Source organism: Elephas maximus, chromosome 17 (genome assembly GCF_024166365.1).
Source record: "Elephas maximus indicus isolate mEleMax1 chromosome 17, mEleMax1 primary haplotype, whole genome shotgun sequence".
Taxonomy (NCBI): Eukaryota; Metazoa; Chordata; class Mammalia; order Proboscidea; family Elephantidae; genus Elephas; species Elephas maximus.
The window spans coordinates 41348772-41568702 of NC_064835.1; the positions used below are offsets into that span (position 1 = coordinate 41348772).

At 41.2% G+C, this 219931-nt stretch overlaps 2 protein-coding genes across 8 annotated transcripts; one reads left to right on the top strand and one right to left on the bottom strand.

Annotated features, from left to right (window-relative positions):
* Positions 1–12675: 12675 nt before the first annotated feature.
* FBLN7 (fibulin 7) lies at positions 12676–117255 on the top strand. Of its 3 annotated transcripts, none has more exons than XM_049857056.1 (8): positions 12676–12759; positions 74298–74457; positions 79712–79882; positions 108315–108479; positions 110639–110779; positions 111737–111874; positions 114494–114632; positions 116017–117255. In XM_049857056.1, exons 1-8 carry the CDS (start codon positions 12676–12678, stop codon positions 116387–116389), a joined length of 1371 nt encoding a protein of 456 aa, XP_049713013.1. In that variant the 3' UTR covers positions 116390–117255. The 3 variants fall into 3 exon arrangements, with proteins under 3 accessions (XP_049713013.1, XP_049713014.1, XP_049713015.1); XM_049857057.1 differs by having other exon boundaries at positions 108354–108479; XM_049857058.1 differs by lacking the exon at positions 108315–108479.
* An 8827-nt stretch (positions 117256–126082) lies between these two features.
* On the bottom strand, positions 126083–178274 carry ZC3H8 (zinc finger CCCH-type containing 8). Of its 5 annotated transcripts, none has more exons than XR_007513630.1 (10): positions 178092–178274; positions 171653–171737; positions 168277–168511; positions 167238–167371; positions 165281–165403; positions 164776–164889; positions 163440–163547; positions 163121–163266; positions 162557–162613; positions 154101–159147 (listed from the first exon to the last, which is right to left on the bottom strand). XR_007513630.1 is itself a non-coding variant. In XM_049856810.1 (10 exons), the coding sequence occupies exons 2-9, from the start codon at positions 177527–177529 to the stop codon at positions 162578–162580; spliced, it is 873 nt and encodes a 290-aa protein (XP_049712767.1). In that variant the 5' UTR covers positions 177530–177602; positions 178092–178178; the 3' UTR covers positions 158351–159147; positions 162557–162577. The 5 variants fall into 5 exon arrangements, 4 of the variants coding, with proteins under 4 accessions (XP_049712765.1, XP_049712767.1, XP_049712764.1 ...); XM_049856810.1 differs by lacking the exon at positions 163121–163266 and adding an exon at positions 177492–177602 and having other exon boundaries at positions 158351–159147; positions 178092–178178; XM_049856808.1 differs by lacking the exons at positions 154101–159147; positions 163121–163266 and adding an exon at positions 126083–127300.
* Positions 178275–219931: the final 41657 nt, after the last annotated feature.

Below are 219931 nucleotides of genomic sequence, written 5' to 3' on the forward strand. Positions count from 1 at the left end.
TATCCTTTCCATAACCATACTTTTCAATCTGTATGCTGATTAAGTAATGCAAGAAGCTGGACTACCTGAAGAAGAACGGGGCATCAAGATTGGAGGCAGGCTTATTAACAACCTGTGTTATGTAGATGACACAACCTCACTTGCTGAAAGCGAAGAGGACTTGAAGCACGTACTGATGAAGATCAAAGACAAAACAAAGCCTTCAGTATGGATTGCACCTCAACATAAAGAAAACAAAAATCCTTACAACTGGACCAGCAAGCAACATTATGATAAACGAAGAAGAGATTGTGAGGACAGGGCAGGACCCAGCAGTCTTTCGTTCGTTGTTCATGGGGTCGCTGTCTATCTGTCTGTCTGTCTGTCTGTCTATCTATCATCTTTCTATCATCTATCTATCTATAGAGAGAGAGAAAAAAATACATAGAGAGAGAGAAAGATTTATATCAAGGAAATGGCTCACACGGTTGTAGAGGCTGTTAAGTCCCAAGTCCGTAGGTCAGGCATCAGGCTGGAGGCTTTTCTTGACTCACATAGCTACAGGCACTGACTAACCCAAGATCGGCAGGTCAGATGGCAGGCTGCTGGCTCAAGTCCCAAAAACTGCGGTTCAGATTATGAGAAGCTGGATGCAGGATCCAGAGCAGAACAAAAGCCAGAGAGCTTTGCCAGAAAGTCCGTATATATTGGATGCAGGCCATACCCCCAAGGAAACCCCCTTTCAACCTATTGGATGCTCATAGCAGATCTCATTGTGGAGGAGATTACATCACTATGTAACTGCCAAACTACATCGTTTAACTGCCAAATCACAGAGAATCATGGCCCAGCCAAGTTGACACACAACCTTAGCCATCACACCCTCCTTTTTTGAGTTGTTCCTCCCCAATTAACATAAACTCACTGCCCTCTAAGGTTGTTATGTAATATTTCGAGTTGTTGTCGATTTGATCTCATATAGATAATTCTTAAAAGAGCATAATGCTCAAGGCAGACATTTTTTTCTAGTTAAGCTAAACTATTGTTGGTGCTAAGACTTCAGGGGATGTTTTTGGCTTAAGTTTTAAAGATTATCTCAGCAAGAGTTTCAGGGGTTTATCCAGCCCTCATGGCCCAGAAAGTCTGGAGTCCATGAGAATTTCTTTTCTTCATTTTCCCCCTTCCACAGGGCTTTCAATTGCTGATTTTTCAGAAGTAGATTGCTAGGTCTTTCTTCCAAGGTGCCTCTGGGTGACGTGAGCTGTTAACGTTTCAGTTTTCAGCTGAGCATGCTAACTGCTTGCACCACTCAGGGACTTCTGATAAAAAAATGTATTATAAAGTATGTATAATGTAATTCCTAGAGTAACCACTAAAAATTTTATATAAAGGTGTAATTTGCAAAAAGCCAATAGATGAATTAAAATTTAATATGAAAATCATTCAAATAGTTGAAAAGAAGGCAGAAAAGGAATAATAGAGGAACAAAAACCAAAAGAGACAAGGAGGAAAAAAAAAAAAGGGAGACAATATCCAATCATACCAAAAATTACATTAAATATAATGTTATAAACACACCAATTAAAGATTGTGAAAACCAGGTAAAATAGCATGACAGAAGTATATGCTATCTACAAGATAACCCAGTTTAAATATAAAGACATAGGTTAAAAGATGTGAAAAAGGGATACCATGAAAACATGAATTAAAAGAAAGATGAATGATTTATTAATATCAGCCAAAGTAAATATGTGTATTAATTGTTTAATGAAAACTAACTTGCTCTGTAAACCTTCATCTAAAGCACAATAAAAAAAAAAAAAATCAGAGAAAGTAGGCTTCAGAACAAGGAATATTACCAGGGATGAATGGGACAATACATAATGACAAAAGAATCATTCACTGAAAAGATTTAACAATCCTAAATATATATGCTCCTAATAAAACAGCTTCAAAACACACAAAACAATAACTGATAGAACTGAAATCTAACTGGCACTATCAAAAAAACTAGCCCTAATTAACATTTATAGACTACTCACCCCAAAACAGCAGCATATATATTCTTCTCAATGTCACCTGGAACAGTCATCAAGATAGACAATATCCTGAGCAATAAAACAAGTCAAAATAATCGATAAAATGCAAAATGTGTTCTTGGTTATAATTAAAGTAGAAACTGAAAACAGAATATCAGGAAAAATTTCTGAACATATGTGGGAAAATAGTCTACACTTCAAAGGGGAAGTCTCTAGGGAATCTAGGAAACTTTTTGAACTGAATGACAATTGAAATATGGCATATCAACACATTTGCGGGATGCAGCTAAAGGAGTGATTAGAGGAGCATTTCTAGCATTACGTGTTTATATTACAAAAGAAGAAAAGTATAAAGTCTATGATCTAAATTTCCTAACCTAAAAAATTTAAAAACTAGTGCAAATTAAATCCAAAGGAAGTATATTGAAAGAAGTAATAAAGATAAAAGCGGACTGCTCTAAAAACAGGAAAATCAAACAAACAACAAGCTGGTTCTTTGAAAAGATCAATAAAATTGATAAACCTCTAGTCAGACTGAACTAGGAAAAAGGGAGAAGACACGATTACAAATATCATGAAAGAAAAGACCATCACTTCAGAATCTAGAGAAATTCAAATCATAAAATGGAATTTTGTTAACAAGTTTACATCATAAATTTGACAACTTAGATTAAATGGGCCCACTCCTTTTAAGACAAAAATTCAAAGCTTATTTAAAATGAAGTAGAAATTCTGATCAAAAGGAAGCTGGTTGAAACCCTGAAACTATTGCCCTGAGATAGTCTTTAAATCTTAAACCATTATTAAAGCATTATGCTCTTTTAAGAAATATCTATATAGGATCACATTGACAACAGCGTGTCAAAAGATTCGACAGGAACCTTAGGGGGCAGTGAGTTTATGTTAATAGGGCAGAACAACTCAGAACAAGAGGGTGAGAATGGTTGCACAACTCGAAGAATGTAGTCAATGTCACTGAACTGTACATGTAGAAACTATTGAACTGGTGTGTTTTGCTGTGTATATAAATAAATTGAAATAGATATGCTGAATAAGTAACTATTTTTAAACATTGAATTTATAGTTAAAAACTTTATGAAGAAAACTCCAGGTCCAATTAACTTCACTGGCAAATTCTACTAAATATGTAAGGAATAAATAATACTGATTCTGCACAATCCCTTGAAGAAAGTAGAAGAGAAGGGACTACTTCCCAGCTCATTATGTGAGACCAGTATTACCCTGATCCACCACCTATCTGTCAGTTTGTTGTACGTACTGCAGTAGTTTTCATGTTGCTACCATGCTGGAAGTTATGCCACCATTATTTCAAATACCAGCAGGGTCATCCACGGTGGACAGGTTAAAGTGAAGCTTCCAGACTAAGATAGATTAAGAAAAAAGGCCTGGTGATCTACTTCCAAAAATTAGCTAATGAAAACCTATGGATCGCAACAGAATATTGTTCAATATAGTGCCGGAAGATGAGCCCCTAGGTTGGAAGACACTCAGATACACAGTGGCTGCAACAATAGACTAGAGCATACCAACGCAGGACTGGACAACGTTTCATTCTGTTGTACATGGGGTAACCATGAGTTGGAGCTGACTTGATGGCAACTAACAACATTACCTTGATAACCAAAAGCAGACAAAGATATTACAAAAAAGGAAAGCTTTGAATCAATATGCCAAATGAACACAGATGCAAAATCTCCACAATATGTTAGTAAATCAGTCAAGTAATACATAAAAACAATGACCATCACAATCAAGTGAGATTTATTCTAGATATTCTAGACTGAAACCCTAGGGGGCGGATCAACTCAACAGCAATGAGTTTTATTCTAGACTGGCCCAAAATTAGAAAATCAATTAATGAAATTCACCGTATGAAAAAACTAAAGAAGAGAAGCTATATGATCATATGAATACATTTTACAAATTCAACATCCATTTATGATTTAAAAACTAAAAGCTCTCAGCATCCTAGGAATAGAAGGTATCTTTCTTAGCCTGATAAAAGGCATCTATAAGAAAACCTATAGCTAGCATCACACTCAGTGTTGAAAGACTGAGTGCTGCTTTCTTCCTAAGTTCTAAAAGAAAGCCAGGATATCCTCTCACCACTCCCATCAACATCATACTGGAAATTCTAGCTAGAGAAATTAGGCAAGGGAAAAAGAAGAGACACACAAATTGGAAAAGAAAACATAAAAGTCTTTATTTGTCCACAGCATGATTTTCTTTGTTGAAAATTCCAAAGCATTTACAAAAGAGCTCCTGGAAATAATGATTTCAGCAAGGCTACAGGATGCAACACTAACATATAAAAATCATTAATATATCTTTATGCCAGCAATGGAAAACTGGAAATGAAAAATTTAAAAGACAGCATCATTAACAATAGCACTAGGAAACATGAAAGTTTGAGGCATAAACCTAACAAAATATGTGCAGGATCTGTATGCTGAAAACTACAAAACAATGGCAAAAGAAATCAAAGACAATTTAAATAAACTTAAACATATACACCACTTTTATGGATTGGACAACCCAATAATGTTAAGATGTCAATTCTCCCCAGAATGATATATAGATTCAATGTAATCCAAATAAAAATCACAGCAGGGTTTTTTGTAAGCAACAACATTGTGAATCTAAAATTTATGTGAAAAAGCAAAGGAATTAGAATAACCAAAACCACTTTGGAAAAAGCTGGATAAGGTTGGAGGACTCAAACTATAGACTTCAAGACTGACTCTGAAGTTACAGGTGTCAAGAGCATGGTATTGTCAAAATAATAGACACACAGATCAATGGGGGAAAATGCAGAATGTGTAAATATACCCGCTCATTTATTGTCAATTGATATTTAACAACGGTGCAAAGGCAATTCAACGGAGAAAGGTCAATCTTTTCAAAAAATGGTGTTGAAACAATATGGAAACAAAACAAGCACGTGCCTAACCCATATTCACACCTTACACAAAAATTAATTAAAAATGGATCTAAGGCCTAAATATAAAACCTAAAACTATAATCTTCTAGAAAGAAACATAGGAGATAATATTTGTAAACACGGATTAGGCAAAGATCCATATGATTTATAAAAGAAAATGTGATAAATTAGATGATAAAATGTATTCTTTCTCCTGTGAAAGACACATTTACGAGAATCAAAAGACAAGCCACAGAGGTCATTGCTAATCACTTATGCACAATGTATGACATATTCTCAAAACTGAGAAATCAGAAAACAAATAACCCAACTTAAAAATGAAGAAAATATTTGAACAGATACTTTATCAAAGAAGATATGCAGATGAGGAAAGGCACAGCATCATTAGTCACTGGGAAAATGCAAATTAAAACCACAATGGAGTGCCACTACATACCTATTAGGATGGCTACATTAAACAAAAACCCAAAAAACAAAAAAACTAACAATACCAAGCACAGGTAAGGATGGCAGTTTGTTTTGTTTTTAAGTAAAGGTAAATGTACTAATTTTTTGTTTGTTTGTTTCCAGCTATACTTAAGTGTAATTCATACACAGTGAAATGCACAGAGATTAAGTGCACAGTTCAATCAGTTTTGATAAATGCATATACCTTGTCATGAATTGAATTGTGTCCCCCCAAAATATGTGTCAACTGGCTCATGCCATGATCCCCAGTATAGTGTGGTTGTCCTCCATTTTGTGATTTTCCTATGTATTATAAATCATAATCTCTGCCTTTGGTTAAAGAGGATTAGGGTGGGATTGTAACACCCTTGCTCAGGTCACATCCCTGATCCAATGTAAAGTGAGTTTCCACCTTTTATCTTACAAGAGATGAAAGGGAAGCAAGCAGAGAGCTGGGGACCTCATACCACCAGGAAAGCAGTGCCAGGAGCAAAGCACATCCTTTGGACCTTGAGTTCCTGCACAAAGAAGCTCCTACTCCAGGGGAAAATGGATAACAAGGACCTTCCTCCAGAGCTGACAGAGAGAGAAAGCCTCCCGCTGGAGCTGACACCCTGAATTTGGACTTCTAGCCTATTAGACTGTGAGAAAATAAAATACTCTTTGTTAAAGCCACCCACTTGTGGTATTTCTGTTATAGCAGCACTAGATGACTAAGACAACCTGTTTAACCCAAATCCTTATCAAGATATAAAGTATTCCCATCATTCTAGAAATTCCTCTTGTGTCCCTTTACCCTCTGCAGTTCTGATTTCTATTACCTTTGATTAGTGTTACTTTTTCTAGAAGTCATAACATGAAATCATGCAGTATTCATTATTTTGTGTCTGGCTTCTTTCATTCAGCATAATGTTTTAAAAATTGATTCCTGTCTTTCACTCTATTGTATGCCTATATCACAATTTAATATCCATTTTCCTGTTGATGGCCGCCTGAGCTGACTCAAGTTTTTGGCTATTATGATAAAGCTGCTATGAACATTTTTGTATGAAGCATTTGGTGAACAATAAGTTTTCATTTCTTTTGGATAAATACCTAGGTGTGGAGTTACAGGATCAGAGAGTAAATGTACGTATAACTTTTAAAATAAACTGCTGAAGAGTTTCCAAAGTAGTCGTACCATTTTATATTCCCACCATGAATGTATGAGATTTTTAGTTGATACACTCTTTGCCAACATTTGGTATTGTCAGAGTTTTGTTTTTTTTTAATTAAAAAAATTTTTTTTCTTTTAGCCATTCCAGTGGGTGTACAGTGGGCTGTGGTTTTCTCTTATTCTTTTTTAAATTTTTATTGTGCTTTAAGTGAAAGTTTACAAATCAAGTCAGTCTCTCATATAAAAATTTATATACACCTTGCTATATACTCCTGGTTGCTCTCCCCCTAATGAGACAGCACACTTCTTCTCTCCACTCTCTATTTCCCCATCCATTCGGCCAGCTTCTGACCCCCCTCTGCTTTCTCATTTCCCCTCCAGACAGGAACTGCCCACATAGTCTCATGTATCTACTTGATCCAAGAAGCTCACTCCTCACCAGTATCATTTTCTATCCCATAGTCCAGTCCAATCCCTGTCTGAAGAGTTGCCTTTGGGAATGATTCCTGTCTTGGGCCAACAGAAGGTCTGGGGACCATGACCTCTGGGGTCAATTTAGTCTCAGTCAGACCATTAAGTCTGGTCTTTTTATGAGAATTTGAGGTCTGCATCCCACTGCTCTCCTGCTCCCTCAGGAATTCTCTATTGCGTTCCCTGTCAGGGCAGTCATCAGCTGTAGCCAGGCACCATCTAGTTCTTCTGGTCTCAGGCTGATGCAGTGTCTGGTTTATGTGGCTTTTTTTTCTGTCTCTTAGGCTCATAATTACCTTGTGTCTTTGGTGTTCTTTATTCTCCTTTGGTCCAGGTGGGTTGAGACCAATTGATGCATCTTAGGTGTATAATTTTCTCTTATTGAATGTCCTTGTCTGCTCTTGATATCAGAGTAATTCTGGCCTCACAAAATGAGTTGGAAAATGTTTCCTTTCTCTATTCTTTGAAACTGTAGAAAGTTTCAAATTCATTTTAAATGAAGGTTTTCATTTCTTTAACAGACATAAGGCAATTGTGGTTTTCTATATCTTGTCATGCTAGTTTTTATAATCTGTGTCTCTCAAGGAATTTGTCTCTTTCACCTAAGTTGCTGGCATAAATTTGTTCATGATCTCCCTTTGTTGTCCTTTAATATATTTAAAAAAATATATATTAGGATGATGAATATCATTGCTGATGTCAGATGGATCCTGGCTGAAAGCAGGGAACGCCAGAAAGATGTTTACCTGTGTTTTATTGACTATGCTAAGGCATTTGACTGTGTGGATCATAACAAATTATGGATAACATTGCAAAGAATTGGAATTCCAGAACACTTAATTGTGCTGCTGAGGAATCTGTACATAGACCAAGAGGCAGTTGTTGAGACAGAACAAGGGGATACGGTTTACAATCAGGAAAAGTGTGTGTCAGGGTTGTATCCTTTCACCATACTTATTCAATCTGTATGCTGAGCAGATAATCTGAGAAACTGGACTATATGAAGAAGAACACGGCATGAGAACTGGTGGAAGACTCATTAACAACCTGTGCTATGCAGATAACATAACCTTGCTTGTTGAAAGTGAAGAGGGCTTGAAGTACTTACTGATGAAGATCAAAGGCTACAGCCTTCGGTATGGATTGCATCTCAACATAAAGAAAACAAAAATCCTCACGAGTGGACCAATAAGCAACAATCCTGATAAATGGAGAAAAGATTGAAGTTGTCAAGGATTTCATTTTACTTGGATCTGCAATAAACATCCAGGGAAAGCTCACTCAAGAAATCATAGGACTTACCGCGTTGGGCAAATCTGCTGCAAAAGGTTCCTTTAAAGTTTTGAAAAGCAATGATGTCACTTTGAAAACTAAGGTGCGCCTGACTCAAGCCATGATATTTTCAATTGCCTAATATGCGTGTGAAAGCTGGACAATGAATAAGGAAGGCTGAAGAAGAATCGATGCCTTCGGATTATGCTGTTGGTGAAGTATATTGAATACACCACTGACTGCCAGAAGGAGGAACAAGTCCGCCCTGGAAGAAGCACAGCCAGAGTGCTCCTTGAAAGCAAGGATGATAAGACTTCATCTGACATACTTCGGGCAAGTTCTCAGGAGTGACCAGTCCCTGGAGATGAATTGTGATGAAATCATTGAAGAATTTGTAAGAGCAAAGAATAGAAAGAAATGTTTTTAATTATAACATGTTAGAGACGAAAGATCTATCTAAAAATATAGTAATTTGTTGTCGTATTTATTTTCTGATTATTAAGTTTTCTCTTATGACATAGCATTTATTATGAAACAAGCACCGAAACTGAAGTACAAGCCATTTAAAGGAAAATTGTTTAAAGTTAATTTTTCATTGTGGGAGATCAACAAAATTTTACATTGATTATTGAAACAGCTAAGGTCATTGACTCATTTTCTTTGTTGTAGAATATGTAGAATATTCGTTTTGTAGAAAATGCGGTAATAGTAAAAACCTTAATATCCTGCATCCACTAAAAATTTTATAATACAGTTCATTTCATTCTGCTAAAATGGCATATGCCACTTTTGCATTCAGTTGCTAATATTATAGTCGAATTTAAAAAGAAGTTACATCACCATGATCTTGGGGGACTTCAAGCTCAATAGGCATAACACAGTTCATAAAGAAAATGTTCTACATCCTACGTTGGTGAGTAGTATCTGGGGTCTGAAAAGCTTGTGAGCAACCATCTTAGATACTCACTGGTCCCACTCCGTCAGGAGCAAGGGAGAATGAAGAAAACCAAAGACACAAGGGAAAGATTAGTCCAAAGGACTAATGGACCACAACTACCACAGCCTCCACCAGACTGAGTCCAGCACAACTAGACAGTGCCTGGCTACCACCACTGACTGCTCTGATAGGGACCACGATAATATATAATATGTAATAATAATAGAGGGTCCCAGACAGAGGTGGAAAAAAATGTACGACAAAATTCTAACTCACAAAAAAAGACCAGACTTATTGGTCTGACAGAGACTGGAAAAACTCTGAGAGTATGGCCCCTGGATACCCTTTTAACTCAGTACTGAAGTCATTCCTGATGTTCACCCTTCAGCCAAAGATTAAAAAATACCCATTGCCGTCGAGTTGATTCCAGCTTGTAGCGACTCTACAGGACAGAGTAGAGCTGCCCCATAGAGTTTCCAAGAAGCAACTGCTGGATTTGAACTGCCGACCTTTGGATTAGCAGCTATAGCTCTTAACCATTGTGCCATCAGAGCTCCAGCCAAAGACTATTGTTGTCGTTGTTAGGTGCTGACTCATAGTGACCCTATACACAACAGGACGAAATGCTGCCTGGTCCTGCGCCATCCTCACAGTTGTTGCTGCCATGTGTCAATCCATCTCATTGAGGGTGTTCCTCTTTTTCGCTGACCCTCTACTTTACCAAGCATGATGTCCTTCTCCAGGGACTGATCCCTCCTGGTAACATGTCCAAAGCATATGAGACATAGTCTTGCCATCCTTGCTTCTCAGGAGCATCCTGGTTGTACTTCTTCCAAAAGAGTAGACAGGTCCATAAAACAAAATGAGACTAAATGGACACACTAGCACAGGAGCAATGATGAGAAGGTAGGAGGGGACAGGAAAGCCAGTAATGGGGAACCCAAGATCAAGAAAGGGAGAGTGTTGACATGTTGTGACGTTAGCAACCAATGTCACAAAACAATATGTGTACTAATGGTTTAATAAGGAAGTAATTTGCTCTCTAAACCTTCATCTAAAGCACAATAAAAAGAATTTCAAAAAAAAGAAGTTACATATACGTATACATGTATGTATCTAACTTACATATCCCATTCAGGTGCGTGAGTAAGCAGAGGGGGCACCACAGATTATCAGTGTTAGGGCCCTCACATGCCTTCATCTGGCCCTGGTTAAGGTAGTCTGTGATGGAACAGCACTGCCCAGGAGGGAGGAACCGAGACCTTGGACAAGTCCCTCAGCCACACTTTGCTTCAGTTTCCTCATCAGTGAAATCAGAAGTCTCTTCCAGCTGTATGACTCCATAGAGCAGGTAGGAAAAGAGAAAAGAATACTTGCTACATCTGCCGAATGTCTGTTCCCCAGAGCACAGCCAGAATGCTGCTGAGAGTGCTTGGCCTTCTATAGGGGGTGGCCATCTAAACACAAAACTCGTTGCTGTAATGGCAACCCTGACTCAGGGGTGTGTCAGAGTAGAACTGTGCTCCACAGGCTATTCAACGGCTGATTTTTTTGGAAGTAGACCTCCAGGCCTTTCTTCCAAGGCACCTCTGGGACTTGAATTTCCAACCTTTCAGTTAGCAGCTGAGCATATCAACCGTTTGGACCCACCCAGGGACTCCGATGTAAACACAGATGGGATAAAACAAAGAGTCCCGCTAACCAGACTTAAGCCGTCTATTAATGTGGGGAAAGGGGAAACTGGGAGAGAAGAGGAGTCTGAGCTTTAGACATGGACAGCAAATACATGAGATTGAAGCAGAAAACCATGATTTCCACAGGCTTCTCTAGATTGGCCATTCCGGTCCCATCCCGTCCACCTGGACAGGAAGATACCATGTCCTGACCAGGCATCTTCAAGGTGTTCAAACAAGAATGCGAAATAAGATTAGGTTGGCCCCGCTCTACTTCCTCAGGCAGGAAGGTGGAGCAAGAAGCACAGCAGGATTTCCTGGATAATGAAAGCTCAAGCGGCCAGCCTGCACCATGCCCCTAGTTTTTCAGGGGAATCCAACTTTCCTCTCATGCTTCCAATGGAAAACAGCACCTGCTCTGAGACCTCAGCCCTCTGAGATCTGTTTCTTGAGCTCTGACTGCGTTCTGCTAAGTGAACTGCAGGGAGGGAAAAACAGATTTGGGGCCTGGCCAGGCTTGGTGTGCACCATGGCATCTGCAGTGTTGCATCCTGAAAACATTCTTCCAAGTAAGAACCTAAATGATGCTTTTCCAGGAGCTCGGGTCTGAGGCCATCTGGTTCCGTCCACAGCCCCTGGATGCAGGGAACTTCAAACTGCTAATGTCTCCCGTTCCCAGCCTATTTCCTAACCTATGTTCAGCAAAGATCCAATGTCTCAATAACTTGTTCTCCGTTTTAAACTGAGTTTCTTGTCCCTGAGAAGTGAAGGACTGTAGATGATCAGATTAACAATGCAATCACCTTGAGTGTTCTGTTCTTGGTCCCCGAATGAAAACAAAACAAAAACCAGTTGCTGTCGAGTGACTCCAACTCATGGCGATCCCACGTGTGTCAGAATAGAGCTGTGCTCCGCAGGGTTTTCAACGATCTTTCTTCTGAGGTACCTCTGGGTGGACTCGAACCTCCAACGCACCCGTTAGCAGCTTAAAGCAGAGACGGTTTGCACCACCCAAGCACTACTTAAAAAGGCACTACACTACTAGGATGGAGAACTTAGTCTAATTCATCTCCATGCTTATGAACCCTAGCTTCTGGCTAAACTGGTCCTTTCTGAATTCTGTGGAGGCAGCTGTAGGTAGGCTTTGAAGTGCTACACACCTGGGTTTGGATCGAGGCTCTGTCACTTGCCACTGGGTGACGTGAGCCGCACTCTCCCCGGCTGGGAAACGGGGCAGTCAGTGCCGGCCCGACCCAGGGTGGACTTTCAGCCTCCAGCACTTGTGGGGTCAGGGACGCTCGGCCTGGGTCCGCCTTTCCTGCGAGGCCGCGCTGGGTCCGAAGGATGCCCGCTCTGGGCTCGGGCGCCGGCCCAGCCTCCTCGGGGAGCCGGGCGGGCGCGCTCCCAGGCGCATTCCTGCCCGGGCAGCCCCTCCTCCTTCAGCCTTGGCCAAGGGGCTGGCGCCTCCCCTCCTCGCCGAGACTGTCTCGTGCGGGCGCCTGCGGACGTTGGTGGCTGCGGGTGCTCCGGCGTAGGGTGCGCCGCGCACCTTGATCCGAGACTGCGCCTCTACGGGCGAGCGAGCGCCGCGGGCCGGGCAGCGCGGATCCCAGCCGACCCGGTGCGCTCCGGCCTCCCTCCCTGACAGAGCCGCGAGGGGCGGCTGCCGCATCGGCGGGGACAAACTCGGCAGGAAAGGCAGACAAAGTTATTTCCCCTTCACACGCAGAAAGGTTCCGATGGACAAGATGGTGCCCAGCTCTGCCTGCGCGCTCTTCCTTCTGCTGCTGCTCCTCGCCAACCCCGAGTCTCGGGCTTCCCAGGTCAGTGTCCCGCCTCTCTCCTCTCCCGCTCGCGGGACCGGGGCTGGCCACATTCCACTCGGATGCTTGGGTGGGGGGCTTGGAGCATTCATGGGCTGGGCTTTAGGTGTTGGAAGGGAGGCGCAAACTCCCCCACCTATCACCTCAGATGCTTCTCGGGCCAGGCGTCTGGGAGGACTCGGCTTGTGTCCCACGGGACGCCCAGACCCGCCGAGCAGTTTGTGCCAGCGCGTTGGTTCTCCGGCGGCGGAGAGGCTCGGCGTTAGAATCGCAGGTTGGAGGAAGATTTCTTCAGGATTTATGAGATGTGGGTCTTTCCTGGGTCTTCATGAGAGCTCAGTCACCCAATTAAATCAGATGTCTCTGCCCTCCAACTTCCAGTATTTAAATTTCTAACTGAAACATCCTTCTCACCACCATCAACTCTTTGAACACGTGCATGACTTTCTTAGCAGTTAGCAGCACTTCCAAGGCAGGGCTGGCGTGGAGGTTTCGGAAGCAATCTTATCCTGAGCCTGCGACGTCTTGGATATGGGGCTACATTTTCTCTCCCACACAGAGGCAGCTTGCTGTTTTATCTTTTTGCATTTTTATTTGTTCAACAAGTCCCACTGGATTAATTTTTTTAAATTTTATTGTGCTTTATGTGAAAGTTCACAGCGCAAACTAGTTTCTCATGTAAAATTTACGCATAAATTGTTTTGTGGCATTGGTTGAAATCCCAGCAAGGTCTCAGTACTCTCGATCTTCCCACCCCCTCAGGTTCCTGAATCCATTCTTCCAGTTTTACTACCCCTTTCTGCCTTCTTGTCTTTGCTTTTGGGCAGGTGTTGCCGGTTTGGTCCATACACTCTATTGAACTAAGAAGCACGTTTTTCACGTGTGTTATTGTTTGTTTTATAGGCCTATCTAATCTTTGGCTGGAAACCCTGGTGGCTTAGTGGTTAAGACGTACTACTGCTGCTAACCAAAAGGTCGACAGTTAAGTCCACCAGGCGCTCCTTGGAAACTCTATGGGGCAGTTCTACTCTGTCTTATAGGATCACTGTGAGTTGGAATCGACTCGATGGCAATGGGTGCTTGTGTGTAATCTTTGGCTGAAAGATGGACTTTGGGAGTGGCTTCAGTTCTGAGTTAGCAGGATGTCCTGGAGCCATGCTTTCAGGGGTTCCTCCCTTCTTTGCCAGACCAGTAAGTCTGGTCTTTTTTTTTTTTGTAGATTTGAATTTTGTTCTGCATTTTTAACTTGTTCTGCCTGGGACCCTCTATTGTGATCCCTGTCAGAGTGGTCAGTGGTGGTAACCTGGCACCGTCTGGTTCTTCTGGGCTCAGGCTGCTGGAGGCTGTGGTTCATGTAGTCCATTAGTCCTTTGGACTAATATTTTCCTTGTGCCTACTGGATTAATTTACTTGGCCAGGTTCACATTTATATTACCTATTAACCAAAAAACCAGACCAGTTATCATCTAGTTAAATGAGACTCATGTGTTTCAGAGTGTAATTGTGCCCCATAGAATTTTCAATGGCTGTGACCTTTCAGAAGTAGATCTTCTTGTGAGGGCCCTCTGGGTGTATTCTAACTGCCAACCCTTCCGTTAGTAGCCAAGTGCTTAACTGTTTGCATCATCCCCAAAAAACCCTTTGCCCATTGAGTGGATTCCGATTCATAGCAACCCTATAGGATAGAGTAGAACTGCCCCATAGAGTTTTCAAGGGTGTAATCTTTATAGAAGTTGACAGCCACATCTTTCTCTGAAGGAGCAGCTGGTGGATTCAAACCACCAACCTTTCCTTTAGCAGCCGAGCTGCTTTCACCGCTGCGCCACCAGGCTCCTTTTGTGCACCACTCAGGGATGCCATATCACCTATTAGGAGGTGATTTTTTAAATTAAGGAATGCAGATTAAAATTCATCTTCTGAAGGTAGAACTGGAATTGTCAGATTTACAGCCAGCAACAACCAGACTAGCTCTGGCAGCCAGAGAGACCCTTCCCTCTGTGATGGGCCTGGTCGGTGGGCAGCGGTGCAGACAGTGGCTACCTCAAGCCGACCAACAAAAACAGTAACAGTAGTCAGGAGGGAGGCCTGCACTACTTACTGAATGCCTAATGTCTATTGGGCTCTTTGCTTAGTGTCCTCCAGATGTTAATTCTCAGAGCAGCCCTGTGAGGTGGGGACTGTAGTCACCCCTAATTTGTAGACGAGAGGACTGAGGCCCAGGGAGGTTGTGACTTATTCAAGGTCACATACTCAGAAAGGAGTGGAATAAATTCAGTTTCTGTAGTTGGGCTCCAAGCCTTTCCCATTCCTACAGATGCTCGTTCATACTTCCTGCCCTAGGACCAAATTCCTGGGCCAGGCAGGCATGCCCATGTCTACCTAGAAGCTCCTGGAGTGTGGGAAGGAATTCTAGGCAGAGGAACTCATGTCAGACCAGATGTGGGTGAAGATAGTGCAGGTGGTGGTGAGTGGGTCCTGCAGGAAGCTACTCAGACCAGGCTGGGTCTAGTGGTTCATACCTACCTGGCAGCTCCACAGAAGAAAGGCCTGGTGATCTGCTTCCATAAGATTACAACCAAAAAAATCCTGTGCAGCAATTCTACCCTGTAACACGTGAGGCCTCCGTGAGTCAGAACTGACTTGGCAACGGGGAAAAAATTCTTTAGATCACAAAACCAAAGTAGACCTCAGGGGCAAAGGAAGAAAGGGCCGGAGGCACAGATGGGTGCATCCCCAAAATGGCTCCCAGCCTGGGCCAGCCCAGGAGGCAGGGTGAAGAGAATATATGATGAGACACTTGGGTGCCAGGCCCTGTCATTATCTGATCTTAGCTATGTGTACCCTCTGGGAATGGGTTAATACCTGTCTCCTGAAGTGACCGAGAAAACAGGTGAGATGATGGCAGTTTTCAGATGTTTGCAGCTCATTCAGGCTCTGTTCCTGGAAGACCTGGGTCCTATCCCCGCTCTGCCACATCCAGGCTTTACCAAACTCCTTGTCCTCTAAACCTTAGTTTCTTCATCTGCAAAAGCACCTGTCTCACTGAGCTGTGTGAAAAGGGAAGAGAGCGAAAGGGATTATCCGTAGAAGTTCATTTTAAAAAATTTAGTGAAACTATCTGTCATGGATTGAATTATGTCCCACCAAAAATGTGTGTATCAATTGGGCTGGGCCATGATTCCTGGTATTGTGTGATTTTCCTATATGTCGTAAATCCTGCCTTTATGATGTTAATGAGGGAGGGTGGGCAGCAGTTGTGTTAGTGAGGCAGGACTCAATCTACAAGATTGGATTGTGTCTTGAGACAATCTCTTGAGACATAAATGAGAGAAGAGAGCAGAGAGATGGGGGGACCTCATACCACCAAGAAAGCAGTGCTGGGAGCAGAGTGTATCCTTTGGACACAGGGTCCCTGCACCTGAGAAGCTCCTTGACCAGGGGAAGATTGAGGAAAAGGACCTTCCTCCAGAGGCAACAGAGAGAGAAAGCCTTCGCCTGGAGCCGACACCCTGAATTTGGACTTGTAAGCTACTAGACTGTGAGAAAATTAACTTCTCTTTGTTAAAGCCATCCACTTGTGGTATTTCTGTTATGGCAGCACTAGACGACTAAGACAGAATTTGGTACTGAGAGAGTGGGGTGCTGCTCTAACGGATACCTAAAATGTGGAAGCGGTTTTGAAACTGAATGGACAGAAGACTCAGAAGAAAGTGAGGAGAATTGTTAACACCAAAGAAGGCACAGATGGTGAGAAACAGCAGGAGAAAACCAGCAGCAGCAGAACCAGGAGACCAGCGCGAGATGGTGCTGGAGCCAACCCACGGAGCAAGAGAGCCGAGTGCCTGTGCGCAGGAGGCTTCCCGGCAGAGTGTGGCGCTTCCGGCCACTTACTGGTGAGCTAGGCTTGCCGACCCATGGAGCCAGAGAGCTGAGTGCCTGTGTGCAGGAGGCTTCCTGACAGGGTGGGTGCTTCTGGGCACTTATCAATGAAGCTACTGAGCTTTGGAACACTTGCCCCAGCAGGGCAGATGCGGGTGAGAGGCCTGAGGAGCCGAGAGGCCCAGAAACCATGAAGCAGAAGCTGAAGAGACAAGGAACACAAGAAGCTGAACTGCTCTAGTCTCAAAAGGTATGGTCATGACCTCAGGGGTTTCAAAGGCTAGAGCCACGGCCTCTGGTGTTTCTAAGGGTGGAGTTACCACTCAGGTAGACTAGGAGAATGGTGTGCCTAAAGCTGAGGGAGCACAGTTGCCATCCCAGTGGGCCCGGAAGGTGGAGTTCAAGCCCAGGGCTGAGGGGCATCCGCTCAGAATCTGGAGAGTGTGGCTAATACCTAGAGTGTGGAGGGCATGGCCATTGTGTAAATTGTCTCAGAGAACAGAGAATTATTTTCAGAGCTTTGAGGGCTAATGTAATGTGTTCTGCTGACTTCCTTGGTGCCTGTTATCCCTTCTTTTCCTCCACTTTCTCCCGTTTGTAATGGAACTGTCTAGCTTGTGCCTGTTCTGCCATTTGTACCCTTGGAAGCAGATAACTTGTATCCTAGATTTCACAGTTAAAGAGGAATTTTTGGATTTTGAACTTGGAGTTAAGACTTTTGCTATGATATGATGGAACGAATATGTTTTATGTGTTGCAAAGATGTGATTTTTTGGGGGCCAAAGAGTGGAATGTCATGGACTGAATTATGTCCCCCCAAAAATGTGTGTATCAATTGGGCTGGACCATGATTTCCAGTATTGTGTGATTTTCCTGTATGTTATAAATCCTGCCTCTATAATGTTAATGAGGGAGGATGGCAGCAGTTGTATTAGTGAGGCAAGACTCAACCTACAGGATTGGATTGTGTCTCAAGGCACTCTCTTGAGATATAAAAAGAGAAGCAAGCAGAGACACAGGGGGACCTCATGCCACCAAGAAAACAATGCTGGGAACAGAGCACGTCATTTGGACACAGTGTCCCTGTGCCTGAGAAGCTCCTCGACCAGGGGAAGACTGAGGACAAGGACCTTCCTCCAGAGCCAACAGAGAGAGAAAGCCTTCACCTGGAGCCAGCACCCTGGATTTGGACTTGTAAGCTACTAAAAAAAAAAAAAAAATATGAGAAAATAAATTTCTCTTTGTTAAAGCCATCTACTTGTGGGATTTCTGTTATGGCAGCACTAGATGACTAAAACACTATCCTTCACCATAAATCCCTTGGTTGAGGTGTCCCTCCTCACCTGCACTGGTCTGGGCAAGCCTGCAGGATAAACTATAAGGAAGGCCTCAGGACCTCCTAGCTGCTTCTCATTTTTCAGGTCTCTGCTCAAATAAGCTCCCCTTTGCAGAGGTCTTTCCAACACAATTCTAAACAGGTCCCCTCCATGCCCTTGTATTTTTATTATGATCCCCTAAAGGGCTCTGGCAAAGGACATCACTGTTTCTAATGATATATTTTGATGGATTTTGCATTTATTGTCTGTCTTCCCCTGTATAGGGTTCCAGGGGCAGGGACCAAATGTGGATTTAATAAAAAAAAATCATGGTCTTTATTAAGATAATGTGCATTAAAAGATAATAAAATAATTTATTTCCCTGTGTTGTTTTAATTGTAAAGGACAAAGAAAATTATTTACATTTATATGATTTCTTTTTTACTTATCGTGATTTAGATGAAAGTTTACCGAGCAAATTAGTTTCTCATTAAACATTTAATATGCAAATTGTTTTGTGCCGTTGGTTGCCAGCCTAACAGTGTGTCAACTCTCTGCGCTTCCCAACCTTAGGTTCCCCATTACCAGCTTTCCTGTCCCCTCCTGCCTTCTCATCCTTGCCTTTGGGCTGGTGTGTCCATTTAGTTTCATGGGCCTGTCTGATCTTTGGCTGGAGCTCTGGTGGCACAATGGTTAAGAGCTATAGCTACTAACCAAAAGGTCGGCAGCTAGAATCCACCAGGTGCTTCTTGGAAACTCTGTGCGGCAGTTCTACTCAATCCTACAGGGCCGCTACAAGTCGGAATCAACTCAACAGCAACAGTTTTGTTTTTTTTTAATAATTTTTATTGTGCTTTAAGTGAAAGTTTACAAATCAAGTCAGTCTTTCACACAAAAACCCATATACACCTTGCTACACACTCTGAATTACTCTCCTTTTTTTTTTAATGAGACAGCCTGCTCTCTCCCTCCACTCTTTCTTTTTGTGTCCATTTTGCCAGCTTCTAACCCCCTCCACCCTCTCATCTCCCCTCCAGGCAAGAGATGCCAACATAGTCTCAAGTGTCCACCTGATCCAAGAAGCTCACTCCTCACCAGCATCCCTCTCCAACCCATTGTCCAGTCCAATCCATGTCTGAAGAATTGGCTTCAGGAATGGTTCCTGTCCTGGGCTAACAGAAGGTCTGGAGGCCATGACCACCGGGGTCTTTCCAGTCTCAGTCAGACCATTAAGTGTGGCCTTATGAGAATTTGGGATCTGCATCCCACTGCTCTCCTGCTCCCTCAGGGATTCTCTGCTGTGTTCCCTGTCAGGGCAGTCATTGGTTGTAGCCGGGCACCATCTAGTTCTTCTGGTCTCAGGATGATGTAATCACTGGTTCGTGTGGCCCTTTCTGTCTCTTGAGCTCATAATTGCCATGTGTCCTTGGTGTTCTTCATTCTGCTTTGATCCAGGTGGGTTGAGACCAATTGATGCATCTTAGATGGCTGCTTGCTAGTGTTTAAGACCCCAGACGCCAGTCTTCAAAGTGGGATGCAGAATGTTTTCTTAATAGATTTTGTTATGCCAATTGACTTAGATGTCCCCTGAAACTATGGTCCCCAGACCCCTGCCCCTGCTACACTGGCCTTCGAAGCATTCAGCTTATTCGGGAGACTTCTTTGCTTTTGGTTTAGTCCAACTGTGCTGACCTCCCCTGTACTGTGTGCTGTCTTTCCCTTCACCTAAAGTAGTTCTTATCTACTATCTAATTAGTGAATGCCCCTCTCCCACCCGCCCTCCCTCCCCCTCTCTCGTAACCACAAAAGAATGTTTTCTTCTCAGTTTAAACTATTTCTCAAGTTCTTATAATAGTGGTCTTATACAATATTTGTCCTTTCGCAACTAATTTCACTCAGCATAATGCCTTCCAGATTCCTCCGTGTTATGAAATATTTCACAGATTCCTCACTGTTCTTTATTGATGCATAGTATTCCATTGTGTGAATATACCATAATTTATTTATCCATTCATCTGTTGATGGGCACCTTGGTTGCTTCCATCTTTTTGCTATTGTAAACAGTGCTGCAATAAACATGGGTGTGCATATATCTGTTCGTGTAAAGGCTCTTATTTTTCTAGGATATATTCCAAGGAGTGGGATTGCTGGATCGTATGGTAGTTCTATTTCTAGCTTTTTGAGGAAGCACCAAATCTATTTCCAAAGTGATTGTACCATTTGACATTCCCATCAGCAGTGTAGAAGTGTTCCAGTCTCTGCACAGCCTCTCCAACATTTATTATTTTGTGTTTTTTGGATTAATGCCAGCCTTGTTGGAGTAAGATGAAATCGCATTGTAGTTTTCATCTGCATTTCTCTAATGGCTAATGATCGTGAACATTTCCTCATATATCTGTTAGCTACTTGAATGTCTTCTTTAGTGAATTGTCTATTCATATCTTTTGCCCATTTTTTAATTGGGTTATTTGTCTTTTTGCAGTTGAGTTTTTGCAGTATCACGTAGATTTTAGAGGTCAGACGCTGATCTGAAATGTTATAGCTAAAAACTTTTTCCCAGTCTGTAGGTTGTCTTTTTATTCTTTTGGTGAAGTCTTTGGATGAGCATAGGTGTTTGATTTTTAGGAGCTCCCAGTTGTCTATTTTTTCTTCTATATTCTTTATAATGTTTTGTATACTGTTTATGCCATGTATTAGGGCTTCTAACATTGTCCCTATTTTTTCTTCCATGATCTTTATCAACGGGGTTTTTTTAATCTTTGGCTGAAGGTGAACTTCAGGAGTGACTTCAGTACTGAGTTAAAAGGGTGTCTGGGGGCCATACTCTCAGGGTTTTTCCAGCCTCTGTCAGACCAGTAAGTCTGGTCTTTTTTTGTGAGTTAGAATTTTGTTGTACATTTTTTTCTGGCTCTGTCTGGGACCCTCTATTGTGATCCCTGTCAGAGCAGTAGGTGGTGGTAGCCAGGCACCACCTAGATGTGCTGGACTTAGTCTGGTAGAGGTTGTGGTAGTTGTGGTCTTTCCCTTGTCTTTGGTTTTCTTCGTTCTCCCTTGCTACAGATTGGGTGAGACCAGTGGAGTATCTTAGGTGACTACTCAGAAGCTTTTAACACCCAGATGCTACTCACGAGAATAGCATGTAGAACATTTTCTTTATAAACTATGTTACGCCAATTGAGTTAGATGTCCCCTGAGACCATGGTCCCCAGCCCTTAGCCCGGTAATCTGGTCCCTCAGAGAGTTTGGATGTGTCTATGGAGCTTCCATGACCTTGTCTTGGACAAGTTGTGCTGACTTCTCCTGTATTGTGTACTATCTTACTCTTCAAATTTACCATTTATCTATTGTCTCGTTAGTGTTTTTCCCTCCTTTCCCCTCCCCTCCCTCATAATCATCAAAGATTGTTTCTTTCTGTGTGTAAACCCTTTCATGAGTTTTTATAGTAGTGGTTTCATTCAGTATTTGTCCTTTTGTGATTGACTTATTTCACTCAGCATAATGCCCTCCGCACATGGATTTTTTTTAACTCGGTGTTTTTTGTTTTTTTTACCTAGTGCATAGTAACAGCTTGGAGTCTCTGGGTGGTGCAAACAGTGAATGCACTTGCCTGCTAACTGAAAGGTTGGAGGTTGGAGTCCACTGAGAGGTGCCTTGGAAGAAAGGCTTGGCAATCTGCTTCTGAAAAAATCAGCCATTGAAAACCCTGTGGAACACAGTTCAACTCTGACTCACATAGGGCCTCCATAAGTCAGAATCTACTTGAACACAACTGGTAACTGGGAGTGGGAGTTCAGAGGACTCAGTGGAGCGTAGAACATGTTTGTGCTGGTGCTGGTCTGAGCAGGTTTGGGCTGAGGCTGTGGTCTCAACCGGGCTGCACATCAGGTCATTCAGGGAGCTTCAAAAAATCTTGATGTTGGTCTCACTCCAGAGATTCTGATTCAGTTTGTCTGGGGTGGGGCTCAGGCATCACTATTTTTAAAAATAATTTATTTTATTTTTCTTGTTGAGAATATATACAGCAGAACATATACCAATTCAACAGTTTTACATGTACAATTTAGTGACATTCATTACATTCTTTGAGTTGTGCAACCATTTTCATCCTCCTGTTCCTCCCCCATTAACATAGACTCACTGCCCACTAAAGTTCCTGCCTAATCTTTCGAGTTGCTTTTGTCTATTTGATCCCACATATATAGATCTTAAAAGGGCATAATGCTCAAAGCATTTTTCACTAGTTAGGTTAAACTATTGTTTGGTTTTAAGGAGACTTCAGGGGGTATTTTGGTTTAAGATTTACAGATTATTTCAGGACAATAGTTTCAGGGGTTCATCCAACCTCCATGGCTCCAGAAAGTCTGGATTCCATGAGAAGTTTAAATTCTGCTCTGCATTTTCCCCTTTTGATCAGGATTCTTCTATGGACCCTCTTATCCAAAATGTTCAGTAATGGTAGCCAGGCACCATCCAGTGAACATCAGTATTTTTTAAAATCACCTCTAGTGATTCTAATAGAGCAGGTGCCTAAGATCCAAGGAACCCCAGCTTTCAGAGTTAAAAGCGATGGACCCAGAGGAGGGCCAAGGGCAGGGAAATTCACAGAGGACACAGGACTGGACACATGAGATCTGAGATGACTTGGTGTACCTGGAGTTTACCTGATCTGAAAATAATGTAAGCCCTGGGGCCCTTGAACCAGCAGTAAAACCTATTGGCTGGTGAAGACTCAGCCAGTGTTTGGGGGGAATGAATTGTACCCACAGGACCGTCTACCACAGAGGAGATGGGTGGGGTCAGGCAAGAGGCACCGGACAAAGGCCCAGTGACAAGGCATCCCCAAGGCCATCCAGGTACAGGCAGTGGGAGCACTTCCTGGAGCAGCCCACAGCCCTAAGTAGGGTTCCACTGTTTGACCCTAGCAGTGCTCACTTTGTTGTATTAGGTGACAGCCCAGGGGAAACATGATGGGTGTGTACCTGTGTGTGCACGTGTGGTTTTCTGTGCATGTGTCTGCATATGGCTGTGTGTGTGTGTTGTCTGTGCATGTATGTGCATATGTCTCTGTGTGTGTGCATGTGTGTGTGCTTGAGTACATGTGTCTGGGTATATGAGTGTATGTGCATGACGATGTGAGTTATTGTGTGTGCACATGTGTCTGTCTATGTGCCTGTGTGTGACTGTGTGTGCACGTGTCTGTGTGTGCACGCATCTCTGTGTGTAATTTTGTGTGCGTGTGTTTGTGTGAATGTGTGATGGTGTGTGTGGTGGTGTGCATATGTGTGTGCATATCTATGATATACGTGTGTGTGTGTGTGTGACAGGGTCACGGGTGAGCTGCTTTCTGCGAGGTTCTGGAGCAGCAGTTCTGTGGCGATGGACAGCCTTGTTTATCTCTCCTGCTGTTCTCCATAGCTTTCCCTTTGTCTACCTCTTGTCAGCACGTCTGTCCTGAGGCACTTCCCAGATTCTTGTGACCGGCTGATGGAAAGTAGGTAGTCTTGAGGAAAGAAGGGAGGCCAAGCAGTGTGGAGAGCTCATGAGTGGGTGCCCTTTCTCTCAACATTACTCTCCTCTGTGCTCTTCTGACTGGAAGGGAAACAGCCCTGATGAAGAGACAAGACAGCGAGAATATTTAACAAACCCCACTCTGCCCTGGTGGTGCAATGGTTAAGAGCTCAGCTGTTAACCAAAAGGTCAACAGTTCAAATTCATGACCTGGTCCTTGGAAGCCTTATGGGGCAGTTCTACTCTGTTCTATAGGGTCACTATAAGTCAGAATCAACTCAAAGGCAGTGGGTACTCTACCCTACCCCTGACGATGCCTCTAGGTGGGCAGGAGGCGCAGGATCTCAGCCTCCTCACCCTGTGGGGTAGAGTTCTATGGTGTCTCAGAAGGTCTCCACTCCTCAAAGCCTCTTTCTGTTACCAGATGTCACAGAGTGATACCATTAGAAGGTCACTCTTTTCGTTTTCCTCCTCCCACTTGGTACATTGCTTTTTTACAGTTAAACTGAAAAAAATTTTGTTAGTGTACATTTCCATGATTTTCATCATAAAGTTGTATTCTTTGTGGTAACCACCACTACAGTCAGAATACAGAACAGTTCTATCTCCCCAAAACCACATCTCGGTATCTTTTGTAGTCACATCCTCTCCCACTCCAGGCCCTGGCCACCATGGATCTGTTTTTTGTCACTAGTTTTGCCTTTTCCACAATGTCATGTAAATGGAATCAAAGAGTACACAGCCTTTTGAGTCTGGCTTCTTTAACTTAGCATAGCGCATTTGGGATTCATGCACGTTGTTCTGGGTACCAGTACCGTTAAGTTGATTCCTACTCTTGGCGACTTCACGTGTCAAAGTTCCTTGTTATTGCTGAGTAGTGTTCTGTTGTACAGGGGTACCACAGTTGTTTATCAGTTCACCCACTGAACAACACCTGTTGTGTCATTTCCGATTTTTGGATTATGATTAGATCTGCTATAAACATTCACTTCAGCTTTTGTGTGAACATACATTTTCATTTCTCTGAGGAAATGCCTAGGAGTGGAAATGCTGGACCATATGGTAAATGCATGTCTACCTTTGTAAGAAACTGCCAAACCTTTTTCAAAAGAAATTGTACCATCTTACACTCTCACCAGCAATATATGAAAGACAGTTACTCTGCAACTTTGCTGGCACAGTTTTTCTTTGTTTTGCGAGTGTGTCTTTTTCTGTCATTCTAATAGGCAGTGGTATCTCACTGTGGTTTTGTGTTTCCCTGATGACCAATAATATCGAGCACCTCATTTTGCCATACGAATAACCTAGTGGGTGAAGTATTTGTTAAGTCTTTTGTCCATTTTTTAAAGTGAATTGTTCGTTTCCTTATAGTTGAGTGCTCTTTATATATTCTCAACACAAGTCTTTTTTCAGGTGTTGGTCCGTAACTTGTGTTAACAGTGCCTTTCACAGAACAAAAGTCTTAAATTTTAATCAAGTCCAATTTATAATTTTTTTTTATGGATCGTTCTTTTGGTGTCATGTTTAAGAACACTTTGCCTAACCCCAGGTCACGAAAATTTTCTTCTTTCAAATTTTTATAATTTTGTATTTTACATTGAGATCTATGATCCATTTTGAGTTAATTTTTGTATTCAGATATGAGGTTTTTATTGAGGACTGTTTGTTGCATATGGATATCCACTTGTTCTAACATCATTTGTTGAAAAGACTATTGAATTGCCTAAAAACCTTCTTAAAAATCAGTTCATCATATATTTATTTCTCCCAGTGACATGGTGTCTTTATTACTATAACTTTATAGTAAATCTTAAAGTCAAGTTGAGTGAGCCCTCCACTTACTTTATTCTTTAGTAATAAAAAAAAAAAAGAACTTTATTCTTTTTCTAAATTGTTTCGGGTATCCTAGTTTCTTTGCCTTTCTATATAAAGTTTTGAACCAGCTTTTGTATATTTACCAAAGAATCTTACTAGGATTTTTATTGAGATTGCATTAAGCCTATAGATCCATTAGGGGGGAGCTGGCATCTTCAGGATATTAAGTCTTCCAGTCTGTGAACTCAATGTACCTTTCTACTTGTTTAGATTTTGTTTCATTAGCTTGTTTTAGTTTTCAGCATACAGATTCTGTACATGTTTTGAGAGATTTATAACTATGTGTTTCATTTTTGGAAGCTATTTTAAATGGTATTACTTCAAAATTTTTAATTACCAATTGTTTATTCCTAGACGATAGAAATCTAATCGACTTTCCTGTGTTGACCTTGAATCCTGAGACCTTGTTAAACTCACTTATTAGTTTTAGGGTATTTTTTTGTGGATTCTTTCAAGATTTATTACATAAACAATCATGTCATCTGTGAATAGGGGCAATTTTACTTCTTCCTTTCTAATCTATGTGTCTTTTTTTCTCTCTTCATTTTGCCTTCTTATACTGACTAAAACTTCCAGTACTATGTTGAATGTGAGATTGGACACCTTTGCATTGTTCTAGAATTTAGGAAGAAAACATTCAGTTTTTCAACATTAAATATGGTGCTGGCTGTATGTTTTTTGTAGATACCACTTATCAGGCTAAAGTTTCCCTCTAATCTTAATTTGCTACAGTAGCATAACAACCATTGTGAGGATGGAGCAGGACCGGGCAGTGTTTTGTTCTGTTGTATGTAAGGTGGCTATGAGTTGGAACCAACTCTACGGCACCTAACAAAAACAGCAATTTATCATGAATGGATGTTGAATTTTGTCAGATGCTTTTTCTGCCTAAATTGATGTGATCTTGTGGGTTTTTTTTTCTTCTTTAGTTAGTAAGGTGGATTACCAGCCTTGAACTCCTGGGATAAACCCTGCTTGGTTTGCTAGCATTTTGTGAGAATTTTTGCATCTGTGTTAATGAGGCATATTGGCCTATTGCACCTGCCACTGCCGTCGAGTCGATTCTGACTCATAGTGACCCTATAGGACAGAGTAGAAGTGCCCCATAGAGTTTCCAAGGAGCATCTGCTGGATTCCAGCTGCTAACCTCTTGGTTAACATCTGTAGCACTTAACCACTATGCCACCATGGTTTCCTGGTCTATTGCAGGGGTCAGAAAACTCACACAAGCAATTGTGATACAAAAGCAGCCATAAATGACAGGTAAATGAATTAGTGTAGTTGGACTTGGTTCACGACCATGGTTTTCTGACCCCTGCAATAGACCAGGGCTGAGTAGTTGTGACAGAGACCATATTGGTCCACAAAGACAAACATGTTTACAACGGCCCTTTATTTACGTATATAAAGTTTGCTGCTCCCCGGTCCCTTGTTTTTTCTGTAATGTCTTTGGTTTCGGGATCAAGACAATAGTAGCTTTATAAAATAAATTGGGAAGTGTTTCTTCTATTTTCTGGGAGAGATTTTACAGAATTGTTGTTATTTCTTCTTGAAGTGTTTGGTAAAATTCACTGACGGAGCCATTTGGGCCTGGAAATTTCTTTTTTGGAAGATTTTAAATTATGAATTCAGTTCCTTTGATAGATACAGGACTATTAAGGTTAGATTTTTTTTTTTTTCCTTGAGTGAGTTTTGGTAGTTTGTGTGCTTAAAGAAATTGGTCCATAACCACTCTCCCTTGAAGCACCTGCTTTTAATGCTTTTAAATACCATGGAGGTTATCTCACAATTCTAGAAACTGATCTCCTGTGATGACAGGTAAATACTTTGTTCCATTGCTCAGTGCAGAGCCAAATAGTCAACTGTGATTAACTTCCTTTCTTGTGTAACTTCTCAGTTTCTTGAAGTTTTTCCCTCTTGTCTTCTCTGTCACCTACATAAGCTCAATTGTTTCCAAAAATTCATATAGCTAATCTGTCAGGGCTGTTTTCCCTGAAGACTGTACTCCCTAGTTCTCTGCTCTTCTGCTCTGGTCTTGCTCTCTGTAGGCTTGTGCCCGGAGGCTCCCCAAGGACTTGGGCTTTCTGCTGTCCTGAGTGGGAGTCTATGTTTTCTAGACTGGAGTCTGTGTCTTCGTCTTTCTTGATTTAGTCCCTCAATTTTTTTTTTAACACATCCTCAGGAAAATTATTTTTAATTCATTACTGTTTTGTTTTCTCACTGTTAGATATTACCATTTTTCTAGACTGAGGCTTTAAAGCAGGCAAGAGTAGCACCATTATCCCCATATGGTTAGACAAGGACTCTGATGTGCCCAAGAAAGTATCAGCTGAATCCTAATGTTGGGAGCATGGCCAGAGGAAGAAGTGAGAGGAGGAAAAATGGCCCTGCCTGTTTTTTCTACTGACTGACTGAGTGCTGCTTGGCCAACTCACCACTCCACTGACTTCCCAGAGAAAGCCTCTTTCTGGGTGAGACTGGGGGGAGGGTTGGAGAACGACTCCTTGATATGGGAACTAATGAGATAAACCAAACCAAAAATCAAACCCACTGCTGACAAGTTGATTCCAACTCACAGCAACCATATAGGTAGGACAGGGTAGAACTGCCCCATAGGGCAGACTGGCACATCTTTCTCCTGCTGAGAGCCTGGTGAGTTTGAACCTCTGACCTTCCTGTTAGCAGCTACATGTTTAACCAACGTGCTACGGGGCCCCTTAATGAGATAAAGAAGGGTAGAAAAAAGAAAATTTAGCATAGTGTGGCCTGGGTCAGCTCATCAATGCCAGTTTAGCTGCCAATTGACTGCCTGAGCTAGTAAGGAGCCTGATGGCTAAGGAGCTTGTTTTTTTTATAAACCAAACCCATTGCCATCGAGTCAATTCTGACTCATAAAAAAAAAAAAAAAAAAAATTTTTTTTCATAGAGACCCTATATATATGTATATATATGTATAGAGAGAGAGTTATTTCAAGGAAATGGCTCACATAGTTATGAGGCTGTGTTCTCCTGGTCCCATCTCTGCAGCAGGGGGCTGGGGTCTGAGAGTAAGACCAGAAACTGGGTGCACTGCCCAGGGAGCCCTACCTGGTGTAAAAATGGTGTGGTGGCAGTGTCAGACCTCCTGGTCTAATTTCACAAGGCGGGAGGGCAATCATTATTAGCATGAACAGCCTAAGGCTGATTGCTTTGAGGTGAAGGTCAGACATACCTCAACCCTCCAATCTTTTTACCAATTCTGATACCAGCCATCTGTTCACAGCACTCTCTATTTCTCTGCTGGGCTGGATAATTCTTTTTAACGACAACACAGAACTCACAGACCGTACTTACAGTTATGGGTTTATTAGGGAAGTAACAGATTACAATTCAGGATCAGGAATGACTCAGGATACAGTTCTGAGATCAGAACAGCCTCTTGCCAGCTATGCCTGCGAGGCAGGCCTCTCTCTGGCCCTCGGCCTCTCAGCCCTTCGGCCTGGCAATCTGCCCTCCTCGGGAAAGTTACTAAGCTCTTTAGCTCCACTCGTAAGTGACCAAGGGCACCCTATTCCAGTAAGCTTCCCCCGAAGGCGCTTAGCTCTCTCGCTCTGTGGGTTGGCAAGCCTAGTTCTACTGACAAGTGCCTGGAGGCACTGGACTTTGCCAGGAAGGTTCCTGCCTGAAGGCACTCAGCTCTCTCACTCTGTGGATCGGCACACCCACTGTAACCACCTTACTCCATGGGATGGGAAGCCCACTGCGCCATCTCGTGCCAGTCTCCTGGTTCTGCTGCTGCCATTTCTCTGCAGTCGTTCTTCTGCTGCCTCTTCTTGTGGTCTTGCACGGTCTCTGGTGTTACAGCACGCTCTCTCTCTCTGTCTCCTGGGTCTAAAATGTTCTCAGTGCAGGGATCCTGGGTCCAAAGGACATGATCCACTCCTGTCTGTTCTTCTTAGTGGCAGTAAGATCCATGCCTCTCTCTGGGACTGACTTTTTTAAAGCCTAGTGGTATGGCAGAATTGACCAATCCCCTTGTTAGTGTTCCATACATCTTATTTGCATGGTCCCCCCCGCCACAGGGGTTTCATGCATCTCATCTGCATTCTCAGCAGGCTGTTCAATCCCCTTGGTGGGCCACAAATACCGTATTTGCATAGTCCCACCCAATCATTTTGTGGGAGGCAAAAAGACTGACTATAAGGGCCACAGTAAGTAATTCAGTGCAGCACACCTGCCTACAGGGAGCTGAGAGAGTCAGATGATTCACAGGATGATTTGAAGAAAGGAAAGGCTCACAGAGCTCCAAGTCAGGGGTGTCTGTAATAGTAGATACAAAAAACCTGCTTGTAGAGAAGCATCTACATTACATTTTTGCTGCAATGAGAACATCTGCCAGAATTACTTCTTGGAGCTCCTGCATTTTAGGTCTTGTCTCTGATTGTTTAATAAAAGATTTTACCTTTCCAGAAGGAATCTAACTGGTAAGATGTTGTACTCATTCAACGGTATGTTCTAAGAACTCATGATGTTGCTGGGCCAAGTGCTGTCCTGGGCCGGAGGAAGCAGTGGTGCCATGCGTGAGGCAGTGTGGCAAGTGGTTAAGACTCACAGTGGTGACCTGAATCCTGGCTCTGACTCTTCTCGCCGAGTGATCTGGGGCAATGTACTGCCCCTTGTGAATCAGTTTCCTTGACTGAACAATGGGGATAATATGTATACCCATCTCTTGGTGTGGTAGCGAGGAGAAAATGAATGACATTGAAAGAATAGGCCATCATAAGTGCTCAGTATGTGTCAGGGGAGAGAAAGATGAAGAAGGCAGAACCTGCTGTCAAGTTGCTGACCAAGCAGTAAGCGAAAGACAAACCAAGAAAAGTATCAGGGCATAAAACTGAAATGGCGTGTTGTGTTGGAGGGTGGCCAAGAGGTCTTCTAAGTGAAAGTGGAAAGACAAGGAGTACGACTTTTGAGGATCAAGGGCAGATTCTTCTGGGCAGAGGAAACAGCCAGTGCAAAGGCCCTAAGGTGGGAATGAGCTTGCTGAAATTGTGGAGGAACAGAGAGAAGGCTCAAGTGCTGAGAACTTGGTGGATAGGAAGGGAGCCCTGATCACAGGCCAAATCACACATGGCTTTGTAGGCAAAATAATGGTCTCTTAAAGATGTCCATGTCCTGATCCCAGGAACCTGGGAATTCGTTAACATTACATGGCAAAGGGAGATTAAGGTTGCAGATGAAGTTAAGGTTGCTAATCAGGTGACTTTAAGAAAGTGAGATTATCCTGGATTATCTGGGTGGGCCCAATGTAATCACAAGGGTCATTAAAAGCTGAAGAGGGAGGCAGAGTAATGCAATATGAGAAAGATTCCACTGGCCATTGCTGGCTTGGAAGATGGAGGAAAGGGCCATGAGCCAAGGAGTGTTGGTGGCCTGTAGAAGCTGGGAAAGGCGAGGAAATGGATTCTCCCTTAGAGCTTCCAGAAGGAACACAGCCCTACTGACAGGTGGATTTTAGTCCATTGAGCTCTGCATCAGACTTCTGACCTACAGAACTGTAAGATAAACTGTAAAATTTGTGTTCTCTTAAGCGGCCAAATTTACGTTGATTTGTTACTGCAGTAATAGAAAACTAATACACTCTGCAGACTCCATGGTGAGGCATTTACTTTATTCTCATGGGTGGGGAGCCATTTAGTGGGATTTAAAAAGAGCAGCGATGCATTCTGCCTTCTCTATTTGGGAATCAGACATTGTAGGAGGGCAAGTGAGTAGGCAGGGAGAGTGGGTGGGATGCGAGTGCCATGGTCCAAAAAGGGTGATTTCATTTGCACCACTGCCTTCCCATCCAGAAACACTTGATATTTTTCATTAGAGCATGCAGGAAAATCTGAGGGCACACCACACATTTTGTTTAGCTTTCAGAACCATCTAGGTGAGTTACTCTGAGAATAAGGCTCAGAATCCTCAGGCAGTGACTGAGCCCTCAGCATCATTTTATCCCTCTCTCTTTTTTGCCCATGCTGCCTGCCAGACTTAGGGTCTCTCCCCACCCCCACCTTTCTCTTCCACTTCCTTAGAGTCAACCACAGAAGACACGGCTTTCTGGTAAAATCCAGATGTCGATTTTCACAAGTCACGTAACTCTTGAGCCACGTATGAATGTACATACATGTGTGTGCCACACACTAAGACAAGCTAGCATGCATGTTCCTGCAAGGGTCTGTGTGTGTGTGTATGCATGGAGGGTGGGCTGCAGGGGCCACTACAGCCTAGGGGCCTTCTCCAAGCCTTTCATCCTGCTTCTCTGGGCTGAAGAAAGAAGGCAGAACAATGATTTTAGACTGGATGGATTAGAAGCAATGTGATGTGTCAGATAGCCCCATCATCTACCAGCCAGGTGTCCTTGAGCCTCAGTTTCTCTGTAAAATGTAGATAATAATGTCTGCCTAATAGGGCTGTTGTTGTTAGGTACTGTTGGGTTGATTTCAACTCGTAGCAACCCCATGTAACAGAGCAGAAGTGCCCCATAGGGTTTTCTAGGCTGTAATCTTTATGGGAGAGGTCCTCAGGCCTTCCTTCCATGGAGTGGCTGGTTAGTTTGAACCACTGACCTTTCAGTTAGCAGCCCAGTACTTAACCATTGTGCCACCAGGGCTTCTTCTGGTAGGGCTAATGAGGACTAAATGAGATAAAGATTGTGCTGTTTTCTATGTCGGCACCTGGCACATAGTAGGGGGCATGGTAAATATTTGTAGAATAATGAATGAATGAAGAGTAGATGCAATCTAGTAAGTTTCTTGGCCTCTTTATTTTCTAACCTTTCTCTCTCCCTCTATATTCATACTGGGTAAAATCCCAAATGGAAATAAGCAAAATGCTCCCCCATTTCTGTGGCAAGGAGGTCATCAAGAAGTGGAGAGATGTGGGGAAAAGCTTTGTGTATTGGGTGAGCCCCAGCAGGGGATTGCAGCTGGATATGCAGCCACTTCTGTCAGAACTGATGGAAACCCTGGTGGCGTAGTGGTTAAGAGCTACAGCTGCTAACCAAAAGATCAGGAGTTTGAATCTACCAGGCGCTCCTTAGAAACTCTATGGGGCAGCTCTACCTTGCCCCGATAGGGTCGCTATGAGTCAGAATCAACTCCACGGCAACTGGTATGTCAGAACTGAGCTCCCCACTGGGCTGAGCATTAAAGGGAATCAGGTATTTGCTGAAGATAATGCCATTGCTGTTAAAGGCAGAACCAAGTCTGCACGTGAATGTGTCAACTGCATAAAAGGTATCTGGGTAGCAAGCAGATGAAAGGGTAATAGGAGTTTGGGAGGTAAGATTAATATGAGATCCTTTGGGGCTCACATTTACTTCTTTCCTTCACTCATTCATTCTTTTTCGTTCATTCATTCAAATGCAATGTATTAACCTTATACTCAGTGACAAGGATTCAAAGTGTTTCAAACTTAGTTTCTGACCTCAGGAATGCAAAGGGGACAGAGAAGAGGTGAGCTGGGAGGACCCAGAAGGTGGGCATGGAGGCTAGTGAAGGCAGAGCAGTAAAATGAGAGGAGGCAGGAGATGGACAGAGTCAAGACTCTGCAGATGCTTGAGGACCCATCTCTAAAGTGGTCCCAGCCACCCTGTCACATCAGGGTCTGCAGAAAGCACAAAACAAACAAACCCAAAACTATTTAGTCATTGAATTGGTTCCAACTCATAGCAGCCCTATAGGACAAAGTAAAACTGCCCCATAGGGTTTCCAATGCTGTAATCTTTACAGAAGCAGACTGCCACATCTTTCTCCCATGGAGCAGGGCTGATGAATTCGAACCACTGACCTTTCAGTTAGCAGCTGAGTGCTTAACCACTGCATCACCAGGGCTTCTGGAGAAAACACAGCGGGGTTTAAATCCTCAATATGTCACTACGGCCAAGTGACTTACTTCCTCAACTTCCTCACCTGTCACATGGATGTAATAGTGATGCCTGTCTCCTGGGGTTGTCTGGAGCATCTAATGAGTTACTCATGTGGAGTGTGGTCACCATGCTAGCTTTCGGCTCCCATTGCTGTTGTCATCATGCCCATGGCCGTTTTAAAAAGGAGATGAGAAGAGGACCTGGGGTGTAAATATAGAATTATGGGCAGCCAGCATGGTAAAAACCCTAAATGCAGGCCTCCAGTGTGGGAGTAGATGACACTCCCTCAGCCCCTGAACACCTAGGGTTCAGAGCCCCAAAACGATACTCTGGCTGGAGGGTCTTGAGCAACTTGCCCACGTGAAATTCTCTCTCTTCTCCCAGAGGTATGCACTTTCTCTCTTCTTAGACGTGGCTACAGGGTAGAGGTCACTGGAATGAAGAGGAGCTGAGGGAGTTATAACCTGCATATGACTTGAACAAAAATAAAAATAACTTCTGGAGAAAACACATGCACGAACTCAATATGACTCAGGCACCGAGGGCTTCAAGCCTTGGCTAAGATGCACACATTTGGCAAGTGTGCTTGGAACGCTAATAGACTTAAAGGCACCAACACATCTGGTTTCCCATTAACAAAATGCTGACATGAAGCATAGCTCTGGCTTAGGAGAGACCAGAACAAGAGACGGCCCCTCCAAGGTCTGTGGGGTCACCTATGGCCACCTGAAGTCCTGGAACTCTACTGTCACTGAAGTGGCTCTCAGAAATTGTCATGGTGATGGGACTGTCAGTTGTAGGGGGAACAGACCACAGACTCAAATTTAATCAAAAGAGATTATTATTAAGCCAAAACAAAGACAATCATTCAAATGAGGGACCTGCCAGCAAGCACTGGACACAAGAGACTAGCAGAAACCACTGAATCATGGTCAGGGAGCAGCTAATATGCTATTATAGAAGGAAGGAAGTAAGAAAGACCCTGATTGGTTATTCATTAATACATCATTGTCAAAGGCAGGATTACAGAAGTGAGGACTTGACATTGGTAAGTTTAAAGAGTTTTTGTTGACTTAGTTACTAGTTAGTGACCAGGAGGGTTTACAGGAGGGGGATTTCCTTAAGAACAACCTGACAACAATAGTTTTTGGCTTAGTGACTGCAAAAGGTTCACAGGATGGTCACAGGGTAATTGCAAGGCATTCATTTCTGAAAATGTAGAGGTTTCATAAAGCTTCTTGGAAACAAACTAACAACATTGTTCTTGCCAGGCAGAACTGCCCTGACCAGTTCAGTTTTCTGGTTCTTCAGGTTTTTTTTTTTTTTTTTTTTTTTCAAAAAGTGTATTTCTAGGTCTGAACCCTATTCTAGCTTCTTTAACTCTGGTCAGATACTACAGGTAATTTTTAGGGCCTCTATATCATTCCCTCCTTTTGATTAAGGATTTAAATTGGCATACTTTTATCACACTTATGGGTGTGACTTCTTCTGGATTGGTTGTTGATATGCTGCTCCCAGGTGGCAGCTCGACCTTCATGGTTTATGCCTGTCTTAGTTCTGGTGTTGAGCCTCTTTCTCCAAGTTGGGACCACTGGTACCTTGACTGCTGGGTGGCTCCTGGAAATTTACCATGCCGTGATGGAGCAGCCACCTTCATTGATCTTAATATGAGATGTCCTTAGCATGGTCCTTACATTCTAGATGGCAGCCCATCCTGCTTCAGGTCTTTAAACTTATGACTTAGCTACTTCAGTTGGATACCATCTGGTTCTTCACCATGCATCTTATCCAGATTATCTGTTGTCCCATGTTATCTGGGAGGGTAACAACTCGGAGACCTAAGTCAAACTGGAGGAATACCTCACTTTTTCACTGAAGCTAATATAGGGTGCAGGATCCATCTACTATGTTACAAAGGTGAACAGAATCAATGTATGTAAGTTGTTTTGGTGGTGTTGAGCTTCCTTGTTTGGATATGCAATTGAAAACACATTTAATGATTCCCATAACAATCACAGTCAGTATTAGGATAATCAATCCAATTTGTAATAACTATGACTCTTTTTTTTTATGACTCTATTCCTTGTGGTAACCGATTCAATAAATCAGAAAAAGAAGATACAGTCAAAGGAGGAATGGAGTGAAGCCAAACTGCTTGTTGATGTATTTTATGAATATCTTCTTCCATTTCTCCACTGGTGTTAATCCTAGAGAACAGGAGGCGTTTGCTGTTGATTAAGCCAATCTGACAAAAGCATTATCTTTTCAGGCCTCAGTGGTTATTACAAGGCATAGTAACAAAGAACTTAAGAAAGCCTTCATAAAGGAGGAAAACTGCCCAGAAAAAAATAAACAAGAGTCATTAGCATACAAATGACTGAGAAACTAAAATAGGGTTCCTTAAACAAGGGCATATATGAGTAAACAAAAATGGTTGTGACAAATAATGATTATTAAAATACTAATAAGAAAAACCAAATAAAGTCAAATAAAAACTTAAGACAAAAGTATCTTTAAAGATAATGATTATCCTCGTTTCCAAAGAGCTTCAGATATAACGCATAATAATCTTGAGACATGGTACCATATAGTAAGGGTAAAGGAACCTTTTTAGGTTAAAACACATAGAAAGGTTTACCTATACAAATCTGTCTTATTAATTAGTAAAATCTAATTGATAGAACAAAGCTCCTTCAAAAACAATGAAGGTTAGGCATAAAGCAATAATTTCAATAACATTCATTTCCCAAGGGAAAGTTATTAGTCCACAGACCTTAAAGGTGCCTAAGAGAAGAGAACAGCAAATACTAGAAAAGAAATATGGAAAGTCTGAAAATTATATCTGTTTATGTGATGCAGTGTTTGGGAATAAAGGGTTTACAAGCCTGGTCTTGCATTTTGGGATGAGGTGTCCCTGCCAGATTTCATCTGTTTTTCATCCTGGCGATTTTTTAATTTTAGTTTAAGTTTTTCAGTTGGTTGAATTGTCCAAGTGGGAGCAGTAGTTTTCCTCATCTGGAAGAGGTTTATCCTTGTAATTTAGTGGTGCAAGGATTAGCAAAGAAAACCATGTATGATCTTTTTCAGTGAGCTCCAGGGAATCTTTTAACTGGTGTCTTTTCTAATATATACATAGTCCCCTGGAACAGTATTAGACAGATTTGGGTATTTGGTTTGTTAAAAGCCCCTTTAACCTGTGAAAACATTTTTTTAAGAGTATTGGATTAAAAATTGACAATATTTAACAATATTAGAGTCAGTATAAGTAATATAAGGGAGGGCCATTTGGTTTTGAAGAAGTACGTTTCTCATTATACTCATTCCAGCATTCATTTCTTGGAGTCCACAGACAGAATTATTTAAAATATTCTGAATATGCTTAGTCAAAACTTTGACATGAGCTGGGCCAAGATGGCGGAATAGACAGATGCTTCTGGTGAGCCCTCTCACAACAAAGACCTGAAGAAACAACTGAAAAGAATATATTTATGATAAGCTAGGCCCTGAACATCAAAGTCAAGGTTAGAAAATGAACTGAGGGGCAGGGGGAGGAAGAGACAGTTCAGAACCAGAGAGAAGTTACCTGACCTGAATCACCGGGAGACCTCAGGCACCATTCCCGGGAGTGGCTGCGCTGGGTTGGCACTAGTGTTCAGCCGCAGTTTCCTCAGGCAGAAGCAGCCAGGCACACAGCCTACTCATACCTCCGGAACCAGAGAAGAACTGCACCCTCGGCAAAAGCTAAGTATTTGCGTATATTTTACTGCAAGCCAGCTTCAGCAGCTGCTGATTTCCCTGGGTCTGAGATGGGCATTGTTGAGCCCCTAGAGCCATTCTCCAGGTTCTAGAGAAGGAATAAATTCATAATTAGGGGAAAAGATAATTTGCCAGCTCCAATAACCGGGGGAGCTCGGGACAGAAGTGACCCCTGTCCAGGCATAAACGGTCTGGGAACTTGAGTACCTTTCCCCTCTGCATGGACCTGTCTGGGCCTATTTCAGGACAATAGACCCTTGTTGGGAGACTGCAACTGTTTTCAGCTGTGCAGTGTCGAGAGGTGGGTGTCTGATGTTTGACACCACTTTGCCTATTAAACAGGGTCCTCACCTACCCACATCAGGGGCCTAAGGACTGGTGGCTCCACTCAGGTCACCCAGCCACCCATGACAGGGATCCAAGGATAACTAGTACCTCCCAGTCCTTAAACCAAAAACATTGGGTGCCTGTGGTCTATCTGCAGAACCCAACCACCTGTACACTCTAGGGAACAGGGACACGCTTTCCTCAGAGACACTTGGGGAACGATTCTCAGTCCTCTGCCTTGTTCAGAGCATGACCCCCTGCTACAACCAGATACAGGTACCTACACTAATCGAGGGATCTTCTAGATGAAAGTGCCTTCCTGGAATTACCAGAGGCAGAATACAAAAGATTAATATACAGAACCCTTCAAGACATCAGAAAGGAAATCAGGCAATACACAGAACGAGCCAAGGAAGATGCAGATAAAGCAGTTGAAGAAATTAAAAAGGATATTCAGGAACATAATGAAAAATTTAATAAACTGGAAAAATCCATAGACAGCAAACAGAAATTCAGATTAACAATAAAACTACAGAATTAGACAACTGAAGAGAAAGTCAGAAGAGCAGAATTGAGCAAGTGGAAGGTAGAATTTGTGAACTTGAAGATAAAGCACTTGGCACCAATATATTTGAGAAAAATCAGATAAAAGAATTAAAAAAAATGAAGAAACCTTAAGAATCACGTGGGACCCTATCAAGAGAAATAACGTACAAATAATTCGAGCACCAGAACAGGGAGGGATAACAGAAAATACACAGAGAATTATTGAAGATTTGTTGGCAGAAAACTTCCCTGATATTGTGAAAGATGAGAAGATATCGATCCAAGATGCTCATCAAACTCCACATAAGGTAGATTTTAAAAGAAAGTCACCAAGACAGATTATAATCAAATCTGCCAAAACGAAAGATAAAGAGAGAATTTTAAGAACTGCTAGGCGTAAAGAAAAAGTCACCTACAAAGGAGAGTCAGTAAGAATAAGCTTGAACTACTCAGCAGAAACCATGCAGACAAGAAGGCAATGGGATGACTTATATAAAAAATTGAAGAAAAAAAATTGCCAGCCAAGAATCATATATCCAGTAAAACTACCTCTCAAACATGAAGGCGAAATTAGGACATTTCCAGATAAACAGAAGTTTAGGGAATTAGTAAAAACCAAACCAAAACTACCAGGAATACTAAAGGGAGTTTTTTGGTTAGAAAATCAATAATATCAGGTATCAACCCAACAGTAGAACACTGGGCAGAGCAATCAGATGTCAACCCGGAGAGGGAAATTACAAAAATAAATCAAGATAAAAAACACTCAAAACAGGGAAGCAACGATGTTATTATGTAAAAGAAGACAACATTAAAACAATAAAGAGGGACTAAGAAATGTAATCATAGATCATATGAACAGAAAGACAAGGTGAAACAAATAAAACTTAGGCTTAAATTTAGAAAAATAGGAGTAAATAATAAGGTAACCACAAAGGAGACAAACTAGTCTACACATCAAAATAAAATACAAGAAAAAAAAAAAATAGAGACTCAGCAGAAACAAAATCAGCAACAACGAATGTGAGGAAAAGACAATATATAAAGATAATCTACTCAGCACAAAAAATTAAGTGGGAAAAAGAAACTCAACAACACAAAAAAGGACATCAAAATGATAGCACTAAATTCATAACTATCCATAATTACGCTGAATGTGAATGGACTAAATGCACCAATAAAGAGACAGAGAGTGGCAGAATGGATTAAAAAACACAATCCGTCTATATGCTGCCTACAAGAGGCACACCTTAGACTTAGAGACACAAACAAACTAAAACTCAAAGGATGGAAAAAAATATATCAAGCAAACAACAATCAAAAAAGAGCAGGAGTGGCAGTATTAATTTCTGACAAAATAGACTTTTCAAGTTAAATCCATCATAAAGGATAAGGAAGGATACTGTATAATGAGTAAAAGGACAATATACCAGGAGGATATAACCATATTAAATATTTATGCACCCAATGCCAAGGCTGCAAGATACATAAAAATAATAATAATAAAAAAAAAACTCTAACAGCATTGAAAAGTGAGATAGACAGCTCTACAATAATAGTAGGAGATTTCAACACACCGCTTTCGGTGAAGGACAGGACATCCAGAAAGAAGCTCAATAAAGGCACGGAAGAGCTAAATCCCACAATCAACCAACACAACCTCATAGACATACAGAACACTCCACCCCACAGTAGCCAAGTATACTTTCTTTTCTAGTGCACATGGAACATTCTCTAGAATAGACCACATATTAGGGCATAGAGCAAGCCTTAGCAAAATCCAAAACACTGAAATATTACAAAGCATCTTCTCTGACCATAAGGCCATGAAAGTAGAAATGATAACAAAAAAAGTAGAGAAAAGAAATCAAACACTTGGAAACTAAACAATACCCTGCTCAAAAAAGACTGTGTTATAGAAGACATTAAGGATGGAATTAAGAAATTCATAGAATCCAATAAGAATGAAAACACTTCCTATCAGAACCTTTGGGACACAGCGAAAGCAATGCTCAGGGGTCAATTTATATCAATAAATGCACACCTACAAAAAGAAGAAATGGCCAAAATCAAAGAATTATCCCTACAACTTGAACAAATAGAAAGAGAGCAACAAAAGAAACCCTAAGGCACCAGAAAAAAACAAATAATAAAAATTAGAGCAGAACTAAATGAAATAGAAAACATAAAAACAACCGAAGGAATGAACAAGACCAAAAGCTGGTTCTCTGAAAAAATCAACAAAATTGATAAACCACTGACCAAACTGACAAAAGAAAAACAGAAGAGGAAGCAAATAACCCAAATAAGAAATGAGATGGGCGATATTACAACAGACCCAGCTGAAACTAAAAGAATCATATCGGATTAGTATGAAAAACTGTACTCTAACAAATTTGAAAACCTAGAAGAAATGGATGAATTCCTAGAAACACACTACCTACCTAAACTAGCACAAACAGAGGTAGAGCAACTAAATAGACCCATAACAAAAGAAAAGATTGAAAAGGTAATCAAAAAACTCCCAACAAAAAAAAGCCCTGGCCCAGACAGCTTCACTGCAGAGTTCTACCAAACTTTCAGAGAAGAGTTAACACGACTACTACTAAAGGTATTTCAGAGCATAGAAAAGAACGGAAAACTCCCAAACTCATTCTGTGAAGCCAGCGTAGCCCTCATACCAAAACCAGGTAAAGACACCACAAGAAAATTACAGACCTATATACCTCGTGAACTTAGATGTGAAAATCCTCAACAAAATTCTAACCAATAGAATTCAACAACATATCAAAAAAATAATTCACCATGACTAAGTGGGATTCATACCAGTTATGCAGGGATGGTTCAACATTAGTAAAACAATCAATGTAATCCATCACATAAATAAAAGATGAGAGTCACATGATTTTATCAATTGATGCAGAAAAGGCATTTGACAAAGTCCAACACCCATTCATGATAAAAATTCTCAGCAAAAGGAATAGAAGGAAAATTCCTCAACATAATAAAGGGCATTTATACAAAGTCAACAGCCAACATCATCCTAAATGGAGACAGCCTGAAAGCATTCCCCTTGAGATAGGGAACCAGACAAGGATGCCCCTTATACCACTCTTATTAAACATTCTGCTGGAGGTCCTAGCCAGAGCAATTAGGCTAGATAAAGAAATAAAGGGCATCCATATTGGCAAGGAAGAAGTAGTATCTCTATTTGCAGATGACATGATCTTATACACAGAAAACCCTAAGGAATCCTCCAGAAAACTACTGAAACTAATAGAAGAGTTCAGCAGAGCATCAGGATACAAGATAAACATACAAAAATCAGTTGGATTCCTCTACACCAACAGAAAGAACATCAAAGAGGAAATCACCAAACCAATACCATTTTCAGTAGCCCCCAAGAAGATAAAATACTTAGGAATAAATTTTACCAGAGATGTAAAAGACTTATACAAAGAAAACTACAAAACACTTCTGCAGGAAACCAAAAGAGACCTACATAAGTGGAAAAAGATAGCTTGCATGGATAGAAAGACTTAACACTGTAAAAATGTTTATTCTACCAAAAGCAATCTATGGATTTAATGCAATTCCAATCCAAATTCCAACAACATTTTTTAATGAGATGGAGAAACAAATCACCAACTTCATATGGAACGGAAAGAGGCCCCAGATAAGTAAAGCAGTAATGAAAAAGAAAAACAAAGTGAGAGGCCTCACTCTACCTGATTTTTTTAACTATTATACTGCCACAGTAATAAAAACAGCCTGGTACTGGTACAACAACAGATACATAGCCCAATGGAACAGAATTGAGAATCCAGACATAAATCCATCCACATATGAGCAGTTGATATTTGACAAAGGCCTCAAATCAAATGGTGCTGGCATAACTGGATATCCATCTGCAAAAAAAATGATACAAGACCCATACCTCACTCCATGCACAAAAATGAACCCAAAATGGATCAAAGAACTAAATATAAAATCTAAAATGATAAAGATCATGAAAGAAAAAATAGGGACAACGTTAGGAGCCCTAATATATGGCATAAACAGTATAAAAAACATTACTAACAATGCAGAAGAAAAACTAGATAACTGGGAGCTCCTAAAAATCAAACACCTATGCTCATCCAAAGACTTCACCAACAGGGTAAAAAGATTACCTACAAACTGGGAAAAGGTTTTTCGGTATGACATTTCTGATCAGCACCTGATCTCTAAAATCTACATATTGCAAAAACTCAACTACAAAAAGACAAATAACCCAATTAAAAAATGGGCAAAGGATATGAACAGACACTTCACTAAAGAAGACATTCAGGTAGCTAACAGATACATGAGGAAATGCTCATGATTATTAGCCATTAGAGAAATGCAAATCAAAACTACAATCAGATCCCATCTCACTCCAGCAAGGCTGGCATTAATCCAAAAAACAGAAAATAATAAATGTTGGAGAGGTTGTGGAGAGACTGGAACAGTTTTACACTGCTGGCGGGAATGTGGAATGGTACAACCAGTTTGGAAATCAATTTGGTGCTTCCTTTAAAAGCTAGAAATAGAACTACCATAGGATCCAGCAAGCCCACTCCTTGGAATATATCCTAGAGAAATAAGAGCCTTTACACGAACAGATATATGCACACCCATGTTCACTGCAGCACTGTTTACAATAGCAAAAAGGTGGAAGCAACCAAGGTGCCCATCAGTGGATGAATGGATAAATAAATTATGGTATATTCACACAATGGAATACTATGCATCAATAAGGAACAGTGATGAATCTGTGAAACATTTCATAACATGGAGGAATCTGGAAGGCATTATGCTGAGTGAAATTAGTCAGTTGCAAAAGGACAAACATTGTATAAGACCACTATTATAAGAACTCGAGAAATAGTTTAAACAGAGAAGAATATATTCTTTGATGGTTACGAGATGGGGAAGGGAGGGACGGAGGGAGGGAGGGAATTGGATATTCACTAATTAGATAGTATATAAGAACTACTTTAGGTGAAGCGAAAGAACACACAATATAGGCGAGGTCAGTACAACTGGACTAAACCAAAAGCAAAGAAGTTTCCTGAATAAACTGAAAGCTTCAAAGGCCAGCGTAGCAGGGGCGGGGGTTTGGGGACCATGGTTTCAGGGGACATCTAAGTCAACTGGCATAATAAAATCTATTAAGAAAACATTCTGCATCCCACTTTGGAGAGTGGTGTCTGGGGTCTTAAAGACTAGCAAGCGGCCATCTAAGATGCCTCAATTGGTCTCAACCTACCTGGACCAAAGGAGAATGAAGGACACCAAGGACACAAGGTAATTACAAGCCCAAGAGACAGAAACGGCCACATAAACCAGAGGCTACAACAGCCTGAGACCAGAAGAACTAGATGGTGCCCGGCTACAATCGATGAGTGTCCTGACAGGGAACACAACAGAGAAGTCCTGAGGGAGCAGGAGAGCAGAGGGATGCAGACCTCAAATTCTCATAAAAAGACCAGACTTAATGGTCTGACTGAGACTAGAAGGACCCCGGCGGTCATGGTCCCCAGACCTTCTGTTAGCCCAGGACAGGAACCATTCCCAAAGCCAACTCTTCAGAAAGGGATTGGACTGGACAATGGCATAGAAAAAGGTGCTGGTGAAGAATGAGCTTCTTGGACCAAGTAGACACTTGAGACTATGTTGGCATCTCCTATCTGGACGGGAGATGAGAGGGCAGAGGTGGTTAGAAGCTGACAGAATGGACACGAAAAGAGAGAGTAGAGGGAAGGAGTGGGCTGTCTCATTAGGGGGAGAGCAATTAGGAGTATACAGCAAGGTGTATATAAATTTTTGTATGAGAGACTGACTTGACTTGTAAACTTTCACTTAAAGCACAATAAAAAAAAAAAAACTTTGACATGAGCCACAACACCTCTTAATTCATAACTGGCATGGTGTCTTAGTTGTCTAGTGCTGCTATAACAGAAATATCACAAGTGAATGACATTAACAAAGATAAATTTGTGTCCTCACAGTAAAGTAGGCTAAAAGTCCAAATTCAGGGCGTCAGCTCCACCAGAAGGCTTTATCTGTCTGTTGGCTCTGGAGGAAGATTCCCTGTCCTCAAACTTGCCCTGGTTGAGAAGCTTCTCAGGCGCAGGGACCTCGGATCCAAAGGATGCTCCCCTCTCCCCCGTGCTGTTTTCTTGGTGGTATGAGGTCCCCATTCTCTTCTTGCTTCCCTTTCCTTTTTATCTCTTGAGAGATAAAAGGTGGTGCAGGCCACACCCCAGGGAAACTCCCTTGACATTGGATCAGGGATGTGACCTGGGTAAGGGTGGTGTTACAATCCCACCCTAATCCTTTTTAACATAAAATTACAATCACAAAATGGAGGACAACCACACAGTGCTGGAAATCATGGCCCAGCCAAACGGATATAAACATTTTTGGGGGGACATAATTCAATCCATGACACATGGTGTTATTAGTTCTTGAAACAGCTTATTATTATATTAAAAGAGGAAAATGAAAAGAAAAATAGTTTCTTATATCTAGAAATCAGAACATTGAACATAAGTAACATTTTCATAAAAACCTTATGGTAATTCATTTAGTTTACTCAGTCTGGCACAGATAATCTTTGTTCCGCACTATTCCGAATCAGCAGTAACTTCAAAGACCTTGTCAGTTTCCACACATGAGTTCTAACAATCTTGATTCAGTTCAATTTTATCTTTTTCTGAAATATTTTGGTTAAGTGATTCCAGTGAATCTGCAAATAAAAATGTATCTGTAAGTGACAGACTTAAAAACGGCTATGGTTTATTTATGATAATCTTAAAAGTAAAAAGACTTGATAGGTATTAATTACAAAAGTTATGCAAAACCAAATAAAGTAAAAAAAACTTTAGACAAAATTAGCTTTGAAAATAACAATAATCCTCATTTCCAAAGAGCTCCAGATACAAAATAATGACCTTGAGACATGGTACCATGTAGTAAGAATACGTCAAGAATACACTAAGCTAAACACTTGAATGGTAATAAAAACTTTATGAGTAAACGGTGTGAATTCATTAGTTGAAACCATTGGCTTTGATGAGGCTAGATTTAAAGGAAACAAAGTTGTAACCAAGTTAGCAACTGAAATAATAAAATTATGACATAGTATCCTGTGCTTGTTGTCCATAAAACAGAAATAAATCTTTTGTGGCTTTCTACTTTCAAAGTTGTCAGGAGTTATTATAGATTACTGAGAAATAATACTTAAGTTACTTAAAGTTGAGATTTTAATGGTAAAAAAACCCTTTTTTTTAAATACATGGCTTTGTTTTTGATTCAGGAAGCATTTTGTTGAAACTTTGCCTTCTAGGCAAATTGCATAAAGAATAAAAGTAACCTTTCAACCTAGTATTTGAGAAAAATTTTTTTACTTTAACAATGAGAAATGTAATTCTTTGTCTTATGTTATTTGACATTAAACTTTAAAAAATTCTTATGAATCTTTTCAAATTTCTTGTCTTTGTTACGTATTTCTTATAGTATAACCCTTTAAGTGGTATAAAATGAACATATTTATTACCAAATATGTATATATATATACACTTTTTTGTGACATATAGTCTATAAACTTTAATTATAATGAATATCCATTCACTTAATCTAATATTAGTAAGTTACCTAATAATGTAAGTTTATATATTACAAAATTAGTTACTGTAAGCAGCTTAACCTTCTTTCTTCTTATTCTGAAATTAATAAAATTATTCCTTTTCCCTATATAAAAAATGTTTCAGATAATACTTAGCTTAAGTTATTCAGAAAGCTTTAGTTTTTAAGATCTTGTTTTCAAGGTTGGCATAAAGATATTTGTCAGAACAAAATTATTTTCATCAATCGTTGGGAATTTTAGGAGTATTTAATTTATATAAACTATTATTTATCATTAAACTGTTTAAAGTAAGTTTTTTGAGGAAATATAATCTAATTTAATAATACCATCTGGAGGCAAAAAATTCTTATATTTTCATCATCTTGTCTTTTGCATGCTTCGTAGAATCCTTTAGAGAAAGCAATTTAGAATAACTTGTCCCTTATAGTGCATTTTTTCAAACATATTAATATATTTTAAAGTTATAACCTCCTTTTCTGCATGCTTTATAGGCCTCAAAATAGCTACTAGAAGCCCAGGCACAGTAAGTCATTTTTCTGAGACTTAAAAGACTGCTTTATGAGAAAAAAAAAAAAAAATTAACGACTGCTAGTTATGGCTTTTTGAGACAAGATACACATATTAAAAAATTTTAAACACAAAATGAGACAAAAATTACGTAAATTTACTGGTCTGTGACACTAGCTTAAAAAAAAAAAGTTTAAACAATTCCATACGGGAAATTTTAAAGCCAGTGGCCCTGACCAAGACGACTACAAGAGAGCAGGCAGAAATTTTTAAGCCAGCGTTCTGGACCAAGACGTCTGCAAGAAAGCAGACAGAAAAAGAAGCCAAAATGTTTGCTAGAGCACAAAGAGAAACAAAATCCTCCTTCAGCTTTACTTGCCTTTTTTCTTGGCAATCAGAACAATGAAAAATTACATAGTTGGTAGGCTCAAAGGATTTCTTACTTTACCAGTATTTTTCTAATAAAAGAACGTAAATTCTGAATTACGGGTAGATAAAAATAATTTGGTAAACAATTTTGTATTTGGTCCCCACCAATGTTTAGTGTGTGGGTGCTGGTAATATCCAACTTCCTTCTAACGTGTAAGCTCTTTAATAACTTCTTGTTGATAATTAAAAGGATCCAAATGTATAAAAATCAAATTAGTCAGCATAATAATGGGAATTGTTTCTTAGTCCAGCCGGTAAGGCTTGTATTTTAAACTAGAGTGTTCAGTGAACAGTTTGGCTAAATGATAAACAGTTTTCCTTTTTTCTCTTGTTTGTAGCTTTAAATTTTTGCCCAGTTCATTTTTCTTGGTAGGGGGGAACCTTAGGGATTGTGCTTAAAAAAAATTTAGCTACTGCTTTTGTTTGATCTAATAATTCCTAGGGTCGCTATGAGTTGGAACTGACTCGAAGGCACCTAACAACAACAACAATAATTCAATGCCTTAAGCATTGTGTTTAATCATAAATGACTTTTCAGAGTTTTTTTCAGTGTGCTTCTTCAGCTATTGTTGGGCTTTTGTAGGTCCTACTAACATATTAATCAATTAAAACAAATCTTGATAAACTAGTTTTACAAGTTTTTACACAGGTGCCATATCTACAGGTGTTATTAACTGTTAACTACTCCCTCCTTTTTTATCATGATCACATGATCACGAATGGGGAAATGACTATAAGAGGCTTATCTTTTTCTTCAAAGTATTTAGTTTTAAAAGGCATTTCAAAATTAGGTTTTCTCCCTTTCTTAACAGGGAAGTCAGGTTTAGAGTCCTAAATAGAACTCATTGTTATGTCTAGGACTTCTCTTTTGAAATGTGAATTTCTCAGTTGGCTGGGTTTGTAATTGCCATGTGGCTGTAAGCCATTAATTTACTTGTCAAGGAGTTTCTTTGGTTGGAAGTAGTTTATGAGTCAAATCTGTTAGTTTTGGCAGAAGGAATGATTTTTCAGTCAAGCCAATGCCTTTATTTTTAAGGCTAAAAGTTCAGAATTAAGGGTTTTTTTAGTTTTTTTTTTAGTTTCAAGTATGGAGACCAGGTGGTGCAGTGGTTAAGCATCTGGCTGCTAAACAAAAGGACAGCAGTTCAAATCCACCAGCCACTCCTTGGAAACCCTATGGGGCAGGTCTACGCTGTCCTATAGGGTCGTTATGAGTCGGAATCAACTCCATGGCGACAGGGTTTAGAGACAGGTAGAGAGAAAAAACCACCAGCAAAGAGGCAGAGGAAACTTACTAGGTGCCTGAAACTTTTTTTTTTTCTAGAGCCTTCTTTTTTCTAATCCACTGTTGTTAGGTGCCGTTGAGTAGGTTCTAACTCAAGGAGACCCTGTGCACAACAGAACCAAACACTGCCTGGTCCTGTGCCATCCTCACAGTCCTGCTATGCTTGAATCCATTGTTGCAGCCACTGTGTCAGTCCATCTCATTAAGGGTCTTCCTCTCTCTTGCTGACTACCAAAAATAATGTCCTTCTCCAGGGATTGGTCTCTCACAATAACATGTCCAAAGTACTTGAGATAAAGTCTCGCCATCCTTGCTTCCAAGGAGCATTCTGGCTGTACGTCTTGGAAGACAGATTGTTCATTCTTCTGGCAGTCCATGGTATATTCAATATTCTTCTCTAACACCATAATTCAAAGGTGTCAATTCTTCAGTCTTCCTTGTTCATTGTCCAGCTTTCCTATGCATATGAGGCAATGGAAAGTAACATAGCTTGAGTCAGGCGCACCTTAGTCCTCAAAATAACATCTTTGTTTTTTTTTAACACTTTAAAAAGGTCTTTTGCAGCAGATTTCCCCAATGCAACTCATCCTTTGATTTCTTGACTGCTGCTTCCATGGATGTTGACAACTTCAGTCTTTTCTCTGTTTATCATGATGTTGCTTATTGGTCCAGTTGTGAGGATTTTTGTTTTCTTTATGTTGAGATGTAATCCATACTGAAGGCTGTAGTCTTTGATCTTCATCAGTAAGTGCTTCAAGTTATTTTTGCTTTCAGTAAGCAATGTTGTGTCATCTTCATATTGCATGTTGTAAATGAGCCTTCCTCCAATCCTGTTGCTGCGTTCTTCATATAATCCAGTTTCTCAGATTATTTGCTCAACATACAGATTAAATAAGTATGGTGAAAGGATACAACCCTGACGCACACCTTTCCTGACTTTAAACCACACAATATCCCCTTGTTCTGTTCGAACAACTGCCTCTTGTTCTATGTGCAGGTTCCTCATGAACACAGTTAAGTGTCCTGGAATTTCCATTCTTTGAAATGTTATCCATAATTTCTTATGATCCACTCAGTCAAATCCTCTGAATAGTCAATAAAACACAGGTAAATATCTTCGTGGTATCCTCCACTTTCAGCCACAATCCATCTGACATCAGCAATGATATCCCTTGTTCCACATCCTCTTCTGAATCCACCTTGAATTTCTGGCGTTTACCTGTCAATGTACTGCTTCAACTGCTTTTGAATGATCTTCAGCAAAATTTTGCTTGTGTGTGATTATTAATGATATTGTTCAACAATTTCTGCATTCAGTTGGATCACCTTTCTTTAGAATGGTCACAAATATGGATCTTTTCCAGTTGGTTGGCCAGGTAGCTGTCTTCGAAATTTCTTGGCATAGATGAGTGACCACCTCCAGTGCTGCATCCATTTCTTGAAATGTCTCAATTGGTATTTCATCAATTCTTGGAGCCTCGTTTTTCTTCTTCAGTGCAGCTTGGACTTCTTCCTTTAGTACTGTTGGTTCTTGATCATATGCTACCTCCTGAAATGGTTGAACATTGATCAGTTCTTTTTGGCATAGTGACTCTGTATTCCTAGCATCTTCTTCTGATGCTTCCTGTGTCATTCAATATTTTCCCCATAGAATCCTTCAATATTTCAACTTGAGGCTGGAATTTTTTTGGCGGTGGCTTCAACTTGAGAAACACGAAGCATGTTCTTCTCTTTTGATTTCCAAACTCCAGATCTTTGCACATTTCATTGTAATACTTTACTTTGTCTACTCAAGCCATCCTTTGAAATCTGTTCAGCTCTTTTACTTCATCCTTTCTTCTGTTCACTTTAGCTGCTCTACGTTCAAATGCAAGTTTCAAAGTCTCTTCTGACATTCATTTTGGTCTTTTCTTTCTTCCCTTTCTTTTTAATAACCTCTTGCTTTCTTCATGTATGATGTCCTTGATGTCATTCCACAACTCATCTGGTCTTCGGCTGTTAATGTTCAATGTGTCAAATCTATTCCTGAGATGGTCTCTGACTTCAGGTAGGATATACTCATAGTCATATTTTGGCTCTTGTGGACTTACTGTAATTTTCTTCAGCTTCAACTTGAACTTGCTTATGAGTAATTGATGGTCTGATCCACAGTCAGCCTGAGGCCTTGTTCTAACTGATGATATTGAGCTTCTCCATTGTCCCTTTCCACAGATATAGTCGATTTGATTCCTGTGTATTCCATCTGGTGAGGTTACCATTTATGTTTTTGAAAAAAGGTATTTGCAACGAAGAAGTCATTGGTCTTGAAAAATTCTATCATGTGACCTCTGGTGTCATTTCTATCACCAAGGCTATGTTTTCCAACTGCTGATCCTTCTTTGTTATTTCTAACTTTCGCATTCCAATCACCATAATTTTCGATGCACTGTGATTGCATGTTTGATCACTCATCTGTCTGTTGGTCATACTGTGGTGGCTTGCATGTTGTAATGCTGGAAGCTATGCCACTGGTATTTCAAATATCAGCAGGGTCAACCATGGTGAACAAGTTTCAGCAGAGCTTCCAGATTAAGGAAGATTAGGAAAAAGGGCCTGGTGATCTATTTCTGAAAAAATTGGCCAATGAAAACTTCATGAGTAGCATTGGAACATTGTCTGATACAGTGCTGGAAGATGAGCCCTTCAGGTTGGAAGGCACTCAAAATATGACTGGGGCAAAGAGCTGCCTCCTCAAAATAGAGTTAACCTTAGTGACGAGAGTGGAGTAAAGCTTTCAGAACCTTCATTTGCTGATGTGGCATGACTCAAAATGAGAAGAAACAGCTGCAAATATCCATTAATAATTGGGACATGGAATGTAAGAAATATGAATCTTGGAAAATTGGAAGTCACCAAAAACGAAATGGAATGCATAAAGATCAATATCCTAGGCATTGGTGAACTTAAACAGGCTGGTATTGGCCATTTTGAGTTGGACAGTCATATGGTCTACTATGCTGGGTATCTTAGGTTGGGTTATCTAGAGAAGCGAAACCAATAGCATATAAATATATATACAGAGAGAGAGATTGATATTAAGGAAATGGCTCAGACAGTTTTAGAGACTGGAACGTTCCAAGTTCTTGGGTAAGGATAGAGACTTCTCTTGATTCACGTAGCCACAGGGGCTGGCAAACCCAAGATCAGCAGGTCAGACAGCAGGGCTATTTCTCACAGGCTGTGAAGATCAATGAGTCCCAAGATTGGCAGTTGTCTTAGTTATCTAGTGCTGCTGTAAGAGAAATACCACAAGTCGATGGTTTTAACAAAGAGAAATTTATTTCTTCACAGTAAAAAAAAAAAAAAAAAAGCAGGCTAAAAGTCCAAATTCAAGGTGTCAGCTCCAGGGGAAGGCTTTCTCTGTCAGCCTTCTCATCAATCTTCCCCCCAGTCTAGGAGCTTCTCTGTGGAGGAACTCTGGGTCTAAAGGGTGCATCCTGCTCCTGGCACTACTTTCTTGGTGGTATGAAGTCCACCTGTGTCTCTGCTGGCTTCTTTTTTTTTATATCTCAAGAGACTGCCTCAAGATACAATCCAATCACTTACACAACTGCCACCCATCCTCCATCATTAACATCACAGAGGCAGGATTTGCAACATATAGGAAAAATCACACAATACTGGGAATCATAGCCCAGCTCAATTGATTCACACATTTTTGAGGGCACATAATTCAATCCATGACAGCAGGCAAGACAGCAGGTAAGCTTCTAGCTCAAGTTCCAAGAACCAGAGGTCAGACAAACAGGAGCCAGCTGCAGGATCCAGAGCGAGAAAAAGCACATGAGCCTTGCAACAAAGTCCATTTATATTTGATGCACGCCCCATTCCTAAGGAAACTCCCTTTCAACTGACTGGCTACTTACAGCAGATCCCATCATGGCGGTGATCACATTATATCAAATCTCATTATGGAAGTGCTCACATCATCCTAAGACTGCCAAACTACATCATACCTGCCAAACCATTGAAAATCATGGCCCAGCCAAGTTGACACACAACCTTAACTACCACAGTCCACCCCTTGTCAACTTGGTACCTGTACACATCTCCTTAAACCACACATAATCTCTAAATAAAGACAATAGTTGTACTTGCACCTAACATGATACAACAAACACACATACAACCGAAAATGCACTAGCTTTGTATCTAACGTTTTATAAGTACAGGACACAAAAATATTTGATGAACACATACAAATCAGAAATACTCACAATTACAGCCCTTGTTTCAGCAACTGGTCACGTGGTTGTGACTGATACTTAGAACTACCTTCTTCCACCACAAATTCTGCATTCCCTTTGCCCTCAGCAAGGACCTCAGCTGGTTGTGGTTCTTTGCCTAGTGGGATGACCAAACCTTCATTCCTGAAGGATCTGTACCATTAGTAGTCATGTCAGAATTGGGTTGCTGTAGTTTTCCATTGACTTTAATCACAGGGAATGGTAGTACTAAGAGATGCCATAAGGGATCTCCTGTATTCCAGGCATACACAATTATGTAATATCAATCCAGTTTCCTTTTGGTAATCAGGATCAATCACACCAGTCTATATGGTAACTCCTTTCTTTGCCTGTTGATCCAGAGGCATAAGGAACCCAAAGTGACCAGCTGGCATTCCTAGCTTTCACTTCAATAGAATCAGTGATGTGTCTCCAGGTGGGAGCATTCCTCCTTTTGGAACTAAGACCTAAAGACTCTCAGAGCATAAGGTTGTAAGGACAGAAAGCAAAAATTTTGTGAGTGGTTCGCTAGGGGTAATAGTGAGTGGTACCACTCCCATTTCCACCCCTTGACTCCTGGACCCATGAATCCTGGCTATGTGAGAAACAGCACCATATATTAGACACTGGTTTAGAGTATATATAGCCTTCTGGAGAACATTGCCCCAACTCTGCAAGGTATTGCCACCTAGTTGGCACCGTAATCGTGTCTTTAGAAGGCCATTCCTTTGTTTATCAACACAGCTGCTTCAGGACGATGGAGAACATGATAAGACCAGTGAATTCCATTAATATGGGCCTACTGCCATACTTCATTTGCTGTGAAGTGAGTCCCTTGATCTGAAATGATGCTGTATGGGATAACATGATGGTGAATAAGGCATTCTGTAAGTTCATGGACAGTAGTTCTGGCAGAAGCATTGCGTGAAGGGAAGGCAAATCCCTATGCAGAATAAGTGTCTATTCCAGTAAGAACAAAATGCTGCCTTTCCCTGGTGGAAGTGGTCCAATATAATCAACCTGTCACCAGGTTGATGGCTGATCATCTTGAGGGATGGCATCATATTGGGAACTCAGTGTTGGTCTCTTCTGCTGGCAGATTGGGCACTCAGCAGTGGCTGTAGCCAAGTTGGCCTTGGTCAGTGGAAGTCCAAAATCAGTGAAAAGGGTGCTCAATCAGCAAAAGATAAGTACATGCATCTAACCTACTGCATGGATCAAAAAACACTCCTTTGGGAAAAACCTCTCTCACACTTCCCTGCCCCCTTCCTGCTCTGCACTGGGTCTGAGCCACCTTCAGAGATTGCCTCATCTGCTGGGCCAGAAATAGCACCTGTCACATGCCCTGAGCCATTCTTCTGGCCTTGGAGAGGGAACAAATTAACAAAAAGGGAAAAAATAATCTGCTGGCTCCCCTAAGCCGAGAACTCAGGGCAGAAATAACTCCTTTGCCTGAGCACAGACATAAGGGGTGTAAAGACTTTGAATACCTATCATCCCTGCATAAACCTGTGTGGGCCCATTTCAGCAGCGTAGGCCCTCATTAGCACAGTACCACAGGGCATATACCCGAAGTCTAACTTCAACTGTTTCAGCTATATGGTGGAGAGGCAGGTATATGACATTTGACACCACTCTGCCTATTAAGCAGAGACCTCACCTACCCACATCAGGGGCCTGAGAACTGGTGGCTCCACCCATGCCACCTAGCCACCCGTAATAGGAGTCCAAGAATAAGTGGTGCCTACCAGTCCTTACAGCCAACAGCTTGGGTGCCCAGAGTCTGGCTGCAAAACCTACCCACCTATGCTGTCTATAGAACAGAGACACACTTCCCTTACAGACATTCGGGGCAGTTGTCAGCCCTCTACCTTATTCAGTGTGTGGCCCCCTACTGCAGCCAAATACCTGTGCCTACACCAATCAACCCTGCTCGTCTAGGACTGGAGGTGAGAGCCTGGACCACACACTTAGTGACCAACTAGCTGGACACCTGAGCTGAATCCATACAAGAAAAATAAACAGACTCCTGGGCTCACATACCTAGTAACAGGTGTAACCACCTGGTCACAAGATGTTAGAGCTTCAAAGGTGCCAATAATCAAGCTAGCTCACTCAAGCAGCCTATTTGGGCGTATCAAAACAAAACAAGAAGCTAGGACACAGTAAGCAAACAAAATAAATAAATATAATAACTTATTGATGGCTCGGAGACAACAGTCAATATCAATTCACATAAAGAGGCAGACCACGATGGCATCAGCAAACTCCCAAAACAAAGAATCAAGAAATCTTATGGATGCGGAGAACTTCCTGGAATTACCAGAGGTAGAATACGAAAGATTAATATACAGAACTCTGTAAGAGATCAGGAAGGAGATCAGGCAAAGGGCAGAACAATCCAAGGAGCATACAGACAAAGCGATAGAGGAACTTAAGATTAGACAAGAGCATAGTGACAAATTTAACAGGCTGTGAGAATCCATAGAGAGATGGCAAGCAGGAATCCAGAAGATTAATAAAATTGCAGAATTAAACAACTCAATAGAAAGTTGTAGGAGCAGATTTGAGGCAATGGAAGTCAGAACTAGTGAGACTGAACATAAAGCACTTGGCACCACCATATCAGATACAAGAATTAAAAGCAATGAAGCAACCCTGAGAATTATGTGGGCCTCTATCAAAATGAACACCTACGGGTGATTGGAATACCAGAATGGGGCAGGGTGAGGGGTAAGAATAACAGAAAATACGGAGAGAATTGTTGAAGATCTGTTGCAGAAAACTTCCCTGATATCATGAAAGGTGAGAAGATATCTATCCAAGATGCTCATCGAGCCCCACACAAGGTAGATCCCAAAAGAAAGTCACCAAGACATATTATAATCAAACTTGCCAAAACCAAAGATAAAGAGAGAATTTTAAGAGTGGCTATGGATAAATGAAAAGTCACCTGCAAAGGAGAGTCAATAAGACTAAGCTTGGACTACTCAGCAGAAGCCATGCAGGCAAGAAGGCAATGGGATGACATATATAAAGCCTTGAAGGAAAAAAATTGCCAGCCAAGAATTATATGTCCAGCAAAACTGTCTCTCAAATAAGAAGGTGAAATTAGGACATTTACAGATAAACAGAAGTTTAGGGAATTAGCAAAAACCAATCCAAAATTACAAGAAATACTAAAGGGAGCTCTCTGGTTAGAAAATCAACCCAAGCCTCAAACACAGGACAGAGCAACCAGATACCAACCCAGATAGAGAACTTAAAAAAATAAATCAAAGCTAAGATGTTCAAAACAGGGAAACAGAGACATCATTATGTAAAACATCATAACATTAACAAAAAAGAGGGACTAAAAAATGTAGTCATAGATCTTTCATATGGAGAGGAAGTCACAGCAATATAAAGAAATAAAAGATTGGTTTAAACTTGGAAAAATAGGGGTAAATATCAAGATAACCACAAAGGAAACTAACAATCCTACACATCTAAATAAAAAACAAGAAAAACATAAAGACTCAGCAAATATAAAATCAACAACAATGAAAAACAGGAAAAGAAAATATATAAGGAAAAACAACTCAGCACAGAAAATTAAGTGGAATAAAGAAACTGTCAAAAACACTCCAAAAAAAGGACATCAAAATGACAGCACTAAACTCTTACCTATCAGTAATTACACTGAGTGTAAATGGACTAAATGCACCAATAAAGAGACAGTGGCAGAATAGATAAAAAAAAACATGATCTGTGTATATTATGCTGCCTACAAGAGACACACCTTAGACTTAAAGACACAAACAAACTAAAACTCAACATAATGGAAAAAAATACATCAAGCAAACAACAATCAAAAAACAGCAGGAGTGGCAATATTAATTTCTGACAAAATAGACTTGAAATCCATCATAAAGGATAAGGAAGGACACTATGTAATGATTAAAGGGACAATATACCACAAGGAGATAACCATATTAAATATTTATGCACCCAATGACAGGGCTGCAAGACATATAAAACAAACTCTATCAGCATTGAAAAGTGAGATAGACAGCTCCACAATAATAGTAGGAGATTTCAACACACCACTTTCGGTGAAGGACAGGACATCCAGAAAGAAGCTAAATAAAGACACGGAAGAGCTAAATGCCACAATCAACCAACTCAACCTCATAGACATACAGAACACTCCACTCAAGAGCAACACTCTTCTAGTGCACATGGAACATTCTCTAGAATAGACCACATATTAGGTCATAAAGCAAGCCTTAGCAAAATCTAAAACATTGAAATATTACAAAGCAGCTTCTCTGACCATAAGGCCATAAAAGTTGAAATCAATAGCAGAAAAAGCAGGGAAAAGAAGTCAAATACTTGGATACTGAACAACACCCTGATCAAAAAAGACTGCGTTATAGAAGACATTAAGGATAGAATTAAGAAATTCATAGAATCCAATGAGAATGAAAACCCTTCCTATCAGAACCTTTGGGACACAGTGAAAGCAGGGCTCAGAGGTCAATTTATATCAATAAATGTACACATACAGAAAGAAGAAAGGGCCAAAATCAAAGAATTATCCCTACAACTTGAACAAATAGAAAGAGAGCAACAAAAGAGACCCTCGGACACCAGAAAAAAAACAAAAAATAAAAATTAGAGCAGAACTAAATGAAATAGAAAACAGAAAAACAATTGAAAGAATTAACAAGACCAAAAGCTGGTTCTTTGAAAAAACCAACAAAATTGATAAACCATTGGCCAAACTGACAAAAGAAAAACAGGAGAGGAAGCAAATAACCCGAATAAGAAATGAGATGGGCGATATTACAACAGACCTAACTGAAATTAAAAGAATCATATCAGAATATTATGAAAAATTGTACTCTAACAAATTTGAAAACCTAGAGGAAATGGATAAATTTCTAGAAACACACTATCTACCTAAATAAACACAAACAGAGGTAGAACAAATAAATAAACCCATACCAAAAGAAGAGATTGAAAAGGTCATTTAAAAACTCCCAAGAAAAAAAAGCCCTGGCCCTGACTGCTTCACTGGAGAATTCTACCAAACTTCAGAGAAAAGTTAACACCACCACTACTAAAGGTACTTCAGAGCATAGAAAAGGATGGAACACTCCCAAACTCATTCTATGAAGCCAGTATAACCCTGATACCAAAATCAGGTAAAGACACCATAAAAAAAGAAAATTACAGACAGCTATCCTGGTGGTGTAGTGGTTAAGAGCTACAGCTGCTAACCAAAAGGTAAGCAGTTTGAATCCCCCAGGCGCTCCGTGGAAACCCTATAGGGCAGTTCTATTCTGCCTCTAGGGTCACTATGAGTCAGAATCGATTCAACGGCAATGGGTTTTAGGTTATGCCTCATAAATGTAGACGCAAAAATCCTCAACAAAATTCTAGCCAATAGAATTCAACAACATTTCAAAAAATTAATTCACCATGACCAAGTGAGATTCATACCAGGTATGCAGGGATGGTTCAACATTAGAAAAACAATCAATGTAATCCATCACTTAAATGAAACAAGAGAAGAACCTCATGATCTGATCAACTGATGAAGAAAAAACATTTGACAAAGTCCAACACCCATTCATGATAAAAACTCTCAGCAAAATGGGAATAGAAGGAAAATACCTCAACATAATAAGGGCATTTATACCAAGCCAACAGCCAACGTTATCTTAAACGGAAAGAGCCTGAAAGCATTCCCCTTGAGAACGAGAACCAAATAAGGATGCCTTTTATCACCACTCTTATTCAACATTGTGCTGGAGGTACTGGCCAGAGCAATTAGGCTAGAAAAAGAAATAAAGGGCATCCAAATTGGTAAGGAAGAAGTAAAAGTATCTCTATTTGCAGATGATATGATCTTATACACAGAAAACCCTGAAGAATCCACAGGAAGACTACTGGAACTAATAGAAGATTTCAGCAATGTATCGGGACACAAGATAAACATACAAAAATCAGCTGGATTTCTCTATACCAAAAAAGAGAGTGTTGAAGAGGAACTCACCAAATCAATACTATTTACAGTAGCCCCAAGAAGATAAAATACTATACAAAGAAAACTACAGGACACTTCTGCAAGAAACCAAAAAGAGACCTACATAAGTGGAAAAACATACCTTGCTCATGGATAGGAAGACTCAACATTGTGAAAATGTCTATTCTACCCAAAGCGATCTATAGGTACAATGCAATCCCAATCCAGATACCAATGACATTGTTTAATGAGATGGAGAAACAAATCACCAACTTCATACGGAAAGGGAAGAGGCCCCAGATAACTAAAGCATTACTGAAGAAGAAGAACACAATTGGAGTTCTCACACTACCCGATTTTAGAACCTATTATACCACCGCGGTAGTCAAAACAGCCCGGTGCTGGTACAACAACAGACACATAGACCAATGGAACAGAATTGAGAATCCCAACAAAGATTCATCCATTTAAGAGCAGCTGATATTTGACAAAGTCCCAAAAATCCATTAAATAGGAAAAAGACAGTCTCTTTAACAAATGGTGCTGGCATAACTGGATAGCCATCTGCAAAAAAATGAAACAAGACCCATACCTCATGCTATGCACAAAAACTAGCTCAAAATGGGTCAAATATCTAAATATAAAATCTAAAATGGTAAGGATCATGGGAGAAAAAATAGGGACAATGTTAAGAGCCCTAATACATGCCATAAACAGTATACAAAACATTACTAACAATGTACAAACATTAGAAGAGAAACTAGATAACTGGGAGCTCCTAAAAATCAAACACTTATGCTCATCCAAAGACTTCACCCAAAGAGTAAAAAGACAACCAATGGACTGGAAAAAAATTTTTGACTGTGACAAATCAGGTCATCGTCTAATCTCTAAAATCTGCAAGGTACTCCAAAACTTCAACAACAAAAAGACAAATAACCCAATTGAAAAATGGGCAAAGGATATGAACAGGCACTTCACCAAAGAACATTCAAGCAGCTAACAGATGCATGAAGAAATGCTCATTCTCATTTGCCATTAGAGAAATGCAAATCAAAACTACAATGAGATACTATCTCACCCCCACAATGCTAGCATTAATCCAAAAAACACAAAATAATAAATGTTGGAGAGGTTGTGGAGAGACTGGAACACTTATACACTGCTGGTGGGAATGTAAAATGGCACAACCACTTTGGAAATCGATTTGATGCTTCCTTAAAAAGCCAGAAATAGCAGTACCATAGGATCCAACAATCCCACTCTTTGGAATATATCCTAGAGAAATAAGAGTCCTCATACTAATTGATATATGCACACCCATGTTCATTGCAGCACTGTTCACAATATCAAAAAGATGGAAGCAACCTAGGTGCTCATCAACAGATGAATGGATAAACAAATTTTGTTATATTCACACAATGGAATATTATGCAACAATAAAGAACAACTATGAATCCGTGAAACATCTCATAACTTGGAGGAATCTGGAAGGCATTATGCTGAGTAAAATTAGTCAGTGACAAAAGGACAGATATTGTATGAGACCACTATTATAAGAACCTAAGAAAAGGTTTAAACACAGAAGAAAACATTCTTTAATGGTTACAAGTGTGGGGAGGGAGGGAGAGGGCTATTCACTAAATAGACAGCAGATAAGATTTTTAAGAATTAGGTGAAGATAAGGACAGCACACAATACAGGGGAAGTTAGCACAACTGGACTGAACCAAAAGCTAAGAAGTTTCCTGAATACAACCAAACACTTTGAGGGACAGAGCAGCAGCGTTGGGGATCTGGGGACCATGGTTTCAGGGAACACCTAGGTCAATTGGCATAACGAAGTTTATTTAAAAAAATGTCCTGCTTCCCACTTGGGTGAGTGGTGTCTGGAGTCTTAAGGGCTAGCAAGTGGCCATCTAAGATGCATCAATTGGCTCCAGCAGAGCAAAGGAAAATGAAGAACACCAAAGACTCAAGGAAAATATTAGCCCAAGAGATAAAAGGGCCCACATAAACCAGAGACTCCATCAGCCTGAGATTGGAAGAACTAGATGGTGCCCAACTACAACCAGTGACTGCCCTGACAGGGAACAAAACAGATAGTCCCTGATAGAGCAGGAGAAAAATGGGGTGCAGACCTCAAATTCTAGTAAAAAGACTAGACTTAATGGTCTGACTGGTATTGGAGGAAGCCCTGGAGGACATGGCCCCCAGACTTTCTGTTAGCCCAAAACTAAAAGCATTCCCAAAGCCAACTCTTCAGACAAAGATTAGACTAGATTATAAGGCATAAAATGATACTGATGAGGAGTGTGCTTCTTAGCTTAAGTAGACACAAGAGTCTACGTGGGCAGCCTCTGTCTGGAGGCCTGATGAGAAGGGAGAGGGAGACAGGAGCTGGTTTAATGGACATGGGAAATACAGAGTGGAGAGGAGGAGTGTGCTGTCACATTATAGGGAGAGCAACTAGTGTCACATAACAATGTGTGTATAAGTTTTTGTATGAGAAACTGTCTTGAATTGTAAACTTTCACTTAAAGCACAATAAAAAAAAATAAAAGGAATATCTCTACATGCCCCATGCTGCTGAACCCCTAGAAATTTCACTGAGATGGAAGTTGCCTGAATTTGGGGGGGGGGGATTAATTTCCCACCCTCTAGCACAGATTCGACGGCAGTGGGTTTGGTTTTTTTTTAGCACACAAATGGAAACCCTGGTGGCACAGTGGTTAAGAGCTATGGCTGCTAACCAAAAGGTTGGCAGTTTGAATCCACCAGCTGCTCCTTGGAAACCTGATGGGGCAGTTCTACTCTGTCCTATAAGTTCCTATGAATAGAAATTGATTCTGTGACAACAGCTTTTTTCTTTTTTTTTTTGAGCACACAAATGTTTTGCCAATAAGTTCAGAGTCATTGGCACTTCTTCCTTTCTAGATCCAGTCAACATAATGTCATCAATGTAATGGACTAGTGTGATGTTTTGTGAAAGAGAAAGGTGATGAAGTTCCCTGTGATCTAAATTATGACATAGGGGCTGGAGAGTCGATGTAGCCTTGAGGTAGGAAAATGAAGGTGTATTGCTGGCCTTGCCAGCTGAATGCAAACTGCTTTTGGTGGTCCTTTGAATCGGGTATGGAGAAAAAGGCATTAGCCAGGTCAATGGGTGCATCCCAGGTACCAGGAGATGTATTAACTTGTTCATGCAATGAAAACACATCTGGAACAGCAGTGAAATTGGAGTCAGCACCTGGTTAAGTTTTCAATAATCCACTGTCATTCTCCAAAATCCATCTGTTTTTTGCACAGGTCAAATAGGTGAATTGAATGGGAATGTGGTGAAAATCACCGCCCCTGCATCCTTCAAGTCCTTGATGGTGGCAGTAATCTCTACAATTCCTCCAGGACTGCAGTATTGCTTTCGATTTACTATTTTCCTACGTAGGGGCAGTTCTAATGGAATCCACTGTCTTTTCCTAGCATAATAGTTCTTACTCCATTTTCCAGGGATCCAATATGGGGGTTCTGCCGGTTTCTGAATATATCTATTCCAATTATGCATTCTGGAACTGGGGAAATCACTACAGGATGGGTTTGGGGACCCACTAGACCTACTGTGAGACAGACATAAGCTAAGACTCCATTAATAACCTGACGTCCATATGCTGCTGCTCTGACTGGTGGGCCACAGGGACATTTTGGGTCTCCTGGAATTAGTGTCAGTTCAAAGCCAGTATCCGGTAATCCCCCCAAAGTCTGATTATTTCCTTTTCCCCAATGAACAGTCACTCTTGCAAAAGGCCAGAGATCCCTTTGGGGAAGGTTGGGAGAAACATTAACAGTATAAGTTTTTGATAGTGTATGGGAGTCCTCCCTCAGTGGAACCCAACCTCCCCTTCATTCAAAGGATTGTGGGTCTTTAAACTCATTCATGTCTGGGAATTGATTGAGGGGCCGTGACTCTCTATTCTGGTGTTTTGAGTTAGACTGCTGTTCACTTGACCTAGAATTCATCAAGTAAATATTTAGTAGATTTCCTGTCTATTTCACTCCTAGGGACACCATGACTAAGTAGCCAATGCCATAAGTCCATATGAGTCAGACTATTCTGATTACTGCTTTGACTCCACTGTCCTTTACGGTAACCATGCCTACTTTGTTGATCAAGTGCCACCACTTGGCCCCTACCACTATGGGGTTGAATCAACCCACTACAGTTAGGTGTCTTAATTCAGTTAGGACAGTTCCCATGTCAAATCTGACTTATATAAAATAGCAATCCCAGCAGTTTTCAAGAATGCTGGGGCTCCCTTCACAAATTTGTTCTTTACCATTGTGGTAAAAGGTGTGAACTCTGGGCACTCCAGGTGTGGGTCTGTGGGTATAACCTGATAAATTTACTCTAGCATATCAATTTCCCTAAGCCTTTGGATACCTTCTTCTACAGTATACCAAAGCAAGTCTCATACTTCAACTTGATTTAGTGTAGGCCACTGTGTAATCCATGCTTCAGCAACCCAAACAAATAAACTATTAGATCCTTTCCTAACCTCTCAAGCTGAACGACTGAATGACGAGTCTGTGCTTAGCGGGCCCGTATCGATAGACTGATCCATCTTTATGTTCCTTGCACCCTTAATAGCCATTCCCACTCATATTTCCTGGATTTCTGTTTGTACACATAAGAAAAATCAAGCAGTTTTTTTGGAGTGCAGTGTACCCCTGCTGGGTCACACTTTGTACTTCACCTTTTGGAGCTCACTGGGACTTAAGTCTAGTTATAGGTCTAGAAGCCAAAATCGGTGGTGGGGATGTATTTTGAGAACATTCAGCATTGTCTTGTAAGGCATCTGCCTCAGACAATGCCCCAGGCAGTGACTCAGAAAAAGGCTCTTCAGATACAGCTGGATTAATCTCATTAGATGGGGGTGGAGGGGCTAATGGTTTTACTGGGGAGGTTGGCTTGGCAGGCAAACATGGACTAATCTCTTCAGATGAGAGTGAGAAGGCTGGTCCTGTTGGCAGGAGTGAGTCAACAGAACTTAGAGGCTTAGTGTCTCCAGCTTCCTGATTATCTGCCCATATGCCCCTATCCCAGGTTTCAGTATCCCATTTTTTCCCAATCAGTGCCCTCACTTTAATTTCAAACACCTCTCGAGGTTGGCAATTGAGTTGACATTGAAATTCAGCCACTCTTACAATAAGACTCTGGGTTTGGTTTTCAGCAATATCACTGCTGTTACTACAGGCTTTCTTTCAAGACACAAGTGGAAACTTTGAAGTTTTTTATGTGGTGCTTCAGCTTTGTCTCTGAAGCCCTTGAGCTCATCTCTTTCTTTCAGCACTTTGTGTAGCGAAAGTAGGACTAAATAACCAGTTTCCTTATACTTCTCATTAGGACAAAATTGTAGAAAGGTATCAAACATACAGTCACCCAGAGCCTCACCTTTCTCTAATACCTGATCTATTGGTGGTGATATTTTGTTTATTTCTATTGCCACCTCATGTCATGGATTAGCAGTGCCCTAAAGAGGCACTGGAGGCAGAGTTATCAGCATCTTTAGGACTAACCATACTTGAGAACCAGTTTAGAAAACTGATCCTTACAATTTTGTTTCTCTAGAACAACTCTCAGTACCAAACGTCTTAGGCTGGGTTCTCTATAGAAACAAAACCAGTAAAGCATACAAATGTATATATAGAGAGAGACTTATATTAAGGAAGTGGCTCACGTGATTGTAGGGGCTGGAATGTCCCAAGTCCATGGATCAGGGTAGAGGCTTTGCCTGATTCATGTAGCTACAGGGGCTGGGAAACCCAAGATCGGCAGGTGAGACAACAGGGCACTTTCTCACAGGCTGCGAAAATTGATGAATCCCAAGATTGGCAGTCAAGACTGCAGGTAAACTGCTAGCTCAAGTCCCAGGAACTGGAAGTCAGATGATCAGGAGCCAGCTGCAGAAACCAGAGTGTGCAAAAACCCACAAGACTTGCCAGAAAGTCCACTTATATTCGATGCAAGCCACACTTCTAAGGATATTCCCTTTAAACTGATTCACTACTTATAGCAGATCCCATCATGGAGATGATCATGTTATATCAGATTTCATCATGGAAGTGATCACATCATCATGCAACTGCCAAACTACATCGTTACTGTTTAAACCACTGAGGATCATGACCCACCCAAGTTGACACACAACCTTAATGATCACACTAGGAATAACAAATTGAAGAGGAATGCCTTCTCATTCATCGTCAAAAAGAATAATTTCAAGATCTATCCTGAAATGCAACAGTGTAAGTGACAGTATAATATCCATACACCTACAAGGAGGACCAGTTAATACTACTATTATTCAAATTTATGCACCAACCACTAAGGCCAAAGATGAAGAAACTGAAGATCTTTGCCAACTTCTGCAGTCTGAAATTGATCAAACATGCATTCAGCACGCACTGATGATTACTAGTGATTGGAATTCATACATATGAGGCGATTGAAAATGCCATGGCTTGGGTCAGGAACACCTTAGTCCTCCAAGTGACATCTTTGCTTTTTAACATTTCAAGAGGTCTTTTGCAGCAGATTTGTCTAGTGCAATATGTCGTTTGATTTCTTTACTGCTGCTTCCATGGGCATTGATTGTGGATCCAAGTAAAATGAAATGAATACTAGAAAGATGTTTACCTGTGTTTTATGGACTATGCAGAGGCATTCGACTGAGTGGATTATAACAAATTATGGATAACATTGCAAAGAATGTGAATTCCAGAACACTTAATTATGCTAATGAGGAACCTGTATGTAGATCAAGAGGCAGTGGTTTAACAGAACAAGGAGATACTGCGTGGTTTAAAGTCAGAAAAGGTGTGTGTCAGGGTTGTATCCTTTCACCATACGTATTCAATCTGTATGCTGAGCAAATAATCCAAGAAGCTGGACTATGTAAAGAAGAATGGGGCATCAGGATTGGAGGAAGGCTCATTAACAACCTGTAATATGCAGATGACACAACCTTGCTTGCTGACAGTGAAGAGGACTTGAAGCACTTACTGATGAAGATCAAAGACCACAGCCTCCAGTATGGATTACACGTCAACATAAAGAAAACAAAAATCCTCATAACTGGACCAATAAGCAACATCCTAATAAACAAAGTTAATCTTACTGACCTGAAAATTTTCCCAGACGGGCCACTGGTCTGATTCCTTACCTCTGGTAAGTGCATGCCATTTCCCAAAAAACTGAACCAAATTCAGCCCATAATTCTTAATTATATAAGCAGCCAGAGTACCAGAGGGAGGACTACTCATGCTGTGAAGCGGCATTCGCTAGCTTACCAGAGTTCAGCACGGGCAACCTTAAATTCAGAAATTTGCAGATACAACCAAGCTTTACTAGATGGTACACAAATTTCACTTTTGAGCAATCTCAGAGACACACCACCTGTACAGAGAATTACTTGCAGTTTCTTCCAAATCACAGAGAAATACTCTTTGAAAATAGATTTACATTTGTACTGACTGAGATGCTCATTTTTAGGCAACACAAAAAAAGTGAAAGCATACCAAGATGTCCACGAAAATCTGGACAAATGCAAACAAGAGGCTTAATAAAAAAATCTCGGAGTACTGCACCATAAGTCATGAAGTTCAAATCCAAAAGTGCCTATCTCCGCAGGGTCTCCAGGGTCTGTGGAAAAAGTAGGGCACAAGGGGCCCTGTCATTGGTGCCTGTTCTTGTCCTTGGCCACTCTGAGGTCCTGCTGAAGGAAGATGGCTTTGGATCCTGCCAACTAAGCCAATTGTAGGGGAAAAAGACCCCATACTCAAATTTAATCAAAAGAGATTATTATTTAGCCAAAACAAAGACAAAGACAATCATTCAAATGAGGGGCTTGCCAGCGAGCACTGGACGCAAGAGACTAGCAGAAACCACTGAATCACAGTCAGGGAGAAGCTAATATTCTATTACAGAAGTTAAGAAAAATCCTGATTGGTTAATTCATTAATATATCATTGTCAAAGGTGGGATTACAGAAGTAGGGACTTGGCGTTGGTAGGCTAAAAGAGTTTTTTCTTGACTTAGTTACCATTCAGTGATAGGTTTAATGAGTTTTTTGTTGACTTATTTACTACTTAATGACTAGGGAGGTTTGCAGGGGAGGGATTTCATTAGGAATAACCTGACAATATTTGTTTTTGGCTTAGTGACCACAACGTGTTCACAGGGTAATTGCAAGGCATTCATTTCTGATAATGTACAGGTTACAGAAAGCTCCTTGGAAACAAACTAACAACATTGTTCTTGGCAGGCAGAACTGCCCTGACCAGTTCCGTTTTCTGGTTCTACAGGTATTTTTACACAAAATGGATTTCTAGGCCTGAACCGTATTCCAGCTTCCTTTATTCTGGTCAGATACCTCAGATAATTTTTAGGTCTTACAATGCCACAACACAGTGCTGAGAAGGAAAACTAACGTAGCCCCTGTATCTTATGGCCCCACGTATGCAAGGTTATACCTGTGCATGTGTGCATAATAGGGGTCTAATCTGAAAGTAAAAAAAAAACCCAATGAAAAGTTAAGAGTGATTCTTTCTGGTCTTGAGACTTGTCCTTTGTTTTGATGTGTTTTCTACATTTTGAATTGCCTTGGAGGGAAACTGCTTTATTTTTATGATCAAGCAAAATGATCAAGGTTTCTCATTTTGAAAGAGTTAACACTTAAGTTCTCAGTCCCCCTCCTCTGGCCATGTTTGTTCCTACAATGCAGACCTCTTGAGCACTTGACTTGGTCTGTAAGGACTCCAGCCTCATCACTGAACTCTGCAGAAGAACTCAGGTATTCCCATGCAGACGGCTGGCTACAGGCAACAGAGTCTGAGCATGGCTCCAAGGGTTCCATCTCTAGCACCTTGGGATCAAGGATCAGCGCTGCTAGTAGTAGCTGCAGCCCAGACTCATCAAACCTGCTGCTGCAAGTCGCTCATTCTCTCCATGCCCGTGGCTCCCTGGCCCTGATGCTGGCATGCTGGCTTGCCAAAAACACCAAGGGTCTTCCTTGCACCACGACATGCTTTGTTAGCACCACCCCAGAGAGGTACAGGGTGGAAATGGGCCACAGCTTTGCAATCTCTTCTCAGCACGTCATGCCCACAGCCATTCCATCCCTCGCTGCCTGGGATGCGGCCTTAGTTTGCTCTGTCTTGGAGGGTCTCCAATAGCGACTGGCGAGATGAGCACATCTCACCCCAGTGAGGGAGAAAGCAGCTGCTGCCTGTTGTCCACAGAGCAGGTGCCTTGTAGGCTTTTCTGGGAAGTGCCACAGAAGCAGAAGACAGTTGTGCCAGGAGCCTGAGTTAGAGACGCTTGGCTGCCCAGCAGCAATGTGGAAAACAGGCACCTTTCCCTTCATATATCCTCCCCTTCTTTCCGTATTTTTTGGCACCCCCATGCTACTACCCTGGGTTCTCAGCAGTGTGCTTACCCTTTCCCAGCAGAGCCCTTGGCACTGATGTCCTCCTCTCCCCACTTCAAAACTTAGTCATTCTGAATCCCGGGAGGCAGCTGCAGGCCAGCCATCACTCTTCCAGCTGTCATGGTCCTGGCTGGCTTGTAGAAAAGGGAGGCAGCTGCTTGCTTGGCTCAGTGTGGTAAGGGATGTTTCTTTCACCCTCCCTTCCTGCTTCCTACCACTCCCCTGCCAGTTCCCATGCCCAAACTCCCCAACCTGAAATTTGCACAGAGGTTAGAAATTCAGTCCTTTTGAATACTTTGGTTGGGTCATAGAGTTATCAATCCCTAGGGCAAATTAATCAATGAGATCATTGACCACACAGTGTTGCGTGAAGAACAGCCAAGACAGGGGATAAGACAGCCCATTGGGCAACAACTTAGGGTGGCTGAGGGCTGGGATGGGAGTCAGCAAGCTTCCCAGCCCAGCTCTATTGCTTACCATGACATGATTTGGGGCAAGTCACTTGACTTTCAGCCTTCATATCATCATCTATGAAATGGAAACAATCATTAATCATACATGCCCAATCTTCTTCACCAGATTGCTGCCAGTCAGTAGCTGAAGGGCTTTGTAAACTGTGAAGTACTTCACAAATGTAAATTATACATAAAGCATGAAAACATCTATAAAAACAGCTCCTTTTTTTTTTTTTTAAGGAAGGGGATGTGGGTGTGAAAACTCAGGCCTGGTGAAATGGCTGGTAGGTGTTGGGCAGGCAGGATTGCAGGAAGTCCCTGCCTGGGTGCCCAGAGACTGAGTCAGGAGGACCACAACCGGGGAGGAGGAAGGAAAACAAACAAAACTTTCTTTCCAACAATTTTGTTCATTGCCAGGCCTAGTCAGGCCCTGGTTAGGGTTGAGGCCAAGAAGTCTCCTTGAATTAACAAGTTCCAGGGGCAAGTGGGGATTCGACTTTGTCAAAAGCATCCATTGAATCACACCAGTGAGTCATCTGTTTGGTGCAGTCTCTAAGGTGCTGGAGGCCTGGCAGCCTCCCTGAGAGAGCAACAGGGGCTCCGTTTCCACTGTGGCCTAGCTCCACTGGCAAGGCCGGAAGCCACCCAGGCTGCTTGGGCCACGTGCCTCCCAGCTGCCCAGCTGCCCCTCTGATTTTTAGAAATACAGCAAAACCTGCGAGAGCCGGATTTTGACAGGACTGCCTTATTTTTCCAGGTCTCGTAAGTTTTCTGACTTTGGCAGGGTGCAGTCTTACCACTTTCCTATTGCTTGTTTTAATGGAAAATATTTGTGTTTTCCTTCTCTGACAACTTCCACTTTACTCAGGTTCCGTCTCTTGCAGGTTTTACTATATTTTTTGTTACAAAATTAATATACATGGTAGAAAAAATTAAGTATAAAAATAAAATTAAAAATGGTCTACAAGCCACTTTTGGAGATAAATATCATTACCTTCTTTCTTCCTTGCAAGTAACATTAGGGTAGATAGGCTCTGCTGTGGTAACACACAACCCACTCATGAAAGAGGAAGCAGAAGCCTTTCCCACTTTCCCAATGCCAAGGTCCTATTCCTTCCCATTGTATTCCACCTCCTTCTTTAAAAAAACCAGTTGCCAGTAGAGTCAACTTTGACTCATGGAGACCTCATGTGTCCGAGTAGAACTGCGCTTTATAAGGTTTTCTGTGGCTGATATTTTAAAAGTAGAGTTGCATCTGGATGGACTCAAACCTCAAGCCTTTCCATTCGCAGCTCAGCACGTTAACCATTTGCACCATCCAGGGTCTCCACCTTCTCCTTTTTCATTTTCTGACTCCAACAGACAGTTGAGATTGGAAACCTTGAGTTTTTCCTCATGAACTATGATGTTGGGTGTTGCTTTAAGTTAGTCTTTGTCATGATAAGCATGATCCTTCTTTAATGGCTTTTTTAAAAAAATCAGAACTAGGTATTGAATTTTATTGAATGGCTCTATAACTCTATTAAATTAAATTAATTTAAATTCCCCTGTTAGATTTTTTAAATGTATGGAATCCATTGGGTATTCACGTTTTGCCAGTTCTGTTTTATCAGCCATCTGCTTTTGAAAATGTCCAAGAGAGAAAGAAAGAAAAAGCTCACCAAGGTCCCTATTTCAAGGCATTAATTTAAATAATTAGAGAAAGTGTTTTGGAGTAACAGACTACTGATTGTCTGGGTCCAAAGGCACTTTGAATCCAAATAATCGTCCAGTACCTTAATCATTTGGGGTAATCAATTCCGCCCTTTTCCTTGAGTATGGGTTTTTTGTTGTTGTTGAGGGGTGAGCTGGGGCTGCTCTATGTGTGATTGGGGCTGTGACTTGGTGAACTGATGCAGCAGGTGTCCCTGTCCAACTACAGCCCAGGGCAGGGCAGGACACTTTGTGAGGTCACTTTTACATTGCACTTCACTCAGACTTTCAGCCAACATGGTGCCATAGACAGAAGCACCACACCATCCCTCCACAGCAAAGACCCGAAAAACTTAGTAAACAGAGACAGATGTCATTCCTGGAACCCACAGTGTCAAATGAAGGGATAAAGAACTCAGCCAAACACCGAAGGGAGTAAGAAACTGACAGAGAACAGAGAGCTAGGAGAGATACATGCGGAGTTCCCCTATCAGCTAACACGGCATGGATTCGCCATTTTGGACTCCTGTCGGAGATCGGCGGACGGGGAGCATGGGAAAGCAGCTTTACAGAACTCCCAGCAGGAGACAGACAACTCAGTAGCCAGCAATCCATGCTTTCCCACCCCCCATCTTCTTCCCGCTGCCCTACCTCCGTGCTTCCTGGCTGGCAGCAGTGGTTTGGCCGGCCGGTAAGTGCAGCGTCCATGCCGCTTGGATTTGTCCCACTTGCATCAGAGATCAGCAGACAGGGAGTACAGGAAAGCAGCTTCACAAAGTTCCCAGCAGGAGACAGAGTACCTGGTAACCAGCGATATACGCTTTCCTAACCCCCACCTTTCTCCACCTACCCCCCCCCCCCCCCCCCCCCCCCCGCCACCAGCTGCAGTCTTTTGGTCAGAAGGCAACTGCTTCAGCCCTGGGCCACTTGGATTTGCCCTGCCCACACTGGCCGGCTCCCTGAGTGCCATTTATCTGTTGCTAGTGTTGCTTTTTTTCCATTTCTTTTGGTTTCTTCCATGCCTCCCACAACCTACCCCTCCTTTCTCTTGAACACCTGGCTCTGTGTGCTTCTTGAAAGGCTGTGAAGCACTGCTCGACTCGGGGACCTCTTCCCCAGCCCGCAACACTATGCTGGTAGGATCCCTGGGGATTTTATTTGTTTTGTTTTGCTTTTCTGTTCTGTTTTGTTTGTTTGTTTTCTTTTTTTGGCTTGGGAGCCCCTTCTAGCCAGGCTGCACTGCATGACTCAGGAACCACTTCTCGAGTCTGTGCAGCCCCTGGGGGCATTTTTTTTTTCTTTCTTTGTATTTATTTATTTCTCTTTTTTCCTTTCTGTCTTTCTCGATTTCTCAGTTCTTGTCTGTCTATACTTACCTTTCTTTTCCTGTCTCCTGAATACCTGGTGCTTGGTAACATCTATACCCCCTCTAGCCAGGCTATACTAGGCAGCCTGGGAGCAACTTCCCTGGTCTTTGCAGCCACACTGGTGGGACTCCGGGGGGCTTTTCTTTCTTTTTCCAAGTTTTTATCTAGTTTTTTTCTTTCTTTTTCCCTTTTTCTTTTCGTTTTTCTCCATTTCCTGGTTTCTCATTTCTCCACTCCAATGGCAAGCTCCCTTAGCACTCTGTTTTTGTATGTTCATTTGTTTTTGGCTCCTGTTTCTCTCTCCATTCTCTCCTCTTTCCCATACCCATATTAGCTCCACACGTCACAACCTCCCCCCTCCTTCCTGCCTACCTGCACTGTGCACTGGACATCACATCCCCGAGCAGCACAGGCATGGCCTACTGGAACCTGCCCAGCACTGATTCCCAGCCCGCCCTCTTGGCCCTAGTATGTGCCACAAATAACCCATCGCAGCCCCTCCACTTCAGTTGGACCTGCCCTGCTGCACCATAGCTGAGCACTAGCCCTGCCCATTGGGCATGGAGGTGAAAAGTATCATGACTACAGATGAGCAAACAACAAAGGATGCACAGCCCACCTGCTCAGACATAACCAAGTAAAACAAAAAAGCAGGATGAAACAAACAGATCTACAATCGATAAATGAAGAAAATAACTATTGAATGTCCTGAAGACAGCAGACAATATCAAAACATGTAAAGAAACAGGACAGGATGGTTCCAGAGGTATCCAAAATAAAACAACAGATGACTTTCCATTAGAAGAAAAGGTACAAGAACTACCTGACAAGGAATTCAAATCTCTAATATTCAGAGCTATCCAAGAGTTGAAGCAAAAAGGAGACAAAAATGAGGAAAAAATAGGCAATTTATGGAAAAGGCAGACAAATTCATGGAAAATTCAAAAAAATGGAAGGATTCAGGAAAATAATACAGGAACAAAACGTCAAAATAAATTCCCAACTAGAAATCATACAAAAACAACAATTAGAAATCCGAAAGATAAACAATAATATTTCAGAAATGGACAGTGTCATAGAAGGACTGAGGAGCAGGTTTGAAATGATGGAAAACAGGATCAGTGAAATTGCCAACAAATACTTGGATACAACTCTGTTTGGAGAAAAATCAGAAAAAGAATGAAGAAAATTGAAGAAACCCTGAGAATTATGTGGGATACAATCAAAAGTAAAAATTTTCAAGTGATGGAAGTTCCAGAACAGGGTGAGAAAACGGAAAACACAGAGGATCATTGAAGAATTGCTGACAGAAAACTTCCTTAATTTCATGAAGATGAAAAGCTGACCATCCCAGAAGCTCAGTGAACCCCGTATAGAATAGACCCCAAAAGAATATCACAAAGGCATATCATAATCACTCTCGCTAAAACCAAGACAAAGAAAAAACCCTGAGAGCAGCTCAAGAAAAACAAAGTCACATACAGAGGATAAACAATAACACTAAGCTCCGATTATTCAGCAGAAACTGTGTAGGCAAGAAGGCAATGGGATGACATATAAAAAAATATATATATATATAACCTTAAATGAAAAAAATTGCCAACCAAGAATAATATATCCTGAAAAACTCTTGTTCAAATATGATGGTGAAATTAGGACATTTCCAGATAAACAGAAATTAAGGGAATATGTAAAAACCAAACTAAATTTACAAGAATTATTAAAGGGAGTCCTTTGGTCTCAGAACAAACAACATCAGACCACAACCTGAATCTAGGATGCAAGACCGTACCAGACAGATACCAACCTAGGAAATGAACTCTCAAGGACTATCCAAAACCAAAAGAATTGCAACAGGGAACCAGAGAGGTTAATCTGGAAATGACAACAACGTCAGAACAATAAAAGAGGGAATAAATGGTGTAGGTATAGAACTTTCTAATGGAGAGGAAGGCAAGACAATACCAAGTAATAATAGACTTGTTCAAACCTAGGAAAATAAGGGTAAATTTCAAGATAACCACAAAGAAAGTTAACAAACCTACTCATCAAAATAAAGAAGAAAAACATAAAGTCTCATTGAAAGCAAAATCAACAAAAACAAAAGAAATGAAAAAGAAATCTACAAACAAAAGAAACTCAGCACGGGAGAGCAAGAGGAACAATGAAAATGTCAGCACCACAAAAAAAAGCACTACAAAATGACAACAATAAACTCACACCTATCAATAATTACACTGAATGTAAATGGCCTAAATGTGCCCATAAAGAGACAGAGAGTGACAGAATGAACAACAACAAGAACAAAAAAATAGGATCCATCAATATGCTGTCTAAAAGAGACACACATTAGAGACAAAGAAGTAAATTTATTAAAAATCAAAGGATGGAAAAAATATATCAAGCAAATAACTACCAAAAAAGAGCAGGAGTGGCAATACTAATCTCAGATAAAATAGACTTTAAAACAAAACCTGCCATAAAAGACAAAGAAGGGCACTATATAATGACTAAAGGGGTGATCCATCAGGAAGACTTAACCATAACAAACATCTAATAAATGTCTAAAAATGACAGGGCTCCAAAATACATAAAACAAACTCTAGTAGCACTGAAAAGAGAAAATGACAGTTCTACAATAATAGTAGGAGACTTCAACACACCACTCTCGGTAAAGGACAGAAAGTCTAGACAGAAACTCAACAAAGATACAGAAGAACTAAAGGCCCAATCAGCCAATTTGACCTCATAGACATATATAGAACACTCCACCCAACAGCTGCAAAGTACAGATTCTTTTCCAACACACATGGAATGTTCTCCAGAATAAACTACCTCTTAAAAAAAAATTTTTTTTTTTTTTTTTAGGCCCCAGAGCAACTCTCAACAAAATCCGAAACACTGAAATAATAATACAAAGTATCCTTTCTGACTACACTGCACTTCAGTCCAGTTGCCACTGAGTCAACTGTGACTCATGGCAACCCTATGTATGTCAGAGTAGAACTGCTCCATAGGGTTTTCAGTGGCTACGATTTTTTTTGGAAGTAGATCACCAGGGTTTTCTTCTGAGGCTCTGCTGGGTGGGTTTGAACTGCCAACTTCCAGTTAGTAGTCGAGTGCCTAATTGTGCCAGCCAGGGGCTCCCTCATTGTGTTGAGTGAGCTGCTGAGGCAGGTTGGGCCCTGTGGGTGAGTCTGCAAGCCTAGAATGTGCCTGTGGGTTGGAACCAACCACAATCAGCGGTGGTGGTGATTCTTTCTCTCCCCAGAACTGCCTCAACAAACAGCAGCTCCTCACAGCCATCCGACAGCTGCAGCAGCTGCTGAAGGGCCAGGAGACCCGCTTCACCGAGGGCATCCGTAACATGAAGAGCCGGCTGGCCGCGCTACAGAATTCTGTGAGCAGAGCGACCCCAGACACCCCTCCAGGTGGGTCCCCAAATCAGCAGCCACCGATGCCCCAAGACACTTAGGTTCTCCCCTTATCCCAACCTGGCCCTGCGAGGCAGCCGGGTATACTTCAGGACTCTTGTGGTGGATTCGCCCACCTCTCTCTGCCTCTCCTTGATCTGTTGCTCATCTTTTAACCCTAGTTGGGGGCAGGGGTGAGGGCGTTGAAAAGAAGTCTGCCTTCTCTCCTCTCCTTCAGTCTGGATGTCATGCCATTTCCTTTCATATCTTTGCGTTCCGGGCTTAACAACTGTCTTGTCCACATAACCTTTATATAATTACTGAAAGGCACCACTTTTAGACCATGAGCTGCTTTTCCCTTCCCCATCCCCACCGAGGTAGAATCCTGTTAGTTCAAGTTTTTCAGACATGAAAATAGTCCTCCATTATAACTCGCTGTTGTCGAGTTGATTCCGAATCATAGTGACCCTACAGGACAGAGTAGAACTGCCCCATAGGGCTTCCAAGGCTGTAATCTATACAGGAGCAGACTGCCACATCTTTCTCCCACAGGGTACCTGGTGAGTTCAAACTGCCAACCTTTCAGTTAGCAGCCAACCGCTTAACCACTGTGTCACCAGGGTTTCTCCTCCATTGTAAGTCCCCATCATTACCAGTGACGGGAGAGGGGACGGGCTGCTGAGGATAAGTTCCATTTGTCTGGTGAGGTTACAGTGAGCACCCAAACTCCCGCCCCGTGGGGCAGAGCTCCAGCGGACACAGGGCCGCTGTTTCCTGGCTGTCCCAGTAAGGGCTTTCCCATTGCCAAGCGCAGGGTTGGGCGGCTCATTTCCCTCTAGTCTCTCCTCGGGGTAACCGTGGGGAAGGGGTGGTCGTCATGTTTGTCATGAGTAATCCATGGGCCTGTTGATGCCACTTATTCACTTAAGACACATTTATCAAGGGGCTTCTTTGTTGTGTGAGATGATGGTGTTGAATTTTCTGCCTTTTTAGAGATTATGGTAGCAAGTCCGCAGTCTCAACAGCACCGAGTCGACTCCTGTTTTCCTTGGCTCCACAGGGGCAGAACTAAACCTACCAGCCAAACCTCCTCTCTACCTTCCAAGGGGCTGTGGGACCCAAGCCCTCAGTGGGGCTCGTCACACTCAAATTCTGTGAGGCAGGCAGGGCATCCTTCCTGCCTGCCACAAATGGGGAAACTAAGGCCAAGAGAAGTGAACTAGCAGTAGGAGGTCCCTGACTTAATGATGTTTTTGCTAAAGGGTCAGTTATACAGAGCCTTCCTGTTTTCACAAGATCGTATCTGCCTACAGTCAAAGAAGAGCCTGCAGGAAGTGATTTATAAAACTGCCCTGCCCATGTTAGGGTCCAAACAAACCAAACTTGTTACCATAGAGTCAATTCCGACTCATAGTGACCCAAAAGGACGGAATAGAACTGCCCCATAGGGTTTCTAGGACTGTAATCTTTACAGGAGTAGTCTGCCACATCTTTCTCCCATGGAGCGGCTGGTTTGAACTGCTGATCTTTCAGTCAGTGGCTGAATGCTTAACCACTGCACCACCAGGGCTCCTCATGTTAGTATAAAAAAGCCAAACCCAGTGCTGTCAAGTCAATTCCGACTCACAGCGATCCTGTAGGACAGAGTAGAACCGCCCCATAGAGTTTCCAAGGAGCACCTGGCAGATTCAAACTGCTGACCCTTTGGTTAGCAGCTGTAGCACTTAACCACTACACCACCAGGGTTTCTATAGCTATTGTTAAATCATGGGTCCTCTCATCCCCAGATTCACGGTCTTTCTTTCCTGAACAGTGCTAGATTTTTTAACAATCGACAAATTCTCTTTTTAAGAAGTTACCACCATATATTTTGTCTGCCCCATGAAGGCATTGGTGGTTTAGTGGTAGAACTCACCATACAGGAGACCTGGGTTCGATTCTTGGCCAATGCATTTCGTGCGCAGCCACCATCCATCTTTCAGTGGAAGCTTGCATGTTGCTGTGACACTGAACAGGTTTCAGAGGCGCTTCCAGACTCAGATGGAAAGAAAGGCCTTTCAATCTACTTCCAAAAATCAGCCAATGCAAACTCTATGGAGCACAATGGTCCAATCCTCAAATGATTGTGTGATGGTGTAGGACCAGGCATGGGGTCGCCATGAATAGGGAGCCAACTTGACAGCAGCTAACAACAACAACGTGTGTCTCCCACGTGTTGGACACTGCACTGGGTACTGCTTGTGACATCTCTGCAGCTGGCAGGGCAGCTGTCACAATCCCCATTGCTGGGGGAGGGAGTGGGGCTGAAACTTGCCCCAGGTCAAATTGCAAATAGTGGAAAATTTATCTTTTTTTTTTTTTTTGTTCTCTTAAAAGGCATTTGCTGGGAGTCAGGAAGGAAAGTTTCCAATACTGAAAAATGGTTGATCTTCCTCTTTCCGGCTTCTATACAAAGAATCTCCCTCCTATTTTCCTGACTTTTTTTTCCTGGGAGCATCACAATGCATTGGCTTCAGGGCTTATCCAGGGAAGCCTCATTCCGTTCACATTCCCGAGTCGCACTGCGTGTTTAACTGCTCATCTCCTTCTTTGCACGTTAACCTCATTCTGGAAGGTGCGGTGCGCTGAGACTCTCATAGACCCACAAGGACTTGCTCTTAGTGAAATGAATCAGCCAAGAGGTACATCCTTCCACTGGAGCAGAGACCTTTGGCTCCCATTCAGGATGTTACTACAGATTGATTTTTAATTAATTTGAATCTATTCATTAATTCCACTAACATTTATTGAGCACCTTCCATATGTCAGATACTGTTCACTGTGTTAGGTACTGTTCTACTTGTGAGTTGCTCCAACAGGTACCCTGTAGTTTTTTTTTTTTTTTTTTTTTAAGTTAAAGATTTCTCATTCCTAAAGAGGCCCTACTACTTTCTCCCAGAGCATTTTAAATTGTTTTCAACACAATTAAGTACTGCATTTTTTAAAAGAACAATGAAGCCGTTTATTTACAGAGACTGAGGCAACAACCAAGGAGTGCCCAAGAGTTGGGGGTTGAGCTCGCACTCGCTTCTTTCCCACAAGGACATTACCACTGGGTACCAAGTTGGAGTTATACTAAAGGAAAGCGATGCAGGAATGGTCAGAAATTCCCTAGTAACCAAGGGCCACTGAGAGTAATTGGAGGGACTGGTTCGTACCCTTCTCCCCAGTCCAGGCTTCCGTAGCTGCTCCATGAAGGTCCCTGGGCTGTGTCTGGGTGGGGAGGCCTGTTGTACTCTTTTTGGGACCTCAGGTGCAGGCACCCCCAGATAGACATGTTCCAAATGTTTTCTTCATGGTGGAAGCTGAGTGATTCTCTATCATTTCAACCTACAATGCTGAAGCAATAGCCTCGTTTTCATCTGTCTAAAACCCTAAAAGTATTTTTACAAATGCAACTTGTTTTAGAAGTGGCTCTGAGTTTCCCCTACACTAAATTCAAATCCCAGCTATCCCAGTTTTGGCTGTTCAGTCATTAAACAAATGTTGACTGAGCATCGACCGTGGCCCAACACTCTGCTGCAGAGGAAGAGCAATGGCAGAGCTCCTCCTTCTCTCTCCAGCCCACATCAACCCATCAGAAACTCCTTTAGTTCTTCCTCAAAATACCTCTACAATTCAAGCCATCTCTTTCCTCTCCCAGTCACCTCCCAGTCTTAGCTGCCTTCCTCATGCCCCAGTTCTGTTTCTTCCTTTTCTTACACCTACACTTTATACTCAAGCCATAGCCAGAGTGATACTGCTAATGTCTAAATTGGGCCACTTTGTGCCTTGGCTCAGAACCTGCTAATGGCTCCCATATCATATAGAAAAAAACCCGTTGCTGTCGAGTCAATTCCGACTCATAGCGACCCTATAGGACAGAATAGAACTGCCTTATAGAGTTTCCAAGGAGTGCCTGGTGGATTTGAACTGCCAACCTTTTGGTTAGCAGCCATAGTGCTTAACCACTGCACAACCAGGGTTTCCATATTACATACAGTACATGTCAAATGGCCTTTTATTTCCTTTCCAGTGGCCTCTGTTCCCTCTTGCTCTCTGTTGCCTCTGACTTCATCTCCAACTACTTTTTACCTCATCCACTCCACTCCACTCCAGTCACAGTGGCCTCCTTGACATCTCTCAGACCTGCCAGGCCCCCTCCACCTCAAGGCCTTTGCACTGACCATTCTCTCTGCCTCAAGAAGATATATCTACCCTCTCCAGAGAGCTGCAGGGTGATGCCTTCACCTTCTTTCTTCAAGTCTTTGCTCCAACAAAGCCCAGCCTGACCACCATATTCAAAATTATGCCCCCTCCTCTGGCACCCCTAGCCTATTCCCTGCTTTCATGTTCTACATAACACTTATCACTGTTATCACACTGTGCCGTTTAGTTAGTGATTTTGTTTACTGATTATCTCCCCTGCTAGAAGGGGTGCTTCCTAGAGGCAGACTTCTGTCTGTTTTGTTCACTGATGTACACTAAGCACCTAATATAGTGCCCTGGTCCATAGTAAGCCCTCAATAAATCATTTGTCATTCATTCATTTGTTTATTGAGCACTCACTATGTCCCAGGCACTGGGCTGGTACTGGGGATGCAAGGACAGATGTAGTCGTTGTCCACCAGAGCTGCCTTCTGACGGAGAAGACTGACTTCAGACATGGAGACAAATCAGTCAGTAAGGTAATTCCAGTAGTTATTGATGCTAAGAAGAAAGTAGAGTGAGCTCGGGGCCATGCCTGGCATGGTGGTCAACGAATAGTCTGGGAGGTGGTAGCATTGGCTGTAGACTTGAAGAGGAGAAGGAGCCCCCCATGAGAAGTTTATTCCAGGCAGAGAGAAGAGCAAAATCCAAAGCCTGAAGGCAGGGCTGAGCCCTAACAAAACCCAGTGCCACTGGAGCTCCATGAGAGCACAGCAAGTGGATGGCAGTGATGGGGTGAGTCAGCCACACCTGGGAGTCCCAGCTCTGACCCCGCACGCTGTGAGGCCCTGCACACAACACTCAGTGACTCCAAGCCTGGTCCTCCTCTCATTATCTTTCACTAAGTGGGGATCCAGTACCCATCCCAAAGTGGTTTGAGGGTTCAGTGAGATATAGGGTTTCAAATGTCCAATACGGTGTCCAGCCTGGGGTAGGCACTCGGCTGAGGCATGCTTACAAATGGGAAGCCTTATGATTGAGGGTGATGTCTAAACAGCTGTGGTCCAGGAGGAGGGGCTCCTAATCCTGTCCTTTCTCCTTACAGTTTCCTGCCCTGCTCTGAATGCCCCTCTAGACGGCAGAAAGTTTGGAAGCAAGTACTTAGTGAATCACGAAGTCCATTTTACCTGCAACCCTGGATTCCAACTGATCGGGCCCAGCAGTGTAGTGTGCCTGCCCAACGGCACCTGGACTGGGGAGCAGCCCCAATGCAGAGGTACTATTCCTTCCTCTCATCCCATAAGGTGGAACCCATCATATCCAAGCAGAGTCTGATGGATAGAAAGGGTCATTCCTCAGAACACTTTCTGCCTGATTCCTCAACCGTTCCTCAGAAGAGTGGCTGATGTGCCTGCTCCCTTACCTGGCTGCTGTCTACATGAGTTTGCTAAGCTTTCATAACAAATGAGTCTTGTCTTCCATGTGGGAAAACCGAGGCCCTGGAGGGGCTGAGCTGGGATTCATGCCCAGACACTCTGTCCCCTGAGTCAATGCCCTTAGACACCTCACTCTGCTCTGGACACTTGTGTCTGGCTCTTACAAACGTTAGGGCAAGAAACTCTGTGGGTCGGGGAGAGAGTTCAGAGTGAGGTACTGCAGGGAAACCCTTCTCATGCTGCTCTGCTCTGAGCTGCTTGTTTCTGAGGCTTTTGGTGACCTCTGGGGTAGAGGAAATTGCTCAGGTGTCCTTTGTGTCTGCAGTGAGCTCCAGGAGAGACCATTGGGGATGAAGTGAGGGGGAAGTATGAGAAAGTTTCTCTTCTTTGTGTGCTAGGTTTGAAGCAGTAACATTTTTTTATATGAACAGAAATTTATTGTCTCCTAATTCTGGAGGTTAGATGTCTGAAATCTGAGCATGGGCATGGCCATGTTAGCTCCAAAGGCTCTAGGGGAAGATCCTTTCTTGTCTCTCCTGGCTTCTGGTAGCCCCAGGCATTCCTTGGCTTGCAGCTAAGCATAGCTCTTCTCTGTCTCCCCTCCTCTTTTATAGGATACCACTCAGATTAGGACCCATCCTATTCCAATGTGGCCTCATGTTAGCTAATTGATAGCATCGCCAAAAACCTATTTCCAAACAAGGTCACATTCACAGGTACCAGGGGTTAAGACTTCAACCTTTCTGTGGGGTGCACAACTCAATCCGTATCAACACTTGAATTATAGATTGGCATATTTCCCTTCTCTTCTTTACCTAAATCTGTCTTGGCATTGTAATTAGATCCCAGACCATCACACCACAGGACTGCTTGGAGCAGCTCACTGGGAACGTGCGCTAGAGCCACATTTCGATGTAAAACCTGGGCAGAGTTAAGTTCAGGGAACAAGGAAACAACCAGTCCACAATGAGATCTTAGGTGGATATTTTTCATTTAAGTATAAATGGGGCATGAAACTCATGCTGTGGTAGAGATTGAATAAGAAAACTAGTGTGCCACAACCAAGGTGCTCAACCAGCTGCTGTATACCACCTCTTACCATGTTAGTAGACTGTGCCTGCATTGGCACTTCTGATCTCAGCAGGAGTTTATTTGATTAATGAGCGCTGTCTCCAATAAGAGCCTCAAAGTGGTGCCAGCCAAACCTACCAAGAGGGAGAAACTGGGCTTCGATCTTCTTTTTGATGACCAGTCATGACAGTATTAGCAGTGTGGGCAGGACATAGGCTGGAGTTTTAACGATCCAGTGGTCCCTCAAGAGGGGCCCTAGAATCTTAGCAGCAGCCTCCAAGTGCATCCATTTCATTTTCTTATCAGCAATCTTGTCATCAGTGTGTGCAGTGATTATGGCGGGGTGGAGGGATAATCTTCTTAATTACAGGAGATTCATTTCAAGGCCCAAAATGTCAGTGTCAGTGAAAAATTTGGAAACACTTTAGTAACTGCCCTTCATCTTATCCCTAGTCAACTGCTGGGAAGGGGTGATGAACCCAACTTGGCATAGAAGGAAATTACACATAATTACCACCATTAAACAACCCAGCAGGCAGAAGGAGGCCCCAGCACACCAGAATGGAAAGCAGCCATTTGGCTTCCTGGATTTTCTTCCTTCTTTCTCTAAAAGGCATGTTTTTAAGATTTGAAGCTTTCTGAATTGGCTGAGCCATGGCCACAAGTCTTGTCCCTTTGACAACATTGGTAACCAAAGATAAAACTTGAGAGAAATACCTTTGACCTTTACCACTTCTTGGGGGAAAAAAAAAGTTGTTTTTTATCAGTTATCCCCAACTTCCTCTTTTTTTTTTTTTAACATTTGTTCATTCGTCCAGTCAATTTTCATTAGGCACCAACTATGCATTGGTCTTCGAGCAAGAGCCTTACTGTCTGACCTGCTGATCTTAAGTTCACCAGCCCCTGTGGCTACGTGAATCAGGAGAAGCCTCCGGCCTGACCCATGGACTTGTGATGTTCCAGCCTCTATAACTGCGTGAACCATTTCCTTGATATAGATCTCTATATATAGGTATTTATATGCTTTACTGGTTTTGCTTCTCTAGAGAACCCAGCCTAAGACAGGGAGTAACATGTGCGGAGACCTCAAGGAAAAGGAGAACTTGGCATGTTTGAAGAACTGAAAAAATAAAATATAGAACCTTGTATCTGGAGCAGTGTGTGAGCCGAGAGTGAACAGGGCAAGGCAGAGAGAGACACACGGGCCAGCTATGAAGCTGTGGAGGCTGTGCAGGCATAGGATTTTGATTCTGAGTACCATAAATTGGGTTAAGAAGAGGAGGGCTGTGGTTGGATTTGTGTTTTGCTGGTGTGTAGAGAATGCTTTGGAAGTGTCAAGAATGAAAGTTGGGAAACCAGTTAGGTGGCTCTTGAAGAAGTCCAGGGGAGAGATGATGGCAGACCCCCCAGATATATTTAAATTCAAGGTATATTTAGAGACAGAACTGTTGGCTGTCACTGCCATATCCTATGTGGGCTGTGAGCAAGTTGGAAAAGCCAAGACAGATTCTCAGACTCGGGTTTGCATGAGGGGATGGATGGTGTCATTTGCAGAGAGAAAGAAAATTGAGCAACAGATGTAGGTTTGTTTTTGCTTTTTTTTCAAATTTTATTTATTTTATTAAGAATATTCACAACAAATCATACACCAATTCAACAGTTTCTACAGGTACAATTTAGTGACATTGATTACATTCTATGAGTTGTGTAACCATCCTCACCCTCCTTTTTTGAGTTGTTTCTGCCTCCTTAACATGAACTCACTGTCCCCTAAGGTATCTATTTACCTTTTCTTTCAAGTTGCTGTTGTCAGTTTGATCCCATATAGATAGTTCTTAAAACAGCATAATACTGAAGGCATTTTCTTTACTAGTTGTGCTAAACTATTCTTCAGTTTTAAGATGACTTCAGTAATTATTTTTAGTTTAAGCTTTAAACATTATCTCAAGGCAGTAGTTTCAGGAGCTCATCCACCATCCATGCTTCCAGAAAGTCTAGAATCCATGAGAGTTTGAAATTCTGTCCTGAATTTTTCCTCTTTTAATTAGGATTCTTCTACGAAATCTTTGATCAAAATATTTAGTAATAGTAGCCGGGCACCATTCAGTTCTTCTGGTCTCATGGCAAAAGAGGCAGTTGTTCATGGAGGCAATTAGCCACACATTCCATTTCCTCCTCTTATTCCTGACTGTCCTTCGTCCTCTGTTGCTCCACGCGTATAGAGATTAATTGTTGTCCCTTGATTGGCTGTTGGCAAGCCTTTAAGACTCCAGGCACTATGCAGTGAACTAGGAAGTAGAACAGAAGCATTAAACACATCATTAGGCCGATTAATTGGTATGTTCTTTGAAACCATGACCCTAAACCTCCAAACTAAGGAACCAAATCCCATGAGGTATTTGGTTGTACATAAGCAGCCTCAGTAGCTTTTTTTTTTTTTAATGTCGTAGCTGTAAATATATCTATCACACAACTTTTGCCAGTTCAACTTTTTGCAGGTGTACAACTTATTGACAGCAATTACCGTAATTGACTGTGCAACCCTACCCTTAATCGATGTGATTTTCTATCATCATTAACCCCTCTTTCCCTCCTCCTTCCCATCCCTGGTAGCCACTAATAATCTTTTATCTCTATACATTTGCCTTTTTTGTCTTTTTATATAAATGAGGTCATACATTATCTGTTCTTTTGTGATTGGCTTTTTTTGCACGGCATAATGCCTTCAAGCTCCATCCATACTGTAGCACGTATCAAGACTTCATTTCTCCTACTGGCTAAGTAGTATTCCATTGTACTGTGTACCACGTTTTGTTTATCCATTCATCTGCTGATGGGCATTTAGGTTGTTTCCACCCTTTGACTATTGTGAATAGCGCTACAATGAATGTTGTCTCTGCTTTCAAGTCTTTTGGGTATGTACTTAGGAGTGGAATTCCTGGGGCATATGGTAGTTACATTTTTAGCTTTTTGAGAAACCACCACACTGTTTTCCACAATGGCTGTGCCATTTCGCCATCCCACTGGCAATGGATAAGGATTCCAGTTTCTCCACATCCTCACCAACATTTGTTATTTTCTGTTTTTTTTTTTTTAATCTTAGCCACCCTAGGGGGAGTGAAATGGTATCTCCTTGTGGTTTTGATTTGCATCCCTCTGATGGCTGATAATGCTGAGCATCTTTTCTTGTATTTGGTCCCCATTTAAATGTCCTCTTTGGGAAATGTCTACTCAAGTCCTTTGCCAGTTTTATGATTGGGTTGTCTTTTTGTTGTTAAATTGTCGAAGTTTTATGTCTATTTTTGTTACTAGATTCTTGTGGGATATATGGTTTCCAAAGATATTCTCCAAGTCAGTAGCTTGTCTTTTCATTCTGTGGTAAAGTCTTTTGATGAACAGAAGTTTTTAATTTTTATGAGGCCCATTTATTTTGTCTTTTGCCGTTTGTGCTTTTGTTATTATATTAGATAATCTGTTATTGAAAGCTATGCCTGACAGCGTAGCCCTGCTTGTTCTTCTAAGAATTTTATGATTTTAGTTTGCACACTTAGGTCCTTAATCCATTTTGAATTTGTTTTTGTGTATGGTGTGAGTCATGGACCCTGTTACCTTTTTCTGTATGTGGATGTCTTAGTCATCTAGTGCTGCTATAACAGAAATACCACAAGTAGATGGCTTTAAAAAAGAAAAATTTATTTCCTCACAGTAAAATAGGCTAAAAGTCCAAATTCAGGGCGTCAGCTCCAGGGGATGGCTTTTTCTCTCTGTCAGCTCTGAAGGAAGATTTCTCAGGTGCAGGGACCATGGGTCCAAAGGACGTGCTCTGCTCCCAGTGCTGCTTTCTTGGTGGTATGAGATCCCCCTGTCTCTCTACTTGCTTCTTTCTTTTATATCTCAAGAGATTGCCTCAAAACACAATCCAATCCTGTAAGTTGAGTCCTGCCACCCATCCGCCCTCATTAACATCATAGAGGCAGGATTTACAACATATAGGAAAGTCACACAATGCTGGGAATCGTGGCCCAGCCCAACTGATACACGCATTTTGGGGGGGACATAATTCAGTCCATGACAGTGAATATCCAGTTTTCCCAGCACCCATATATTGAAGAGGCTCTTATTTCCCCATTGAATAGACTTGGCACCCTCGTCAAAAATCAGTTTACCGTAGATGTGTGGATTTATTTCTGGATTCTCAGTTCTATTCTGTTGGTTTATGTGTCTATTGCTATTCCAGTACCAGACTGTCTTGATTATTGTAGCTGTATAGTATATTTTAAAATCAGGAAGTGTGAGTCCTTCTACTTTGTTCTTTTCTTTCAGCATTGCTTTAGATATTTAGCGCCTCTTGCCTTTCCATATAAAGCTGAGGATTAGGTTTTCTATTTCTGTAAAGAAAGCTGTTGGAATTTTGATCATGTTGTATCTGTAGATTGCTTTGGGTAATACTGACATCTTAACATATTAAGTCTTCCAATACATGAACGTGGAACATCTTTCCTTTATTTCTTTTTTATCTCTTTCAGCAGTGTTTTATAGTTTTCTTTATATAAATCCTTCACGTCCTTGGTTAGATTTATTCCTAGGTATTTTATTCTCTTAGGTGCTATTGTAAATGGAATTGTTTCCCTAATTTCCCTTTCAGATTTCACATTGCTGATGTATAGGAAACCAACTGATTTTTGTTTGTTGACCTGGTACCCTGCAACTTTGCTAAATTCCTCTATTAGTTCTAGATGTTTTCTCGTGGACTCTGAAATTTTCCATATATAGGATCATACCATCCATGATTAAAGATGATTTTACTTCTTCTTTTCCAATCTGAATACCTTTTTTTTTTTCTTGTCTTGTCTTATTGCTCTGGTTAGGATTTCTAATACAATATTGAATAGAAGCAGTGAGAATGGACACCCTTGTCTTATTCCTAATTTCAAAGGGAAAGCTCTCAGTCTTTCTCCAGTAAGTATAATGTTGGCTGTTGACTTTTCATATAGGCCCTGAGTCATATTGAAGAATTTCCCTTTTATTCCAATCTTCTTCGGGTTTTTCATCAAGAAAATACTGGATTGTATCAAATGCTTTTTATGCATCCTTAGAGATGATCTCATGGTTCTTTTCCTTTGTTGTATTGATACGGTATATTACGATGATTGATTTTCTGATGTTGAACCATCCTTGCATTCCTGGAATAAATCCCACTTGGTCTTGGTGTATGACTCTTTTAATATGCTGTTGAAATCTCTTTGCTTATATTTTGTTGAGGATTTTTGCATCATATTCATAAGAGATATTGGCCTGTAGTTTTTTTTTTCTTGTAGTGTCTTTGTCTCAATTGGGTATTAGGGTTATGTTTGCTTCATAGAATGAATTAGGGAATATTTCTGCCTTCTCTAGCCTTTGGAAGAGCTTAAACAATATTGGTGTCAGTTCATCTCTAAATGTTTGGTAGAATTCCCTTGTGAAGCCATCTGGTCCAGGACTTTGTTGTTGTTGGGAGGTCTTGGATCACTAATTCAATCTCTTCACTTGTTGTGGGCCTGTTGAGACTTTCTATTTCTTCTTGAGACAGTCTGAGTAGGTTGTGTGCTTTTAAGGATTTGTTCATTTTGTCTAGGTTATCCAGTTTGTTGCCATACAGTTGTTCATAACATTCCATCAGAATTCTCTTTATTTCTATCGGGTCACTTGTAACGTCCCCTCTTTCATTTTTTGTTTTGGTTATTTACATCTTTTCTTTGTCAGTTTTTTAATTGTGTTTAAGTGAAAGTTTACAGTTCAAGTTAGTTTCTCATACAAAAATTTATACGCATATTGTTATATGACCCTAGTTGCTCTCCCTGTAATGTGACAGCACGCTTCTCCTTTCCTCCCCGGATTTCCCGTATCCATTCAACCCACTCATGTCCCTTTCTGCCTTCTCATCTCGCCTCCAGACAGGAGCTGCCCATTTAGTCTCATGTGTCTACTCGAGCTAAGAAGCACACTCTTCACAAGTATCGTTTTATGTCTAATCTTTGTCTGAAGAGTTGGCTTCAGAAATGGTTTTAGTTTTGGGCTAACAGAAAGCCTGGGGGCCGTGTCTTCCAGGGTCTCTCGAGTTCAGTCAGACCACTAAGTCTGGTCTTTTTACTAGAATTTGAGGTCTGCACCCCACTTTTCTCCTGCTCCATCAGGGACTCTCTGTTTTGTTCCCTGTCAGGGCAGTCATTGGCGGTAGCCGGACACCATCTAGTTCTGGTCTCAGGCTGATGGAGTCTCTGGTTTATGTGGCCCTTTTTGTCTCCTGGGCTCATGTTTTCCTTGTGTCTGTGGTGTTCTTCATTCCCTTTGCTCCAGGTGGGTTGGGACCAATCGATGCATCTTAGATGGCCTCTTTCTAGCCTTTAAGACCCCAGACACCATTCATCAAAGTGGGAGGCAGAACATTTTCTTAACAAACTTTGTTATGCCAACTGACCTAGATTTTCCCTGAAACCATGGCCCCCAACCCGGCTACTGTGTCCCTCGAAGTGTTCGGATGTATTCAGGAAACTTCTTAGCTTTTGGTTCAGTCCAGTTGTGCTAACTTCCCCTGTATTGTGTGCTGTCCTTCCCTTCATCTAAGATAATTCTTGTCTACTATCTAGTTAGTGAATACCCCTCTCCCTCCCTCCCCACCCTTGTAACCATTAACGAATGTTTTCTTCTGTGTTTAAACCTTTTCTTGAGTTCTTATAATAGTGGTCTCATACAATATTTGTCCTTTTGTCACTGATTAATTTTACTCAGCATAATGCCTTCCAGATTCCTCCATGTTATGAGATGTTTCATGGATTCATCATTGTTCTTTATTGTTGCATAATATTCCATTGTGTGAATATAACATAATTCGTTTATCCATTTATCTGTTGATAGGCACCTAGGTTGCTTCCATCTTTTTGATATTGTGAACAGTGCTGCAATGAACATGGGTGTGCATATATCAATTTGTGTGAGGGCTCTTATTTCTCTAGGATATATTCAAAAGAGTAGGATTGCTGGATCCTATGGTACTGCTATTTCTGGCTTTTTAAGGAAGCATCAAATCGATTTCCAAAGTGGTTATACCATTTTACATTCCCACCAGCAGTGTATAAGTGTTCCAGTCTCTCCACAACCTCTCCAACATTTATTATTTTCTGTTTTTTGGATTAATGCTAGCCTCGTTGGGATGAGATGGTATCTCATGGTAGTTTTGATCTGCATTTCTCTAATGGCTAATGATCATGAGCATTTCCTCATGTATCTGTTAGCCACCTGACTGTCTTCTTTGGTGAAGTGCCTGGTCATATCCTTTGCCCATTTTTTAATTGGATTCCTTGCCTTTTTGTTGTTGAGGTTTTGCAGTGTGTTGTAGATTTTAGGGATTAGACACTGACTGGATTTGTCTTAGCCAAAATTTTTTTCCCAGTCTATAGGTTGTCTTTTTACTCTTTTGGTGAAGTCTTTTGATGAGCATGTTTGATTTTTAGGAGCTCCCAGTTATCTCGTTTCTCTTCTGGTGTTTGTGCATTGTTAGTTATGGTTTATATTCTGTTTATGCCATGTATTAGGGCTCCTAGCATTGTCCCTATTTTTCTTCCATGATCGTTATTATTTTAGGTTTTATATTTAGGTCTTTGATCCATTTTGAGTTATTTTTTGTTCATGGTGTGAGGTATGGGTCCTGTTTCATTTTTTTTCAGATGGATATCCAGTTACGCCAGCACCGTTTGTTAAAGAGACTGTCTTTTCCCTCTTTTAATGGAATTTAGGCCTTTGACAAATATCAGTTGCTCATAAAAAAAAACAAATATCAGTTGCTCATAGGTGGATGAATTTACATCTGGATTCTCAATTCTGTGTATCTGTTTTTGTACCAATATCTGTTTTTGTACCAGTACCAGGCTGCTTTGACTACCATGGCAGTATAATAGCTTCTAAAATCAGGCAGTGTGAGGCCTCCCACTTTGTTCTTCTTCTTCAGTAATGCTTTACTTATCTGGGGCCTCTTCCCTTTCCATATGAAGTAGGTGATCTGTTTCTCCAGCTCATTAAAAAATGCTGTTGGAATTTGGATTGGGATTGCCTTTATCTGTAGATTGCTTTGGGTAGAACTGACATTTTCACAATGTTGAGTCTTCCTATCCATCAGCAAGCTATATTTTTCCATTTATGTAGGTCTCTTTTGGTTTCTTGCAGTAATGTCTTGTAGTTTTCTTTGTATAGGTCTTTTACGTCTCTGGTTAGATTTATTCCTAAGTATTTTATCTTCTTGGGGGCTGTTGTAAATGGCATTGGGTGATTTCCTCTTCAAAGTTCTCTTTGTTGGTGTAGAGTAATCCAACGGATTTTTGTATGTTTATCTTGTATCCTGATATTCTGCTGAACTTTCTTTATTAGCTCCAGTAGTTTTCTTGTGAATTCTTTGGGGTTTTCTGTGTATAAGATCATATCATCTGCAAATAGAGATACTTTTACTTCTTCCGTACCAATTTGGATGCCCTTTATTTCTTTTTCTAGCCTAATTGCTCTGGTTAGGACCTCCAGCACAATGTCGAATAAGAGTGGTGATAAAGGGCATCCTTGTCTGGTACCTGTTTTCAAGGGGAATGCTTTCAGTCTACCTCCATTTAGGACATGTTGGTTGTTGGCTTTATGTAAATGCCCTTTATTATGTTAAAGAATTTCCCTTCTATTCATAAGTTTGCTAAGAGTTTTTATCATGAATGGGTGTTGGACTTTGTCAAATGCCTTTTCTTCATCAATTGGCAAGATCATATGATTCTTGTCTTTTGTTTTATTTCTGTGATGGATTACATTGATTGTTTTTCTAATGTTGAACCATCCTGCATAACTGGTATGAATCCCATTTGGTCATGGTGAATTCTTTTTGTGTGTGTTGTTGAATTCTATTGGCTAGAATTTTGTTGAGGATTTTTGCATCTATGTTCATGAGGTATTTTTGTCTTTTCCAGATTTTTTTCTGTTATTGATGTCTGCCTTCACTCCGTTGTGGTCAGAGAAAATATTGTGTTTAACTTCAGTCTTTTTAAATTTATTACGACTTGCTTTGAGACCTAAAATGTGGTCTATCCTGGAGAATGAGCCATGTGCACTGGAGTAGAGCGTATGTTGTACTGTTTTGGGGTGGAGTGTTCTGTATATGCTTGTTAAGTCTAATTTGTTTATAGTGTCATTCAGATCCTCTGTTTCCTTGTTGATCTTTCTAGATGTTCTGCCCAATATTGAAGGTTGTGTTGATATCTCCAACTATTATTTTAGTATTAGGAGCCCTGGTGGTGTAGTGGTTAAAGTGATCAACTGCCAACTGAAAGGTCAGCAGTTCAAAACCACCGGCAGTCCTGCTGGTAAAGATGTGGCAGTCTGCTTCTATAGAGATTTACAGCCTTGGAAACTCTATGGGGTCACTATGAGTCAGAATCAACTCAACAAGAGTGGGTTTGGTCTTTTGGGTTTGTCTCTTTCTCACTTTAATTCTGTGTTTGCTTGGTATATTTAGGTGCCCTGATTTTGGGTTCATATATATTTATGATTGTTTCATCTTCCTGGTTAATTGACCCTTTTATCACTATGTAATGTCCATCTTTATCTTTTCTGACAGATGTCTTAAAGCCTGCTTTATCTGATGTTACAATTGCTGCCTCAGCTCTCTTTTGGTTATCATTTGCATGAAATATTTTTTTCCATCCTTTCACTTTTAACCTATTTGTGTTCTGGAGTTTAAGGTGTGTCTCTTGTAAATATACAGTTGAATCTTTTTTTTTTTTTTTTGATCTATTCTGCTGCTCTGTCTTTTGTTTGGAGGAGTTAGTCCATTTACATTCACTATAATTACTGATAAGAAGTGTCTTATTTCTGCCAATTTTTTTTGTGTGTCTTAAGCCTTTCTTGTCTTTGTCCTTTAGTGCAACTTGCTTTGGTGTATAGTTGATTTATTGTAATGATCCTTTTTGGTCCTCTTCTCCTTTCTTTTTGTGTATGTTTTTTATATTTTTTCCTACTGGTTACCATGAATTTTACATTCAAGAACTTGTATTTATAACATTCTAGTGTAAGTTGGTACCAACTTATCTTCAGTAATATAGGAGAAATTCTATTATCTATACCATTCCTCTCCTCTTTTGTTATCAGTAATTACATGTTCATATTTCATTTGCCCTGCAATATAATTTTATTCTTGCCTTTTATATATTTCTTATTAAAACACATGAAGCACAAAACATTTAGAACTACCAAGCATGAATTCTCTATTACTAGCCCTTATACTTCTCCATGCATTTCCCTTTATTAGGGGTCTTTCTTTTTATGTATAGCTTTGAGTTACTATCTAGTGCCTTTTCCATTCCATCTACAGAACTTCCACTAGCATTTTTTGTAGAGCCAGTCTGGTGGATGTGAACTCCCTCAGCTTCAGTTTATCTGGAATATTTTAATTTCACCCGAACTTTTTTTTACTTTTTGTTGCGCTTTAAGTGAAAGTTTACAAATCAAGTCAGTCTCACATACAAAAGTTTATATACACCTTGCTATATATTCCTAATTGCTCTCCCCCAACAGTCTGCTCTTTCCCTCCACTCTCTCTTTTTGTGTCCATTCTGCCAGCTTCTAACCCCTTCTGCCCTCTAATCTCCCCTCCAGATAGGAGATGCCAACATAGTCTCAAGTGTCTACTTGATCCAAGAAGCTCGTTCTTCACCAGCATCTTTTTCTATGCCATTGTCCAGTCCAATCCCTGTCTGAAGAGTTGCCTTTGGCAATGGTTCCTGTCCTGGGCTAACAGAAGGTCTGTGGGCCATGACCACTGGGGTCCTTCCAGTCTCAAGCAGACCATTAAGTCTGGTCTTTTTATGAGAATTTGAGGTCTGCATCCCACAGCTCTCCTGCTCCCTCAGGAGTTGTCTGTTGTGTTCCTTGTCAGGGCTGTCATCAGTTGTAGCCAGGCACCATCTAGTTTTTCTGGTCTCAGGTTGATGTAGTCTCTGGTTTATGTGGCCCTTTCTGTCTCTGGGGCTCGTAATTACCTTGTGTGCTTGGTGTTCTTCATTCTCCTTTGCTCCAGGTGGGTTGCTTCGATGACCACTTGCTAGCATTTAAGACCCTGGATGCTGGTCTCCAAAATGGGATGCAGAATGTTTTCTTAATAGATTTTATTATGCCAACTGACTTGGATGTCCCCTGAAACCATGGTTCCCAAACCCCCGCCCCTGCTACTCTGGACTTCGAAGCTTTCAGTTTAATCAGGAAACTTCTTTGCTTTTGGTTACCCCAGTTGTACTGACCTCGCCTCTATTGTGTGTTGTCTTTCCCTTCACCCAAAGTAGTTCTTATCTACTATATAATTAGTGAATACCCCTCTCCCTCCCTCCCTCCATCCTACCTCTCGTAACCATCAAAGAATATTTTCTTCTCTGTTTAAACTATTTCTCAAGTTCTTATAATAGTGGCCTTATACAATATTTGTCATTTTGCAGCTGACTAATTTCACTCAGCAAAATGCCTTCCAGATTCCTCCATGTTATGAAATGTTTCACAGATTCATCACTGTTCTTTATCCATGCATAGTATCCTTTGTGTGTATATACCATAATTTATTTATCCATTCATCCGTTGATGGGAACCTTGGTTGCTTCCATCTTTTTGCTATTGTAAACAGTGCTGCAATGAACATGGGTGTGCATATATCTGTTCGTGTAAAGGCTCTTATTTCTCTAGGATATATTCCAAGGAGCGGGATTCCTGGATCGTATGGTAGTCCTATTTCTAGCTTTTTAAGGAAACCCCAAATTGATTTCCAAAGTGGTTGTACCATTTTACATTCCCACCAGCAATGTATAAGTGTTCCATACTCCCCACAACCTCTCCAACATTTATTATTTTGTGTTTTTTAGATTAATGCAAGCCTTGTTGGAGTGAGATGGAATCTGATTTTAGTTTTGATTTGTATTTCTCTAATGACTAATGATCGTGAGCATTTCCTCGGGTATCTATTAGCTACCTGAATGTCTTCTTTAGTGATGTATCTGTTCCTATCTTTTGCCCATTTTTTAATTGGGTTATCTGTCTTTTTGCAGTTGAGTTTTGCAGCATCATGTAAATTTTACAGATCAGGTGCTGATCGGAAATGTCATAGCTAAAAACTTTTTCCCAGTCTGTAGGTAATCTTTTTACTCTTTTGGTAAGTTCTTTGGATGAGCATAGATGTTTGATTTTTAGGAGCTCCCAGTTATCTACTTTTTCTTCTGGATTGTTAGCAATCTTTTGTATACTGTTTATGCCATGTATGAGGGGTCCTAACATTGTCCCTATTTTTTCTTCCATGATCTTTATCGTTTTAGATTTTATGTTTATATCTTTGATTCATTTTGAGTTCATTTTTGTGCATGGTGTGAGGTATGGTCTTGTTTCATTTTTTTGCAGGTGGGTATCAAGTTATGCCAGCACCATTTGTGAAAAAGACTGTCTTTTCCCCATTTGACTGATATGGGGCCTTTGTCCAATATCAACTGCTCATATGTGGATGCATTTATGTCTGGATTCTCAATTCTGTTCCACTGGTTTATGTATCTAGTGCTGTACCAGGCTGTTTTGACTAATGTGGCGGTATAATAGGTTCTAAAATCAGGTAAAGTGAGGCCTCTCACTTTGTTCTTCTTTTTCAATAATGCTTTACTTATCCGGGGCCTCTTTCCCTTCCATATGAAGTTGATGATTCGTTTCTCCATCTCATTAAAAAATGTCATTGGAATTTGGATTGGAAATGCATTAAATGTATAGATTGCTTTTGGTAGAATAGACGTTTTTACAATGTTAAGTGTTCCTATCCATGAGCGGGATATGTTTTTCCACTTATGTAGGTCTCTTTTGGTTTCTTGCAGAAGTGTTTTGTAGTTTTCTTTTTATAAGTCTTTTACATCTCTGGTAAGATTTATTCCTAAGTATTTTCTCTTCTTGGGGGTACTATAAATGCTATTGATTTAATGATTTCCTCTTCGATGTTCTTTTTGTTGGTGTAGATGAATCCAACTGATTTTTGTATGTTTATCTTCTATCCTGATACTCTGCTGAACTCTTCTATTAGTTTCAGTAGTTTTCTTGAGGATTCCTTAAGGTTTTCTGTGTATATAAGATCATGTCATCTGCATGTCGTGACTTCTTTCTTACCAATCTGGATGCCCTTTATTTCTTTATCTAGCCTAATTGCTCTGGCTAGGACCTCCAGCACAATGTTGAATAGGAGTGGTGATAACGGGCATCTTTGTCTGGTTCCTGATCTCAAAGGGAATGCTTTCAGGCTCTCTCCATTTAGGATGATGTTGGCTATTGGCTTTGTATAAATGCCCTTTATTATGTCGAGGAATTAATTTTCCTTCTATTCCTATTTTGCTGAGAGTTTTTATCATGAATGGGTATTGGACTTTGTCAAATGCCTTTTCCGCATCAATTGATAAAATCACGTCATTCTTGTCTTTTGTTTTATTTATATGATGGATTGCATTGATTGTTTTTCTAATGTTGAACCATCCCTGCATACCTGGTATGAATCCCGCTTGGTCATGGTGAATTTTTTTTTTTTTTTTTTTGATATGTTGTTGAATTCTGTTGGCTAGAATTTTGTTGAGGATTTTCGCATCTAAGATCATGAGGGGTATAGGTCTGTAATTTTCTTTTCTTGTGGTGTCTTTACCTGGTTTTGGTATGAGGGCTATGGGGCTTCATAGAATGAGTTTGGTAGTATTCCGTCCGTTTCTATGCTCTGAAATACCTTTAGTAGTAGTGGTGTTAACTCTTCTTTGAAATTTTGTTAGAACTGCAGTGAAGCTGTCTGGGCCAGGGTTTTTTTTTTGTTGGGAGTTTTTTTATTAAGTTTTCAATCTCTTTCGTTATGGGTCGATTTAGTTGTTCTACCTCTGTTTGTGTTAGTTTAGGTAGGTAGTGTGTTTCTAGGAATTCATCCATTTCTTCTAGGTTTTCAAATTTGTTAAAGTACAATTTTTCATGATATTCTGATATGATTCTTTTAATTTCAGTTGGGTCTGTTGTAATATCACCCATCTCATTTCTTATTCAGGTTATTTGCTTCCTCTCCTGTTTTTCTTTTGTCAGTTTGGCCAATGGTTTATCAATTTTGTTGGTTTTTTCAAAGAACCAGCTTTTGGTCTTGTTAATTCTTTCAATTGTTTTTCTGTTTTATTTAGTTCTGCTCTAATTTTTATTTATTTATTTATTTATTTTCTGCTGTCCAAGGGTTTCTTTTGTTGCCCTCTTTCTATTTGTTCAAGTTGTAGGGATAATTCTTTGATTTTGGCCCTTTCTTCTTTCTGTATGTGTGCATTTATTGATATAAATTGACCTCTGAGCCCTGCTTTCACTGTGTCCCAAAGGTTCTGATAGGAAGTGTTTTCATTCTCACTGGATTCTATAAATTTCTTAATTCTATCCTTAATATCTTCTATAACGCAGTCTTTTTTGATCAGGGTGTTGTTCAGTATCCAAGTGTTTGATTTCTTTTCCCTGCTTTTTCTGCTATTGATTTCAACTTTTATGGCCTTATACTCAGAGAAGATGCTTTGTAATATTTCAATGTTTTAAATTTTGCTAAGGCTTGCTTTATGACCTAATATGTGGTCTATTCTAGAGAATATTCCATGTGCACTAGAAAAGTGTTGCTCTTTGGTGGAGTGTTCTGTATGCCTATGAGGTTGATTTGTTTGATTGTAGCATTTAGCTCTTCTGTGCCTTCATTTAGCTTCTTTCTGGATGTTCTGTCCTTCACCAAAAGTGGTGTGTTGATGTCTCCTACTATTATTGTGGCGCTGTCTATCTCACTTTTCAATGCTGATAGAGTTTGTTTTATATATCTTGCAGCCCTGTCATTGGGTGCATAAATATTTAATATGGTTATCTCCTTGTGGTATATTGTCCCTTTAATCATTATATAGTGTCCTTCCTTATCCTTTATGATGGATTTCAAGTCTATTTTGTCAGAAATTAATATTGCCACTCCTGCTCTTTTTTGATTGTTTGCTTGATATATATTTTTCCATCCTTTTAGTTTGTTTGTGTATCTAAGTCTAAGGTGTGTCTCTTGTAGGCAGCATATAGACAGATCGTGTTTTTTAATCCATTGTGCCACTCTCTGTATCTTTATTGGTGCATTTAGTCCAATTACATTCAGCGTAATTACTGATAGGTATGAATTTGGTGCTATCATTTTGATGTCTTTTTTTGTGCGTTGTTGACAGTTTCTTTTCCCACATAATTTTATGTGCTGAGTAGATTATCTTTATACATTTTCCTCTCCTCATATTCGTTATTGTTGATTTTGTTTCTGGTGAGTCTCTATTTTTTTCTTGTATTTTATTTTGATGTGTAGGATAGTTTGTCTCCTTTGTGGTTACCTTGTTATTTACCCCTATTTTTCTAAATTTAAAAGTAATTGTTATTTCTTTGTATCACCTTGTCCTCCTCTCCATATGAAAGATCTATGACAACATTTCTTAGTCCCTCTTTATTGTTTTAATATTGTCTTCTTTTACATAATAACAGTGCTGTTTCCCTGTTTTGAGCACATTTTTATCTTGATTTATTTTTATGATATCCCTGTCTGGGTTGACATCTGATTGTTCTTGGGTTGATATGTGATATTATTGATTTTCTACCCAAAAAGCTCCCTTTAGTAGCTCTTGTAGTTTTGGTTTGCTTTTTATGAATTCCCTAAACTTCTGTTTATTTGAAAATGTCCTAATTTTGCCTTCATATTTGAGAGACAGTTTTGCTGGATATATGATTCTTGGCTGGCATTTTTTTCCTTCATTTTTTATTTAAGTCATCCCATTGCCTTCTTGCCTGCATGGTTTCTGCCAAGTAGTCTGAGCTTGTTCTTATTGACTCGCCTTTGTAGGTGATTTTTCATCTATGCCTAGCTGCTCTTAAAAATTCTCTCTTTATCTTTGATTTTGGCAAGTTTGATTATAGTATGCCTTGGTGACTTTCTTTTAATATATACCTTATGTGGAGTTTGATGAGCATCTTGGATAAATATCTTCTGATCTTTCACGATATCAGGGCAGCTATCTGCCAACAAATCTCCTGCAATTCTCTCTGTATTTTCTGTTATCCCTCCCTGTTCTGGAAATCCAATCACTCGTAGATTATTTCTCTTGATAGAGTCCCACATGATTCTTAAGGTTTCTTCATTTTTTTTTAATTCTTTTATCCAATTTATCCAATTATTCAAATGTCTTGGTGCCAAGTGCTTTATCTTCAAGTTCACAAATTCTGCCTTCAACTTGCTCAATTCTGCTCCTCTGATTTTCCATTGACTTTTCTAATTCTGTGATTTTATTGTTAATCCCCTGAATTTCTGATTGCTGTCTATCTATGGATTTTTCCAGCTTATTAAATTTTTCATTATGTTCTTGAATAACCTTTTTAATTTCTTCAACTGCTTTATCTATGTCTTCCTTGGCTTGTTCTGTGTATTGCCTGATTTCCTTCCTGATGTATTAAAGAGTTCTGTATATTAATCTTTTGTATTCAGCCTCCAGTAATTCCAGGAACGCGCTTTCATCTAGAAGATCCCTTGATTCTTTGTTCTGAGAGTTTGTTGAGGTGATCATGGTCTGTTTCTTTATGTGACTTGATATCGACTGTTGTCTCTGAGCCATCTATAAGTTATTGTATTAGTTTATTTTATATTTGCTTACCGTATTGTAGCTTCTTGCTTTGTTTTGTTTTGATATGCCCAAATGGGTTGCTTGAGTGAGCTAGCTTGATTATTTTTACCTTTGGAGTGCTGACGTCCTGTCCCCAAATGGCTAGAGCTGTTATCAGGTATATCAGTCTAGGAGTCCATTCACTTTTCTTGTATGAATTCAGCTCAGATGTCCAGGTAGCTGATCATCAAGTGTGTGGTACAGGCTCTGTCCTACAGTCTTAGAGGGCCAGGGGTAATTGGTGTAGGTACCTGTATCTGATTGCAGCAGGGGATCATACTCTGAACAAGGCAGGGGGCTGAGAATCGTCCCCCAAGTGTCTTTGAGGAAAGCGTGTCCCTGTTCCCTAGAGCGTACAGGTGGGTGAGTTCTGCAGATAGACCATAGGCACCCAGTGTTTTTGGTTGTAAGGACTGGGAGGTACCAGTTATCCTTGGACCTCTGTCACGGGTGGCTGGGTGACCTGAGTGGAGACACCAGTCCTTATGTCCCTGATGTGGGTAGGTGAGGACCCTGTTTAATAGGCAAAGCGGTGTCAAACATCAAACACCCACCTCTCCACTGCACAGCTGAAACAGTTGTAGTCTGCCAACAAGGGCCTATTCTCCTGATATAAGCCCACATATGTCCATGCGGGGGGAAAGGTACTCAAAATCCACAGACTGTTTATGCCTGGACAGGAGCCACTTCTGGCCAGAGCTCCCCCGGTTAGTGGAGCTGGCAAATTATCTTTTCCCCCAGTTATGAATTTATTCGTTCTCCAGGGCCTGGAGGATGGCTCTAGGGGCTCAACACTGCCCATCTCAGACCCAGGGAAATCAACAGCCGTTGAAGCCAGCTTGCAGTAAAATATATGCAAGTACTTAGCTTTTGCTGAGAGTGAGGTCTTCTCTGGTTCCGGAGGTGTAAGTTGGCTGTGTGGCTGGCCGGTTCTGCCTGAGGAAACTGTGGCTGAATGCTAGTACCAGCCTGCTGCAGCCACTCCCGGGAATGGTGCCTGAGGGCTCCCAGTGATTCAGGTCAGGTAACTTCTCTCTGCTTCTGAACCATCTCTTCCTCCGCCTCCGCCTCTGTTTGTTTTCTAACCTTCCCTTTGATGTTCAGGGCTCCTAGCATGTCATCAGTATACTTGTTTCACTTGTTTTTTTGGGTCTTTGTTGTAAGAGTGCTCGCCAGAAGGGTCTGTCTATTCCGCCATCTTGGACCTCATCCACACCCTAATTTTTGAAGGACAGTTTCGCTGTATAGAGTATTCTTGGTTGACAGTTTTTTTTTTTTTTTCTTTCGGCACTTTAAATATATCATTCCATTGCCTTCTGGCTTTAATGTTTCTGAGGAAAAAGTCAGCATTTAATCTTATTGGGGATTCTTTGTATGTGACTGTTTGCTTCTCTCTTACTGCTTTCAGGGTTCCTCCTTTATCTCTAATATTTGAGAGCCTCACTATGATGTGTCTTGGTGTAGATCTCATTGGGTGTATCCTGTTTGGGGTTCTTTAAGCTTCTTGGATTTGTAGATTCATGTCCTTCATTAGTTTTGGGGAAATTTTCTGACATTATTTCTTCAAATATTCTTTCTGTTCCTTTCTCTGTCTCACCTTCTGGAATTTCCATGATGCATTTATTAGACCTCTTTTTGTTGCCCCATTTCCATTAAACTGTGCTCAGCCTTCTTGAGCCTGCATTCTTGTTGACCTTCAGGGTCTGTAATTTTAACTGTCTTATCCTCTAATTTGTTGATTCTTTCTTCTGCCTGATTAAATCTGTTGGTGATCTTTCTATTATGTTTCTCATTTCAGTTATTGTCCCTTTCAGTTGCAAGTCTCTTTTATTAAGATCCTCATTTTGTTCTTGCGTTATTTTCCTTATTTCTTTTGCCTCTTGGTCTATGTTTTCCTGTAGTTCTAATTATGTTTAATGTTATTTCATTATATTCTTTCATTTTTTTTTTTTTTTCATTTTTTGATCATCCCGAGATGTGGTTTCATTCCCTTTATTCAGTTCATTTGGATAGGTCCTTGTTTCTCTGTTCTTTGTGGGCCTTGTTATTTTTTGTAGTTGTATTGGAATTTTTGAGGGTGTTAATTTTCTCAGTTTTCCCTTGTGTTTGGTGTTTTTGCCCACACTATTTTCTGCAAGAAACCTTGAGGTGGGCAGAGCCTGTGGCCTTTGTTTTCTGCTTCCTTTCCCTCTCAGTGGCAGCTCCTTCTCCCACCTTGGTTTAATTGGGATTTGAAAGTTCCAGATCTTGTTTTTCAACTTTCAATCTATCCCAAACACACAAGAGAACCTGCTGTGGTCAGTCTGTCCACAAGCAGGCATCACCGCTCAGGTGAACTATCGTGTACTAATCAATCTGTCCACCAGGGGATATGGTCCCCTCTCTCTGCTTATTACTTCCTTTTTCTCTTTCTGCTATCAAGTTTTTAGTCAGAAAAGGCACACCCAGGGAGCTGCTTTCAGAACATTGTGTTGCCCTCTGGTTTTGCCAGAGGTTTCCTTCCCTGCTCTGTGTAGGCTGCTTATATCTGAGTTGGCATCAGGGGAAGCTCTTTTCTCTGCCTCAGGAGGAGGAGGGGTTGGCACTCCCCACATGGGCATCTGGAAGATGTCTTGTTAGCTTCAGAGCCCCAGTAGTCCTGACAGAGAGCAGTCTCCACATAGGTGACCCACCTCCTCACTCTACTGTTGGGAACCTTCTGTAGGAATTCGTATCAGTCCAGTAGTCAATAGTTACCAGTTAGAGGAGGAATAGTTACACTCCAAATGGACCCCAAGGAAGGTCTTCCTTGCTGCTATCAGAGCCTGCCCCATAGTGCGTTGGCTGTGCATGTAACCTCTACTCAAGATGCCTGCTTCCTAGCACACAGCAGCTGCTTCAGTCAGCTGTCCTGAGCACTGACTGTAAGGAAGAGCAGACAGACTTGAACTGATCCTCAGGAAGGTGTGCTGTCTTGGTTTCAGAGGCTTGAGATATGGGGTGTGACACTATGGGGTGCTTCTATAGCAGTTTGCAACAGCCTGCCCTGGCAGCCAACAATTATCAGATGGTAGAGGTGGTGTCACACTCTGGTCAGATCCTCATGGAGGTCTGCCTTATTGGTATCAGAGTCTCCCTAGTAGATTGTTGCCTGTGAATGTAGCCTCCACGGAAGACTCCTGCTTCCTAACACATAGCAGCCTCAGTCAGCAGTCCTCAACCCTAGAAGTGGGGGCAGACTAACCTTGACCCCCAGGGAGGTTTGACCTGTTGATTTCAGAGGCCAGACCTAAGGGGTACACAGGAAGGCAGGTAGAGTGCTGACTATGGGAGCAGACTCCACTGCAGGGCCTTCTGTAGCAAGTCACAGCAGGCTTGCAGGTGACAGCGTCTGGGTGGGGGAGGGGATGCCACACTCCAAAGAGACCTCCAAGGAGTTCTGCCTTATTGCTATCAGAGCCCTCCCTGTAGTATGTTGGCTGTGGGTGTAGCCTGCACTAAAGATGCCTGCTTGTTAGCACACAGCAGCCTCAGTCAGCAGTCCTCAGCCCCAACTGGAAGGGGGAGCAAACATACCTGAACTGACTCCTCAGGAGGTCAGTTCTGTTGATTTTAGAGGGCTGAGCAATGGGGTGTGCAGGGAGGGAGGTAGAGTGTTGACTATGAGAGCAGACTCCACTGCAGGAGGCCTTCTGTAGCAATTCACAGTAAGCTTGCAGCTGACAGTGTTTGGGTGGGGGAGGTACCGGCACACTCCAAATGAACCCCCTGGAAGTTCTGCCTTGTTGATTTTAGAGCAGAAGCTTGGGATCTTGTCTCTTTGTCGAGGCAGAGGGCGTGGTGGCTAGGGAAACCGGCGCTTTTTCTGGGGCCACTTACCCAGCTTACATCAGCCAGTGGCCCTTGTGGCTGGCGGAGGGGCAGAGACATTGGAAGAAACGATTTTCTTACCATACGCAGCTCCTTGTCAATTCATTGATTCTTGCCTGTCTGCAGTTTCCCACTGCTTTCCTCGAAGCCAAGCACTGCTTCTTATTGTATTTGTGGGTAAGGGTCAGAACGATGGTTTGTTTATGCCACCATCTTCAGAATCCCTACAGGTTTGTTTTTAAAAAATTGTTTTCTCTGTGTGTGTATGTGTGTGTTATTCCTTAAGGTTATGGCTTCTTGGTGGATTGTCCTTTTAATCATTATATAGTATCCTTCCTTGTCTTTGATGGTTGCTTTTGCCTTTAAGTCTATTTTACTGAGATTAGTATTGCCACTCCTGCCCTTTTTTAGTTGCTATTTGCTTGCTATTTTTTCCATCCTTTGATTTTTAACATATTTATGTCTAAGTTGTGTCTCTTGTAGACAGCATATTGATGGGTAGTGCTTTTTTGTCCATTCTGCCACTTTTTGTCTGTTTACAGGTGTATTTAAGCCATTTACATTCAGTGCGATTATCGGTAGGTATGAGTTTATTGCTGTCATAAATGTTGTGCTTTTTTGTGGTGTTCATATTTTCTTTGTTCCTCTTACTCTCCTGTGCTGATTTCCTTTTGTTTGTGGATTTTCTTTTCTTTCATTATTATAAATTGCGACAGACTGCTACATCTTTTCCCACGAAGCCAATGGTGGTTTTGAACTGCCAATCTTTCGGTTAGCAGTCAAATGCTTTAAGCACTGTGCCACCGGGGCTCCTGATCTCTTGGAGAGCTCTAAATATTAGTCTTTTGGATTCCATATCAGGTAGTTCCACTGCATTTTCTTTTATTGGAAGGTCATCTGGCTCTTTATTTTGATCACTTGCTGGAGCCATCTTGTCCTGTTTTTTAATATGTTTTGATATTTTCTGCCTTCTTGGAGACATTAAGGCATTATTTTCTTTATTTGTGGATTGTGTGTTCATTTGTTCCAGCCTGCTTCTTTCTTTTGATAACATCAGGGTGAGCAGGCCAGGAATGCTTTGCTGCTTGGTCATCTGTGGACACAAAAACTCTCACCACCTTGTCCAAGTGGGCAGGGCAGCAGCAGTCATGGCAAGCCCACTTCACTGGTTTGGTGAGGTGGCTGAGGGCAGACTGGGCAGGCACTGTCTACCTCCTGTTGTTGGTCCAGCAGTATGGGAGCATTTACAGCCCCTCACCAGCTAGGTGTGGGTGTTGGACGGGGAGTGGTATGAGCTCACTTACCACCGTTCAGCAGCTGGTCGAGTGGTGGGAGGGGAGGGGCAGTGCAGAGAAAGAAAAAACAAAGAAAGATAACCAGTGGGTAGCAAAAGGAATAAAGGGAAAGAAAAAAAAATAGTGCAACAGGAGCCGGCGAATGGGGATGAGTGGGACCTAAGGCAGTGGCAGGCCAGTGGCTCTCTACCTGTGGTGGTGCAGCCTGGCCTGGCAGGAATGGTTAGAGGTGGCATAGGGGGCTAGGTGGGAGGGAGAAGGAAAAGCAAGAAAGAGGTTAATAAAAAAAAGAAAAAGAATAAAAACGGTGTGGCGGGAGCTGGTGGGTAGGGAAGGGGCAGACCTGGGCTGGCAGTGGGCCAATCACTCTCAAGCCAAGGCAGCATAGTGTGGCCTGGTGGGAAGGGGTGGAAGTGGTGTATGAGGCTGAAGAGGTGAGGGGTGGGAAACAGTGTTTCTCTGGTTACTGGGTGCTCTGTCTCCTCTTGGGAGCTCTGTGAAGTTGCCTTCCTGTACTCCCTGTCTCAGGTCATTGCTGGCTGTGCTCCAAGGTGGCAATGCTATGCTGTGTTAGTTGGTAGGGGACCTCCACTCTGTATCTCTCCTCGTTCTCTGTTTTCCTTCAGTTTCTTCTTCCGTTTAGTGTTTGATCTAGTTCTTTATCCCTTCATTAGACACTTAGAGTTCCAGGATTGATGTTTATATCTATTTTACTTAGTTTTTCGGGTCTTTGCTGCAGAGAGACGGCCTAGTGCATCTCTGGTGCCATGTTGGCTCCACCTCTTCGATAAACAACTTTTAATGATGGTGAAATGTTTCCTTATAAGGGCTAGTCTGCATTTTAATTAACTAGTTCTCTACTCTTTCTAGGTTTTCATAATTGTAAATGATGCTGAGACAAGCATCTTAAAACATTTTTTTATTATGGAAAATTGCGAACACATGAAAGTAGAGACAATAGTTCAGTAACCCCCTGTACCCATAACCCAAGTTCAGTCATTATCAATACAGGAAATTTCTTAATATCATCAAATATTTAGTCACGGTAAAAGTTTCCCCAACTGCATCGTATTTTTAACAAAATAAATTCCATACATCACAATCGATTGATATGTCTCTTACATATTTTTTAACTAATAGTAGTATTCTCCTAAGGAGCCCTAGTGGTACAGTACTTAAGTGCTTGGCTGCTAACTGAAAGGTTGGCAATTTGAACCCACCCAGTGGTTCTGTGGGAGAAGGACCTGGCGATCTGCTACCCGGAATATTACAGCCAAGAAAACCCTGTGGGAACAGTTCTACTCTGTTAAATGCAGTCACTATGAGTTGAAACCGACTTGATGGTACCTAACAATGACAACAGTCTCTCTCTCTCTCCTTCTGTCTTTCCTTTGCAGTTTATTTGAAGAAAATAGTTGTTTGTCCTTTGCATGTTTCTCACAGCTTTGATTTTGCTAATTGCATCTCCATGGAGTCATTTAACATGATCTTCTGGCCTTTCTATTTCTTATAAGCTGGTAATTACCTGAGAGGTTTGATCAGATTCAGGTTAGTGTTTTGTTTTGTTTTGGTGAGACAGCCTTATTGTCAGGAAATCCCTCCTATTGCTCATTTCTTTTCTTATGAGGTTGTGGCCTTGGCGAGCATCTCCACTGACCTAATGTTGATGTGTCTCCAGTGGAATCCTCAAGAAGAGCCCATGGGAGCAATGCCTCGAGTCCTTGCACCTTCACGAAGTGTGTGTGCAGCCTTTATCACTGGATGTCTGTGTGACTGGACATCAAATACTTGTCTCCCATTTTCTTTCCTGAGTACCTTAAATATGCTACTTTTTTTCGTCTACTTGCCTGGATGGCCAAAGAATTTTTTTTTCCTTTTTCTTTAAAAGCCAATATTTTCACTAGGATTGGTTCAGTAAGGCCTTCCTGGGTCTGTTTTCTCAGGTGTGTGGTATACCTTCTCAACATGAATTTTCTAGTGCTGGTGCAAACCTGGCCCCTAGGAGCTCATAAAACCACAGGCCAAAGCTCCTTTCCAGGACAAAGCCTTAATATGGGTTTGTCCTGCCACTGATGGCAGGAGAATCCAAACTGAGCACAAGAAAAACAGGTACAAATGAAAGAGATGGTCCAGATGAACATGTAAGAGGGGAGCAAAAGAGGTAGAACTGAGAGACCGTGAGGCCCTATTTCTTATCACACTGAAAACGACAGAAGTGGGGGAGTGAGAGCCAAGCAGTTATAAAAGCTACCCTGACACATCTTCCTTCCTAAATGTATAGCAAAGCTCATCTCCCTTAGACATGAGTAACAGAAAAACTGTTGTCAAATGCCATATAAACTCCTCATAAGAAAAAAGAGGATAAAGTTCCTACAGACAATGAGGAAGTGCCAGAAAGACATGCTGATAAAACAGATGACAACTGTAACCTAGTATTTGAAAACAAGCCAAAAGATAAAAATTATGAAGGAACAGTGTCTTAGTCATCTAGTACTGCTGTAACAGGAATACCACAAGTGGATGGCTTTAACAAAGAGAAGTTTACTCTCTCACCCACTACACCCCCAGGGTTTTCTCTTACAGTCAGGGAGGCTAGAAATTTGAATTCAGGGTGCTAGCTTCAGGGGAAGACTTTCTCTCTCTGTTAGCTCTGGGGAAAGGTCCTTGTCATTAATCTTCCCCTGGACTAGGAGCTTCTCAGAGCAGGGACTCTGGGTCCAAAGGACACACTCTGCCCCCGGCACTGCTTTCATGGTGGTATGAGGTCCCTTCGTTTCTCTGCTGGCTTCGCTCTTTTATATCCCAAAAGAGACTGATTTAAGACACAACCTAATCTTGTAGATTGAGTCCTGCCTCACTAACATAACTGCCGCTAATCCCACCTCATTAAGATCATAGAGGCAAGATTTATAACACATAGGAAAATCATATCAGATGACAAAATGGTGGACAATAACACAATACTGGGACTCATGGCCTAGCCGAGCTGACACACATTTTTGGGGGATACAATTCAATCCATAACAAACAGCATAAATAAAAATCAGAAAAATCTAGAAATGAGGTGATTTGAGAAATGAAGATTTCAAATGAGATGACAGTAAATAGGAAAGAATTAGAAATAAGGAAAAAAAATAAGATCTTTCCTGTAAAACACTGGCACGGGTGTGAATGGGATGACCCCAGCACTTCAGTCAGGGCACAGGCGGAGAACCAGGACTGGGCTTGCAAGGGGTGGCGGCGGGCAGGGGGGAGCATATAGAAATATCTTGTAATGTCTGACCGGAAAATCCAGAGCTGGGGTGGTTCTAGAGAGAATGACAAGTGGGAGGGTGTCTTAGTTTCCTAATGGCACTGTAACAAAAATATCACGAGTGGTTAGCTTTAAAGGACAGAAATTTATTTTCTCACAGGTCCGGAGGCTAAAAGTTTGGGGCCTTGACAGTGTCCATTCCTTCCTAATAGGTAGTCCTGGGCGTTCCTTGATTCCTGGGCTTGTGGATGATCCTCACGTGGCATCTGTCTTCCCCCACATGTGTGTCTCTGGGTCTATGCTTCTCAGAAGTGATTAGATTTAGAACCCACCCTACGTGGGTGTGACCTGATTAACATAACAAAGAAACTCCTATTTCTAAACAAGATCACATCCACAAGTATAGGGGTTAGGATTCCAATACATATTGTTTTGGGACACAGTTCAATCCATTACAGAGTGCATCAGTCCACTGAGTCCCTCCTGACTGCTTATTCAGATGAGAATAAAGAAAGTCTCTATGGAGCCTGTATAGAAACGCCCATCCTCGGCAACAAGATCCAGAGAGAGAGACAGAGCACAGGTCCCAGGGCACCTGTGCATTCTGTCGAGCTGATGACTCCCCCACCCACAACCTGCACTGTCCAGGTGCGGACAAGGCCCAGGCCTTCCCCTCGAGGCCAACAGGGGAGAGACGATGCCACTGGGCCTAGTGGGGCCACACTGAAAGATGTTAGTGTCCACTGTCTTTGGCTCTCTGCCCACAACTTCACAGCCTAGTGGTCTGCCCACTTTCAGACTATACTGGTTAGAAACGTGGGGTTGGACTCTGGTAGAAATTGGAATTCCAAGCTCCGTGACATTTGTGTACAGTGTTTTTCTGGACACATTCTTGGAAACTGGTCATCTGAGAACATAATGTATGGGGAGAGTGAAATGAGGCTGAGGTCGCTGAGCAATTGACATGACTCCTTCCCAAGGGCTAAGCAGCATTTGTACATCTGGGTCCTTTTATGATTAATAGGAACCACATAACAGTCAACATAGCATCCCAATCATGAGGAGGCTTAAGGGAAGTGGAAGTCCCTTCCGGTCCACCCTAAAGAAGACTGTCATTCTCCTTAGGGGCAAAGCACCTTTTTCTTCCTCTTGAGAGACAGCAAGAGTGTTCTTATGCCAACAAGAAGATGTCTTCAATTTTCTTTTCAAAGATGCTGTGGACGGACACCCCTTCTCTCTCTGGTAGAAATGGCCTATGCTCTGTGCACTAAAACTGTGCTTAGAGAATTCTCAGCAAAAAGGGATGGCTTGACACTTTTAAAATCTTTTTTTTTCCTAGTTGGAAAATGTATAAATGATCACTGGAATAATGGAAGAATATTTTTAAAAAGTATAAATAAGCAAAGGATAATCATCTGGAACCCTCATCACTCAGAGAAAAACCTATTAGACTTTTAAATTTGTATCTCTCTATAGATTTTCTGCAGGATTGCTGGCTATACCAGCGCGGAGCATTTCCTTTTCCAGTACTAAGGGTCGAGAGAAACTACCACCTGGTTGCACAGGAAACATCAAGAACAGGAAGACTTCTGGGTGGGAACTTGGAGAGTATTTTCATTTTTCCTCTCCCTGGACATTCCAACCGGCCAAACCTCCTTCTTATAACTCCCCTGAATTGTGTTCCTGTTCAAAAAGTGCTCCACCTGGGTCCTGGCTGATGGAGGCGGGGTTGGTGGGAAGTAGGGCCTGACTCAGAGGCAAAGTGGATGGAGGCTCACAGGTAGCTGCTTCTGCCCACCTCCGCAAATTAGAAAATGGTCCCACTAGGTGGAGCATGGCTGGATGGCAAGCCAGCTCCTGCCCACAGAGCTTCAGGTGGGCACAGTGGTGCTGGTAGGAGGCTTGCTGAGTGGGGGGAGGGCTGCATTTCAGCCCCATCGGCCCCTCCCACACATGAGCCTGGGCTGGTGGCAGAGTGAGAAGAAAGCGCAGCCTGGGGAGGTGGAAACGGGAGTCACCCTACAGTGAAAAGAAAGTTAACCCATCAGTATTTTGTTTTGTTTTTTAGAACTAGCACTCCCATACTTGAATTTGAAACTTTTCCTAGATATCAGTGAATGCTCCAGCCAGCCTTGCCAAAATGGCGGGACGTGGGTAGAAGGAGTCAACCAATACAGATGCATTTGTCCACCAGGAAGGACTGGGAGCCGCTGTCAGCATCAGGCCCAGACTGGTATGTAGCCAGTGGGGGGCTAGGTGAGGACACCATGGTGCAGAGAGAGGAGACCCTAGTCCTGGATCACCGAAATGCAGCATGTAGCGAGCTCACTTCCTCACTCTGGTCCCGGAGGTGGTTATCTGGAGCGGAGCTTAGCTCTTTTGTGTCAGCAGAGTTTTGATCCTTCTTACAGAAAAAAACAGGAGTGGAAGGACTGGCTGACTCCTGAGACCTCCTTAGGTTGGAAACTCAGCCAGAGAAGTTTCATTGTTGCCACCTGATCAACTTTTCCTCTGCCAGCAGAACAGCCTCTCCTTTCAAATGTTTCCATCATATCCTGAAAAATCAGTAGTTATTGATGCAGGCCAAAGTATTTTAAGAGCTGGATAACAAGGCATTTGATTGGTGATAAGGTTTTTATCCACATATTGAGTCTCAACATAACTCCAGCCAGGTCTAAGAAGCCACCCAGTGGCTGGTGTTATGCATGGTGAGAGAACCCAATGATAGGAAGTCATGGACAGACAAGGGTTCCCATGCTATGCAGCAACTAAAATTTTTTCTCATAAAAAAAAAGTTAAATCCAAAAGATGCCCTATTCCTTTGCCAAAAAATAACAAAAACAAACCCTGTGCTGTTTGGTTGTCTTTAGTTCCCTGTGGAAACTCTATGGAGGGGAAAGGGTGCTGGTAGTTAGGGAGTGTACAGAGAACAGGAGCTGTATCAACACGTATTGATTTGATTTGATTAGCTTCACTCTCAGATACCTTGCATTGAACAAGCCCAAGGTCAGGTTTAAATATTACCCCTAGAGGTTTGCTGCTTAATAAGTCTTGACTCAGTTCAGCTAAGTCAGCCTCAGAGTTCTTGCTGGAACTCTGGTGCTCTCTCAGAGGGAGGCCGCCGTCCAGGGGTGCCCAGAGATCCCCTTCAAGCTCCTCCCGGGAGGGCCTCCCCCCAGGACCTCTCTCTGGGAAGACAGAGCGCCAAGGCAGGGACTTCCTGGCTGTCCTGCTACTCTTCCTCCTGTTTACAAACAAGAAGCAAAAAGACATAGGCTTCCTTTGAACCCAAATGTGCTGGTCCCGGACACTGAGTTTTCAAAACCCCACCAGAGGCGTGAGGGGAGGGGGAATGTGGGAGGGGGGACACTTGCCCCTCTCCGGGAACAATGTACAGTGGGGCGCGAAATGACCTTCCGAGGCGCCACAAATATGAAATGGGCCTGTGGCAGCTGGGCAAGTGGGGGAAGGCTTTTCTGCTGACAAGTTACCAGTATCGATGTGTAATCATCTTGAAATGGGGGAGGGGGGCGCAACTTAGAGAATGCCCCCGGGCGGGCGCTGTTACTCTCAATAAACGTCTGATCTCCGTTAAAAAAAATACGTCAGGGTTTCTCCTGCTGTCCGGATCGTCAGTCATTAGTTCCTCAGGAACAGGGAGCATTTACAGAAGTATCCCCATGGCAGGAATCTTCTCCAGAAGGGCAGGAGAAGGAGTAAACAGGCGAATCTGAAGCCACCTCATGTCTCCACAGTGTTCACCAACCGCCCAGCATAGGGCCTGGGCTCTGGCTTACCCGAGCCCTGGACCCTCAGCCTGGAGCCCTCCTTCCCATCATGCTCTGCTGTCTTTCCAGCTCCGGGGAAGGGGAGGGCCCCTCCAATTATGTTTCCCACCGATTCTTCTTCAATCTCGCCCAACCGTGTGAGATTTTTAAATACTTTCTTTCAAAAAGTGACTTTTTTCCCTGATTATAAAAGTAACTGCTCTCGATCAAAAACAAAACTTGAACACTTTAGAAAAGTCAAAGGAAAAAAGAACAAAAAAGTAGTGGCTGATAATTCAAAATTCCAGTGCTCACTGTTAGTATTTTGGTGTTTTTAAAGACTGTTTGAATGAAAACGTCAGCTCAGCTCTTCCCTCTGTGCGGTTTTGTGACCTGATCCTTCATTTAACGTTATATTCTAGCGCGCTCCCCCTCTTGGCCCACCTTGTTAGGCCCTGGGCTGCTCTGCTCAGTTTATGGTTAATGACTCGTTTTTCCTTTCCCTACTCCAGAGTAAGCTCTTTGAGAAGGGTGCCCCCATCTTGGCTCTCCTTCCGACCCCTCCCAAGGTTGGGCCCACGGCAGGTGCACCAGGGCCGGCACTGAAGGTGTCTTCTCCCCGCAGCGACCCCCGAGGGCCGCGTGGCCGGCGACCCCGCCTTCAGCCGTGCGCCCCGGTGCGCGCAGGTGGAGCGGGCGCAGCACTGCAGCTGCGAAGCAGGATTCCACCTGAGCGGCGCCGCCACGGACGACAGCATCTGCCACGGTAGGCGCAGGCTTCACCGGCGGGGATGGGAGGCGGGTGCGCGCGGTGAGGCGGGGACTCCCACCCCTCCTCCAACCTGCCTGCACGCGCACCGGGCGGGCGGGCGGCTTCCAGACCGCAGTCTCCGAAGGCCCCGCCCACTTTGTGTTTTAGGTAAATGGTCACCTTTGCTTGCTAAGACGGTAGTTCGCAGGCGTTAGGAGCGATCTTAAGAAAGCGAGATTGTAGAGGAAGTAGCCGGAGAGTCCCTGGCTCGCCCGGAAGTCAGAACGTGGCCCGGCCTCTGCAACCCAGCTTTTCCTGGCAGGAGAATCTTGACCCCCGTTATCCTTTCTCCATCCTGGCTGGAATCACGTCTGCGGGAGACGAGGAGAAGCTTGAATCACTGTCCTGGTAGACAAGGTCCTGGAGCTTAGCTTAGCTTTGCAGACCAAAGTTTCTTCCCAAAACAACTCAAGCCAGTAGCTTCATACCTGAGAATTGGTCAGTTGGTGCTAACAGCCTCATTTTTGCAACAGAAGAAATAAGACCCTCTTACTGCCTAAGATGAGGAGCATTAAGATGGAGCTGCTAAAGGGGTGGACCCCTGTGTCTGCAGCTCCACACTGCTCTCGCCTGCCCAGCCTGATTTGCTGGCCTTTGCAAGGTTTCCCCAGTTAGTCTCCAGCCTTAGACAGCAAAACCCACCTAAGGTCTGTCAGTCCTGTGACTGCAGTTCCCCTCCCCCTTCTCCCTTCAGCCCTCTGGGTCCTTGGCTTGGGAGAAAGGGAAGTACCCCTGCTGTCTCTCAGGTACTCCGCTGGAGAAAAGGCTCAGCAGCCGCATCTGGCTTAGCCACTTAGGCGCAACTAACATCACCTCCAGAAATGGAGGTGTGGCTCTCCTGGCTCACAGGTGGGTCATACCCGCTGCAAGCTTCATGGTTCCTGGAGTTACAGCAGGCACTTCTGTTCCCAGATGTGAATGAGTGCGAGCTCTACAGGCAGGAGGGGCGCCCCCGGCTCTGCATGCACGCCTGCGTGAACACCCCGGGCTCCTACCGCTGTGCCTGCCCCAGCGGATACCGCTCCCTGGCCGACGGGAAGAGCTGTGAGGGTGAGTGAGCCTGCAGGTGGGCCAGGCAGTGGGAGGCTGGAGAGCTCCTCTGCACCCGGGTGGTCACTTGCTGCTGCCCTGACCTGCCAGGACCTGAGAATGGGGGCCATCAGGTAGGTCAAGGTCTCAGATACATTTTAATCTTCTTTTTACAAACCACCAACAAAAAGACATCTAAAAGATCAGACTGCAAGGTTGTCTGCATAAGTAGGAAATGAGTTGCTTAACCGTCCTGGCAAATAGTCTCTTCAGACTTTATGTGGTAACAGTTTTCCACATCAGGTCATGACCTCCCACTTAGCAATGCCTTCAGCTAGGGCTGGACCCCAAGGCAGAGTAGTCGGTCACTCACCCATGTGGTGCAAGCTTCTTCAGCACATTGCACCTTTCCATGGCCCTATGTGGGCACCTGAAAGTCTATCTCTGCCCCTCAGTGGACACTTGTGCCTCTGAAAGGGACAGCACCTTACAGGCATTTGTGCCTTGATGTGGTCTGGCTCCATGGCACTGGCCTTGTTGGGGACCTACTGAGGAAAAGTTGGCACGACAAGGGAGGGGAAACACCCAGGCACTGCCAGGGTGGGAAGACACCTGTACCCCTGGGCTTGAGGGGCAAGGGGAGGGAAGGGTATGATCAGAGCTGGGGAGGAGGGGCTGCCTGAAAGAGCTGTGGCCATGGAGGATGAAGCCACCCTCAAAATCACATCCCAGGCAGGAAATAAACATCCCATCCCTTCAGACTGCCCATTAGCCAAGCCCAACTGGAAGCCAGAGAGAGGGCCCGGGAGCTCAGGAGATATAGTCCAGAGCACTTACCCTCCCAGGGAATAGAGCAGAGCCAAGAGTAGACTGGGGGAGGTTTGCAAACAGAAAACAACTGGTTGGTTGGTAGAAAGGAGAAGCTGAAGTCACAGGACCCTCCTGGCAGTTATCATTGTCACCAACAGACAAGTCCCAGGAACACTGGGCACGCTAATATTGTTGTCAGCTGTGGTCGAGTCAGCCCCTGACTCATGCTGACCCCATGCGCAGTGGAACAAAAGGCTTTTTTCCCTAGTCCATCTTAGCCTGGAAGTTCTGCTGGAACCTGTTCAGCATCATAGCATTATCCACCGATAGAAGGGTGGTGGCTGTGCATGGGGTTCACTGACTGGGAATAGAACCCACGACTCCCCCATGGAAAAGGATAACTCTATCGCTGAACCACCAGTGCTCCCTGCGCACCCTAAGAGTCCCACTTTAAGAAGATTAAAACAACCCTTACACTGAGCATCATTAATTACCCACTCAAGAAAGTAAGTGGCTTCGTTTGCACTTTCATGATGACTATTAGCCTGGGGGTCTCTATGAGTCAGAATCAACTTGAAGGCAGTTGGTTTGGGTTTTGGTTTATTAGCCTGTGAAGGCCTGCCGTTATCCCACTTCTCCTTAGGGCAAATGCAGATAATACACACAGATATCCTAAATATCCACTGTAGAGATGGCATGGGGGCAGTGTCTGACCTCCTGTAACTTCACAAGAGGGAAGGAGAATCAACATCAACAGCCCAAGGCTGATTGCTATGAGGCGATCAGACGTACCATCTCTCTACAACATCTTTACCAACTCTGACACTACTGGGTTTGATAGTTTGTTGTAGCGGCCACACAGAACTCACAGACAATACTCATGATCTATGGAGTTTATTAGGGAAATAACAGGTTACAATTCAGGCTCAGGAACATTCAAGGATACAATTCTTCTATCACAACAGCCTCTTCCCAGCTGTGCTCCCAGGCACACCTCTCCCTGGCTCTGGGCCTCTGCCCAAAGACACTCAGCTTTCTCTCTCCATGGGCTGGGAAGCCCACCCAGCCATCTCCTGCTTCGGGGTCTCTCCTGCCACCGCTTCTCACCATCTTCAGGGTTAAAGCTTGCTCTCTCTCTCATTCTCTCTCTCTCTCTGTCTCCTGCTTCCAGGAGATTCTCAGTGCAGAGATCCCAGGCCCAAAGGATGCGCTGCCTTCTGGCTGATCTTCCTCGGTGGTGGGGGGTCTTCTCTTTCCCGTCTCTGGGGCGGCTTATTTCAAACCCAACAGGATGGCAAAACTGACCAATCCCTTTGGTGGGCCACAATTACCCTATCACATAGTCCCCCCCAGTCACTTGGGTGGGAGTTACAAGACCATGGCTAGAAAGGCCACATAAAAAATGACCCATCACACTGCATCCACATAAAGCTCAGAGTCAGAATATGCATCTCCTACTAAAGGCAAAGTGGAATCTCCTACTGCTCAACCCATACCTAGGCCCCAAAACTTGATGCCTTTGGGGAGACAGCATGAGTTCATCTGCATGAAGTAGGAAGGCTTTCTGGAGCAGGGTTTGAATCCTCAAGGCCATGATAATGATCACGGAGGGACTCAGCCTGGTAGCACCTATTTGGTCCTCTCAAGCACTTCTGTCATGTGTCATATTCTAGGGAAGGGGGACAAGATGCTGGGAGGGAGATTTCCCAGTAGGACGCTGCAGGGACAGGATCAGAACAGTGCCTTTCGGGGCCTTGGTTGTGGCTCTGTCTGTGATAGAGAGAAACTCTGGATCGGATCGTCACTGTCATTGTGTGTCCTGTATTTCAGATGTCAATGAGTGTGTGACTTCACAGCACATGTGCCCCCAGGAAACTATGTGCATCAACACCGGTGGAGGCTTCCAGTGTGTCAGCCCGGAGTGTCCCGAGGGCAGTGGCAATGTGAGCTATGTGAAGACATCTGCATTGTGAGTATAGCCAGGGCCATCCATAGCTGGGTATCCCTGACCCAGGCCTGTCTGTAGGCTGGACCAGCTTCTTCCTGGAAGTTCTTAGGAGAAGGAATAGTTATTTTCCAGGAAAGACGAAAAACAGAGCTGGGAGTCTTACTTTTCTGAGCTTCCAGTCCCCTTTTGTGGTTGCATTTAGGGCATTGCTGCTCTGGTGCAGTAAGAACGCAAGAGTGTGCAAAGAAGCCCCTGCTGACATAGAGGATCTATGTGTGGTACTTTCAGAAAGGGCCACTGAAGAGAAGAGAGGTATTGGTGACGTTACCTAGATAAATCCAGCATCCCAGCCAGGCAGGCATACATGACACCAATGTGAGAGAGGATCATTTTCTCAAGCTCACATACCTAGTAACTAGGAGACTCCAGTCAGACTGCATATCCCATACACTTTGCATTATATCACTCTGCTTTTCCAGTGGTACTAGAAGGTTCAACTTCTAGTAACCTAAGTACTTAAACAGTAATGAAGTTTTGATTTGAGTTTATTTTTTTAAGGTAGGAGATGAGACTCTACAGGGAATAACTACAATGATCTTAAAGTACATGCACTGTCTTCTGAAAAGATCACAAGAGCCCTAGCATTGTCTTTAGAATCCAGAGAATTGACTTCACAAGCTTGGTTATTTGAATTGCTTTTTGGATTCTAGCACTTTAGAAGCAGCGAGGCAGTCCATGGCACCTGAGGAGTGGCAGTTGTTAGTGAGAGTGAAGACTCCAGAACCTCCCTTAGGAGTCACTCAGTGAAGGGACAGAGGGACCTATATATCGCAGCCTTGGGGTACATCCCTGATTAACAGTCAAATGTGATATGTGATCTGAATAAAGCATTTTCACAAGATGCTAATTCCAAATGGTTAAGGAAGACAGAGCTTCCTGCTTTAGGAATAAACACTGGTTATTTGGAAAGTTTACCAGTATGGAGCACCACACTCCAGGCTGTTGCCAGATGACTGCTGGGGTCCCATAGTTGCTTACCAAGGTCGTAGCATGTGTAGGAAGGGTGCCTGGTCTGAATGCCAGCATTACCATTGTCTCCCTGGGCTTTATTTTTCTGTAAAGACTGTAGTAATAGCAAATATACATATGCTATATTTTTCACATAAATCTCCACAAAGTGCCTGGAAATACCAGTGCCACATGGGTGAGAAGAGCATGCAGGAACAGAAACAAGCAACATCCCTTCCGTGGCATGTCTCACCTGCTGCCAGTTCTGAAGCTCTTGTAGTGAAGTGCCCTATGGCTGGGGAAGGTCACTTTCGGGGCCCTGGGAGGGCAGGTGGGGCAGACAAGCCAAGGCAGAGCAACCCCTCCTGAGCTTCCCCATTTTGCCTCTCTGCTCCAGCCAGTGTGAGCGAAACCCCTGCCCCATGGACAGCAGACCCTGCCGCAATATGCCCAAGACCATCTCCTTCCATTACCTCTCTCTACCCTCCAATCTGAAGACTCCCATCACACTCTTCCGCATGGCCACAGCCTCAGCACCTGGCCGGCCTGGGCCCAACAGCCTGCGGTTTGGGATCGTGGGTGGAAACAGCCGAGGCCACTTTGTGATGCAGCGCTCAGACCGGCAGACGGGGGAGCTGATCCTTGTCCAGACCCTGGAGGGACCTCAGACCCTGGAGGTGGACGTTGACATGTCTGAATACCTGGACCGCTCCTTCCAGGCAAACCATGTGTCTAAGGTCACCATCTTTGTATCCCCGTATGACTTCTAAGGGTGCGGTGGGAGCACCGGGGGGCTGAAGATGTGTGCTTATTTCTCTCCCCCAAAGACTCTGCTGTGGGTGCTAGTAGCAACAGACATCTCTCCTCTCACGGCCTTGCCCCTGCCCACTTGCCTTTTAACCCAAGCTTCGAGGGCACATGGCACACTGTCCCATGGAGCACCACAGAAAGGCAGCAACAAACCCCAAACTGCGGCCATCTCATGTTTTCTGTTTTAAGGCCTTTCCCCTAGGTTATACACTAACTTTCTGAAATGTTTTTCTCAGGGGATGGGCAGCTTTTCAAAATGCTGTGGGAATGGCATTGTGGGCATGGACTCATGGTGTGTTTGTGAGATGACTGTCAACCATCCTGTAAAGCATTGTTCTTATCAAGCTTCGTTATGAAATGGTTCTGGTTATGCAGTCCCCTCCCATGACCCAGCATGTTCCTGTCTGCATTCCCCGGTGGCATGCCTGCCAGTCTTCTCAGAGAGTCATGTGAGGGCCTGGAGCCCCACACAGATTTTTCCAGACCAAGGAACCAACATTAAAGTGTAGATTCTGCCTGAATCACTCCTCTTTCGAGAAATCATATCTCAAAACATAGCCTGGTGTTGTAACTGAGGAATAAGTCTGTTTCTCCTCCCTGCCCACCTTATCTCTCCCTGAGCATCAGACAGTCCAGTTCCTTCTAGGAGGGGATAGCTGGCCCTCTTCCTGTCTGGGCTGAACACCTGAAATCAATAGCATTTTGGCTTGGCCAGTTGGGAGATTGGGAGGGACAGCATCTGTCCGTAGAGGGTTTAAGGAAATACTTTAATTGTCATTGATTTCATGATCTTCTACTTCTGATGGAGGAAGCAAGGGGGGATGCCTCCAGGGGACTGAAAGGGGAGAAAGCTGGCCGGGGCCAGGAGTGGGGTGGGGTGGGGGAAACAACTCAAGTTAAAAGCTTTCTGAGCTGTGAGGAAGATTCAGTATCCAGATACATGTTAATCTACTGATGAGATTTCATCCCACGTGTTATATTTAAAAATTCTTTTTATTGCCCTGGTATGAGATGGAGCCAAAGGAAGCGTGTTGCCAGTTTAGTGATCAAACTCTATATTAAAATGGTTTCTAGGACACCTATCCTTGTCCTATTTAGTCAGACAAAGAGTGAGACATGGTCAAGAGTTGTTTCTAAAAAATTTTCTTCTCTTTCCATGGGCTCAGCAGTCATCTCTGTGACAACAGAACAAACAAAACAAAACCCATTGCCAATGAGTTGATTCTGATTCATAGCGACCCTATAGAACAAGGTAGAACTGCTCCATAGGGTTTCCAAGGCTGTAATCTTTATGGAAGCAGACTGCCACATCTTTCTCCTGCTGAGCGGCTGGTGGATTCAAATCTCCGACCTTTCTGTTAGCAGCTGAGCACTTAACCACTGCACCACCAGGGCTCCTTAACAAAAGAAGAAGGGGCTAAAAATCTGTTTTTCTGGGTGGTTATAAGACTTTATTAATACAGTTAACCACTGCCTTGTGTTTCCAAGTGGTGCTGTGATGGGCCAAAAGCCTGCACGCCACCCAATCCCCTGTATAAACACTGATGGGAGAATCCAAGGGCCCGGCCATGTTCCTGAAAGTGACATGTCACAGCTGTGTGTGCTTACTCCTCTTGACAGTGGGAGGTGGTTTGCAGGGACGGGCCTTTTCTCAGCAGGTGAGGAGTGGTTTTGGTGTCTACAGAGTAGGTACCCCGTCTGCGCTGGTGTATTATGGTAACTGTGATGCCAAACAGGCCCAGTCTAAGGCAAAAATCTGCATCGCCGAGATTGCCAGCATCAAACCTGTTTTGCGTTTATGAAATCACACCCTGAACCCCAGTCCCACAGCACCAACATATGAAGGTCTGACTTCTTGGAACCCCCTCTTGTGGACCGTAGCTGGATCCCTCCTCCCTGGGTAGTATTTTGCTCTCTGTACCCTCTCTCCTCACTGTCTCCTGTGGAAACCAACTTCTTTGTCCTTTCCTAGCTCTAATCTCTGCTAGGTCAGAAAAGCTAGTAGTTAATGGCTATTAATTTATGCGTCTTTCCATGTAATGTAGTTAAATTTTATTGGGGGGGGGGGGGCTTTAACAGCTTTCTGTTATGCACAGTTACAAATATACAAAAGAGAGAACAGAGTAATGAACTCATGTCTCCATCACTAGCTTCAACAATTATTAACACATGGGCAACCTTGTTTCTTCTCTCACCTTGCCTTCTGATGATTTTGAAGCATATCCCAGACATATTATTTCACCTGTAATATTTCAGCATGTATCTCTAAAAGCTAAGGACGTAACAGCAATATCATTCACACCTAAAAATTTTGCAATAATTTCTTAATACCATCAAATATCCAGTCATTGTTCAGATCTCCCTTATTGTTTGTTTTAATGAGGTCCATGCATTGTAATTTGTAATCTTAAATCTCTTTTAATCTGTAGCAGTGGTTCTCACATTTTAGCATACATTGGAGTAACATGGAGCACTGGTTAGAAGACAGACTGTCCTGTAGAATTTCTCAGTCTGGGTTTTCCGAATTATCTCTGTGGTATCTTAATCTGTTCCTTGACTGCTCTACTTTCTGTAAATTCAAGATTCCTGCAAATGCAAGTTAGAATTATTTTAGCAAGACTACTTTATGCATAGTGATGGGTACTTCTAATTAGAGGCAAATAATATCTGATTGCCTCTCTTTTGTGATGCCAGCAGCTGTTGCATAGATCTACATAGAAAAACCTTTTCATCAACCGTTTGGTTACCCTGAGGTTTAGTTTGTATCGGAAAGGCAGAGTAAATTTCTTGACTTTCCTCTTTATTGATCAGTTTTCAAAATGAGATTATTCCCTGGCATCTTTCTAAGATGTCCAGTGAGAGTTATGTTCTTTGAGTACCATTGTGAACCCATGGTTTAAACATATTCAATGTGTTTCCATTCATTGCAGTTATTATCCTTATTGTTACTCAAATTGTCCTATCTTTGGCCCTTGGGAGCTGCTTCAAGCTGGCTGATTCCTTTTAACGTGACCCTGGTAGTCTCTGATAGTTTCCTACTTATCTAGTATGACAGATGTTTCAAGCTCATTCTATATATGATGCCATAGTCTCAGCCCTGAAACCAGCCATTAACCCTAAGGATCCTTGCTTCCGTTTGGTGGGAAGTGATAATTGGAGACCTAACCTGGGTGCGAGGAGTAGTCGTTGGTAGTGGTTTGATCATTGTGTCTTGGTATTACTGGGTAGAACTAGAAAATGTGCACTATTAGTACTTTTTTTATGAATTCATACTACTACTTCCAAGTCAGTGCAGGACTACAGTGTTTTTATGCCTCACTGATCTTACATCTGCTCTCTTCTCATTTTGAAAACCTCATTCTCAACATTACAAAATAATCACACATTTTTTTATTCCCAGAATAACAGCGCCAAGAAAATATGATTACTGAAAACAATAAAATTTTCCTTTTGCTATTCTTTTTGTCTGCAAGGTTTATGCCATTAGGGATGTATAGTCAAATTACTATTTTAAAATCAGAATAGTTCCTTGCTCTGTGGTTATGCCCCAAGCTTGAATCAGGATTATGTTTTTTGCTTAAAATTTTAGAGATTAATTTTTTAAATTTCATTTTATAATTTTGTAAAATATATACACGGTTCCAAAGTCAAATTCACAAAACAATGTGTATCCAGAAGAGTCCATCTACCAACCCAGCACCACTACACCCCACTTCCTCCTTCTGCCATTGTAATTAATTTTTGTTTCATTTCGCCTTAAATTTAAAAAAATAGATAAATGATAGCAGACTATTTCACAATTTCTTGACCTTTTTTTTTCTTTTTCTTTTTGCTTAACGATATATTGGACAGCACTCCATAGAACTGTATAGCATATCCTCCATTATAAAATGCTCTTAGGAGGACATAAACAAACAAAAAACCATTGGATGGAGTCGATTCCAACTCATAGCAACCCTATAGGACAGAGTAGAACTGTCCCATAGGGTTTCTAAGGCTGTAAATCTTTACGGAAGCTGACTGCTACATCTTTCTCACGTGGAGCAGCTGGTGGGTTCAAACCACTAACCTTTCAGTTAGCAGCTGAGCACTTAACCACTGTACCACCAGGGCTCCTTTTATGAGGATATATCATTTTTATACATCCAGTCATCTCTTGATTGATAGTTGGGCTATTTCCAGTCCTTTTCTATTAAGAATATTGCAGCAATATTCGTATGTCTTTTTTTATTTTTGCTTTTGTATTTCTGCAATAGACTGCCTTATCAGAAGTAAATGCTTGTGTAGTTTTGCTAGATAATTGCCAGAGTTTTCTCCATAAGGATTATACTACTTTCCACCCCCAACAGCAATGTATCAGAGTTGCTGTTGTTAAATCAAAGAGGGCACCCGTAGAATTTCTGCCAGTTATCCCTGCAATAGTGCCCCTGGTTCTCACGCCTGCCCCACCCACCAGATCCTTCTTTGGAAGGACAGAGAGACCTGAGCGGACGGGCTATCCCAGAGGTAAGCACAGCCCTGTCTTGGACTTCTGAGTAGGAGTGAACAGCCACCAGGACTTGATGAGGGGCAAAGCTACTGGCTCACTGTCTCCTGAGCACTGGAAAGCTAGCTAAGTTTTTGGATGACTTTTTAACATTTTATTTTTGGATGACTTTTTAACATCATTTTATTTTTACAGTATAAAAAATTTTTTTTTTTTTTTTTGTAGCACCTACAAAAAAAAGAAAAACAAGCCTAAAACAAAATACCAACACACAGTTGTAGTAAACCTGGTGGGTTTGTTGGGAATCTGAGCACGTGCTTCAAGAAGAGACATGAGTAAGTCAGAGACCTGAACAGGTCATTTTCCACCAGCCACTGTCTCAGCTTTTACCATGCTCTCACTGAGGGGTTGGAAAGATGGGCTTTTGTGACTTTTAGCTTGTACATAGAAAAATCTACAGGTATTTATATGCTGCATAAATATTACTAAATATCTACTATGCTCCAGGCACTATTCTAGCTGGTGAGAAGACAGTGGACAACAAGATTGACAGAGACCCTGTCGTCATGGTGCTTACATTTTAGCAGGGGAAACAGACAGACATACACGTGTGAACAAAGTACATAATTACAAAATGGGATGAGTGCTATAAAAACAAAAGCAGTGCAAGAAGGTTTTCAGCATGTAGCAAATATATGCATAAATATATATACATATGTATTACCCACATAGCTTGGATGTTGCAAACACTGTAATTGTGTGTGGTGACAGCTGGGTCCCCTTTCCCAGGTATTTGGAATTATGACTCAATCTCTCTTCAGCCTCTCTTGAGTGTTTGATTGAGGCAGTGATGTAAAGCAAGGCCTAGGATGACCATGCTGGGCTCTCGTGCATGAAGGAATGAGATCTACAGAGAGAGAACAGTGATGCTGACATGGAAAGAGGAAACAGGAAACCATGAGGAAATGGAGGGATAGAGCCTAATTTTGTGTTCTGGTAATTATTGCTGCAGAAAATATTATCCTAAAATTTAGCAGCATAAAGCAATTATTTTATTACACTCCTGGATTCTGTGGGTCAGGAATTCAGACAGCAGAAGGGGGGTGGTTTATATTTGTTCCACAATGTCTGCACCTCCCTCGGATGGGGAAGACTGACTGGGGGCCGGAGTCCTCTGATGGGTCGTTCACTCACATGTTTGGCATCTGGGCTGGGATGCCTCAAAGACTGGGACTGACAACCTGACTGTCTATCCTTAAGTCTCCATGTGGCTTAGCTTCTTCACAGCATGGCATCTTCAGAGTAATTGGGCTTTTTACTCTGGATTCCTAGTGTGAGTGTTCCAGGAAACAAGGTGGAAGCTGCATGGCCTTTTATGACCTAGCCTTGGAAGTCACATAGGACCGCCATATTCTACCGGTCAAAGCAGTTACAAGCAGCCATCCAGAATCAAAGGAAATGGACATGGACCAGTGGATACTGAATAAAGTTGAGAGGTTTCAAAGAATTTTAGGGCCATGCTTTAACTCATAAGAAAGGCCTGGCAATCCACTTCCAAAAAAATTAGCCATTGAAAACTCTGCGGAGCACAGTTCTGCTCTGAGACACATGGGTTCGCCATGAGTCAGAGTCAACTTGACGGCATCTGGTTTTGGTTTAACTGGTTAACTGGTGCCACTTCTGGTTTCCGGATTAGTTTGCCAGTGCTTTGTGAAACCTGGCTTCCTGCCCACAGGTTTTATCAGATAGACCTGTGTCCTTTCAGCCCTTCTTAAGCTCTTTTGGGTGTTCTTTTCGAACAAATGATCCCTGCCTGAGACAGGGTCTATACTGTACTCAAGTTGGGAGGTAAGCTCTCACATGTGTCAAAAAGGAGACCCTTTGACAATGGTAGAAGCAGGGTTAAAATCCAGTGTGTATGGTGCTGCAAGTTCACCAAGGTCAGAGGGTGGGGAAAGGAACTACTGGAGGGACCAGCACCTCTTCATGGAGAAGCTGGGCCTTAAAATGGACCTTATTATTAGAGAAAACCCAGCAGGAAACGCAGACCACATCTTGGCATGACCGCTGTCACAAGGTGGATTCCAACATAATCCAGCATTGGCAAAAGCCACAGACTTGCAAACCAGACTTAGTGAAAACTGGGTTTTGGCTGACTGAATTTTCTGAATCTGACCACCATCTAATGAAAAATTTGATCTTTATATCTGGCAAGCTCTTTAGATATACTCTTTAGGGGCAAAATAGGCTCTATTGGACACCAAGCTTGTATAGCTTGTCTTCCTTTCTTTTAGACTTGGCTAAGAAGTCAGACGTGTTTCTATAGATAAAGAGCTCTGCTTCTTAGACTCATTTGCCCTTCCAACCTAGGCCATCAAATTTCATCATAGGAATTTGCTCCTCACCCCTTCCCAAGGTTCTGAGCATTAATGTAATTTACTGTACTCCTTCCTCCATTCTCATTCAGCCCTTACCAAGTGCTAGACCTGGTTGAGGGCTGGGCCTGCAAAGCTGGTGGAGACCACTGTACACATCCTGATTGTTGTTCATGCCAGTGCTGGTGGTTTGGGCAGTCTGTGTCCTTGGGACACACATTATCCCTGCAGAGTTACCTGGGGTAATTCAACACACTCCATGATCAATCAAAATCACTGTTTTTCCCTCAGGGGAGGTGAATGCAGCTGCATCTTAGAATGCCATCCAAATGCCCTAAAGCCTTGAGTGATCTGGCCCCAGCCTACTCTTGGACCTCTACTGGTACCACCCTCCCGATTGCTCAATCATGCTCATCCTGTGCACTCCCAATGCACTGGCCTTCCTTCTGCTCCTTGACTCTGCCAAGTTCATTCCCACCTCAGGGCCTCTGTATGTGCTGCTTCCTCCCCACAGTGCTGTTCCCTCAGCTGTCCTTTTGGGGTGTTCACTCCTCAGCGAAGGCTTCAGACCACCTTTGCCAATGCTACTTATCCCTCTCCAGTCATTCCTGATTAGCTTACCCTGTCTCATATTTTTTAAAAGCACTTTTCACTATCTGAAATTATCTTGTTTACCTGTTTTTTCTGTTTCTCCCCTTAGCCTGGACATTGTTGGTTGCACATCCAGCGTCCATTTCCTTGTCCACCTTCCCAAAAGACGATTTAATTCAGACCACCTTACCTCCCCATTCTAGCCTGTGTGCTTTAGAAGGTGACTGTCATGAATCAAACCATGTCCCCCGCAAAATACGCATTAACTTGGCTAGGCTATTATTCCCAGTATTGAGTGATTATCCTACATTTTGTGATGTGTTTTAAATCCTAGCCTCTATGCCTTTGGTTATGGCCACATTTGGGGGTCAGCTGTCCATTATGTTCATGAGGCAGGATTAGGTCATGTTAAAGAGGATTAGGTTATGTTTTTATGCAAATGAAGGAGGGTTAGGGTGGGACACAACATTCTTACTCAGGTCTTACAAGATAAAAGAGATAAAAGGAGAGAGAATCAAGCAGAGAGGGGGACTTTACTACCACCAAGAAGGAAGAGTGGGGAGTAGAGCGTGTCCTTTGGACCCAGGGTCCCTGTGCTGAGAACCTCATAGACGCAGGGAAAGATTGAGACAAGGACTTTCCCCAGAGCCGAAGGAGAAAGAGAAAGCCTTCCCCTAGAGTTGGTGCCCTGAATTCAGACTTCTAGCCTCCTAAATTGTGAGAGAATAAATTTCTGTTTGTTAAAGTCATCCACTGTTATTTCTGTTATAAAAAACAAACAAAGCCTTTGCCATCCAGTAGATTCCTACTCATAGCAACCCTATAAGACAGAGTAGAACTGCCCTATAGTTTCCAAGGAGCGCCTGGTGGATTCAAACTGCCAACCTTTTGGTTAGCAGCTATAGCACTTAACCACTAAGCCACCAGGGTTTCCTTTGTGTTATAGTAGCACTATATAACTATGGCAGTGACAATTCAATCCCTGTCCCCTGGGCTCCCAGGTAATCACAGTGCATCATCCTTGCCAATGAGTGTCAAAGACCCAAGATTAGAGACAATCGTGCATGATATTCCTTAGTGACTGCTACTTGCCTAGGGATTTTCCTAGGCAGGATGAAGGAAAAGGCTTTTTTATTGCATGGTTGGAAAGATTTCTTTTCCACTGAATGTAAGGAGATATGTTGTCACAATTGCTGCTGGAAGCCATCTTTTGACAATGAGGGAAGCTAGTATAAGCAAAGGGCCTCCTAGCCAACGGCAGAGCCAAGAGAAATGGAGCTGAAGTCCCAGTCGAAATACACCTGGAACTCGTCCTACTTCTCAGCTTCCTGTTGTAACGTAGTTCAAGTTTAAGCAGGTTTGAAATGGACTTCTTGTTGTTTGCAACCAAAAACATCCTAATGGATCTAACCTGTTCCACAAGAGTAGGCATCTTGTCTGATTTGCTTGCTGATGTAGACCCAGCACCTGCCTGCCCTATGGTAGATGCTCAATACTTGTCTGTTGACTGATGAAAGAATGTTAAATCATGAGAACCAACATGAAATTATTTAAAAGGAGTCACCCATCACTGCCATGAACTTGGCTTTAGTTTATAAACTGTGGGGCTCTGAGACAGTGGATTGGGGAAGGGAATATTAGATAGACAAGTGGGAAGGAAACAGCAGAGTGAGGGCTTCCTGAAAAGGGTCATATCAGATGGAAATTCTTAGTGGAAGCCCCTGGATGAGGTGATGGCTCAGGGTGAGTTGAGAGTTGATGCCCATCAATCAAAGACCACCAGGAACCCATCTGTAGTCAAGAAGTCAACTTTATTATTTGCTGCAGCAAGAGGGCATCCAGGCATGGACCAGTAACTTGAAGTGTGACTACAAGGTTGGAGGGTGCCGAGAAACCAAAGAAAGAAGTGAGCAACTCCAGTGTGATGGCAAAGGTGTTTATTAGGGAGACTTACATACAGGTTTTCTGGGTTTACATACAAAGCAATCATGGGTGGCAGCAGGACCACAGGAGATCTCTGCACTCCATGGCGGCAGGGCAGAGGTTTTATAGTGGTGGTGGACAATAGTGGTTCCATGCCAGGGACTTACATAAGAATGCAAACTGTAGTGAACTGTGAGACCGCATAAGGACACTTATGTTCAGCCTCACAAAGCCTGTTTCCCCTTCAGTCCACCCACCCCCCACCCCCCAGTGCCGGCTCTTACAATCTGGCATGCTTTCTCTCTTGTGCTATAGTACAAAAGATCCCATTCCCTCCCTGCCAGGAACAGATACGGAAGTGGGGTTGGCCAGGTGCTGTATGGTGCCCATACATGTGCAAGAGACAGAGAGAGTTACTGTGTGCCCAGAAAGGGGGGAAGGCTTCTCTGATAAGGAGATGGAGCTGGGAGAGAGAAGACGACCCAATTCCCAGCCTTCTTATTAGACAATATTTTCGGCCCAAGGCCTTTACTTAGGCAGCCTGCCTGGGAGGCACAGAGGCAGACCATTCCCCCAATGGTCCACCCCTCACCTCCCATCAGGGTGCCAGAAAAAGAAGCAAAGAAGTACCAAGTCCTGGTATGTCCATCACCCATTTTGGATGTTAAGCTGCATGTCTGTGGTTTGGTGCACAACTCTGGTGGATGTTACATCTATGTATCATTTGAGGCAGCATTTAATGAGGGTTACTAGCAGGACTGTCCTCAGCAGATTGATCAGGCCTGCATGGAGAAAAGATCTCAACCAGCCACCTCAGTTGTGGCTTAATCCAAGAGAACTGAATAGATCAAAGGGCTGCATTTGTCTAATCTTACGTATCTATAGCATGTCCCAATTCATTTATGTAAACACAGCATATTTTTCCCAACACGCACATTATACGAACAGTACACATTTCAGTACAAGCAATACAAAAGTTCCCTTTCCCAGCACAATTGAACAAGGTATTACCATCACCAGACCAGGCTAGTTCAGACTTTGTGTAGTCAGATAATGTACACTGGATCACTCAGTCATATTCTGCAAGTTCTCCATATCCAGAGTAATGTCAAACTCAGCCTTAAAAGTAATCATTCTCAGAGTCAAACCATCTAGTCCTGTGCTGTTTACATTTTTAACACACAGACAGAAATTTCCTTCTAAAGTTAGAGCACACCCCACAGGTAGCTTTCATATTTCAAAAGATGTTTTCCACAAGTAGTGGAGTTGACCGTATTCATTTATCACATAATCTCCTCAGTACACCAGGTTACACGTTCAGTTGGTCCACAAGGGGTCCTCCTTATTGACAGATCAGCTGGAACAATGTGGGGAGATGACTCATCATCTTTGTTCAAATGTCGACAGAGCTAACAGTTGGTCTGATTGGTAGCTCTAGTAAAAGCCTGTATCATTGGGCCCATGGATGACCGGCCTGTCCATCATTGTGAGATAATCTGGGAACAAAAAGAGATAACATTAACAATTCCTCTGCTTCCCTCTCTTATCTCCCATAGGACTTGAGGTGAGGGTTGCTCAGGTATAGCCACCCAGGCTGTCTGTCCTAGTTTTGAGGCAGTGACCTCTGTGGGAACCTAGATCTTTTATCAGGAAAAGTTGTATACAAAAGAAACACATTTTACAGAACAGACGGTTTGATCAAACATAGGGCACAAATGATAAATGCTCTTCCAGGGAACTGCTGCATTAAGACCCCAGGCTGCTTGCCTGAGATGTATAGTTTGGGCTGGGGTTGTCTTGTTCCCTCCCATCAGTCGTTCAAGCCTGTCCATTAAAGTGCTCAATCACCCCTGTGGCTTGGGGGTGATATGAAGTATGAAGAGTTCATTCAAGATCCAGTGGAAGCCTCTGTATATGATAAGAGACCTTGATATGATTTACCTGCTGAGAACAGCTGCAAACATCTATTAATAATTGGAATATGGACTGTACAAAATATTAATCTAGGAAAATTGGAAATTGTCAAAAATCAAATGGAATGCATAAACATCAATATCCTAGGCATTAGTGAGCTGAAATGGATTGGTATTGGCCACTTTGAATCAGACATATTGTCTACTATGCCAGGAATGACAAAGAGGAATGGCATTGCATTCATCATCAAAAAGAACATTTCAAGATCTACCCTGAAGTGCAACGCTGTCAGTGATTAGATAATATCCATAATTATCCATACGCCTATAAGTAAGACCAGTTAATGCGACTATTATTCAAATTTACGCACCAACCACTAACGCCAAAGATGATGAAACTGAATATTTTTACCAACTTCTGCAGTCTGAAATGGATCAAACAGGCAATTGAGATGCATTGATAATTACTGATGATTGTAATGAGATAGTTGGAAACAAAGAAGAAGGATTGGCAGTTGGAAAATATGGCTTGAGTGACAGAAACAACGCTGGAGATCACATGATAGAATTTTGCAAGACCAACCACTTCTTCATTGCAAATACCTTTTTTCGACAATACAAATGGTGACTATACACATGGACCTTGCCAGATGGAACACACAGGAATCAAATCATGTACATCTGTGAAAAAAGACAATGGAAAAGCTGAATATCATCAGTCAGAACAAGGTCAGGGACCGACTGTGGAGCAGACCGTCAACTGCTCCTATGCAAGTTCAAGTTGAAGCTGAAGAAAATTAGAGCAAGTCCACCAGAGTCAAAGTATGACCTTGAGTATATTCCACCTGAATTTAGAGACCATCTCAAGAATAGATTTGACTCATTGAACACTAATGACCAAAGACCAGATGAGCTGTGGAATGATATCAAGGACATCATACAGGAAGAAAGCAAGAGATCATTAAATACACAGGAAAAAAAAGAAAAGACAAAAATGGATATCAGAAGAGACTCTGAAACTTGCTCTTGAACGTAGAGTAGCTAAAGCAAAAGGAAGAAATGATGATGTGTAAGAGCTTAACAGAAGATTTCAAAGGGCAGCTCGAGAAGACAAAGTAAAGTGTTATAATGAAATGTGCAAAGACATGGAGTTAGAAAACCAAAAGGGAAGAAAATGCTTGGCATTTCTCAAGCTGAAGAGAAAATTCAAGCCTCAAGTTGCAATACTGAAAGACTCTACAGGGAAAAACATTAAACAACTTTGGAAGCATAAAAAAAAAAATGGAATGAATACACAGAGTCACTGCACCAAAAAGAATTGGTCAATGTTCAACCATTTCAGGAGGCAGCATATGATCAAGAACCGATGATACTGAAGGAAGAAATCTAAGCTGCACTAAAGGCACTGACAAAAAACAAGGCTCCAGGAATTGATGGAGTATCAATTGACATGTTTTAACAAACGAATGCAGCGCTGGAGGTGCTCACTTGTCTATGCCAAGAAATATGGAAGACAGCTACTTGGCCAACTGACTGGGAGAGATCCACATCTATGCCTAGTTCACAGAAAGGTGATCCAACAGAATGCAGAAATTATCAAACAGTATCATTACTATTACATGCAAGTAAAATTTTGCTGAAGATCGTTCAAAAGCGGTTGCAGCAGCACATAGACAGGGAATTGCCAGAAATTCAAGGCAGATACAGAAGAGGACATGGAATGAGGGATATTACTGCCTATGTCAGATGGATCCTGGCTGATAACAGACAATACCAGAAAGATGTTAACCTGTGTTTTATTGACTATGCAAAGGCATTTGGCTGTGTGGATCATAATAAATTATGGATAACATTGCAAAGAATGAGATTTCCAGAACACTCAATTGTGCACATGAGAAACCTGTACAAAGACCAAGAGGCAGTCTTTTGAAAGGTGTGTGTCAGGGTACTATCTACTCATCATACTTATTCAGTCTGTATGCTGGGCTAATAATCAGAGAAGCTGGACTATATGAAGAAGAATGCAGTATCAGGATTGGAGGAAGACTCATTACCAACCTGTGATATATAGATGACACAGCCTTATTTGCTGAAAGTGAAGAGGACTTGAAGCACTTACTGATGAAGATCAAAGACCACAGCCTTCAGTATGGATTATACCTTAACATAAATAGAAGAGTCGGTGGTCTTATCTTTGGCTGTCTGTGAATGAGCTAGTGTTGGAAGAGTTTACACTTAGACAGTCTGTGATCATGGTTCTAATTGGGTACAGTTTATGGGTTTTGTGAGTCCTAGAGCACTTGATTTTGAAAAGTTGTAGACTTTTCAAAATGGACTGCTCTACAAACCACGAGCAGCAACATGGGAGAACGATGCGGCAGTCGGCTTCCGTAGAGATTTACAGTCTTGGAAACCTTATGTAGTTGTTGTGAGTCAGAATCGACTCAATGGCAGTCGGTTTGGTTTTTTCTGGAGAGCAGTCCATTTTGAAAAGTTGTAGTTTGCATCTCAATTATCAGCTCTTCCCCAGTGGCCTACCTGCCAGCAGGGCAGTTTTTCACTCTAAAATGGGGCAAGTATGGCAAGTGAGAGAGATGGAAGGCACTGGAAAATGACCTTGCCTACCTGACAATCTTCCCCACTCGTCTGTCAGTTTTTTGTACTGTGGAGGCTTGCGTGTTGCTGTGATGCTGGAAGCTATGCCACCGGTATTCAGGTGCCAGCAGGGTCACCATGGAGGACAGGTTTCAGCTGAGCTTCTAGACAAAGACTAGGGAAGAGCTGCCTCCTCAAACTAGAGTCGATCTTAATGAAGTGAGGAGTAAAGCTTTTGGGACCTTCATTTGCTGATGTGGTACAACTCAAAATGGGAAGAAACAGCTGCAAACATCCATTAATAATCAGAACGTGGAGTGTACAAAGCACGAATCCAGGAAAAGTAGAAATTGTAAAAAATGAAATGGAACACATAAACATTGTTATCCTATGCATTAGTGAGCTGAAATGGACTGGTATTGGCCATTTTGAATCAGAAAATCATACAGTCTACTATGCGGGGAGTGACAACTTGAAGAGGAATGGAGTTGCATTCATGGTCAAAAAGAACATTACAAGATCTATTCTGAAGTACAATGCTGCCAGTGATAGGATAATATCTGTACCCATACAAGGAAGACCAGTTAATATGACTATTATTCAAATTTATGCACCAATCAGTAAGGCCAAAGATGAAGAAATTGAAGATTTTTATCAGCTTCTGCAGTCTGAAATTGATTGAACATGCAATCAGGATGCATTGATAATTACTGGTGATTGGAATCCAAAAGTTGGAAATAAAGAAGAAGGATTGGGAGTTGGAAAACATGGCCTTGGTGATAGACATAATGCCGGAGATAGAATGATAGAATTTTGCAAGACCAATCACTTCTTCATTGCAAATACCTTTTTTCACCAACATAAACAGCAACTACACACATGGACCTCGCCAGATGGGACACATAAGAATCAACTCGACTACACCTGTGGAAAGAGGCGATGGAAAAGCTCAATATCATCAGTCAGAAAAAGGCCAGGGGCTGACTGTGGAACAGACCATCAACTACTCGTATGAAAGTTCAAGCTGAAACTTAAGAAAATCAGAGCAAGTCCACCAGAGCCAAACTACAACCTTGAGTATATCCCACCTGAATTTAGAGACCATCTTAAGAATAGATTTGACACGTTGAACACAAATGACTGAAGACCAGATGAGTTGTGGAATGACATCAAGGACATCACACACGAAGAAAGCAAGAGGCCATTGAAAAGACAGGAAAGAAAGCAAAGACCAAGATGATGTCAGAGGAGACTTTGAAACTTGCTTTTGAACATCGAGCAGCTAAAGCAAAAGGAAGAAATGATGAATTAAAAGAAATGAACAAAAAATTTCAAAGGTCAGCTCGAGAAGACAAAGTATTACAATTACATGTGCAAAGAGCTGGAGATAGAAAACCAAAAGGGAAGAACACACTCCGCGTTTCTCAAGCTGAAAGAACTGAAGAAAAAAAATTCAAGCCTCAAGTTGCAATTGTGAACAATTCTATGGGAAAAATATTAAACGATGCAGGAAGCATCAAAAGAAGATAGAAGGAATACACAGAGTCATTATACCAAAAAGAATTAGCTGACGTTCAACCATTTCAAGAGGTGGCATATGATCAGGAACCGATGGTACTGGAGAAAGAAGTCCAAGCTGCGCTGAAGGCATTGACAAAAAACAAGGCTCCAGGAATTGACGGAATATTAATTGAGATGTTTCAACAAACGGATGCAGCGCTGGAAGTGCTCACTCGTCTATGCCAAGAAATATGGAAGACAGCTTTCTGGCCAACTGACTGGAAGAGATCCATATTTTTGCCTATTCCCAAGGAAGGTGATCCAACTGAATATGGCAATTATAGAACAATACCATTAATATCACACGCAAGCAAAATCTTGCTGAAGATCATTCAAGAGCGGCTCCAACAGTATATCTACAGGGAAAAAAAATATCTACAGGGAACTGCCAGAAATTCAGGCCCGATTCAGAAGAGGACGTAGAACTAGGGATATAATTGCTGATGTCAATTGGATCCTGACTGAAAGCAGAGAATACTAGAAGGATGTTTACCTGTGTTTTATTGACTATGCAAAGGCATTTGACTGTGTGGATCATAACAAATTATGGATAACATTGCAAAGAACGGAAATTCCAGAACACTTAATTGTGCTCATAAGGAACCTGTACATAGATCAAGAGGCAGTCATTTGAACAGAAAAAGGGGATACTGCGTGGTTTAAAGTCAAGAAAAGGTGTGCATCAGGGTTGTATCCTTTCACCATACATACTCAATCTGTATGCTGAGCAAATAATCCAAGAAGCTGGACTATATGAAGAAGAACGGGGCATCAGGATTGGAGGAAGACTCATTAACAACCTGCATTATGCAGATGACACAACCTTGCTTGCTGAAAGTGAAGAAGACTTGAAGCACTTACTAATGAAGATCAAAGACCACAGCCTTCAGTATGGATTACACCTCAACATAAAAAAAAATAAATCCTCACAACTGGACCAATAAGCAACATCATGATAAATGGAGAAAAGATTGAAGTTGTCAAGGATATTATTTTACTTGAATCCACAATCAACAGCCATGGAAGCAGCAGTCAAGAAATCAAAAGACGCATTACATTGGGCAAATCTGCTGCAAAGGATCTCTTTAAAGTGTTGAAAAGCAAAGATGTCACTTTGAAGACTAAGGTGCGCCTGACCCAAGCCACAGTATTTTCAATTGCATCATACGCATGTGAAAGTTGGACAATGAATAAGGAAGACCGAAGAAGAATTGACGCCTTTGAATTATGGTATTGGCAAAGAACATCAAATATACCATGGACTGCCAAAGGAAGAAACAAATCTGTCTTGGAAGAAGTACAACCAGAATGCTCCTTAGAAGCAAGGCAAGGGTGACAAGACTGGTTCTTAAATACTTTGGACACGTTGCCAGGAGGGATCGGTCCCTGGCAAAGGATATCATGGTTGGTAAAGTACAGGGTCAACAGAAAAGAGGAAGACCCTCAAGGGGGTGGATTGGCACAGTGGCTGCAACAATGGGCTCAAGCATAACAACAATTGTAAAGATGGCGCGGGACCGGGCAGTGTTTCCTTCTGTTGTGCATGGGGTTACTATGAGTCAGAGCCAACTCAAAGGCACCTAACAACAACACCTGACAATCTGTCTCCAGCCAGCAGTGAGAGAGCATTACACACCGTGATGCCAATGGAGACTGCTAGGACCATTTCTCACATACAGAGAAGGCCCTGAGCTCAGAGGAATTTCTGTGGAATTCCTGCCCATTTGTCTTTTAACTCACTTTTGACTTAGATTATAAATAATTTTTCCTTCTGTTTGGCTAAGAGGAAGAGGAGATGCGGACCCTGAATTCTGGCTCTTAGGGCAGACCCCAATTTTTTAATCAGCATGTGGATGGAACACACAGTCCTTCACTTGCTCTATAACATCATTTGATGTTTAACAGGAGCAGACATTCAGACAGGAGTTTTAGTTAGCCTGATAAACCATAGAGGAAGGAGGCTTCCATGGCTTTACTGAGGGGGTAAGAGCCGAGTCATCTGCTGCTGCAAAAGCATCACCCAGAGGCGCAAGACCCTGAGTGTAGAGGGAAGTGTAGAGGCTGTTTGGGGAGGGAGGGAAGAAGGGGTGGGAAAGCAGGGTCCTTTTGATTCTGCAGAGCCTGAGGAGAGAATGACTTTGAGTTTGTTTGCAGTCCTCCAGGCTAATCCAGAGTGGGGATTAAGAGTCCATATTCCTTCCTTAGCCCTGGAATCAATGCATCTCTTCTCTGAAACATGCTAATTAAGCTCTTTATTTCAGCTTTTACTGCTGAAATAAGTAGAATTATGTCATTACTAGTTATAAAATGAGCTAACTTCTCTTTCAAAAAAAGAAAAAAGGCCACAATGTTTGAAAATCAGCCTTTTGATTGCCCCCGAGTGACTCCACACTCACTGCAAAATGGCCTTCTTGATGCTAAATTTAACAGCAATTACGATAAAGTGACCTGCTTGCTCCAAGACTACTGGCAGAGAAAAGGATGACTGAGCTGTGATATGGACCTTTGAAGAGAAATAACTGTCTGGTGGGCACTTGGTGGCTGTCCCAATATTCCCCAGGATGGGAAGACCCCTCTCTCCAGCAAGGAGACGTGATTGACCCTAAGCTCCTGTTCTGGAGCAGAGGCTGGGGTACACGCCTATTTTGCTTCCAAGGTTGGGACAGAGCAGGGGCTTGGCCTTTAGGACCTCCTAAAACTCCTCCATGATGCTAGGAAGGTTACCCCTGCCTTTCAGATACACCATTCTAAAGCCCCAGTTTTGCAATTTAAGAAGTAATTTTTAAAACTATTTACTTATATTATTTGCATAAAGTAAGTGTAAAGAGTTGGGTTTGTTCCATAGCATGATCTCATCATCAATGATGGAAGGAGTCTCTCATTTTATTTTTTTCCTTCTCAGTCAGGATAGTTATGCTGCAGTAACAAACAACCCCCAAATCTCCATGGCTTAAAACAACAAAGGATTATTTTTTGCTCTTTCTTCTGTGCAGCAGTTCATCGTGCTCACGCAGGCCCCTGAGCAGACAGGACAGCCTTGTTGTGAGTGGGGAAGTTCGCTGTACTAGAGGGGAAGGAACTCCAGATTTTCCAGCATCTGCAACTAAATACTTGGCCCAGAAGAAACATGCACCATTGCTTAGCCAGCACTAGCCCCACAGCTGCAGCCAACAAGTAGGCAGAAAGTGCCAGTATGAGCCTAGAGGTGGGAGAATAGGGAATATTTGGCCAAAAGTGCCAACATCTGCTACAAACTCCAAAGGTTTTATTTTGCGGCTTCTGACCACTACATGATGCACCATAGTACATAATTCTCAAAGTGTGGTTCCCAAAACAGCAGCACCTGAGAACTTACCAGATATGCAAATTCTCATTCCCACCCAGGTCTACTGAATCAGCAACTCTTGGGGTGGAGCCCAGAAATCTGTTTGAACCAGCCCTCCAGGTGATTCTGGTGTACACTAACATTTGAGAGGCACTACTATACCACACATTGACTGTTTTTTTACTCTATTCTCCTAGGGATGAGAATCTGGATTGTCTCAACACCTTGTTCACAGTCAACACCACCATGACCAGCCTACCCATGTCCCCTCATAGACCCATGCTAGTATTTCTCTATATTATATAAATCCGATCTTTATTTGTCTTTGGGGTTGGCATAAGAACGATAGCATCAGCTGCAACATTGTACATAGCACATATTACTAAACGGTAAGAGGTACCAAAAAAAAAAAAAAAGGACAGTTCTAAGTGCAGTTCATCATAAATACATCAAGTCAAGGGCTATCTGTATGGTGATCAACAGTGAGGCGTGTCCTGGGAAGTTTGTGGCTAGTAATAGTTAAGATTCCAAAATTTAGAAATAAGAAAGGAATATGGCTTTCTCAAGAAGACCATTCAAAGCCTTGGAGGACACCTCACATGTGCATGTGAATACCATGTATGAAGGGGGGCATGTATGTGCCTGGTTATGCACAGGGAAACTACCAGCTGAACTCTCCTCCACTGCTCTCCTTTATTTCTGTCTTTCTGCCGGGGGAATTCTTGAATTACCTGAGCAGAAGGATATACCCTCCTCATCTTTGTTGTTTCATGGACTGGCCTCACCATTTCAAGGCTTAAACATTTAAAAAATCTTTTTTATTCATTCTTTTACCTAAATGTCCACCATTTTTCACATGGTTAGGGAAAAAGAAAAAAAAAATGCCCCTTTAACGTTTTGATATTTTACTGATTTAATAATATCAAGTCAATGCCTTTTATATGTGTGGTCCTTGCAGGGAATACAGCCTTGAACAAGACAGTGAATGTCCTTGTGGTGCTTCCAGAATATCAGGGAGGGCAATTAAAAACGAGGGGTGTGAGGGCTATTGAGATCCTGGGAGCATGTAGGGTAGGGGGTGCCCCTGCCTGAGTTTCATTAAGGCTGCCCCTTGATAACAGAAGAAATGTGGATGAGGCCTAAAGGCAAGATGGGGGGCCAAGAAGGAGACTGAGGCCTGCCTGTAAGACTTTTGTCCTGAACCCCCATTCCCAAACCATGTGATTTGACTCAAGGGATCCTGAATAACAAACTCTTGCTAATTTAGGAATGGATCCAGGAGACCTGTTTCATGGTTGTTATGGATTGAATTGTGTCTCTAAATTGTGTTGGATGCCTAACCCCTACACATGTAGATGTAATCCCATTTAGGAATAGAATTTTCTTTGTTATATTAATGAGGCCATATCAGTGTAGGGTGTGTCTTAAGCTATCACTTCTGAGATATGAAAGAGCAGATTAGGCAAGGAAGCAAGAAAAAATGGAGGAAGATAGATGCTACATGAAGATCACCAAGGAGCTGAGGAACAGCAGCTGAAGGAACAAAGATCTTCCCCCAGAGCAGAGGGCACCTTCCCCTAAAGCCGGTGCCCTGAATTCACAGTTCTAGCCTCCTAAACGGTGAGAAAATAAATCAGTTCATTAAAGCCACACACTAGTGGTATTTCTGTCACAACAGCATTAAGAAACTAAGACAGTGGGCCTTCATGCAGCTCTCAGACCACAGCTTTGTTACAACTACAGTATTCTTGCTGAGATTTAACAGAACAAAGGCTATGGCCACTAGTAGTGCCTTCCCAGTAGAGTATCTCCCAGGTCTCCTACTTGTTACAGGGTACCCCCTTTCCTGTCTTGCCTTTACGGCCCCCAGATGGAAGGGCCTGCACATCCCATTAAAAAAGTCAAGGTCATTTTTTCCCTTCTTTTGCTTTCCTGGAACACATTTAGCTGTAAGGCGCATCCCAAATGACACAGCCTTCCAGAACTCCTCTCAGTCCAGAGCAGCAGAGGCCCTGGGGAAACTGGGCAGGTTTCTGTTTCCTGAGGGGCCACTCACATCATCTCGCCTGCTTGGGGAGAACATAGAACCCTTCACAGATGCACAAGGACAGGCATTCAGTCTGAGAGACAATAAGGAATTTACAGGGACCAGGCTTTCCTTCTTCATAGACTGAAATGACTGTTTTATGTGCATTTGGCTAAAATAAGGAGCATTTCTGTTGACTCTGGCTTTACCTAACTGAATTCAGCTACATGAGGAAGTTTAAATTGGCTTGCAGTCTGCATGCATATGGAAGGCTGAAAGGAGCTGTGTGTCAGCAGATATGTGGCTGAATCACAATTTAGGAAGTCCAAGATTAAAGTTTAGTTTATATTATTGTGTAACAAATATATCTGCCAAGCAACACATCAAGGCAAATAAATTTGAAATATTTTTGCATAGGATAGAGCTGGGATACAAAGCATATATTTATTTAAGACTTAAGGGAATGGTAAATAAGGTCGCTTCTGTGGAACCCTCAAAAAGGTAGTTTAAAAATTTGGAGCAAGGATTGAAAGTCTGGAATGCTTATGAACTAGGAACATCCTGCCAACAGTCATGTGTACTTTATCTAGTTGTTTATTGTTCCATTCCTCTGGGTGCAACTGCATTCCCCACAAAGAAGCATGCCTGGCAGGAAAGGGAGGTTTTGAAATGAAAGGACCAGAAGATGGCACAGATGTGGTCTTCATATTAGTCATAAATATATAAAAGTGAAGTTATTAAAAAAAAAGAATATATTGTGTTATCAAATAATATTTAATTTAAAAGTGAACCACGGTCTTTACTTCTGGAATGGCACAGTAAAGACCTCCAAAAATCCACTCCTCCACAAAAGGAATGAGAACATTGGCAAAAACAGTAAAAATCAACTTTTTTAGAACTCTGGAAATTAACTAAAGGTGTGCAACCATTCCAGAGAATTTATTCAAGAAAAAAGATGAATCTTGGTAAGAACAGCAAGTCTTGTGACATTTTAACTTGCCCTAGTCCTTTTCTCCTCTCTCCATGTCTGCAATAGCCTTGAAGATCAACAGTCACACAGCTATGATAGCTGCAAACACCAGGTCACTGGCCAGCACCCCCGTGGTCACTGAAGAAGGCAGAACAGGTTTGGAACTCCCCGAAAGCTCCAATCCAACCCACTGCCATCAAGTTGATTCCAACTTGTAGTGACTCTATAGGACAGAGTATAACTGCCCATAGGGATTCCAAGGAGTGGCTGGTGGATTCCAACTGCCAACCTTTTGGTTAGTAGTAGGGCTTTTAACCACTGTACCACCAGGGCTACCTCAAAAGCTCCATCCACCCCGAACTGTCATTATTTGATCTGTCTGACAGCTCACTGAAAAGCTATATCCTCAGGGTCTATTCATACTCAGAGCTCACTCTGTGGGAACAGCCCTACCCACAGGACATTTTCAAAAAACAATCAGCAGCAACTGTTTAACACTGCAACTGCCGAGGTGGCATTGCCAGTTTGGGCATTGCCAGTTTTAAAAACTTAAAAGGAAAAACTGGGAGGGGGGCCAAGATGGCGGAATGGTCAGATGCTTCCTGTCATCCCTCTTACAACAAAGACCTGAAAAAACCAAGCGAGTCGATTACACATGACAATCTAGAAGCCCTGATCATCAAAGGCAAAGCTGAGGAGTCAAATGAGTGGCAAGGGGAAAGAGAGACAGTTCAGAAGCTGTGAAGAAATGCCAGTCATGAGGTTGCTGGCACCCTGGTGGCTGGGTCGACCAGTGCATGCAGGCGAGCAATAGCTTCAGGATGAATCTCACCATATCAGGAGAGGCCAGGCCGCGGAGAGTCTGCACAAGCTTCCAGAGCCGGTGGAAAGCCACGCTGGATCCGTGAAAGTTCAATGCAAGCATCTAACTTGCTACGTGGGGGCAAAATAACCTCTCCCACTCTGGGACTTTCACAGAGAAGAAATGTCTCTTTCCCCTCACACACCCCCCACCCTGCTCTGCTCCAATGCCAGTCCAGGAGTTTTCAACAACTGCCACACCCCCTAAGCCAGAACTCAGGGCTATCCCCACCCAAACTAGTCTCATGGCTTAAAAAAAAAAAAAAAAAGCCAATCCCCCTAAGCCAGGAACTCAGGGCAGGCACTGCCCCTTTGCCTAGGCACTGGCACAAGGGGTCTATGGACTTGTAGTGCCCTTCACTCCTGCCTAGACCTGTGTAGGCTGATTCAACAACACATGCCCTCATTAGCATAAAAGAACAGGGCATACACCTGAAACCTATTTTCAACTGCAGCAGCATACACCTGAAACCTATTTTCAACTGCAGCAGCCAAGGGGGAGTTGCAGATTCATGACATTGACACCGCCTTGCCCATTAAACAGAGACCTCACGCAGTCACATCAGGGGCCTAAGAATAAATGGTGCCTCCCAGTCCTTAGAGCCAACAGCACTGGGTGCCCAAGGACCAGCTGCAAAACTGACGCCCCCATGTGCTCTAGGGGACAGGGGTAGACCTTTGACCCAGGGACTAAGCGGTAGCCATGAGCCCCCTGCCTTGCTGAGCACATAGCCCCCTACTTCAGCCAGATACCTGTGCCTACTCCTAACACCCCTACACAGCCCTGCCTGTCTAGGACTGTAGGTGAGAGTCTGCACCACACACTTGGTGACTGACAACCTAGACAACTGAGCTGCATCTGCACAAGAAAAGTAAACAGACTCCTGGGCTCTATCCACATGGAGACAAGACATGAAAGCTTCAAAGATGCCAATAACCAAAGTAGCTCACACACCCGGCCTACTTGGGCTTATCAAAACAAAACAAAAAGCTAGGACACAGTAAACAAACATACAATAAACAAATATAATAACTTACTGATGGCTCAGAGACAACACTCAATATCAAATCACATAAAGAAGCAGGTCAGGATGGCTCCAGCAAGTGACCAAAATAAAGAACCAGAAAACCTTCCAGAGGAAGAGAAGACCTTGGAATTACCAGAGTTAGAATTCAAAAGATTAAGATATAGAGTTCTTGAAGAGATCGGGAAGGACATCAGGCAAAACTCAGACCAAGCCAAGGAACACACAGAAAAAACAATACAGGAAGTCGGGAAAACAACACAAGAACAGAATGACAAATTTAACAGGCTTCTAGAAACAATAGAGAAAGAACAACTGGAAATCCAAGATTAAATATAAAATTTCAGAATTAGACAACTCAATGCAAGGTCACAGGAGCAGAATTGAGGCAATGGAAGTCAGAATTAGTGAGAATGAAGATAAATCCCTTGACATCAATTTATTTGAGGAAAAATCAGGAAAAAAAAAGAATTCAAAAAAATAAACTGTAAGAATTATGTGGGACAGTATCAAGAGGAAAAACCTATGAGTGATTGGAGTACCAGAACAGGGGGGATCAGAAAATACAGACAGAATTGTTGAAGGCTTACTGGCAGAAAACTTCCCTGATACCATGAAAGAGAAGAAGATACCTATCCAAGAAGCTCAATGAACACCACACAGGGTAGATTCCAAAAGAAAGTCACCAAGACATATAATAATCAAACTTGCTAAAGACAAAACCTTGAGAGTGGATAGGGAGAAGCAAAAAGTCACCTACAAAGGAGAATCAATAAGACTAACCTCGGACTACTCAGCAGAAACCATGCAGGCAAGAAGACAACGGAATGACATATATAAAGCCTTGCAGGAAAAAAACTGCCAGCCAAGAATTATATATCTGGCAAAACTGTCTCTCAAATATGACAGCAAAATTAGGGCATTTCCAGATAAGCAGAAGTTTATGGAATTTGTAAAAACCAAATGAAAATTACAGCAAATGTTAAAGGGAGTCCTTCAGTTACAGAAGCAACAATATCAGACAACAACTTGAGACTAGAACACAGGACAGAACAACCAGATATCAACCCAGAGAAGTCACAAAAATAAGTCAAAGCTAAAAGACTGAAAATAGGGAAACAAAGACATCAATACGTAAATGACGACAACATTAAAACAAAAAAGAGGAAATAAATAGTACAGTCAAAGGACTTCCATATGGAGATGAAGTTAAGGCAATATCAAGAAATAAACAATTGGTTTAAACTTAGAAAAATAGAGTTAAATATTGATGTAACCACAAAGAAAACTAACAATCCTACATATCAAAATAAAAAACAAGAAAAACATAAAGACTCAGCAAATACAAAATCAACAATGAAAAAGATGAAAAGAAAATATATAAAGAAAAATGACGCAGCACAGAAAATTAAGTGGAACAAAGAAACTGTAAACACCACACATACATGCACACACACACACACAAAATCACAATGACAAGAGTAAACTCATACTTATCAGTAATTACACTGAATGTGAATGGACTAAAATGCATCAATAACTAGAGAGTGACAGAATATGTAAAAAACACAATCTGTCTACAGGCTGCTTACAGGAGACACACATTAGACTCAAAGATACAAACTAAAACTCAAAGGATGGAAAAAAATATATCAAGCAAACAACCAAAAAAGAGCAGAAGTGGCAATATTAATCTCTGACAAAATAGACTTTAAAACAAAATGCACCCCCAAAGATAAGGAAGGACACTGTATAATGATTAAAGAGTTAATACACCAGGAGGACATAACCATAATAAATATACACACACCCAGTGACAGGCCTCAAAAATACATAAAACAAACTCTAACAGCATGGAAAAGAGAAAAAACAGCTCCACAACAATAGTAACAGCCTTCAACACACCACTTTCGGTAAAGGATAGAACATCTAGAAAGAAACTAAATAAAGACATGGATGATCTAAATGCCACAATCAATCAACCTCACCTCAAAGACATATGCAGAACACTCCACCCAACGGTAGCCAAGTACACTTTCTTTTCCAAAGCATATGGAACATTCTCCAAAATAGACCATATTTTAGGCCACAATACATCAAAATCCAAAACATCAAAATATTACAAAGCATCTTTTCTGATCATAAAGCCATAAAAGTAGAAATCAATAATAGAAACAGCAAAGGAAAAAAAAAAAATCAAATACATGGAAACTGAACAACACCTTGCTCAAAATCTACTGGGTTATAGAAGAAATCAAGGACAAAATAAAGACATTCATAGAATCAAATGAGGATGAAAACATATCTTACCAGAACCTTTGGGACACAGCAAAAACAGTGGTTAGAAGTTAACTTACAGCAATAAATGCACACATCCAAAAAGAAGAAAGGGCCAAAATAAAAATATTAACCCTATAACTTAAACAAAGAGAGCAGCAAAAGAAGCCGTCTGGCACCAGAGGAAAAGAAATAATAACAAGTAGAGCAGAAATAAATGAAAAGAGAGTAGAAAAATAATTGAGTCAAGAAGACCAAAAGTTGGTTTTTTGAAAGGATCAACAAAATTGATAAACCAATGGCCAAACTGATAAAAGAAAGACAGGAGATGAAGCAAATAACCCAAATACGAAAAGAGATGGATGATATCTCAATACACCCAACTGAAATAAAAAGGATCATAAAAAAATACTATGAAAAATTGTACTCCAAACAAATTTGAAAACTTCAAGGAAATGAACAAATTTCTAGAAACACACTACCTACCTAAACTAACACAAATCGAGGTAGAAAAAATTAATAAACCCATAACAAAAGAAGAGATTGAGGAGGTAATAAAAAGAAACTCCCAACAAAAAAACACCCTGGCCGTGATGGCTTCACTGGAGAATTCTACCAAGCTTTCAGAAAAGAGTAACACCACTACTACTAAAGGTATTTCAGAGCACAGAAAAGGAAGGAATACTCCAAAACTCATTCTATGAGGCCAGCATAACCCTGATACCAAATCCAGGTAAAGACACCACAAAAAAAGAAAATTACAGACTAATAATATCCCTCATGAACATAGATGCAAAAAATGTCAACAAAATTCTAGCCAATAAATTAAACAGCATATCAAAAAAAAAATTCACCATGACCGAGTGGGATTCAGAGCAGGTATGCTGGGATGGTTCAACATTAGAAAATCAATTAATGTGACCCATCACATAAATAAAATATAAGAATGACTTGATCTTATCAATTGATGCAGAAAAGGCACTTAACAAAGTCTAACACCCATGCCTGATAAAAACTCTCAGCAAAATAGGAAATTTCTCAGTATAATAAAGGGCATTTATACAAAGCCAACGGCCATCATCATTCTAAATGGAGAGAGTCTGAAAGCATTCCTCTTGAGAACAGGAACCAGACAAAGATGCCCTTTATCACCACTCTTATTCAACATTGTGCCAGAGCGCCTAACTAGCCAGAGCAATAAGGCAAGATAAAAACATAAAGAGCATCCAAATTGGTAAGGAAGAAGTAAAAGTATCCCTATTTGCAGATGATATGATCTTATACACAGGAAACCCAAAAGAATCCACAGGAAAACTACTGGAATAGAAGATTTCAGCAAAGCATCAGGATACAAGATAAACATACAAAAATCACTTGGATTCCTCTACATCAACAAAGAGAACTTCAAAAAGGAAATCACCAAATCAATACCATTTACAGTAGCCCCGAAGAAGATAAAATACTTAGGAATAAACCTAACCAGAGACGTATACAAGGAAAACTACAGGACACTACTGCAAGAGACCTATGTAAGTGGGAAAACATACCATTCTCATGGATAGAAAGACTCAACATTGTGCAAATGTCAATCTACAGATGCAATGCAATCCCGATGCAAATTCTAATGGCATTTTTTAATAAGATGGAGAAAAAAATCACCAACTTCATATGGAAAGGGAAGAGGATCCGCATAAGTATTACTGAAGAAAAAGTGAGAGGCCTCATACTACCTGATTTTAGAACCTATTATCCCACCACAGTAGTTAAAACAGCCTGGTACTGATACAAGAACAGATATATAGACCAATGGAACAGAACTGAGAATCCAGACGTAAATCCATCTGCATACAAACAGCTGATATTTGACAAATGCCCAAAGTCCATTAAATGGGGAAAAGACAGTCTCTTTAACAAGTTGTGCTTGCATGACTGGATATCCATCTGCAAAAAAAAGAAACAATACCCATAACTTACACCATGTACGAAAATTAACTCAAAATGGACCAAAGACCTAAATATAAAATCTAAAAAGATAAAGATCATGGAAGAAAAAAATAGGGACAATGCTAGGAGCCCTAATACATGGCATAAATAGTATACAAACCATAACCAACAATGCACAAGCACCAGAAGAGAAACTGAATAACTGGAAGTTCCTAAAAATCAAACACTTATGCTCATTAAAAGATTTCAACAAAAGAATAAAAAGAGAATCTACAGGCTGAGAAAATTTTTTTTGGCTATGACATATCCTATAAGGGTCTAATCTCTAAAATCTACAAGAAAACAGCAACACCTCAACAACAAAGGACAAATAACGCAACTGAAATATGGGCAAAGGATATGAACAGACCACCAAAGAAGACATTCAGGTGGCTAACAGACACCTGAGGAAATGCTTACAATCATTAGCCAATACAGAAACAAAAATCAACACTACAATGAGATACCATTTCATCCCAACAAGGCTGGCACTAATCCAAAAAACAAAATAATAAACATTGAAGAGGTTGTGGAGAGACTAGAACACTTATGCACTGCTGGTGGGAATGTAAAATGGTACAACTACCTTGGAAAACGATTTGGTACTTCCTTAAAAAGCTAGAAATAGAAGTACCATACAATCCAGCAATCCCACTCCTTGCTATATATCCTAGAGAAATATGAGCCATCACACAAATAGACATATGCACACCCATGTTCATTGCAGCACTGTTCACAGTAGCAAAAAGATGGAAACAATCTAGGTGTCCATCAACAGACAAATAGATAAACAAATTATGGTACATACACACAAGGGAATACTGTGCAATGATAACGAACAATGATGAGCCCATGAAACATTTCACAACATGGATGAATCTGGAGGGCATTATGCTGAGTGAAATTAGTCAGTCCAAAAGTACAAATATTGTTTAAGACCACTGTTATAAGAGCTCAAGAAAAAGTTTAAACAAAGAAGAGAGCATTCTTTGATGGTTACGAGGGTGGGGAGGACAAAGGACGGGAGTTCACGAAGTAGATAATACACCAGTATCAATCTTCAGTGAAGGGAAGGAAAACACACAATACAGGGGAAATCAGCACAACTGGACCAAAGCAAAAGCTAGGAAGTTCCTGAACACATCCAAACACTTCGAGGGACAGAGTAGCTGGGGCTGGGGCCTGGGGACCACAGTTTTAGGGGACATCTAGGTCAGCTGGGTCAATCTAGGTCAAATATCCTGCACCCCACTTTGGTGAGTGGCGTCTGGGGTCTTAAAAACTTGCAAGCGGCCACCTAAGATGTATCAGTTGGTTCCAGTCCACTTGGAGCAAAGGAGAATGAAGAAAACCAAAAACACAAGGAAAATATTAGTCCAAGAGACTGAAGGTCCACATAAACCAGAGACTCCAGCAGCCTGAGACCAGAAGAACTAAACGGTGCCCAGCTACCACCAATAACCACCCTGTGAGGGAACACAACAGAAAGTTCTGGACGGAGCAGGATAAAAGTGCAGAGCAGTACCCAAATTCATGAAAAAAGACCAGACTTAATGGTCTGGCAGAGGCTGGAGGAACCCCTGAAACTATGTCCCCTGGATGCTCTGTTAACCCAGAGCTGAAATCATCCCTGAAGCCCACACTTCAGACAAAGATTAGACAGCAGTATAAAACAAAAAATAATACACATGAGGTGTGTGCTTCTTAGTTCAATTAGATACATGAGACCAAATGGGCGGCCCCTGTTCCGAGGCAGGCTGAGAAAGCAGGAAGGGACAGGAACTGGTTGAATGGACACAGGGAACCTGAGGTGGAAAGGGGAAGTGTGCTGTCACCTTGTGGGGATTGCAACTAATGTCTCAAAACAATATATGAATAAATTTTGTATGAGAAATTAAAAAAAAAAAAAAAGGAAAAACTGGGCAGCGAGATGTCCATTTGGGGCTTTGAAAAGCTCCAACACATAACAGGAAATCTGGAAGACTATACACATGCTCAGGGTTGTGTGCATGCCCAGGGCAGTGTGCATGCCTAGGAAAGATCTGAGAAGGCCCTAGGCTCTCACCTCTGGCTATGTTGAGACTCCTGTCAAGCAGGAAGGGAAGTATAAGGTAGAGATGTAAACTGCCTGTCAGGATATTGAAGGTGGGTTCTAACACACATATAGAGTCCCTGAGAAAAATCTGGGAGACTCATATGTTCAAAGAGTTTAAGGAAATATCTGTTCGATCATTACCCATTGCCATCAAGTTGATTCTGACTCATACCAAACCCTATAGGATAGAGTACAACTACCCTATAGGGTTTCCAAGGGTATAATGCTTACAGAAGCAGACTGCCTCACCTTTTTTTCATGGAGTGGCTGGTGGGTTCAAATGCAGACTTTTCGGTTAGCAATCTATCACTTTAACCATTATGCCACCAGGACTCCTTTGTTCAATCATTAGCTGACCACTAAGATAACTAACCATGGTGGCATAGTGGTTAAGAGCTACGGCTGCTAACGTAAAGGTCGGCAGTTTGAACCCACCAGGTGCTCCTTGGATACTCTATGGGGCAGTTCTACTCTGTCCTACAGGGTCACTATGAGTCAGAATTGCCTCGACAGCAACAGGTTTGGTTTAAGATAACTAAGCATAGACTTCAATAGCCGTACATAACAAAGAATGCAGACTTTACCAAATTAGGCCAGAAAAAAAATTGCTAAACAACAACAATAATGACAACAAACAGCAACAGTAACAAATCCTGGGGGATTTGATCTGACTTCCAGGGTTGATATATCATATTGCTCAAAATGTCCAGTTCTCAATGAAAAAAAATTACAGACATGCAAAGAAACAGAAAAGTGTGGTACATATGCAGAAAAAAGAAGTATTTAATGAAGCTGTCCCTAAGAAAGCCCAGCTGTTGGACTTAATAGCCAAAGACTTTAAATTAGGTACTAAAAATATGTTCAAAGAAATAAAGGAAAACATGTCTAAATAATCAACAAAGGAAAATATGAGAATGTTGTCTCACCAAATAGAGACTATTAATAAAGAGAAATAAATTGTTTAAGAGAACCATATAAGAATGGAGTTGAAAAGTATAATAACTGAAATGAAAATGTCACTAGAGAGACTCAATACCAGAAGACAGAATCAGCTAACTCGAATATAAGTCAATTGAGATTATCCTGTTTGAGGAACAACAGAAAAAAAAAAAAAGAAAGAAAAAGAAAAGTGAACAGAGCCTATGAGACCAGTGGGGCCACCATCAAGCATAAGAAAATATGCATAATGGGAGTTCCAGAAGAAGAGGAGATACAGAAAGGGTAGAAAAGGTGTTTGAAGAAGTAATGTTTGAAAACTTCCCAAACTGGACGAAAAGCATTAATATGTACATCCAAGAAGCTCAAAGAACTCTAAGTAGGATAAACTCAAAGTTCATACCTAAACACATCATAGTCAAACTTTTGAAAGGCAAAGAATTTTTTTTAACACTGTATTGTGCTTTAGGTGAATGTTTACATAGCAAATTAATTTCCCAATCAATGATTCTTATACAAATTTTTCATGACCTTGGTTGCAATCCCTACAATGTGTCAGCACCCTCCCTATTTCCTACCTGGGTTGCCCATTTCTATTAGTTCAGCTTCTTTGTCTTGCACTGTCTTCTCATCTCTAGTTTTAGGCAAATGTTGCCTTTTTGGTCTCGTACAGTTGACTGTTCTAAGGAGCACATTCTTCACGGATGTTATTGTTTATTTTATAGTCCCGTCTATTATTTGGCTGAAAGGTAGCCTCCAGGAGTGTCTATAGTTTCAAGTTAGAAGGTTGTCTCAGGGCAATAACCTCAGGGGTTTCTCCAGTCTCTTTCATACCAGTGAGTCTGGTCTTTCTTTTTGAATTTTGTTATACATTTTTTACCTATTCTATGGACCTTCTATTATGATCTCAATCAGAGTGGTCAGTATTGGTAGCTGGGCACCATGTAGTTCTTCTGGTCTCAGGTTAAAGGAGGCTGTGGTTCATGTGGGCCATCCGTCCTTTGGACTAATTGCTTCCTTGAATCTTTGGATATCTTCATTCTCCTTTGTTCCAGGTGGGAAGAGACCAATAGTTCCTTCTTAGATGGCCACAAAGTAAAGGCTTTTTAAAGCAACAAGAGAAAAGTAAGTCATGAAACACAAAGGATGCTCAACAAGAGCAACATCAGGCTTTTCATCAGAAATCATGGATGCCAGAAAGCAGTGGGATGACATATTAAAGAGCTGAATGAAAAAGACCAGCAACCAGGAATGTGTCCAGAAAAACTACCCTTCATTTAAAAAGGAAGAATTTACATAGTCCCAGATACAGAAAAACTGAGAAAATTCATTGTTATCACATCTACTCTATAAGAAATATTAAAAGGAGTCCTTCAGGCTAAAACGAAAGGACACTAGAGAGTTAACTTGAGTCCCACACAAAGAAATAAAGAACACTGGAAAAGAAAACTACATAGGTAATATATAAACGAAACCCATTGCCATCGAGTCAATTCTGACTCATAGTGACCCTGAAGAACACAGAACTGCCCCCAAAAAGTTCCCAAGGAGTGCCTGGTGGATTCAAACTGCCGACCTTTTCACTAGCAGCCATAGCACTTAACCACTACCAGTTTCCAAGTAATATATAGCATTTTTTTTCTGATTTGAAATACAACTGCATAAAACAATAATTATAAAACTGTGTTGATGGGCTTATAATGTATAAAAATTTAATTTGTATAACAATTGTACAGAGGAAAGGATTAAAATTATATTGGAATGAGGTTTTTGTCTACTATTGAAATTAAGTTGCTATTAATCTGAACTAGATCATTTTAAGATGCTAATTGTGATCTCCAAGGCAACCACAACAAAATAACTCAAAAACATGTACTAAAAGGAACATCAAAGGAATTAAAATGACAGATTGGAAAATACCTATTTAATGCAAAAAAAGCCATTAATGGAGGAATAGAGGAAGAAAAAAAGACATAAGACACTCAGAAAATAACAAAATGATGGACATATACTCGACTTTATCAGTAATTACATTAACTGTAAATGGACTAAACACTTCAAACCAAAAGTAGCATGTTACTATTTCAGGATTACAGCCCTTGACCTGTATTATAGCTCTTCTGAGAGGTTCTCAACAGAAGGAACATGTACAAAGTAGTACTCCTCTCCTGGCGCTCTTCTGTCAGGGAGCCCCAAGAACCTGTCAGATTGGCAGTTTATATAGGAACTCCTTGTCAATTTCAGGCATGGCTTTCATAAACCAACCAATTCCTTAGGCAGATTACAATCAGACCAATCCTAGTGGGTGGATTTGCAAGCCTCTTATGCAGACAGTAAGCCAATTAATTCTTCCAAGCTCCTTATGTGGACAGTAAACCAACCAATCCCTGCAAGCCACTTACGCAGACAGTAAACTGACCAATCCCTTGTAAGATGCTTATGAGGAAAGTAAGCCAACCAATCCCATGCAAGATTGCAGCCCAACCAATCATTGTGGGAGAATTACAAACCCAGGACCAGAAAGGCTGTATAAGAGAAAACCCATTGTACCATAATTTCACAAATTTTATTTCAAAGTAAACTTTGGACTGTATGCATGTATTACTTCAGTTAAAAATTACATCCAATCAAATCTAAATATATCAATGACTTAGTAAGATCCACCATTTTTATGTATCACTAAGAAAAAAAAATCTGCCAATTAAGATATATTTTATCTACTGTAAATACATTGCAATTTCAGAGATGTTAAATGTGAAAATAAATGTGTACCTCAGAATTAATGACATATAGTAACTAAAAAAAGTCTGTTTCAGCTCACTTTATTTTCAAATGATGTGAATGAGTATTGAAGATTTTCAAAGGAATCAATAGCATGTCACAGTTTTAGGTGAGTTGGCCATCTTATCCCTTCCTACCCAACATAGGCACATTCTCCCCTTTCCCTTTAGCCCTTCTAAACATACCTATCCCTGTCCAGTTTTCTGCTCCATATTATGAAAATATCCCTGTGAGTTTTTGCTTTCCCTCTTTTCTTAAACCTGCTTCATAAAGTGTGATCTTTGTAGGAGAACACAGTGAAAGCAGTCTTTGGTGAAGAGTACTCGGCTTTGGATATACAAATGTAGGTTTGACTCTTGGCCCACGCTTGTTAGCTTGCCTTTGGCTGCTGGTTAACAGAAAATCCAAATCAAAATGGTTTAAACTGTAAATAAAATGTGTTACTTCACATGACATGAAATCTGAAAACCAGGCATCTCCTAAGGTTGGTTAATTCTGTGGCTTCATTATTATCAAAGACCTGATCCTTCTCAACATTCTATTCTGTCATCCTCAACAGGTTAGCTAGTTCCCCTTGAGGTCATAAGACAGCTGCAGCAGTTCTGTGTTATATTCAGACATGGCAACATCCAACCTCTTCGTCACCTCTCTGAAAAGATAACATTCCTAGATGTGACCTGGGGACATGTCTTCATCTTTCAAGCCTAAACCAATTACTGGCAAGAATGGTACCTTCATTATTTGTTGAGACCAGTGGTTTTCAACATTGGCTGTGCTTTAGAGTCAACTGGGGGCTCTCAATAATCTGATGTGCATACCCCAGGCCAGAAGAGACAAAGAGAATCTCTGGAAGTGGGCCCAAGGCATCAGTATTTGTTTTAAATTTCCCAGGTGATTCCAAGGTGAAGCCAAGGTTGAGAACCACAGGTTTAGACCCCTATTGAAACATTAGGACTGGGACCAGGGCCCACTGTCTGCAAAGCACAGATGACTCCATGGAGGAGGCGGAACTGTTAACCAATACTGAAATCCTGTTAGGAAGGGGAATAAACATATGTGATGGTGAACAACTAAGAATATGTGCTACAGAGGCCCAAGGCATGTAACGCCTCCTTAAAGACTTGGTTTCCTCATCTACATATAGTAACAAACACTGTTATTACTATGATAATCCCTGTAATTAATAGGGATTTGATATAGATGATCTAGCATAGAGCAAGTGCTGACCCGGATATTCTAATCTCATCAAACTTCAAATGTCGTTTGTGCTTCTGATTGGCAGTGCGAGCCCTGCCTGCAAAAGCCAGTGATGGAGAATAATAAAGCACAGCCCCTCTAGTCACAGTTAAGATTCTGAATACTGACCTTTGGCCTCTGAAAAGTGAGTTTTAGAGAAGGCAGATTAATCAATCCCTGAAACTAATTTTTTAATACTCTACCATTATATTTTTTGCCAATACCGTAATTCAAAGGCATCAATTCTTCTTTGGTCTTCCTTATTCATTGTCCAGCTTACATATGCATATGAGGTGATTGAAAACACCACGACTTAAGTCAGGCCCTGAATATACCATGGACTGCCAGAAGAACAAACAAATCTGTCTGGAAGAAGTACAGACAGAATGCTCATTAGAAGCAAGAACGGCGAAATCCCGTCTCACATGCTTTGTACATGTTATCAGGAGGGATCAGTACCTGGAGAAGGACATCATGCTTGGTAAAAGAGTGTTAGGGAAAAAGTAGACCCTCAATGAGATGGACTGACACTGGGGCTGTAACAATGGGCTCCAACATAGCAATGGTTGTGAGGATGGCACAGGACTGGACAGTGTCGCGATGAGTTGGAATCAGCTCAACGGCACCTAACCAGTATTATATTAGGGCATGGTTAAGGAAATAAACTTATTTACCCTTTCCCTTATATATATAAGGAAAAAAAGCACATTCGATTTTATTTAAAAAATGCCAGATTTGCCATCTGATACTGATTTAATAGAATCTTTTTCTGAGAGCAGGTGAAGCCAGAAATTCTCATCTAGTCTGCACTCTATTCATGTAAGTTCTTATCAACTGGCCTGAATGGAACCTTTTAAAATCAATAACATTTAAGTCTGAAGCCCTTGGGTCATAAGTATTGGCTCATTACCTTGTAATGGTTTTTATGGCTCATGAATATTGTTATATTTCCTTTGATTTTCAAATGGTGAAATATCTCAATATTCTCCAAAGCCCTGGCTCAGTGCATAAAGACGTCAGTGTCACGGAAGTCATAACCAGCTTTAGTCCATTTGTTCCTGAATGAGCTATTAGGAAGGATTTAAATTAGTAACTGTTACAATTCAACTTATATTAAATTGTTAGGAGTGGTAGGCCAAATCTGATTGTCTTTAACTTTTATAAAATACAGAAGTGTAATTACAAAAAATTACATGGGTTACTTCCACGAGTGACATATGTTCACTAGAGAAAATCTTAAAAATAAAGACAAACTTTTTTTTTTTTTTTATACAAAATCTATAATCTCAATACTAGGAAATCTATCATTTATCGCTCAGAAATTTTTCCATATATGTATACGCATGTGTGTGTTTGTGTATATTATTTAATGGGCTCATGCTGTTTTATAAAATGCTATAAATTTGGGGGGAAAAAATGGGGGGGGACAGGGAAGTTTTTTTTTTTTAATTGTGGTAAATATATATGTAACTCACTTGAGTACTTTCCTATTACATCACTCGTTATGGCCACAAAGTATTCCCTGTATGGATAGAAATTAATTGTATACCAATCTCACACTATTTCACATTTAGGGCTTATAGCCCAGAACGTTTGTTGTTGCTGTTACAAACAGATGCCAATATAAACATCCTGGAGCCCTGGTGGTGCAGTGATTAAGAGATTGGCTGTTGACCAAAAGGCTGGCAGTTCAAATCCACTAGTCGCTTCTTGGAAATCCTATGAAGCAGTTCTACTCTGTCCTATAGGGTTGCTATGAGTCAGAATTGACTTGAAGGTTTATAACTATTCATGTAGACACAATTTTCCTAAAAGCAAAATTGCTAAGTCAAATGAATGCATATTTTTAGGGCTTTTGATATGTACTCTGAGCCTGCTCTCCAGAAAAGTGTGCCAATTGTATATTATCTTAATACTTTCAATTTTTCCAGTCTCTGGATTGATTTCTAATGTTACTAAAAGTATAAGATCATTGAAACTAGTCAGAGTCTCAATGCTTTAAGGGTGTTTTGCATTCAACTGCTCACTATTAGCATTTCACACATTTTTTTCCACCAAGTCCTACCCATTAGTGAAAGTCTGCTGATAGCCAGGACATATGGTTCTTTTATACCCACCCATCACATGCCCCCAAAAGCCTAAACTTAAGGTAAGTCAATCACCTTGTACACACAGACCTTGGGTCTCAGATACATATGATAAAAACCTCTAGGATTATAGACAATCTACCTGGATTATTTTGTTAAAAGAAGAGCAAGTAAAAAAGATCCTGAAGTGTTTCAACCTGCACGAAAAATAAAGAGCCCCAAGTTCCATGAGGCAGGCAAAGGAATTCAACTTCTGGCTCTACCACTTTTTACTGTGTGTCTAACCTTATAGAGGCATGTTGAAGAATATGACTAATCATATATAATACACTGTTAGGGGCAACTGTAGGAGGTACAAATAATTACGAGAACAAAATGTCAGAGTAAGCTTGATAAAAAGTTCAACATAACTACTAAAGCAAGTTGAGTGCCTGCTAAAGGTTTACTAGAAGTAGGATATGTAACAACTGTGGCTTTATTTCCATGTACACAGAGCTGAAAATCCAGAACAGCACTGAAGCCTCTTGTGGGCTATCTGCATGCAGTTTTTTTTTTGGCGGGGGGGGGGGGGGGGGGGGCAGGTAGGGGGTTTGTTTTTTTGGCTCAATAATAAATTTAATTAATCCTTTTTTATAAATTGGTGTATTCCTTTGGGTCTCAATTTATTCCCTTACATGACCCTGGGCAGTGTTAACATGTCACTTTGTGCATCTGTTTCTGTTCTCCATAAAATACAGATGATAAAAGTACCCTCACAGTGCTGTTGTGAGAATTAAGTAACTCAGAAAACTACTAAACAGAGCCTGGCACAGAGTCGGTGTTCCATAAATGTCAGCTATCATTAAAATTAAAATAGACCTAAAGCAAAACCCTGGTGGTGTAGTGGTTAAGTGTTATGGCTACTAGCCAAAGGGTTGGCAGTTCGAATGTACCTGGCCCTCCTCGGAAACCCTATGTGGCAGTTCTACTCTGTCCTATAGGGTCGCTATGAGTCAAGAATTGACTTGACGGCAGTGGGTTTGGTCTTTGGGTTTTTTTTAAGTAGAAAATAAGGGCAGTTTTCTGAAGACAGGTATGGAAATAGTTAAAAGGTTCTAAAATGAATCAACATCAAAATGTGAACTGAGATTTTTAAAAAAGACAAACATACATAACAGTACTACCGAAAGACTGAGAAAGTGACCCAGAGGTTGGGTAAGTACATTATATTCTGTCTTAGTTACCTAGTGCTGCTGTAACAGAAATACAAGTAGATGTCTTTAACAAAGAGAAATTTATTCTCACAGTCTAGGAGGCTAGAAGTCCAAATTCAGGGCACCAGCTCCAGGGGAAGACTTTCTCTGTCAGCCCTGGGGGAAGGTCATTGGCATCAATCTTTCCCTTGTCTAGGAGCTTCTTTTCACAGGCACCTCGGCTCCAAAGAACATCCTTTGCTCCCAGTGCTGCTTTCTTGGTGGTATAAAGTCCCCATTCTCCTAGTCCATCTGAGTAGTGACTCCACCTTTTGAGACCCCAGAGGTTGTGGCCCTACCCTATGAGACAGAGGCAGCTCTGCTTCTTGTGTTCCTTGGCCCCTTGGGCCTCACCGCATACATCTGCCCTGCTGGAGAGAGTGATCCAAAGCTTTTTAGCTTCACCAATAAGTGCCTGGAGGCAGGCCTACTCTGCCACTAAACTTCAGCTGGAAGGCACTCATCTCTCTTGCTCCTTGGGTCAGCAAGCCTAGCTCCACCAATAAATTCCTGGAGGCACCCCACCCTAGCAGGAAGCCTCCTGCACAAAGGCACTCAGCTTTCTCTGTGGGTCAGCTCCAGCACTGTCTCGCACTGGTCTCCTGGTTCTGCTGCTGCTTCTCGCCATCTGCACCGTCTCCAGTGTAACAGCTCTCATTTCCTTCTGAGCCCTCACCAGAATTATCTTTGATGTCCATAATTCCAATCAAGTCTCTTCAAGGTAATCTAGACTTTTATTAGGCACGTTAAAACTCTTCCAGCCTCCATCAATTCAGTTTCAAAACAGCTTCCACATTTTAGGTATCCGTTAGAGCAGCACCCCACTCCCAGTACCAAGTTCTGTCTTAGTTATCGGTGTTGCTATTTAACAGAAATACACAAGTGGATGGCTTTAACAAACACAATTTTTTTCTCTCGCACTTTAGGAGGCCATAAGTCCAAAGTCACAGTACCAGCTCCAAGGGGAAGGCTTTCTCTGTCAGCTCTGGGAGAAGGTCCTTGTCATCAATCTTCCCCTGTCCTAAGAGCTTCTCAGCACAGGGACTTCAGGTCCAAAGGAAGCACTCATCTCCAGGTTCTGCATTCTTGGTGGTAGGAGGTCCCCGTCTCTTTGCTTGCTTCTCTCTTTTATATCTCAAGAGACTGACTTAAGACACAACCTAATCTTGTAGATTGAGCCATGCCTCATTAACGTAACTGCCTCTAATCCTGCCTTATTAACATCATAGAGGTAGAATTTATAACACATAGGAAAATCACATCAGATGACAAAATGGTGGACAATCACACCATATTAGGAATCATGGCCTAGCCAAGTTGACATATTTTGGGGGCATACAATTCAATCCATGACATTTCTTTGTCTCTGAAAGACTATTAACTCTGGAATGCATACATTCTTACTCTTCAAGCCAGATCACCAAATGACCTAGTATTTTGATCTCTACAACCAACAGCTAAGAAGGAACCCTTGAATGTAACCTCCCAACTGTTATGTTTATCAGAAACTAGCCAGGGTGAAATAAGATGAATGTGTTAGAAGTTAGGAAAACTGTTAGCACAGGGGGGCAAGTCATTGAACGTTTCTGGGCCTGAATTCCTTAAGTTCTGTAACTGGATCAAGTCGAAACACCAAGACTACATACTTGACCTATATTATTTTAGCAAATGACCAAACTGAGTTTTACTGTCATGTGGCTTTTAGTAACCGATCACAAAAAAGAGCTGTATGAAACCTATCACACAGAATTTTAGAAATGAGAACTTTGTCTATTCAGTGATTTCCATAATAAAGATCCATGTAAGAATTGTTTTTATGAATTATTAGGTTATTTTTATAATTATTATTTTATAATCATCAAATAATTACAATTATTTTATAATTATCATAATTATTATGAATTATCTCATTCCTCCTTTCTGACGCTGGTACTTTACCCTTTTCTTCTTGGCTTCAAAAAAGATCATGGATAAATTCAGTACAGCTATGATAGCCATGCTGGCCTTATGACATACAAATCCATGGACAGGTTTTTACCATTACAACTTTCTTACCTGTATTTTCCCTGGTCCTTATTTTTAAACTGATTATGATTGTATTGTGTATGTACTTGGTGGGAGCTGTATCAAGCAAAGGTCAGTCGTGGAAATAAAGCTTGGTATGACTGAGAGGGCCAGACTACGCAGAACCTTAAAAACCAGGCAGACAAATGGATCTTGACTCAGGGTACTACACAGTGGAGCCATGGCTCTAATTGAGGAAAACAGGATGAACTGTAGAAAAGGTACAGAATGGAGGCAGGAGATCAGTTGGAAGGTGCTGCAATAACCCTGGTATGAGAGACACACAGCCTAATGGCTGTTTTGGGTGTACAGGGCACACAGAATGTCTCTCCCTCAACTTGATTTAACAGACCAAGTTAAGAGATTTCGCTGACACAGATATGCTTGCTTCTTCAAAACAATCAATTGTAAATAAGAGCTTTTTTTGAGGGACTTCTAAGTCCCTCAAACCTCTGCTTGGTCTTCTAAGTTTACAGGCGAAATGGGTACTGCCTCTTGAAATGTAAGAATTACTTTTTCTTATAAACTTTATATATTATAAATATTATAAGGAATTGAAATATTAAATTTTCATATAAAATTAAACACAAGTTTTTACAAGGTTCATTCATGAAAACAAAAAAATATACAAGTTAAATGTCCCTATTTATTCCCCTTCTACACATAATGGATCATATTATCCACTTCAGAGGGCTGACATGAGGCTTAAATAAGGAAGCCAAATGGTATAAAATACCAGAGTAACTGGTACACAGCAAGTGTACATTAATGTTAGCTTATTGTACATGTTTGCCAAGGTTAGCTTATATTCAGGCTTGCCATAAAATTTACCTTCTGTAAGTGTAAGCTACGACCGGATCCTGAATTCCTTTAAGTTGTGCATGATCCTTATTCTATGGGTCATATAACCACTCCCTTGAGCAATTTCTTTAAATTATTGAAGGTTTTTGTAATGGACCTTCTCTGTGACTTCCTCTAGTACATTTAACCACAGCCAGGGAGTAGAGCAATCAACCTAGGAGACAGCAACTGGGCTCTGAGAGATATTTACTCTCAGCTCTCAATTGTTTACTGCTAAGGTCCCAATCTATTCTGGTTTCCTCCTTCCTAGGTCTTGTCTGGTTAACCCTTGTTTGGAGTATATGCAATTCCCTTTCTTGCCTAACAGGATTAGGTTACACCCAAAATAGCTGTGACTTCTATATTCAAATAAGACTTTGATAAGAAGTGACTCTATCTTTGGCATACTCTATGTATTACAAGTTGATGATGCTATTAGTTTTTCTAGCAATAAAAAAGTACAATGAGGATGGTCTCAGATTCATGGTATTTTTCTAATAATAATTGGTATCACTAGGTAAAAGTACATATTTAAAAATCTCATTATTATTTGCATTTGGAAAATTACATATTTGCATATTATGTTAAAGACACTGTTACACTACTAAAAATTTTATATTACACAAGGGCATAATCTGACTACAGTTTAAGACCCAATGAGAAAGATAAACAACCTTCTATTTTAACAACAGAAAATCTAAGAACTCCAAGTTTAGAAATAGTATAGAAAGGAACATTATTTCACTTTATTTATAATAGCAAGAAACTGGGAACAACTCAAATATCCAACAACAGGAAATTGGTTAAAAAAAAATCCTAGAACCAGAATTTACTTTAAGTCATAAAACAGAACTGTGAGCAACCATTAAAAATGTTGCAAAAGTATGTAGTGACACGAAAAGATCTAACTGTATTTTTATAGTCCATATATTATATCAAGGAACCCTGGTGGTGCAGTGGTTGAAGCTCTTGGCTGTTAACCAAAAGGCAATTTGAAACCACTCTGCTTTGCAGGAGAAAGACGTGGCAGTCTACTTCTATAAAGATTTACAGCCTTGGAAACCCTGTGGGGCCGTTCTACTCTGTCCTATAGGGTCACTATGAGTTGGAATCAACTGGATGGCAGTAGTTTTTGGTATATCATATCGATGTCTTTCTAGATAACTACCTAACAGTTCTCTCTCCTCAAACATTCTAACCTTCACCTATCCTCATTCATCCTAACCCTGCTTCCTGTTTTACTGAAAAAACCAACTCAATCAGAGACTTCTGTAATTTACTACCACAACATTTACCTACTAGTCAGCACCTGTGCCATATATGCTTTTCTGTTCCAGTGGCTGGAATATCTCAGTAAAGACAAACCCCCTCACTTGTCCACTGCATCTCATCCCTCTGAGTCATTCATTAAAGCTGCACTTCGTCACAATGACAGAAGAGGGCGCTTTAAATGAGCAATCCTGTAAACCAGTTCAAATCGCCAGTGTTGAACAATCTTGAACAGGCATACACGTAAGCACTCTTCATCTGTACAAAGCTACAAAAGAAAACAGAACAAAAATATACCAGCTGGTGAAAATTAACAAGCTAGTGCTGTTCTCCCCCAAACTCGCCCCGCCAAAAAACCCACAAACATGTAGCAGAATAACAAAAATCCAAACGGAATTAAATATCCTTGTTTAGGGATACCAAAAAAATACCTTTTCTCCAAATTCAAATACTAAGACCAGAACTGAACCATAAATTAGATAGATAGATAGATAGATAGATTAGATAGATAGATAGATAGATAGATGATAGATAGACAGATAGACAGACAGACAGATAGACAGATAGATAGACAGACAGATAGATAGACAGATAGATTAGATAGATAGATAGACAGACAGATTAGATAGATAGATAGATTAGATAGATAGATAGATAGATAGATAGATAGATAGATAGATAGATAGATAGATAGATAGATAGATAGATAGATAGATAGATAGATAGATAGATAGATAGATAGATAAAAAGCAAGTATTCCATTTGACTGACTCTAGAAAAGAAACATCAGGGGAAAAAAAAAAAAAAAGAAACCTATATTACAAGATACCCAAGAAAGATTTGATTGAAAACTTTTTAAGGGTACTGTACAAAGGTGGATGAGGATGAGGGGAAGAAAGTGAAATAACGAGCAAGGAAAACAACAGAAAAAAAGGCAAATGTAACATAAAGCAACTATAATATAAAATGACAGAAGTAAAACAAAAAATAGCAATTGTTTTAGTAAGTGTACATGGGCTTAACTCACTTATCAAAATCTAAAGCAAACTTATTCAGAAAAACTAAAGATACAGTGACTGCCAAGGCAACCAGTGCTGGGACAACTGAATATCTGCATGCCAGAAAATGAATTTAAACCCTTCACTCATACCATTCCCAAGAATTGAATCAAAATGAATCACAGACCTAAATGTAAGAGCTAAAACTGTCAAACTTTTAAAAGGAAGCATAAAAACAAATCTTCGTGACCTTGGGTTAGGCAAAGAATTCTTAGATACAACACCAAAGGTTATGATCTATAAATGGAAAAAAAAAAAGATAAATTGTACTGCATCAAAATGAAAAGCTATCATGATGCACTGTTGTTGTTGTGTGCTGCTGAAGTCAATTTCAACTCATTGCAACCCTACAGGACAGAACTACCCCATAGGGTTTCCTACACTGTAATCTTTACTGGAGAAGACTGCCAGGACTTTTCTCCTGTGGAGCAACTGGTGGGTTTTAACCGCCAACCTTTCAGTTTGCAGCTGAGTACTTAACCACTGAACCACCAGGGTTGTTTATGCTGCACTGCTGGTGTTGTTAGGTGCCACTGAGTTGGTTTCAATTCACAGCGACCCTACATAGAGCAAAACACTGCCCAGTCCTGTGCCACCCTCGTAATTGTTGTTATGCTTGAGCCCATTGTTCCAGCCACTGTGTCAACACATCTCCTTGAAGGTCTTCCACTTTTTCACGGACTCTCTACTTTATCAAGCATGTTGTGGACCAGTCCCTCCTAATAACATGTCCACAGTATGTGAGATGAAGTCCTGCCATCCTTGCTTCTAATGAGCATTCTGGCTGTGCTTCCTCCAAGACAGATTTGTTTTTTCTTCTGGCAATCCATGATGTATTCAATATCCTCCACCAATACCACAACTCTAAGGTGTCCGCCTTATTCAAGTCCAGCTTTTGTATGCATATGAGGCAACTGAAAACATCACAGGCACACTTTAGTCCTTAAAGTGACATCTTTGCTTTTTTAACACTTTAAAGAGATCCTTTGCAGCAGATTTGCCCGATGCAATGCATTATTTGATTTTTTGACTGCTGCTTCCACAAGCGTTGATTATGGATGCAAGTAAAACAAAATCCTTGACAACATCAACTTTTTCTTCATCTACCATAATGTTCCTTATTGGTCCAGTTGTGAGGATTTTTGTTTTATGTTGAGGTATAATCCATACTGAAGGCTGTGGTCTTTGACCTTCATCAATAAGGGCTTCAAAACCAATTTCAGTAAGCAAGGTTGTGTCATCTGCATGTTGCAGGTTGGCAATGAACCCTTCTCCAATTCTGATGCTGTGTTCTTCATAAAGTCCAGATTCTTGGATGATCTGCTCAGCATACAAATTGAGTAAGTATGATGAAAGGATACAATCCAGACGCATACCTTTTCTGATTTTAAACCACTCAGTATCCCCTTGTTCTGTTCCAACAACTGCCTCTTGGTCTATGTACAGGTTCTATACGAGCACAATTAAGTGTTTTGGAATTTCCATTCTTTGTAACATTATCCATAATTTGTTATGATCCACACAGTCGAATGCCTTTGCACAGGCAATAAGATACACATAAGCCATAGAGTGGGACAAAATATTTGCAAACCACACATTTGATAAAGGACTTTTATATAACATATTACATGGAACTCTTGCAACTTAATAATAAGACAATAGCCCAATTAAAAAATGGGTGAAAGATCTGAAGAGACAGTTCACCAAAAAAGATATACAAGTGGCCAATAACCACATGAAAAGATGTTCAACGTCACTAATCATCAGGGAAATGCAGACTACAGCTACAATGAGGTCCCACTTCACCTCTACTAGGACAGCTATAATCAAAATGACTGACAATAACAAGTGTTGACAGGGATGTAGAGAAACTGAAACCTCCCTATATTGTGCCCGGAATGTGAAATGATGCAGCCGCTTTTGGCAGTTCTTAAAAAGTTAAATATAAATTTACCATACCCCATATGACCCAGCAATTCCAACCCTTGTAATCTACTCAAGAGAAATAAAAACACGTATCTGCACAAAAACTTACAAAAATGTTTATACCATAAATATTTATAATAGCTAAAAATGGACGATAATCCAAATACCCAACAGTAGAATGCAAAAACAAAGTGTGGCTTAACCATATAACGGAATACAACCTGCAAATTAAAAAATATTACTGATACATGCTACAACATGGACGAAACTCAAACATTATACTACATGAAAGAAGCCTGAAGAAAAGGCCACATAATGAAATTTATATGACATGCTATAGAGACAGAAAATAGGCCAAGTGGCTGCCGAGGGCTGGGGGTGAGATTGGGGAGTGACTGCAGATGGTTAAGAGTGGTGATGGAAATGTTCTAAAACTGAATCGTGGTGATAATTGTACAACTTTTTAAGTTTACTAAAAAGCACTGAAACCACCTAAAAAGAATGATATATAAATTTTATCTAAATAAAGCTGTTTAAAAAAAAAAATTCTATATGGGAGTAAGAGGACCAAGAATAGCCAAAGCAGTACTGAACAATAACATAAAGAAACTAGTTTTATCCACTGAGGTCGCCAAAGCCAACTTCTAGAGATATCTGAGAGAAAAAAATAAGCAAGCTAAATTCTAATTTTACCTTTTTATGTCTGTTTTCTTTTTATTTACATGATGACTTCTTTTCAGTATCTAAAACCTAATATTAAAAAGAAAAAAATAATGTCTAATCCAGGTACATCATAATACTTCTAAAATCTTCTAATGATTTCAGTAATATTCATCCTAATAATCATCTAATATTTACAACTACAACAGGAATTAAAGAACGAATTTTATATATATCATTTTTCCACATACATTTCATACTAATAAATAACCAAATATTTGGTACAACTTCTAATTCCAGAATAATCTTTACGGTTTTAAACCTAAAGATATCTAGAAATAGGCACCTTCGACTTTCTAATATTTGTATATACTCATCTGCCACGAAATAGTTAAGGTTTGGTTTTAAAATAATCTTATATTTCAATTAATTTTGAAAAGACTAGCTCCAGGTAACATACAAGAATATAAAGTAAACAACCATTATCTTCCCATCTTTTCTCACAGATTGAAAGACGATTTGAAGAAAATACTTTGCAATAATTACTTCAGTATCTTTGCTGGAACTTGAGAATGTTTTATCAGCAATGATGCTTACTTTCCTCGTAGGAGGATTTACAGCAGGAGTACTATTTCCATTTGCTTTGCTTTCTTTTGTTCAGCTGAGCTAATAAGGTTGCTAACCAGACTGTGGATTTCAAAAACATTCCAGGTTATACCAGCAATGAGTCAAATTACTTTCAGCTACAAGGAAAAATACACAAATGAAAAATAATTTTCTAAACTGAAGTAAGTTCTTAAATTATCATTCCTGATACATGTCCTAACCTATAAGAAACATTTCTCTTTTCAAATTCTCACACTTAGTTCAAATAGATTCTTAAGGAAAAAAAAAAGATTGTTAAAAGTGTACTTACTTTAGCTAGCAGTTCTTGTGTTTCGGCAGTCAGTGGAGCATGGGAAAACTTGCAATGTTCTCCCTGATAACATTTTGCTCCTGTATGGTAAAATTTGCATGGATATTCATGTAACTCAAATGTTAAGGAAGAGAACAATTTTAATCCAGCTCAAGTAATTTATGCTATTAATTTAATGACTTTAGTTTTCCTACTAGCATTCTCCATTTAAAACATAACACAATAAGTTTTTCATTGGGTTACATGAAAAATCTAATTTTAGGATGGATATATAAATAAAGGTTATCAAGTATCACTTTTTTCCTTCTTATAATAGATTACTGGTATACTTCATTGATGTGAGATAAGGACATGCACTTTAAATACCTTGGGAAATGTGATTATTTTTAAAACATTCTTTTGGGATGGGGAATCAAGGTTAGCCTCTTATTTAAATGTCTTACAAATCTGGATCCTTCAAATACTAGGCTTATTTAAACTAGGATAAATTTATACAACTTCAATATTATTTTCTAGGAAAAAAATCCTCAGATTAGAATTGTTGTTTTTACAACATTTCTATGCCATTTGCACATAGGATCAAAGGTTATTCTTCAAATTACGGAGCACTAACTTCTATAAAATACAGAATATAAAGAAAATAAAACTAAACCCCATCACCGTCGAGTCGATTCTGACTCATAGAGACCCTATAGGACAGGGTAGAAATGCCCCATAGGGTTTCCAAGGAGTGGCTGGTGGATTCTAACTGCTGACCTTTTGGTTAGCAGCTGATCTCTTAACCACTGCACCACCATACCCAAAAAACTAAACCCATTGCCATCGAGTCAATTCCAACTCATGGCAACCCTATAGGACAAGGTAGAACTGTCCCATAGTTTCCAAGGAGCACCTGGTGGATCTGCCTGGTGGATCTGAACTGCCAACCTTTTGGTTAGCAGCTGTAGCACTTAACCACTACATCACCAGGGTACTCCCAAATTATGAAATCCCTACCTCTTTTCATAAAGTAGTTTATAAGAACATGTATTCAATAAGGCAACATCACAGCAAAAATTCTGCCAAAGTCTTTCTGGAACTTCAACAGGTCTCATGAATTTGCTACATTACTCAGGTTGAGCAAAAAGGATCTTCATTTGAGAGATTTTCCAAAAAATCCCTTTTTTCTTTCTCAGAAAAATCTGTATATAACTTAACTTAATCACTCTGATGCTGAGTTAGGCTTAGTTAGTTTTGCCATATTTAAAACACTAGTTTTATTCAAAATTTTGCATATATAAAATGTTCACATAAAAACCTATGAAGAGTAAAGTTACTTTAACTTGAGATAAAGGATATTATGCAAATACAGGCAGTTTTCACCTCTGTTACAATATCCCTGCACATAAAATTTACACATTTCCTTTTTCTTCTCTAGTTCTGCATCATGATCAAATTTACACTGGTCTCCCTGGGCCAAAAGAAGGAACAAGAAAAAGTCATTGTTTTTCATAGTTAAATCAATACATTTTAATTCCCACTAAACTTTAGATAAGCCAATGATTCCAGAAAGAACAAAGGTCTCAGCAGTATGGTCTGATTCTTAATGAGTTATCACATAACCACATCATATGTATCTGCTTAAAATTTTGTTAAGTCCCAAACATTTTTAACACAAAACAGTTAAAAAACTTATCCAATTTATTACTTTCCTAAACATAAAGGAATATTTCACTAAAATTTTCCAATTCAACCTTTCTCAGAAGGAAACAATTTTATAAACCTACAGGTGTGATTTCAGTGTCAAACAGAAACAGGAATTGATTTTAGCACACTTTCGCTATACCTCATATTTTGTATACCTTAATACATTTCCGCTCAAGAAAATATTTACAAATTTGTTTTCCTTTTCGTTCCACTGTATGCTGGTTGATGAATCCCTGGCTCATTTTCACACACTGCTGCTTCTCCTTAGGTTTACCATCCTTCAAAAACAAAAACAAATAACTGAATGTAATTTGTTTAACAAATTAAATATTTTATTCTGTTGTGCAAAATTATATTTTAAACCATTTTTAAAACATTAAAAAGTGATTCCTCTAACTTGTTCTTTGTGTCCAAGATCTGGACTTTTGAACATGAGTTGAAAATAAATGTTTTTTTTCAGTTTAAACTGCATTTTCATCTTTCGACATTAGTGTTTGTGCAATTTGAATATTTTATTGTACTCTACCCTTATTACTGTGCAAAAACGAATGGAAAAAATTAGAAAATGAGAGTGCTACTACTTGTCATAAAAAGTGAAGTTGTTAGAAACACACAGCAGAGCCGGAATCATAAGGTAAACCAAAAGCAGTGAAATCTTTAACTTCAATAGCTACTCACTGGGTGTGAGGTGAGTATGCAGCTGACCAGCTCATTAACAAACATGACTAGAATGCCCTCACAGGTGGCAATTAAGGTATAAAAACAAAAGTATAATTGAGGGTTTATAATACATTTTAACTCTTGAGAAACATGAACTACTTTTAATATGCTAACTAGTAGATAGTTTACAGCTTTTGCATACAGAATTTTTTAATACAGTTTTAGGAATAACAATGTGGGCAAAGATGAGAACTGACTGTGGAGTCATTTATATGCTCTGCTTCTCAGTGTCAAATTTCCACTCAGCACCACCAAAATTAAACTCTACTAAACTAGTAGTGGTGTCTTAAAGATATGTGTCAGTTTAAACCTTTGGTTGTATTTATGTTATTAAATTCTAACATGTATGTTTAGTCTTCAGAATTTGTTCTCAGGGGGAATGACTGTCAGCTTTGGCAGAATAATCATGAAAGGGAATACTGACCGGGGGTCAGGTAACAAAGTTCTAGCCCTGGCTTCACCTTATGTTGCTATGGGCAGTTACCTGAACTTAGTGTTTCAGGTTCCTCATTTGTAATTATGAAGGCAGGGCTAGATTTTATATAAATCGGTTTTAATCTGTAATATTTGGTATTTCTAATATTTTACTAAGCCCTAACGCTCATCCTCTGTGATCGAGCTTAATGAAAAGGCTGCCATCCAGTGTGGACACCCTCAGAAAAGCAAAGTCCAGGGGAGTTACTCCTTGTTCTACCCTGATTATATCTGTAGACCAAGGGACAGGAATGTCTATAAAGCAAAATTAGGAGGGTTGCTGGTGAGGAGGAAACCCTGGTGGTGTACTGGTTAAGTGCTACGGCTGCTAACCAAAGGGTCAGCAGTTTGAATCTGCCAGGCACTCCTTGGAAACTCTGTTCTACTCTGTCCTACAGGGTCACTATGAGTAGAAATTGACTTGATGGCAATGGGTTTTGTTTGGTTTTTGGTTGGCTGGTGAGGAAATTTGCTAAGGCCAATACTCAGAAATATTCATTTTTAATCTCCAGAGGAAGTCATGAACCAATACAGCATCGACTACAGTAGTGAACCCTGCATAACTCTGTGGCCTCTGAAACAACCTCATGGTTATCTTATCTACTCTCTGTTTGCTTTTTCGTAGTTATTAACAGTACACACTCAAAAATCAAACGGTTCATGTGTATGTCTTCAGGGGTACAGGGAGAACACTCAGGCCTAAAATGAGTGCTGGAAGCTAACGAGTGAGGGAAAGTAGCTGCAGTGCTAAGAATAAAGAACACAGAGAGACACATGAGGGCATGAGATCTTCACCGACGGATAGCCCTAATTTCTTGGGATGCCCTCTCACCTCTAAATATCACACAGCACTTCTCGTCATCGAGTTATAAGAATCAGAGAGTATGTAGGCGTCCTTCTACATTTACATTCTCGTACCTCTTCCTGGGAGCCATTTTTTCTCAACGAAGCACTTGATTCTTTGTTTCCAGTGCCAGCCCATTTTCGCTTCATTTTCTTCTGTTTGCCATTCTTGTGGCCTGCTTTAGAATTTTTATTTTTTTGTTTAACCGCTAAAAACAAGAAAGTTAACTTTTTTAATGACTTAAAAATACAATAGCAGTTTGCCCTTAAGAAATACGTTCTATAATACTCCACGAAAAGTTCTCTACAGTCCAATGAATGAAAACTGATAAAATGCTGATCTGTTTTTCTGGAAGCTCTGGGATTAAGAGACCAAACCGAGAATTCTGATAATACAATCTAGATCCCCAGTTCATTTTTTTTGAAAATGTGTAAGGTATTATCAGGCGAAAAAGCAAAATAATCAATGGACTCAATCTTGCAAGCCAGAAACCAGAACTTTCTGAAGCATTCAGACTGTGATGGATCTAATCAGGAACTGCCACGGCACTAAAAAAGTAAAAGCTTCAAGCATTTAAAATGACCTTGTATGTAATTCACTTCAAATTTTTCACTGAAACACATTTTATAGATTAATCTACAGACCCATTAAATAGCAGAAACACTTTGAGAGGGAGGGGGAAAAAAAAACAGGAAAACTAATTTACAGTCATCATTTGCTTTCATATCTAGGGCCAATTCTCATTTTAGCAGTCTCCAAAGAACGTTATTTCTGAGTTATAGTCTGATATACAATCATTCCTGACATCAGTTAGATCAGTTCTACTTTAAATGACAACAGTACAAACAAGCCAGGATTTGGCATTCTCTTCTTGGAAGTCCTCATGGGCTCTGATAACCATCCTGCACCCCTAGCTCCTCCTGCAAAGAGTTAGCATCTATATATCAAGCAACCAGGTCTCAGGCCATGCAAATTCATACCTGGTGTAAACCTGCATGAAAATCATGATGTTATCATGCGATGAAGTGTAGGAAAAACTCCTGTCCATATATGGACAATTATGAGTGCTTCTCTAGATAAATTTTAAATGGTAAAATAGTCTCTGACACTTACTTTGCTGGGTACCTTTTGCCCTCTCTTTCGTCACGGATTCTACAGGGAACAGTGAAGGTTGAGCAGTACTTGCCATTTCTTTAGCTTGTATGTATCGTTTAAGCTCTTCAGCAAAATTATCTTCTGATCCCCAACTGCAGACATCGTCATCGTTATACGCGTCGTAGTCCTTACTTCTTGATTTCCTAAGATGCAAACTCTTCTGTGGTATCACAGAGCTTCCAGAGTGCCTAAACTAAGTAAAAATTAAATTTCCAGTTTTAAAAAACTAGCACAATTTTTTCAACAAAGGTGACCCTGCTGAGATGTTGGAGGGGGGCGGAGAGCAGCAGCCCTTTTTCCTGAGGAGGGGTGCTAGAATAAATGGGTTTGCATAACAACAACAACAAAAATAAAACAAAATTAGTCCCTGTTCTGGACTGGATTGTGTCCCCCAAGAATATATGTTGTAAATGCTAGCCTCTATTTTATACCTGTAGTTATAATCCCATTTTCAAATGGGTTGTCTTTGCTATGTTAATGAGGCAGGATTAGTATAGGGTGTGTCTTAAATCAGTCTCTTTTGAGATATAAAAAGAAATTAAACAAGCAAGAAAAAGAAGGAGAAATGGGGGGAGATTGATGGCAAACCACATGGAGATTTCCAACAAACCAGGGAACAAGTTGAAGAGACAAGGACCTTCCCCCAGAGTTGACAGAGTAATCCTTCCCCTAGAGCCAGCACCCTGAATTTGGACTTCAAGCCTTCTAAACTGTGAAAGAATAGATTTCTGTTTGTTAAAGCCATTAGTATTTCTGTCACAGCAGCACAAGATAATTAAGACAGCCCCCTACTTCATAAAAATAGTACCCATAAAAATCAAATTCCAGGTGAAATATAAACTTGAATGTGAAAGGAAAAACAATAAAGCTTTTAGAAGATAATGTAGGAACATATCTTCATTATCTCAAGATATTTAAGTAAAACATATAAAGCACTGAATATAAAGGAAAACATTAATAAATTTATATTAACGTCATGAATCTCTTTTCATTGAAAAATGCCGCAGTAAAAAAACAAGAGCCACAAACTGAGCTGGTATTTGCAACACATTACCCACCCACAACGATGAGGAAAAAAAAAAAACAAAACTTTTATATCCAGTGTAAACTATACATCAAGAAAAATCAGAAAGGCGGCGGGGGGTGGGCAGGGAATGACAACTTGAACAAGCACAAACCGTAAATCCAAATGGCCAAACCTATCAAAAGATGCTCCATTGTTGTTAGTATTCAGGAAAATACAAATAAAACTACAATAAAATACCACTGTACCCGCACCAGATGGCAAAAAATAAGAAGGGTAATGATACCAAGTGTGGGCCAGTGTGTGGAGCAGAAGAAATACAGTCTCTCATACACTGCCTCTGGGAATAAAAACTGGTATAACCACTTTGGAAAATGGTTTGGTGCTATGGTTAAGGGAAAGATGCTGAGACTGACACCCAGCAGCTCCACTTCTACATGAACACAGAGTACATGTGCCACAAGATACAAGTGGATGAACTTAGTCACCTAGTGCTGTGGATGGCTTTAACAAACAGAAATTTATCTTCTCACAGGTTAGGAGGCTGGAAGTCCTAATTCAGGGTGCTGGCTCTAGGGGAAGGATTTCTCTCTTGGCTCTGGAGGAAGGCCCTTGTCCCGTCTGAATTTCTGCTCCTGGGCGATCTTTTTGTGACTTGGCACCTCTCTTCACTCTCTCTGCTTGTTTAATCTCTTCTAGATCTCAAGAGACTGACTCAGGATAACACCCGACACTAATCCTGCCTTGTTAACATAACAAAGACAATTTATTCCCAAATGGGATTATAACCACAGGTAGAAAAAACCCAAAATCCAAACCCACTACTGCTGATTCTGACTCATAGAGACCCTATAGGACAGAGTAGAACTGCCCTACAGGGTTTCCAAGGCTGTTATCTTTGGGGGAGCAGACTGCCCCATCTTCTCCTGCAGAGCAGCTGGTGGGTTTGAACCGCTGACCTTTCGGTTAGCAGCTGAGTGCTTAACTGCTGCACCACAGACATAAAGGTTAGAATTTACAACACATATTTTTGGGGGACATAATTCAATTCATAACATGCATGTAGCAGCATATGTCATAGTCACCAAAAATGAGAAACAGATCAAATGTCCATTAACTAAAGAATCTGGTATATTCAGGTAATGAAGTGAAATAACATGAAGCAATGAAAATAGACACACAACTATATACCACAATATTTAAGAATCTTAAAAACATAATGTAGAAAAGAGCATATATAAAACTACTCTATTTTTATAAAACTCAAACACAAGCAAGACCAACTATATTCTTCAGGGTAACTACATGTAGTAAAACTGTAAGGAGAGGCCAGGAAGTGATTATTATGCGAGTCAGGACTGTGGTTATCTCTAGGAGGAAACAAGGTGGCATGGCTGAGAAAGAAGGTATGGGAAGCCTGCAGGTTTTGCAATGCTCTTTCTTGACTTGCCAAGTGTTTCCTAGCAGTCTTCTTTGTAATGGGCTGAGATACTACACATTTATGTTCTATGCACTTGTGAGTACAGCCCAGGCGGGAGCAGGCCTGCTTGGGGTAAAACATGGGTGCCCATCTTCTCACAGCAGTGCTCCTGGAAATGACTTAAGATAACTGCAGAATGCTGTATCCGCCTTTTTTGCTGGGTTGGGGCTATATGTGGACTGGGGAGCTTTAAGCTGGGATATAAGACTGGGCCCTGACGAAAACAGTAATAAAAAATGTGTGGGAAATCGAAGCTGCAGTTTCTCAGTGTCAAGATGGCTAACCCATACAGCCCTTGGCTCTCATCCATGGCGGCCATACATGACCCAAAGGGCAAAAGCTGTAGACTTGGGTAGATGCTAGGCCTCCCAAAGAGATGAAGATGTACTTGCTCATTCCTGTCCTGTCGCCTTATATAAAGCTAAGTACAAAAGCACCATATTAAAGCCTGTCTGATGGCCAATCCACACCCATTCTTCTGTAGATGTGCTGAAACTCACAATTTAAAAAAAAAAAAAAGGGAAACGAGGAGCAGACACTGGCTTTAAACTATAAATCACTAAGGTAGTTAAGTTAGCAAAATCAAAACCCTTAAAATGTTTCATCTTTTTTGAAAGTTTAAAACTCAGAAACAGGAAAAACCTAAATAAAAGAAATTCACTAAAAATAAGAAGAATGTTAAATGACAACAAGGTTCTTGAATGACAAATTAAAAAAAAAGAAAAAAACTCCAACCAAGTTTCCCTGACATAAACTGGGTCCCAAATGCTGACTAACATGAAACAAACAGGATTCCTGTCTGGTTTTTCCGTATGTCAAATTAGTCTTACTTTTGGGGGAATTTGCTCACATTCCAGTTTTATTTTCTCTTCGTGTATTTCTTCAACTTCTGTAGCATCGATTTCATCATCAATTCTGTAAAAAAAAAAATCAAAAAGGGCTTTTTCAACCTGAAAAGGCTTCATACCACAGCATTAAGATCCACTGCTCCAGCTTATCTTCAACATGTCCTCAAAGACATTCCAAATTCAAGTTCTGCTCCAAATACTCCAGAAAAATAACGTATGAAATTGTGATAAAGAGTAAATGTCAATATATGCTTACAGCAAACTGAAATGCTGAAAATTTACATTACATAACCTTAATATTCAAGTATTAAAGCTATAGAAATCACTCATTCATCCATCATTCTATTCATTCAACAAATACTGAGTATCCACCATACACCAGTTTCTGTGCCTTAAATCCTAGGATGCAACAATGAAAACTATAGATCCTGTGCCAACCCTCTGAGAGCTATCTGCCTGGGAAAAAGAAAGACAGCCATTTCAGTAAGGTATGACATGTATAAGTGTATTCATTAGGAACACTTAAGACAGGCTTGGGGACCAGAGGTTTTCTGAGCCTAAGAAACTTGTAAGACTTAAGAAACAAAAAGGAGTGTAAGGGAGAAAAGTACTCCATTTAGAATGAAGAAGTGTGCTCTGAGGTTAGAAGGACAATGAAAAAGAAAAGCTGTTTTCAGACTCTCAAAAACCAAGAAGTTTACAATCCATAGACATTTTCTCAAACAATTCCTCGAGGATACTCCAGCAAAACTAAAAATGAGTCCAAGAAGGATAAAGATACGAAGTACAAGAACTGGTGAACAAAGCAACCAATAAAATTTATAAATGAATCCAAATAATGGTCGATGCTATACAGATAGGGGACTGAAGAAAATGTCTCAGCAAGCAGTGACTGCTGAATAAAAGCTCTGAAAGAGTTTTGAACTAAGATGAGGTATATACCAGACAACGCTCAGCTGCTAAACAAAAAGTTGGAGGTTCGAGGCTATGCAGAGCCGCCTTAAAGAAAGGTCTGGCAGTCTACTACTGAAAAACAAGTCATTGAAAACTCCACAGATTACAGTTCTACTCTGACACACACAGGATAGCCCTGAGTCAGAATCAACTCGACAGCAACTGTTGGTTGGTTACATGCCAGATAAAAGCAAGGACTAGGAAATGTGTATATCCTTAAAAGAACGTGTTGCAAATTGCTAGAACCAGGAAAATGTGAATAGTGGCTTTGTGCTTTCCAAGGTTACAGCAGCTCAGGCTTCACAGCTTCATCCAATTAAACAGTTTACCACTGATCCATCCCAATTCAGAGTTTTTGAGTTACATCTATCAGATAGAGCACCGAGTTATGAGCTGTCAACAGAAGCCACCACTACAAGTGCCAATAAACCAAACACTTGTGAAACTTTATTGTTCCAGTAACACTTGTGAAACTTTATTGTTCCAGTCTTCAGGAACGAATCCTCACACGCAGTAAGAAGCAAGCTCTCCTTAGGCGGTATAACAATGACAATATTGACTACAACAGCAGTAACAACAGCACCTAACCACATAAAACTTGCTATGCATCAAGCGCTGCTCCATGCACATTACACATATTTTTATAGATAATAAAAATGAATTACAGAAATCTTATGTAACTTGTTCAATGTCACAGAGATAGTAAAAGGTGGAGCTGAGATTTGAGGCCAGGCAGGCAAGCTCTACAGTGTGTGCTGCAAAGCCACACTGCCCATTCCAAGCAGGTGTCCCCTCTCACCACTCCACTGCCAAGGTTCACAATTCTCAGTACCATATCACCTGACCTATGAGCAGGATGGGATAGAGTTGATCACCCTTTCCTCTATAAACCACATTGCTGGCTTCAGGAACACTGAGCTTTCCTGGTTTCTTCTTCCCTAACTAGCTGCTACTTCCCAGTCTCCCTTTGTTGGTTCCTCATCTTTACAACTCTAAAAGTCAGTCCTCTTCTCTTCCTTGTCTATACTCTCGTTCTAGGCGATATCCTTCTACCTCATGGCTTTAAATATCATCTATAGGTCGTCGACTCCAAAATTCAAGTCTCTAGCCCAGACCCCTGCTCTGAAATCCAAACAGAGTCGACTCCCATTTGACATGCCCACCTGGATATCTACTAGATATAATATGCCCCAAACTAACTCTTGGTTGTTACTCCAAAACCTAACCCTCCTGCTACCTTAAACGGCAACTCCATCCTTCCAATGACACTGTTCAATATTCCTGAAGTCAATCTTGACTCTCCCCTAACATCCTCCATCCAATCTGTGAGGAAATCTAGTTTAGTGTACCTTCAAAATACATCCATATCTGATCCAAGCTACTCTTGTCCCTCTACATTCTACTCTCAACACAACCTGAGTGACCCTAATAAAATCTAAGTCAGATAATGTCATTTTCTGCTGAAAACCCTCCAATGGCCTCTCATCTCATTCAGAGTGGGACCTACAAGGCCCTCCACAATCTGCCTCCTTCTACTCCTCACTGCCTCTCAGATTTCAGGTCCTCCTACTCTTGCTCCACTCCACTTCAGGAGTTATACTGGCCACTCTGCTGCTCCCCACCCAGTCACATCAACCTCACTCCACCTCAGGACCTTTACATGGACATCCTCTCTCTCATCCTCATCCCTCAGTGGGATGTTACTTTACCAGTGAGGCTTTACTTGAGTATCTTTTTTAAAATGTGTACACCCTCCCTACAATCCCACCAGCACTTCTTATCCTCCTACTCTGCCTTCATTTTCTCATCACCTAAAATACTATGTATTTAGGTATTGTCTCCCTCTCCAATGTAAATTTTATGATGTAAATCTCTCTTTTGTCCATTTATGATTATAGCCCCAAAGCGTCGAATGTCTGGTACGTAGCAGACGCTCAATAAATTTTTGTTAAATAAATGAGAAGTATCCCCACCACAAAAGTACTAGAAGAAAACCTAAAACCATAAAATGAAAGATTAATTCATTTGACTACACTAAAAAACAAAACAATTAAAAAAAAAAAACCTTTCTACACTGAAATTAATGCCGTAAGTAAAGGCAAAAGACAAACGAAAAGCTGGGGGAAAATATTCACATAAGGGGTTAATCACCCTAACACATAAATGCTAAAATTTGAAAGACCAATAAAGAGAAAAAGTGGGCAAAGGATATAAACAATGAACTGACAGTTCATAATTCACCTATCATTTTGGCAAAAATCCCAATCTTTTACCACAGGATTTGTTACTGAGATTTTGGGGAAACAGGCAGATCACTGGTGGGCATGTAAATTGGGAAAATTCCTAGGGAGGTCAAACCCAAAAAAAGCCAAACCCGTTGCTGTAGAGTCGATTTCGACTCATAGCGACCCTAGAACTGCCGCATACAGTTTCTAAGGAGCACCTGGTGGATTCGAACTACCGACCTTTTGGTTAGCAGCCGTAGCTCTTAACCACTATGCTACCAGGGTTTCCCTAAGGAGGTCACCTGGCAGTATATTCTTAAATTACAAATATAAATACATTTTGATCCACTTGAGAGAAGTTATCCTACAGAATAAACTCGCCCACGGACAAAATAACAAGCTTACAAGTTTATTTACCGCAGCATTATTTGTAGTAGCACAATAATGGAAACAAGTCAAAATTCATAACCAAGGACTAAGTTTAAGTTAGGTATGGCCATTCAGTGGAATGCTACACTGCTGGGAAAAAAGAATGATGACGTCCACTGTGTACTGATGTGGAAAGTTTCACCTAGAAGTACATTTTTATACTATCGTTTTTGTTTATATTAAAAAAGATTCAGAAACCAAGCACAGGGGTTACCAGTGTGAGTGATAGGTTGGAAGTGGGCAAACAGAACACAACGTTGGGAGAGACTTTTCACTGAATACTTGTTTTAGTTTTGAATCATGTGAATTTACCTACTCAAGCTTAAAAAAAAAAAAAGATCCCAACCATGCCAGGTTTACATATTTACATATTCTAAAAATAAATACAAATGATTGTTGCTAAATCAGTCATCTCCGTCTGATGACAAAAAAATCTGTTCCCATTTTTTGGATTTTATTTTGAGAATGATCATTAAGGCACTGAATGTCCAGTTTGCTCAGAATGTCTACTCATGCGCTTCAGTGAAGTTTGTAAATGGGATCTTTCACGCAATAAAGTTTCAAACTGATATTATTGTTACTTGTTTTCTGCTAGTTTAAAGTCAGGAAAGGTGTGCTTCAGGAGTGTATTCTTTCACCATACTTATCCAATCTGTATGCTGAGCAAATAATCTCAGAAGCTGGACTATATGCAGAACTTGGCATCAAGACTGGAGGAAGACTGATTAACAACCTGGGAATGCAGATCACAGCCTTGCTTGCTGAAAGCTAAGAGGACTTGAAACACAATGAAGATCAAAGACCACAGCCTTCAGTATGGATTATACCTCAGTATAAAACAAAAATCGCAACTGGGCCAATAAGCAACATTATGATAAACAAAGACTGAGGCTGTCAAGGATTTCATCTAACATGGGTCAACAATCAACACCCATGGGAGTAGTATTTAAGAAATCAAACAATGTATTACGTTGGGCAAATCTGCTGCAAAAGATGTCTTTAAAGTCTTAAAAAGCAAAGATGTCACTTTTAGGACTAAGGTGCACTTGACCCAAGCCATGGTATTTTCAGCCGCCTCATATGCACGCTAAAGCTGGAAAATTAATAATAAAAACCAAAGAACTAACCCATTTGAATTATGGTATTGGCAAAAAGTACTGAATATACCATGGACTGCCAGAAGAACAAACAAATCTGTCTTGGAAGAAGTAGAGCCAGACTGCTCCTTAGAAGAGAGGATGACTTCATCTCATGCACTTTGGACACGTTATCAGGAGGGACCAATCCCTGGAGAAGGACATCATGCTTAGTAGAAGGTGAATGAAAAAGACAAAGAACATCAATGAGATGGACTGACACAGTGGCTGCAACACTGGGTTCAACCATAATGACTGAGAGGATGGCACAGGACCCAGCAGTGTTTCTTCTGTTGTACACAGGGTTTGCTACGAGTCACAACGGACTCAACAGCATCTAACAACAAGAAAACACTGTGCTTTCTAAGATGATTCACCTTGCTGAATTCTACTATGTATTTTAGTAGTTTATCAATTGCTTCTTCGTGCTCTTCTAAGTAAATGATCCTCTCATCAGCAAGTAATTAGTGTTTTGTTCTCTATTTATAGGTCTTATTTTATTCTGGTCATTTTGCATTTGAGTAATGATAAAATCATAGGTCCTGGAATCAGACTGGGCAACTTAATCTTAGTTTTACCACTCAGGTTGTGCCATCTTGTTACATTATTTAGCCTGTCTCCATTTTCTCATCTGTAAAATGAGGACAATATCTTTTCTTTGAGGTGGTTGTAAGGATTAGATGACATGTTTTATACAAAGCACATGGTAAAGCCTTGGAAGTATCCTGAATTGATAATTTCAGGCGATTAAAGTATTTGATACTGAGAGGTAACAGTCGGGATGAGGGAAATACAGGTATAAAGGACGCGCGCCAAGGTTTCAGCTTAGGGAAATAGGGGAACACAGAAAACAAGATGGCTTTGCCTCCCTTTAAACTCAGAAAGAAGCGAATGACTATCTAGGCATAAACTACATTACACAGGTCTTCAAGAACGAAATCGACAAATTAGTGCCATTTTGGCTGCTTCCTTTTTCAACATAACCCGAAACCGTTGTGGTCAAGCCGATACCAACTCAAAAGTACAACTGCCCCCACGGGGTTTCCAAGGAGCAGCTAGTGGATTCGAACTCCCCACCTTTTGGTTAACAGCCAAGCTCTTAACCACCGCGCCATCAGGGTTCCAACATTAAATCCAAAAGAGTCTGATGCTCTATTACGGTCTTTACAATCTTGCGCAAATCATGGCCTGAAGAGAGACAGTACACCATTTTATGAATCCATGGTTTGGGCCCTTCTACCAAGGCGTGCCAGGACGTCGGTGGCAAGCTCTGCCCTCTAGGGGCCGGTGGTCCAGCAGACAGACAATGGGGGAGCGGCAGTGTCCCGCCGCCACAGCGGGCTCCCAGGCCGGCCCTCTGAGGACCGCACCGCCAGGACACGTGCGCCGCGGCCGGAGCGCCCGCAGTCTCCCTCGCCCCACCCGGGTGGCCGGCCACCTGAACCCGTTCCTGCTGCCGCCCAGGCTCTCGGAACCTCTGGCCACGGAGGCCTACAAACGGGGCCCCCTCCGGCTTCTTGCCCCAGATGACCTCTCGGTCCGGCCTGGCCGATCCCGAGAGTCCGCCCCACGCGCTCCCGCGGCACCCGGCGGTGCAGCCATGGGCAGCCTCCAGTGAAGAGGCGGGACGACCCGGCTCGGGCTCCTGCAGACAAAGGATGAAGAGATAGGGATCACCTTTCCTCAGAGTCCGTGGCCGGCTTTTTGCCGAGGGCCGGGTTGGGGGGTTTGGAGAAAAGGTTTTCAAAATCCATGACCCCGAGACGGATCTCCTTCTCACGAGCCGAAAGCCTCCAGCCAAGCAGACCAGGTAGCCACCGAGGTGAGGAGACCGGCTCCGAAGCCACGCGAAGGGCCACAAGCCCCGCCCCCGGTACCGCCCCGCCCCCCCCCCCCCCCGCGCACGCGCCCTGGGCCCCGCTCCCGAGACTCCGCGCACGTCCGCTGCTCTGCGCAGGCGCCGCCCTAATTGTGGCCTTCTTCATCTTTTCTCATAGCTACTTTGTAGAATTCCTAAACTTAGGGCCCGTGGTGGCACTGTGGCTAAGAGCTCCGCTGCTAACCAAAAGATCGCCAATTCGATTAGCCACTCCTTGGAAACCCCATGGGGCACTTCTACTCTGTCCTATTGGGTTGCTATAAGTTGACGATGGCAACGGGTTAGGTTAGTGCTTAGAATCTCCATCACTTAGTGAAAATGAGTTCATTGGAAACTAGAATGTTTCTAAGGAATCGTAGCACTAGCCAACATTTATTTGAACACTCACTGTAGTACTACAGATATTAGCTCTTTTAATCCTCACAACAACCCTATATGATATGTACTATTATCTTTTACATTTTTCAGATGGGAAAACAGAGGTATGAACAGGTCATGTAACTTGCTCTACAATCTAATGAGATTAAAATAAACACACAAGTAACTTTAAAGGGAAAAGTCCGTTAAAAAGTACTCAGAGCTAAGAGGATTCAGAAGAGAAAAAAAGAGCATCCGTTTGGGAAGGCTTCTTGAAAGGGATGGATTTGAGTTACGCCTGGAGATAATTCCGGTAGGAAGAGACGAAGTTACTGGTGAAAGGGCATTCCAAGTGGAAAGTATCGTATGAATAAAAATATCAAGGCACAAAAGTACAGCATATATTTGAAAAATGGTGAATTGTTCAGCTTTGCTTACCATAAAGCCAATATAAGGAAATGGTAGAGAGGAAGGCTTAAACTGTAGGTTGGGCTAATGTCAGAGAGCCTGATTGATTCTATTAAGTGAAGGGACTGTTTGATTCCTGGCATGAATCAGGAGCCACCTCACAGACAATAAAGGCAAGTTCTATGAAGCTAGATATCTTCCCCCAGAGAACTTCTGTTTCCCCCTCTCGTTTATATTGTACACAACCACCTTCTTTTGTACGCGGATTATTACTGAAAACTGGGAGGAAAATAGAATTGTATTAAGTAGATAAAAACTAGTGGTACCCCCTTTTTGAAAGAAAATACTATATTATAGAATTCGAATTATTATCGTACATAATTTTTCACATACAATGTCCAGCATACATCAAAAGATAGCAAGGCATAAAAGGAAATTAGATTTAATAAGTAAAAACATCAGACAAGAAAAACTGACCTGCAAAGACACCAGACACTGGCATTTTCAGACAAGGACTATAAAAGGCTACATATGTTTGTGGTAGGTTGATTTCAAAAATAGCCCAAATTCTCCACACATCTCTCTATCCACATCCTCTGCACATGACTTCGCAACTCCTCCCATCAAGGAGGAATTGATTTCTTTTCCTCTTTAAATTGAGTTGGCCTTGTGACTTGCTTTGGCCAATAGAATGCAGTAGGGAGTAGCCTACCAGGCCTTGTATGTGCATGCTCCCTTTCTCTCTCTTGAACTCCTGTCTCTTGCAAGAGAATAAGCCCAGGCCTGCTGAGGATAAAGAAGTGAAGGACAAGACAAATGGAGGGGAACAAAGATATCACAGCCAACAGCTAGTCAACCCCTAAAAAGCAAAACCACATGGCACACACGGCAGACCTCACACATGTGATGGAACTCAGCAGAGAACTGAGGAGCCTCCCAAATGATTCCAGCCCAAATTATTGAGCCAGAGAATTGTAAACTAAGTAAATGGTGGTTGTTTTAAGCCACTAAGTTTTAAAGTAGTTTATTGTACAGCAATATTTAACTGAAACAATATCTAAAAAAAGAAGAAAAGACCTGCTTGGAAGGAAAAATATAAAAAGCGACATAGAGGAATTGAAAAGGAAATAATGAACATAACACAGAAATTAAAAACTAATTGGGTGATATGGTAGTTTTGAAGTATGTTCACAAGTTCTTTAACACTCCCCCTTTAATACAGTGAAGGCTAATTCCTCTCCCCTTAAATGTGGACTGGATTTAGTGACTCACGTCTGACATGAATATGGCAGAAATGATGGTGCATGACTTCGGAAGCAAGATCGTAAAAGACCTTCCAGCTTCTGCCTTCTCTCTTGAATCACTGGCCTGGGAGGAAACCAGTTGCCATGTTGTTACCGGAATAAGGTTTTTGCCTCTCACTGGTTAAGAATGAGCAGGTAGGACACGTAGTTTTCAGCAAGAGCAAAGCTTTACTGAAGAGGATTGCAAGCGGAGATGAGGAGGGCCTACAGTAACGCAAACCCTCATCTCACAGAACAAAAGACAGCCCAAGTATTTAAAAGTCCTTGGGCAGGAGAAGATTCATGTTTATTCATAGCATAGGCGGGGATATGTTAACTAAGGTGCACAGGCAGCAGCTTTCCAAGATGGCTCCTGTCCTGAAAGCCTCTGGGGTTTGTAGCAGGACTTGTTACGGGCTGTTGTGCCTGCGCAGTCTCTCACTCCATGGTTTCGATTCTCGGGCTGTAGCCCCTCACTGCCCCGGTGGAAGGTCACACAGCAGCCACAGGTGGATGTTCTGCGTCTGTCCCTGGGCCTGGTTTTCTCCAGCTGTTTCTGAAAGGAAACTTTAAAGAAGTTTGCATGCTATTTTTAGATACCCTGCCCATTGTTCTGGGGAATGGCTTTGTTTCTGTGCCTGGCCCATTTCTTGTTACTTTGTTTGTAGATTTGGGGGCCCCTCTGTTTCTGTTCCTTGTCTTACTAAGTCTCTAGGTTCCACACTCAACCCCCTATTACCTCCCTGATCGTATAGTCTATTTCTCTTTTACTTGCTTCTCCTCTAACACACCAGCCTCTTCACTATTTCTCGAACAGGCACCCTCTGATCTCAGGGCCTTTGCTTCCTGTCTTAATGTCATGAAGACACTTAGGAAGACTGTGGAGAGGTCCATGTGGAGAGCCAGCCATGTAAGTCACCTTGGAAGTAGATCTTCCAGTCCTAGTCAAGCCTTTAAATGATTGCAATGACAGCAGACATCTTGACTGCAACTTCCTGAGAGACCAGAAGAGAATTGTCCAATTAAGCTGTACCTGAATTCCTGACAACTAAGAATGTAAAAAAACAAGTATTTATTATTTTTAAACCAGAATATTTTGGGATAATTTGTTATGTGACAATAGATAAATGGTATTCCCTATCATCATAAAACAGCTGGCATGACAGGAGGTGGAATGGGCTCTTGAAGACTCAGTTACAGCACCAGCTAGATGCAGTGCCTTGTGGGGCTGGAACAGTGTCCTCCAGGATGCAGTATATGCTATAAATCAGCAATCAATATATCATGTCCATAAAACAACAACAAAAACCTGTTGCCATAGAGTCGATTTCGAATCATAGTGACCCTATAGGACAGAGTAGAACTGCCTCCATAGGGTTTCCAAGGAGCAGCTGGTGGATTCAAACTGCCAACCTTTGGTTAATAGCCATGCTCTTAACCACTGTGCCATCAGGGCCCCATTATGTCTGTAGCCAGGATTTATAAGTCTGGGAAATTAGGAGTAAAAATAGGAGTGGATCTTCTTTTTATTATTCCTAGTAAAATTTGTGCTTCCCATCCCCACAACTTTAGGCTCTGCAGATCTACAGCAGGGTTTCTCAACTTCAATGCTATTGACATATTGGACTGGATAATTCTTTGTTGCGGGGGACTGTCCTATGCATCGTAGAATGTTTAGCAAGGTCCCTGGCCTCTACTCACTCGATGTCAGTAGCCTCTCCCCGCCCTGCCCCGCCCTGCCTTCCCGGTTGTGACAACCAAAAATGTCTCCAGACATTGCCAAATGTACCCTGGGGATCAAAATTGCTCCAGTTGAGAACCACTGAGTTAGAGTTATTAACTTCAAAAGTAGAAATGTTCCCTTGAGTATCTGTTCATGGTAATAGAAAACATGGCAACGGATACTGATGGTTGTACAATGTGGTTAATGCAATTGGTGTCACTGAGCTGTACATGTAAAAAATGTTGAATTTGCGAATGCTGTGTTATGTTTTTTTTTTATGGCAATAACTTTTTATAAAAGTAAAAAAAAAAAAAATTTAAGTAGGAATGCTTTCACCAGGGGACTTGACAATGATTCCATTAAAGTTGAAACTGTAAACTTGAAGTTGAAACTGCCGTTTGGCTACTTTGGGCTCCTCATGCCACAGAATCAACAGATAAAAAAGGATTTATTGTATTGACTCAGGTGATTGATCCTGACTATGAATTGGTCTTGACCACACCTTGGGGTTAATGGAGAATATGTCTAGAATGCAGGAGATATCCTGGGACCTTCAAAGTAATCTTGTGTTCTGTGATTAAAGTTAATAGAAAATAAAAACCCCACAGACAGCACTGCTAATGTTCCAAACCTTTCAGGAATAAAAATTTGGAATACGTACTATGATCTTTAAGTTTTTGTGTCAACTTGGCTGGGCCAAGCTTCTCAGTGATTTGGCAGTTATGATGTAGTTTGGTAGTTGTGTAATGATGTAATCACCTCCATGATGAGATCTGATATAATGTGATCATCTCCAGGATGGGATCTGCTTTGAGTAGCCAATCAGTTGAAAAGGAGTCTCCTTGGGGGTGTGGCCTGCATCAAATATATGGGGACTTTCTGGCAAAGTTGACTGACTTATGCTCGTCTATGGATCCTGCATTCAGGTCATCAGCATCTGACCTCCAGTTCTTGGGGCTTGGGCCAGCAGCCTGCTGTCTTGCCTGCTGACCTTGGATTCAGCAGCCTTTGCAGCTGTGAGCCAGCAGCCTGCCATCTGACTTATGGATCTTAGGTTCATAAGCCCCTACAGCTATGTGAGTCAGGAGAAGTCTCCAGCCTGATGCTTGATGCCTGATTGACAGACTTGGGACTTGCCAGCTTTTACAGCCACATGAGCCATTTCTATGAGATAAATTTCTCTCTCTCTCTCTCTATATATGTGTGTGTGTGTGTGTGTAATATATATATGTGTATATATATACATGGTTCATTGGTTTCACTTCTCCGGGAAACCAGCCTAAGACACCCACTAAGCAAGGAACCAAGGTCAGATGAGGACAAAGGGGACATGGAATTAGTACTAGAATAAGGTAGTTATGTAAATACCAACTACAACCACATGGCCAGTAGCAGAAATTGTTGTAATAGTTATATTTCATCCTTAACTTGATATAAATATATTGATGTGTTTTTATGTATGCATGTGTGTGTGTATATATACACACACATACGTATTTTTTCCTTCTCGTCCTCTCCTATTCCCCTACCATCTAACATAACATGTGTTGATAGCAGTTAACTTTATATTTCATTATTTAAGTTACTAGATATAAAAGGAGTAGCGTGACTCAGCTAGAAGAAGGATGAACATCACCCACAGATGGAAAAGGTAGTTTTTATCCTTTTGGGAGGAAATGGTTAGCATATTTTAGCTGAGCATGAGATAGATGCATCATGTTAAGCAGATGTATGACTTTGCTGTTGTCTTTTTCTGGAAGTTAAGTGTGGTGTAAAGAGGAATGTATGGGTGCCAAATTCATAAAGGCATACTTGGTGGCTTTACAAGTGTCCACTTAGCTAGCCTGAACTATGTTTCCCAGAATTCCCATCCTTGCATGTTTCCAGTTAGAGTGAGCCATAAGAGAGATTTTGCACAAAATTTTGAAGGTGGAAGTGAAGCAGCAGCCATGTTGTTATTACATGCAGAAGATCAGTGAAGAGGCAGCAGATGCCCTTGCAATTCATGTATGTTGTCATTTATCTGCTGGTTCATCTTGTTGGCAAGGAGAAACAATCAGGACTACAACTGCTACACCTTTCCCCAGATCTTCCTTCTGCTTCTCCAAATTCTGGGTCAGGTACACGTGTTTAGCTTCATGAAAAAGGGCACAAGATTCTGCTGCAGAATACCACATAATCATAGTTGGAGGTAGTCAGAGATTAATGCAGGCTCCAGTTCACCCTCAGGGATTCCACTTTTTCCTCACTCTCCCCAGCTTTACATACAACTTCTCTTCCTGAATATTTTCCCTGTAAATCTTAAGCTCCAGCATCAGACAGGAGCTTTACCGAGACTGTTTTAAACAGCTCTCACAATTGTGTAAGGCTAAATCCTTGTAAAGCTACTTACCTATCTATGCATACATCCTAGTGATTCTGCTTCTCAGACTGAACCTTGATTAGCAATGTAATGTAATCACCTTACATAGTACAATCTAATGTAATCAATCAGCTAGTTGAGGTCATAACAGTATAGGGTGGATCCTAAACCTAAGTACTTCCGAGTTGTGAAATGAGCAGATTAGACACAGAGGAACATGCACAAATGGGGGAAGACAGATGCCATATGAAAATCATTTACAAGTTTTAGTTATTGTAAGCACACTATGCTAATATTTACAGCAACATGTAAAAAAATTAGCATAGTGGTGCTTATGAAAACACTTCAGGGGAGAGGGTACAACAGGCAAACAAATGTAGAAGGTGCACGTTATTTGCATAAAAATATGGCAAAAACAAACAACCGGAAATTTTGCTTCTTTTTTTATTGTGTTTCAAGTGAAAGTTTACAAATCAAGTCAGTCCCTCATACAAAAATGTATATACACATTGCTGTGTACTCCTAGCTGCTCTTCCCCTAAAGAGACAGCACAGTCCTTTCCTCCACTGTCTTGTTTCGTGTCCTTTCGGCCAGATTCTGACTCCCTTTTGCTGTTTGATCTCTTCTCCAGAAGAGCTGCCCACATAGTCTCATGTGTCTACTTGGTTCAAGAAGCTCACTCTTCACTAGTATCATTTTCTATCCCATAGTCCAGTCCAGTCACTGTCTGAAGAGTTGGCCTTGGAAATGGTTCCAGCCTTGGGCTAAAAGAAGGCCTGGGGACCATGGCATCGAGGATCCTTCTAGTCTCAGTTAGACCATTAAGTCTGGTCTTTTTACGAGAAATGGAGGTCTGCATCCCACAGCTCTCCTGCTCCATCTGTGTTCCCTGTCAGGGCAGTCACTGGTTGTAGCTGGGCACCATCTAGTTCTTCTGGTCTCAGGCTGATGTAGTCTCTGATTTATTTGGCCGTTTCTCTGTTTTGGGCTCATACTTACCTCATGTCTTTGGTGTTCTTCATTCTCCTTTGCTCCAGGTGGGTTGAGATCCATTGATGCATCTTAGATGGCCGCTTACTAGCATTTAAGACCCCAGATGCCACTCACCAAACTGGGATGCAGAATGTTTTCTTAATAGATTTTATTATGCCAATTGACCTAGATGTCCCCTGAAACCATGGTCCCCAGACCCCCACCCCTGCTACTCTGGCGCTCAAAGAGTTTTGTTTATTCAGGAAACTTCTTTGCTTTCGGTTTAGTCCAGTTGTGCTGACCTCTCCTGTATTGTATGCTGCCTTTACCTTCGCTTAAAATAGTTATTGGGTACTAACTAATTTGTGAATACCCATCTCCCTCCCTTCCCCCCACCCACTCTCATAACCATCAAAGAATATTTTCTTCTGTATATAAACTACTTATTGATGTCTTATAATAGTAGTCTCATACAATATTTGTCCTTTTGCAACTGACTAATTTCACTCAGCATAATGCCTTCCAAATTCCCCCATGTTATGAAATGTTTCACTGATTCATCATTGTTATCAATGCGAAGTATTCCGTTGTATGAATATAACAATTTATTTGTCCATTCATCCATTGATAGGCACCTTGGTTGTTTCCATCTTTTTACTATTGTAAACAGTGCTGCAACGAACACGATTGTACATATACCTGTTCGTGTAAAGGCTCTTATTTCTCTAGGATGTATTCCAAGGAGTGGGATTGCTGGATCATAAGGAAGTTCTATTCCTAGCTTTTTAAGGAAGCACCAAATCAATTTCCAAAGTAGTTTTACCATTTTACAGTCCCACCAGCAGTGTATAAGTGTTCCAGTCTCTCCAGACCTCTCTGAAATTTATTATTTTCTTTTTTTGTATTAATGCCAGTCTTATTGGAGTGAGATGGTATCTCACTGTAGTTTTGATTTGAATCTCTCTAATGGCTAATAATCCTGAGCATTTCCACATATATCTGTTAGCTGCCTAAATGTCTTCTTTGGTGAAGTTCCTGTTTATCTAATTTGCCCGTTTTTTAATTGTTATTTGTCTTTTTCTTGTTGAGTTTTTCAGTATCATTTAGATTTTAGAGAGCAGATGCTGATCAGAAATGTCATAGCTAAAAACTTTTCCTAGTCTGTAGGTAATCATTTTACTCTTTTGGTGAAGTCTTTGGATGAGCACAGCTGTTTGATTTTTAGGCGCTCCCAGTTATCTAGTTTCTCTTCTGGTGTTTGTGCATTGTCCTAATGTTTTGTATACTGTTTATGCCATGTATTAACGTTCCTAGCATTATCTCTATTTTTTCTTCCATGATCTTTATCTTTTTAGATTTTATATTTAGGTCTTTAAGACATTTTTAGTTAGTTTTTGTGCGTGGTACTAGGTATGGGTCTTGTTTCATTTTTCTGTGGATGGATATCCGGTTATGCCAGCACCATTTGTTGAAGAGACGGTCTTTGCCCCCATTTAACTCACTTTGGGCCGTTCTCAAATATCAGCTGCACATATGTGGATGGACTTATGTCTGGATTCTTAATTCTGTTCCATTGGTCTATGTATCTTGCCATTGTACCAGTACCAGGCTGTTTTGAATACTGTGGCGGTGTAATCTGTTCTAAAATCAGGTAGTGTGAGGCCTCCCACTCTGTTCTTTTTGTATAGGAATAAATGCACACATACAAAAAGAATGTAATGGTTTACTTATCCAGGGCTTCTTTTCCTTTCATATGAAGTTGGTGATTTGTTTCTCCATCTCATTAAAAAATGTCATTGGAATTTGGACCGGAATTGCATTGTATCGATAGATGACTTTCAGTAGAATAGACATTTTTACAATGTTGAGTCTTCCTATCCATAAGCAAGGTATGTTTTTCCACTTATACAGGTCTCTTTTGGTTTCTTGCAGTAGTGTCTTGTAATTTTCTTGGTATAGGCCTTTTACGTCTCTGGTAAGATTTATTCCTAAATATTTTATCTTCTTGGGGGCTACTGTAAATGGTTTTGATTTGGTGATTTCCTCTTTGATGTTCTTTTTGTTGGTGTAGAGGAATCCAGCTGATTTTTGTATGTTTATCTTTTATCCTGATATTCTGCTGAATTCTTCTATTAGTTTCAGTAGTTTTCTTGAGGATTCCTTAGGGTTTTCTGTGTATAAGATCATGTCATCTACAAATAGAGATATCTTTACTTCTTCCTTACCAATCTGGATACCCTTTATTTCTTTATCTAACCTAATTGCTCTGGCTAGGACCTCCAGTACAACGTTGAATACGGTGGTGTTAAAGGGCATTCTTGTCTGATTCCTTTTCTCAACGGGAATGCTTTAAGACACTCTCCATTTAGGATGATGTTGGCTGTTGGCTTTGTATAAATGCCCTTTATTATGTTAGGAATTTTCCCTCTATTCCTTTTTTATTGAGAGTTTTTATCATGAATGGATGTTGGATTTTGTCAAATGCCTTTTCTGCATCAATTGATAAGATCTTCTGGTTCTTGTCTTTTGTTTTATTTATATGATGGATTACGTTGATTGTTTTTCTAATGTTGAACCATCCCTGCATACCTGATATGAATCCCACTTGGTCATGATGAATTATTTTTTTAATATCTTGTTGAATCCTACTGGCTAGGATTTTGTTGAGGTTTTTTGCATTTAAGTTCTTGGGTTTTTTTTTTACCTAGTTTTGGTATCAGGGATATGGTGGCTTCATAGAATGATTTGGGGAGTATTCCGTCCTTTTCTATGCTCTGAAATACCTTTAGGAGTAGTGGCGTTAACTCTTCTCTGAAAGTTTGGTAGAAGTCTCCAGTGAAGCCATCCGGGCAGGGCTTTTTTTTTCCTGGGAGTTTTTTAATGACTTTTTCAATCTCTCCTTTTGTTATGGGTATATTTAGTTGTTCTGCCTCTGTGTTAGTTTAGGTAGGTAGTGTTCTTCTAGAAATTCATCAGTTTCTTCTAGGTTTTTTAATTTCTTAGAGTAAAATTTTTCATAGTAATCAGATATGGTTCTTTTACTTTCAGTTGGGTCTGATACCGCCCATCTCATTTCTCATTTGGGTCATTTGCTTCCTCTTGTGTTTTTGTTTTGTTATTTTGGCCATTGGTTTATCAATTTTGCTGGTTTTTTCAAAGAACCAGCTTTTGGTCTTGTTAACTCTTTCAATTGTTCTTCTGTTCTCTATTTCATTTAATTCTGCTCTAATTTTCATTATTTGCTTTCTTCTGGTGTCTAAGGGTTTCTTTTGTTGCTCTCTTTCTATTTGTTCAGGTTGTAGGGATAATTTTTTGCTTTTGTCCCTCTCTTCTTTTTGTATGTGTGCATTTATTCCTATAAATTGACCTCTTAGCACTGCTTTCACTGTGTCCCAAAAGTTCCGATAGGAAGTGTTTTCATTCTCATTAGATTCTATGAATATCTTTATTCCATCCTTGATTTCTTCTATAACCCAGTCATTTTTAAGCAGGGCATTGTTCATTTTCCAAGTGTTTGATTTCTTTTCCCTGCCTTCTCTGCTGTTGATTTCTACTTTTATGGCTTTATGGTCAGAGAAGATGCTTTGTAATATTTTGATGTTTTGGATTCCATTAAGGATTGCTTTATGGCCTAATATGTGGTCTATGCTAGAGAATGTTCCATGTGTGTTGGAAAAGAAAGTACACTTGGCTGCTATTGGGTGGAGTGTTCTGTATATGTGTATGAGGTCAAGTTGGTTGATTGTAGCATTTAGATCTTCCGTGTCTTTTTTGAGCTTCTTTCTAGATGTTCTGTCCTTCACTGAAAGTGATGTGTTGACGTCTCCTACTATTGTTGTGGAGCTGTCTATCTCACTTTTCAATGCTGTTAGAGTTTGTCTTATGTATCTTGAAGCCCTGCCATTGGGTGCATAAATATTTAATATGGTTATATCCTCCAGGTATATTGTCCCTTTAATCGTTAGTGACCTTCCTTATCCTTTGTGGTAGATTTAACATTAAAGTCTATTTTGTCAGAAATTAATATTGCCACTTCTGGTCTTTTTTGAGTGTTGCTTACTTGATATAATATTTTTTCCATCCTTTGAGTTTTAGTTTGTTTGTGTCTCTATGTCTAAGATGTGTCTCTTGTAGGCAGCATATAGACGGATCGTTTTTTATATCCATCCTGTTACTGTCTGCCTCTTTATTGGTGCATTTAGTCCATTTACATTCAGCATAATTATGGATAGGTGTATTGACTTTAATTTTTTTTTATGAGTTTAGTGCTGTCAATTTGGTGTCTTTTTTTGTGTGTTGTTGACAGTTTCTTTTTTCCACTTAATTTTTTGTGCCGAGTAGTTTATATATTGTCTTTTCCACACATTTATTGTTGTTGATTTTGTTTTTGTTGAGTCTTTATGTTTTTCTTTATTTTATTTTGATGTGTAGGATCATTAGTCTCTTTGTGGTTACCTCAATATTTAACCCTATTTTTCTAAGTTTAAAACTAATTTTTATTTCTTTAAATTGCCTTGAGTTCCTCTTCATATGAAGATCTATTACTACATTTTTTAGTCATTTTTCCAATGTTGTCATCTTTTATGTAATGACATCATTGTTTCCCGTTTTGAGTGTTTTTTTTAATCTTAATTTATTTTTGTGATTTCCCTGTCTGGGTTGATATCTGGTTGCTGTGTCTCCCTGTTCTAGTCTTGGGTTGATATCTGATAGTACTGATTTTCTAACCAGAGAACGCCCTTTAGTATTTCTTGTAGTTTTGGTTTGGTTTTTACAAATTCCCTAAATTTCTGTTTATCTGGAAATGTCTTTAATATTACCTTCATATCTGAGAGACAGTTTTGCTGGATATAAGATTCTTGGCTGGCAATTTTTTTCTTCCAATACTTTATATAAGTCATCCCATTGCCTTCTTGCCTGCATGGTTTCCGCCAAGTAGTCCAAGTTTATTCTTATTAACTCTCCTTAGTAGGTGACTTTTCATTTATCCCTAGCTGCTCTTAAAATTCTCTCTTTATCTTTGGTTTTGGCAAGTTTGAATATAATATCTTGGTGAATTTCTTTTGAGGTCTACCTTATGTGGAGTTTGATGAGCATCTTGGATAGATATCTTCTCATCTTTCATGATATCAGGGAAGTTTCCTGGCAACAAATCTTCAAAAATTCTCTCTATATTTTCTGTTATCCCTCCCTGTTCTGGTACTCCAATCACTCGTAGGTTATTTCTCTTGATAGAGTCCCACATGATTCTTAGGGTTTCTTCATTTTTTTAAATTATTTTATCTGATTTTTCTTTGAATATGTTGGTGCCACGTGTTTTATCTTCAGTCTCACTAATTCTGCCTTTCACTTCCTCGATTCTGCTCCCCTGACTTTCTATTGAGTTGTCTAATTCTGTAATTTTATTGTTAATCATCTGAATTTCTGATTGCTGTCTATGGATTCTTGCAACCTATTAAATTTTTCATTATGTTCTTGAATAACCTTTTTAATTTCTTCAACTGCTTTTTCTGTGTGTTCCTTGGCTTGTTCTGCCTATTGCCTGATCTCCTTCCTGATCTCTTGAAGAGTTCTGTATATTAACCTTTTGTGTTCTACATCTGGTAATTCCGGGAAAATGCCTTCATCCAGAAGATTCCTTGATTTTCTGTTTTGAGAGCTTTTTGAAGCAATTGTATTCTGTTTCTTTATGTGATTTGATATTAGCTTTTGTCTCCAAGCCATCTATATGTTATTGTATTAATTTATTTTATGTTTGCTTCCTGTACCCTAGGTTCTTGCTTTGTTTTGTTTTGATATGCCCAGATAGGCTGCTTGAGTGAGCTAGCTTGATTCTTTGCACCTTTGAAGCTCTAATGTCCTGTCACCAGATGGCTAGATCTGTTACTAGGTATGTGAGTCTAGGAGTCCATCCACTTTTCTTGTATGGATTCAGCTCAGGTGTCCAGGTAGTTGGTCATCAGGTGTGTGGTACAGGCTCCATCCTATAGCCTTAGAGTGGCAGGGGTAATTGGTGTAGACACTGGTATCTGGTTGCAGCAGGGGGTCACACAGAACAAGGCAGGGGGCTGTCAACCTTTCCCGAGTGTCTGTGAGGAAAGCTCATCCCTATTCCCTGGAGTGCACAGGTGGGTGGATTCTGCAACCGGATCATGGGCACCCAGTGCTTTTGTTTGTAAGGACTGGGAGGCACCACTTATCCTTGGACCCCTGTCAGGGTTGGCTAGATTTTGTGGGTGGAGCCACCAGTCCTTAGGCCCCTGATATGGGTAGGTGAGGGCTGTGTTTAGTGGGAAAAGCAGTGTCAGACATCAAAAATCCACCTCTCCACTGCACAAATGAAACAGTTGAAGTCAGATCTCCGGTACATTCACCATAGCAGTCTGCAAACAAGGGCCTAATCTCCTGAAATGGGCCCACGCAAGTCCATACAGGGGTGAAAGGTATTCAGTGCCCATGGACTGTTTCTGCCTGGACAGGAGCCCCTTCTGTCCTGAGCTCCTCAGCTTAGTGAAGCTGGCAGATTATCTTTTACCTCAATTGTTAATTTATTCCTTCTCTAAGCCCAGGGGAATGGCACAGGGTACACAGCAGTACCTATCTCAGACCCAGGGAAACTGACAGCCATTGAAGCTGGCTCGGGGGCTGGGGGCATGGAAAAATAAATGCAAGTATTTACCTTCTGCCAAGAGCGCTGTTATTCTCTCGTTCCAGTGGTGTGAGTACTGTGTGGCTCGCTGTTTCTTCCTGAGGGAACCAAGTCCTGAATGCCACTGTCCCTGCTTTGGTCGCTGTAGGGGATCATGCCTGAGGGGCACTGTTTCCCACCAAGTCAGCTCCAGCAGCTCCTCGCCACTCCTGATCCATCTCTCCTTCCCCCTGCCACTCAGACCAATTTCCTGACTTTTGCCTTTGATGTTCAGGGCTCCTAGCTAGTCATATATATAATTGTTTCACTTGTTTTTTGGGGTCTTTATTGTAAGAGGGATCGCCAGAAACATCTGACTACTCCACTATCTTGGGTCCACCTGTCCCCAACCATAAATTTTGAAAATGAAATATACAAATTCACTGAATGGTCTCAGTAGCGGAAGAAATAAGACAGAGGAATGAGCCAGTGAACTTCAAGATAATTCAGTAGAAATCATCCAGTCTGAACAACAGACAGAAAAAAGTCTGAAAAAAAAACCGGAACAGAGACTTAGGGACTTGTGTAACGATAACAAAAGGTCTAACATTTCTGCTAAAAAGTCCCAAAAGGAGTTGACAGAGTGTGGGGCTAAAAAAATATTTGAAGAAATAATGGTTGAAAGCTCCCCAAATTTTGTAAAAGACATAAACCTACACATAAGAAATTTAGTGAACCCCAAACAGGGTAAACTAAAAGAAACCCATACTCAGAGGCATTGTAATAAAATTGCTAAAAACAAAGAAAAAGGAAAAAATCTTGAAAACAACCAAAGAAACATAGCATATTACTTAGAGCAGGTCATGTAATTCAAATGACTACAGATTTTTCATCAAAAACTATGAAGGCTAGAAGGATGTAGCACACATTTGTAATGTGTAATATTTATCTTAAAAAGGAAGTATAAAATACTGAATTCTAGTTAATGATATGCATGTTTAAGTGTTTTGGGGTGAAGTATACTGAGGTTTGTAACCTTCTATGAAATACATAAAAAAACAGGATGCATTGGGGGATATATATGGATAGATAAAGGAAAAAATAGTAACTAGTATTATGGAGTGAATTGTGTCCATGAAATATACATTAGAATCCTAACCTCTATGCCTGTGGACGTAATCCTGTTTGGAAATAGTGTTTTCTTTGTTATGTTAATGAGGTCATACTGTGGGAGGTGTGTCCTACCCAGCGTAGGAAGTGTCCAATTCACTTCTGAGTTATAAAAAGAGCAGATTAGACACAGAGGCACAAACACATGGGGAACAAAGATGCCATGTGAGGGCTGTCTCAAGCCAAAGAACTCCAAGGAATGAAGGGAAGCTTGGAGCTACCAGTAAGGAAAGAATCAACATGATGTGGACTTTTAGCCCTTAGAACTGTGAGAAAATAAATTTCTGTTCTTTAAAGCCACGCTCTTGTGGTAATTCTGTTACAGTAGCAGTAGGTGACTAAGACAGCTAGTAATGTGATAAAGCAAATAAGATATTAGTATTTTATTTTAATTTACAATACAGGTGGTACATTTAAAAACTTCAGCATGTATTTCTGTATATGAAAATTTTAAGAATAAGACGTTTGGAAAAATAAAGCAAAATAAATGAAGAAAGAAATAAAAAAGACTTGAGAAAAAAATGACAGATGTAAGAGAAAGGCAAAAAAAAAAAAAAAAAAGAAAGTCAAATATATAGACAAAAGAAGTACCTAAAGAAGAAATCCAAAGCAATTGAATAGAATAATTCAACAGTAATTTTTAAAACTTTTCTAAAATGATACATAGAATTAAAATACACCATTAGGGGATAATTGCAGTTAATTTGTTTAAGAGTTTTGTATGGTCTGGGAGGAGTATTAAAATACAAATTAACATTCCATTTGGTAAGAGTTGTAATTTCCATTTAACCACTAAAAGAATAGAAACAAAATATAATTTCCTGTTAGTGAAACAAAAAAGAGAATGATAAAATGTAATGATTTAAAAAAATATATTAAAAGGAGGAGAAAAGGCAGGACAAATGAAAAGGAAATATTAAGATGGTAGATTTAATCCCATATGTGTCAGTAATTATATTAAATGTAAATATGCTTGACTTCTATCGCCAGCCATGACAGACTACTCATACCAAAATCCCCCATAATAAATAATTAAAAAACTGGACAGAACATACGAACAAACACCTACTTTCTGACATTGGACAACCCATGAAAAAAACTGTTGCTGTTGAGTTGTTTCCAACTCATAATGACCCTAAAGGGCAGGGTAGAACTTCCCCACAGGGTTTTCAAGGCTGTAATCTTTACAGAAGCAGACTGCCATATCTTTCCCCTATGGAGCAGCTGGTGGGTTTGAACACTGACCATTCAGTTATCAGCCAAGGGCTTAACCACTGTGCCACCAGGGATCCTAGGCAGCCAAAACTTTTGTGCTTCAAAAAATACTATCAAGAAGATGAAAAAATAGGAAGTGGAGCCAACATGGCGCTATAGACAGAAGCACCATGCCTTCCCTCTGCAACAAAGATCTGAAAAACTAAGTAAAACAGATACAAATGTCAACCCTGGAACCCAAAGCATCAAATGAAGGAATAAAGAACTCCATCAAACACTGAATGGAATAAGAAACTGACAGAGAACAGAGAATGAGAAGAGCCTACGGAGTGGAGTTCCCCAGTCAACTAACACGACAGAGTTTTGCCACCTTGGGCTACAGCCACCAAGGAACACAGACAGGGAGTACGGGAAGGCAACTTCACAGAGCTCCCAACAGGAGACAGAGCACCCAGTAACCAGGGATACACACCTTCCCACCCCCACCCTTCTTCCCTGTATGAGGCCTCTGATGCTTTCCAATGGGCCATGGTCACTCGGCCAGAGAGATACCAGCTCACTGCTGCCTGGATTTGCCATCATGGATGTCAGCCACCAAGGACTGCAGACAAGGAGTAAGGGAAGGCATATTCACAGAGCTCCCAACAGAAGACAGAGCACTTGGTAACCAGGGATATATGCTTCCCCACCCCTCACCTTTCTTTTCTGTATGAGACCTCCAGTGCTTTCCAATGGGCCATGGTCACACAACCTGGGAGACTCAACTCATTGCTGCCCGAGTCCACCTGCCCCCACCAACAGGCCCCTTCAATGCTATTTTTGTTTATTTTTTGAGGGCTTTTTTTTTTTTTTGGTTGCTTCCCTCTCTCCCTCTCTCCCTTCCTTCATTTCCTTTCTCCCACCCAGCTAGCCCTGTATGCCATTCACTCCCCTTCTTGACAGCTGTGATTTTTTTGCTTTGTTTGCTTTGTTCTTTTTTTTTCTGTTTCTCCTCTCTGTCTCTTTTCCTTCCTTTCCTTTCTCCCACCCACCTAGCCCTGTGCACTGCCCCCACTCCTTCTCCAGGGCCTGTGCTGCACTGCTCAGCTGGAGAGTTACTGCCTGTGGCCTCCCTGGCTCTGTGCTGCTGTCACAGACCAGCTCCCTCAGTGCCATTTTATTTTTGTTGTTGTTGTTGTTGTTTTCTTTCTTTTTGTTGTTGTTTCTTCTCTCTCTCGTCCTTCCTTCCCTTCCTTTCCTCCACTCACCTAGCCCTATGCACTGCCTCCCCCCCGGCGGGATGTGTGCACCACTTGACTGGAGAGCCTCTGGCACACAGCCTCCCCAGGTTTGTGCCACCCCCACAGTCCAGGTCCATCAGTGCCATATTTTTCATTTTTCTTTATCTTTCCTCTTCTCCCTTTTCTCCCTTGCACACTAGGCCCTGTGCTGCCTCCACCCCCCTTGGCTTGCCGCCAGCCCAATTCCACCTGACCCTCGATGGCTGACTCCCTCACCACCATAAATATGTATATTTGTTGTTGTTTATTTATTTATTTATTTTTGGTTGGTTTCTTCTCTCTCTTTCCCCTCTTTCCTTTCCTTTCTCCCACCCACCTAACCCAGTGCACCACCCATGCCCCTTCTTGACAGGCTGAGCCATACTGCTTGGCTAGAGAGCCACTGGCACACAGTTCTGCCCCAACCTCACCTGCCAGATCCTACCATGCTGCCATTTTATTTACTTTTTTCTTCATTTTTTCTTTTGCTTTTGTTTCTGTCTCTTCTTTCACCCATCCATCTAGCTCTGCACATTACATCCACTCCTTACCCTCCTACCTATATCTGCACCGTGCACCAAGAGCCATGCCTCTGAGTGACACCGATGTAGTCCTCCAGACCCCAATGAGCACTGTCCCCTGGCCCCACTCTGCTGACACCATTTTGTGCTGCAAACTAACAATTCCTGCCCCTCCAGCCCCACTGGACCCACCCTGCTTCACCACACCTGAGTGACCAGCCCTGCCAACCTGCACAAGTTGGTGAGAAGTATTGTGCCCACAGGCAAGCAAACAACAAAACATGCCCAGTCCTACTGCCCAGACATAACCAAATAAAACAAAAAAGCAGGATAAAATAATCAAATCTACAATCAGTAAATGGAGAAAATAATTCCTGAGTGTCCCAGAAACAGCAAACAATATCAAAACATATTAAAAAAAAAAAGTACAGGATAGCTCCAGAAAATGACCTTCTGGTAAAAGAAAAGTGACTGGAACTACCTGATAGGAATTTAAAACTCTGATATTCAAGGTTCTTCAAAAGATGAAGGAAAATGCAGACAAAAATAAGGAAAAATAAACAAAATCATGGAAAACACAGACAAAGCAATGGAAAAATTCAGGAAATTTTTCTTAGTCATCTAGTACTGCTGTAACAGAAATACCACAAGTGGAAGTTTATTTCCTCATAGTAAAGTAGTCTAAAAGTCTAAATTCTGGGGAAGGCTTTCTCTCTTTGTCAGCCTTCTCATCAATGCTCCCCCACACTAGGAGCTTCTCTGCCCAAGAACTCTAAGTCCAAAGGATGCACTCTGCTTCCGGCACTGCTTTCTTGGTGGTATGATGTCCCCACTCTCTGCTTGCTCCCCTTTCCTTTTATCTCTTGTAAGATAAAAGGTGGTGCAGGCCACACTCCAGGGAAACTCGCTTTACATTGGATCAGGGATGTGACCTTAGTAAGGGTGTTACAGTCTCACCCTAACCCTCTTTAACATAAAATTACAATTACAAAATGGAGGGCAACCACACAATACTGGGAATCATGGCCTAACCAAGTTGACACATATTTTGGGGGGACGCAATTCAACCCATGACAAAAATAATACAAGAACAAAATGTTAAAATAAATAAACAACTAGAAATCATGCAACCACAGCAATTAGAAAACCAAAAGGTGAACAAGATTTCAGAAATGGACAGTGCAATAGAAGGTTTTAGGAAGAAATTTTGAAACAATGAAAGACAGGATCATTGAAATTGAAGACAAATCCTTGAATTACAATTTGTTGGAGGAAAAATCAGAGAAAAGAATGAAGAAAACCTCAGAGAGATGTGTGATACAATCAAAAGCAAAAATTTACATGTGATCGGAGTTCCAGAGTAAGGAGAGAAAATTGAAAACACAAAGAGAATCATTGAAGATTTGATGACAGAAAACTTCCCTAATATCATGAAAGATGAAAAGCCAACACTCCAAGAAACTCAATGATCCCCGTACAGGATAGATCCCAAAAGAAAATCACCAAGGCATATCATAAACACACTCGATAAAACAAAAGTCAAAGAAAAAAATCCTGAGAGCAACTTGAGAAAAACAAAAGTCACATACACAGGGGAAACAGTAAGACTGATCACTCGGCAGAAACTGCACAGGCAAGAAGGTAATAGGGTGACATATATAAAATCTTGAAATAAACAACCTGCCAAACAAGAATAACATATCCTGCAAAACTCTCGCTCAATTATGATGGCAAAATTAGGACATTTCCACATAAAAAGAACTTAAGGGAATATGTAAAAAGCAAACCAAACTTACAAAAATTGTTAAAGGGAGTCCTTCAGTTAGAGAACCAACATCAGACAACAACTTGAATCTAGGACATGAGACAGCATCAGCTAGATACCAATCTAGACAATGAACTGTCAAGGATAAAACAAAACTAAAAAATTTACAACAGGGAACCAGACAGGTCAATCTGTAAATGACAATAACATCAGAACAGTTAAAGAGGGAATAAATGGTGTAGGTATAGAACTTTCAAATGGAGAGGAAGTTAATGTGAAATCAAGTAATAAAAGACTCGTTTAAACTTAGAAAGACAGGGGTAAATTTCATGGTAACCATAGAAAAAGTTTTTTTTTAAAAAAAAACCTACTCATCAAAATAAAGAAGAATAACATAGTCTCAGTAAACACAAAATCTACTCAAACGAAAGAAACAAAACAAAAATCCATAAACAAAAGGAATTCAGCACAGGAAAGTAAGGAGTAAAGAAAATGTCACCAACCACAAAAAAAAAAAATCTACAAAATGACAGCAATAAACTCACACCTATCAATAATCATACTGAATGTAAATGTCTTAAATGCACTCATAAAGAGACAGAGAGTGACACTGTGGATTGAAAAAAAAAAAGGATCCATCAATATGCTGTCTACAAGAGACACACCTTAGAAACAAAGACTTAAATATATTAAAAATCAAAGGATAGAAAAAATATATCAGGCAAACAGCAACCAAAAAAGACCATGAGTGGCAATACTAATCTCAGATAAAATAGACTAAAACAAAATCCACCATAAAAGTCAAAGAAGGACATCATATAATTATTAAAGAGACAATCCACCATGAGAACATAACCTTAATAAATATCTACGCACCCAATGCCAAGGCTCCAAAATACATAAAACAAACTCTAACAGCACTGGAAAGAGAAATACACAGTTCCACAATAATACTGAGACTTGAACACACCACTCTTGGTAAAGGGCAGAACATCTAGAAAGAAACTCAACAAAGATACAGAAGATCTGAAGGCCACAGTCAACCAACTTAACCTCATAGACATATATGGAACACTCCACCCAACAGCAGCAAAGTACACATTCTTTTCCAATGCACATGGAACGTTCTCCAGAATAGACCACCTCTTAGTCCACAAAGCAACCCTCTACAAAATCCAAAACTTTGAGATAATACAAAGCATCTTCTCTGATCACAATGCCATAAAAGTAGAAATTAATAACAGGAAGAGCAAGGAAAAAAGTCAAATACATGGAAACCGAATAATACCTTGAGTAAAAACCGTTGGGTAATAGAAGAAATCAAAGATGGAATAAAAAATTTCCTAGAATCAAACAAGAATTAAAACACATCGTACCAAAACCTCTGGCACAGCAAATGCACTGCTCAGAGGTCAGTTTATGGCTGAAGATCATTCAGAAACGGCTGCAGCAGTATATCAACAGGGAACTGCCAGAAATTCAGGCTGGTTTCAGAAGAGGACATGGAACCAGGGATATCATCACTGATGCCAGATGGATCCTGGCTGAAAGCAGAGAATACCAGAAGGATGTTTACCTGTGTTTTATTGACTATGCAAAGGCATTTGACTGTGTGGATCATAACAAACTATGGATAACATTGTGAAGAATAGGAATTCCAGAACACTTAATTGTGCTCATGAGGAACCTTTACATAGATCAAGAGGCAGTTGTTCGGACAGAACAAGGGGATACTGATTGGTTTAAAGTCAGGAAAGGTGTGGGTCAGGGTTGTATCCTTTCACTGTACCTATTCAATATGTATGCTGAGCAAATAATCTGAGAAGCTGGCCTATATGAAGAAGAACGGGTCATCAGGATTGGAGGAAGTCTCGTGAACAACCTGCATTACACAGATGACACAACCTTGCTTGCTGAAAGTGAAGAGGACTTGATGCACTTACTAAGGAAGGTCAGAGACCACGGCCTTCAGTATGGATTGTACCCCAACATAAAGAAAACAAAAATCCGCACAACTGGACCAATAAGCAACATCATGAGAAACAGAGAAAAGATTGAAGTTGTCAAGGATTTCATTTTACTTGGATCCACAAACAACAACCATGGAAGCAGCAGTCAAGAAATCAAACAATGCATTGCATTGCATAAATCTGCTGCAAAGGACCTCTTTAAAGTGTTGAAAAACAAAGATGTCATCTCGAAGACTAAGGTACACATGACCCATGCCGTGGTATTTTCAATCGCATCATATGCATGTGAAAGCTGGACAATGAATAAGGAAGATCGAAGAAGAGTTGACGCCTTTGAATTGTGGTGTTGGCGGAGAATATTGAATATACCATGGACTACCAAAAGAACAAACAAATCTGTCTTGGAAGAAGTGCAACCACAATGCTCTTTAGAAGCAAGGATGGTAAGGCTGCATCTTACATACGTTGGACATGTTGTCAGGTGGGATCAGTCCCTGGAGAAGGACATCATACTTGGCAAAGTACAGGGTCAGTGGACAAAAAGAAGACCCTCAACAAGGTGGATTGACACTGTGACTACAACAATGAGCTCAAGTATAACAACTACTGTAAGGATGGCGCAGGACCGGGCAATGTTTCGTTCTGTTGTGCATAGGGTTGCTAGGAGTCAGAACCAACTTGACAGCACCAAGCAACAACCACAGCCTACACCAGACTGACCCCAGAACAACTAGATGGTGCCCTGATACCATCACCAATTGCTCTAACAGGAATCATAACAGAGGGTCCGGGACAGAGCTGGAGGTAAATGTAGAACAAAATTCTAACTCACAAAAGAAGACCAGACTTAACTGGTCTGTCAGAGACTGGAGAGACTCCAGGACTATGGCCCCCGGACATCTTATTAACTCTGTACTTGAGTCACTCCTGAGGTTCACCCTTCAACCGAAGACTGGACAGGCCCATAAAACAAAATGACACTAAATGGGCATACCAGCTCAGGGAAAAGGGAAGGAAAAAAAAAAAACTAGTACCAGCTCAGGGAAAAGGGAAGGAGGGGTCAGGAAACCTGGTAATAGGGAACCCAAGGTCGAGAAGGGGAGAGTGCTGACATGTTGTGAGGTTGGCAACCAATGTCACAAAACAATACATGTATTAATTGTTTGGTGAGAAACTAATTTGCTCTGTAAACTTTCATCTAAAATATAATTTTAAAAAAAGGTGAAAAAATAACCCACAGAATGAGTGAAAATATTTTCAAATTTTATACCTGATAAGGTATTTGTGCCTAGAATACATAAAGAACTTTCAAATTCAATACTAAAGAGACAGCCCAATTAAAAAAAGAAGGGCAAAAGATCTGAATAGACATTTCTCCAAAGAAGGTATACAAATGGACAGTAAATACATGAAAGGATATTCAACACCCTTAGTCATCAGGTTAATGCAAATCACAATCCCAGTGAGATGCCACTTCACAGGCAATGTTGTTGCTAGCTGCTGTCAGGTCAGCCCCCAACTCATGATGACCCCATGCACAACAGAATGAGATCCTGCCCAGTCCTGCGCCATCCCCATGATCAGCTGCAGATCAGACTGTTGTGATCCACAGGGTTTTCTTTGATTGATTTTCAGAAGTAGATCACCAGGCCTTTCTTCCTAATCTGTCTTAAACCTGTTGCCGTCAAGTTGATTCTCGCTGTGACCCTATAGGACAGAGTAGAACTGCCGCATAGAGTTTCCAAGGAGCGCCTGGTGGATTCCAACTGCTAACCTTTTGGTTAGCAGCTGTAGCTCTTAACCACTACGCCACAGGCTTTCCTAGCCTGTCTTAGTCTGCAACATCTACTGAAACTTGTTTAGCATCACAGGAAATCGGATAGCTGTAATAACAAATCTTGGAGAGGATGTGGAGACACTGGAACCCTCATAAACTGCTGGTGAGAGTGTAAAATTGTGCATCTATTTTGGAAAACAATTTCTCAAACCGTTAAACATATAGTTTCCATATGACCCACCACAAAGAACCGGTTTTGATTTCCAACCCAAGTGCAGAACTTCAGATAAGAGTGTTGTAGATATGACAGTTTGCATTTATCTTAACTTTCTAGTTTCTAAGGAAACAGAAGTCTGGTCCACTTCACAGTCTAGGGCTGATGTTGACTACTTTATGCACATCTTTGCTTTGCTTTGAACCTGTTACAATACTGTTCATTTGATATTTACTTACACTCCACCCTTGCCCGAAATCTTATAACTCTATCTTTTCCTTTGGTTGGTGAGATGCCCCAGTGACTCCTCTGGTTCCCCCTCTCTTTCTGCAATGAGCCCAATAAACCTGACTTTGTCAGACTATGGGTTTGACCCTGGTGATCTTAGGCTGATTGGACTAGGACAAAAGTTAACCAGGTCCTGTAACTCCATTAGGAGTCCTTGCATTTTCCTAGTCAGGTCAGATTGAGATTTGACCCTAGTTATTGATCTTGTCGTAATCCCTGGGCACTGCAAAAAGTTAATGCACTCAACTTCTAATGAAAAGATTGGAAAATCAAGTCCATGCAAAGGTGCCTTGGAAAAGGGCATCTACTTCCGAAAAATCAGCCATCGAAAACCCTAGGGAGCACAGTTCTACTCTGACACACACGGAGTTGTCATGAGTTGAAATTGACTCAGTGGCAACTGGTTATTATTAGTCAGGGATGGGGCAGATCCTGAGTAGGGCAAGCAATGTCTTGTAAAGTACTTGTCTCATTTGAAGCTTCTGTATAATGTTCATGCAATTGGAAAGAAGAGGCTGCCAGTTCTAGCATAGGGAATGGGCTACTTCCTCAGACTCAGAGGGTTCAAGGAAATGTGAGGTTCAAGCTTTTCTAGTACATCTACCTAAGCATTGCCACGGCAAATCTCAAAATTCCATTCTTTCCCTAGTGGGGAAAGACTTTGTCATAGGAGATTTACCGGGGCTGATAATTCAGCTTTCTCTGGCATTCTGCCACTCTTACAATGAAGTCCTGGGCCTGGTCTTTAAGAAGCCCTGATGGTGCAGTGGTTAAAGCGCTTGGCTGCTAGCTGAAAAGTCAGTTGTTTGATCCCACCAGCTGCTCCATGGGAGAAAGATGTGGCAGTCTGCTTTTGTAAAGATTTACAGCCTTAGAAACCCTACAGGGCAGTTCTACTCTGTCCTACAGGATCACTATTAGTTGGAATCAACTCAACAGCAGTGGGTTTTTGTTTTTTGGGTTTTTTTGGCCTGGTCTTTACCATTGTCCTCCTTCCAGCTGCAGGAGATGAGTGAGTGACTTTTATAATTGATGCTAAGGAGGCCTTCTTATCCTTCAGCTTTGTTTTAATAGATCTGAGCCTTTCATTTTCTTTCTTCAATATATCAATGGCCCTTTTCAACAGCCACTCAACTCCACGTGCATTGTATTACTATTTCCTCCGTACTACTCAAATGCCAGAGTCATTGCACAAGCTAGTGTATTACTTTCCACTTCCATTCCATCTCATCCACCACCAGTGAGTCTTAGTATTCATACCTGTGGCAGCACGCCGGCACTATCAATACTTCACTTACCAAAAGTGACAGAATCCTTAAATTAACATCAGCCAACTAGTGATCCAGCTCCAAAACCTCATCCTGGATGGGACCACTCCTGATACCAATTGTTTTACTTAGGTCCTCTAGAAGCAGAGCCTGAGATGGCAATTTATGCAAATAATATATGAGGAAGAGCTCTCAAATAAACCCTGTAATTGAGTGAGGGAAGCAACATGGGGCAGGGAAATTAGCTAGACTATTCTTCTATTGGAGGCTAAACTTATTTTTATCCCACAAAGAATTCTGGAGTATAAACGACAGCACAGTGTTGTCCCGACTTGAAGCAAGAAGGCACCATTTCGTAACCCCTTATCAGTCAGTCATTGGCTGCAGGCCACTCCTGGAGGGAGGGCATAGCTTCCCAGGCATTGCCAGGCAAATCAGCTCCTTTTGGCTTATGGCTATTCTCAGATGGGGTGCAAATTTGAGCTATTAACAGCCAACACTCATAGAAGCTGAAGGATGAGTGCACAGTAAAGAGGAACTGGGTGGGCACCTACTGCCTTTGTAACCATATAGTTGACCTGATCTGATGATATCTCTCTTTTTTTTTTTCCAAGCAGTCCATATTACTGTACAATTACTAACATAGTTACCCTGTCAAGCACTACTCATTCATTCCTACAGTTGCCTGATTCCATTTGGAATTGCTTTCCTTTAGCCCAAAGAACTTCTTGGTTACTTTTTGTAGTGCAGGCATGCTGGCTTGAATTCTATCAGTTTTTATCTGAAAATACCTGTATTTCGCCTTCATTTGTAAAGGATATTTTTGGTAGATATATGTGGCAGCAAACTCTAAGGTCCATCTCCCCCTCCCCCTCCCATGGCCCTCGCCTTCCAATATTAATGCCTTTGTAAAATCTCCTCCCCTTGAGTGTGGGTGGACAGCCCACAAAACTGCGATAATAAATGTGTGTTCTTTTAAGTCACTGAGTGTGCAGTAGTTTGTTGTGCACATCTGGGTGAAAAAAGCTAAATGCAAATAAGCCTCTATAGGGTCCTACCTTTTGTGTAAAAAGGAAGGGGAAATAAGAAAATATGCATGATTCTGTTCACTTGTGCAAAAAGGAACATGGAAAGGGTAAATCAGAAATTAATGAGGTTGTTTATCTACAGAGGTGTTTTAGAACAGGTTCTCTAGAAAAGAAAAACCAGCAAAACGTCTGTATGTTTGTAGAAAGAGAGATTTATATCAAGGAAATGGCTCTTGTGGTTGTAGAGGCTGGAAAGTCCCAAGTCCATGGGTCAGGCTGGAGGCATCTCCTGGACTCATGTAGCTACAGGAGCTGGTGAACCCAAGACGGGCAGTCGGACATCAGCCTCTGGCTCACAGGATGTGGGGGACTGATGAATTCCAAGATGGGCAGGTAAGCTGGCAGACCACTGGTTCACAGATTGCAGACACTGACAAATCCCAAGATCAGCAGGTAAGCTGCTAGCTCAAGTCCCAAGAACTGGAGGTCAGATGAGCAGGAGCCAGCTGCAGGACCCAGAGTGAGCAAAAGCCCGTAAGCCTTGCAAGAAGGTCCAACCTATGTTGGATGTAGGCCAGACCCCCAAGGAAACTCCCTTTCAACTGATTGGCTACTCACAGCAGATTCCATGATCAGATTATATCAGATCTCATCATGGAAGTGATTACATCATTATGACTGTGAACTACATCATAACTGCCAAACCACTGAGAATGGCCCAGCCAAGTTGACACACAATGTTACACAGCTCCTTAAACCACATATGACCTTTGAATAAAGACAATCATAACATGATACAACATATGTACAAATGAAAACACGCTAGCTCTGTTTACATCTTATATTTTATGAGTGAAGAAAACAAAAATATTTGATGCACACATACAAGGAAGAAATACTCAGAATAATTATAGTCCTCATTTCTGCAACTGGTCACATGGTTGCAACTGGTATTTAAAACTACCTTCTTCTACCACCCATTCCGTATTCTCTTTGCCCTCAGCAAGCACCTCAGCTGGTCATGGTTCTTTGCCTGGTCGGGTGACCCAAACCTTCATTCCTGAAGAGTCTGGGCCATTAGTAGTCATGTCAGAATTGGTTTGCTGTAGTTTTCTGTTGACTTTAATCACAGGGCACAGTAGTACTAAGAGATGTCCTAAGGGGTCTCCTGCATTCCAGACATAATTTTCTTTACCTCTGTTATGTAATATCAATTCGATTTCCTCTTGGTAATCAAGATCAATCACACTAGCCAATATGGTAACTCCCTTCTTTGCTTGTTGATCCAGAGGCATAAGGAGCCCAAAGTGGCTTGGTGGAATCTTTAACTTCCAGTTCAATGCAATCAGTAATGTGTTCCTGGGTGGGAGCATTCCTCCCTTTGGAACTAAGACCTCTAGACCCACAGAGCATAGGATTGCAGTGACAGGAAGCAGAAATTTTGTGAATGGGTCACTAGGGGTAATAGTGAGTGGTGACACTCTCATTTCCGCCTCTTGATTCCTGAATCCATGAATCCTGGCTATGGGAGAAACAGCACCATATAGCTGATGCTGGTTTAGAGCATATACGGCCTCCTGGAGAACACTGCCCCAACCCTGCCACCATTTTGCTGGCACCATAATTGTACCTTGAGGCCATTCTGTCATTTTATCAAGGCAGTTGCTTCAGGATGATGGGGAACATGGTAAGACCAGTGAATTACATGAGCGTGGACCAATTGCCGCACTTCATTTGCTGTGAAGTGAGTCCCTTGATCTGAGGTGATGCAGTGTGGGATACCATGACAGTGGATAAGGCATTCTGTAAGTCCCCAGCTGGTAGTTTTGGCAGAAACATTGCATGCAGGGAAGGCAAATCTGTATCTAAAGTAAGTGTCCCTTCCACTAAAAAGAAAATGCTGTCCTTTCCACTATGGAAGTGGTCCAATGTAATCAACCTGCCACCAGGTTACTGGCTTGTCACCTTGAGGGAAGTTGCCATATCGGGGACTCAGTGTTGGTCTCTGCTGCTGGCAGATTGGACACTCAGCAGTGGCTGTACCCAAGATGGCCTTGTTGAGTGGAAGACCATGTTGCTGAGCCTATGCATAACCTCCATTCCTGCCACCATGGCCACTTTGTTCCATGAGCCCATTGGGCAATGATGGGAGTGGCTGGGGAAAGAGGATGACTGGTTGTCACAGAATGCATCATCCTATCCACTTGATTGTTAATATTCTCTGCTGAGGTCACTGTTTGATAAGCATTCACAAGAGACACAAATATCTTCACTTCTTTGGCTCATTTAGAGAGGTCTATCCACATGCCTCTTCCCCATACCTCCTTGCCTCCAATTTTCCAATCGTGTTCCTCCCAAGTTCCTGACAATCCAGGCAAACCGTTGGCCACAGCCCATGGATCAGCATACAATTGCACATCTGATCATTTCTCCTTCCAAGCAAAGTGAACAATGAGGCACACTGCTCGAAATTCTGCCCATTTGGGAAAATTTTTCTTCACCACTGTCCTTTAGGGAGGTCCCAGAAGGGACTGTAGTGTTGCCACTGTCCACTTTCAAATGGTGCCTGTATATCCTGCTGAAGCATCTGTAAACCTGGCACGAATTTTCTCTTCCTCAATCAACTGATCATAAGGAACTCCTCATGAGGCCCTAGGTGCAGACTGGAAGATGGAAGGTAATGTGACAGGAGTGGAGACCTCGGGCATCTGGCACTTCTTCATGCAACTTACTTGTGCCTTCAGGTGCTGCTTGAGCCAGATGTAATATATACCACTTTCATTTAATGATAGAGTGTTGCTGTACACGTCCAACTTTATGGCTTTGTGGGCCAGACAACACCCAGTTCATGATGGGCAACACAGTCCATATGGTGACTTGGTGTCCCGTGATTAAGTGTTCAGTCTGTACTAAGGCCCAGTAACAAGCTAAAAGCTGTTTTTCAAAAGGAGACCAGTTATCTGCAAAGGATGGCAGGGCTTTGCTCCAAAATCCTAAGGGTCTGTGCTGTGATAGGGGCTGGTCAAAGACTCCAAACAGTATCTCTATCTGCCACTGACACTTCAAGCACCATTGGATCAGCCAGATGATATGGCCCAAGTGGCAAAGCCACATGAACAGCAGCCTGAACCTGTGTCAGAGCCTTCTCTTGGTTTGGGCCTCAGTCAAAACTGGCATGTTTTTGAGTCACTTGATAAATAGGCCAGAGTAGCACACTGAAATGAGGGATATATTGCCTCCAAAATCCAGAGGCCAACTAGATGTTGTGTCTCCTTTTTAGTTGAGGGAGGGACCAGATGCAATAAATTATTTTTCACTTTAGAAGGAGTATCTCGACATGTCCCACACCACTGGACCCCTAAAAACTTCACTGATGTGGAAAGAGCCTGAATTTTTGTGGGATTAATTTCCCACCCTCTAACATACAAATTAAAAAAAAAAAAATACAAATGTTTTACCAATAAGTCCAGAATTATTGACACTTCTTCCTTACTAGGTCCAATCAGCATAATGTAGTGGAACAGTGTGATGTTTTGTGGAAGGGAAAGGCAATCAAGGTCCCTGCAGTCTAAATTATGACATAGTTCTAGAGGGTTGATATAGCTCTGAAGTAGACAACTGAAGGTGTATTGCTGGCCTTGCCAGCTGAAAGCAAACTACTTTTGATGGACCTTTGAAACAGGTATGGAGAAAAATGAATTAGCCATATCGATAGCTTCATATCAGGTACCAGGAGATGTATTAGTTTTCTCAAGCAATGAAACCACATCTGGAATAGCAGCTGCAATTGGAGTCACCACCTGGTTAAGTTTTCATAATCTACTGTCATTCTATAGGATCCACCTGTTTTTTTACACAGGTCATATAGATGAGTTGAAAGGGGATGTGGTAGAAGTCACCACCTTTGCATGCTTCAAGTCCTTGATGGTGGCAGTAATCTCTGCAATCCTTTCAGGAATGTGGTATTGCTTTTGGTTTACTATTTTCATAGGTAGGGGCAGTTCTAATGGCTTCCTCTTGGCTTTCCTACCATGATAGCCCTTACTCCATGTCTTAGGCTGGGTTCTCTGGAGAAACAAAACCAGTGAAGCATATAAATATATATGTACAGAGATTTATATCAATGAAACAGCTCACAAGATTGTAGAGGCTGGAAGTCCCAAGTCCATGAATTAGGATAGAGGCTTCTCCCAATTCACCTAGTCTCAGGGGCTGATGAACCCAAGATCAGTAGGTTGAAAAACAGGGCTGTTGCTCACAGGCTCTGAATATCGATGAATCCCAAGTTTGGCGGCAAGACTGCAAAGCTTCTCCTGATTCATGTAGCTGCAGGGGCTGGCGAACACAAGATTGGCAGATCAGAGAGCAGGGCTCTGCTCACAGGCTGTGAAGATCGATGAATCCTGAAACTGGCAGATAAGCTGATAGTTCAAATCCCAAGAACCAGAGGTCAGACAAACAGGAGGCAGCTTCAGGATCCAGAGTAAGCAAAAAGCCAGAACGTCTGCTTATATTTAGATGTAGGAATATAAGCCTACATGCCCAAGGAAACTCCTTTTCAACTGATTGGCTATCCACAGCAGATCCCATCATGGGTGTGATCACATATAAACACTGAGAATCATGGCCTAGCCGAGGTGACACAGAATCTTAACCATCACACTCCTCTTGTCAGGGATCAAATGTGGGGGTTCTGCTAGTTGCTGAGCGTATCTATTCCAATTATGCATTCTGGACTGGGGAAATCACTACAGGATGGGTTTGGGCACCCATCGGAGCTACTGTGAGATGGCCCTGAGATAAGACTCTATTAATAACTGGACATCCATATGCCCCCACTCTGACAGGTGGATCACAGCGACATTTTGGGTCCCCCGGAATTAGTGTCAACTCAGAGTCAATATTCAGTAATCCCCCAAAAGTCTGATTATTTCCTTTTCCCCAATGAGCACTCACTCTAGTAAAATGCCATGGATTCTTTTGTGGAAGGCTGAGAGAAAGATTAACAGTGTGAGTTTTTGGTAGTGTAGCGGAGTCCTTCCTCAAGGGGACTAGGCCTCCCCTTCATTCAAGTGTTGTGGGTTTGGCAACTTGCTCAAGTCTGGGAATTGATTAAGGGGCCATAACTCTCTATTCTGGTAATTCGAGTTATACTGATGTTCACTTGACCTAAATTTCTTCCACTTGTATGAATCCCAACATTATTGGGATTAAGTATTTAGTAGATTTCCTATCTATTTCACTCCTAGGGACACCATGATTAAGAAGCCAATGCCATTAGTCCATACGAGTTAGACTATTCTGAATACTGCTTTGATTCCACTGTCCATTATGGTAACCATGCCCATTTTGTCAACAGAGTGCCAGCACTTGGTCCTTACTACCACGTAGTCCAATCAGCCCCACTGTTGTTAGGTGTCTTAATTCAGTTAGGGCAGTTCTCACTGTCAAATCTGACTTATGTAAAATAGCAATCACAGCAGTCTTCAAGGACGGGAATTGGGTGGGGAAAGGATGAGGCATGGGAATGGAGTAGAAAGGATAGGGAGAGTGACATTTCTCTAAGTTCACAGTTTTTTTTTTTAATTTTTAGAGCTATATTACAGTTCATATACTCAAAATAAATAAAATATAATACAAAAGAAACAAACAAATGGAAGTATATTTCAAATAATAACATAACTACCCTGAACTAGGGAGGGTGGGGAAGAACAGAAATAATTCTGGAACACATATTCTGACTCTATGCACTCTGGCTAAAGAAAATAAACTTAATCAATATTAAAATATAATTAGTGGACTTGTTTTTCACAATTGCATGGAGTAGGTAGTAATTTTGAAGCTATTAAATTAAATGTGTATTGAGTTAGAATCAACTCAATAGCAACAAGTTTAACGGGAGTAAAGAAATAAATATTGTGGATAATGGCAGTCAAGTTTCTCACTGTTGAAAGGAGTTACAAGTATACATAGAGAGAAGGTGTCTTAGGCTGGGTTCTCTAGAAAAGCAAAACCAGTAAAGCATGTAAACATATATATAAAGAGATTTATATCAAGGCAATAGCTCATGTGGTTGTAAAGGCTGGGAAGTCCTAAGTCCGTGGGTCAGGCTGGAGGCTTCTCCTGATTCACACTGCAGGGGCTAGCAAACCCAAGATCGTCAGGTCAGACAGCAGGGCTCTGGCTCACAGGCTGTGGAGACCAAAGAATCGCAAGATCAGCAGACAAGACGGCAGGTAAGCTGCTAGCTCAGGTCCCAAGAACCAGAGGTCAGATGAACAGGAGCCAGCTGCAGGATCCAGAGCAAGCAAAAGCCACTACGCCTTGGAAGAAGGTTCAACCTATATTGGATGCAGGCCACACACCCAAGGAAACTCCCTTTCAACTGATTGGCTACTCACAGCAGATCCCATCATGGAGATGATCAGATTATATCAGATCTCATCATGGAGGTGATCACATCATTATGTGATTGCCAAACTACATCATAGCTGCCAAAGTACTGAGAATCATGGCCCAGCCAAGTTGACACAGAACTTTAATGATCACAGAAGGCTAGAATGAACCCTGTGTTATTGGAGGTATCAGTACGAACTCAAGGTTTTTAATAGGTAGGTGAATAGATAGATAACAGATATAATTATGTGTATTTTTATATATATACACACAGTGTGTGTATATATAGATACATACATATGTATGTATGTATGTATACATACACCCATATCTTTCCTAACTCTGTCCTGATACAGGACCTAGAGGCAGTGACACTCAATTGCAGTGAGCACATATAGCACCAAATCCTGGTTTCTAAACACCATTCTCCACTAGAAGAAACCAGGATTCTTTGAAGAAATGGCTGGTTCCACAGCAGGGGACAGGAAAAAGATAAGATGCACCTGAAACATCTTACTACATCAGAAAGTAAGAAATCATTCAAAGAAAAATGGGGACATGTCAAAAGAACACAGGTGTCAGCCTGAAGGGACTCTTGAATGGCCTAAATTGGATAATTTAAGCATCAAAATAAGTAGGGATAGTGGTGGATTATAACCCATAGAATAAAATAAGAATCCCTGAGTACATACGTACATAAAGAGAAGAAAAGTGAAATCTCTTCCTTTTATTTCCAAATGAGAGATTAAGAAAAAACATTGCCATCAAGTCGATTCTGACTCATAGCGACCCTATAGGACAGACTGGAACTGCCCCATAGGGTTTCCAAGGAGTGGCTGGTGGATTCGAACTGCCGACCTTTTGGTTAGCAGTCAAACTCTTAACCACTGAGCCACCAGGGCTCCAAATGAGAGATTAGTGAAACTGTAAAAGACATTTTTTTTCCTGTTAAAAAAGAAACAGACTCAGCTGGCATACACACCTTTAGCTTTTCACCTTCCCCTTGTTCTTGCTTGAAGCTTCGAAACAATGCCTGGAAATGATGGAGCACTTTAGCAACCATAAGGATGAAAGCTGTGGGCTAAGGATGGCAGAGCAAGACCTAGGACTTCTGTGAGCAGCTGCACCAATCTTGGACTCCTATCTCTAGATATCTTGTTATTAGAGAAAATTAAAGCCTGTATTTAATTAAGCCATATAGTTGAGAATTTATTATATGGAGTCAAGTTCAATTTTAAATGAATAAGCATCCTCGACTCCAATCAGCACTGTGATAATATGTTTCAGAAGTACAAATTGTTAGACTCTACACTCCATGAAGCTAAAGATCCCAAGTATTAGTATATTCACAACCCTATACGCAGAATAGCACAGTATCTCGTACATAATACATCATCAGTAAATATTTGGTGAATAAACTAATGAATCAATGCTACTGATCTTAAGGGGACGGAGGGAGAAAATATACGTAGCTTAGCACATATCATTCCTGGTGCTGGAAAAAAAATCAAACATTTCCGTTCCAGATATTTGCAAGTGATATCCTAAATAAAGAGCACCATATTTTTTGTATCAGAAAAGGCTTTCAAAACTGAAGTCTGCCTCCGAGTTCGTTGCCTTGGAGAAGAATAATAAAGTATTTGGAACAAAGCATTTAAGAAACAGGCTTATGGAAATTCTGATACGATGCATTGACCTATGAATTCTACCTTTTTGAAGGGGACAGACAGTTATTGACCATCTGTAATAGTTATTCTTCAGAAAAGTCTACCTTTTTTCTTGCACCTTTTACAACAACTCACCATGATTGGTTGATTCACCAGGTTTCCTCTCCTCTCCTGGCAGGAGGTCGAGGCGCAGGCCCACCAACTCCAAATTTACCCGCTATACGACCTTCCTGGGGTGGCAGTAGGGAGCTATCCCCATTTTTTAAGGGCTGTATACAGTTTATTTTAGAGCCGTGTGCAAAAACCCATTCACAAAAATTATGTGGACTCCACACGCATCGCAGGACTGAAGATCTTCCCCTCACTATTCACAAATATGTATGTCACTCCCTATGTAAGGAGCAAATCTGCCCTGGTTCAGGGAGCTGGCAGCCTTAGGTAGTGAGACCCTACCTGTCTCCCAGTTTGCAAACTGTGAATAGACCTTTCTGTTCTTCCAACCCCGAGTCTGGCTGACTTCAATTTGCTAGTCTGCTGGGCAAGAACCTATTAGATATCGGCTTCACTTTGAGTCTGTAACATTTGACCAGTCCTGACCCGTTCCACTCTGAGGTTGCCAGGGGACAAGAACTAGACAAGGGGCTGTCCCAATCTTTCCTGAAGATGGAGACTGCCAATTGTGGAAGTCTCTTAATTTTGATTGGAGCCAACGTTTTAAAAAGTACTTTTGCAAAAACTGGGTTTGGGTATTTTTTGTTTGTTTTCCATTTTATTTTTGAAACTTTCCAGTGAAAGTGGATAAAGCAGGTATTAATTTGCAACCTCAAAGTATACTGTACAGAATTTTTTTTGTTTCCAAATTAAATCCAACTCTAAGCTGGAAGGTTTGAGGAAGTTCCTTGGGAACGGAAGTCATCCTGTGTGAGGCAGGTAGAAAATGCAATGGAGACTGGGGCTCCCTATCCCTATCTAGAGCCCCATAGATTTTAGGGGCTTACCAGGAAGGTGGGGGAAGGGACCCCTAAACCTATCATGATCATCTAGGAGATCCTTTCTGTACAAGTCTGATTGATCCCTTTGAATGTCTAGTGGTCTTCTGCTGCTGTGCCACACTGGAGCACTGAAATTTTTGCCACTATTGGGAACCTTAGTATGCCAGGGCTTATTCTCACTGGTCTAGGGCAAAATGAGAAAAAGAAGGACAATTAAATGCATTTTTCATAAAGCTAAACATATTCAAATTAAGGAGTTGGCTTTATTATAAGTATATCCTTTCTTGATGTTATGTCATTTTATTAAATAACCGTGATAGTAGATGGTAAGATGTTTTAAATATCCTTTAAAATAAAGTATTGGTCATATCAGTCACATGTTCACCAAACCTCCCTTTTTGTTACAGAGGAAAAAGACCATGGCCTAATGTCATATTTTAACTATCAAACTTCATAGTGCATACGAAGGGTTAGGAAAGGAGGCTTTTCATCCAGGAAGAATTGTTTTGTTCCACGCCGTGACAAACCAAAAACCTTAAGGAAGGTCTGAAAGGGATCCAGAGGCCTCCAGATAAAGGGAACAGGGAGAACAGGAGTACAAGAACTGCAGAAATGAGAATAGCAACTATTCACCTCAAATATCCTTGGATAACTTAAAAGAAATGGGTTATGCAAATTTGCCACCAAAAACAATAACCCCTGCCATCAAGTCAAGTCCAACTCATGGCAACCCCAGGTGTCACAGAGTAGAGCTGCTCCACAGGGCTTTCTTGGCTGTAATCTTTACAGAAGCAAATTGCCAGTCCTTTCTTCTGTGGAGCCACTGGGTAGATTCGAAACATCAACCTTTAGGTGAATAATTGAGCGTAAACTGTTTGCATCACCTAGGGACCTAAATGAGCTACTGTAAGACCTACATTGGAGTCTTAACTACAACTGAAAGATTGGAGGTTTGAGCCCACCCAGAGGCACGTTGAAAGGAAGGTCTGGTGATCTATTTCTGAAGACCCAGCCATTGAAAACCCTATGAAGCACAGTTCTATTCTGACACACATGGAGTCACAACAAGTCGGAATCAACTCCAAGGTGAATAATAAGACCTAAAACTGGGGCTGCTTGGCATGATCGAAACGGTTAATCCCAGACCTAAATTAAAATTCTATTTTAAATTAAGCTGCAACTAGGTTTGAAGCCTACCTCTGCCTTCTACAAAAGGCAAGCTGGCTTCTTGTGAAAGTTTTAATTGCTAGTGACACAAGAAGTATAGTGATCCAGGCCTTAGTTTATATAAATAATCCTGCTGTCTTAACTGCTCTCTGTAAACGCCTAGGCCCTAACTCACTCTCTCTTAGCCAGGTGAGCAATATTCACATTTAAAAAGGCTTCAAGTTAGAACAGATCTAATCTCCTTCCTAACCAAATAGTCGACTTTTACATTTCAAGGACTCCCAAACACCCACCAACCCAGTGCCGTCGAGTCGATTCCGAATCATAGCGACCCTATAGGACAGAGTAGAACTGCCCCATAGAGTTTCCAAGGAGCGCCTGGTGGATTCGAACTGCTGACCCTTTGGTTAGCAGCCATATCACTTAACCACTATGCCACCTCAAGGACCGCAGCTAAGGTTAACATGGCCTTCAGTCCATCACCAAACCCCACATCAAGAATGTTTACACGGCTCGCTTTAGAAATATTGCCATAGTCCATTTATATTGGGAAATAAAAGATTGATGTTAGCCTAGAAATTGATATTAGGAAAGTTTCTAACTTGACAATCCGTTGTAAATTTTCTTTGCTTCCCCAGTACCTCCCTTGATGTGAAACCACTTTGCCTTTGTTGCTGTGCCTGATAAATACCTCACTGCTCTCCCTGAAAGCTAGAAGACGCTCTGTAGGCTCCTGTTTGAGTGTTTGCGTGTCTCTCCATTTCTCAGAATGATTTTGCCTTTTCTCCTTCAATAAAACTCTTATCTTAATTTCTAGTGAAGTGTCAGTCTAGTGTTTTCACTAAGACAAAGGCAACTGGTTTAATACTTAAATTAAGGAAAATAGTTACATGCTTGTTTTTGGTCAAATTTATCATTAACTGGATGTATGTATGTATTCCTACTGACAAACTGGGTTCCTTTGTATACTTAATATACAAAAGGCATATATATATATACACTAAAAAACAAACAAAAAACAAACCCATTGCCTTTGAGTCAATTCCAACTCGTACCAACCCTAAGACTTGGAATATATAGTGATTTAAAATTAGTTTTCTGACATTATTGGTCATATTTATAATCTGAGACAAACCCCTGAGATTCTAGTGTAATTCCAAATTCTAATATTGTTCCTTCAGACAAAATAAATTGCTTTTTGAAAGTTTCCTAGACATGTATTAGGCTGAACTGTGGTGACTGCCTGCAGAATTATTTGTCAGCATACAGGTCCTATTAATGGCTGCATTCAACTTAAAAAGAAACAAAGAAAAAAATGTAATTTTTTCCTCCTTTTCAATGTACATATTCAAAACTTTTAAATTTGATCTACTCATTGCAATTTCTTCTGAATGTACTACATTTATGTATTAGCAAAATGCCTTTATTAAGCCAAGACAAAGGAAGTGAGAGTTTGGGAAGACTAATCATTAATCATTTTAATAACAGGTAAGGAACTTTCCTTGAGAACTAAGCAATGTATTAATTAGGCAGAGAAAAAAAATTGTCATTAAAATTATTTTGTAAAGGCCACATAAATTAATAAGTATAAATAAATTTCATGTGGTTATTTATATTGTTACAATTTTACATACGTATACAGCCAGGAAAATTCTATCATTCGATCTCCGGCATTGTTTCTATCACAAAGGCCATATTTTCCAACTACTGATCCTTCTTCTTTGTTTCCAACTTTCACATTCCAATCACCAGTAATTATCAATGCATCTTGACTGCATGTTTGATCAATCTCAGACTGCAGAAGCTGATAAAAATCTTCTATTTCTTCATCTTTGGCCCTAGTGGTTGGTGTGTAAATTTGAATAATAGTCATATTAACTGGTCTTCCTTGTAGCCATATGGATATTATCCTATCACTGACAGCGCTGTACTTCAGGACAGATCTTGAAACGTTCTTTTTGACAATGAATGCAACACCATTCCTCTTCGAGTTGTCATTCCCAGCATAATAGACTACATGATTGTCCAATTCAAAATAGCCAATACCAGTCCATTTTAGCTCACTAATGCCTAAGATATCGATGTTTATGCGTTCCATTTCATTTGTGATGATTTCCAATTTTCCTAGATTCATACTTCGTACATTCCAGGTTCTGATTATTAATGGATGTTTGCAGCTGTTTCTTCTCATTTTGAGTCGTGCCACATCAGCAAATGAAGGTCCTGAAAGCTTTACTCCATCCACGTCATTAGGGCCACTCTACTTTGAGGAGGCAGCTCTTCCCCAGTCATCTTTTGAATGCCTTCCAACCTGGGGGGCTCATCTTCCAGCACTATATCAGACAATGTTCTGCTGCTATTCATAAGGTTTTCACTGGCTAATGCTTTTCAGAAGTAGACTGCTGGGTCCTGCTTCCTAGAGTGTCTTATAATTTTGCAAGACCAACGACTTCTTCATTGCAAATACCTTTTTTCACCAACATAAACAGCAACTATACACAGGGACCTCACCAGATGGAACACACAGAAATCAAATTGACTACATCTGTGGAAAGAGATGATGGAAAAGCTCAATATCTTCAGTCAGAACAAGGCCAGGGGCCGACTGTGGAACAGACCATCAATTGCTCATATGCAAGTTCAAGCTGAAACTGAAGAAAATCAGAGCAAGTCCATGAGAGCCAAAATATGACCTTGAGTATATTCCACCTGAATTTAGAGACCATCTGAAGAATAGATTTGACGCATTGAACACTAGTGACCGAAGTCCAGATGAGTTGTGGAATGACATCAAGGATATCATACATGAAGAAAGCAAGAGGTCACTGAGAAGACAGGAAAGAAAGAAAAGACCGGAAAGAAAGAAAAGACCAAGATGGATGTCAGAGGAGACTCTGGAACTTGCTCTGGAGCACTGAGCAGCTAAAGCAAAAGGAAGAATTGATGAAGTAGAAGAACCGAACAGAATATTTCAAAGGGCCTCTTGAGAAGACAAAGTAAAATATTATAATGACATGTGCAAGGAGCTGGAGATGGAAAACCAAAAGGGAAGAACACACTTGGCGTTTCTCAAGCTGAAAGAGCTGAAGAAAAAATTCAAGCCTCGAGTTGCAATAGTGAAGGATTCCATGGGGAAAATATTAAACAACTCAGGAAGCATCAAAAGAAGATGGAAGGAATACAGAGAGTCATTATACCAAAAAGAATTAGTCGATATTCAACCATTTCAAGAGGTGGCATATGATTAGGAACTGATGGTACTGGAGGAAGAACTCCAAGCTGCTCTGAAGGCATTGGCGAAAAACAAGGCTCCAGAAATTGATGGAATATCAATTGAGATGTTTCAACAAACAGATGCAGTGATGGAGGTGCTCACTTGTCTATGCCAAGAAATATGGAAGACAGCTTTCTGGCCAGCTGACTGGAAGAGATCCATATTTATGCCTATTCCCAAGAAAGGTGATCCAACTAAATGTGGAAATTATAGAACAATATCATTAATATCACACACAAGCAAAATTTTGCTGAAGATCATTCAAAAACGGCTGCAGCAGTATATCAACAGGGAACTGCCAGAAATTCAGGCTGGTTTCAGAAGAGGACATGGAACCAGGGATATCATTGCTGATGTCAGACGGATCCTGGCTAAAAGCAGAGAATACCAGAAGGATGTTTACCTGTGTTTCATTGACTATGCAAAGGCATTCGACTGTGTGGATCATAACAAACTATGGATAACATTGCGAAGAATGGGAATTCCATTACACAGATTAACAGGTAGTTGTTCGGACAGAACAAGGGGATACTGATTGGTTTAAAGTCATGAAAGGTGTGCGTCAGGGTTGTATTGTTTCACCATACCTATTTAATCTGTATGCTGAACAAATAATCCGAGAAGCTGGACTATATGAAGAAGAACGGGGCATCAGGATTAGAGGAAGACTCATTAACAACCTGCGTTATGCAGATGACACAACTTTGCTTGCTGAAAGTGAAGAGGACTCCAAGCACTTACTAATGAAGATCAAAGACCACAGCCTTCAGTATGGGCAGCACCTCAACATGAAAACAAAAATCCTCACAACTGGACCAATGAGCAACATCATGATAAATGGAGAAAAGACTGAAATTGTCAAGGATTTCATTTTACTTGGATCCACAATCAACAGCCATGGAAGCAGCAGCCAAGAAATCAAAAGATGCATTGCATTGGGTAAATCTGCAAAGGACCTCTTCAAAGTGTTGAAGAGTAAAGATGTCACCCTGAAGGCTGAGGTGCGCCTGACCCAAGCCATGGTATTTTCAATAGCATCATATGCATGCAAAAGCTGGACAATAAGGAAGACTGAAGAAGAGTTGATGCCTTTGAATTGTGGTGTTAGCAGAGAATATTGAATATACCATGGACTGCCAAAGGACAAACAAACCTGTCTTGGAAGAAGTGCAGCCAGAATGCTCCTCAGAGGCAAGGATGGCGAGACTGCGTCTTACATACTTTGGACATGTTGTCAGGAGGGGTCAGTCCCTGGAGGACATCATGCTTGGCAGAGTACAGCGTCAGCGGAAAAGAGGAAGACCCTCAACGAGGTGGATTGACACAGTGGCTGCAACAATGAGCTCAAGCATAACAACGATTTTTAGGATGGCACAGGACCAGGCAGTGTTTCCTTCTGTTGTCCATAGGGTCCTGTGAGTTGGAACCCACAAACAACATACAGCCAGAGTGTTCCTCAGAAGCAATGATGGCAGGTCTTTTCTCACATGCTTTTGGACATGTTATCAGGAGGGACCACTCCCTGGAGGACAGGTTCCTCAAGGAGTCAACACAGTGGCTGCAACAATGGGCTCACAACATAACAATTGTCAGGATGGTGCAGGACGGCGCAGTGTTTCCTCTTTTGGACAACTCCATGGCACCTGACTACAATGCGAGCGTTTTTACAAAATGATTTAAATAGTTAATGTATGTATTACTGTTTTTATTAACTAATACTTGTGTACACAAATTTAATACTAAAATATCAGGAAGTTGCATGTAAATTTATCGTTTTCCATAAAAAGCAACACTGAGCACTAAACAACACAGAGATACTCGCCAACCTAAAATTTCCCGATTTAAAAAACAAAAGATTTTTTTGAAAAAATGATAACTCAACAGCTGTGTGTTCTTTACTATCCCACTCTCCAGTGTTTTAGGGGACTTTTGTT

Excerpts from the sequence above, each read along its gene's own strand:
- ZC3H8 (XM_049856808.1), bottom strand. The coding sequence starts at position 178,168 with ATGGATTTTGAAAACCTTTTCTCCAAACCCCCCAACCCGGCCCTCGGC. Across the intron at positions 165,404-167,237 it reads AAAATGGCTCCCAGGAAGAG|GATGGTAAACCTAAGGAGAA; the intron begins GTACGAGAATGT and ends TTGTTTTTGAAG. Across the intron at positions 163,548-164,775 it reads ACTGCCTGTATTTGCATAAT|GAATATCCATGCAAATTTTA; the intron begins ATCCTTTATCTC and ends TTTGAGTTACAT.
- FBLN7 (XM_049857056.1), top strand. The coding sequence starts at position 12,676 with ATGGACAAGATGGTGCCCAGCTCTGCCTGCGCGCTCTTCCTTCTGCTG. Across the intron at positions 12,760-74,297 it reads CCGAGTCTCGGGCTTCCCAG|AACTGCCTCAACAAACAGCA; the intron begins GTCAGTGTCCCG and ends TTCTCTCCCCAG. Across the intron at positions 110,780-111,736 it reads GGACGACAGCATCTGCCACG|ATGTGAATGAGTGCGAGCTC; the intron begins GTAGGCGCAGGC and ends TTCTGTTCCCAG.